Raw genomic sequence first — 288358 nt, 5'->3', positions numbered from 1 at the left:
ATTGTTCTTTTAAATCACCATGATTTGTGGATACTTTATTACCCACAAATAAATTATATGAAATTTGGAGTAATAAAAAAATATTAGCTCATTGTGGTTGCACAATTTTCTCAGGGTCATAGAGCTCAAGAAATACAAAGCAAGACTCTAGTGTAAGTCATTATTTGAGGAAGCATTTGTATGTCATTAGCACTAGTAGTTTGTGCCCTGAACCCAGCATTATAAGTGATACTCACAAAATGTTTTCAGTGCTTTCGAGATAGGTCTACACTAAAGATAGAGTGTATGTATGTGAAACAATCCATTCCTTAGAATTAGTTTAAACTGGAAAATGTTATAAACATTTAGAAATAGAGGAACCAAAAGGGAAATGCACTGAACATGCTTTCACAAGCAGATTTTCTTGGTTGTTGTTGTTGTCAGTGCAGCACTCAGAATATCTATTTTGAAACATTTTGAGATCCTTTAGAAATATGAATTCTGGACAGCTGCTCTTATAGCAATGATCGTGTTAAATTAAAATGACATCCTGAACACCCATTCACAGAATAACATAAAAATAATATTGGAATACAGAAATGAGAATGACTAAATGCTACAGAAATTTTTTTTCAGTTTTAGAATAAAGATTTCATTATTCAGTAGCCAGTTTCTCATTCTAAACTTTGCGTTCTCAATCTTTTCTCTAAAGAGCAGTCACATAATTTGTGAAAGTTATCATTGGCCTTACTTGTGACACAGAGTCAGAACAACTCAAAGAAATGAAAGGAACAGGGATATTTATAAACTTGGAATGAAACGGACATGGAGACCTTTGAAGGGAGCATAGATTTGATGTAGGTATATGCCACAGGTCACCTTGTGAAAGAAGAAAAACACATGATAGCTAATGAGTACCTTCTTGAAAAAAATGTGTTAATGTATACTGGAATCTCCAGAAAACAAAGCCTGTACATTTCTTTTGTGCAATAGCCAGCAGAGAAGTGAGCACAATCACAACTGAATGTAAAGAAAATATAATCAGTGCTCAAAGCAAACTGAGGCGTTCTAGGAATGGAAAGGTTATCTTTTAGTTTCAATAGGAAAAGAAAGAATAAAATCCAACCAAAACAACACACTGACATCCAAAAGGCAAAATATGGAGTGTATTTTGTGTTGGGCAATCCCCCCTGAACATGAGTCTGCTTTGGAGTTTGGTTGATATACTCTCCATGGGAGAAAACTGACTTTAGTATTTCCCGGTTTCCCAGACATAAGGCCCCTTACCCCATCCTTCTCCCCTTCTTCTATAAGGGTGTTTCCCTCCCCATCCACCCTGCTTCTGCCCTCCCCCCGACATTCCCGTTCTATGTCTATCATTAAAAACTGCAATGAATACTGTTTTTATGAGAGGCATGGAAGCAAAGAAGAAATGTAAGTGTACAAAGCTGGACGGCAAGAAGAACATGTGACTTACAGTGTCAAATTTTACGTATTATTGAGAGGTCTGTGGAAAAGCGGTTCTAGATGTTTGAGTTCTCTTTAAAAGGCTAAATGAGTTTCCTAAGCATTGACTGTGTTTCGTTGCTGCATGAGTTATCACCTTGTTTTCTATTCCATTCACTATTAATGCATTATATGGACTGCTGCGAGCTAAGCATCTGGGATCCAACTCTGATCTGATAAAACTTGAATAGACATTTTTGTTAGTCTCATTATTTGTCGAATATTTGTTGTATTTTATGTGAGTTGTTGTTCGCCATTTTATGCTTTATTCTAATCACATATCCCATAGTTTCTTACTTATCTCTAGCCTTTGTTCATGTTGAATTATCAACTACTTACCACAATAAGTTCCTTATTCTTTCCTGATTCTACTTTTGGTATCATTGCTAGTCTGTGTGGAAAAGTTAGCCAAACTACTACCTTGCTAACCTGGATATTTCAACTTGTATTCCCAAAGTCCTCTTCCAGCCCCTTTAGCTATCATCATTTTCTTTAATTTCTTAAATGCTAAGTCACTAACTTGAATTTCTTTTGTGTTAAATATGTTTTTAAATTGTGTCCTTTTCTTTTAACATTACGCAAAACTGTATAAAATTGGAAGTTTTCAGTTACTTTGACTCATATAAGCAATGAATGAGAGAAGAAAAGAAATAGGGAGGAAAGAAATAAAGGAAGAAAAAAAATAAAGTTTCGGAAAGAGAAAGAGAAGGAGAAAAGAAGGAAGAAAAGAAAGTCATCCTCCAGTCTTTCTTTTTGCAGTTTGTTTTTGGTTTTTCAGATTAAGGTGGAATTCTGAAAAAGAAAGTATGAATAATAAGCCATCGTAGGCCTTGGAAAATGTGGAGCAGAATTATTTCCATTTGTTCTCTGTGTGTCAGGATACAAACTACTTAAAGGTGATAATCATGTAGCATATGTGATGAACAGATCCCTAAGGAAAATCATCTCAGCATGGAAGACAAAAGGAGAAGATGCTACTGAGAAATTTCACATGAATGAAAGCTCAAAAGGCCTTGGAAGACGAGTTGAGCAACAGAAGATTGACGATCTGTTTATCCACAGGAATAAAAAAATCTTAACTAGAACATCAAGGAAGCAGATTGCTACCCCTCAAGCTCCAAGCCTCGAGGGCCATGGTTACCAACAATGTCTCCTCCTCCCTCCAACTTCAATATATCAAACCATCCCAGGAATACAAGAAATAATGAATGACTTCCAAAGCTATTAGCAATATATTCAGAATATATAAGCCTGCAAGACATAGAAGTGAAAAGAACTTTTTCTAAAGTTAAATGTCACTCAGAAAGTCCTTACCAACAAATCCAGGATCAGAAAGGCAGTTCTCCAGGTGACACACATTTCATCTGGTCATTCAGATGTTCTGTTGACTTCCTGATTTGGAGGTTAATAACACATGATTAAGAAAGAAAAATTTTCCTTTTGGAAGAAAAATTGAATTTCTGTCAGTAAATCCTTTTTTTACTTCAGGTTAAAGAAACTTCCTCAAAAAAGGGCACACCCTAGGCACAGGAGTGTCAATCTCTACAATATTGATTAAGAACACTAGTTCTAGCTTTTAAACCATATCTTCAATATACTTCAAATGGAATTTCACAGGCATAAACAATGCATAGAATGTACATAGGAAAAGGAAACTGTCCTACTGAGATTTTATTGCTCAACTTATGTTATTACTTATGTTATTAGATTAGCAAAGATCTCACAGGCTTCCAAAGAGGCTTTCCATCTTCCTCTTTACAAAATTACAAATAACTACATTTTTAAAGTTTTCAAAAACATTTTAATATTTATTATACAGAATAATTGGATTAGTTATAGTGTTTTCATGCATGTATGTAATGTATTTTGACAATATTCTCCAAACCACTTAATTTCCCTTGGGGTTGCATTGAATCTGGAGAATGATTTTGGAAGTATGGCCATCTTATGAGCATGCAAGTTATTTCCATCTTCTACTGTCTTCTTTATTTCTTTTTTCAATATCTAAAATTTTATTATTTTTACTGAATATTTAATTTAATTAATTAATTAATTAATTTAATTCAAATGTTATCCTCTTTCCTGGTTTCCACTTCATAAACCCCCTTTCCTATCCCTTTTCTCCCTGTTCTATGAGGGTTCTCCCTTACCCACCCACCCCTACCTCATTGACCTGATATTTTCCTATACTGGGACATCTAGCCTGCATAGTACCAAGGGCCTCTCCTTCCATTGTTGCCAGATAAAGGCATTTTCTGCTACATATGCAGCTGCTGTTTGGTCCCTAGGAGATCTGTGGGGAGAGGTCTAGTTGGTTGATATCATTATTTTTCCTATTGTGTTGCAAATTGCCTCAGCTATTTCAGTCCTTTCTATAACTCCTCCATTGGGGGTCCCCTTGTTCCGTCCAATAGTTGGCTGCAAGGATCCTCCTCTGTATTTGTAGGACTCTGGTAGAGCCTCTCAGGAAACAGCTATTTCAGGCTCCTGTCAACAAGCACTTCTTGGCATCTACAGTAGTGTCTGAGTTTGGGATCTCCATATAAGGTGGATCCCCAGGTGGGGCAATGTATAGATGGCTTCACATTTTGTCTGCATATTTTCCTCCTATATTTTGTTCTGCCTTCTAAGAAGGACTGAAGTATCCGCACTTGTATCTTCCTTCTTGAGCTTCATCTGCTCTGTGAATTGTATCATGGGTATTGTGAGCTTTTTGGTTCTTATCTACTTATCAGTGAATGCATATGGTGTTTGATCTTATCTGATTGGGTTACCTCATTCAGTATGCTATTTTCTAGTTACATCCATTTGCCTATGAATTTCATGGAGTCATTTTTTTAATAGCTGAATAGTACTCCATTGTGTATGTGTACCACAAGTTCTGTATCCATTCCTCTGTTGAAGGACATCTGGGTTCTTTCCAGCTTCTGGCTATTATAAATAAGACTGCTATGAACATAGTGGAGCACGTGTCTTTTTTATATGTTTGAGCATCTTTTGGGTATAAGCTCAGGAGAGGTATAGCTGGGACCTCAGGTAGTGCAATGTCCAGTTTTCTGAGGCACCTCAAGACTGATATCCAGAGTGGTTGTACAAATTTGTAATCCCACCAAGAATGGAGGAGTGTTCCTCATTCTCCATATCCTTGTCGTCTGCTGTCACCTGAGTTTTTGATCTTAACCATTCTGACTGGTATGAGGTGGAATCTCAGGGTTGTTTCCATTTGCATTTTCCTGATGACTTTGATGAGGTTTGAATATTTCTTTAAGTGCTTCTAGGCCATTCGATGTTCCTCAAGAATTCTTTCTTCAGCTCTGTACCCCATTTTTAATAGGGTTATTTGGTTCTCTGGAGTCTAACTTATTGAATTCTTTGTACATATTGGATATTAGCCCTCCATCAGATGTAGGATTGGTAAAGATCTTTCCCCAATTTGTGGGTTGCCGTTTTGTCCTATTGAGACAGTCCTTTGCCTTACAGAAGTTTTTCAATTTTAAAAAGTTTTATTTGTTCTTTGTTGATCTTAGGGCATAAGCCATTGGTGTTCTGTTGAGTAAACACTCCATTTCCCCGTATGTTTGAGAGTCTTTTCCACTGTCTCTTCTATTAGATTCAGTGTATCTGGTTTTATGTGGAGGTCCTTGATCCACTATGTCTTGAACTTTGTAGAGGAGATAACTTAAACTGACTTCATTACTGATTAACTATGTTCTTTTATCCCACTTCCAAGCTCAGTATAAATGAGTATTATTTCATGAGTAATGAAGAAACTTATTTCAAAAATGGAGCTGTTGAATATTAGTCCTTGTTAACTCTGAGAGATATGGGATTTCCTTTTATGAAGTAAACACAGAGCTCACAAATTAGACCTAATTACTGAGCATTTTATATCCAAAATACATCTGAATCTGTGTTGTACTTGATGAATTTTGTTGTCCTCTGAATGTCAAGGTACATGTCACAATGTCCTTCAGTGACTGCACAATAGAAATAGGATGCAAACCAATACTGAGAAAGCCACAGTCAAAATATGTTCAGAGTGTTAAAACTCAGAGAAAATAAAATAAAAATGATGTTTGGGATGAGGCTAAACTTAACACTAGATAGGGAGTCAGAAATGATATGTAGAATATTTATCAATTATGATAAGCAGGAATTGATATAAAGTGTTGTTTTAATACACTCAAGGGCAATGGAAAACTTAATATAGTGAAACGTTAAAAATTCTTAACTGTACAAACTATGCAGCAATATATTTACACTTGTAAGACACCAAGTTTGTCCACAGACATATGTTTATTCCTTCATCACTTTACTCTTGACTTCTATCTTAAACTAGAACTGCATAGATTTATTGAGTAGTGTATTGCATCCTATGCATAGTCCTCATTTACTAAGATGAAAAATTGATGTTACTAGAAACCCATAGTATGTCTGCTTCTTCAAGGCTAAGAACGTCATTCATAGGAGAAAACAGCAGACTTCTAAGGGGGAACATTTCTTTATGTGCTTCTCGACCATTTGAGATTCTTCTGTTATGAATTATCTGTTTAGCTCTGTACTCATCTTTTAAATTGTATTATTTGGTATATTGGTGCTTAATTTCTTAAATTCCTTATGTATTTTGGATAGTATTACTCTGTTGGATGTATGGTTGGTGAAAGCTTTTTCCATTCTACAGACTGTGTTCTGTCCTATGAATGATGTTCTTAGCCTTGCAAAAGCAGACATAATACTCACAGGAGGAAATACGGAGTCAAAATGGGGAGCAGAGACTGAAGGAAAGGTCATCCAGAGAATGCCCCACCTTGGGATCCATCTCATATATTGTCAGCAAACCCAAACACTATTGTGGATGCCCAGAAGTTCATGCTGATTAGAGCCCGATATAGCTGTCACCCAAGAGGCTTTGCTGGCAGCTGACGAATACATTAGCAAATGCTTATAACAACCATTGGACATAGAGTGGGGTCCCCAAATGGAACATTTAGAGAAAGGATTGAAAGAGCTGCAGTGGTTTAAAACCCCATAGGAAGAATAACAATATCAACCAACCAGACAACCCAGTGCTCCCAGGAACTATACCATCACCACCAAAAATAAAAAAATTAAAAATAAGAGTACACATGTAGTGACCTATTGCTCAAACTGCATATGTAACAGAGGATGGCCTTGTTGGGAATCAGTGGGAGGACAGACCTGTGGTCCTGTGAAGGCTCTATGCCCCAGTGTAGGAGAAGGCCAGGGAAGGGAGGAGGGAGGGAATGAGTGGGTGGGTGAGGGAACACTCTCATAGAAGCAGGGGGAGGGGTGAGAGGATAGGGAGTTGCTGAAGGGGAAAGCAGGAAAGCAGATAAATTTTACAATGTAAATAAAGAAAATGTCCAATAAAAGAAAAACAAAGAAATTTTCAACATCTTTAGTCACCAGGGAAGTGCATATCAAAACAACCCTGAGATTCCATCACACACAAGTCAGAATGACTAAGATCAAGAACTCAGGTGACAGCAGATGCTGGAGAGGATCTGGAGAAAGAGGAACACTCCTCCATTGCTGGTGGGATTGCAAGCTGGTATAACCACTCTGAAAATCAATCTGGAGGTTCCTCAGAAAATTGGAAATAGATCTACCTGAAGAACCAGCTATACCACTCTTGGGCATATAGCCAAATGATGCCACTTTATACAATTAGGAACCTTGCTCAACTATGTTCATAGCAGCTTTATTCATAATAGTGAGAAACTGGAAGTAACCCAGATATCCCTTAACCAAAGAATGGATAAAGAACACGTGGTTCATTTATACATTGAAATATTAGTACTCCACTATTAAAAAAGCAGGATATCCTGAAATTTACAGGCAAACAGATGGAACTAGAGACATCATCTTGATTGAGGTAACCCAGCCCCAAATGTATAGGTGTGGTATGTACTCACTTAAAGTGGACATTAACCATAAAATACAGGATAAGCAAGCTATAATTGACAGACCAAAAGGAACTAAGTGACAAAGGTGGCCCAACAGAGAATGCATGAATCTCACTGAGAAGGGGAAAAGTAGTCATTAGAGGTAGATAGAAGGATGATTATGTGGGGAGCAAGGGTGAGGAGGGAAACAAAGATGGGAATCAGTGTTGGGGAGAGGGTTCTGAGCAAGAACAGCAAATGGTGGGGGCATCTCCAGGAGTCTCCAGAGTCCTGGGATTGGAGAGGTTCTAGTGAATCTGTGGAGGTTACCCTAGCTAAGACTCCTACCAGTGGAGGATATGGAGACTGAATAGGCAAACTCCTGTAGCCAGGTGGGACTTTCAGAGGAGAAGTGGAAACAACAACCAATCTATTAAACCTTTAACCCAAAATATGTCCTGCCTATAAGATAAGGAATAAAGAGGGAACAGAGATTGAGGTAATGACCAACCAATGTCAGGCCCAACTTGATTATCCCATGTAAGGGAACCGAACCATGACATAATTAATGATACTCTGCTCTGCTAGCACACAGCAACCTAGCATGATTAATTGTCTCTTGAGAAGTTTCATCCAGCAGCAGATGGAAACAGATATAGAGACTCATAATCTAACATCAGACAGTGCTAAGGGAGTCTTGTGGAAGAGTGAGGGGTAGAATTCAGCAAGCCAGAGGGGTCAAGGACACTACAAAAAGAACTACAGTGTCAAATAACCTCAACCCATGGAGGCTCACAGAGACTGAACCATGAACCAAATTTATGCAGGGGCTTTACCTAGCTTCCCTGAACATTTATAGCAGATGTGCAACATAGTCTTCATGTGAGTTTCCTCAACATTGGAGCAGAGACTATCTCTGACTTGACTGCCTGCCATTGGATCTCCTTGCCCTAACTAGACTATTTATTATGTTGAGCCTCAGTGGCAGATAATGTACATAGATCTACTGTGACTTGATGTCACAGGTTTGGATAGTAGCCAAGCAGAGGCTTCCCCTTCTCTAAGGGATAATGGGGAGGCAGGATTTGTAAATATAGGACTTGGAGGAGAGGATGGAGGGTTCTGTGATCTGGATGTAAAGGGAATACATTATATAATTTAAATAAATAGTAATAGTACTTCCATATTTCTTTCATAGGACTTTTATTCAGAAGATCCCAGCATCCAGTCTTCATATTCCAAGAATTAAATAAAGTTGTTTCCTAGAAGTTCTAGAAAAGCAACAGAAATTTGCCATTTCATAACATCAACTTTCAAAAGCTTGATAACAGGTAACAGCCTATCTTTTATCTCAATTTGAAGCCAGAAATCAAACTCATTTTATTTTAGTGTACATCCCATTCTACATCAGCACTTTATGTCAGAGAGAGAGAGAGAGAGAGAGAGAGAGAGAGAGAGAGAGAGAGAGAGAGAGAATGACCTGGTGTGTGATAATCTCAAACATTAAACTCAGATGATCATATGACAGTTTAAAAAGTTGTTGATGTAGATCGCTCCTGAGAGACACAGCCAGAATACAGCAAATACAGAGGTGAATGCCAGCAGCAAACCACTGAACTGAGAATAGGTCCCCTATTGAAGGAATCAGAGAAAGAACTGGAAGAGCTTGAAGGGGCTCGAGACCCCAAAAGTACAACAATACCAAGCAATCAGAGCTTCCAGGGACTAAGCCACTACCTAAAGACTATACATGGACTGACCCTGGACTCTGACCCCATAGGTAGCAATGAATATCCTAGTAAGAGCACCAGTGGAAGGGGAAGCCCTGGGTCCTGCTAAGACTGAACCCCCAGTGAACTAGTCTATGGGGGGAGGGCGGCAATGGGGGGAGGGTTGGGAGGGGAACACCCATAAGGAAGGGGAGGGGGGAGGGGGATGTCTGCCCGGAAACCGGGAAAGGGAATAACACTCGAAATGTATATAAGAAATACTCAAGTTAATAAAAAAAAAATAAAAAAAAAATAAAAAAAAAGAATATAACATTTATCAATAAATAAAGGCTCCCCAGCCTTGAAACTATTAAAAAAAAAAAAAAGTTGTTGATATAGTAAAAATTCTGATGTATGCATTGGACTCATACTTCTCATATATTACTTTATTAAGTATCCTGTTAATAAGGAGAACAATAGTAAAAATAGATTTGGGATACCTGCTAAATATATGAGTTGTACAAGGGGTAGAATATGACTGGGACCCGTGACACCTTTTGCCCTTGGGTCTGTGCCTTACAAGGTCAGTAATTAGGAGATTTTTGTTTTTCAGTTTACCCAACCATAAAATATATCGGAAGTTGCTTTTACCTAAGTAGGCAGATATCAGCACTCACTGATATCTGTAATGTGCTTTTGAGTTCTGAGATGAAAGTCACAAACCATTTATATACTTGTTCCTTTTGTTTTATAGTAATTGCTTCTCTAATGCTGCTGGATTAAACACTAAACGTAATAGTTTGTGGAGAGTATCGAAGAAGAAATATACCAAGTAAATGTTAAATTCTTCTATTGTATATCAGTGGAATATCTAGATAGCCGTTGGGCTGGATTTTGTCTATGTTGCTTACCCTGAAAGCAATGTGGCTCTGTGTGAGTTGAAGGAAGAATGTAGCCTTGGGGTATCTTCTTAGAAGAGTTGAAGCTTGATGCTTATTTTATAAAAGTCCCTATTGATCTCAGAATCCTCTCCATGATGTGTGACTGACTAACTTTGTCTTTAAAAATCTCTGTATTATTAGCAAAGAGTTCGGTATTACTTCAATGAGTCAGAGTATCAGTCCGTTCAACCATTGCTTACTGCTCAGGATGGGGGTGTGGGCTGGGTATGGGGCAATGTCATATAGTAGATGAGAAGGAGAGTCTAAAACAAACTGGGATTTGATTTGTTGCTAATACATTTACTAGCTCTGTGCCCTTGGGCAAAGTTTTTAAGCTCTTGATGATTGTATTAGCTTCTCTGTAAGATAGGATGGAATCACAGCAAATAACTTAGAGAATTATTACAGTGATAAATGAGATAACCCATGTACGCTGTTTAACAGAATGTCTGCTCTCAATTTCTCTATAAAACAACAACAAACTTTTGTTCTAGAAAAACAATAGTTATTATGTGTAAATTATCTTGAAAAGGCTTGAAACATAGTAAGAATAAAATTGCAAACTATTCATCAAGATAAATTTGAAAGCTACAAAAGCAAAAAAAATAATAAACACACACCCTTCTTCATTAAACAGGAAATTACTGTTTTGAGGGGAATTTCCTTCTCTTTTCCCAAAATTCTTCCATGTTGCATATAACGTACCTAATAGAAAATCTATATTCTGAATTTTTTTTTTATTTTTAAATGATTGCCATTTATTGCATGAGTAGAGCAGTGACTTAGGGCAAGACAGCATATGAATCAGAGGAACTATCAGGCCAGAGTTCTCCAATTTTAAAATTATTTTTTATAAAGGACTTGAAAAGATTTCCCATCCTAGAGACTGAGGAGTTACACCAAGTTTATAGATGTAATTTAAACTTGATAAAGTCTGTGAGGTAGGAAGAAATTCGAAAAGAGAAAGAAGAGGAAGACTATGAGGACAATGATGATGATGAGGATGAAAATGATTCAGGACAGATTTTACTAGACTCCTGAAAATATTTTACTTTCTGTCATCTTAGAATTAATTTGGTACATAAATCATCTACTTGGAATGCCTAAAACAAATTGTTTTCCTTTCCATAGCATTGTATCATCTTCAACTTTCTAATTCTAAACGTTGATTGTAAAATTCAATCCTTTCAGGGAAAATGTCTTTGATGGGACAATATAGTCTGTAAGTTAAGTAATGAGATTCTTACTGGGAATTTCTTTGCTTTCAGTTCTATGAAAGTTCAGTACTCTATGATCATTGTCTACAATAACTGTTGAAGCGTCCTGGTGCTTTTGTTGTTGTTGTTGTTATTGTTGTTGTTGTTGTTTTTAAGGTTTTCCCTTTTAAGACAATATTTATTAAAGGAATGGTTTGAACTATCAAAAAATATCCTTTTATTATTTTTAACTGCTGTCTTGCCTGTACAATAATATTTTATCTTCTGAAAATGACACAGGCCCTAATATTTTTAAACTTACCTACTAAAAAGAATGTTTACGATGTTATTATTATAAATTGTATTAATAGCACTCTAAAAGGGAGATATTTGTCAGTGGGTCAGAAAGTGGTTGGCACATATATTAAACTTTAGACATAAATAATGCCTGATACATTTTTCATTTTTAATAATTTATATTCTGCTTTCTAATCCAGCATCCATTATGATACCTTGTTTATATAGTAGGTAAAATGCAGGATTAGTTATAAATCAATAAAGAAAATAAGTTTACAGTATGTGATAAATAGGTGTTGAGATAAGTTTAAGAGAGCTCTAATTGTTACTAAGAAAAATTAAATATAAAAAACTATTGGGTACTTATGTCTACATTTAAATCTATGTGTAAAGAATGATGCAACAAGATTATAAAAATGTTTTGGAAAGATTTTCATTAATGTTGTGCAAATTTTAAGTAATTTGAGACAATAAAGTTAACACCTATTAAGATGTTAAAAATGAGAGCTTTGATTTCAAGAAAGAAGAATATATTTGAACACTTATGGTGCTAAGATTGAGTGAGATTATACATTCAGGAAACAAGTGTATGTCACACTCCCTAATTTATTGCATTTTATATGCATTCTTTTGTGGAACAATAATGATTAAGGGAAGTGTTATATCTAGAAGTTTAAATTTCTACCACAATGTCACAGTTAATGCAAATTTTGTCCCCTCAGAAATGAGCCAAGAAAATTCATTTAGGTAGAATTAATTTGGTTAATCCTTACGAATAGTATGAACATGATCAAAAGATCACTTTATTATGCTATAAAAGTAGCTCACCATACTTGACCAATATGGATTATTTTGTAACCTGGCATCCACATATTATACTAAGTGAATTCAATCTGAAAGAGAAATTCTACCTTTGTTTTGATAAGGTAGATCACCTCCACTATCCTATTAAAATTTATAAACCAGTTACAAAACTAAAGCTGTTATACCTAATTATGTTTAATGCTAGTTTTCACTCATGTGTGACAGTCTTCAGCTTTAGGAAGAAGATATATTTAGAATGGAAATAAAATATATTTTTAAATTTTGGGCCACATATGTGTTTTGCTTCTTATTTTTTATTGGAAAATTTTGTTTCAAGAGAAATATAATTTGATAATGAATAAACCTTAAAATAAAAAATAGAAATAGACATTATTGTAGATATTTACTTTCAGAAAACCCCTTACATTTTATTTATAGATTTTCAAGATAAATACAAGCAGAAATGCAAAACATACAGCTTTATATTTATAATATCTAAGGATATTTGTAGATATATAAGATGAAAAATCTGAATAAATACCTTGCACAGGCCACAGTATGCCACCTTAGCTAGTAATACCTCACAAAAGAATATTTATATATTTTATATTAATATAGAACAATATGATTAGTACTACTCTCTTCAAATACAATTCTTTTTTCTTTTTTCCGGAGCTGGGGACCGAACCCAGGGACTTGCACTTGCTAGGCAAGCGCTCTACCACTGAGCTAAATCCCCAACCCCCAAATACAATTCTTATTTTGTAATTCTTATCAAATTAATATTAAAATCATATTACATTGTTTTTGTTGTTTTCTTTAGTTGCTTGCACTAAAATCAAGGCAGCTAACAGAAAAAACAATGATTGGCAGCTTCCAGTTTCAGAGGATGATTCCATGACTATCATGTCAGGGAAAGTGACATGAGACAGGCGAGTCCCGAGCTCGATTTGTTCCTAAGATTCTGCACTCTTCTTCGCTAGTACGAATCAGAGAGACTGAGGCAGTAATGGAATGTGAGTTTTGACATCCTTAAAGTCCACTCTTTCTTTTTTTGTTTTTTTGTTTTTTGTTTTTTTTTTTTTTCGGAGCTGGGGACCGAACCCAGGGCCTTGCGCTTCCTAGGCAAGCGCTCTACCACTGAGCTAAATCCCCAACCCCAAGTCCACTCTTTCTTTCTGACACACCTCCTTCAACAAAGCCACATATCCTCCAAGTCCACAAATTAATGTATGTTTATCAAAAGATAATGTTATTCCCATAGAACTCTTTATAATACATGTTACCATTCTGAATTATGTTTGATTGTTGTCTAAGTTGTCTTTATTCTGCTGCAGTAAAATATCCCATGGTGTATTCCAGGTTCAGAAACAATTATTCATATATATGATGTGCTTTTGACAGCCATTCTCATTTAAACCACCACAAACAGATTCAATTTTACTATGAGTATGTTTTTTTTTCAGATCAATGCCTGCTCCTGGAAAAGTATTCTGTTATTGTTTTGTGACATTGATATCTCATTCCTCTCTGAATTAGAGGAGCAGGCAGTCTCTTCTAGAGAACTAGTCTCAATGTAAACATAGTTAATGGCCTTTGAAAAATATTCACTCATTTATTAAGTCAATAAATACTTAATGATCACTGGTGATGTTTAAAGTACATTTTGAGTAAATGAGTAGCTCTAATGAAATTCAAAATGTGCTAAGGGTTATAAATGGTACAAATAAGATGCTATTGAAGTATGGAGAGAATAGTGATTACATTAGGAACGTACTTCATTGAGAATAAATTTTGAGCTTACTACAAAATTTCTATAGAAGAAAATGTAATAGAATTGAAAATGGTCATTTCTGTTTGAATGAATTAAAATTTAGATCCTGTAAAAGGTAGAATAGACAGTCATAAACAAAATAAGGATCTATGTCAACAGTTCATTTCACTGAGGAAACTTTGGAGGTTGATTGCTGCAATGTCAGCATGTACCAGTATTGTGGCAATGGAACTTTGGATCATTTGGAAAATACAAATAGGATTGAGAGCAATGTTCAGGGCAAAAGAACTTGTGTTCACCAAAAAATTCTATCATTCCCCGTAGAACTCTTTATAGTTTTTTTTTCCTGCAGTATGTTAGATGGTTAAACAAGTTATCTTTGCAATACTAAAATTTACAGGGGTATACTCAAGACATTGGTAAGAGATGGCATCTAAGCTATTTAACTGTTAAATCCAAAGGAGTAACAAATGACTGCCACGTAGAAAAGCCAAGATTGTTTTAATATTCATATTATATTTTTTAAAGATTGTTTTCCTCAAGCATAACTTGATGTTCCTAAAAGTTAATTATTTATTTTATTTGCTGTATTACTATGTATCAGCTAGACAAAACAATTTTGGAGGATGAACTTTATTACTTTGTAAAATAATCCTAAAGGAAGGGATGACATAGACATTCTAAGCAAGAAAGAAATATATTTACAATGACATTGAGGGTCGTAAATTTTAATTGTTAAGAATATGTAATACAGGGCTGGAGAGGTGGCTCAGTGGTTAAGAACACTGACTACTTTCCCAGAGGTCCTGAGTTCAATTCCCAGTAACCACATAGTGCCTCACAATCATCTGTAATGGGATCTGATGCCTTCGACTGATATGTCTGAAGACAGCTATAGTGTACTTGTATAAATAAAATGAAATGGATTTTAGAAATAAAATAAGAGCATAATATATAATACAATCAAGTAGCATCCTTTCTAATTCTATGGCTCCCAAATAAATTTGTATAATCCTTTCTACTCAACAGCAGATAACATTGGTTTTCCTTTCATGTCACATCAACAAATGCTCCTAGTGAAATAGAGCTTTGCTATCCCATAGTCATTAAGAATATTAAGGATTCTTAATTTAGATTTTTTTGGGTGTTATATTTGGCTGTAAATAATTTAATAATCTCCTCTACCTTTTAATTTTCATTCAATTGCAGTTAGTCTACAAGGTGGAAAGACCAAAACATAATTAAGGATTTCCTAGATGAAACGTGAGTAAGTAGACTTCTGAGCTTGAATAATTTTTGTTTATGAAGAGCAGGTTCTATTAACAAATGAAAACCAAACAACAGTTGTACTGAATTCCTAATGGTAAAGCATTCAGTGATTGACTGAATAGCTTGCTATTTATTCTTTAAATTGTATATTCCTTTCTGTGCACTCAGTAACACTAAGCAACTGCTATCTATTTCACACTGCAGTTCAAATATGCTTACCACATCTTGGACACTTTACCTGTTCAATGCCTTGTTTTCTTAGGGCTTTGTGCTTATCAACCATGAATGACTCACATCAATATTAGATGTTACTGATGGTACCAGCGTACCTTTAGATCCATTCCTCTTTTTTACTTATATTGTATGTTTACCTTCTATTAAAAGGGCTATTCTCATTTGATATTTAAGTTGTGAAGCTAAAGCTAAAGCTCATTGGCTAAGAAAATACCAAAGAAAGTGAACTTTAATATCTTGACTCAATGAATAATATTGAAAAGTGATAAAGAACATTAAAATTTAGAAACATAAAAGATGGCAATATATAGACTAAAGAGATAATGGGGTTTTAATATTGCCTCAGTCCCTTTGGGACTGGAAGAGCAAACTCTATTGCCAGGGGAAGAGAAATATGAGACTAGAACTACATAAAAATAAGCTATATCTATTCAAAATTAACTAGTATGGAAATAGTTTGCTTTTACCTGACTATATTCTAAAACAACCGAAAGGCTGGTAGTACCCAGTTTCAAACATTATTGATAATAATGTCAAGCAGTATTAGTTCTGCCCACTGATGCCAACAACTCTATTTTCCTTGGCTTAGCTACCCATCCTGTTTTGGTGGTGGTTCTAGGTGGCTATAATTGAAATGTAGTACTCTATATTTATCTTCCACTAATAAGAATTCTTTGTTCACTAAAGAGAAACCATTATAAAACTATATCCTGTTTCATACTCTCCAGGGCGAATAAAGCTCATAGTAAAGACCTGTAATTATTAGGTTGGTTGGTTGGTTGGTTGGTTTGTTTGTTTATTTATTTATTTATTTATTTATTTATTTATTTATTTATTTATTTATTTTTACACTACATATTTTTCCCCTCCTGGTTCACCCACTTACTTTTCCACATTCTATACCTACTCCCTGCTTCCCATCTCCATGAGGATGTACCTACCCCACCTACCCCATAAGACCTCTGAAATCCCCGGGGCCTCCAGTCCCTTTAGGGTTAGGTGCATCTTCTCTGACTGAACCCAGAGCTGGCAGTCCTCTGCAGTATATGTGTTGGGGACTTCACATCAGCTGGTATATGCTGCTTGATTGGTGGTCTCTCTGAGAGATCTCAGGGGTCCAGGTTAATTGAGACTGCTGGTCCTCCTACAGGTTCGCCTTCCTCAACTTCTTCCAGCTTTTCCCTAATTCAAACACAGGGGTCGACAGCTTCTGTTCATTGGTTGAGTGAAAATATCTGCACGTGACTCTTTCAGCTGTTTGTTGGGTCTTTCCAAGAGCAGTCATGTTAGGTCCCTTTCTGTGAATGCTCCATAGCCTCAGTAATTGTGTCAGGTCTTGAGGCCTCCCCTTGAACTGGATCCCACTTTGGGCCTGTCACTGAACCTTCTTTTCCTCAGGCTCTTCTCCATTTCCATCCCTGAAGTTGTTTTCATTATTAAAGGCATTAAACCCTGTATGTTTCCATAAATTTAAATCTTTCCAAGCTATTGTTTTACTCATATCATTTATACTTTCTGTTTTGCTTCCTTGCAATGAATGTGAAATGAAATAGAAATGGTCAGGTAGTGATATAACCACTGTCCAAAAAAAAAAAAAAAAAGCACATAAAGAGAGACTTGTTTTTGGTACATGCTATGGAAGAAATGGAAGAAGAAAGATGAAGACCATGTAGCTACAAACACTTCCATCTATAATGTTAAACTCCTCCAAGATATGCTACTGCAGTAGTGGCACAAAGCTTCCAAGAGTAAGCAACTATTGTGGTTTGAATATGAGCCTCATAGGCTCATATATTTGTAAGCTTAGTCATCAGGGAGTGGCACCATTTGAAAGGATTAGAAAAATTACAAGATCTAGCCTTGTGAAAGAAATTTGACAGTGAACATGGGCTCCTCTCTCTCTCTCCCTCCCTCTTCCCACCTCCCCTGTGCTGAGCTACTTCTCTAGAATCATTCTGGTAATGGGATACGTCTTTGACACTGTAAGCACATCTCCAATTGTTTTCTACTCTAAGAGTTGCCTTGGTCATAATGTATCTTCATAGAATAGAACAGTGACAATGACAGAAACCAATATGTTTTTGACTTAAGGCCTATTCCATGAGATGAAAGCCATACCAAACACTGCTTGGGTGATCAAGAACCTAAGAATAGGATGAGTTAGCCCAGCAATCTTGAGAAAAACCAAATACTAATGTTCTATCAAAGGAACATAGCAATTAAAAGACTTCTAATGATATTAAGCTATGCACACAGATCAATGTCTTACACAGCCATCATCAGAGAAGCTTTTTCTTGCAGAAGAGGGGAAAAAATACAAAGAACCTCAGCCAGACTTCATACAAAGAGTGACAGACCTTGGAACACTCAGCCCTAAATGGGATGTCCTCCATCAAATCTCTCACCTCAAGGCTTAGAAAGACCTGCAAAGGAGGAGGAAGAGTTTAAGCCATCAAAGTTGGAACAACACACATATAAACTCATAGAGTCAATATCTACAAGGTTTGGATGGGCTTTCATGAGCCTATACCAGAAGGTGTCCTGCAGTTGAAAGGAGAAGTGAACAAAAGTCCATAAACCTAATCCAGAACCTATCTACGCATAACCACTTGCAAACAGAAATTTAATTTTATTCCAAGGAGTCTCCTGGGAAACAAACTCCTCTTAAGGCTAGGTCAGCTGTATATGGCCAGCAGAAAATTAATTCAATGGCAGATTTGGAGATTCCTTGTCTTATAATGTCACGTCAAGGCTGTTTTTGTTGTACTTCTATATTTTTACAATACATGTTCTTCATGTATATTTTATAACTTCCAGTTTTGTATTTTTAAGGGTCCCCTAAGGGTATAAACAAGTGGATCTTTGTTTTCTGTGCTTTCTCTTAGGCATTTTAACTTCAGTTTATTCTGTTCTATTCTGATTTGTATCTACATAATCACATTTTAGTTTATTTAAATAAAAACCATATTACTTTTAAATCCTTAAAATGAAGTTAGGGAAGGCTTGTGTGGAATAATGATGACTATAAACATAATGTTATTATTAACAACAGAGGTATAGTAGTAGTAGTTAATATTTATTGCTCACTGCAAGCTTTCAGTTTAGTCAGTGCCCTTTACTTGCTTATCCCATTAAGCAAGAACTTCTTAAGATAGATATTATGATTTCCACTTACAGCTAAGGAAGCTGTACCAGAAAGGTTAAAGAAGTAGCTGAAAGTTAAAGAACTAAGTAGAGAAAGATGGTATTTTTTATACAAAACTCTCAACTTTTACAAACTCTTCTACCTCAAAATTAGGAAAATTATCAACATTAGGTACTTGCATACATGTGTCTAATAATACATCGTTGCAAAGAAAAATTTGATGGAGGTGAAAGGGTAAAGGAAAGTGAAAAGGAAGCCATTATTTTTCTAAGCTGTTTTTACCACCATTGCTTTATTTAATCATTTTATCTTGATAACAATCTAGCGGCATTGTCTGTCTTTCTGTCTTCTGTCTATTTATCATTTATCTGATATTTTTAGGAAATGGCGGTTTGGAAAGATTAAGTAGATTGTCTAAGTTTACAGAGATAGCAAGTGATCAAACCAGAATATAAATTATACCTAAAAATTTAGAAGTACTTGATTGTTGGTCTCTTCAAATATTTTTCCAATAAAAGTATATAAAGGTAACAGATTTTCTATTTTTTAACTTCCTTATAGGTTTTTGATGTGGATGAATATGCACAAATATATTTCACAATGAAAGTATAAAATTCAATGAAAAGCTCCACTGTTTCAGAATATCTATTTTTAACTGTGTAGAAGTTCACTGAGATATATAGGTTTTGACTCTGGTATCTGGTATATGGTGTTCAATTAGATATTTAATCTCAATCAGCGGTTTCTACCTCACATTTGATCATTCATTTCCCAGATAAAAGACACAAAATTTTTGTATTTATAATAAGCTTTTATCAGAACTAAACCTGGGAAGATATCTAATCAGCATGCTTTTATACTACTTCCCTATCAATGATCTCAAGTTATAAATTGTTAGTTTCTATCTGGGCTGATCTTAACTCCAATTGACCAGCCCTTATGGCCATGTTTTCATAATTCACCTACTCTGTGGCATCTCTTGGCTCTCCATCTTCTTCCCTCTTTTCCTCGTGGTCTGTCTTCAAACCTCAAGCCCAGAAACTCAAATCCCTCATATCTCTCTTCTGCCCAGATATTGGCTATAGGCATCTTTATTCACCAATCAGGGAAAATGTGGGAGGCTAAGGTTACATAGCATCACTCCTTTTTTTTTTTTCTCCATCTTTATTAACTTGGGTATTTCTTATTTACATTTCAATTGTTATTCCCCTTCCCGCTTTCTGGGCCAACATCCCCCTAACCCCTCCCTGTCCTCTTCTCTATTGGTGTTCCAGTCCCCATCCTTCCCCCATTACCGCCCTCCCCCCAATAATCACGATCACTGGGGTCCAGCCTTGGCAGGATCAAGGGCTTCCCCTTCCACTGGTGTTCTTACTAGGATATTCATTGCTACCTATGAGGTCAAAGTCCAGGGTCAGTCCATGTATAGTCTTTAGGTAGTGGCTTAGTCCCTGGAAGCTCTGGTTGCTTGGCATTGTTGTTCATAAGGGGTTTCGAGCCCCTTCAAGCTCTTCCAGTCCTTTCTCTGATTCCTTCAACGGGGGTCCCGTTCTCAGTTCAGTGGTTTGCTGCTGGCATTCGCCTATGTATTTGCTGTATTCTGGCTGTGTCTCTCAGGAGAGATCTAAATCCGGTTCCTGTCAGCCTGCACTTCTTTGCTTTATCCATCTTATCTAATTGGGTGGCTGTATAAATATGGGCCACATGTGGGGCAGGCTCTGAATGGGAGTTCCTTCAGTCTCTGTTCTAAACTTTGCCTCCCTGTTCCCTACCCAAGGGTATTCTTGTTCCACTTTTAAAGAAGGAGTGAAGCACTCACATTTTGGTCATCCTTCTTGAGTTTCATATGTCCTGTGCATCTAGGGTAATTCAAGCATTTGGGCTAATAGCCACTTATTAATGAGTGCATACTATGTGTGTTTTTCTGGCATTACTTGTTTATATGCAGATTCTTTCATCCCTGAGGGCAATCAGGCATTGTGGTCAAGTATTTAGCTTTATATTCCATAGCAAAAGATCAAATCCAAGCAGCATGTTGCTTTATAAGATTTTTTTAAATAATAAAGTTAAATTTTTTTTTTCATTTTCAGTCCTCTTTCTTGGGAATTAGTCCAGGTTGACAAAACATACATTTTCTTGTTTATCTCTTGATGAGTAAGCCAAAAGAGAGAAGAAAGATGGAGAGAGTAAAGCCAGAAGGGAAGGGAAATATAGGGATTAAAGTTAAGGAAAATATAATAAATATGGATCAATACCAATTATGATCTCAATAAACTATGAAATTTCTATTTTGATGTTATAACTCTTTGTGATTATTTTTAGTTCACAGACTTAGTTGATTTCTATCTAATAAGAATGACATTAATCCAAACTATTCAGCCGGTATTTTCTTCCTTGACAAAACATCTCTGATCTGTAAGAGATCAAACCATTAGAGGGGTATAATGTTGTATTTATAAAGATTGATTAGAGGATTTCCCTCCATGCTTCAATTTCTTTACTTTGAATTACTTCTACTAATGTGGTTTTTAACCATCTAAATTAGCCTGTTTTGATTCCTTTTCCTTTGAAAATGACTCTATTAACATTTCTCTTGTTTGTTATTAAACTAAAAATAGTACTTCAGTAGATCACTTCATAGCTACCCAACATTATTTAAGCTCCCCTTTTTATAGTTAGGTTTAAACATATTTTACTTTTCTATTATTGCAGTATTTAAGGAAGATGGGTGATTTTTGAGGGCATAAAAACAGGATATATGTATAAGACTATATAAAATGCTTAGGAAAGGTGAGTCATGGGGAGGCAAATATAGAACCAGCAGTATATAAATAGAATGGAGGACCAAGGGTTGTCATACAGTTGTCTTAGTCATTATTCTTTTGCAAAAGGGCTCTACAACTAGTCATCTTCAATACCTATGTACTCATTCTTTTTTATTTCAATGTGCTTTGGATTTTGGGTAGTGATTCTTGCAATAAATATGAAACCTCTTCACTGTTTTCCTTCCTAATACTGAGAAGTGATGCTTTTTGAGAGCTATAGGTATCAATATATTGTTGCTTAAAAATTTTAACAGGCTTTCTAGCTGTTGATTAAATTACTTCAGTGATAACTTTCTAAGGAAGTCTAAAGTAGCAACCACTTGAAAAGTGGGTTAAATAGCATACATTCTTCAATTTGTATGAAATTTGATCTTATTTAATGTTATTTCGACAATAAATGCCAGAGAAAGGTGCCAACATGTCAAAAATTCTTCTGAAAGGTTGTATGCATACTAAGATGAAGGAAATGATTAAACTTTTGGAGAGCTTTATGTTTCATTAAAAGTTCTTGAGGATGAGAAAATGTCAATTACCAAACCTTTAATAAATACAGATACATTTACCAATTATTATATATTGAGCAGGGCTTTTGATATTTCCTCATTTGAAGCCAATCTTTCAGTAGAAGTAATACATCATATATTAATACATAATGCAAAATGATGCCAATTCATGATAACTGCCTTAAAGAAACAAATAAAGCAAGTTATGAGGACAACAATACAATAAATGTAGAAAGGGGAAGGGTGGATTATTTGGGATAGTTCAAATCTTGTTCCCAAAATTTGTGAAAACTTACATACTTCAAATATTTCTGCCATATGTTTATGAGATCACCCACTGTATTAGGGGAAAAATATCTTTGACCATACCCTCTAAAGAGCATGATTCTTCTTCCCTCAGTGGCTATCAACTGCAACTAATTTCTGTGTATAGGTTGGGCCCTAGGAAGTGTTTCTCTTAACTAGAGTGGCTTGATCTTATACAATCCTTAAATACATCACATTGGTTAACCCCTTTTTCCATTAATGGACTATTAAGTTACTTTATATCTTGGTACACCAAGTATCTCATTAATGCGCCAATTTAATTTCCTTTTGTGTATGATTCCGTAGGTAAATTATTGGACTATATGTTGCTTCTGTTTTTTTTTTCTTTCCTTCATTCCATCCTCCTTCCTTTCTTTTTTCTTTTTGTCTGTATTTATTTCATTCTCCCTGCCCTGCCCCACCTTCTTCTTGTTCTTCTTATCCTTGTTGTTGTTCTTCTCTTCCTTGTCTTCTTTCTCACTATGTCTCAGATATTCCTGGCCTAGGAACTATTATGTATATGAGGATGACCTTAACATTTCAATTTCTTCTTTCACATCTTGATTATTGATGCCTATGCCCCAAGTTTCCCTGTTTATGGGGTCCAAACACAAACCTTTGTGCACATGAAATGAACACTACCAATGGAGATGCCTCTACAATTTAATAATTCTATTTTAATAGTTTATGGAGTTACCATACTCTTTTCTATAATGATGGCACTTATTTAGTCTACTATGAATGGGTGTTCAAGAGCTACATTTCCTCAACATTGCTCTTGAATTCATTGTCCTTGATGTTTCTGATGACAGGCATTTTACATTAAGAAACAATATATCATTGTGGTTTTGTTTCATTATACTGATGATTAGTATTGTGGAACATATTTTTTCATGTACTTATTTGCCATTTTCATGTATTTTTATGGAAAGTAATATTTTCTGAGAAGGAAACAGCATTTGTAACTTGAAAGGAGATTAAAAATAAAGTGCCTGTGTATCTTCTTTTAAGAAATGACAACTATCCTTCCTGAAGGATCAGGGCCCAGAGACCCAAGATATGAAAAGAAAATGTGTGTGACAGAGAGCGAGAGAGCGAGAGCGAGAGCGAGAGCGAGCGAGAGAGAGAGAGAGAGAGAGAGAGAGAGAGAGATCAATGAAATAACTTAATGATATTCTATTATACTCATAAATTGTTGCCTAGCCCAATAGTCATCAGAGAAGCTTAACTCAGCAACTGGTATAAACAAATTTAAAGTCCCACAAATATTAGGCAGATCTTTAGGAATACTGCAGAAGAGGGGGAGAGTAGTTTCTAAGAGCCAGAGGGGTCAAGGATACTACAAGAAAAATAAACACAGAATAAACTAACTTTTGCTCACAGGGGGTCAAAGAGCCTGAACTAAAAATCAGGGAAACTAAATGGGTTTGACCTAGGCACTCTACATTTATATTATAGTTATGTAGCTTGGTCGTCTTGTGAGACTGTTAATATGGCGTGTGGAGACTATTATTGACACTCTTGCCTGCTCTTAAGAAACTTTTCCTCTTACTGCTTGCCTCTTCCAGCCTTAATATGAAGGAAAGTACCTAGCATTACTGCAATTGGTTATATCATATTTGGTTGATAATCCTGGGGGGCCTGTCCTTTCCTGAAGGGAAATAGAGGAGGAGTGGTTTGGGGGAAATGAAAGATTGGGGAAAGAATGGGAAAAAGTAGAGGGAGGGGAAACTGCAGTCACTATGTAATACATGAAAGAACAAATAAATAAATATTTAAAGGAAATGTCAACTAAATTCCTTTGCATAATTTTTAGTCAGCTTATTTGATGTGTTTAATTGAGTTGTTTTGTTGCACATACATACACACACACATGCATGTGTGCATGCATGCACACACACGCATAGCACACACACATACATGTGACATTAAATCTTATCTCATATTTCAAGGTTGGACTTTTTTATTTTCCTTATTTGAGTGAATTGTGTCTTTGTTTATTTCATAGTTCACTAAATTTTCAAAAACCAAAGACAATGCTTTTATTGCTAGGAAGTTGATACATCTCCATTTGGGTGAGTCAGTTAGAAAGGCATCATTTGGTACTATTATTGAAGTTAAATTTATACTGTCTTTCTTTATCTCATTACCTATATATCAACATTGCAGATCTTTTAAAGAGTTATTCATTCTAGAGTTTGCATATTTGTATTATCTAAGAAAAGATTTGCTGATCAGCCTCCTGCGAGATTCCTGACAAGTTGGCATGATCTTTGGTCACATTTCTTGCTGTAGTTCTTGGACTGTAAGGATTGATTTCTGAACCATTCAGCAATTATCCTAAGAATCTCTTTCAAGGAGCATATCTAGAACCTGTAAAAACCACAGGAGCTGGCCTGGAGATTGGTTGGACTATTCAGGAAGTGGATGGATAATGGACTTGGTTCTATATAGATGGGTACTAAGTGTTGGAGCTTAGTCTACAATGGCTGTAGACTGTCTGATTGTGGATATGTATATTTGCTTGTGAAGGGGAGGATTGAATTCTATGTATACCTACCACCGAGTGTTGCTGGATACCCATATTGAAACTGAATTTGATTACTAGGTATGTACCAAGATGGATCTTCCAGAATAGAACACTTTAGTCTGACCGGAAGCCTGAAACCTACCTTGTACAATGTCAAGTAGAGATGCTGAGTTTGAGAGAGTTGGTCTTGAGCCTTCGGTCATAAAAGCATGACTGATAACTGAAACAACGAATATGTTCTAAAGTATGACGATATGGAGGCTGACCTAAAAATTGGGTGTGTAGGTACTATACTTGTGAGTTGGTCTAATAGACCTGATTGATACCCTGAAAATTTAAAATCTGGAGCAGAATCTAGACCCACTAGCTTGAATTAGTAGGGCCTATCATAGATTCAATTTCAATAGAGGCTGACAGAAAACCTCATTTTATAGGTCCTTATATAGGGTTCCATGAGCATAAATTCAAGTCTTTGGGCCCAGGAATATCCCACAGAACCTCAGTTGATAAGGGTGAATCCAGTATTGGTTTGGAACAAAAGCTTGGGACTTCTGGGTTGTCATTGCTCAGGCACTCATGGATGCCAGTTCACAGGTCCTTGGCTGGTTTCCGAAGCAATGTAGGTTTACTCATGCTGAACTTTGTTGGGGTGATCGTACTTTTATAGCCTGAGGAAAAACTAGACATTCCTTTCCTTCTTTTCACAAATGGAAGTTATTTCTTTGCATACTCTGCTTCCTGGGATTTTGGGAAGGTTGAAAAAGATAATGCAAAACTGTACTTATTACTATCTTCCATGTAGCTTTTAGTTATTATGTTATACAGCCAAATAATGGTATCTCTAATATGGTTTTGTTAGCTTTTATAAAATTATTCTTATGCATGAACAATGGTCAATATAGATGTTTTTGTGGGTGGAGAAAAAGTTATAGTATAATTTATAGAATATAGATGTTCGCTGAGTCTTAATGTTCTAGAATTAAATTCCCATTTTCAGGTACTAACAAGGTTAGAATCTTTTTTTTTACTATAACATTTAGAGGTATGCTTTTTAAAGCTTTTAAGGAACAAAGCTATTAGGATGGGGATCCCCATTACTGAATTCTATAAGCTTTATATAATAAAAGATGAAACATGCATAGCAATAATTGTTTTCTGTACCTTAAAATGTATGTTATCTATCATGTAATGACTCATCAAGCAAGAAGCTCATCATTATACATGGCTCTCCACACTGATGCTCCATTGTTGGTGGGATTTCAAGCTGGTGCAATCACTCTGGAAATCAGTCTGGCAGTTCCTCAGAAAATTGGACATTGTACTACCTGAGGAGCTAGCTGCACCACTCCTGGGCATCTACCCAAAAGATTCTCCAACATAGAATAAGGAGACATGCTCCACTCTGTCCATAGCAGCCTTATTTATAATAGCCAGAAGCTAGAAAGAACCCAGATGCCCTTCAACAGAGGAATGGATATAGAAAACCTGGTACATTTACACAATGGAGTATACTATTCAGCTATTAAAAACAATGACCTTATGGAATTCTTAAGCAAATGGAGGGAACTGGAAAATATCATCTTGAGTGAGGTAACCCAGTCACAAAAGAACACACATGGTATGTACTCACTGATAAGTGGATATTAGCCCAAAAGCTCAGAATACCTAAGATACAATTCATAGGTCATGTGAATCTAAAGAAGGAAGACCAAAGTATGGAGGATTCAGTACTTCTTAGAACGGGGAACAAAATATTCACAAGAGGAAGTACAGAGAATATGTACGGAGTAGAGACTGAAGGAAAGGCCATCCAGACACTGCCCCACCCGGCAACCCATGACATATACAGTCACCAAACCCAGACACTATTGTGAATGCCAAGAAGTGCTTCCTCCTCGGAGCCTGATATGGATTTCTCCTGAGAGGCTCTGCCAGAACCTTACTGATTCAGATGAAGATGCTCACAGCCAACCATCAGACTGAGCATGGGAACCCCATTGGAGGAGTTGGAGAAAGGATTGAAGGAGCTGAGGGGTTTTTCAACCCCATATCAACTAACCAGAGCCCTAGAGTTCCCAGGGACTAAACCATCAACCCTAGTGTACTCACGGAGTGACCCATAGCTTCAGCTGTATGTGTAGCAGAGGATGGCCTTGTTGGGCATCAATTGGAGGAGAGTCACTTGGTCCTATGAAGGGCAGATGCTCCAGTGTAGGGGAATTCCAGGGCAGGGAGGCAGGAGTAGGTAAGTGGGTGGGGATAGAAGCAGAGGGCGGGGGGATGGCATAGGTGGTTTCTGGAGGGGAAACTAGGAAGGGGATAATATTTGAAATTTAATTAAAGAAAATGTCCAATAAAAGTGAATCTCTTTTTCTTAGTCTCCAACATTGTGCTTTTAGCAACTTAAAAATGTAAGAATGATTTTAGAATGACCAGTTCTGTAATCTATCTGACATCTACATTCAGACCAGAATCTTAAACATCAGAATCAATAGATGCAATATGTTTTTCCCCTAAAAGTCAAGAACTGAATTTACAAAAGATTGTTTATATCATCAATATCTGTCTCTTTTAGCTGTTTTTCCCAATAATTTGTCTCAAGAAGAAGATATTATAACACCATTGTTTTGCTTGTTGTCTTTTCTCTTTTGGCAACGGATACTACTTTATGTAAATGGAGAAGAGTTGCATGATGTTTTAAAATGTTGATTTCTTGTTTGAGACATTCTTAAATATGGAAAAGTAGAAAGCAGAGGTAGAAAAAATAGATACAAAAAATTCCTTGGGGGAAAATAAACATTATTAACATTTGCAAATCTTGAAAAAAAATTATCCTGGCTCAATTCACAAGTCTAGCCATCTTAAAGAACAAGAGCTAGTGCCTCTTATACACAGATAAGTTAATGCTGAGAAAACTCACATATAATTCCTGAATAGCTTTCAAATCTGTTGAGCTTTGAAAGGTATAATTAAAACTTATTATTCTCCTTTTCTTTGTCTACCAGCTGTCTGATCACAGAAAGAAAGAAAACAAGATTTTTTCTTTAACCAGTGAAAGCATTTGCCAGATTTAAAGAGAAATTATACTTTTAAGTATTAAAAATCCTTTCTCACTAAAGTGACAAATGAGTTGAATTTTGCTCAAACATTTTAACTGAGCAAAACCAATGAGGAGCTTCTCAATGAGACCATTTTCTAAAAATTATATTTCACAAAATACCAAAGCTTAGTTTGGGGAGAGTTTGTGCTCTGTATGACAGTTTTCATCATTTTGCTATCACGTCTACTATGTAATAGTATACTGTTCTGACCATTATACATCTGTTTACCTTTTTACTGGGAACCTTTTGAAAAATTCCAATTTATCCCAACTCACTATGTTAAGCTAGACACGATAACAGGCTTGTATTTACTGATTAGTGCCTTTAATTTTAAATACTTTGCTTTAATGCAAAACTCACTAATACACCAATGACATTCTTCACAGACCTAGAAAAAGCAAAATCCTAAAATTCAGAGCACAAAAGACACCATATAATCAAAGCAATCTTGGATAAAAAGAACGAAGCTGGAGGCATCACAATATGCGATTTCAAAATGTATAGAGTCATGGTAACCAAACCAGCATGATATTGGCATAAATACAGACATATCAACCAAAAGAACGGAACAGAGTATAAAGATACCAGAAATAAATCCATGTATCTACAGCCAACTGATTCTCTATAAAAGCACCAAAAACATGCATTGGGCAAAGAACAGGCCCTTCAGTAAGTGATACTGCAAAAGCTGGATAGATATTCACATACAGAAGAAGAAAACTTGACCTTTCTTGCTCATCCCATACAAACTGAACTCAAAATGGATCAAAGCCTTAAATTTAACATCTGAAAATTTGAAACTATTAGAAAGAAGCACATAGCAGACTTTTTAAGACATTGGTACAGGCAGTGAATTTCTGGAGAGAACACCAACAGCAAAGGAAACAAAAGTGAAATTTAACAAGTGCTTTATATCAAACTAAAAGTTTCTGTGTAGTGAAGAAAGTAATATACAGAATGAAGAAACAACCAAAGTAATGAGACAAAAGTATTGCTACCTATGAGACAGTGAATAGTAAATAAAGTAAAAAAAAAACAAAATTAACAATAAAAATTAACAATAAAACCCAAATAATCTAAGTGCAAACAATGGATAACTGATCTGAATAGACATTTCTCAAAAGATATATATATATATATATATATATATATATATATATATATATATATATATATCAATGTTTATATAAAATCAGATTTAATTGATTTTCCATTTATTCCAGTTAGAATGTTTATATAAAAATTAACGTAAAAACACTAGGAACAATTTTGCAAGAATGAACTTGTGTATTTGATTGTTAGAAAGTTAGTAACTATAGGTCTTATGAAGAACAATGCAGAGATTCTTTAAGAGTAACAGTACAAGAGAAGGCTCTAAAATTAAACACCTATTTTATTTCTGAATATATGTCAAAAAGAAACCAATTTAAAATAGCAAAATTGTATCTGTAGGCCCATGGTTTTAGTGCAGTATCACAATAGCTTAGATGCTGAATCAACTTAGATATCCATCAATGGACAAACTTGAAATATGTCATTATATATCTATACACATATACATATATTTATAGGTAAATACATATACAAATAAAATACTTAAATCTTGACCTACTAGACTTATCAATAGGTGAAAGGACAAATATTGATATTTGTAAGGGTTGTGTAAAATATTTAAATGCTACTATTTGTTTTCAATAAACAAATATAATTAATGTACCCTGTCAAATTAAAAAAATGCACATTCAGAAAAACAAATATTACATGTTCTCTGTGACATAATATGTAAAAACCTTTCTATAAAAATAGAATATTCCTATAAATTTCTTGGCTGTGAAAGTTAACAAATCATGTGGCAAAGTATAGCTGGATTTGTTCAGTTCAATATAGGGAAATATGTGAAATTTCAATTATAATAAATATAATTGTGTATAATAAATATTTAAGACTAAGATCACTGTATTTTCCAGTTAAGGATTTCCATATTTATTAAAGTTTGTTGCAAGAAGAAGCTTCTCTGATGACCATTCTTCTGTGTACTAATCTAAGGTTATAGAAATATGCCATTAGGAGTAATTTTATTGCTATGTTTACTTACCCCTTAAGGTCCATGTCCAATATAGTCTTAGATTCTTGGGCTCATTAACAGTGAAGGGTACAGGTTCTACCTCATGAATGGTCCTTAATCCTCTATCAAATGTGGTTAGGAACTTCCATATCATTTGTACTACTATTACACCAGTTGGAATACCTTGTAGGCAAATTGCTATTGCAGCTCGTAAGGTTTGTAGCTAAGTGAGTATATCCCATAATGATAAATACTAGTAGCATAGGATGGTTCTAAAAAAATGAGCACCAGTTCAATTTATTGACATTTAATGATGTATGTATGTAGTATTTTCATCAACTAGGCCTGACATTCAGAATATGAAGGGTAACACGTATAAGTAATTGTCTATGTTTGGGGCAAATATACAACATTTTTGGCCACCAATTCAAAAGTATATAATTTACTCCAGGGCTTTTATTTGTTAACATATGTTGTTTTATTTGAATATTGCCTCCCCCATTGTATAATAACTTCATTTATACTCAGTTTTGCTATGTATTTTAGGAAACCTCTACATTTTCTTTGACTCAGTTATCCATTTCTTCTATTTATTGTCAAGAACTGAAAATAATTCTTCCATGTCTATATTTCCATTGGTAAAGCTTACCTCAGTGCTTCTGTTTATTTTCTGAACTTTTGATGTCTAGATTTATTTCAGTTTGAAGCTTTGTTTAGTGATCCTGTTTGTTAAATTCTACATTTATATCTTGCATTATTTTTCTTATTTCATTCAGGTTTGTACTGATCTTCATTGAGGCACTTATTCCTAGCATTTTATATCCTTGAACATATTCATAATTGCTAATTTAACTTCTTTGTTTTATGGTTAAACTAAATTAGTTTTTTTCCTAGTATATTATAGTAGGGATGATGGCTTCTGAAGGGGGCATATGTTCTTGGTTTTGTTTTTATCTTTGTTTTCTTTCTCTTTTACATTTGTACTGGGAACTAAATATCTAGAGTTATGGCATCTGTAGTTTTGTTGGTTTAGTTGTTAGTTCTTAACATTGCTGGGTGTGTGTTAGGTTTTCTGATTGCTACTTACCAAGTCTGATAGGTTGTAGGCTAGAGGAATATGCATGCTGTTTAGTCTCATGGTCATTCTGAGTTTTGGTGTTCAGCCCGATTACTCCTAGATATGAAGTTCTGATTGGAGCTTTGTGTTCAGATGAAAAGTATCCTACATCTGTGCAATGAGTTAGGAGTTAGATAGGTGATATCCTAATATGGTAATCAGGACTGACTCTGGAGGTCTCTTAAGCAGGAATTAGGAACCAGCTCTACTAAAGGCAGAATTAGGGTTACATTGTATGGTCTAGAATGTCAACAAGTTAAAAGGAGATGGAAAAAGTCTAGAAGAGGGGGATGAGGGTGGCTGACACCATTTATTCTAGAGAAGGATACAACCAAGGGTGGCAACTATGGGGTCGCTAATAAAAATATGCTCTTCAGTTTGTCAGAAGTCAAAAAAGGACATGGGTTTGTGCAATTGGCCAAAGGGAAGCAGAAGGAGTACAATTTAATGTGATCTTTGATTAAAAATCTTATAATATCTGAGCCTTGGTTTCCAGAATTATAAAGTGAGAATTGAGATATTAGCACATAATTTTCATGGTGGTTGTGAAAATTAAAGAGTGGATAGAGTAGTTATTTGACCATAGTAAACATGATGGAAACTTTTTTGAACTAAGTGGTATGACACTCTTGAACTGAATCGAGGCTAAAGGTAAGTGATAAAAAGGAAAATGTAAGGCAATAAGTATTTAAAAATAAATCTCATTAATTAAAGATGAGTCCAAAATGAATGCTAGCACCAATTAATATGAGGTAATGGATGTGCTTAACCAAATGAAAATATGAAATCCTATTTTAGATTCATTCTTTGAGCTTCTTATTCTAAGATTTTAAATGGGACCAATTCTCCCACCAAAGGCAGTTTCTTATTCATTTCATTGTCAGTAAAAATGACTTTTACTCATATGAATGCACTCATGAGATCTATCTGACAGTTTCATCATTTGAAGAAATTGTTTTTTTATTTTATATGCATTAACCATATACATTTTCTTGCTATTGAAAATCAAGACATGCCCTCAAACAATCTAATTTTGTGTTTTATTTTTAAAGGAGGTTTTAATGTCAATAATTTGTCAAGGAATAGAGAACAGTTTGGAAACCTTTTTCAGAGTGAGTGAGAAAATATTATTTCTTGCTAACAATATTTTAGTTTTCTGTGGTTGATACATAGATGGAAATAGTTTGAATAGTATAAACTAGTATTTTAGCCAAAAGTATTTTAAAAAGTCACCATAAATCCCAGACGTAGTACTTTAGAGAGGTACATTCCTAGAAAATAAGGTATCTAAAATCAATGTCAGTTGCTCCCTAATTTGTGGAAGGATGCCATCCTATCTGTGGTATGAACAGCAAGGAAACAACTATCTTAAAGGCTCTGGGGCATAAGGTAGTGAAGATGCTTCATTTTGTTCTTGCCACCAGCTCTGTATAGGCCTAGAGGGTGGTTTGCTTTTTAGAGTCTTTCGGGAATGCCATTGTTGGTGGGATTGCAAACTGGTACAACCATTCTGGAAATCAGTCTGGAGGTTCCTCAGAAAATTGACATTGCACTACTTGAGGACCCAGCTATAACACTCTTGGGCATATACCCAAAAGATGCTCCAACATACAACAAAGACATATGCTCCACTATGTTCATAGCAGCCTTATTTATAATAACCAGAAGCTGGAAAGAACCCATATGCCCTTCAACAGAGGAATCTATATAGAAAACGTGGTGCATTTACACAATGGAGTGCTACTCAGCTATCAAAAACAATGACTTCATGAAATTCATAGGCAAATGGATGGAACTAGAAAATATCATCCTGAGTAAGGTAACCCAATGACAGGAAAACACACATGGTATGCACTCATTAATAAGTGGATATTAACCCAAATGCTCGAATTACCCAAGATGCACAGGCCACATGAAACTCAAGAAGGATGACCAAAATGTGGATGCTTCACTCCTTCTTTAAAAGGGGAACAAAAATACCCATAGGAGGGGACAGGGAGACAAAGTTTAGAACAGAGACTGAAGGTACGCCTATTCAGAGCCTGCCCCATATGTGGCCCATACATATACAACCACAAAAACTAGATAAGATGGATGAAGCTAAGAAGTGCAGGCGACAGGAACCAGATGTAGATCTCTCCTGAGAGACACAGTCAGAATACAGCATATACATAGGTGAATGCCAGCAGCAAACCACTGAATTGAGAACGGGACCCCCGTTGAAGGAATCAGAGAAAGGACTGAAAGAGCTTGAAGGGGCTTGAGACCCCATAAGAACAACAATGCCAAGCAACCAGAGCTTCCAGGGACTAAGCCACTACCCAAAGACTGTATATGGACTGACCCTGGACTCCAAATTCATAGGTAGCACCAGTGGAAGGGGAAGGCCTTGGTCCTGCCAAGGCTGGACCCCCAGTGTATGGGACTGTTGGGGGACAGTAATGGGTGGGGTATGTGGAGGGGAACAGCCATATAGAAGGGGCAGGGGGTTAGGGGACTGATGGCCTGGAAACCTGGAAAAAGAATAACATTTGAAATGTAAATAAGAAATATCCAATTTAATAAAAATGGGAAAAAAAGGAATGACAACTGCAATCTATGTCCATGACATAATTGGAAAGGGAATTTGTAATACTATGCACTAGCTATTAAAGTTTCTGTCTTAAACAGAAACTCGAATTAATGCTTATGTTTTTTTAGGAAGAGCAACTCTGCTTCTAAATTCAAGAAATCTGGGGAGCACAATGCTACAATGGATCAAAAATGAGAAGATCAGGAGGAAGGAGGGACAAATAACAACATGGTCATTTGACAAATCCTCAAGGGGTCATTTTATTTTTATTTAGTTCTCCCAAAGTATATAGCAAATGGAATTAAGGAGATTAGGCTAACACCATTTCAGATGAGAACCAGACACTTGGTTTTCATGTGGGTCCCCTAACAACTGGAGATAGGGCTCTCTCTGACTCTGTTGCCTACGTTTTGAACACTTTCCACTCACTGGACTGCCTTGTCTGGCTTCAGTATGGGAGGATGTACTTAGTCTGCTGAGACTTGATGTGCCAGAGCCAGTTGGCACCGATGAGAAACCTCCCCAGGAGGAAGTAAGAGTAATCAGGGAGGAAGTATGAGGTTGAATTTGAGAGCATGGAAGGGAGGGGGCTATGATCAATATGTAAAGTGAATAAATAAGTAAATAAATAAATAAAAAACAAAGTTTAACTACAACAACAAAGATCCCAAAAACCAGCCAACCAACAAACCAACAAGCAAACAAATAAAAAACAGTGCCAGGTACTAAAACCTTCCTTTTAATTTCAGAGTAGTACAAGTGTCTCTCCAAGCAATAAAGGTTATTGTTGTTGCCCTCGGATTCATCTCAAAGGTAATACCTTATTGCTGAAGATACTAGAGATTTGGGACAAGACTTAGGTTATTTGAACTAGATCTAAGGGAAAAGCTTCCTCACTGTGGCTTAATTTTCATAGTATCAGAAAATATTATACAAGCTTCTAAAGGAGGAAGCAATTACTACCTAGGCCTACACAGCTTTGAACCATATCAATGAATAACATAGCAAAATATCCATGAATATGCTATAGTGGCACTTACATATTGGTGGTAACCAACATCTGGACAAGTAAAATTAGAGCTAACTAATGAGGTTAAAAAATAATTATTATATTTTATAAGCACAGTCAAATAAATTGGTTTTCCTGAAACTCGTAAAAAATAATTATAACAACATATCAGTTACTGGAAACTTAGCCAAATACATATGGAAAGTGACACAATAATCTTAAAAGAGAGTGTACAACGTCCAGTTGGCTAGACCAGTAAAATTCTGTAATTACATTCTAAATCTTATTCTTATATCCACAGATATGTTTAGCTATCACCACCACCCCCCCAATCAAAGCTTTTTTGTAAGGTGAATTGAGTACATTGCAGAAAATAAAACTGGTTACAATGGAGAGATTAGTAGATGCCATCTGAAGCAAGAATTTCTGTATGCTTAGGGAACATTACAGAAGTGTGTGTGTGTGTGTGTGTGTGTGTGTGTGTGTGTGTGTGTGTGTGTAGTCAGAATAACAAGAAGTATTCTGTGAGACTGTGTCTTTCTTTTTAAAATTTACTTATTTATTCACACTAAAACCCATTATCAGACCTTCCATTCCTCAATATACCCCCCTTACACAAGGTTTCTTCCCATTCCACCTTCCTCTTCTCTTCTGAGTGTCACCCTTTCGGAGTCATACTTCCCACACTAAACATTTCCACACCCCCACACTTACTTGCTGTGGTACCTCCTTTCCCACTGAGGCCAGACAAGGTGGTTCATTTAGGGGATCAGGATTCACAGACAGGTAGGCCACAGTCTCTGTTCAAATTGTTGAGGTACCATTATGAAGACCAAGCTGCTGATCTGCTACATTTATGCAGGGGGCCTATATCCACCAAATTCTTACAGAGGTGAGTGGTGCACAGTCCCCTGAGCCCTCTTTTCTAGCTCGCAGCTTGCTCTTCTGTCCAGATGAGCCTTGTAAGACAAGAATATCCTGCCTCACCATGGAAACTTAGGGGGCCACCAAAATGACCAGGTTCAAATGCAGCTGGACAAATCCCATCCTAGGCTGCTATTAGCCGTCCCAGTTCGTTCACCTGGAATACAGCTTGCAGAATGGGGTCTGCCTGAAGCACAGCCAGAATAGTGAAGTACACTGACTTGCGTTGTCTGGCTCACAGCTCCCTTCACCTTCCTGGTAAGTCCTGCTGCCATGAGGTTCATCCAGCCAACCCCAGGGATAATCAGGTGCCTAAAGAACAGACTAAACATAAAATGACCAAGTCCCAGGACAATATAACACCACCAGAGCCCAGCTATCCTGTGACAGCAAACCTTGGATATCCTAATGAAACTAAAGTACAAGAAGATGATAATAATTCCAATATTATTGAGATGATAGAGGCTTTCAAAGAGGACATGAATAAGGAAATACATGAAAATACAATTAAACATGTAGAGACATTAGAAGAGGAGCCAAGTAAATATAAAGAAATACACAAAAATATAAACAAATAGGTGAAGGATATGAATAAAACTATCCAAGACCTGAAAAGAGAAAGAGATGCAATAAAGAAAACACAAACTGAGTCAAGGCTGGAGATAGAAAACCTATGGAAGAGAACAGGAACTACAAACATAAGCATCACCAACAGAATACAGGAGATGGAAGGGAGAATCTCAAGTGTAGAAGATATGATCAATATATCAGTCAAAAAATCAATATATCAGTCAAAGGAAATGAAAAATCTAAAAATTCAAAACACAAAACATCCAGGAAATTTTGGACACTATGAAAAGCCCAGAGCTAAGAATAATAGAATAGAAGAAGGTGAAGATTCCCAGTTGAAAGGCCCATAAAACATCTGCAACAAAATCATGGAAGAAAATGTCTTTAACCTAAAGAAAGATGCCTATAAAGGTACAAGAATAGCAAATAGATAGGACCAGAACAGAACATCCTCTCACAATTTAATAACCAAAGTACTGAATATACAGAATAAAGAGATAATTTTAAAAGCAGGTGGGGGAAAAGGCCAACATATAAAGGTAACATATAAAGTCAGACCTATCAGAATTACACCTGATTTGTCATTTAAGATTTTAAAATCTAGAAGGGTTTGGACAAAAATCTTCCAGATTCTAAGAGACCATAGGTGTCAGCCGAGACTACTATACCCAACAAAACTTTCAATTATTATAGATGGGGAAATCAATATATTCTATGTCAAAACAAAATTTAAACAACACCTTTCTACTAACCCAGTCCTACAGAGAATAGTAGAATGAAAACTCCAACCCAATGAGGCTAACTACAAAACAAGAAATAAATAATTTCATATCACTAAAGCTGGGAGACTGTGTCTGTTTTAAATTACTGAAAAAACTTGACATGAACAATTAAAATATCAGTTGACATAGTAATGTATAAGGGGAAAGGTCTCATGTGGTCCCACCCTATGACAAAGTACTACAGGTAAATAATGACTGTTGAGAAAGTAAGAATTAGTCTCAATCACTCATGTGTCATATGTTTTGTTATCCGTTATGAATTTGTCAGTTCTGGAACCATATATATATATATATATATATATATATATATATATATATATATATATATATATATATACATATATATAAATATATATGACAAAAATGACAGCAAGCAAGTTATATTTATATATTTTTACATATGCACTTATACATACATATATACATGACTGAATTAATAATAATTAAAGAAAAATATTATTACAAAAGCTTGAAAACGTAACTCATTAATTTACGATGCAAAACTTTTAAGGATTTATTATGTAGAAATAGAAAACTTACAAATTATAGTGATAAAAATACTAAATTTAAAGTCTACTATATATATAAAATGAGTAGACATTCATGAGTTTCAGTTTAGGTCATTTTAGCCTTCTGAATAACTTTCTCATGTAATTGTTTTTGATCCATCTTTCATCCAGGAGTCTATCTTCTTCATCTCTGTCATGTCTGACACAAAGAAACTATGACCTTATAACCCCTATTCCTACCTTCTGTGGGTTTCATTCATGAGAGGTCAAGAAGGATTGTGATGTGTATGAAGAGTATAACAAAAACAAGGAGATAGAATAACAGCCTTTAGTTCACTATTCTTACAACTTTCTTTTTTTCTTGGATATTTTTTAATTTACATTTCAAATGCTATTCCCTTTCCCAGTCTCTTCCAACTTTCAATGTCTTGTTATTGTCATTAATTTCTATAGGTCTAAATTGCATACTAGCTTCTAAATATTATTTGGACTGGGGTGTCACTATATTTCATTTTGATCCTCCACACTGGTTATGCCTTTGTAATAGTAGCTTTATTAAATATTCTTATTTAAGCAATATAGATGAATTGTGCTCTATATTAGGGTCCTGAATGAAACACTATACACATTGTTGGGGTATACTTGAAAGTGGTAAATTTGAAAATAATAAAATGAACAAAGTACACTAAATGTCTCCCTTTCTTTGGTAGCTTGATCTTCTGAAAAAATGAATTATTCTTTACTACCATGTAGACAGTTTCTGGTTCACAGAATCTAGCAGTTCAGTGTATGATATGTAAACTGACTAATGCTCAGGTTCAGTTTTAAAAAGGCATTTAGAGTTTTAACATTATTTATAGTTGCCAAAGTAGACTTTGGAATGAATTAAAGTACTAAACAGTATGTTATTTATTTGGGTAACCTAGCATAGCTTTTCACTGTTCAAGGATACCAGGTTAAACTTTGTAAGTAAAAAAAAGTTGTATCCAATATTTCTATTTTAAAATTATTACACATGCCAATTTCTTGAAGCATAGGAGCAGATAGTAGCAAGAAGTACATTTTTACATGTTTTTAAACTAGTTTGTTCTAGAAAATAGTTTCTTTATAAAACTGAGGTGTTCCCTCTTCCTCTCGGGATTCAAAAGGAGAAACTTTGGGTGAAGTGCTCTACAGTGGGGAAGGGGAACTTGTAGTGTTCACCTCCAGTGGAGGGACAGGATATCATGAGGAAAGATGGGGTTGCCATCCCACAGTCAACAGCTCTGACTCAGAATTGTTCCTGTCTGAAAGAACTGCAGGCACAAAAATGGAGATGAGCCTAAGGGAAAGGAGGCCAATGATAGGCCCAAATTGGGATCCAGCTTAAGGGGAGGCCCAGGGGCCCTGACATTATTATTGATGTTATGATGTGCTTACAGACAGGAGCCTAGCATGGCTGTCCTCTGAGAGGCCCAACAAGCACCTAAGTCAGATGCAGTTACTAGCTCCTAGCCAATGGACTGAAGCAGGGGATCCCTGTGGTTGAATTGGGGAAAAGCTGGAAGAATCTGAGGAGAAGGGCAGCCCCATGGTAAGACCAGCAATTAACCTGGACCCTGAGATCTCTCATACATTGAGCCACCAAAAACATAGCATATGAGCTCCCAACTCCCCAGTACATATAGAGCAGAGGACTGCCAGGTCTTTATTAGTGAGAGAAGATGCACCTAAACCTAGAGAGACTTGAGGCCCTAGGGAGTTGAGAGGTCTGGTGGGGAGGGACTGGGGCTGGGGACATCTTCTGGAGATAGGGGTGGCAGGGCGGAGAAGAGGTATGCGATGGGAATGGGTCTGGGAGGAACACCAGGAGGGGAATGAAGATCTGACTGTAAAAGAGAATTAAAGAATAAAAAAGAAAAAGAAGAAAGAAAAAACACTGAGATGTATATTCTTTAAATATATCAGAAGCAATGAACTAACAAACATCAACAGATCAAAAACAGGTTTTAAAATAACAACATCTAGAAATTTCCTAAGAGGAAGTTGGAGGTCTAATATGTAATAAAAAATGTAGATGAAATACTGAGAAATGATCATTCTCAGCACAGTGTTTCCAGTCTTTGCTCTGATAATTGCTTTAATATATTTAGGATATAAATTTGGTAAACCTTTGGGCAGGTAAGTTATCTTTATTTTTCCATTTTAAATGCCAGAAATAATTTTCTTGCTTAATTTCTACAACGCCATCTTTTATAATAATCAGATTTTATGGAGTCAGCCTTTTGTTGCCTGATGACATTTTCCTGCATTTCCATAGACATTTTCATTTTTGATACTCTGAACATTTCCAACCTAGTTAGTTATAACTTTCTCTGGTGTCTAATTTCATATAATGTTCCCTTTAAACTTTTGACCCTATGTGGGGGTGTTACTGCTCATATTAAGCATAGAATTTGATAACCGCAGTGTAGCATTCAGATATTTTTGTTAATACTCATGCCATCAGTCTATTGCTTGAGGCTTTTTTAAAAAAAAAAACTTCCTGCAATGTAGATTATCAAAGTTTTTGCCATATTGTATCTCATTTTGTACTGCAGAACAAATAGCATCATTATATACTAAAATTCATGGACTTAAAGCCAATTCCTTTTCATCTCACCACTGCATTTATTATACAGTAATATAATTACATACATCTTTCTTATGGGTTTTGGAATGTTCACATTAAATGTGTGAAATCAGTAGATACTTTATCAAAATTTTAAAAATCAAATTGTTTTGATTCTCAGACTCTAAACATTGAATAAGAAATTTAGAGTTACAGTCTAGAGATGGGGATAACCCCAGAAGTTCTTTTATTGTTGAGACTTCTTTTCACTATCCTGCATTTTTGTTTTTCCATATGAAGTTGAGAATTGCTCTTCCCATGTCTGTGAAAAATTGTGTTGGAATTTTGATGGCAATTGTTTCAAATCTGTAGATTGCTTTTGGAAAAATGACCATGAACCTCCCGATCCATGAGCATGGGAGATCTTTTCAACTCCAGAAGTCATCTTAGATTTCATTCTTCAGGGGCTTGAAGCTCTTTTTATACAGATCTTTCACTTGCTTAGTTAGAATTACAACAAAATATTTTATATTATTTGTGGCTATTGTGAAGGGTGTTGTTTCCCTATTTTTTTCTAGACTGTTTATCATTTGTGTATTGGAAGGCCACTGATTGAATTGAGTTAATTTTATATCCAGTCAATTTGTTGAAGTTGTTTATCAGTTGTAGGAATTCTCTGGTAAAATTTTTGTGGTTGCTTATGTATGCTATCTTATCATCCTCAAATAGTGATACATGGACTTCTTCCTCTCCAATTTGTATCCCAGTGATCTCCTTTTGTTGCCTTATTGTTCTAGCTAGAACTTCAAGTACTATATTGAATAGATATGGAGAGAGTGAGCAGCCTTGTCTTATTCCTGAATTTTGTGGGGTTGATTCAAGTTTCTTTCCATTTAATTTGACGTTGGCTGTTGATTTGTTGTATATTGCTTTCATTATGTTTATATACATTTCATGAACTCCTAATCTCTCTAAGACTTTTATAATGAAGGGGTGTTGTATTTTGTCAAAGGTTTTTCAGAATGTATTGAGATAATTGTGTGATTTTTTTTCTATGAGTTTCTTTATATGGTGGAATATATTGTTGGATTTTCATATATTGAACCACCTCTTCATTCCTGTGATGGAGCCTATGTGATCGTGGTGAAGGATGTTTTTGATGTGTTAGTGGAATCAGTGCAAGAATTTTATTGAGTTATTTTTACATTGATATTCTCAAGCTAAATTGATCGAACCTTCTCTATCTATGTTGGGTTTTTGTGTGGTTTAGGTATCAGTATGAACTGTGGCTTTATAGAATGAATTAGATAGTTTTCCTTCTGTTTCTACGCTGTGGAATAGTTTGAGGACTATTGGCATTAGCTCTTTCTCGATGGTGTGGTAGAATTCTTCACTAAAGTCTTCTTCCCCTGGCATTTTTTGATTAGGAGAGTTAAATAAATGTTTCTATTTCCTTACGGGTTATGGACCTGTTTAGATCATTTATCTGATCTTGACTTAAACTTGGTATATGTTATCTCTCTAGAAAATCATCCATTTCACCTAGATTGTCCAGTTTTGTTGATTATAGTATTTTCAAGCAAGATCTGATAATTTTTAAAAATTTCCTCAGTTGCTGTTATTATGCCTCCCTTTTCATTTCTGATTTGTCAATATGTGTACTGTCTCAGATCCTTTTAGTTAGTTTGGTTAAGGGTTTATTATCATGTTAATTTTCTCAAAGAACTAGTTCTTTGGTTTGTTGATTCTTTGTATAGTTCTTTTTATTTCTAATTGGTTGATTTCATCCCTGAATTTGGCTATTCTCTGGGGTTTATTCCTTTTGAGTGTGTTTGCTTCATTTTCTTCTAGAGATGTCAGGTGCGCTGTTAAATTCCTAGTGTATGATCTCTTCAATTTCCTCACCATCCCTGACTTCAAACAGTACTATAGAACGATAGTGATAAAAACATACATGGTCTTAGCACAGAGACATACAAATTGATCAATGAAGTAGAAATGAAGACACAGAAATGAACCCATGAACCTATGGACACTTGATCTTTGACAAAGAAGCCAAAATCATATAGTGCAAGCAAAGAAAGTGTCTTCAAAAATGATCCTGGTGTAACTGGTACTCTCTTTGTAGAAGAATGCAAATTGATCCATTCTTATCACCTTGTAAAAAGCTCAAATCCAAATGGATCAATGACCTCTATATAAAACCAGATACATGTGGTGCATTTAAACAATGAAATTCTACTCAGCTATTAAAAACAATGACTTCATGAAATTCACAGGCAACTGGATGGAACTAGAAAATATCCTGAGTGAGGTCACCCAATCACACAAAAACACACATGTTATGTACTCACTGATAAGTGGATATTAGCACAAAAGCTTGAAATACGCAAGATACAATCCACAGACCGCATGAAACTCAAGAAGAGGACGATGAAAGTGCAGATGCTTAAGTCCTTCTTAGAAAGGTGAACAAAAATATTCACAGGACGAAATATGGAGACAAAATTTGGAGCAGAGACTGAAGGAAAGGCCATCCAGAGACTGCCCCACTTGGGGATCCAACCCATATACAGCTATCAAACCCAGAAAATATTGCTGATTCCAAGAAGCAAAAGCGGACAGGAATTTGATATAGCTGTCTCATTAGAGACTTTGCCAGAGCATGACAAATACAGAGGTGGATGCTCACAGCCAATCATTGAACTGAGAATGAGGTCCCCAAAGGAGGAGTTAGAGAAAAATTAAAGGAGCTGAAAGGATTTGTAATTCCATAAAAAATAATTCCAAAAACAAACAAACAAACAAACAAACAAAAAACAGCAACCCAGAGCCTTAAGAGACTAAACCACCATCCAAGGAGTACACAGGGACAGACCCATGGTTCCAGTTGCCTATGTCACAGAGGATGCACTTGTTGGACACCAATGTGAGGGGAAGTCCTTGATCTGGCCAAGGTTCAATACCCCAGTGTAGAGGAATGTCAGAACAGGGAGGCAGGAAAGGGTGGGTGGGTGGGTGGGTAAGGGAACACCCTCATAGATGCATGGGGAAGGGGTGGGATGGAGGTTTATGGAATGAAAACTGGGAAAGGGGATAATATTTGAAATGTAGATTTAAAAAGTCCGAAAAAGGGAAAAACGAAAAAAGAAAGAAAGAAAGGAAGGAAGAAGAAGAGAAAGAGGAGTAGGAAGAGGAGGAGGAGGAGGAGGAGGAGGAGGAGGAGGAAGAAGAAGAAGAAGAAGAAGAAGAAGAAGAAGAAGAAGAAGAAGAAGAAGAAGAAGAAGAAGAAGAAGAAGAAGAAGAAGAAGAAGGGGAGGGGAGGGGAGGGGAGGGGAAGGAGAATGTGGCAAGTGGTCTTCAATGCTTTGGCACAGGGGAAAATTGCCCAAATAGAACACCAATGGCTCAGATTTTAAGATCAACAATTGGTAAATGATACCTTAGTAAATGAAAACCTTCTGTAAGGCAAAGGACACTGTCCATAAAACAAAATAGCAGCATACTGATTGTCACTAAACCTATATCCATTCAATGGCTAATATTGAAATATATATAAATAACCCAAGTAGTTAACCTCCAGAAAAACAAGTAACTCAATTAAAGGCAAATGGATGGAACTAGAAAATATCATCCTTAGTGAAGTAACTCAGACCCCTAAGGACACGCATGGTATATACTCATAAGTGGATATTAGCCGAAAATACATAATACCCAGGATACAATCCACAGAACTCAAGAAGTTTAACAAGCTGAAGGGTACAAGTGAGGATGCCTCAATCCCACATGAGAGGGAGACAAAAACAATCAGGGAGACAGAGGGAGGGAGGGACCTGGGTGGGCGAGGAGACAGGAAAATTGGGAAACATGATCAGATATTGGAGGGGAAGGACTGAAGCCCTGAGGCCCAGCAGAATGAGTGGAAACAGACAACCTTGGGAGGTAGGAAGACCCTCTAGAATGTACCAGAGACCGGGGAGGTGAGAGATTCTAAGGACTCTAAGGGAGGGACCTTGGATAAAATGCCCAATAGTGGGAATTTGTAGAGTTCAACTCCAGTAGAAAGACAGGGCATCAAGAGGAGGGATGAGGTTGCTATGCTACAGTCTAGATCTCTGACCTAGTATTGTTCCTGTCTAAAAGAACTGCAGGGGGGCAAAAGAGAAGAGAGTGAGGGAAAGTAGGTCCAGTGAATGGCCCAAAATGGGATCCAGCTCAACAGTCCAAGACCTGACACTGTTACTGATACTATGGTGTTTTTATAGACACCATATAGAGCTTAGCATGGCTGCCCTCTGAGAGGACTAACAAGCACCTGACTGACTCAGAAGCAGACACTTACACCTAGCCAATGGGCAGAAGTCTGGGAGCCCTGTGGTTGAGTTAGGTAAAGGCTGGAAGAATATATGAAGGAAGGCAGCCCTGTAAAAAGACCAGAGGTCTCAACTAACCTGGACCCCTAGGATCTCCAGGGACACTGAGCCACCAACAAGGCAGCACGCACTAGCTGGTAAGGGGTACCCGACACATATACAGCAGAGGACTTCCTGGTCTAGCCTCAGGGAGAAAAGATTCACCTAACCCTCTAAAACTTGATGCTCCAGGGAGTAGGGAGCCGTGGCAGGGTGCGGATGATGTGTGGGGACATTCTTTTGGAGACAGGAGAGGAGGAATGGGATGATGAACTGACTGAAGGAGATTGGGAGGGGGATAACAACTAGATGTTTAAAGCATTAAAAATAATATTCACAAATCAGATACAGAACTAAACTGAGAATTCTCAACAGAGGAATCCTGAATGGCCTAGAAGCAATTAAATGTTTAAGATTCTTAGTCATCAGGGATATGCAATTAAAATGATGGCGAGATTCCACCTTACAAAAAATCAGAATGGTTAAGATCAAAAACTCAGTTAACAGCACATGTTTGTGAGGATGTGAAGAAAGAGGAACACTTCTCCATTGCTGGTAGAACAGCAAACTGTTACATTAACTCTGGATATCTATTTGGTGGTTTCTTAGAAAATTGGAAATAAGTCTATAGTGTAGTGTTACTAGGCATATACCCATAAGACATTCTACCATACCACCGTGACACATGCTCTAAATTGTTTATAGCAGCCTTTTTGAAATTGCCAGGTGCTGGTTAAAATCCAGATGTCCTTCAACCGAAGAATGGATCCAAAAATGTGGTTCATTTATACAATGATATATTATTCAATTATTAAAAAGGAGAACATTATGAATTTTGCAGGCAAATGGATAGAACTAGAAAATATCATTGAAAAAACCAGAAGTGAAATGGGTGACAAAATTCAAAAAATCATCAGATCCTGCTACAAAAGCCCATATTCCACAAAACTGAAAAATCTGGATAAAATGGACATTTTATTAGACATATAACAGGTACCAAAGTTAAATCAGGATCAGATTAACCATGTAAACAACCTGATAACTCCTAAAGAAATAGAAGCAGTTATTAAAAATCTCCCAAACAAAAAGAGCCCAGGACCAGATGGGTTCAGTGCAGAATTCTATCAGACCTTCATAGAAGACCTAATACCAATACTGTCCAAACTATTCCACAAAATAGAAACAGACAGAGCACTACCAAATTCCTTCTAGGAGGCCACAATTATGCTTATACCTAAACCACATAAAGACCTAACAGAGAAAGAGAATGCCAGAAAAATTTCCCGTATGAATATCAACCCAAAAATAATAAAATTCTCAAAAACCAAATCAAAATCATATAAAAAGGATCATCCATCATGATCAAGTAGGCTTCATCCCAGGGATGCAGGGATGGTTCAATATATGGAAATCCATAAACATAATCCACTATATAAACAAACTAAAAAAAAAAAAAAAAACCTCACATGATCATTTCATTAGATGCCGAGAAAGCATTTGACAAAATTCAACACTCCTTCATGATAAAATTCCTGGAAAAGTCAGGAATTCAAGGCCCATATCTAAACATAGTAAAAGCAATATGTAGCAAACCAGTAGCTAATATCAAACTAAATGGAGAGGAACTTGAAGCAATCCCACTAAAATCAGGGACTAGGCAGAGCTGCTGTACTACTCTCTCTCTCTCTCTACTTATTCAATATAGTACTCGAATTCCTAGCCAGAGACAATGAAAGGAGGTCAAAGAGATAAAAATTGGAAAGGAAGAAGTCAAAATATCATTATCTGCAGATAATATGATAATATACTTAAGTGACCCCAAAAGTTCCACCAGAGAACTACTTAACCTGATAAACAACTTCAGCAAAGTGTTGGGTATAAAATTAATTCCAACAAATCAGTAACCTTCCTCTACTCAAAGGATAAACAGGCTGAGAAAGAAATTAGGGAAATGACACCCTTCACAATAGGCACAAATAATATAAAATATCTCAGTGTGACTTTACCCAAGCAAGTGAAAGATCTGTACTGTAAGAACTTCAAGCCTTCTTCAAGAAATTGAAGAAGATCTCAAAAGACGGAAAGATTTCCCATGCTCATGGATTGGCAGGATTAATATGGTAAAAATGACCATTTTGCCAAAAGCAATCTACAGATTCGATGCAATCACCATCAAAATTCCTACTCAATTCTTTATAGAGATAGAAATAGCAGGCTATTCTCTGCTACATATGCATTTGGAGCCCTGGGTCAGTCCATTTAAAGTCTTTTGGTAGTGGTTTAGACCCTGAAAGCTCTAGTTGGTTGGCATTGTTGTTCTTATAAGGTTGCAAACTCCTTCAACTCTTTCCATACTTCCTCTAATTGCCCCCAAGGGGATCCTATTCTCGGTTCGGTGGTTTGCTGCTAGCATTGACCTCTGTATTGGACATGCTCTGGATGTGTCTCTCAGGAGAGATCTATATACAGTCCCATTCAGTATGCATTTTCTAGCTTCATCAATGTTATCTAGATTTGGTGGCTGTATGTATGTGGGACACATGTGTGTCAGGCTCTGAATGGCCATTCCTTGAATTGCTGCTCTAAATTTTGCTTCCATATCCCCTCCTATGGATATTTTCCCCCTTTTAAGAAGGAGTGGGGGCATCTGCATTTTGGACATCCTTCTTCTTGAGCTTCCTGTGGTCTGTGGGTTGCATCTTTGGTAATTCAAGCTTTTTGGCTAATATCCACTTATCGATGAGTGCATACCAAGTGTGTTTTTCTGTGATTGAGTAACCTCACTCAGGATATTTTGTAGTTCAATCTGTTTGCCTATGAATTTCGTGAAGTCATTGTTTTTGATAGCTGAGTAATATGCCATTGTGTAGATGTACCACATTTTCTGTATCCATTCCTGTTGAAGGGCATCTGAGTTCTTTCCAGCTTCTGGCTATTATAAATAAGGTTGCTATGAACATAGTGGAGCATGAGTTTTTGTTGTATGTTGGGGCATCTTTGGGTATATGCCCAGGAGAGGTATAGCTGGATCCTCACGTAGTGGAATGTCCAATTTTCTGAGGAACTTCCAGACTGATTTCCAGAATGGTTGTACCAGTTTGCAATCCCACCAACAATGGAGGAGTGTTCCTCTTTCTCCACATCCTCGCCAGCATCTGCTGTAACCTGAGTTTTTTATCTTAGCCATTCTGACTGGTGTGAGGTGGAATCTCAGGGTTGTTTTGATTTGCATTTCCCTGATGACTAAGGATGTTGAACATTTCTTTAGGTGCTTTTTGGTGATTCGATAATACTCAGCTGAGAATGTTTTATTTAGCTCTGTACCCCATTTTTAATAGGGTTATTTGGCTTTCTGGCGTCTAACTTCTTGAATTCTTTTATTTATTTGGATATTAGCCCTCTATCTATTAGATATGGGATTGGTAAATATCTTTTCCCAATCTGTTGGTTGTCGTTTTGTCCTAATTAAAGTTTCTTTTTCTTTACAATAGCTTTGCAGTTTTATGCAATCCCATTTGTCGATTCCTGATCTTAGAGCATGAGCCATTGGTGTATTGTTCAGGAAATTTTCCCCAGAGCCCATGTGTTCGAGACTTGTCCCCACTTTTTCTTCTATTAGTTTGAGTGTATCCAGTTTGATGTGGAGGTCCTTGATCCACTTGGACTTAAGCTTTGCTCATGGTGATAAAAATGGATTGATTTGCATTCTTCTACATGCTGACCTCCAGTTGAACCAGCACCATTTGTTGAAAATGCTATCTTTCTTCCATTGGGTGGTTTTAGCTCCCTTGTCAAAGATCAAGTGACTTATAGGTGTGTGGGTACATTTTTGTGTCTTCAATTCTGTTCCACTCTTCTATCTGCCTGTCTCTGTACCAATACCTAATGATGTCTTCTATTCCCTTATGTGATATGGACCTGTTCAGAAAATTTATCTGCTCTTGATTTAACTTGGTATGTGGTATCTGTCTAGTAAACCATCCATTTCAACTACTTTTTTCAGTCTTGTTGAGTATAGGCTTTTATAGTAGGATCTAATGATTTATTTTAAATTTCGTCCATTTCTGTTACTATGTCTCTCTTTTCACACAGAACCAGCTCCTGGTTTTGTTGATTCTTTGTTTTGTGCTCTTTGTTTCTACTTGGTTGATTTCACCCCTGAGTTTGACTATTTCCTGCCTTCTACTCCTCTTGGGTGAGTTTGCTTCTTTTTATTCTAGAGCTGTCAGGTGTGCTGTTAATTTGCTAGTATAAGATCTCTACCGTTTATTTACCAGTGCACTTAGTGCTATGAATTTTCCTCTTAGAACTACTTTCATTGTGTCCCATAGGTTTAGGTATGATGTGTCAACATTTTCATTAAATTCCAGGAAGTCTTTAATTTCTTTATTTCATCACAGACCAAATTATCAATGAGTATAGAGTTGTTCAGTTTCCACATGTATGTGGATTTTCTGTTGCTTTCACTGTTATTGAAACCAGCTTTAGGGCATGGTGTTCTGATAGGGTGCATGGGATCTTTTTCAATCATTTTGTATCAGTTGAGGCCTGTTTTGTGACCAATTATGTGGTTGATTTTAGAGAAGGTACCATGAGGTGATGAAAAAAGGTTATTCTTTTGGTTTAGGGTGCAATGTTCTATATCTAGACATCTATCTATATCTAATTTAGATATCTGTTAAATCCATTTGATTCATAACCTCTTTTAGTTTTACTGTGTCTCTGTTATTTTCTGTTTCAATAACCTGTCCATTGGTGAGAATGGGATGTTGAAGTCTCCTATTATTATGTGGGGTTCCATGTGTGTTTTGAGCTTTAGTAAAGTTTCTTTTATGAGTGTTGGTGTCCTTGCATTTGGGCCATAGATGTTCAGAATGAGACTTTCTCTTGGTGGATTTTCCCTTTGATGTATATGAAGTGTCCTTCCTCAGCAGGCTTGATAAATTCTGGTTGAGAGTCTATTTCATTGACTATTAGAATGTCAACTCCAGCTTGTTTCTTGGGACCATTTGCTTGGTAGACCTTTTTACATCCTTTTGCTCCGTGATAGTGTCTGTCTTTATTAATGAGGTAGGTTCGTTTCTTGTGAGCAGCAAAAATGCTGGATCTTGTTTGCGTATCCAGTTTGTAAACTTACATCTTTTTATAAGTGAGTTGAATCCATTAATTTTGAGAGACATTAAAGACAGATGATTATTGGTTCCTGTTATATTTGCTTTTGTATGCAACTTTATATACTGGTGGTTTTGTTCTTTTGACTTTCTTGTAAGATGCTTAATATCTTGTCTTTTCTTTGCTATAGGTTTCTTCCTTGTATTGGAATTTTCCTTCTAGGATCCTCTTTAGGGCTGGATTAGTAGATAGATACTGCTTGAATTTTGTTTTGGCCTTGGAATATTTTGTTTTATCCATATATGTTGATTGAGAGTTTTGCTGGATATAGTACCCTAGGCTGGCATTTGTGTTTTCTTAGTCTGTATGACCTCTGACCAGGCTCTTATGGCTTTCATAGTCTCTGTTGAGAAGTCTGTTATAATTTTGTTAGGTCTGCCTTTGTTTGTTATTTGTCCCTTTTCTCCTGCAAGTTTTAATTTTTTTTTGTTCTGTGAATTTAGGGTTTGACTATTACATAACAAGATGATATTCTTACCTGGTCACATTTATTTGGTATTCTGTAGGCTTCTAGTACCATTATGGCCAACTTGCTTTAGGTTGGAGAAGTTGTCTTCTATGATTTTGTTGAAGATGTCGTTTTCAGGTACTTTAAGCTGGGACTCTTCATTCTCCTCTATTCCAATTATTCTTACATTTGGTCTTTTCATTGTCTCCTGAATTTCCTGGATGTTTTTGGGTTAGGAGTTATTTATGGTTTGAAATTTCTTTGACCATTGTGTCAATGTCTTCTACCATATCATCTACACCTGAGATCTCTCTTCTATCACTTGTATTCTGTTGGTGATACATCTGTAATTCATGACCTCTTTCCTAGGTTTTCCATTTCCTGGTTTGTTTCCATTTGTGTTTTATTTATTGTTTTACTTCTACTTTTAGGTCTTGGACTGCTTTATGCCATTCCTTTACCTGTTTGATTGTGTTTTTCTATATTTCTTTAAGGGATTTATTTGTTTCCTCTTTAAGGGCCTCTACCTGTTTACCGATGTTTTCCTTCATTTATTTCATTTAGTTATTTATATCATCCTTAAATGACTCTATTATCTTCATGAAATAGGATTTTAGGTCAGCGTTCTGATTTTCAGGTGAGTTAGTGCATTCTGGGCTTGCTGTGGTTGTAGAAATCGGTTCTGAAGATACCCAGGTATATTGGCTTCTGTTGCTTATGGTCCTGTGTTTGCCTCTTGCCATCTCCTTATCCTTGATGTTTGCTGGTCTGGGTGACTCTGCCTGGAGTCTGCTTCTTTTGTCCCGGGGCTGTAACAGGTCTTTCTGTAGGCCTGTGGTTCTGGCTCTAGCAGACCTCCTGTGGGGCCTTCCAACTGTGGGGTCTTCAGAGGGGCAAAGAGCTGCTAATTTGTTTCCCAGGCTACAGTAGATCTCCTGGGAGTCCTTCAGATTGTTGGGTCTTCAGAGTAGCAGTCACATTGTTGTCCAAATGCTGAGTGCAGTGGGTCCTCTGGTATGTCTGACCATATAACCTTCTCCAGGGAGCAGAAAGACATCTTCTTTTAGCATTGAGTCTCCAGGTTTTTTCGAGGCCACAGCTAGCCATACATTTGAGTTGATAGCTAATTTTAGACAAAGACACAATATAGAATTTTGCTGTAATATGACTGCACATTGTATAGGAAGGAAAATCTCATATATTCAAACTCGAAGCATCACCTAGGTGATATTTTTGGAGACTTATGCAAGTTTATTTTTCAAACCTTAAAATGGGTACAATAATAGTTATCACATACTTTTTCTGGATTTTTGTTTCATCATACCTTATTTCCTCATGATTTTTCTTCTCTCAGAGATCAGTTTTATTACAGAGAAAATGTTGTCATGCCAGTTAGCACAGATCATGTTCTTGTTTCTTATCATTTACTTTCACATTTTTATCACAATTTCTACCTCATCCATTGAAATTTCACATTAGTTGTAAATATGAGAAAAATTATGCCTTTATTTTGTTGATATGTGTATTTTATTTGTAATATATCTAGGAATTTTATCATGAAGGAGTATGGGAATTTGTTAAAGGCTTTTCTGCATCTAATGAGATGATCATGTGTTTTTTGTCTTTCATTGTGCTTATATGATAAGTTATATTTATTGATTTATATATGCTGGAGCATCTCTGCATCTCTGGAATAAAACCTACTTCGTCCTGATATAGTCTCTGTTTTGTGTAATTTTAAAGATAATGATAACATCTATTTTTGTCTGATCTCCAACATGATTAGATTATTTTTATGGTCTTCATATATAGTGAAACAACAAATTGTTTTGACAAGTCTTCTGAGAACCTATATGAAAGGTAGGCTGTTTAAAAAGTACTTTAGCAAAATGATACTTTGAGAATTGGGTTTGCTGTAAGAATTTCTACAAAAAACCCAAATGTGTGATGTGTTTTAGATAAACCGATGTGATGTCATATAGCTTTAAAATGATGGAATGTCATGTAGCTTTATAAAGTCAGTCAATGTCACCAACTTTCCAAGAGTAAGAAAAGCTAGTTGATTTTGCTTCCAACCATGTGCACAAGGAAGCAGCACATCTCATGATGCTTACTGCTGCCTTGTCAAGGCCCATGTTTGTTTAACATTAGCAAACTCAAGAAAATTATCTTAGTCTCATATTGTTTTATCACTCCTAATAGCTTATTTCAACAAACTGTTCAGCACTGTAGAACAGACTGGATGACTAATCTTGTCTATCAATAAAGACCCTGGCAGAACAACTGTTTCAATATCACGACAAACAGTTGTTGAGCTGTTCTTAGAATGTATGTAGTAACAAATGCTTGTCATTATTGGGTTTACAACATTTATTTTAGATATAGATCATATTATCAACCCATTGAAAATATGATAGAACATGAGAATTGTACAACTACGGAAATGCAATAGGATATACATATATATGTACATACACATTGTGTGTGCCCATGCATGCATACACAAACACAGTGATTGTTTTGTTTGCAGAATTAACATTATTAATATAATATCTTAGATTTCAAATTGGAAAGCTATCTAATCCAGTAATGCACAAATACTAGACTATTTTAATACACTCTTGGTAAGGTTAGAGTGTGTTTTGCTAGGATCTCTTTGGAAGACAGTTGGAGGGCAGTATCAACATTTACTGTTCACTGACCTTGCAGTTTCAACTATTATGGTTCTATTCATAGACAACGCAAAGTTAAAACAAATAAATAAAATATTTTTGTACAGGAATATCTGTCAGCATATTATCTCCAAAACGAAATCAAACAGAGAACCTGTTGAAAACATAAAATATCTATTAATAAAGGAATAATGCAGATATTCCTTGGGCTATCGTTACCCATTATAAAAGCATTTAGAAGTATTAACTATGTTGCTCTGAGCAGTTGCTTATGCTTTAATGTTATGTGAGAGTTGAATGTTATAATATGAGCTGGTTATATAAGTAAACCATATATTCTTTTGTAGCTATCAGAATATCCTCTATTGATGTTATTAACACAAACATATTTCTTTTAACAAATTAATAAGCAAAAACAGAAAAGACACAAAGGAGATGGGAAACATTAATTTTCCCTGGTAGAATAGTAATGTTAGTGATGGAATGTAGTAATCAGAGTTTCACACATATATACTTGCAACCATTATATATAGAGGCATATAATAACAGCTTACATATATTAATTATACATCTTACATACTAGAGACTCACATGTAGTTTTTACTCATTAGTTTTGTAGTTTTCAATATTATTGTCTTTAATTTATCTACTTATTAATTCATTTATTCAGTACAGGGATGTTAGAGACCAAATATTTATTTAAAAATGTATGATGATTTCAAACTATGAGAAAGGTATCATTACTAAATATTTATAAGTATTTTGATATATTTTAAAATTTAATTTTGAGTTAATTAATTAAGGGGTTATGTTAAAAATCAACAGGAATTTCACACATTCAATTTTACTCATAGATTACTCTCTTCTAGTTTCTCATACCATTTACTAAAGTAGTAAAATTAGGTCACCAGATTGGCTAATATTCCACTTCATTTTTGTCCCTTGCATGTTCTTTGACATAAAGTGCTGATGAAAAATGGAATGAATGGCAATATGGAAACACTGAAAGAGATAAATTTGCAATTGTCAATGAGATAAAAATGAGAGACTACAATGACAGTAATAAGTCCTCTTTGTTAAACAAAAATGGTTTCTTCTTTGCAAACATTAGGAAGAAATGTAGTAGTTGCATGATAAAACTAAATGGGATTAAATATGAGTGCTGTAAAATACTGAATCTCAGACACACTTTTTTAAAATATTTCTGACTGAAATTTATTTATGTTTGGTTGGTAATAAATATAAAATGACATATTTTATTGCTTATATTTATTGTTTTGTCACTATTAGTCTATCTTCAAACCAAATTATTCTATGCTAAACATAAACAATTTTTTCCAGAAATGGCAAAACATAAACAAAATTCAACACCACAATTAAAAAACTTCCTTTAGCACAATTTCTGCATCACAGGTGGCTTCATCTCCATCAGAGAAGTCTAATAAATTTTCCATAAATAATTAGGGAGATATTTGCCTTAATTTCAATGTTTCAGTATAGATAGATTTTGAATAATAAATTTTGACATATGAAGAAAATGTAAGCATATATGTGACCATGTGTTGAAAAATTTCACTATGCATCTGCCCTTCCTCATAAGATCAATATTTGGAAAGGAATTTCCTCAGAAAGATGCTTTTTCTTATTTATATGCACAATGTGATTGAATAAATTGAGTTGCCATTAATAATTCTACTGAGAAATAAATGTTACTGGGGGCATTTATGCATTGGGAACTCTGTCAGAAATAACTTATTTAACCATCACAACTCTAAAAAATAGTTACAATTAGTATCTTTAATTCACAGATGTAGAAATTAGGCAACTTGAGGAAAATTAAATGATAATTTCATGATCAAATAAGATTTCATATTAAGTTATGTTGGCTTCCATATCATATATTTTAATGAATGAATAATTTTCTCAATAGTAAGTACAGTTTTGATGGACATTATGGATTAAAATAGCATTTGGTAAGTTTACTGAAGTATCTCTAAACAAATTCATAGCAGTATATATTATTATCAATCCTTTGTGAACTTTTGACATTAATGTTAACTTAAAAGTTGGTTGTTTTACATTTATATACACAATATGATTTCTACATTAATATTATCCAATGAGGATCCATGAAGTATTTTACTTTATATCATGCAGGTTTCAGTTAACTAAGTTTAAAAATTCATTGATTAACAATTAGAAACTCATCCTGTGTTTCTGGTCTCAGACTTGATTTAACTCACCTTACCTTCCTTAATCAATGTCATTGATATGACTGATCAATTATGGCTTTCCTCTTTCTTTGTCAATTCCTAACTCATATGCATTGCATATCTTCATTTTTATCTCTAGGTTTCCATGCTATCTTTCTCTACTTTGCATTAGGTTTTGAAAGATTGACATTATGGATTTTTGGATTTATTTTGGATTAGGAAAATGTGGATGACTACAAGATTAATCAGAAGAAACGAAGACCAGTAGGTCTAATGGGTTTTTTGTTTTGTTTTGCTTTGCTTTGCTTTTTTAATACAACTTCCCTATCTAGTCAACATGAACATTTCACTAAAAGGCCAGATGGTCAATCTACTTCAAGATTGCTGTCACAATCAACTTCAGTAGCTTACTTTTTTTAAACGTTCTTTTTCCCTTACTAGTCCAAATATTTTATCGTGTCCCTTTTTTGTATTGTTCTCATAATCTTTCCACATCTTCAAATTTCATTTTTAAAATTTCCCCAGAGTATTTTTGTGAAGTGATGACTTTTATGTGTTGATTTGAATAAGAATGGTCCCCATAAGCTCATTTATGTAAATATTTTGTAATTAGGGAGTAGCATTACTAGAAAGGGATAAGGAGGTTTGGCCTTTTGGGAGGTGTGCTCTTGTTGGTTGTAATATGTCACTAGGATTGAACTTTGAGGTTTCAGAAACCCAAGTCAGGCACAGTGATTCCCTTCTTCTCCTGCTGCCTGCTGATATGGACATAGAACTCTTATCTACCTCTCTAGCATCATGTCTGCCTATATGCCACCATGCTCCCCACCATGATGAAAATGGACTAAACCTCAGACACTATAAGCAAGCCCTAATTAAATGTTTTCTTTGATAAGATTTACTGTGATTATGGTATCATTTTATTACAATAGAACACTGACTAAAAGGGTTTATATAGAAATCAATATCTACACTGCGTAGACATTGATCAATGCACCTGTATATCTGTAGATTTGTAAATCCTAGAGTTGAAGAAATTTATCATAGACTGGTGAGATAGCTCAATGGGTAAAGTGTTACACACATAAACCTGATAACCAGAGTTTGATCTCTTCACCAATACAAAGATGAGAACCAACTCCACAAACTTAGCCTCTGACCTCTACATTCATATTATAGAATGTGAACACATTTACAGACACATGAACACACACACACACACACACACACACACACACACACACATGTAGCACACATCACACAGTACAGCCTGCATGTAATTTTAATACACAAAACAAAGCAGAAATTTAGTTCAAAGAAAGTTTACTATTCCAGGTTAAGTTCTATGGTTCAAGAGTCTTGCAGAAAGTTTAGGCTTCCATTTTTTTATGGAAAATTGGAATATAGTTTTACTGGCAGCACCTATGTGACTAAACAACCAAGATGATTTTAGTTTCCATTAACTGAAATAGTTTAGAGCCCAGAATGTGGGTTATCTTATGGATAACAAATGCCCCTAAAGAAGATGATAAAACCCATGACCCTTTCTGTCCCTCTATTACATATGAGCTATGTGGTATAATTTTCTAATAATCTGATTATCCATACTGATAATCCTCACCTCAAGCCCAAATCAACAGTTCACTGAATAAGAATTTATACTTGCAAAACTGAACCAAAATTACCACTTTACTTTGTGCAATAATTATTTCACATGCATTGTTACATTATCGATATATTAATCTAAATAATACTATAATAAAATACCATGACCATGGCACCTTACTGAAGGAGAAGTTTATTTAGGCTTATGATCACATAGGGAGAAGAGTCCATCATAACACAAAGCATGACAGCAGGACCAGGAAGCTTAAAGATCACATCTTTAACCCCAAGGATGAAACAGAAAGCAAAAGAAGTGAGGTAAGGCTATGTACTCTCAGATTCTTCCCTTAGTGATGTAGTTCTTCCAGCAAGGCTTCACTAGTTCTTCATACACCACTAACAACTAGAGAACAAGTATTCAAATACCTGGACCAATGAAGGGCATTCCTTACTCAAACCACAAATGGAAACAAAAAGGTAACTAAGAGCATTTCTTGCTAGTGTGGAGAGGCAAATATTTAAGGTCCAAGTACATCATGTCCAAATCATTACTTTTTCTGGTACTTCTATTCTATCTATTACATCAGATTAACTCCTTGCAAAAATAAATATGTATTTTCCTAACTAGAGAAGCCTACTGCTTATCTTCATGTGGTATGGACAAAGGGTCTTGAAGAAAGATTGGATTTCCATTGTTTTGAAAGAAAACTTGGAATTGACATTTACTGGAAGTACCTCTGTGATTAAACAACCAAGACAATTTCAGTTTTCACTGAATTCCTAGCAAATATAAACAGGCACCAAATCCTAATTTATTTTGTCTCTCTAAAGTATATTTGTAGTTAATTTTTCTGCCCTGTACTTGTTTATGAATTCACATGGTGGGGAAAGGTCTAAATTTATATTTCTACCTTGTTTGAGCTTCATTTATAAAATTAGAAGCATAATATTTACCACCCCAATTCAAAAAGTTTTAAGTTCTAGGTGGGAAGGTAGTATCCAGAAATAAAATGCTATATATCCTGTTGTCATTTTAAAACTGTACAGACATCTTATTAAGTTTAAAAGTAGGACTAGGTCAAGTTTATATTTTACAAGAACAAAAGTTTTCTAAGTTTAGGTAATTTCTAGGCAGTTATGATCTTCAATGTATGTATTAAATGAAATTACTAGAAACAAAATCAATTTATTGCATCCATATTTCTAAACTCTTCATCATACTTTAAAAAAACATAATTCCTTTTATATAAATGGTTGAGATTTCATATTGAAACAAAGTTTGTAACTTTTCCCAAGGAATTTGTCATTTGAAGGTTAGCCTCCAATGTCTATACCATAATGGTATTGAAAAAAAAAAGCAGTTTCCCAGGAAATGAGTAGTGTCATTTCATTTGTCCCATGATTCCTATGACACAGTCTCTTCTGTTCTTATAATGATTGAAACTTTTTGGTAGATCTTGAAACTCATCATGGATATCATAAAATTAAATATTCTAATTATAAAACAACAGAAAATGGAATATAGGAAAATTAATGACAAACATAAAGTCAGTTTAATATTTTCATAATAATAATAACCAACAAAGACATATATCTTTTAACTTAAATTGCTATTTTTCATTATTTGTCTGTTTTACTTGCATTTATATTTATTATTGTGTAAATAGTAAAATTATTTCTTTTGAATTAAAAATAATTTCCAAACAGGATAGATTTTGTAGTAAATAAAAATACTAGATACCTGTGATTATTGTTTGTCTTAGGATGAACCTCAGGAAATTTTCATGACACCAGATAATTTTGCGTATAAGATAGCAATGTTTGACAAACAACAGCAGCACTGATTATGATAGGCTGAAAACTATTTAAAGATGAGGTGATTTATTGCAATAAAATTAAGCAGAAGGAAATTTCCATGTTAGATCACTGAAGTGTTAGTTTTTTAAGTCGCAAAATTTTGTTAAGTTTTTTTTAAAGCGTAAGAAAAACATAAGTAGGAAATTTCATTTAGAAGATGCAGTGATACCGAGAAGGAATGGAGAAAAATGTGTGAAAGATAAGAAAATGTGCTGGGCATGAAGGTGGCAGAAATGTTCTCAAAGATTTCCTGCAGACAGTCAGGGGAGACAAAGCTGTGAAATAGTAAGATTGCATTTGTTTCAAATCTGCATATTCTGCAGGCCTTAAGCCATTACCTGCAGCTGAGGAGTTCCAATAAAAGTGATTTAAAAACTCATTCTGGATGCTTCCAGATGCCGGTCCCCTGGGGTTGCCATGAGGCATTATTTAATATGAGCTTGATAGTTTCAATCCTCTTCCTGATGTCTGATTCAGCTCCTCTATAGGCAGCCCCTTCTGTCTGTAACTGACAGGATGTTACTAATGGTTGGACAAGTTTAAGAAATCCTACTGGTTTTTGGTATCTATTTCCTGCACATTTTCTATGATTTATTTTACTCTCCTTTACATTTGTGCAACTTATACCCAAATCTGAATCTCTTGAATTCTGTTTTAAAATGCTATTTGACAGAGTATTCCATCAAAAGAACCAAAAAGAAGAAAAGTAAACGTGAGCATGACTCTAGAGTTCTATTACTTTACAAAAAGGAAATGGTCCTTTATGTATCTTCTCAACTAAAATTTATGATACTAATAAGATACTATCTCTGGAACCAGGTGAACTATGTCCTGTTTTAAATTAATTAAATTTATTAAAGTAGTACAATAGATAAAACTACAACTAAAATACACAAGGTGTTTCTGCTGCTCTTTAAGGATCCATTATTTCTAAAGGAAATGATGTATCTAATTCATGAAGTACATCTATAAAAATACATGAATATAATTAAAATGAAGTTATCCTATAAGTTGCAATGATGCTCCTATTAGATATAAGTAACACAAATACTAAGCCCAGATTTGTTGGCAGATGAGTTCCAAAAGACCAACACTCATTACAGGTTACTGGCAAAGATCCTGGTTACTTCCCATAACTTGACATTAAGAATATGTTTCTGAAGACAACACATATTTAGTTGTAAAACATAGATATCAAGATGGTACTCATTGTTTTTGTCTTAATCCCTCCTGGATTGTTTCCACAGTACTATTTCAAGCTACCAACGTCCTCATCTGCATAACTGTTGAAGTAGAGGTTGACCAACACAGATAGCCACATCCCATGAAGGAACAGAGAATAAGTAAATGTAGAAATTCGATCCCAAAAGGCAAGTTTGTTTCAATCCCTTCCTCGTTAGGCTCAGAAATTAGAGTGAAAAACTGAAAAGAAAGAGTGTTAGAGGCAGAGGTGCTGAATAGCTACAGGAAAACAGTGTCTTCTGTCAAAACATGATGGGTGCAGATATGAATTTATATAGTTTAGAGTAATCTACAGAAGACCTGTACATGGCAAAATTGACCAAATCTCAGAATGAAGATGGGAGTTAGGTATCAAGTTATACTCCTAGTGAAGAAGCGATCGACAAATTGTTAGCTGCTAGGAGAGAGAGAGTCAGCTTTCTCTAAGAGGGTTGCCCCCAATTAGTCAACTGCACTCCAGTGAAAAGTCATATATCCAAGAATATTTGAGCAATACAAATTTCTCTTGATGGTGAGAAAAAGACTACATTTGGGTGAGAAGGGAATAGGGATTCAATTTGGGAAAAGTTGTAAAAGGAAAGTGAATATGACCGAAATTTATTGCATCAAATTCTCAAAGAACTAATAAAACAGAAAATACCTGGAATGCTTAACATACCATTCTTCTCACATAGAGTACTGCTAGGTATTTTGTCTTCTTACACTGCCTAGCATGTCGAAGATTCTCATTCAATATATGTTAGATGCATGAATGAATTGTTTTTTGTTAAGTGTTCTTTCTCACATAATTGATACTGATTGATACTTATCAAAAGGAGTTTCACACCTAGAATATTATCATGACTATGCCACTTCACAGATCCCACACAAGTGGTCCGATTTTAATTTTTAGCTAATGTCAATAAACTATACATTCAAATCCTTCTTATAAGTGTTTGCAATGATTCACAAAGACTTATCAACTACATTTTACAACTATGTTTTCAAAATCCAGATTTTGTGTGTGTGTTACTGTTAGGCATTGCTGTCAGAGTCATAGCTACAAACCTCTACGATTTTAGACAGGGAAAAATTACCATTAATTTTTCGTTGACTAGTAACTAAAAGCTCCATTATTAAAAGCCAGTTTTTTCAATGAATATGCATTATCATGTATTTCCACAAATAAATCATGTATGCCATTTAGTTGCTGTTCCCTTTTAAGTTACATTTACTCTTATTTGGGAACTGAAGTAGCATCCTTTCTTTTATATGCATTATCTTAAAAAAAATCAATGAATCTACTCCCTATGTCTTGTGGGAAAAGTCAACTTTTATATTGTACAAGCTAAGAATAAATAAAAGTAAATTAAATGTCATGCAGCCCCCATGATACTCTTCAGTAATATGTAATTTAGTATTTACAAAAATAGAGTAATCATCCTCTGTCTTAAAATGCTATTTTCTTATCAAACTGAAAAAGCTGTCTTATACTTATCATTACCTTTTTTTCTTCATTACAATCCTTTTGTGAGGAGATGCTTGTGGATGTAGGAAAAGGAAAAAAGATAAAATAAAATAAAACGTGTTTTCTATCAGACATTATAGGGCCCTAGCTTCCTAAGGCTATTTTGATGAGTCTAATTGTATAACTATTAGTGCATACAGAATGCTTCATTTCTGTTACATTTAGAAATAAGAGCTGAATTGCTCTGAGAAACGGTGCCTTGATGTGTTTTATATAGCTGTTTTATTAATCTCTTTCATTTAAAAAGGATACAGAAAAATAGAAGAGATGTAAGCAAATTAGTTTGCATTCAAGTTGGTTTCGGTTTTGTAAATAAAACTGGATGGGACTACCTGATTGGTTTTCAGTGATTCTGGGCATAGCTAGAGCAAAGGGGAGTTGTTCCAAGCCCTTAAGTGTCTCTCTGCCTCTCACTATTCCTCTTTGCCAGTTTGGCAGTTCATCTGTGTTAATCAAATCCATCAGGGATTGACAGGTGGTGAGTGGGTAATAGAATTTCAATCTATTTAGCATAATCGTAGTATTTAGTGCAATTCCCAGGAAATTGTATGGTATTATTTTAATAAGTGAATTAGCAAAAGTGAGCACTTCACAATTCTCACTGTCCATTATTTAAAGTAGTATTTAACACGGTGGACCATCTTTGTCACTGAACATGTATTATTTACAGTCCAAGCACATCATTAACAAAGAATGAATAAAATTTCAAAAATTTTACTTTTTGAATCTTGTAATGAAGTATATATTGCAACTAATAATTGATAGCTTTAGAACCTTCCTCCAAGCACTTAGATCACTCTTAAATGTAGAACTAATATCCTATATGATATATTTTTATGCTCCATATACTCTTACATATCCATTGATAATTTACTTCAATTTATCCCTATAAATAATTTTCCATTTTATTTTTGTGCATATCTACCATAGAAACATGTGAGTGTACAAGTAACATGAGTCCTTCCTTCCCTTCAAACCGACAATGGTAACCATGAAAAGCTGGTTTTGTCAATGTGTTCCGAATAACACAATTTAAAATATTTTCAGAAATGTGAACAAGAGAAGCTACTTAAGATAAAAGCTCCTGAGATATAAATTGTCATCAATATTCAATTAATGTAAGAATTAAAGAAAACATGAAATGTTTGTTATATACACACACATTAAATATCACCTTTTGTCTTGTTTTCTAGGAGCATATATAGGCACAAAATATTATTAATACATACTCTCATGCATTAAACAAAGCAATTTTCTTTAAAGAGTCATTCTCGGAAACCACTACAGAAAGCATTATATACGAAGTGGTATATGTTCTATTGTATAAACCTATCTCATAACGTATAAACCAACCTTCATATTTAAAGATTACTGGAAGAAATGATTCAGAGCCGCCTGAATGGATATATTAGAAAATTACTTTATTTTTGGCTGCTCATTTTTCAAGGAATAATTGTGTAATGTACTACCTGGACATATCACCCCATGTATCAGATTTGTCTATGTCTTTCCTTTCTTACAGATACACATTGTATACAAATTACATTGTTCCACTCTTGAACCTAAAGGGAATGACACAAGGGAGAAATGATAGTTAAAAATATTTCTATTTATATACTACTATATCTAGAAGTAGCATTCATGTTCTGAGAAAGTGGATGTTTGGAAATATTAGTGATTCAATTACAGACAGAATTCTATGCGTAATAAGTTATGTATATTAAAAGTTCACTTACATCTAGAAGTCTATATGCCATATCACATTTTAATGAATCTGTTTTTATTTCCTAGAATAAATAAAGTTTATTACTATTACTGTACCATAAAGTAATTTTATATTCCATACAATACTCCCCAATATCCATGCAGTAATAATGCTTAGCACGGTGTTTACCCTGCCTGTGGAGATGTCAAAAACCTATTGTACATTTGTCATAATAAACCCAATGTATGAATAAGTTTCTATTGTATTGTTGTTTCTATTTTGGAAAATGGATCATTATAAGAACATGGTTTGTAATAATAATTATAATTTGATGTAAAGATCATGAGCTTAAGAAACATATTCTCTAGAATCTATCTTTTTTTCAGGTTATGTAATTCTTGAATCATTTGCTTATTTAAATTCACCTATATATCTTGACAAATACAAACTAATATATTGATGTTTCTAATATCACAACTAAATTCCTATCAAAAATTCCCAACTGTCCCTTGATAACTGAATTTATTAGAATTCCTCTTATTTCATTATTTTTGCTTTCTTTGTTAGGTTCACACACGTGTGTGTAGTATTTAGGGCAGCTTTATCTGTTATCATCATCTCTCATCACTCTTGTCTCTCATTAAATCTTTTTTTCTCCAAAAAGTCCCTCATGGTTTATCTTGATTGCAGGTTCTAACTCTGATTTTTTTAGACTGGTTTGCTGAAGTTGCAGTATGTACATTAAATGGAACAAGAGATAGAGAAAAAAGGGAGCACTTATGAGATATGTAGGCTGATAGGGTAATAAAGGAGATAAGAATGTTTAAATAGGAGTGGGTTTTGGAGATAGGTAGAAGGAGTGAGGGAACATGTAACCAAAAATGAAGGTGCTTGAAATATCACTATGGAAACTTGCTGTTCTGTAAGTCTATTTTAAAAATCACAATTAAAATATTGTTTGGATGCAGGAACCATTCATAGGCAGATCATGCTCTTCTCAGACTTCAGAATTATTACAGTAAAATTTTAGTACCAATTGAAGTTTATGTCTCCAGAGGCCCCCAATATTTAAAAAAGCTCATACCCGTGGTTGTCCACTAGAGCTAGAAGATTGGGCTATAGGACACCGAGTGTCACAATGGAACTGAACTGGAAGTTTCTTCCGTGACAGTTGGGTATCATAAAGCCAGAAGTTATTGTATAAGCTGCTAGTGGAGAACATTTATCAGCTGTTCTACCTGTAAACATCTCAAGCTAAAATATCTAACTTTCTTGCAAGATGCTTACCTGTAAAACAGATACATGATTATTATGGAAGTAAACAACTGTTTACTGACTGAATGGGAAGTAGGCTTTATAGAAGGCAACTCATAATTCGTACTGTATATCTGATCAAAAACGCATATAGACTTTGGAGTTAATAGGCTCTAGCAAGAAACTTACTACTACTGTTTTTCGAATTGGACAGAGTTTGTAAATACTTATATTTATACCCACGGAGTAGTGAGGCCCTCAGACTTCATAACCGAAACTTTCCTTAACAAAGGGAAGTATTTAACACAGAGAATCACAACTGTAAAAAATTCTAAGAATAAGTGGGTGCTTCATTTAGTCATGTACAGGGCATACATATATCCCATAACCCCAAAGGGCTTGGGGAATATAGAGAAAGAGAAAGCAGAATTTAAGAGGCAGACAATGGGGAGGAGTGTTGAGAAAAACTGTTTCCTAAATGGGATAAAACATTTACAGTTATGACCACCCTGCAGCTATGGTTACCAATACAAGAGCTGCTCAAGATTACACTTGTCACCATCTAATTAAGTACTGAGATAGAGGTTCAGGAGCCCCTATCTTTCACTGAAGGACTATGGATAGATAAGTCATAGGTTGATAGGGAGAAGATAATGTTTTGTTCAGTAACATAAGTACTGTTAAGTTGTACATATTTCAGTAAATAGGCCTTCAATTATGATCATGAAAACAAGTCGAAACAAAAGGAAAATGAGTTAGTTTTTTAAATGTACTCTTCCCTTCCTTTCCTCTGTCCGTCCTTCCTTCCTTCTTTCCTTCTTTCCTTCCTTCCTCCCTTCCTCCCTATCTTGCTCCTTCCCTTCCCCCCTTGTTTCTTTTATTTTATGAGAGATTTTTTATTGGTTATTTTTCATTTACATTTCAAATGCTGTTAGGTTTCCCAGTTTCTCCTCCAGAAACATGCTATCCCATTCGCCACTCTCTTCTTCTGTGAGGGTATTTACCCATTCATCCACACACCACTTCCCGACTCCCTGCTTGCTATGATATTCCCTTACACTGGGGATTCTAGCTTTGGCAGGACCAAGGGCTTCTCCTCCCATTGGTGCTCAACAAGGCCAACAGAGGATATGTGGCTGGAGCCATAGGTCTGTCCATGTGTACTCTTTGGATGGTGGTTTAGTCACTGGGGGCTCTGGTTGGTTGGTGTAGTTGTTCTTATAGGGTTGCAAACCAGTTCAGCTCCTTCAATCCTTTCTCTAACTTCTCCAATCAGGATCCTATTCTCAGTTCAGTGGTTGGCTGTGAGCATCTGCCTCTATATTTGTCATGCTCGGGCTGAGCCTCTCATGAGAGGGCTTCATCAGGCTCCTGTCAGCATGCACTGCTTGGCATCAGTAATATTGTCTGGGTTTGGTGGGGCAGGCTCTGAATGTCCATTCCTTCAGTTCTGCTCTAAATTTGTCTCCATATTTCCTCCTATGAATATTTTTGTTCCCCCTTCTAAGAAAGACTGAAGCATCGGTACTTTGGTTGTCCATCTTCTTGAGCTTCCTGTTGTCTATGGATTGCATCTTGAGTGATCGAGCTTTTGAACTAATATCTACTTATCAGTGAGTGCATATCATGTGTGTATTTTTATGATAGGGTTATCTCACTCATGATGTTATTTTCTAGTTCCATCCATTTTTCCATGAATTTCAGGAAGTCATTGTTTTTGATAGCTGATTAGTACTCCATTGTGTACATGTACCACATTTTATGTATCCATTCCTCTTTTGATGAACATCTGGGTTTTTTAAAATTCTGGCTGTTATAAATAAGGCTTCTATGAACATAGTGGAGCATGTGCCTTGTTATATATTATAGCATCATTTGGGTATATGCCCAAGAGTGGAATAGTTGTTTCCTCAGGTAGTACACTATCCAATTTTCTGAGGAACCTCCAGACTTATTTCCAGAGTGGTTGTACCAGCTTGCAATCCAACCAACAACAGACGAATGTACCTCTTTCTCCATATCCTTGCCAGCATCTGTTATCACCTGAGGTTTTGGTCTTAGCTGTTTTGACTGGTGTGAGGTGAAATCTCAGGATTGTTTTGATTTGAAATTACCTGATGACTAAGGATATCGAGCATTTCTCTAAGTACTTCTCTGTCATTTGATATTTCTCAGAGGAGTATTCTTTGCTTAGCTTTGTACCCCATTATTTAACAAGGTGATTTGTTCTCTGGAGTCTACCTTATTGCATTGTTTGTATATATTGGATATCAGCCCTCTATCAGATGTAGGACTGGTAAAGATCTTTTCCTAATCTGCTGGTTGCAGTTTAGTCCCATTGACAGTGTCCTTTGCCTTACAGAAGTTTTGCAAATTTATGAGGTCCCATTTGTTGATTCTTGATCTTACAGCATATGTCACTGGCATTCTGTTAAGGAAAATTTCCTCTGTACCCATGTGTTTGAGGCTTTTCCCCACTTCTTCTTCTATTTATGTGTATCTCATTTTATATGGAGGTCCTTGATCCACTTGGAGTTGAGCTTTGTACAGGGTAATAAGAATAAATCAATTCGGGGTTGGGGATTTGGCTCAGTGGCAGAGCGCTTGCCTAGGAAGCGCAAGGCCCTGGGTTCGGTCCCCAGCTCCGGAAAAAAAAAAAGAATAAATCAATTCATATTGGTCTACCTGCTGACCTCCAGTTAAACCAGCACCATTTGTTGAAAATGCTATCTTTTTTCCCTACAGAATGGTTTTATTCTCTGTCAAAGATCAAGTGACCATAGGTATGTGGGTTCATTTCTGGGTCTTCAGTTCTATTCCACTGATCTACCTGCCTGTCTCTGTATCCATACCATACAGTTTTTATCACTATTGCTCTGTAATACAGCTTGAGGTCAGGGATGGTGATTCCCCCAGAAGTCTTTTTATTATTGAGGATATTTTTCTGTATCCTTGGGGTTTTGTTCTTCCAAATGAATTTGCAGATTGCTCTTACTAACTCTGTGAGGAATTGAATTGGAATTTTGAGGGGATTGCCTTGAATCTGTAGATTGCTTTTGGTAAGATGGCCACTTTTCAAATATTACTCCTGCCAGTCCATGAGCATGAGGGACTTTTCCATCGCCTAAGATCTTCAATTTTTTTTCCTTTGGAGACTTGAAGTTATTGTTTTATAGATCTTTCACTTGCTTGATTAGAGTCACACCGAGGTATTTTATGTTGTAAGTATTGTGAATGGTGTCCTTCCCCTAATTTCTTTCTCAGCCTGTTTATCCTTTGAGTAGAGGAAGGCTACTGATTTATTTGAGTTAATTTTATATCCAGCAAATTTGCTGCAGTTGTTTAACATGCTTAGCAGTTCTCTGGTAGAACTTTCGCGCTCACTTAAATATACTATCATAATATCTAATATCTAATATCTGCAAATAATGACATTTCAACTTCTTTCTTTCCAATTTGTATAACTTTGATCTCCTTTTGTTGTCTGATTGCTTTGTCTAGGACTTCCAGTACTATATTGAGTAAATAGGGAAAGAGTGAGCAGCCTTTTCTAGTCCCTGATTTTAGTGGGATTGCTTCAAGTTTCTCTCCATTTAGTTTGAGGTTGGCTACTGTTTTGCTGTATATTACTTTTACATGTGTAGATATTGGCCTTGAATTCCTGATCTTTTGAAGACTTAAAATTAAGGGGAGTTGAATATTGTCAAATGGTTTCTCAGCTTCTAATGCAATGATCATACAGTTTTTTCTTTGAGTGTGTTTATACAGTGGATTAAGTTGATGGATTACCATATAATGAATCATGCCTGCATCCCTGGGAAGAAGCCTACTTGATCATGATGTATGATCATTTTGATGTGTTTTTTGGATTTGGGTTACCAGAATTTTATTGAGTATTTTTGCGTCAATATTCATAAATGGAATTGGTCTGAAGTTCTCTTTCTTTGTTGGATCTTTGTGTGGTTTAGGTATAAGGTCAATTGTGGCTTTATAGAAGGAATTGGGTAGTATTCCTTCTGTTTCTATTCTGCAGAATAATTTGTACAGTGTTGGTATCTGGTCTTCTATGAAGGTTTTGGGCTTTTTTTTTTTTTTTTTTTTTGCTTGGGAATCTTTCAATACCTGCTTCTATTGCTTTAGGAGATATAGGATTGTTTAGATGGTTTATCTGATTCTGATATAACTTTATTACCTGGTATCTGTCCAGAAAACTGTCCATTTCATCCAGATTTTCAAGTTTTGTTGGATATAAGCTGTTGTTGTAGTAGATGATGTTTATTCAGAATTTCATCAGAATCCATTGTTATGTCTCCCTTTTCATTTCTGATTTATTAATTTGGTTACTCTTTCTGTGCCCTCTGGTTAGTCTGGCCAATAGTTTATCTATCTTGTTAATTTTCTCAAAGAACAAGCTCTCAAATTTTTGATTCTTTGTATAGTTTGTTTTTTCTACTTGGTTGTTTCAGCCCTGAGTTTGATTATGTCCTGCCTTCCTCTCCTCTTGGGTATATTTGATTCTTTTTATTCTAGAGTTTTTATGAGTGCTGTCAAACTGCTTGTGTATGCTTTCTTCAGTTTGTTTTTGGAGGCACTGAGAGCTATGGGTTTTCCTCTTAGCAGTTCTTCCATTGTATCCTATAAGTTTGGTTATGTTATGCCTTCGTTTTCATTAAATTCTAAAACATCTTTAATTTCTTCCATGACCAAGTTATCATTTAGCAGAGCATTGTTCAATTTTTCATGTGTTTGTTGGCTTTTTGTTCTTTTTGTTGTTATTGAAGACAATCCTTAGTATGCAGTGATCTGATAGAATGCAAGGGATAATTTCAATATTCTTGTTCCTGTTGAGGCCAGTTCTGTGTCCAATTATATGGTTAATTTTGGAGAGGGTATCATGACTTGCTGAGAAGAAGGTATGTTCTTTAGTTTAAGGAAGAAATGTTCTATAGATATCGGTAGATATCAGTTAAATCCCTTTGATTCATAACTTCTGTTAGTTTCTCTATTTTCTGTTTAGTTTCTCTATTTTCTGTTAGTTTCTCTATTTTCTGTTCTAATTCCATGATCTATCCATTGATGAGAGTGGGGTGTTGAAGACTCCCGCTATTATTGTGTGATGTGCAATTTGGGCTTTGGGCTTTAGTAAGGTTTCTTTTATGACCGTAGCTGCCCTTAAATTTGAAACATAGATATTCATCTTGGTGGATTTTTCCACTGATGAATATGAAAGTGTCCTTCCTTATCTTTTATGATAACTTTTGCTTGAAATTCGATTTTAATCAATATTAGAATGGCAACTCCAGCTTGTTTCTTGGGACCATTTGCTTACAAAATTGTTTTACAGGCTTTCAGTCTGAGGTAGTGTCTGTCTTTGTCACTGAGGTGTGTTTCCTGTATGCAGCAAAATACTGGGTCCTGTTTATGTATTCAATCTGTTAGTCTATGTCATTTTATTGGGGAATTGATTCCATTGATGTTAAGAGATATTAAGGAATAGTGATTGTTCTTTCCTGTTATTTTTGTTGCTAATGGTATAATTATGTTTGTGTGTATCTCTTATTTTGGGTTTGTTGCAAGAAGATTACTTTCTTGCATTTTCTAGGGTATAGTTTCCCTCCTTGTTGGAGTTTTCCATCTATTATCCTTTGTAGGGCTGGATTTGTGTAAAGATATTGGGTAAATTTGGTTTTGTCATGGAATATCTTGGTTTCTCCATCTATGTTAATTGAGAGTTTTTCTAGATACAGTAGCTAGCATTTGTATTCTCTTTGGGTAGGTATGACATCTGTTCAGGGTTTTCTGGCTTTCACAGACTCTGGTGAGAAGTCTGGTGTAATTCTTATAGGTCTGCCTTTATATGTTACTTGACCTTTTTCCCTTACTGCTTTTAAAGTTCTTTCTTGGTTTTGTGCATTTGGTGTTTTGACTATTTTGTGACAGGAAGAATCTCTTTGCTAGTCCAACCTATTTGAAGTTCTGTAGGCTTCTTATATGCTTCTGGGCATCTCTTTCTTTAGGTTAGGGGACTTTTCTTCTATAATTTTGTTGGAGATATTTATTGTCTCTCTCCTATACCTATTATCCTTAGGTTTGATCTTCTCATTGTGTCTAGATTACCTCGATGTTTGGTTAGGAGATTTTTGCATTGGTTTTGATGGTTGTGTTAATGTTTTCTATGGTATCTTCTGTTCCCGAGATTCTTCTCTCCTCTATGTATTGTATTCTGTTGGTGTTGCTTGTGTCTATGATGCCAGATCTCTTTGCTAGTTTTTCTATCTATAAGGTTGTCTCCTTTTGTGATTTATTCATTGTTTCTATTTCCATTTTTAGATCCTTGATGGTTTTGTTTAATTTCTTTACCTGTTTGCTTATGTTTTCCTGAAACTCTTTTAGGGATTTTTATGCTTCCTCTTTTAGGGCTTTTACTTCTTTACCTGTGTTTAGTGTATTTTTAAATAGAGTTATTTATTTCCTTATTAAAGACCTCAATCATCATCATGAGATGTGATTTTAAATCCAAATCTTGCTTTTCTGGTGTGTTTGTATATCCAGTATTTGCTTTGGTGAGAGAACTGATCTCTCATAGTGACAAGTAGTCTTGGTTTCTGTTGCTTTAGTTCCTGTGCTTGCCTCTAGCCATCTGATTGTCTCTGGTGTTAGCTGGTCTTGCTGTCTCTGACAGTGGCTTGACCCTCCTGTAACCCTCTATGTCAGACTCCTGGAGACCAGCTTTCTCCCAGTGGGACCTGGGATCTGGGTAGGGAGAGCTGTGTCCCAGGGTCTGCTCAGGATGCAGGCAGAAACCAAACGATCCTGTCCCTGACTTCTTAATTCCTGTGTCCAGAGGGCTCCAGGCAAGTTCCCTTTTGGCCAGTAATGTGAGCAGAAGTAGTGGTCTTCCCTGTGCTCTCAGGATTTTCTGCACTTCTGAGAGTCCAGTTCTGCAACAAGAGCAAATACTGGATCTGGTACAGAGAGCTGTGGGATGGGCTTAGCTCAGGGTGCAGGCAGAAATGAGAAGGACGCTGTCCCAGACTGCTCCTGGGTTCCCATGTCCTGAGGATTCCAGGTAGGTTCCTCAGACAAGAAGTAGTGGCCTTACCTCTGCTCTCACATCTGATCAGAGCTCAAGGATACTGGCTTTCAGCTCCAGGGGCAGGCAGAGACCAGAAGGATCCTATCCCTAACTGCTCCTGGGTACGTGTTGGGAGGGCTCCAGGTTGGTTCCTCTTGGAACAGAAATGTGAGCAGAAGTGGTGTTTCCCCTGAGTTTCAGGATTGTCCACGCTTCTACGAGTCCAGTTTTCTCCCCCACGGGATCTAGGAACAAAGAGCTGTGGGAATGGGTCAGCTCTGGGTACCTCACCACTTCTTTCTTTCTTTTGATTGTTTGAACAGGATCTCATGAATCTCAAACTTGCCTGAAGTTCAGTATATAGCTGAGAGTTACCTTGAATTTTTGATACTTCTGCATCTAAGCCATATTGATGGAATTACACCTAGTTGGTTTCAGTAGTGCAGGGGATAGATACATTGTTTTTTCCCCTGCTATAAGTATTCTCCCAGCTGATTTACATCTGATCCCTAGTTAATTTAGACTTCGCTGACTGAGGCAAGTTACTCATGTCTCCTCTTCTGTTATGAGAAAGTTGTTAGAGTAATAAGACATATAGTTTATTATAAGAAAGTACGATATAATATTCATAAAGTTAGGAACAATAAATATCATTTAATATTTACAAAACTTAGAAAAGATTTCTTTTGTTGTAAAAGTATAGATGATCTGAAAAATAAAATATTGAAGTAAGTTTCACCCCTATACTAAATTAAAGGTAATGGACAAGGAAACTGGAGAAAGGTTAAATTTTGCTCAAGGACACAAAATAAATCCATCCAAGAAATATAAACATCTAAAATATCCATAAACTATGGACATAGAAATATGGTACATTAATTAAAATATTATTTAGTCAAAAGATAACAAAACCTTGTCATTTGAGTATGAATCTGGATGTCATTATATTAAGTGAAACAAGTAGTACTAAGACATGTGCCTTCTAGTCTCGATAACATAGGGAAACTAAAGATTCCATACCATGCATGTTGAGAGTAGACTACTAGTAGATCCAAGTTTTGGAACAGTAAAGTAGAGAAAACAGTGAGAAAAAGTTGACTGCTAGTTATACTTACAGGTAGATAGGAGCAAAAAGTTGTAATCATTTATCGTCCCAAAGTAGAGAACCTAGAAATAACAATTAGGTTTTGTATATTAAAATAAGCCAAAAGAAAAATGTTATGGATTTAATCATGAAGAAGCTAAGTATTTAGGGAGACAGATTTGCTTATAGTAAGTTAAATGTTACACTATGTATAAAGGTATTAAAGCAAGCACATTATCGAACTAATATGTATATTTTTGGTTTTCCTTACTAAGAACGTTTAAATAAATTCTTGCAAATCTTCATTTTATCAATATTTTAAGTAATTTTTGAGCATATTAAAATTTTAAGAAGTAATGTGTTTAACACATTAGACATTATAGTTATAGTACTTATGTTCACTATAATGTTTTTCAAAGAATATTTAAAGCATCCAGATACAGATTCAATTTCAAGAATCTTCTACTTGTGTACCTATCTGTATATTATGAAAAATCAAGAAATATTAGGTACATGAGGCAAGAAAATAACAAAGTACTAATTATTAGAATAAATTAATACTTATTAAATTATTTGAATATAAAGATTTAAATATTTAATAAATTATTCACAGACCATGATCTTATAGAACAACTCCCTCTGAGCATGCCTTGGGTTTAGCACAGAACAAACATGAACCTCCCATTACCATAATAAATATAGTAGATATTATCCTGACCTAATATCAGGGGCCTAAAACAGTAGAATGATATTGATGCTTATGTTCATTAATACACAATAGGATTGAGGTATTGTCACAGGACACCTTTCCAAACTTCCAGCCTTTGCTCTTTTCCACCTTCCACAGTCGTAAATATGATAATAGATTGGGATAGAGCACATAGACAGTAGAAAATAAAGTGAAACTATGAATTTATTATATAGCTTCTATGAGACAATTATTCATGATGGTTTGGGTTTTGAGGTGGCACATATGTTTGAGAAGTACAAATCCTCCTTTAAGTGACTTCTCACCTATGGTCTCACCTATGTAAAATTAACTCCTTCCTTCTCCAAATTAGGCCTGGAAAATTCTTGTTTGGATCTATCTTTATTGCCATATCTCTTGTGAATAAGCTGTTTGTTCATATGTCCTCCCAGAACATTAATGCAACAAATTGGTTCCTAATAATGAGACATAGCAGGATCAAATATGACTTAAGGATGGGTTATTACATGACCCTGGTGATAGGTATCAATGCAAAACCTGAAGTTGAACTAATGGAGGATGAAATGTTTATAAGAGTATTTTTTTCTTCCCTTTGTGAAATGCTATAGTATGCTTTCTTGCTATGGCAGCAATTTCATGAACTTATCTTACCATGAACAATATAAATAACAGGCAACTAAAGTCTGCTCCATATAAAGGTTCAGTATTCATAGGAGGTAATATAAAGAAGGATATAATCTCCTGCATGTTCTGATGTGGCATATCTGCTTAATTAATAGGATTGTGCTGCCTAGTGTTATATCAACTTGACACCAGCTAGAGTCAGCTAAGAGGAGATACTCTCAATTAAGAAATTGATCCTGTAAGATTGAGCTGTAGGCAGGAATTTAGGGTATTTTAAAGGTAGTGATTAATGTATTGGTGTCTAGCCTATTATGAGTAGTGCTATCCCTGTGCTAGTGGTCTTAGTTGCAATAAGCTACCAGGCTGAGAAAGCCATGAAGAGCAAGCTAATAAACAGCATCCCTCTATGACCTCTGTATCAGTTATCAGCACATGTCTCTAGGTTCCTGCCTTTTAAGTTCTGTCCTGGATTCCTTAAGTGGTATACAACAATGTGGAAGGGCAAGCCAAATAAAACTTTTCCTCTCTATGATGCTTTTGGCCATGACATTTCATCAGAGTAGTAGTAGTCTTTGCTAGAAAGGTTTATAAAACATTATCACAGCTGATGTTTGTGTTTGTATGATGATGCCATGAAAAAGACTGGAGAAATAGAGAATACATTATAGCTCCTCAGAATAGCATATATGTGATATCATTGCCTAATATCCACTGCAAAAGTTGCTTGCACATTGCTATACATAACAAGAAATTTAATTGTAATAAAGATAGTTAACTGGTTGGAGCTTGGTCACACCTCAGGGATGAGTTAGAATAAAAAGGGTTCATGTGCAGAAACATAAACGTTCTTTTTGTTAACCTCTGATTCTGTAGGTAAGCTGAACAAAAGAGAAGGTGAAATGAAGATGCTGACTTTCTATTTCTAATAGCTGGCAGGAGTAGAAAAAAGTCAGTACAAATTAGGTCTGTGATAAAGTTCTCATGCTGGGATCCAAAATTTCAAACCCCTGGGAAGCATTGGACAGTGAGAAAGAAGAGTCATATATACAAGTAAGTGATAAAGGATAATTGTGAGAACAAAAGTTTAATAGACAGAAAATACATGATTCAACATTCATATGATTACTTTCTCAATGGTTTAGTAGAAAAGTATGAGGCTAAAGGAGTACGCTGTCTCTGAGCTGCTTAAATTAGTACAGACTTGTAATCAAGAATTAGGAGTCCTTTACAGCCTAGCTTGTGAAAGCCAGGACTAGGGGCTAGATAAGATCAATCCTGTAAGATCAATCTGGTTGTTCTGGAAGCAAAGAAAAAAGAATGTATCTGCAGATAGCTCCTTAAAACAAAGGCTGAACAATCAAAGAAAATATAAGGGAATCTAATCTTTGCTAGAATAACACAAATTGCCATGTATATCAGGGACTATAAGGAAATAGTGGAGAGACTGACATAAGGAGAATGAGGCATGATAGATGTTTTGTTTGCAAATCAGTTCCCTGTGTGAAATAGGGCTGTGCTCACTAAAAGTGAAGAGAGAAGTTATGTCATCAAGGATTCCGGTATTAATATGGGGCTTTGATAAATCTAACTGGGTTATGTGATATTTATGAGTGAGGAGACATTTGGAAGACATGAGTAAGAGTATGTAAATTGAGTTCCTAAAGTATCAAGGCAATCAGACAGTGTAAAAATGGTACACAAGTAATAGGGGAAAATAGATAACAGGGTGTGTCTTGGTCAATGGAGGTAAAAATAGGTGAGGTATGTTTGGATTCAGAGTTACAAGTTTAAAAATGAAGACCAAGGGAAGTGCTGTGTGAATGAGCCTCTGGAAGGCATTGAAGACTTAACAATACTTTGAAAGGGCATAGATGATGAAACTGTACAGATTAAAAGGAATAATTGTTTCCCATGGACAATTGTTCCAAGAATCAGTGTACATTTGTCCCCTATGAGAGAGGATGCTTGGGGTATAGATTTTTCACAAAGACCTCAGGCCTTTCAGCAGCCACCTGAAGCTAAGTGGCAGTCAATGACAATGGCAACAACTGTAGCTGCATTACCAACTTCATTTTAGACCTGAAGCACCAGCTCAAACAGCAAGTACAAGTCTGCTCTTCCTTTAGCCATGGATTGGGCCAAGAGGCTTCATCTTGTCCCATATAACCTGGAAGCATTTGCAGATGATCAAAAGTTCCATTATGAAAATGTCTTTATGGAAGGTGATTATGGATTGTAGCGATCTAAATAAAGTGATGTCTCCCATACATTTTACTATAACCAACATTGATCCTTGGAGGAAATAGCTGATATGAGCAATGAATGAAGCCTGTATTGTATTAGATCTTCCATCCTCTTAGCCTCTAGCTTTGAATACCAGTTGATACTTATTTGGAATGGATGGTGTGATATGTTTTCAGAGAATCTGCATGCCTTCTATGAAAAGATTTCATTAAGTCATGAAGCAACGTGAATGTCTGAGTTGTCCAAAATATTTGAAAAAACAATATATAAAGAATAATAAAATTATCTGCTAAATTCTGTAAAAGAAGATATTGTGAGGGAAACGCACACCCAAAAGTCATTTGACCATTTAACGAAAATTCCCAGTGCAAGGGTTGGATTGCAGTTTTATGTCTTATTGGCCAGAGAGGACAACAAGATACCCATAATATAAATACTTTGAATTTGTTTATTTGTTGGGGGGAGCATTGACTTTTATTTAAGGGTCCAGGATTAAACCTGAGACCTTACAATTGCTAGGTAAGTATATTAGCACTTGGGTAAGCTATTTATTCAATATTTGTGCCGTCTAATTTTTCATAATACATGATCTGATAGCATGTATGATTTATCATTATTTTTAAATGACAATCACTATATTTATTTGTTATATCTTGGTATGTTTATCATTTGCACCAAATTAGATAATATTGACACATACTTACTACCATGTTCAGTTCATGATAATTAATGCTTAGTATATGGCTCCTTTCTCCTCTCCTTTATTGTTTTTGATTATTATCATAACATAAATATTGTTAAGGGTCAGATATATTATCTTACTAGGCAGGGAAATTGGATGATCTGAATTTTGGAAATAGTGCTTGCTTGTTCTTGATTATTAACTCTGTTGCTCCTAGGGCCACCTTTGTAATAGGTAAAAGGATTACACAAATAAGAAGCCCTTACAATAATTACTCATGAAATTCTTTGTATTTAACAGAGAGGAAGAGATGGGGAGAGAGAAAGAAGAAGGAGGAGGAAGAGAAGGAGGAGGAAAATAAATTCTTATCTAAAAGAAAAACCATGGTGTTGTTATGCACCCAATAAAGTATTTTGCACATAATAAGGGCTCTGAATAGATGCTGGATTGAAGGCTCTTTTAAGAAGCAGTAAACATTTCCAGTCTCCATGTGCACCCAGAGCTAAGGTGGTCCCACAGAACTCCAAACCCAAATCCTGTCTGGAGAGAGGTGATCTCTCAGGAGTGTTCTCATTCCTAAACCCACCTACATATGCTCCATAAACTGTCCAAAGAGGGCCTTATCAGGAGCACGAAGTGCACAGAAATCCCGGAGCAGTCTGGGACAAGACAGGTCCAGTCTTCATCTGTACTAAGCTAAGGCAGTCCCACAGACTCCGGAACCAAACTTGCCCAAAGTGAGTTGGTCTCCCAGGAGTGCTCTCACTTCTAAGATCACAGGCTCACAGGCTCATAGGAGGGACAAGCTCCAGCCAGAGGCAGCAAGACCAAATAACATCACCCATAACCAGATGGCAAGTGGCAAGCACAGGAATCTAAGCAACAGAAACCAGGACAACTTGGAATCATTAGAACACAGTTCTACCACCACAGCAAGTACTAGATACCTGAAAACACCATAAAAGCAAAAGCAAGATTTGGATTTAAAATCACATCTCATGATGATGATAGAGGACTTTAGGAAGGACATAAATAACTCCTTTAAACAAATACAGGAGAACACAGGTAAACAGGTAGAAGCCCTTAAATAGGTAACACAAAAATCCTTTAAAAAGTTATAGGAAAACACAACCAAACAGGTGAAGAAATTGAAAAAAAAAATCCAGGATCTAAAAATGGAAATAGAAACAATAAAAAAATCACAAAGAAATAGAAAACCTAGGAAAGACATCAGGAGTCATAGATGCAAGCATCATTAACAGAATACAAGAGATTAAAGACAGAGTCTCAGGGGCAGTAGATACCATTGATAACATTGACAAAATCATAAAAGAAAATGCAAAATGCAGAAAGATCCTAATGAAAAAGATCCAGGAAATCCAGTACACAATGAGAAGGCCAAGCTAAGGAAAATGGGTATAGAACAGAGCTAAGATTCATTGTTTAATGGGCCAGTAAATATCTTTAACAAAATTGTAGATGAAAACCACCCTAACCTAGAAAAAGTTATGCTCACAAACATAAAAGAAGCTTACAAAACTCAAAATAGACTGGAACACACACACACACACACACACACACACACACACACACACATATACACACACACACACACACAAAACTTCTATGTCACATATGCACAAAACAAAGAAAGAATATTCTAAGAAGTAAGGGAAGAAAGCCAAATAATATATAAAGTCAGACATGCCAGAATTATAGCACACATCTCACCAGACACTATGAAAGCTGGAAGATTCTGGGCAGATGTTATACAGACCCTAAGAGAACACAAATGCCAGTCTAGACTACTATATCCAACAAAACTCTCAATTAACATAGATGGAAAAAAATAAGATATACCATAACAAAACCAAATTCACACAATATGTTTACACAAAACCAGCCTTACAAAGGATAATAGATGGGAAACTTCAACACAAGGAGGGAAACTACACCCTAGAAAAAGCAAGAAAGTAATCTTGTAACAAACCCAAAAGAAGAGATACACATGCACATAATTCTACCTTTAGCAATAAAAATAATAGGAAACAACAATCACTATTCCTTAATATTCTTAACAGCAAAGGATACAATTACTCAACAAAAAGACATTAGACTAACAGATTGAATACATAAACAGGACCCAGAATTTTGCTACATCCAGAAACACATCTCAGTAACAAAGACAGACACTAACTACCTCAGACTGAAAGTCTGGAAAACTATTTTGTAAGCAAATGGTCCCAAGAAACAAGCAGGAGTAGCCATTCTTATATCGAATAAAAATGACTTTCAACCAAAAGTTACCAAAAAAGCTTAGGAAGCATACTTAATACTCATCAAATGAAAAAATTTTCCAGATGAACTCTTAATTCTGAACAATGCTCCAAATGCAAGGGCACCCACATTAATAAAAGAAACTTAACTGAAGTTCAAATCATATACTGCACTGCACACAATAATAGTAGGAGACTTCAACAGCCCACTCTCAGAAAAGGACAGATTATTGAGAAAACTTAAGCAGAGTCACAGTGCAACTACCAGAAGTTATGAATCAAAAAGATTTAACAGATATCTATAGAACATTTTATTCTAAAACAAAATAATATACCTTCTTCTCCGTACCTCATGGTACCTTCTCCAAAACTGACTATATAATTGGACACAAAATAGTACTAAACAGATATAGGAAGATTAAAATTATCCCATGCATTCATTGTATCAGATCACTACAGATTAAGGCTGGTCTTCAATAACAAAAAAAGGCACAGAAAGCCCACATACACATGGAAGCTGAACAATGCTCTACTCAATAATAACTTGTTCAAGGAAGAAATAAAGAAATTAATTTTAAAACTTTTTAGAATTTAGTAAAAATGAAAGCACAGCATCCAGAAACTTATGGGATACAATGAAAGCTGTGTTAAGTGGAAAACTCACTGCTCTGAGTGCCTGAAAAAGTAAATAAAGCAAGCATATACATTAGCAACTTGACAGCACACCTGAAAGCTCTAGAACAAAAAAAAAAGCAAATAAACCCAAGAGGAGTAGGAGTCAGGAAATCATCAAACTCAGAGCTAAAACCAAACAAGTAGAAATGAAAAGAACTATACAATGAATCAACAAAATCCAGAGCTGGTCCTTTGAGAAAAATAGCAAGATAGAAAATCCTTTCAACTGACTAGCTAGAGGGCACAGAGATAGTCTCTAAATTAACAAAATCAGAAATGAAAAGAATATAAATAAAAACTGATGAAATTCTAAAAATTATCAAATCCTACTACAAAATCCTATAGCCCCCCCCCAATAAAAAAAACCTGATAAATCTGGAGGAAATGGATAGATACCAGGTACAAAAGCTACATCAGGATCAAATAAAACATTTTAGAAGTCCCATAACCCATAAAGAAATAGAAGCATTCATTAACATTCTCCCAAACAAAAAATTCTCAGGACGAGATGGATTTAATGCAAAATTCTACCAGACCTTCCAAGAGGACCTAATAACAATACTCTTTAAATTATTCCACAAAATAGAAAATGAAGGATTACTACCAAATTTGTTCTTTGAATTCATGATTATGCTTATACATAAATCACATAAGACCATAAGAAAGAGAACTTTATACCAATTTCCCTCATATATATTAATGCAAAAATACCCAATAAAATTCTCTCAAACAGTATCAAAGAACACATGAAAAAGATCATTTGCAGTGATCAAATAGGCTTCATGCCATCAATGCAGGGATGCTTCAATATATGGAAATTCCTTAATGTCGTCCACTATATAAACCACCTCAAGGGAAAAAAAACACATGATCATTTCATAAGAAGTTGAGAAAGCACTAGACAAAAAAGTCAACACCCCTTCATGATAAAAGACTTGGTAAGATCAGGAATCCAAGCCACAATAGCTAACATAGTAATAGCAATATAAAGCAAACCAGTAGCCAATGTCAAACTAAATGGAGAGAAACTTGAAGTAATCCCACTAAAATCAGGGACTAGACAAGGATGCCTACTCTCTCCCTGTCTATTCAGTATAGTACTCAAAATCCTAGCCAAAGCAATTAGACGACAAAAGAGATCAAAGTGATACAAATTGGAAAGAACGAAGTAAAAATATCACTATTTTCAGATGATATGTTAGTATATAATTAAATGACTCCAAAAATTCCACCAGAAAACTCCTTAACCTGATAAACAACATTAGCAAAGTGGTTGAATATAAAATTAATGCGAAAAAATCAGTAGCCTTCCTCTACTCAAAAGATAAACAGACTAAGAAAAAAATTAGGGAAACTCCTTTTAGAACAGCCACAAATTAAAAAAAAAATCTTTCGAGGTACTCTAACCAAGCAAGTGAAAGGTCTGTATTACAAGAACTTCAATTCTCTGAAGAAATAATTGAGTAAGATCTCCAAAGATGGAAAAATCTCCTATGCTCATCGATTGGTAGAAGAGATACAGTAAAAATGGCCATCTTGCCAAAGCAATCTACAGATTCAGTGCAATCCCCCATTAAAATTCCAACTCATCATAGAGTTAGAACAATTTGCAAATTCATTTGGAGTAACAAAAAATTGCAAGGATAGCAAAAAATGTTTCTCAACAATAACAGAACTTTTGGCACAATCATCTTCCCTGACCTCAAGCTGTATTACAGAGCATTCATGATTTTAACAAAAAAACTGTGATATTAGAACAGAGACAGGAAAGTAGATCAATGGAATAAATTGAAGACCCAGGAATGAACTCACACACTTATGATCTTTGAAAAAGGTGCTAAAACCATCCAATGGAAAAAAGACAGCAATTTCAACAAATGGTGCTGGTTCAACTGGAGGTTAGCATATAGAAGAGTACAAATCAACCAATTCTTATTTCCTTATACAAAGCTTAAGTCCAAGTTGAACAAGTTCCTCTCTACATGAAGTCAGACAAAATGAAACTAATAGAAGAGAAAGTGAGGAAGAGCTCAGACACATAGGCACAGGGGAAAATTTCCAAAACAGAACACTCATGGCTTATGCTCTAAGATTAAGAATAGACAAATGGGTACTCAAAAAAATTACAAAGCTTCTGTATAGCAAAGGACACTGTCAATAGGCCAAATCATCAACCAAAATACTAGGAAAACATCTGTACAAATCCTACATCCCATAGAGGTCTAATATCTAATATGTACACAGAACTCAAAAACTTAGACTCCAGAGAACTAAGTGATCCTTTTAAAAAATGGGGTACAAGCTAAACAAAGAATTCTCAACTGAGGAATATTGAATTGCTGAGAAGCACCTAAAGCACTGTTCAACATCCTTAGTCATCAGGGAAATGCAAATCAAAACTACCCTGAGATTCTACCTCATACCAGTCAGAATGGCTAAGATCAAAAACTCAGGTAACAGTAGAAGTTGGTGAGGATGTAGTGAAAGAGGAACACTCCTCCATTGATGCTGGGATTGCAAGCTGGTATAACCACTCTAGAAATCAGTCTGGCATTTCCTCAGAAAATTGGACATTGTATTACCTAAGATCCAGCTATACTACTCCTGGGCATACATCCAAAGATTCTCCAACAAACAACAAATATACATGTTCCACTATGCCTTATTTATAATAGCCAGAAGCTCCATAGATCTCAGATGTCCTTCAACAGAGGGATGGATACAGAAAATGTGGTACATCTACACATCTCTGTTATAAAAGCAATGACAACATGAAATTCATAGGCAAATGGATGGAACTAGAAAATATCCTGAATGAGGTAACCCAATCACAAAAGAACACATGTGATTCACTGATAATGGATATTAGCCCCAAAGCTCAGAATACCCAAAAAACAATTCACAGACCATGTCAAGCTGAAGAAGGACAACCAAAATGTGGATGCTTCATTCCTTCTTAGAAGGGGGAACAACATACTCACATGTGGAAATACAGGGAGAAAGCATGGAACAGGGACTAAAGGAAAAATCAAGTAGAGAATGCCCAACCTGGGGATTCATTCCATATGCAGCCACCAAACCTAATCTCTATTGCTGGTGCAAAGGAGCACTTGCTGACTGGAACCTGATATGGATGTGTCCTGACAGTGTCTCCCAGTGCCTTATAGGTACAGATGGCGATGCTTGCAGCCAACCATTGGACTGAGCACTAAGACACCAGTAGAGGAGTTAAAGACTGAATGAGTTGAAGGGGTTTGCATCCTCATAGGAAGAACAGCAATATCAACTAACCAGATCCCCCAGACCTCCTAGGGACTAAACCACCAACCAAGGAGTAAACATGGGGGGACCCATGGCTCTAGTTGCATTTGTAGCAGAGGATGGCATTGTCTGGCATCAATAGGATGAGTAGACTTGGTCCTATGAATGCTAGTTTCCCCTGTGTAGAGGAATGCCAGGGTGTGAGATGGGAGTGGGTGGGTGAGAGTGGGTGAGTGGAGTGGGAGCATTTTTATAGAAGCAGGGGGAGGTGGGAGGGGCGATGGGATGGAGGGACAGGGGATAACATTTGAAATGTAAATACCTAAAATATTCAATAAAAATAAATAGATTAATTAAAAAATAAGAGGCAGTGAAATAGCCAGAAATGCTAACACTGGCCTGTAATCTCAGGCCAAACAAACAAACCAACCAACAAAAAATGGAGGAAGGAGGATTGTAAAATCAATACAATCTCAGGATATACAGGAGAAAATATCTTTTTAAAAAGACCTTATTGCTTAGGCTACTATGTATACTTCCTAGACAATAGAGAAATCATCCTGTGGTGCACCTTGAAGTCTCTTGTTTCTTTGTGGGTTTCTGGTGCTGGAAGTTGTAATGCAAACTTCTACAAAGGAATTGTCATCAGCATTTACCTGTGAACACTGTATGCTACACTATCATCAGGCCATCTAAGATATGCCTGATGGTGCAGTAGTGATGTAACGATTTCATATGCATCTACAGACTTTCTGACTGCATTTAAGGATTTTTTTATAATTTATTTTGTAATCCAAGACAAAAACCTATTCCCAGGGTAATTATCACTCCTCTCTGCTTCATCTCTAATTTCCAGTGATTTTGAAAAGTTACAGTATGTCAGAAATTGAAGATGGGATATTAGCTGAAAACTTACTTCCCTGATGCAACTTCAAAGTATTTACCATCCATAAAAGGGTGGAACTTTGCTTCTTTGGACATCACCCATTTGTCTCACCATGTCTACTCACATATGTTCTGTAAGTAAGCTCAGTGTATTCACTGGTACACCAAATTGGACTTTTGGTAGGATCCTTATTTTTTCTGTCATTGGTGTGTCACTTGGAATGAACACACAGTTCTTTACTACTCCTCAAAAGTTAATTCAGATGAACAGAATGCAAAAATGTATTCCATGTGAAAGTATGAATACAAGTTGGTGCTCTAGTGTCATTCTTGAGAGACCAACTGCTTTCATGAAAGCCCTGTCATCTCTGATTTCATGTTAAATCCAGGCAGGATAAAGGATTCCAGAGGTTACATCTCTAGATTAAATTTTCAGCATGTACCCATAGGCAGTGCTGACATATCTGTATAAACATGCCTGTGGCAAAGGTAAGCCGACCACCAGTGCTGCCAGTGTTCAGCAACTAATTCACTCCCTTTTCATAAGATGGTAAAAAATTAAAAGCTTCTCTAAAAGCAGAGGGAATCAGAGCTGGCTTGGCACCAGGCCCTGTAGCTATGCTCATGAATCAGTGTTGCTTCTCTTCTTGGGTACAAGCCCATTCCGGAACCCAAGCCACCTGTTGTTGCTGCTGTTTTCTATTTAAGCTTCTCTTATTTGTAAAGAATGTTTGCAACTCTGATTGACAAGCTTTTCATTTTTTATTTTTTTATTTTTTTTACAAAAGCTGTCAAATGAGGATCAAATGCAGATCTTTGTTTCCAGTAATGCACCAACATCTCATTAGGCCACAAAATATGATAAAAGACAGTAACTATATTTAAGTGCAGAGTGGAAGCTAGAATAAGAATTATCAGCAACTGACACCTTGTCCCAGACATTTGAATGTTTTTCCAGACCTTTTAAGAAACACCTTTAATAACTTACAAATGCTTTTTAGTAAATCAAATTAATTTCTTGTACAGATAAGACTTTACTTTAATATGACGCAGAATTAAATTAATTAAACCATTTCGATATAGTTACAAAAAGCAAACAACTTTAAATATTTTTGACTAGTACATAAGCTGAAAAATAAAACTGGTTTCTGATATCATTTTCAAATGTACTTCTCAATCTCATATTTTCATCATCTTATACATGACATTTTTAGTGTCTGAAAAGTAGTTTGTTTTAGAAGATAAATCTTGTTAAAAAAAAGAGTGTGATTATATACTGTATACATTACAGGTACATGAAACAGCTCCTTCTGTTTCAAGTTTAATTGGTCATCATATGAAAAATGTGCAATTAAAAATAGGATTTGCTAAGATGTAAGAGTTTGTCGAGATAATTTTTGGAGTGGAATTAGCTAATTCTCTAGAGGAGTCCAAGATAAAATTTTACCATCAAGAAAAGAGATACACATTAAATTTAGGAGATTTCTTGGAGTACTTTCTGTTTTTTTTCCTTTACATAGGCTCCTGATGATGAGTACATGAAAGCTGTAAATCATTAAGCTATGTTCTTGTGATGAGTATTCATTTAGTATACATGTAACATGTTATTGAGTTCTTTTGTCCATGTAGAAATGTGAAATACTTTTCCCAAGGAAATGAATGATGGTATGCATACAGCATGCTTTCACAAGAGACTAGTTTTGATCTTCATATGATTTTCTTGCAATAGTGGTGTGTATACAAGAGTAAGACTAGAAGCCACTGTGACTTTCTTAATATTGTTTTGGAAAGCTGCCAAAGACCTATGAATTGTGGATATCAATATGTTCTACCATCATACATTTTTGCTTGTTACCATGATTTCCTCATTATAGATATTTGAGTATTTCTTAATCTGCAAATACATCTAGCTGGACCCTGCAAAATATTATCAAGGTGTTAACTAAAATCTAATCCTTTAAGAGACCTTTCTTTTATTGCCCCATGTTTAGGAAAATGGGACAGATGATTGTACAATTTTATATAGTCTTTTATACCAGATACCAACATACTAGTGCTAGGGTTTCTCCTTGAACAAAATGATTTATCAATACACAAGCATTTTGTCTGTCAGAGTTATAATATCTCTCCTCCTCTACTACTCTCTGTCTCCAAATAGCATACTCTTATTCACTGAGTGACTTTAGTATTAAGGTAAATTTCTTTCATCCCCAGTAGAAGAGAATACTGGAAGCTTTCTAATGTCTTGACTATCTTAAACATCTCATTCTCCTCACCTACATGTCAGAAAAAGAAAAAAGGGAATACTGAGTTACTGTCATAGCATGAACAGTCAAATAGGACCAACTAATGTCAATTTATAAATATAAAATTGCTGTGTGGGACAGTAACAACTCAACACTCAGAAATTAGATTATTAAAGACAATACAGTTCATCTAAAAGCATTGGCTGAGACTTCTTATGATGGCCTAAGCAGTGTATCAGCAATAGTTCTTGAAGTTTAACACAAACTCAAGGGGAGGCCACAAAAGAACAGAACAGAAACAAGTACTGTGACACCCCACACCACTAAATGTAATTTTCTACAGCTGCAGTCTTAGAACATACATAGGTGGGAGCTTTCTGTTTTATTTTGTTTTGGTTTGATTTTGATAAAGTTAACTATTTGAATAAAACCAAAAGTATTTCTTCCCAGTCACTTTCAGTGGAGTCATTTGGATCTTTGGTTTGTGTCTCCTCAAATACAATCATAAAAGAGCAAATCACCTGAAAAACAGAAAGTACACTGTCTGAAGAACTGAAACCAAACTTTATCAGAATTTTTGGGCCCTCACTTTGTTCATCTGGGAAATGAGAAGCTGAAAATGATGAAATTTGGCATTTTTATATTCATTCTATCACTAGCAATCTGTGATCCAATAAACTTGACAATGTTACCTGAAGTTTTACATCATTTTATCTTAAGGATACATATGAAAAATAATGCATGCTTTCATTTCTACAAAGATCTTCATAACATTTAATGGCAAAAGTACCAGGGAAACATTTTGTACTTCAGTCTGACATTTATAAATTTGCATTGACTTGAAAATAATGCTCTGCAGTCATTGTTACTTAAATGGTAGCTTTCTGGAGCTTCTATGTAATTCTCTCTCTGTCTCTCTCTCTCTCTCTGTCTCTCTCTCTCTCTGTCTGTCTGTCTCTCTGTCTCTGTCTCTGTCTCTCTCTCATTTCTTCTTTGTTTAACTTCATATTACAAAAATGACCACTGAACAATAGACTTAATCATATTGAGAATAAAGAAATTGATAAACAGTAGGAGGCTATGAAAACAATTGACTATAGTTGCTCTAAGGATTGATTTAGAGATCACAAAGAAGAATTATTTGAAGTAGTAGGCATACCATTTTTAAAGGCATAAGATCTTTTCCCTTGAGACTGACAGAAATGAACTAGAGAGTAAACTCATTACTATGGTCTGAAAAATATTTGTGTCTGTGTACAGTTGCTGGGTAAAGGGAATTTATTCAATATCACTTTTAGCAAACTGTAGTCTACGTATATTCTCTTCAGTCCTTTAATCCTGGTCTGGAATTGAATTGTCTATCATACCTTGCAAGTTGCTAAAAAGATATGTTTTTCTTTCTTTCCACTACATATTTTATACCATTCCTCTTTTCTTACCTTCAACAGTCTCATTTCCTGTAGTCTTTAAGATTTCTCACCTGTACTGTTTTCTATATTGTCCTATGGCAACATGGTGAACATTGCCTGCAGACCATTAACCACCTGAAATAGTTTCCATAACCATTTCATCTAGCTAATTTTCATAATCATCCTGTTGTCAACTTTTCTACAACTTGACTACCACTGTGAGATGGATAACCCTCATTTATACTTTTGTATTTCCAATATGTTTCTATCATAGGAGTCATTATTTTCTATATTAGGTTAAGCCACAAGAATATCAAATGTCATGGTTTTGAATCAGAGCTCTATATCTATGATTCTTTAGTTCTTATATTGACACGATTCTTACCCTTCAATAGAAGTCACTATCTAACTATGTAGTTGACATGTCCTATGCAGAAGTTAACACATAGCTAAAAGTTAGGATGCTTTCAAGTTAGATTTTCTCTTTTTTTTCCAAGGGAAATCACTGACACAGTCATTTCTTCCAGATGGGTGGGACAAAAGCCTCAAGACTATCATTGGCTTATCACTTTCTCTTAGCTTACATTCTATCAGTAAAATCTACTGGCTCTAACTGCAAATATTTGTAAACATTGTTTTCTTCTAACCATTTTTATTATGTGCCTTTTATCACTCTTTCCTCTTAGGAGGATCTCTGCAAAGAGCCCTCATTCATTTCCTTGTTTTCACCCTTTTCCTACCTCAACAAAATCTGACTCAACCACAGTGATAAGATTAAAATACAAACTGTTTGTGTCACTAAACTATTCTTTCAATGAATATTAAAAGTGAAAAGTCATGACTTAACAATGTCCACAAAGACATTGTTGTCATCTCCTTTTATTTAATGTTTTATTAAGTGACTCTTCTTTCACTGGCTTTCCAGAAATACTGACCTAAAAACTAACTTGTTCTTTAGATATGCCCATCATTTTCTCCCTTCAGGCTTCACACTTGCTATTTCTTTCCCCTTAAAGTAGTCTTCCTCTAATAGTGTCATGTTTCAAATATTAACCTGTCTTTGGTTTCTGCACTAAACATTTCACATAAGAACAGAAAATGAAAAATCACCACATAAAATCACAGTTATATTCTGAATCTGAAGACATCTGTTGCAAATAGTTGTAGAGAAAAATTGAACAAATAACTTTAATATTTTCACGATTGTATTTAAAACTGAATGGATAATACAGGTGGCACCAAGTTAGAGAAAGGTATTTTGCCCCTCTGAAATAGAAGATAAATTCCTTAAAACTTTGTGTACATTCCAAAGAAAATACAAAACCAAACCAAACAAACAAACAAAAAAAACAACCAAAACAAAAATCACAAAAAGACACTTCATTTCTAGAAAGAAACATTGATAAATTGACATATATGATGGTTAGATTTAAGAAAATCAATTGTGCTTAACTTCAGGAAGAGAAGGACATAAATAGGATTTTAAGTTTGTATAGAAGTTTTATATATTCACCATGAATAATATTTTATCTAATGTAAAATCAGTCTTGATGTAAATAAATAATGTTAGTGGATACACTACATTCATAAAGTGAGACACTATAGGCAAAAACAATAAGAATTTTTGGTGTTAACCTTAAGCTAATTTTTTAGGGTAAATGGGATTGCATAATTCCAGAAAGCACAGCATAGGTATGGATATGGATGTATATGATATTATACACCTTTATTCTATTTTTATATAACTTTTTATAAATTATTGTTTGTAAAATAAAATGTCTCTAAATGAAATTTCACTTTTCATTGTAAATAAAGTTCAAAATATTAGAAGTAGGATTAACAAAACAGGATTTAGCCATGAGGGGAAAATAGAGAAAATATTTTAAAATCATCTATTGAATGAAAAATCAGTGAGAGTTGAAAAGTAATCTTCTAAAAGTATAATTATGAATATAAAGAAAACATAAGTGACTACTTTTAATACTTTTGTATATGACAGCTACTAAATTTAGAAAGAAATTTACTACAGTTTTTCTTTCTTTGGGACTTACCTGATCCTTGATTTCACTCGTTATCAGAGACCCTGTAACTATAACATGTGCTACAGAAATAGGTAAGGTACCTGTGCCCTTCCTTCTCTCTTATTATATCCCAGTTATCCACTCCACATCAAACCTCCAGGCCTTGTCTAAGTTCTACATTCTGTTCTTAGGTTCAGACTGGTGAGTTTCTTCAACCCTAGCCTGTCAGAAACTCCCCTAATTCCCAGACTTATCCCAGGTCACACATACTGTATGCATCTGCACAGTGATCAGTCTTGCTTACACTGTTCCCAAATTCTGAGTTTAGCCCAGGTGATGCACTCTGTGTGGAAGTCCAATCTAGTGAGTCCCTCAGACTCTCATCTGCTTGTACCATAGATAAAATTCAGGCATATCCAGGCATGTGCTTCTATTTATGGATACAGGGTGGTGAATTCCTGGAACCTCTCCTGCCTGGAACCTCTCCTGCCTGCATTATCCCCAACCCTCTTGCCTTGCTATGTATAGACTTTTAATTGGCTTAGTCAGAGGCAATTGATAATCTGAGTAGACAAAAAGAATGCTTTCTTTTTTCCATTGTATGGTTTTGATTTCTTTGTCAATAATCAAGTGTCCATAGGTGTATGGGTTTACTTCTGGACCTTTAACTGGATTTCATTGATCAACATCAACATGTCTGTCTCTCTACAAAAACTATGCAATGTTTTTTGTTTGTTTGTTTGTTTGTTTTAATCACTACTTCTTTGTAGTACAGCTTGAGGTCAGGGATGGAGATTCATTCAGAAGTTCTTTTATTGACCAGGATTGTTTTGACTACCCAGGTTTTTTCATTTTTCCATAGGAAGTTGAGAATTGCTCTTTCAACATATGTAAAATAATGTGTTGGGATTTTGATGTCAATTGCATCGAATCTGTAGATGCCTTTTAGTAAGAAGGCCCATTTTCACATTTTCACTATGTTAATCCTATTGATCCATGAGCATGGGAAATCTTTCTATCTTATGAGTCCTTCTTTCCTCAAGGACTTGAAGATTTTGTCATACAAATCTTTTATTTGCTTGGCTAGAGTTACACCAAGATATTTCATACTATTTGTGGCTATTATTATTTTGATTAATTTTTCAGCCCATTTCTCATAGCCTACAGATTGGGGGAAGATTTTCAATATCCCTGCATCTAATAGATGGCTAATAACCAAAATGTATAAAGAACTTAAGAAGTTAGACACCTATAAACTAACCAAATTTAAAATTCAGTACAGAACTCAACAGGGACTTCTCAACAGAGGTATCTCAAATGGCTGAGAAGCACTTGTCCAAATGTTCAATATCCTTAGTCTTCAGGAAAATGCAAATCAAAACAATTCTGAGATTCTGTCTTATACCAATAAGAATGGCTAAGATAAAAACTCAATTGGAAGAACATGCTGGTGAAAATATGGAGAACTTGTATAACCACTCTGGAAATCAATCTGGTGGTTTCTCAGAAAATTGGAAATAGTTTTACCTGAAGATCTAGCTATACCAATACCATTCCTGGGCACATACCCAAAAGTTGCTCTACCATATCACAAGGACTGGTGTTTCACTATGTTCTTAGCAGTCTTATTCGTAATTGCCAGAAACTGGAAGCAAACCATATGTCCCTCAACCAAAGAATGGATACAGAAAATGTGGTTCATTTATACACAGTAAGGACATCATAGAATTTGAAGGCAAATGGATAGAATTAGAAAATATCATCTTGAATGAAGTAACCCAGACCCAAAGGACATGCATGGTATGTACACACTGGTAAGTGGATATGAGCCATAATGTGCACAATACCCATGATACACCCCACAGACCCTACAATGTTAAACAAGAAGGAAGGCCCAGGTGAGTATGCTTCAATTCCACTTAGAAGGGGAATGAAAACAGTCATGTGAGGCAGAGTAAAAGAGTGAGCTGGGTAGAAGAGAGGAGGAGGAGTAGATAAGTGGGTATGAAGGGAAGACATGAGACCCAGATGGCCAGGAGAATGGAGATATCCAACTGTCAGTGGTGGGGATTAGGAAAACCCCTAGAAAGTCCCAGAGACTTGGAAAAGGATAGGCTCCCAGGACTGACTCTGGGTGACCTTAGGTGAAATGCCCAAAAGTGGGGATATGGAAGCTGAAGAGACCACCTCCAGTAGTTAGATAGGATCCCAGTGGGTAGAGATGAAAGGAAAAGCCAACTATTTCCTGGCCAACGTAGGGATTCATCTCATGGGTGAGGACTTAAGCCTGACAATATTACTGATTCTGTGTTGTACTTGCAGACAGGGGATTAGCATGACTGTCTTCTGAGAGGTTCTACAGGTAGGTGACTCAATAGTTGCAGATATACACAGCTAAGCATTGCATGGGGGTTGGGAACCCTATGTAAGAGTTAGAGGAAGGACTGAAGGAACTGAAGAGGATTATGACCTCATAGGAAGATCAAAATTGCAAATAATCTTGTCACGCTTCAGTGGGGGAAAGCAGCACCTAGACCATCAGAGATTTGATACCCCAGGGTGGAAGGATACCAGGAGTATCTTCTCAGAGGTGAAGAGGAGGGGATATGGAGAAATTTTCTGCAATGGGGGACAGGAAGGGGTCAAAATTTGGAATGTAAATGAATAAAATAATTAATAAAAGTTCAAATTAAAAATAAAAAGAATGGCACAAAGATGATACGATAGTTTTTACAACCTTTTACTAAATGTTTTATTGTGTTTGGGGAGGTATCTGTGGCCCACTGTGTGTCTCTGGCTATCAGAAGACAGCTACTTCTCTTCTTTCACTGTGTCATTCCTAAAGATAGAATCGAGGTCTTCAGTGGAGACAGGAGGTATTCTTTCCTGATAAGTTATCTTCTCGGCTAAACCACTATTTTGCAAAAAGGCATCCCATGAAAACTCCTAAATAACCCAGGTTTATGCCATCGTTATAGGTTGCTCTCCATAAAATGATAGCAGAGCCCCACTGTTGAAGACAGGACCTATACATCTCATTGAACATAGGAAAGTCAAGCAGGACATCACTGTAGATCAAAGGGCTTTTGGCTGGCATTGTGTTTATGTTTCTCTTTTGTTAGCACCTTCTCTATCAAAGACATTAGTACATAGGGGTGTAGTCTTAGACATAGGAAGGTACTGTGCATGATAACAAAAGAGAAGCATAAATACCATCCTAATGGGATGTCTCTATCGAATCCCTCTACTAAGGGCTCATAGAACAGTGTGGAAGAAGAGACAAAGAGTTTAAGAGCCAGAGGAGATGGAGGACACCAAGAAAGTAAGGCCGGTTAGATAAATATGATCGAAGCTCATATGAATTCATGGAGACTGAAGCAGCATACACATGTCTTCACCTTGTCCTCTGCATGCATATATATATATATATATATTATATATATATAGTGTGTGTGTATGTGTGTATGTATATGTTTATGCATGTACACATAGGCTTCTAGATTCATCTGGTTATGTGGTTTCTAAGTGTACATGTGAATGAGTAACTCTGATTCCTGTGCCTTCTTTTGGGCTTTTACTTTTTGATCATTTTGTCCAATTTTGATGCATTAGGTTTTACTTTATTTTAAACATTCCTTAAAATCCTGTTTCTTTTTTTATGAGAAACAGAAAGGGAGTGTATTCAGTTGGGAAGGATGACAGGACGATGAAATGGTTGTAGTAGAAGGAGAGGAAACTGATATTGGGATATATTATGTGAGAAAACTATTTTTAACAACAACAAATACAACCAAAGAATGGAAGAGCCAACAAAAGGGGAAACGTGCAGCAAAATGAGGTCTTCTGGATTTCCCACGGCCATTCCATTCATGAACTCTCAGTATGTTTGGTTATCCGCACAAGGCCTGCACAGGACTGGCTTTGTGAGCATCTCAAGGACAATTTACTGCAAAGAAGGAGTTCAGTGGGATAGAGAGTGGGATGAAAGTTACTACGACTAAAGTTCTTTGTATACATTGTTGTAACTAAACTTGGTTTTCAACATTATACACTTGGGAAGAAAAAATCCTAAATCAGTCATTGCGTCTATCACAATGGACTACGGGAAGGTTGTGGGTCATTTTATTCAATGCATGTTGATGGATGAAGGCTCATCACACTTGGCTATGCTACATGAAGCACATGGTCTTGGGGTATACAGGAAAGCTATGTGAGCAGCCAAGGGAAGAAAGCCAATAGTGTTCCTAAGAGGACTGTGCTTTTATTCCTGTATTTAGTTCCTGCCTTAATGTCCCTTGATGATGGAATGTGCAACCTATGAACCAAATAAATCATTACCTACCCCCTCCAGAAAATCTAACTGAGCAACATCTTTGTAGTCAAAAAATTGAAAAATCTTTGGCACTGAACAAAAACAGGAGAAATAAAAATAATTTGATTTATTTCCAATTAGAAATTATTTAAATACTTAGGAAACTTTGTCTGCATGATAGTACATGCCACTAATGTGCAACCTAGCACCCCAGAAATGTAGAAAGAAGGCCTGGCTTCTTATTAAGTTAGAGAGATTTTCCTGAGCTACATGAAATTCTTTTTCAAAAACAAAATAAAGAACAAAAACAAAAAATAACAGTCATCATTACTTGCTTATTGTCCTCTAGACAATCAGACTGAAGTATGATGAAATATTTTATTATTTAAAATATGTTCACTTCTTATACAATATATCCTGACCACAGTTTTTTTTCCCTTTTATTCCTCCCAGCTCCCTCCTCTCTCCAAGATCTACTACTCCTTCTGCTTCTCCTCAGAAAAGAGGGAGTCTCCAAGAAAACAAACAGGACAAAACAAGATTCAAATAGATAAGGCAAAAGTCCTCTGATCAAGGCTGGCCAAGGCAATCCAATAGGAGAAAAAGAGTGTCAACTGTAGGCAAAAGGAGGCTCACAGAAACATCAAGGTAACAGCCATAAAATTCAATGCAGCAGACTTTGTGCAGACCAAGGCAGGTTCCATGCCTGCTGTTTTATTCTCTGTGAGCCCATATGAATCCTGCATTGTTGACTCAGTGTGCCAAGCTTTCTGACATGTTTGATCCCCATCTGACTTCTACAATCAGTCTGCTCCCTTTCCCCACAGGTTTCCCTGAGCATCTAGGGGAAGGACCTGATAGAGATTTCCAATATAGACTCTCTCCTCATAATGTCTGCTGTGGATCTCTGCAACTGATCCCACCTGCCATTGAGCACAGCCTCTCTGATGATGACTGTGCAAGGCACTGATCTATGAGAATACCAGAATACCATTAGGAAATCGATTGCTAGTCTCTGTCATGGGAAGGTATTCTGCAGGCTACAGAAGGAGAAACCTGAAAAACAACCCAATCACAAAATCTTCAACCTACTATTTGTTCTGCATATCAGATATGCTTGGGTGGCAGAGAACATGTGGAAATGGCTAAACAATGTCTGTTTTAATTTGAGGCCCATGTTATGAAAGGAACCTTATGCCTTATACTGCCTGGATGAACAGAAACTAAAGATTGAATAGGCCAAGTATAGAACCAAGCAGGACTGACCAAAAAGTGATTGGAAGAATTCACTTTTTTGTGAAGGTTTTGAAATTACAAAAAGATGTATCATCTTAAAATCCTATCATGCTAGATTTGTTCCAGCCTTAGAAATGCTGAAGGCATCCACAGCCTTTCTCTAGCCATAGTGATACTTCTTGTTCTTAGCATATCAGGGAACAGCAGAAATGACAGGTAGCTTGTCAGCCAGATGGCATAATGCCTAGCTGAAGGGGACAAGAGCTCCACAAAGGGGTCTTCATTATGTTGTGAAATTTGAAAAGAACCCTTCAGACTGAGACCTCTGGGGATATTCCATCCTCACACGAATGATATGAGAAAAAAAGATGAAAAAATGTTTGTTGTTTTATCCTTTTTCACACACCTAAAAGAAGAAACAAGTTCTATCAGCCAAGGGACACATACGTTGGATGAGGATCTTTAGTTAAAATCCAAAGGTATGTCAGATATAGCTGTTTTCAAATTCCAGTGTTACATCTGCTGTAAAATAAGGCAATTTGTCACTGAATTGAGGTGAAGTGCTTCTGACCTTTGAGCAGACAAGAGATACAAGCACAATCTCTCTCCTACACACACACACACACACACACACACACACACACACACACACACACACACACACAGCACACATACATTTCAAATACTGGAAACTAGTCCAGAAATAATGTTTTTGGAAAACAACATTCAGGCTTAAATTGTGACAGTAAAAGAAAATGATCCAACCAAAATATACAATAACCAAGACATTACATTGTTCTAATTTCAGTGATGTTAACATGACATGAACTCTGAACTGCAGGTGGCTGAGTTATGTTGCTAAGCAACATTGTTTTCTATATAGGGAATTGGGACTTTTGGGTTAATTCTCTATTTTGTTTAAATTTTATTTGAGAAATAAAAGATAGGCCTTCTTAACATGGTATTGGTAAATGGCTAAGACAGTTACAGGTGTATACATTGTTTTGTATTCTTTGTAAGAATCCACATAGGTATACAACTACATTGTTACAAATAAAAAAATGACAACATGAAATATAGCAGCCATTTTTCTCTCAAGAAAAGGAGCTTGTAAATTTACTTGGTCCAAGGTATCCCCTGCTTCGGCAATATATCAAACTGTGCAGTCCCATCAGTCTGAATCAATTAGAAATTACTCACAAAGTAAATTACAATGAAAAGCTTTGATTTGTTACTGGAGTTTGTTACCTTTGTCTTCAATCTTAAAAGACTGAAAGCAAAAGTAGGAATGAGACAGAGATAGTGAAATGTAACTTTGATTGAGATGGATGATAATCTATTTGCCACAATATCTGCTTTTAATAATTTAATTTTTCAAACACAGCAGAGAGACCTATAAATATTTGATTATGAAGCTTCAGCAATTTATAGAACTTGGGCTTGTGCTGATTCTTGATAATATGAATATACCTTTATCACTCTTTGTAAAAAGCTCATTGACAGTAGCTTTAGTTGTTTAATTACTTCCTTCCATTTGAGTAGCATATGCCTTCAGAATTATGTGCTTTGTGTACTTGTGAAGCATTTTCTGGAGGAAAAGCTAAATTATGAAAACAACTAATTGAATAATGAGGCTTGATTCTAACTTTCATCTACATAGATGTTTGTTGGCAAGCTTCCTTTTACCTGGTGAATTTGTGACATTTTAAACAATATTATTTGGTGTTCACCTGCAACAAATGAGATTTAACAAGTAATATGGAAAAATATTTTTAGCTAGTAAATTGCCGCATGCATGCCATTAAGTTTTGACTTATGGCTCTTTAGCATGTTTACATTATATCCAGCAGTCACTATTCTACATTCATTTCTTGAGGATTAAAATACTCCAACCTGCAGCTGGGCAGAAGACACCTCATAAGAATTGGGGATCTACTATACCAATACTTACAAGGTGACAGGAGCTCAGAATACTCACAAAAAGGGGGGAATTCAAAAGTTCATAATTTTCACAAGGCACATATTTGAGAGTGTATGATCAATAAATTTTGCAAGGTGAGAGCAGATTCATTGGTGGAGGCTAGGAAATCAGTCTGGATGTCCCTCAGAAAACTGGACATAGCACTACTTGAGGACTCAGCTATAACACTTCTGGGCATATACCCAAAACATACTCCAACATATAACAAGGACATATGCTCCACTATGTTCATAGCAGACTTATTTGTAATAGCCAGAAGCTAGAAACAACCCAGATGTCCTTCGACAGATGAATGGATATAGAAAATGTGGTACATCTACACAGTGGAATACTACTCATCTATCAAAAACAATGACTTCATGAAATTTATAGGCAATGGATGGAACTAGAAAATATCATCCTGAGTGAGGTAACCCAGTCACAAAAAACACACATGGTATACACTCACTGATAAGTGAATATTTGCTCAAAAGCTCGGATTACTCAAGATACAATCCACAGAAATCATGAAGGTCAAGAAGAAGGACCACCAAAGTGCGGATGCTTCGGTCATTCTTAGAAGGGGGAACAAAAATATTCATAGGAGGAGATTTGAAGACAAAGTTTGGAGCAGAGACTGAATGAATCTTAAGGAATGGCCATTCAGAACCTGTCCCACCTGAGGATCCAGCCCATATATATAACAGCCATCAAAACTAGACATTATTGATGAAGCCAAAGTACATGCCGACCGCAGCCTGATAAAGCTGTCTTCTGAGAGGCTCCACCAGAGCATGCAGAGGCCAATGGTAGCAGCAAACCATTGAACTGAGAATGGGGTTCCTATTGGAGGAGTTAAATAAAGGTTTGAAGGAGCTGAAGGGCTTTCAACCTCATAAGAACAATACCAACCAACCAGAACTCCCAGGGACTAAACCATTACCCAAAGATTATACATGGCCAAACACATGGCTCCAGCTGCATATGTAGCAGAGGATAGACTTGTTTGGCACTGATGAGAGGAGAAGCCCTTGGTCCTCCATGGCTGGCTCCACCCCCAGTTAAGGGACTCTCAGGGCGGGGAGGCAGGAAGGGGTGGTTGGCTGGGTGGTTGAATAGGCTCATAGAAGAATGAGGAGGAGGGATGGGATAGGGTTTTATGGACGGAAAAGTGGGAAAGGAGATAACATTTGAAATGTAAATAAAAAGAAAGCAATAAAAAATTGTGCAGGAAAATTAAGGGATATCAATTTCATGAATTTCACTTTAATTCATGTGGGCATTTTGTAATGCAGACACCCTTTCTCAAGTAACCCTATAGTTAGAATTTTTCGTTTCTTTAAGAACAAAGATGTATTATAAGAGAAGGTTTTCATTTTAGCCCCAGGTGTGAGATGTGGGGCTTCTTCAGAATTTCCCCAGCAGCTAAGTAAGTTGTGCTTTGCCCTCTAGCAGAGACACAGTTTGCTAGCTGCAGATAATTTCTTTGATGTGATATTTGGAATTCTGGGAACTTTTAGAGGGTATACAACACCTAGGCAGAGTTACTCATTGTTGGTTATTTGGGAGGGTTGGTTGCTATTTGACGGTAGTCGTGAACAAAAAAAAAAAAATCGGGAAAAAAAAAAACTAGAGGTTAGATTTAGGGTTCTCTTTCTCTGCTACCTAGTGTTAGGAGTTTGAAAGTGTTGAAAAAGAAAACCCCAGAACAGAGGAAAAGAACATCACTATAACCCTTCACAAATGTTCATATAAAGAATCCCATTAACCTCATTGGCTCACTAAGATAAGATGGAGTCATTAATTTGCTCTGCCGGTAAGTACCCTATGTGAGATGAACAAAAATGTTTGTTCATTTCTCCCCAGGAAAAGTAGCATGACAATAATCTGACAATAATCTCAAAAGTAAATGGGTTATTTTGTTGAAGTCATATATAGAAAACTGAAATATTTTAAATTACTAGACTAGGACTATATTTTCAGTCTATTAAATCAATCAGAGCTATTTGTAATTGCTTCTGAAATCTCAATGTCCTATTCTTTTATGTTGATAAAATCTATTGTTCAAATAGGGAAAATAGACAAATAAACAAGTTTGCTGATTTTATTGGAGGTCTTATAGGATTCTCTATGGATTCAGATGCTTCAAGGTGAAAGCTTGAGAAAGGATTTCCATGTGACATTTCACAAACTGTGGGGTGCACAGCCACTGTAGCTTGTGCTTTTTGTAGACTTTGTTTCTGTATGAACGCTGAACTGGGCAGTCCAATGAGAAGCTAACTTAGAAATGAGCCATGATTTTGTATCATTTCTTACTGACTACTATGCATTTTGCCTTTTATGACGAAATCTAAACTTTCAAGCTATTAACTGCAGCATTATTAGCAAAATATAGGTTGTTTTCAGTTGTTCTTAGGCTAAGTTTGACTTCTTAAGACAGATTTTATTTCCCTTTCTGTTTGTTTGTTTTGCAAAATATCAAGGTTTTTATTCAAAGAAACCAAATTACAGCACAAATGTTCTATAAGGGAACATCAGGTTACTATACTGGAGTGTTAGAATGAACTTATTACATAGGAGACAGTGATTGCTAGAAACAATTTGGACCAACTTACAAAATGATATCCCATAATTATAGCATATTATTTTATGATGAATATTCTAATTTTATGTGTTAATTTCATTGTAAAAGTGTATTGAACAATAATTACTATTAAGACTTAGCGAAAATATCAAGGTTCTTAGTTATAAACAGGTTGTTAACTGCTCTATTAAAATAATTAATACATTATTGTTAATTTAATGCCTTTTATTCTTGAACTGATTTTTCAGTGGTTTGTATGTTTGTTTTTGTATGTGTTATTGTTGCTGTTTTTGAGAATAACTTTTTAATTACTTTTATTGTGAAGACTATAATATAATTAAAAAATTTGTTCTTTCCTTTCCCTTTGCCCAAACCCTCCCATATGCCAGCCCTCCTTGTTCTCTTTCAAATTCATGTCCTCTTTTAATTGTTATCGCATGAATATTTCTAGTTTTATATACATATAAATTCTAAATATTAACTATTAAGTCCATGTAATGTTACTTATATGTATATGTTCAAGACTGACCATTTGGTATTGGATAACTAATTGATGTACATATTCCTGGTGAAGACCACCTCTCATACTCCCTGTTTTTCTCATTTGTCTATAGTTCTTTGTGTAGGGCTAGGGACTCATAATTTTAACCTGTCTATTTCAGCATATATGAGGTGTATCTATACTATATAATTTCTTACATTAAAAGGGTGATGTAGTTTAGGATCTACAACATACATAGATATAAGCAATGTGGTTTTGGATAAACTTATATTCTTCCTAATACTTGAGATGCTGAGATTGAAAGATTACCACAAAACTGAGACCAGCTCAGTTGATATAGTATGTCCCTAGGCTATAGTGCGATTCTGTCTAAAAAATAATTGCTATCATGGTATTGAAAAGGAAGAAAAACAGATTCCCTGTGTAGTATTGATTTCCACTGCCAGATTTTAGAATGAACATATTACATAGGAGACAGTGATTGTTCGAAACAATGTGGACCAACTTACAAAATGATATCCCCAAATTATAGCATATTATTTTATGATGAATATTCTATTCTTATGTGTTAATTTCATTGTGAAAGTGTATTGAACAATAATTACTATTAAGACTTAGTAGAACTATCTAGGTACTTGGTTATAAACAGTTTGTTAACTGCTCAATTAAAATAATTAATAGATTATTATTAATTTAATGCCCTTTATTCTTGAAATTATTTTTCAGTGGTTTGTACTTTGACAGTATTAGGTCACTGATTAAGAGCACTTGCTGCTCTTAGAAATGAGCCAGATTTTGTTCCTAGTACCTGTATAGCATTTCAATAGCACACATGTTTCTAGTTCTAGAGGATTAAGCACTCTCTTTTTACCTACATGGTACATAGACACACATTTGTGCAAATGCATATACACATAAAATGAAATAAAATAAAATAAATCTAAGACAATTTTAATGAAAGTAAGCCTTAATGCAGATATTTAAAATTTGCATATATAGAGAAAGTAATATTTCAAATTCAGTACATGGGTGACAACATTTAGGAACATTTTAAGCATGGAGAGTGATGAGCAATGAGCCACTGAAATGGGTTGATGCCTAAGGAGCTTACAGGAATAGAAGTCCACTGTGGGAAGAGAAATATATCACTGATAAGAAAATATATCATTTACTTCTCAGGAAGTATGACTCAGTTTGATATATATATATATACATATATGTATATATATATATATATATCCTAAATATATCTCTATTTTGAAGGTGTATCTATTATAATGAAACAAGAATAGGTAATGAAAGACAGCAGACAAGGAAACTAATGAGATCTAGTTCTTCAGGATGGGAAAGTAAATAACAAATACAAGTAAAAAAAAAGAGTACAAAAAGAATGAGGTAGGAGGGACTGCAGGGATTAACTTGGTTCAGTTTAATGGAAATTATGTCAAAATTAACATGAACTTGCTCACTTATGCCTACAAAAGTAGCCAATTTTAGTTGACTGCTGAAACAGAAGAATGCTTGTGAATTAAATTTCACTATAAAAGAAGGTCCATGTGTTCAAATTGCTTTGTTTCTATAGAATCGGTGTTTCATTTCCTTTGAGTCATCTTCAGGAATAATAGAATATTAATATGTAGAATAATTACACACATTTCCATACACGTTGACCTTTTAGAATATAGATATATTCATGAATACATATGATTCACATACAATATAACTACTTTTTTGGTTATCAATATTTTCTGGAAAAGTTCATCATTATTATGAAAAAAAGAAAATTACTAAATTTATGCTACTTTAGTCACTTGTAGCTGTTAAATTTTGAGCTGTTCATTCTGAAATGGTTTGATATTCATTGAAGAAAGAATTTTTTCACTTATTTATTTATTACTTACATTTTCCAGTCCCACCCTTACCCAGCTTCATGTAACAAGCCTTCCTTATTTCTCCATCTGCTATTTCATGAGATGGACAATCAAAGGAATTTAACTCAAACACACAAATGACAACACAGTGAATTATTCCATTAAAAGCATTTAGTAATTTGTGCGTGCAGGTCGACAGTGTAAGTTATTATTTTTATGAAGATAACATTTTTTCCTTCCTCTTGTGGGGGAATTCTGACTCCCACATCATCTATCTATCTGAGTGTATTTGGAAAACCAGTAAATTCTCAGTTTCTATAATAGAAATTTCTCTATTGGGGCTTTCTTCTGACTAGACTTAGTTTCAAATAATAGGATAAAAATTAGACATTACACAGAACTATATTAAATATAAATTTTTCCACATGTGAACATTTCTGAGCTATAATAACTGAAGGTAATATTGTACAAGGATCTAGAAAGAATTAACACACATACAAACACAAATTCATATATACACATATCATACTATCAATAGATTAACAATCACATGAGATTCAGATAGACCTAGACTCATAGAGACAGTGTCAGCATGCATGGAGCTTGCACGGATGAAATCTGGATAGACTCTCAAAGTTTATATAGGAAAAAGGATATAGGCTTCCATCCTTCGCAAAAGCACTGATGGCAAATGACACCTCTTTGCAAAGGAAAACTTACTTTTAACAATGGGATTTGCATTTGGTATAATAAACACTTCAGAGTTGCTTCCATTCACCGAAGTATATGCCCAACACAATATGAATTCAATGGCATTAGTGTAGATTTTGTCTCATACAATTTAGTCTGGGAATGTTTTTTCTTATGACCCTGTTGCTTGCATATTATGGTTTCCAATTTTGAGTTTTGGGGTGTGTGTGTGTGTGTGTGTGTGTGTGTGTGTGTGTGTGTGTGTGTGTGTGTTTGTGTGTGTGTGTTTGTGTGTGTGTTTGTGTGTGTGTTTGTTTGTGTGTGTGTTTCTTGAGTTGATTTTTATTATTATTTTGAAAAATAAATTCTAGTTTGCTGTTTTCAAGGAAGAGAGAGAGAAAGACTGCATAGTTAGTTTTGGGTAGATGGGGAGCTGAGAAATATATGAGAGAAGTTAGGAAATGAGAAACTATGATCATAGTATATTGCATGAAAATTACTTTCCATAAAAATGTAAAAAATAAAAATATAGGAATTAGAAAAGTAACAAAAGAAGATCTGACTCTACTGTTTAATTATATAACAAGCTCAATATAAAAAATTAATGTGAAAGTTGCACATGTATCACATAGATATATGAAATATTTTTATTCCACCCCCAGATTCTCAATTTTCTTCTATTGTTCAAGTCAATTGCCTCAGAACTATACTCCATAACAATCCTGATTACTTTTACTGATAAGTTAAATCCTAATAATTGGTTAATGGTTCCTGATGGATTAATTTGTTATATTTGCTTGGGAACACATGTCCTTTTACTAGAGGCCTTTAAGACACAGAATGATTATCTGTTAACTATAGTTTCCACATCTGTAAAAGTGCAAAAATCTCTCTTGTCCAAAAACAATCATACAAGACAAAGCATATTTATAAGATCTTTTGTAACAGTGCTGTTCTATAAAATATAAAGGCAGATGTTCACCACAGAGGAAAAAGGAATAAGAATTAGGAGGTAAATATACACACTCTAATGAAAAAAGACAGTGTTAGAAATAAAAGAGAAGAAAATCATGTGAAGAAGAAATGTAAGAAAAGTATTTTCAAATATAAAACAACTTAAAAACTAGGGATTAAAAATCAACACAATCTAGATAATATTTTGAAGATATATTCCTTGTCAGAGTGAAGTATAAGGGCAAAGATGATTCAAAACTTATGGGTCAGCAATAGGAAGGACAAAATTGCTTTTACTGGGTAGCATATGGGATATGTATATATACATATATGGACAGAATGTGATGAAATTCAATTTGGAAGGTGAACTACATAGTAGACATCAAATGAAGATATTTATTAGGTAGACAGTTCTTAATTGGGAATGCAAATGGACATGAATATAGTGTCAATAGAGGATTTGAAAATACACAATGCATGTCCCTAGAAAGACTAACTAAAACATAATAAGAGAATAAATGAAGCATGATGATAGAAATTATCCATCAGAGAGAGAAAACTTGACCACATAAAATTTAGATGATTAATCGGTGGAACAAAGTTTCAAAGTGGGTGAAAGGGGAAGAGATCTGGTGCAAAAGGAGGGACTGACCTTAGAACAAAGTGTGGAGTTCTCCCATAGTAACATGTGGGACAAGAGAAGATTAATATTTCACATGAAAGAGTCTGACCTTTCGAACATCAAATTCTTCAGAAAGCTGTGCAGGAAGTTCCTTGGAGCACACGGTCTTGCAGTAATTCTCATAATCTAATATGTAGAAAAATTAGGCCAGATATTCCAACAACTAGTTGCGTAATTTCTGATTTTTATATTTTACATTCAAACTTCATTCTCATTCCAGAAAAGGGAGGGAATTTGAAGGTGCTTTTCTTCTCTATTTATTTGTAATGATATAGTGTCTATCTACTAGTTTATCTTTAACAGCCAGAAAATTGTCTTAATCCTCCCTAAAGCACGTGCACGCATGCACACAAACACTCACAAAAGCGAGATAGATTCTCCTCTCTACTCATAGAAATATGAGATAGATACATAAGAATAAATTTTACAAGATGTATGAAATATATTCAGAGATATTTAATTGCTTTTTTTAAAAAAAGTGGAAAGCTAGCTATATAGAATTTGCAGGCCATCTGTCTTTTATCCCTACACACAGTATAATCTTAGTTCAGACTTGCTTCTTTTTTAATGCATTTTGGGTCATTTTATTTGTGTGTGTGTGTGTGTGTGTGTGTGTGTGTGTGTGTGTGTGTGTGTGTGTAACTGACCTAGTTACATTCATGCTTAATTGCTGTTCTGAAGAACTTGTTCCAAATTTTATTACCCCTTGCATAAAATAGCTTGGCTTTTGTTTATTTACTCTAAAATATCTAATTTTACATGTCATCCCTAGAGACCATCAATACTGTCAACTGAAGCCAATTTAACTCCAAGCTAGTTTTATAATCCACTCCGTAATTTCAACATCTCACTAAGGGTTCTTGAGGCTTTGCTTTTTTTCCCCTGTCTGAAAAAAAAATGCATTGGGTCAAATCCTCAAATCTATGGGAAAATTGTTACGATGTGATTATGTCTGTTTTCTTATACCATTTCTTTGAACAGAAGCTAGATATGTAAACATCAAGAGCTATTCCTTGTCTGGAACTGAAATTGCTTGGCTTCATCTACAATGGGGAAAGCAGAGGAATCTTTGTTAACCGCAGTTGGAACAGAGACAGATGTTCCATACACTTGAAGGACTCCTCAGATCTATTGCTCAGTCCTTCTCAAAGTAAACACTGTTGACCTTGAGATTCCCCGCCATTAGTCTTCTTGCAGAGAATTCATTAAGTGGTGCTGCTAAAACCTGACCACTGTGCTTCTCACTCTGGTTCCTCCTGTGATCACAGTGGTTATCAGAGCCCTGCTGTGCAAAACAAAGTATAGGTGCCTGCCTTCTTCCTGAAGTCTCAGAACATTTTTGAGTTAGTCTGTTGTCCTGACAAAGTGAAATGTGGGAACTGCCTTCACTTGAAAAGACATGTATTTACTTGTAGTAAGAGACATAAATCAAGTTTATTTGCAGATCTTAAGAAACTGATCCTGGTTTGAGTGGTTTCAAAATGTGTTAGCATACTAATCGAAACACAATATAATGGATAGTTCATCATAACTCTGAAATTCTGTGATCTTATGAGAAGAAATGACAGTCTTAATAATTTATAAAATAATGCGATAATATGTTAACCAAAGTGTAGTTATTAACCAAATCCCCATCAACTGATTAATTTATATAAGGAACTCTGCATCTGATAGATTGCAATGATTGAAGTACATCTGCTGTGCTAACTTGAGAAAGCCTTAACAATAATTTGGTTGGTGAGCAAAATTATCTATTGAATAGCCAAATACTACAGTCCCACTTCTTATACAAGGATACAGGTATGGTTATAGAAATGTATCCATTTATATGTGGACAAGAATAGAACAAACTTTAACAAACACTGTGTTTTGGGAAAAGTTGAAATTAAAAAATTGGGTTAACTAATTTTTAAATATATTTAAACAATAAAGACAGTGTCCTAGTTTGGTTTAGATTGTTGGGATACAAACAGTGACCAAAAGCAACTTGGGGAGGAATAATACTTACTGCTTCAATTCTCATAGCTTTTTCATTTTGCTTTCTTACAACACCCAGGACCAGTTTCCATGAACCAATGCCCCCAGTGAGATGAGATAAATAATCAAGAAAATACCCTACAGACATGCAAAGGGTCCAATCCGATGGAAGTAATTTCTCAATTGAACTTCCTTATTCTCAGAAAGCTTAATTTCTGTCAAGTTAATAAAATTAATCAAAATAGAATACAGAGTATATGAAAAAATATCAGACTCTGTGGTAGGCAAAAATTTGTAGTGTGGAGGAAATATGACTAAAAGCATTAAAATCAGGTAGTATGTGCTGGCAGCTTCAATATTTTTCTGAAATTAAGATAATTTCAAAGATAAAGGCATCTTTCTTTGGGGAAAGCAGATATGTTGTATAATCAGTTATTTTATGAATAAAATATCAAAGTTTAAGTTAGTTCTATTGTAGTATAAAACAAATTTCTAAAGAAAATTAAAATACATGTAAAATAAGGATATTTTTATAGATTTGCTGATATATATATATAAAACTAGGATTTTTTTTAGGTATACCTTTGAGTCAGTTGACTGAAGTGGTAAATAGAGTGTTGTTTTAAATGTGAAAAGGGTAATAAGCTTCAAATATGTTCTTATAGAAATCTCTAAAGTAGTTTTGTCCACCATTTTGACTACTGATCTTCCTCTTTTACATTTGGACATTTTCTCTAGCAAGATAGAATCTCTGGAGACAAAACACATTCTCCCTCTACAAATAAGTTACTGCTCCAAAGATGATAATATTCTGTAGCACCAACTTTTGAATGTTCTGCTTTTTCAGTCACTCTTTGAAACAGATTTGGAAATGAAAACTGAAAAATTAGAGTCAGAGTGAACATAGTTTTAACATAGGCCAAATATTTATCCTGAAAATTTTGTCATTGCTTCCTATCCAGTGTTATAACTGACTATATCTTATTCGGGAAATGAGTGGGAATATGTTTCCTCTTGGGAATGAACCCATGAGAAATGATTTTTTATACCTAGTGTCTAAACACCTTAGGAAATTCTATAAGGTTTTAAACTCAGCATAAACTTGTGGGAATTTTCACCTAATCTGGAACAGAATGCATTATTGGAAGACTTTGTAATGTCATTTGAACTCTCCCATTCATTTCCCTTTTGCAGTAAGTTATATTTAAGACATATCTATATCTATCTACACCTATACTATAGCTTTATCATCTACATCTTTCTCACACAATCACATCAATACTTTGATAACTTTAATTAATAACATTTATATTATATTAAGTCATTATTATATAAGCATCATAGTATTAGTGCTAACTAATCTCACTGTTAGAATATGGATCCTTAATAGCAGAACAACTACAAATTGGAAGGAACAGTGCTTTTCAATTACTTTGTAGCAACAATAATGTATACTTCAATGATATTTGCTGAATGAATTCAGAGATATAGAGTTATTCATATGAATGAGATAATGTGAGATTTTTAACTATAATGCCTTCCATTTTAGTAGCTTAAATTTTAAGTATTTTCCTGGACTTCTATAATAGAATATTTGAATGGATGCCTTTTGAAATGAGCAATGTCCAAGTTTTAATATGAAGATGCTGAAATTTTATATATTGTATTTGTTATTGTTGTGGGGTAGAAGCAGCAGCAACAACAGCAATAGTAATAGCAGTAGTATAGCAAAGTGTTCCTCATGGTGCCATAATATTGGGGTGTGAAGAATATAGGGAGCTCTACTAGCTTCATGAGTAACTCTGATGAAGGTATGTTTCTTTGGTGACCTGTGGTAGGTTAACTGATGTGCATACTGAACAGTTTGTAATATTTTTGAAACACTTTTCAAGTCCTTTTGAGTATTCGGTTAACACAATATTGTTATTTCCTTGTAGCTTCACTTGAATTAGAACTCTTTGGATAAAGCTATTTTTATCCAGCCGCCCTTCATCTTAGATCAACATATTTACTTTCCCAAAGTAAGAAGTTTTTACCCAGTAAGAAGTATCTGCTGAGAGTTGGGATATATGTATTCTTCTTTTAGAGGTTATGGGTAAGGACCAGACACTAAGATATAGTTAAATGGTTTATAATCTAGTCACAGGAGTCCATTTAAAGTTTCATTTCTTTTAAAGTTTTGCTCTACTTTTATTGTTTTTAAGGTTGCCATGACAAGCATAAACACAACTTTGTCTCCTCTGCTTTTGTGAGTGAATTTCAGTGTTCACATAATGATTTTCACTACTGAAATTGTTTTTCTCCTTTGAATATTATTTTATGGCATATTTTATTCTAAACAAAAGGAAAAATAATACAGTTAAAATATCACCAGAGGTTAAATAATGAGACAAGATTAAGGAAGAAAAACTTACAACACAAGTCATCTAGTATGATATGAGTAAGTTAATTTTTCCTATTTTTAATACTCGGTTTCTGTTAGTTTTGATATTAATATGGCAATTTCAATGTTGATTAACTTGCATTATAGTTTAATTTTCTAAACATTTAATATATGTTAAATATAGTAAAATACTATTTCTCATTAATAATGAACATTTTCTTTTGCATTTATGTTTTTAAGGTACTGCTACATGTTCTAATATTACTGTCATAGGTTGAGAAAACTTTGGAAAACAGGAACATATGTATAATTTTGTGTAATTTTATAATGAAAAGTCAATCACTAAATGAAATAGGGCAAGTATATATAAATTCATGTTAGAGATAATATTTAAGGTTGTGATGTTATATTATCCATTTCTTTAAAGTTTTGTTTAATCATTTGTAGATAATTCTAATGGTAGAATAGGAACATGAATCTGAGAGTATATTTTGCAATTCTCATGTTTGATTAGGACATTTTGCTTTAAATTTAGTTAGGAAAGTACTTAAAAGCATAAGAGCATAAACAAATATCACTTTAGACTGGAAAAAGTGGACATCTGAGGCCTCAAATTCATTGTGTTTAAAAGAGGTTCATTAGAATCTAAAGCCAAATGTCAATTGAGTCATCACTCCATTAATCCACAGTGCCATGCTTTAATAATGCACATTAGTCCTGTAATAGACCTTTTAAACTATAAAGTGTTTTGTCAATATTAACGCATTTTGGTACCATGAAATTGTGATTAAGTTAGTATTTGTACTCTCATTTTACAGAGAAAGGAAAGAAGAGAATGTACCTTATACAGAGTGGATGAATCATGTGGAAGACAGTAAAAAGTCATTAGTTGCATGGAAAGACTAATGTAAAAAGTTAAAAAGATGAATAAAATTAAAAAAACACTTGATAAGCTTGATTTCTGTGGAATGATCATCCTTCACAGGGTTACTTTTTGGAGCAAAAGGAACAAAAAGAAAAGAAAAAATGAAAGAAAAAGAAAAGAGGTTTTTCTAAAGCAAAATTGGGCTCATTTCCATGTTATTCAATCCTCAGTACATAATGCTACATGTTGTGAAATGTAGATACATGTTTATTTTAAAAACAGGATAACAATGATGATGATATGTGTATGTCTGTCCGTCTGTCTGTGTATGCTCAACACACTTGAGCACACACAACAATCTGCACATGCCACTGTACACCTGTTCATCTCCCAAAACAACACTGTGGAGTCATCTTCTCTGACTGTGTTTCCAGAGAACAAATCCCAGATTAGATTGGGCCCATCAACCCTTCATCATGATTACAGGAGGGGCCCTATGAAGACCCAGCCTTCCCACAGTTACTATTGACTGTTAAACATTATTATGGCAAGTTAGTCATTTTATTTGATGGTATAGACATTGATATATTGTCCTTTCCACAGTAAATAACATCCCACCAAAGCTTTGGCAAAGAATTCTTGTATACTCCATGTGTCACACTGAACAAAGAAAACCTGAAAGTAGGAGGGCTGGTTTTTGAAAGGAATCTACTAGGAGTGAGAAGAAGTTTGAGAGGTAAATGGAGGAGTGTTATAAAAACAAAGATTCATAACATAGAATATATGAGCATGCGAAGCAATAAAAATTGAAAAATAAATCTTAGTCTTGAGTTTTGCCTTACTTGGGGAAAATAGGCCCTTTAAGTTTTTGAGGCTAAAAAGAGTAAGTTAGGTATGTGAGGTCATGTCCCTTTTTGGGATAGCTGAAATGTCTATTCCTATTTTTTATTTTCTTGGTACAATACAGTGAGCAGCTCCTTTCTCTATGTGCTTATTTCTTTATGTATGGTGCTATTGCAGGTCCCAAAACAAGATCCACAAACAAACATTACACTGAAACCTATGAAATTATTAACAAAAACAAAACTTTCTCCTTTTAATTTAGTTTGCTTCAGATATTTGTAACATTAATGAAAATATGGCTAACTCAAAATGACAGTTGTATTGTTAAAGTGTGCTTTTGTATGTATTATATTATTCAAAAATAGAATAATTACTTGAATGTCTCCTAATTACTCTCAAAACCTCAGGAAGTTCTACAATACACACAAAGGATTTTAGAGAGGATTAAATATTTTTCAGCAGAATAGTTAAGAAAAACATAAAGTAATGAAATTTAAATGTTTGTGTTACAATATTACCATAATAAACTCATTTATAAATGTAGGTACAAATCTAAAAGTGCTTTTCTAACATGTAGGTACTACCTCTTCTCTTATATTACAGTCATAATAGCCTCCATTTAGAGAGATCTATACATAATATTGGTATTTCTTTGTGAGAGATTTAAAATTTAGGTGTATAAATATTATTAATTATGATGCATATTCCCAGAAATCATGTTCGCATATGGAAATGTACAATATCTTTCCAAGTTCTCCATTAAAAATTAAGGTTCAATAGTTTCTAAAAGTACATGATACGTTCAAATCAAGGGATGGTAAATGTAAAGGGCAGAATGGTAAATAAAAGAGAAAAATGTTAATTTGTTTTATTTTTGCAGTGATGGTGATGATTTGAACAATTCATCTTCTTTAATTTAATTTTTGTTTTGTATACAGTAGTTAGTTCAGAGACCTTTACAATTTTATTAAAGCTAGAATATGTACTTCTTGGGCAAAAAAAAACATTCATGTTATAAAATATGAAATTCTTCTTTTAGAAAGTCTCACAATGGTGGTTCCTATAGAGCATAGTGTTTCTTGAGAGTTTATTTGTTTTCAACCCTCTGATTTCTTTGAATTTGAGAAAAGATTAGGAAGACTTACAGAAAACAATATTCAGCATTTATTTCTAGGCTAATAAGCCATCTCTTTCTTCCTTGCCCCCACTCTTCTTTTCTTTTATTATATGTATGTGACATACTTTCATGTCTCAAGGTAATATTTCATGTCTCAAGGTAATATGGTGACTTTTTACAGTATGGCCTCTTATCCTTATCCTTTTTGGTGTTCAATAATGCCAGCACAAAAATATTCACACTGCAGACTTTCTTGAGAACCAGATACCATTTGGCAATCCAATTCAACATGAATAATCACCTTTAAATTTCTTCCAAGAATTGACTTTGCCTTATTATCTATACTGTGTAAAAATATTTACAATAGAAAATATACCAGTTCTTGTAGAAGTAGAAGATAATCATAAAGAATTCTTGGCTTCTATTCTATTCTTAAAATATGAATTAGTGCTATGGAGAAAAGTCAATTTTCAAGTAAGATACAAGGGTTTGGTTTGTGTTTTCATCACTGATGTAGCCATTTGGCTGTTCCCAAGGGCCATTTAGATGGATGTCTTAGTAGGTAAAGGTGCCCGATGTTAAGCTTCATGATGTAAGTTTAATACTCAGGACTCTCATGGCAGAAGGAAAGAGCAGATTCCTACAAGTACTTTATGACATGTTCAACATGATATATGTTTGTAAATGTATATAAACACATACATAAAAATTGGTAGATGTATAAATGAAAAGATGTTTATGAATATCCCATAATCTGGAAAATATGATCCCACATTCTTTTCCCCGACATATTAGAAAAAACAACAAATATTCATATTATGTCTTTTTACTAAAGATCACATGTAAAGTATAATATAGACATTTTTCATTAATGGTTTGCAGTAAGTCTTTGATACAGTTCCTTTATTTGTCCATATTTTAGAAATAAAAACTGATATTAGAAGTGTTAGTGATTATATTGTCATTAAAATAGGTCATACACCATATTGCAGATTACAAGGGAGTTTGACTTTAACATTGGCTTTTATGAGTTTACATGATAATACCAGTTCTCAATGTTTATTTTAAATAAATCAAAAAATAAGGAGAGAGAATGCGAGGGCTTAAGGGTTCATCAATGTATCTGCCGTCATGAACTTTCAATTTCTTTAATCAATATCCAAGAAGGAACATAGCTTAGATGTTGATGCATCAAATAATTAAATCAAGGAAAATCTCACTGGATAACAAAATACTTAACCAAGGATAAATAGAGAAACGATTCCTTGAGCAGTGCAGTCTCAAAGACACACTACCATAATAAAATAAAAAGCACTATAACTTATAGGCACTTAGGAGTTAAAAACAAACCTCATGATATCTTATACAGTAACTCCCCTTTTCTGGATACACAGGTGCTTATTTCAGATGTATATATAACATTCTGGACAGGGCAAGAATGAAGCTGCTAAATGATTTATCTCAATGTAATATCAGTCAGCAATATAGGTATGCCAACTGTAGCATTCAATTATAAATACACGTGGAATTCTTGTCACAACTGAATGCTAGGAATGTCTTTCTTCCCATCCAACACACACACTCTGCTTTTAAATATAAGCCTGGTCTCTCAAATACATGTGAAAAATTTGAAATTTATCTTTCTTTAGAATTTTATACATGAAGATATTGTTATCACCTCTCACTCTTCTCCCTCCAACTCCTCTCATGTTCCTATCCTAATTACCTCTCAAATTCATGACATCTTCATCTTTATTCTCTCTCTCTCTCTCTCTCTCTCTCTCTCTCTCTCTCTCTCTCTCTCTCTCTCTCATTGATTTCGTCACCATTCCTATTAAGATGGTACATTCTAATTTCAACTAGTTTCCTTAGTAACATGGGACTGTTAACAGAGGAAGTAGCTTTAAGTTCCTAGCTAAAAGTAATCAGAAAGGCCTTCTCTACATGGACTATAAAACTGCTATTTACGTTCAAACTTAAACCAATGTGTTTCCAAGGTCTCTGGATCTAAGTATGCCTTTGTTTGTTCGCGTCCAGCATATTCAAGTTGTTTTTGCCTGCTTGAACAAGTTGTTCCAGACCAAGCAAAGCACTTTAGGGGATTAAGGTGACATTTTCACAATTGATTATCAGCTAACACAAAGATCCTGTAGACAAGAGCTATAATGACTGTAATAGTCAGCACCTTCTTCATGTACAATCCTACAGTTCTATGTACTTTGTAAAATATTCAGGAGGAAAATTGTAGAGCCTAACAGATTTCATGGCTTAGAGAAGAAAATATTTAAAAGACTTATTTGAAGTCATTCTACAGTGACCTAAAACAATTCTGGTCTCTTATAATTCACCTTTGGTATAATAATTTTGTATCTCAGATGTTCAATGGGTAATATTTGCAACTATAACTTTTTAGGATGAAGATAGATGACAGGCAATGATAACAGACCTAACTTAAACTCAATTAGAATAAAATAAATGGAAGAATGTATTTATGTATGGTACTAATCATATAAAAATATGGAATCATTGGGTTTTCAGAATAGTACTCATAGTTACAATATTTATCTAATATATTTGCTTCAACATTATAATGAAAAATAAACACAATAGCATCTACATATCACACACTGTTTCAAAAATTACAAGTTCATACATTTGAAAGTTATTTCCAGTCCATTAAGAAGTGATTCAGTAGTCATAATGGAATTTGTCAATGCATCTTTCCTGCTTTATTCAAGATGAAAATATCACTTCAATCATTTCCATGAAAACATGATATTTTTATATTCCTGCTTATTTAATGTGACCGAGAAATATACATTACCCTAAGTTTTATATAATGAATATGGAAACTTCATAGTAAACTAAGTGTTATGATCTCAAGACTTTCTTTATCCGTAATTCCTTTAGAAATACTTATACTTATACCACTACAAATTTCAAATTAAAAGAAAAGAAATAGAAAATGTGTGAGATTGTACTCTTTTTTATATAAGGGTTACATAAAATTTTAAACAGGGTGTTATTGATTATCCAGCAAGAATAAAGGGCATCATGACCTCATATATCTATATATAAATATACAAATTTATTTTTAAATATGATCTTATCATCACTGCCTTTGAATAAGCAAGTTAATAGCAAACCTTTAATGTTGATGTGTAATCAGATATTCAACTTTAATAAATAGTTTAATATTTATTCTCTTGTAAAATATTCTTTAGCTCCTATTTTGGGATATATCCCAAGAGAATCTCAATAATTTATGTGGCAAAATCTCAGAGGTAAGTTAAAAAAGCGTTAGTTCCCATTAATTGAGAATATAAATTAAAAATACTCACAGGAGGAAATAATGCAGACAGAGTGTAGAAAAGATACTAAAGGAAAGGCCATCCAGAGATTGCCCCACCTGGGGATCCATCTCATATACAACCACCAAACCCGGACAATATTGCAGATGGGAAGTGTGCATGCTAACAGGAGTCTGATATAGCTGTCTCCTGAGAGGCTTTTTCAGAGCCTATCCAATACAGATGCTGGTGCTTGCAGTCAACAATTGGACTGAGCAAGTGGACCCCAATGGAGGAATTAGAGAAAGGCCTGAAGGAGCTGAAGGGGTTTGCGACCCCATAAGAAAAACAATATCAAACAACCAGACCTGCCAGAACTCCCAGGAACTAAACCCCCATCCCAAGAGTACACAGCCATGGACCTATGGCTCCAGCTACATATGTAGCAATGGATGGCCTTTTAGGGCATCAATGGGGTGAGAGGCCCTTGGTTCTGTCAAGTCTTGCTACCCCAGTGTAGGGGAATGTCAGGGCAGGGAAGTGGGTGGAAGTGGGTGCATAGATGAGGGAGCATCCTCATAGAAGCAGTAGTAGGGGGATGGGATAGCAGATTTCTAGAGGGGAAACCAGGAAAGGAGATAACATTTAAAATATAAACAAAAATATTCAATAAAAGAGAAAAAGAATGCAAATTAAGGACAGATATGTAAAGTGATAAACTAACAGGAAAATATTCATTTTCAAGAATATTGGCAGTCACTAACAATTAAAAAATAAAAACTTGGTAATGGAATTTGAAGATAGGGTATAAGTGGAGGTAGAACTATATTGAATTATTTATAGACAAAGGCAAAAATTTGGAGTATATTAATAGAATAAGGATCACATGAACATTTTGTGGAATCCTTTTTAGAGTCACAAGATGCCACATAGAACTACTTATGTCCCAATTTTTATTCTACAGGATTAGAATGAAAGATTCAGGAGAAGGCAATATCTCTATCTATCTATCTATCTATCTATCTATCTATCTATCTATCTATCTATCTATCTATGATGACATTCTACAGGTAATGTTGTGACTTAAAATGCTTGGAGGAGATTATCTACCAATTAATGAGAGAGCATTGATATGAGAAGCCAACAATGATAAGAGGAGAAGTATTTCATGCATATAAATACAAAAGGAAACTGGTTGGGAAAATCAAAAGTTAATAGTTTGACTTCATCTAGATATGATGATGTATAGAAGGAAAAAGGTAGCTGGAGACATGGTTTGGAGGCTAAGAATATGTGCTGGTCTTTCAGAGAATCTGAGTTCAATTTCAGCATACCTATTAGTTATCTCACAACCGTCAGTAAATCCTGCTCCAGGGGATGCCATTGTCTTTGGCCTCAGTGAGTATCTGTACTTATGAGAACACACCATGTATGTGTGCCTGCGTGCATGCATGCACACAGGCACGCATGCATTCATGCAAGCACTCACAATTTCTAATAATCTAAAGAATGGAAACAATATAAATGTCATAGTTTTGTTTCATTTTAGCTATAGTTCAAAACACTGTGGCATTCAAAGTACCTTGTATATCCCTGAGCAGCTGTTTCAGGTGCTCTATATTAGGAAGCCCTCTTTAGTCAGAGCTCCACGGGGTTCCTTTATGGCAAAAAAGGAAAAGATTTCAACCCTTTATTGCCACAAAAATAGCAAACAATCACCAGTAAGTCATGTGAACACCCAGTTTTCTCAATGACCACAAAGAGATCTATTTCAATGTCAGTGATCATGTTTTTCAATGGTTTCTTAAGCAAGTTATAAAAACGAAGGAAAAAACTTGTACACAGCAAAATGGAGAAAGTAGACTCATTTTAACAAGTTATCCAAATTTAATAAAAAGCATTTCTGAAAAAATGACAGTCCCTGGGGCTTATTCTAACCCTTGCTTTGCAACTTTAGGTGAATTACTTTAGTTGTTCACTGGAAATAAAAAAAAGAGAGAGAGAAAGAGAGAGAAAAAAGATATTTTTGGTGTTAGGTCATAAATGTGCAAAACTATTAATATTTTATAGAAACTCTTTCTAAGCCTGTCTCAAGGGATAGCACTAAATCCCACATTATTGGCTAGACTTATTCTAGCCTTTCTTTACTGTATGTAGTTATATTTTGGGAAACATGATTTGACCATCAGTCAGTGTCTTTCTGAGCTATGCACCTACTTGGCTCAAAAATATAGTCTATCAAGCACAAAGCTGTGGTTTCATGTATACCACATTGCTGATTCCTAAGCATGGTCTGAGATTCTACTTGCTGGTTCAGAAGCTGTCAGAACTCATTTGCTTGGTCTGACCAAAGAAATCAAGAAGGAAGTTCTCAGAGTAGAATTTGCTTATTTTACAATTTCACCTTTCCATAGAGCTCTTTTAGCAATTGTAAACAGACAGCAGGTACTATCTGTATCCATTGGAACACATTATTTATAACCTTCCTCTGAACACCTATCAGACATAAATGCGACAAAGTGTGTGAATTGACTAGATCAATACCTGGCATTCAGTATGCAGAAAATCATAGATTTTCCTCACTTTCCACCTCCCATTTTACTTATTCTGATTCTAAGTTTTCTTCTTTATAAACAATAAATATACACCTGTTATATTTTTCAAGAATTCATAAATCATAGATTGAAGCAAATAATTTGTTCAAAAGTGTATAACACCTAGGTCATAGTAGGAATTGAATAAACTTTCAAGGATCAATGCCACAATTTTAAATTAGTTAAAGTAGACTCCGATAATTACATCTGATTTGGGTTTATGTCACATGGAATATGATTAATTTATTTAATTTATATACAGCCAGTAGTCTGTTTCATAAAAGATGCATGTGATATTTTGAATTAAGATTCTAGCCATTGTTGCTCTTCCCCTTTTATTTGTAGTTCTCTTGATTCCTTATCTCAGACAGCAAAGGAACTAGAATAACCATTTGAGCATAAAGCAATTATACTAGAGTGTTTTTTCTTTTGAAAGATTAATTTTGTAATATACACGGTGCTACACAATGAGTCTACAGTGAACTCTTTCCAGTTCAAAATAATGTAGATGAATGTCATATTTTACTGACATATAGAATTGTGGAAATATTTTACTATGACTATTTTACTGTTGAACATTTCTAAATCTGCAGGTTAGTTGTAATTAATCATTTCACTTTTGGAAGGTGCAATATGATACTTTTTGAAAGGAGAAGTGTACAGTTGGTCTAGTTTGGTTGAGTACTCTAGATTTGCATTTACTACTTTGGGGAGCAAAGAAAGTTAATCTTTAAAAGCCATTGTTCCCTTAATAGTCAATTGGTCAAAATGTTAATAGTTTGCATAACTATTCCCAAATATTTGGAAGATTAAATAAATTATCATAATATACATAATACACAGCATAATATAGGGTGGAGATAGTTATGCTTATTTTGTTATGTTATGCTTACATTACAGAAACGAAATAGTTATGTTTGTGTTGTGTTCAGTAAAAAGTTAAATTATGATGCTGGTGGTAATTAAAGGCATTTTCGGGCATTGGAATTTGATTGTGGAAATCACTAATGGCTTTTTCTCTTTAAATATTTTCGGTTTAAAGTTGGATGTTTTTATATTAGGACAACATTCTGCCGTTTAGCCTCCCGAAAAGACATACTTGCCCTTTTAATTCAGTGTTCCATTTCCTTGACAATCAGACCATTCCAAAATAGTTTACCTCCCTGTGTAACAGAACATTGTGACAGATTTCAGTGCTTCATTGCCAGTGGGAATTGCTGTGTGGTTCATGAGAATATGGCCTTTGCTGGCCTTTTCTCCTTTTCCAGCACTCATGGGGATATATAAAATATGAAAGCAACTTTCTTACCACACAGTTAACTTTGAAAAATGTAATTACCATATTAAAAATCCTTTCAGCTAGTATTTTCTCAAGGAAATGAGTATTTTCTCAGCTTAAGGAGTGTTCTTGAAAATTCTAAGTATGGAGGTGGTAGAAGTTAGGTATCTTTTTGTGTTGTGTGAATACCATATGAGTTATGCATCATTCATTTTGTCATGGGAAACCTGACTAACATGATGCCTTTGTTAGGACTTCTTCCCAAAGCTTAGACACTTGAAATGTGTTTTCAGAAACCTGGTTTTAAGTACTGTCCCTACCACTTCCCTGAATAATCTGTGTGTCATTAGACCTCCTTACATCTTTCATCTCTTATCTTCATACTGAGAAAGAAACCACTTAACATAATGCTCAAACTGAAACTGAATAGGAATCCCGACATGTAGTAAGTACTCAGTAAATAGTTGTTAACCTTTTTATTATAATTCTTATATACTCTACTTCCTGGATTCATTCTTTACTCCACAGCCTTTATTTAGCAAGAGAAACACAGAAATACAGATTTAGTCTTTCTCCTGTTATTAATAGCATTCTCCTTTATTTGTTCCCCTCCAAAAGGCCACCAAGTTACCCTTACTCCTGGTCTGCAATGCATTTCCATTCAGTTTCTCATATGTATACAGTTCATTGTATAATAACATCTTACTGATTATGATAACTATTATAGAATTGATTGTCCGATAAGCAAGTTCCTTTGAACTTTCATAATATCCAGAAAGGTTTTACAATACTATAGACTAGAATTCTTGCTTTTAAAATCCAATTTGACTATTAAGATAATACAGATTAAACTAAATTAAAGCTACTTAAATCTTCATCTCATTTTATTCTTTCAACTTAAAAAAGAGATTTTTAAGCTTATACAGATGGTTTCCAATGCAATTACCCAATGACAATCAATGATCTGCTTTTCCTTTGATATGTTATTTATAAAACACCATAAATATGACTTAGAGTATGAGCCTTCAATGCAATTCTGATTAGGAAAATCAGTATTTAATATATATTAAATATATAAATAACCTTATAGAATCAGAGCAATTTTTAAAATGCTTTTGCTCATTCTCTTTCATGGTAGAAATGTAGGTATTTAAATATTAGCTGAGTAGAATTTGAAAGCATCTGATACTAGTCTATCAGGATTGTGAAATGAACAAGTTTTGATAATTTTAAAGTCTTCCTTATTTATATAGTTGTGATGTCCTAATCATTAACAAATAATGTCAATATTTACAATACCATGAATATACTGTCATGAAGTTTTGAATTGATTCAAATGTTAAGTTTATTCAATTAGATGACTTCTCTGTTTGCTTCACATGCTCTCAAGTTCAGGCTTTTCCACCAGATGACATTTTGCCTACAGCATTGCTATTGTCTTCAAAGGAGACACCAAAGTATCAAAGTTCTTTTAAATACTGATGTAAGTACCATCCCAAGGCTAGCTTCCTTTGCCCTTAGCTTAAATAGTAGACAGTGGCACCTGGAAGGTCCTATCCCTCCTGCTGGCTATAAATACTTGCTAAAAAAGCCTGCCTAACACTACTCAACAGGGAGCTAAAATAGAAAGAAAATAGCCTAGGAGAAACAGTTTTACTTTTGGAATTTATCTCAAGATTTCTTCTCTTATCAATGCCAGATATTAATTCCTGTGTTTTTATGTCTTAGTCAGCCCTTCTGATTTAAATTCCTTATTTTCACTTATTTCTGGTATCATTCATATTAAAAATTTGGAGTTACATGAAAATATGGTACTTCTCTCAGTATATTCAGAATTTTTGGTGAGGTTAAAAATTAATGAAATCAATCTTAAAATTGGTTTCATTTCCAGAAGAATAGATATCAAGCCAGGCCACTAGGTAGTTCACAAAGGGTTATCCTTTTTTGGAAGTACATATATAGATTATTCCTGTCTTAGCCAGTAATTGTTTATATTCATAAAGAAACTATGTAGAAACCTGTAGAAAAATCTTCCTTATGGGGAAGAAGGGCAACTCTATCAATCAGAATGAACTCTGGATTACACTAGAAATTTGGCCACAAATCCCAATACTTTATTGTAATAGAGTTTACATTTACCCAAACACTGTAAATACAAAGCTATGAAAAACAAGCAGTAGGAAGAAGTATTTAGACAATGAACAGTGTGTCAGGGTCATACTTAACATACATACATACATACATACATACATACATGCATACATATCACACACACACACACACACACACACACACACACACACACACAATTTAAATGTTTCTTGTTTGAGACAGGGTTTCTTTGTGCAGCTCTGCTGCCCTAGAACTCATCATTTTATAGACAAGCTTGGCCTTGAACTTAGAGACCTGCCTGCCTCTGCCTCTCCAGTGCTGGGATTAAAGGCATGTATCCTTACTGCGTGGGTTAGTCAAAAGTTTTTTTGACTCATATGACATGCTTTCTAGAATTTGAATGCCAATATATTTGTTAATTCCTTTCTTACTGCCTATATATACCATTTACCTGAAAACAACCTCTTATCTAGTTGAATCTGTTTGTCACTTGTTTGATTGCCTTATAATATGATGCAATGTGAAGCAATTTTTAAAATTGGTACTTGCTAGTCAGTATTAGAAATATTTGTTTGTGGTCAACTTAGTAAAAAATATTGAAAGAACATTGAACAGCAATATGTTCTGCGTTCTTCAACTATTATGTATTATATAAGCATAATTAATAATACTGATACATAATTGCTTATTAATTCTTGAACTTGATATATTACTTATGTTCTTAACAGTTTCCTTTAAGTTAGTAAAGTAGATTGGCTATGCAAAGGGAAAATATGGTGGCTTGACTTTAAAATTAAGTTTAACAGAGTGAAAATTTACAAGGTCATCACAAAACTATGGAGAGTTTTAATATTCAATATACAGTCTAAGTCATTATTTCCATACAAGAAATCATACTTTACTTATTTCTGGAGCTCTTACAATATACACCAGGCACGAATCAAGAGGATATTGCTTGAAGAAACAATGAACAAACAATACATATCTCCATTTGGCAAAATTACTATGGAATACTCTGCAAGATATTTTAATGAATACCAATGTAATACGTCTTAAATGGGTGTTACGCTATGAAAATGCAGGTTACACTCCATTTTCATGTAATTATTCTTAATTTCTAACAGGAAAATGATCCTAAAATTATAACAAGCAATAATGAAACATTATTTAATATATACAAGCACTTTCTAAGACCTTTTGACAGTTGCATTTAATACGTTAAATGAGGACAAACTTTAAGATAATGGATGATACTAATTATCCTACTATGCAAAATATTTTTGATTGTTCAAGACAAGAGGTTCTTTTTGTCTTTTCAATAATACCAACTGCCAGAACTCAATAGCTTTAGGACACAATCAAAACAGATACCTGCATGTCTTTTGTAATTTGATCAAGCCCCAGGAGAATTCTTATTTTCTGTATATTTTATTTTTTATGTTCTTCAAAATTCCCTAATGATGATCTTACATGAAATTCTAAACTGTAAGTATTAATAAACTTATGAAAAATTTACATTATAACTTTTAAATACTAATCTAGAGGTTTTCTTTGGCTCAAGTTGTGTTACATTTCTACTTAATCAAAGAAGAAAATTAACCAGGCATCGCGACACATGCCTTTAATCCTTGCACTTGAGAGGCAGAGGCAGAGAGTTCTCTGAGTTCAAGGTTAGTATGATGTTCAAAGTTCCAGTGGAATCCTTTCTTCAAAAATCAAATAAGTAATGTGTTGTATAGTATGAGTATATCTTCTCAAATAAAACTAGAGTTTGATTTAAATTAGCTTATCATTGTTCTTTGCTTAGAATTGGGCAAATGGATCTGCAAACACCTGGATAAATTATGAGTGTTATGTGGTAGAAACGAACCCACTTATTCAATGGTAGGAAATACTAAAGATTATTTTTCACTTTTTCTTGATACTGGATGCTCTGAGTCTAGTGAATTTCAAAACGCTAGTAAAAAAGAAAAAAAAAATGTACCCAAAGTACATCATAACTTTTAAGGAGTCCATTTGAAACTGATGCAGATCAGTTTTTTCTCAAAGTGTAATACTCCAATCAAACCTCAAAGCTAATAATTACCTCAAAAATATAGAAGAGAAATAATTGGCTTGAGATTCTATCTAATTTTTCTCAAAATGATTATCAGCAAAAAATGCTAATGAGGATGTTTTACTCTTTGTTAAAGTGTAAAGTTGTACATTTTTAGCCATAATGGGGATCACTATGAGCTTTGTCTCAAAAATTACAACATAAACAGTCTCTATCAAATGAATGTGTTCCCAAAGGACAGCATAACGATAACATAGCATCTCAAAGACACTTGCATATACCTGGTTTTCTATATATTACTCAATATAGTTAAGAAGTAGAACTAGATCAGATAGTTGCCAATAGATGACTATATGAAGAAAATGTGCATATAGGCAAAGGAATTGTGTAGTGTTGTGAAGAACAAGGCTGTCATGGTATGTGTAGGAAAATTGAATTCAAATGGAAATCATTGTTACATAAAATAAGCCAGATCCAGATAAAAACCAAATGTTTTCTTTCATATATAGAACCTAAATTAATTTATACATGTATGTATATTTACATGTGCATTTAGATACTAAGATTCAAATAAAGTCATTAGGGGAGTAGAAGATATCTTAATAGGGGTGGGAATAGAGAAGTTAATAAATATATAATAAAAAACAGAAAGGGAGATTAACTGGGGAAAGAAAACTGTCAGGAATGGGGGAAGGAATGAAGGAAGAAATTGGGTTGCAAAAAACAAGAATAAACCTATCCATGAAGATTCCATAATAATTGATTTGTATTCTGGCCTAAAAACTAAATTAAAAAAAAAAAAGCATAAAATATCCACATGTCTTTAATAACAGCACATGGGTGACATAGGCAAGATGAATCTCTGTGATTTCTTGGCTAATCTGGTCTACTTAGGGAGTTCCAGGACAGCCAGAGCCACATAATGAGAGCCTGTCTTGAAAAAAAAGTATTTATTTAAAAATATTAATGATACAATATCTCATTTACTCTTTAAGTCATCATGATAGATAGTTTCTTCACTCTTTTTAATTGGTTATTTTATTCATTTACATTTCAAATGTTATCCCCCTTCCCAGTTTCTTCTCCACAAGACCCCTATCACCTCCTCCCTCCTCCTGTGTCTATGAGGGTGCTCTCCCACCAGCCCACCCACTCCCACCTCACCGCCATAGCAATCCCCTATACTGGGACATTGATCCTCCACACAACCAAGGGACTCCCCTCCTAGTGATGCTCTTTCTTTGACCAATATCTTTTGAATAAGTTCCATGCACTATAAAACTATCCTTAACCCAAAATAATGATTTGGTTGTTCTGTTGACCACTGTATTTCACCATAGGTAGTTGATGACCTCAGATATTCTTTGCTATGCTTAGATTAGGAAAATATGCTGTTCTCAAATTATCTTTAATCATAGTGACCCAGTTTAGAGAACAAGGATTCTCAGAGGTCATCATTACAGTGTAGTTCAGGCTATTACCTGATGTCTTCTAGTCTCCTCTATCAGAGTGACTTATCAAGTAACTTCTACTGAGTTTTTTTTTTTAAATTCTCATTCCCACCTCCTTTCACTCCTATCTTGTAATCAGCCATCTGCTTAGTAAGTGATAACATCAAGGGCTCAATTTTCAAATTTAAGTGCTTAATTAGATTGCTAACCCACTGTGTAGGGCCTGCTTTGAACTACTTCAAATTCTATGGAGTACCTCAAGAAATAGCTTGCAGTGCAGTTGTTATTCAAGTCTTTAATTTGATGACCCAGATATGGAATTGACTATCGGTGTTCCTACTTGGAGAATGAATTGTAGGCTATTAGTAGCTAGAGAGTATTGTGGTACCAATTGGCCTTGATCAATATATCAAAGCTCTAAAGTTGTCATACTAGTGAATACATGAGTAGGTGTATTTAATCTATTTTATGTATTGAGCATTTTGATACTCTTTCACAATTTTGACTCTTAGTGGACAACAAATCATCCTCAATGGTCTTACAATTATTGCATAGAGTAACTCTATTAAAAATGCATTTTATCAGCAATTCAAGATAAAAATAAGCCTTGATAGCAGTATACAGCAGCAATGTATAATTCACTATAACCTTAGCTACAAGTAAAATTACCATGAAAATGCAGAGAATAATGTGATTCATTCTGTTTACACCATTTTTTAGATGATACAACTTGTAGTATTAAATTTCTGGGCATAAGTTATCAGCCACCCCCATTTCTCTAAAAAATTGTACTACTCTAAATCCATATAAGAACAATTTTTGAGAATTTAAAATGTAGCAATTTTTTCTTGGTTTCCTATTTGAAGATGATAAAAATTACAGCAGTAGATTCTTACTTAAATGAATGCATCATTTTAAAAATATCTGCAAAACTATTTGCCAAGTCTTCACTTTTGTACATTTTATTTTTACTTTGTCAAATGTAAACTTCTTTAGATTAAATTTTTGGTGAAATTGTTTACACTTGAAGATTTTGCTTAATGCTAGAAAGCAACCATTGGCAAAACTTATTAAACTTTTCCTAATATGTTAACTTAAGACAGTATTGTGGTTAGATTCCCATGATTTCTTCTTTGTCCTTGAGGCAATGGTAGAAGCAATGGGGATAAACTTGTGTATATTTATTAATTTTTATTATATTAAGTGGAAGAATGAACCATCTGAGACCAGTTAGCATACAGAAATCTCAACTGAGGTAGTTAAAGCACTACAGAGCTGCCATACTTCTGGATAAAGGGTCATTGTTAGTGGCCTTAGTTACTGGTAAACCTGATGTATGTTACAGCAATTATTGGCTGAAGATATTGCTATGTAACATGAAATGAATCATATCATTTCATGCAATTCATAAACCAACTCTATGAAGTATATGATGCAAGTATATTCTCTCTTTTGGGTAAAGAACTTATGAAATTGTTATTATTAACCAATATTATGCATACAGCAATAAATGTAAGTATATTTCAACTTTGATCTTTTTATTAATAACATTTTTCTAAACCAGTATAATTTGTGGTTGTTTTTTAAAATAAAGAGTTGTCACTAATTTCTAATTGGAGTAGGAACTCCTTGAATATTAATAAACTCTGAAACATAGTTGTTCCTTGAAAAGTGTTAAATGTATTGAAGATGAATAAAAATCCTCAAAGAGAGGATCAAAAATTTAAAAGAATACCAATAATGTAAAATCATACAAACCTTCCTATATCCAACATGTTAGCTGGGATTTTGGAATATTATCAAATTATAGAAATTACCCTATGATTATTTGTATTTGTCCTATAAAATAATTAATGTTTAGATATATTTATATTTATAGAACATTCTATCCTAAAGCAAAAGGAAACACCTTCTTCTCAGCTCATCATGGTACTTTCTCCAAAATTGACCATATAATTGGTCAAAAAACAGGCCTCAAGAGGTACAGAAAGAAAGAAATAATCCCATGCGTGCTATCAGACCACCACGGCCTAAAACTGGTCTTCAATAACAATAAGGGAAGAATGCCCACATATACGTGGAAACTGAACAATGCTCTACTCAATGATAACCTGGTCAAGGAAGAGATAAAGAAAGAAATTAAAGACTTTTTAGAATTTAATGAAAATGAAGGTACAACATACACAAACTTATGGGACACAATGAAAGCTGTGCTAAGAGGAAAACTCATAGCGCTGAGTGCCTGCAGAAAGAAACAGGAAAGAGCATATGTCAGCAGCTTGACAGCACACCTAAAAGCTCTAGAACAAAAAGAAGCAAATACACCCAGGAGGAGTAGAAGGCAGGAAATAATCAAACTCAGAGCTGAAATCAACCAAGTAGAAACAAAAAGGACCATAAAAAGAATCAACAGAACCAAAAGTTGGTTCTTTGAGAAAATCAACAAGATAGATAAACCCTTAGCCAGACTAACGAGAGGACACAGAGAGTGCGTCCAAATTAACAAAATCAGAAACGAAAAGGGAGACATAACTACAGATTCAGAGGAAATTCAAAAAATCATCAGATCTTACTATAAAAGCCTATATTCAACAAAACTTGAAAATCTACAGGAAATGAAAAATTTCCTAGACAGATACCAGGTACCGAAGTTAAATCAGGAACAGATAAACCAGTTAAACAACCCCATAACTCCTAAGGAAATAGAAGCAGTCATTAAAGGTCTCCCAACCAAAAAGAGCCCAGGTCCAGACGGGTTTAGTGCAGAATTCTATCAAACCTTCATAGAAGACCTCATACCAATATTATCCAAACTATTCCACAAAATTGAAACAGATGGATCACTACCGAATTCCTTCTATGAAGCCACAATTACTCTTATACCTAAACCACACAAAGACCGAACAAAGAAAGAGAACTTCAGACCAATATCCCTTATGAATATTGACGCAAAAATACTCAATAAAATTCTGGCAAACCGAATCCTAGAGCACATCTAAACAATCATCCACCATGATCAAGTAGGCTTCATCCCAGCCATGCAGGGATAGTTTAATATACGGAAAACCATCAACGTGATCCATTATATAAACAAACTGAAAGAACAAAACCACATGATCATTTCATTAGATGCTGAGAAAGCATTTGACAAAATTCAACACCCCTTCATGATAAAAGTCCTGGAAAGAATAGGAATTCAAGGGCCATACCTAAACATAGTAAAAGCCATATACAGCAAACCAGTTGCTAACATTAAACTAAATGGAGAGAAACTTGAAGCAATCCTACTAAAATCAGGGACTAGACAAGGCTGCCCACTCTCTCCCTACTTATTCAATATAGTTCTTGAAGTTCTAGCCAGAGCAATCAGACAACAAAAGGAGGTCAAGGGGATACAGATCGGAAAAGAAGAAGTCAAAATATCACTATTTGCATATGATATGATAGTATATTTAAGTGATCCCAAAAGTTCCACCAGAGAACTACTAAAGCTGATAAACAACTTCAGCAAAGTGGCTGGGTTTAAAATTAACTCAAAAAAATCATTAGCCTTCCTCTACACAAAAGAGAAACAAGCAGAGATAGAAATTAGGGAAACGACACCCTTCATAATAGACCCAAATAATATAAAGTACCTCGGTGTGACTTTAACGAAGCAAGTAAAAGATCTGTACAATAAGAACTTCAAGACTCTGAAGAAAGAAATTGATGAAGACCTCAGAAGATGGAAAGATCTCCCATGCTCATGGATTGGCAGGATTAATATAGTAAAAATGGCAATTTTACCAAAAGCGATCTACAGATTCAATGCAATCCTCATCAAAATACCAACCCAATTCTTCAAACAGTTAGACAGAACAATTTGCAAATTCATCTGGAATAACAAAAAACCCAGGATAGCTAAAACTATCCTCAACAATAAAAGGACATCAGGGGGAATCACTATCCCTGAACTCAAGCAGTATTACAGAGCAATAGTGATAAAAACTGCATGGTATTGGTACAGAGACAGACAGATAGACCAATGGAATAGAATTGAAGACCCAGAAATGAAGCCACACACCTATGGTCACTTGATTTTTGACAAAGGAGCCAAAACCATCCAATGGAAAAAAGATAGCATTTTCAGCAAATGGTGCTGGTTCAACTGGAGGTCAACATGTAGAAGAATGCAAATTGATCCATGCTCATCACCCTGTACAAAGCTTAAGTCCAAGTGGATCAAGGACCTCCACATCAAACCAGACACACTCAAACTAATAGAAGAAAAACTAGGGAAGCATCTGGAACACATGGGCACTGGAGAAAATTTCCTGAACAAAACACCAATGGCTTATGCTCGAAGATCAAGAATCGACAAATGGGATCTCATAAAACTGCAAAGCTTCTGTAAGGCAAAGGACACTGTGGTTAGGACAAAACGGCAACCAACAGATTGGGAAAAGATCTTTACCAATCCTACAACAGATAGAGGCCCTATATCCAAAATATACAAAGAACTCAAAAAGCTAGACAGCAGGGAGACAAATAACCCTATTAAAAAATGGGGTTCAGAGCTAAACAAAGAATTCACAGCTGAGGAATGCCGAATGGCTGAGAAACACCTAAAGAAATGTTCAACATCTTTAGTCATAAGGGAAATGCAAATCAAAACAACCCTGAGATTTCACCTCACACCAGTGAGAATGGCTAAGATCAAAAACTCAGGTGACAGCAGATGCTGGCGAGGATGCGGCGAAAGAGGAACACTCCTCCATTGTTGGTGGGATTGCAGACTGGTACAACCATTCTGGAAATCAGTCTGGAGGTTCCTCAAAAAAGTGGACATTGAACTGCCTGAGGATCCAGCTATACCTCTCTTGGGCATATACCCAAAAGATGCCCCAACATATAAAAAAGACACGTGCTCCACTATGTTCATCGCAGCCTTATTTATAATAGCCAGAAGCTGGAAAGAACCCAGATGCCCTTCAACAGAGGAATGGATACAGAAAATGTGGTACATCTACACAATGGAATATTACTCAGCTATCAAAAACAACGGCTTTATGAAATTCGTAGTCAAATGGTTGGAACTGGAAAATATCATCCTGAGTGAGCTAACCCAATCACAGAAAGACATACATGGTATGCACTCATTGATAAGTGGCTATTAGCCCAAATGCTTGAATTACCCTAGATACCTAGAACAAATGAAACTCAAGACAGATGATCAAAATGTGAATGCTTCACTCCGTTCTTTAACAGGGGAACAAGAATACCCTTGGCAGGGAAGAGAGAGGCAAAGATTAAAACAGAGACGAAGGAACACCCATTCAGAGCCTGCCCCACATGTCGCCCATACATATACAGCCACCCAATTATACAAGATGGATGAAGCAAAGAAGTGCAGACCGACAGGAGCCGGATGTAGATCGCTCCTGAGAGACACAGCCAGAATACAGCAAATACAGAGCCGAATGCCAGCAGCAAACCACTGAACTGAGAATAGGACCCCCGTTGAAGGAATCAGAGAAAGAACTGGAAGAGCTTGAAGGGACTCGAGACCCCATATGTACAACAATGCCAAGCAACCAGAGCTTCCAGGGACTAAGCCACTACCTAAAGACTATACAAGGACTGACCCTGGACTCTGACTTCATAGGTAGCAATGAATATCCTAGTAAGAGCACCAGTGGAAGGGGAAGCCCTGGGTCCTGCTAAGACTGAACCCCCAGTGAACTAGACTCTTGGGGGGAGGGCGGCAATGGGGGGAGGGTTGGGAGAGGAACACCCATAAGGAAAGGGAGGGGGAGGGGGATGTTTGCCTGGAAACCGGGAAAGGGAATAACACTCGAAATGTATATAAGAAATACTCAATTTAATAAAAATTGAAGAAAAAAATAGAAAAAAAATAATGTATGTGACTAACACAATCACACAAATAGGACGGGATAGGGAAGCAAAATTTAGAGCAGAGACTGCAGGAAAGCCCATTCAGAGCCTGCCCCACATGTGGCATATATATATATATATTTATATACACACACACACACACACACACACACACACACACACACACACACAGACACCAAAACTAGATAAGATTGATAAAGCAAAAAGTACATGATGAAAGGGACTGGAAATAGATTTTTCCTGAGGGACACATCCAGAGTGTGTCCAATACAGAAGTCGATACTACCAGCTAACCACTGAACTGAGAATATGACCCCCTTTCGGGAAACTAGAGGAAGGATTGAAAGAGCTGAAGGGGCTTGCAACCCTATAAGAACAACAATGCCAACCAACCACATCTTCCAGGGACTAAACCACTACTAAAATACTATGTACATGGAGTGACCCAGGGCTCCAACTGCATATGTAGCACAGAATAGCCTTGTTGGGACACCACTGGAAGGTGAAGCCCTTGGGAATGTTGAGGGGCAGTAAGGGGGAGTGGATGGGGGGAAAACCAGTGTCAGGGACAGGGAGGGGATGAGTGAGCTTATGAACAGGAAATCGGAACAGGGAATAACATTGGAAATGTAAATAACGAAATTTATCCAATTAAAAAAGGGAAAAATAAAACAAAAAAACCAACTAATTTTAGCTAGTTGAAGAAGAGGATATCAGAAGTTTGAAACATGGAATTGAATATATTATCATTAGTTTGACCCTTCTGTTGGGGAGTCTGCATTTTTTTTTAGTTTTAATTGTTTTTAATATTTATTATATATTTATTTACTTACATTTTAAAGGTTATTCCCCTTCCCAGTTTCCTGTCCACAAACCCATATTACCTCCCCTCACCCTCCCTCCCTACGGGTATTCCCCTCATACATCACACTTATTGCCCTCCCCCATATTCCCCTGCTCTGGGGGTCCAACCTTGGAAAGACCAAGGGCTTTCCCTTCCACTGGTGCCACCAACAAGGCTATTCTCTGCTACATATGTAGTTGGAGCCCTGGGTCAGTCCATGTTTAGACTTTTGGTAGTGGTTTATTACCTGGAAGCTCTGGTTGGTGGGCATCGTTGTTTTTATGGGGTTGCAAGCTCCTTCAACTCAATATTTCCTCTAATTCCCCCCCCCAAGGGGGTCCTATCCTCAGTTTGGTGGTTTGCTGCTAACATTGACCTCTGTATTGGACATGTTCTGGATGTGTCTCTCAAAATATATATATATATATATATATATATATATATATATATATATATACATATATATATATATATATATTCCCTTTCCACATGCATTTTTTAGCTTCATCAATCTTATCTGGTTTTGGAGGCTGTATGTATATGGGCCACATGTGTGTCACGCTCTGAAAGGCCATTTCTTGAGTCGCTGCTCTAAACTTTGCTTCCATATCCCTTCCTATGAATATTCCCCCCCCCCTTTTTTTTCCGGAGCTGGGGACCGAACCCAGGGCCTTGGGCTTCCTAGGTAAGCGCTCTACCACTGAGCTAAATCCCCAGCCCCTATTTTCCCCCTTTTAAGAAGGTGCTGGAGCATCTGCAGTTTGGTCATCCTTTTTCTTGAGCTTCCTGTGGAGTGTAGATTGCATCTTGAGTAATTTGAGCTTTGGGGCTAATATCCACTTATCAATGAGTGCATACCAAGTGTGTTTTTCTGTGATTGAGTAACATCACTCAGGATGATATTTTCTCGTTCATTCCATTTGCCTATGAATTTCATGAAGTCTTTGTTTTTGATAGCTGAGTGTTATTCCATTGTGTAGATGTACCATATTTTTTTAATCCATTCCTCTGTTGAAGGGCATCTGGGTTCTTTCCAGTTTCTGGCTATTATAAATAAGACTGCTATGAACTTAGCACAGCATGTGTCTTTGTTGTATGTTGGAGCATCTTTTGGGTACATGCCCAGGAGAGGTATAGCTGGGTCCTCAGGTAGTGTAATGTCCAATTTTCTGAGGAACCTCCAGACTGATTTCCAGAGTGGTTGTACCAGTTTGCAATCCCACCAACAATGGAGGAGTGTACCTCTTTCTCCACATCTTTGCCAGCATGAGTTTTTTATCTTAGCCATTCTGACTGGTGTGAGGTGGAATCTCAGGTTTGTTTGATTTGCATTTCCCTGATGACTAAGGATGTTGAACATTTCTTTGGGCACCTTTTGGCCATTCAATAATCCTCTGCTGAGGATTTTTTTTAACCTCTGTACTCCATTTTTTAATATAGTGATTTGGCTCTCGGGAGTAAGTGAATGGAGAATGGCACTCAGTTGACGTGTAGTAATGCAATAAGACTCCATGTCTACAATTGCACAGGATTCGAGTTGCTGTTCAAGAATAAACTCAGAAGACAATTTTCTGCTATACCCTCAAGATAAGAAACAATATAACCACCACTTACATTTACGCATTGTGAAACCCTAAACAAAGAACACCAGTTTTATGTTGCCACATATCTAACCTATATAAGTATGAGAAAATAAATTGTTGTATTAGCTAATAAATGTGGAATGACTCAATACGTAGCAGTAGAAAATTAGTATTTTGTTATTTATTAGGTATCTGTAATGTACATGGTCTTTATTTTACTATCTAAAGTTGTTTTTTGTCTACAATATGGCTGAGCTAGGGTTTAATATTTTATGATACAAAGTATCACAGTCTAAACAGATTTTATCTCCAATCTTCATACATTTAGGAAAATACCTCAGAATTTTATTAATCAACAGCAAACTGAAAAATGTACATTTACTTTTTCTTTTAACTCACCATATTACACTAAATCCCTCTGCTATTTTGTATCATACTGTTAGTGTGATTCAATGATAGTCACCATTATATTCTAGCATATGTTATATTGATATTTTAATAAATTATAATCACATGGGCTGGTATTAATATTTACTGCATCTTTGGTATTATTGTTATAATTCATGATATGCAGCTTAATAAACATTAATAGTTTTATATATATGATAAATCTATAAATTAGAAGTTATAGAACAATTTTATTGATTTATTTTATGTATATGAGTGTACTGTAGCTGTCTTCAGACACCCCAGAAGAGATCAAGGGATCCACCATGTGATTGCTAGAAATTGAACTCAGGATCTCTGGTAGAGTAGTCAGTGTTCTCAACCACTGAGCCACTTCTAAATCCCCATCCAAAGATCACCATTGTCAGACCCATGGCTCCAGCTGCATGGTAGCAGAGGATGGTCTTGTTGAGCACCAATGGGAAGAAAAGCCTTTGTTCCTGCCAAGGCTTGACTCCCAGTGTAAGGGAATGTCATGTCGGGGGGGGGAGTGATTGGGGAAGAGGAACACCCTCATAGAAGAAGGGGGTGGGGGATGGGATAGGGGGCTCATGGATGGGAAACCAGGAAAGGGGATAACATTTGAAATGTAAATTTCAAAAATCTGATTAAAAAGGAAGTTATAGGGCAAATAATCTCTTATTAAATTGGAGTTTTCCTCTGTCTCTCTGTCTCTGTCTTTCTCTGTCTCTATCACTATCACTCTCTCTCTCTTCACCGCCCACACACTCTTTTAATAGAGTTGAAATTTCTTGTTAATCATTATATTTGTTTACATTTCAAAAGTTATCCCACTTCCATGAACCCTCCTGCCCTCTCCCTTTCCCCTTTGGCTCTAAGAGAGTACGTCACCACCTAACCACCCACACCTGCCCCACTCCTTTAGCATCTCCTTTCTCTGGAGCAACAAGCCTCCATGGGACCAAGTACCTCTCCTCCCACTGATACCAGATAGGGCAATCCTCTGCTATGTATGCATCTGGAGCCACTGGGGTGCCTCCATGTGTAATCTTTGGTTGGTCATTTAGTCCCTGGGAGCTCTGGGAGGTCTGGATAGTTAATATTGTTGTCCTTACGGGGTTGCAATTCCCTTCAGCTCCTTCAGTCCTTTCCCTAACTGTTCCATTGGGGTCTCCAGGCTCAGTCCAATGGTTGGATATGAGTATCTACCTTTGTCTTAGTCAGGTGCTGGCAGAGTCTCTCAGAGGACAGCCATACCATGCTCCTGTCAAAGGCAATAAATATATTGGGACTGGTGAGGTTGGTAACACTAATAAAGCTTTTGGCTGAGATTTCAACTTGACATAGCAAATGATGATATCAGAGGTTGACTGAATGTAGGTTTGATTTTATACTGTTGGGAATTTTCCAGAATGAGATCTGTGAAGAAAATCTTTTAACTTTAAAACAGAGCAAATTTGACATGGAAATTATTTCAAGAGAACAAATATAGAGCCCCTGCATGCCATTTTTGGAAGTACTGTTCTGTGTTTATATACTTTGAAAAAGTGAAAATACAGCAGCTCTATTGAACAGTGTTCTTTCTCCCACAAATAGCAGTCTCATTTAAAGCAGAGGATAGATTCTTGCTCTTGTAGGACTAGTTCATTCAAAGGTTCTGACCCTGAGTAGAAAGTAATTGAGATAATAGAATAGCATGGGCTGACTGGTTTCACAATATCAAAAATATTTCAAAACTAAAGAAAACACATTTTCAGTATTTCTTAGCCTTAGCAACATTGTTATTTTTTCTTCTGGGAAGTTTGGTATTTATTTTATCAGTTTGTGTTACACAAGTTGGAATTTCCTACATTTAAGCTGAACCCAGGGACATTACACTTCAGTCATATGATCTATATTTTGCAGCATAAAGGTCACCACATGATTTCAGTAAAATAAATTATTCAGAAAACAGTTTAGGTCCTCTGAAAATTCTCAGCATCCTTATCTCCTTAACTGACCTATGTCTTCTGACCTGCATTACTCAAAGCTTCAAAATAAGAAGTAGCTTTAATTTTCCATGGGAACATTTTCCCACTTACACAATCTTCTAGAATTTATAGAAGGTTATATAATATCTTTGAGTGAGGATTTTCCTGAGCTATACTCATAAAAGAAATGGAGAAAAAACAGGTATATCCAGAGAGGAGGTTAAATATTAGATCTTGGCATGATTTTTGTTTGTTCACCAATTTTCTTCAATAACGTGACTTGAACTTGGTTATATTTTTCTAATTATTGTCTAAATGAACAACTGTATTCAAGTACAATGTAACTAGGGGTATTTAAGAGTAGTACTTAGAGACACAGACAGAATACAAATACATAGGCAAATGCCAGCAGCAAACCACTGAACTGAGAACGGGACCCCCGTTGAAGGAATCAGAGAAAGGACTGGAAGAGCTTGAAGGGGCTCAAGACCCCATATGAACAACAATGCCAACCAACCTTGAACCAGAGCTTCCAGGGACTAAGCCACTACCCAAGGACTATACATGGACTGACCCTGGGCTCCAACTGCATAGGTAGCAATGAATAGCCTAGTAAGAGCACCAGTGGAAGGGGAAACACTTGGCCAAGGCTGGATTCCCAGTGTATGTGATTGTTGGTGGGAGGGCGGTAATGGGGGGAGAATGGAGAGGGGAACACCCGTATAGAAGGGGAGGGGGGAGTTGGGGGATGTTGGCCTGGAAACCATGAAGGGGAATAACAATCGAAATGTAAATAAGAAATACTTAAGTTAATAAAGATGGGGAAAAAAAGAAAGGAAAAAAATTAAATAGATTCTTTAATCATGCAAAAAAAAGAGTAGTACTTAGTTAGATTGAAGTAAGGAGATGATTAGAAATAGAAACAGCTGACTTTGTTAGTAAGTCCAATTTCTTCCTTAAAATGATCAGAATATCTGCCCTTGCTTTTTCCTGCTTTCCTTCAACTTATTTCTCTTTTCACATGAAACCATTAAATACTCTTTGCACACAGACAAATTAACCAATGAAAGCAAATTGACCACTTACTTTTTAAGCATAGTTTAAGTCATTTGTTAAACTTAGTGTTCCTTTGCTATTTAAGTGAGAGTAAGGTAATTGTAATGATATTGTTCTCAAGTCTAAATTAGTTGCTTTTTGATCCATTACACCAAATTCTTATTGAGTTCTGTCTTAAAAATGTCAGCTTTCCTTTATTTTCGCTTTTAACTTTTTCCTTTTCCTTTTACTCATTAATTCTTCTAGAAATAATTAACACAAGAAGTTATGCATTTAAGTAGATGGTGTTCAATAGTTTACACCAAGTATCAGGTCACCTATAACTAAAATGATATTTCTTTGATTAATATCTAGGTATATGATTTTAGGTTTTATACTTAGACTCAGATCACACAGCCAAATAATGTGCCTCAAACTTGACTAGCTAGGTATTATTTATCATTGCCTTGTTCAACTTCCTACTGAGAAAACCTAGGATAATAATTACAGTTTTACTCTCCACTGGATAATCTTTATTCTTCCCATTTTTTTTACCTAGATTCTTAATATGATTGCCTCATGCCTGTTATTGGTCCACTAACTGATACCCATTATTTCCTGTATCCTAGCCAGACTTTCCAACTATACCCATTTGACTTTTCATGAAATGCATTGGATAGTATATTAGACTCAGAGTATTCCTTGACTGAACTGAACTGAGTCTTTGTAATCTAGATAAATAATTTCAGCTTAAGCATAATCAGTTGCCATAGTAGTCATTTTTTTACTTTAGTAAACAATTTATTTTACTGCTTATTTTCTTTTTATTTATTTACTTTTAATTAACTTTAACCTTATTTTACATTCTGGACATTATTCCATTCCCAGTCCACGTTTTGACAATTCCTAATTCCATTCCTCTTCTCCAGTCTACAATAGGATGTCCCCACCCCATCACATACTTTTTAAATACTTAGTTATTTTGAAATGCTGAACCACTGGATTCACTAATTTATGTATGCTTTTCCTTCCTTCCTTCCTTCCTTCCTTTCTTTCTTTCTTTCTTTCTTTCTTTCTTTCTTTCTTCTTTTTTTGAGATACTATTTTGTTTAAATTTATTTTTCTTGTATATTTTATGTATTTACATTTCAAATGTTATCTCCTTTCCCTCCTCTCTCATACTCCCTCTCCCCTCCCTGTGCTTCTATGAGGATGCTCCCACTCCCATCCAACAACTCCCATCTCAACGCCCTGGTATTCCCCTTCATTGAGGAAATGAGCCTTCACAGGTCCAAGGGCTTTTCCTCCTATTGATGCTGGACAATGCCATCCTTTGCTACATATGCAGTTTAAGCCATGGGTCCTCCATATACATTATTTTCTTTATTGAAATTTCTACATTGATTGTAAAGCCTTTTCTTTTAATTTTTTTTTATTAACTTGAGTATTTCTTATATACATTTCGAGTGTTATTCCCTTTCCCGGTTTCTGGGCAAACATCCCCCTAATCCCTCCCCCTCCCCTTCTTTAATGGGTGTTCCCCTCCCCATCCTCCCCCCCTTGTCGCCCTCCCCCCAATAATCTAGTTCACTGGGGGTTCAGTCTTAGTAGGACCCAGGGCTTCCCCTTCCTCTGGTGCTCTTACTAGGATATTCATTGCTACCTATGAGGTCAGAGTCCAGGGTGAGTCCATGTATAGTCTTTAGGTAGTGGCTTAGTCCCTGGAAGCTCTGGTTGCTTGGCATTGTTGTACATATGGGGTCTCGAGCCCCTTCAAGCTCTTCCAGTTCTTTCTCTGATTTCTTCAACTGGGGTCCTATTCTTTTAAAATTTTACAGTATGTAATTTGTAGTTAGAAGCCTTCATTTAAGAGATCAATCTCTAGTATTTGTCAGAGAGGAGATTATCTTAGTTTCCATTGCTATGAAGAGACACCATGACCAAGGTAACTCTTATAAAGGACAGGATTTAATTGGGGCTGGGTTATAGTTTCTAAAATCATCAGTGTCCATGTAGACATGGTGCTGGTGGAGGTGAAACTTCTACATATTAATACAAAGGCAAACGAGAGAAGACTGACTCCCATGTGGCTAGTAGGATGGTCTCAAAGTCCACCCCCACCGTGACATACTTCCTCCAAAAAGGCCACACCTACTTCAATAAGGCAACAACAATAGTGCAATCCCTTTGGTCAAGCATATTCAAACCACCACAAGAATGCTTTTGTTGAAACAGTAACAACATGAAACCAAAGCAGGTATATACTATATTTCAAATTGATTTAAGTCAAGATCAAAATAATGAGTGACTAAATATAATAAAAGAGCAAAAACAATACAGTGTAAACTATGAGGCTCAAACATAATATGCTTCATATTTTTGCACTTCTTTTTTTTTTAAGAAGTAAGGCAGAAGCCACAGGAAAATACTGCTCCTCAAGGCTTGCTTAGTCTGCTTTCTTGTTTTTAAAATATATATTTATTTATTTTATGTATATGAGTACACTGTAGCTGTCCTCACATACACCAGAAGAGGGCATTAGATCTCATTACAGATGGTTGTGAGCCACCATATTGTTGTTGGGAATTGAACTCAGGAACTCTGGAAGAGCAGTCAGTGCTCTTAACCACTGAGCCATCTCTCCATCCCCCTTTTTTGGACTTTCTACTTGAACTTATTTTATTCTTTTTAGACTGTCTTGTCAAGGCCTTGAGTAGATACACCACTGGACCACAGTTGCAGCCATCTCTCCATTTCTTCTTATATCTAGTAAAATAGTTACTTAGGTGACAAGGTATTAACTATCTCTTTTCAAATTAATTGAATTTGTTACATTCTGGAATGCTCTGTGGGTCAATGGGTCCTGTCTTTTCCTCAAGGAACATTCCCTAAACTTGTAAAACTCCAGTGTCTCTTTAATAGTACCAATCCTTTTTAATATTACATCCACTTTATCAACACTAGCTCCACTTTCAATCTTAACAGGGTTCAACCTCTATTCCCTTCCTAAACTGCATACTACCTCTTGCAACATTAAATATGTTCCCACTGCATATTTTCATCGTTTTATCCTATAAGATGCTTCCTTTCACCACGATGGATCAGTGTACAATAAAATCTGTGAGCAATAATTATTCCATGGCCTGAACACTATTCAACCTTGAAATATGGAGTTCTCCATAACTTTTTCATTAATCATGACTCAAATTTTAATGAGCAGAACACAGTAATATATGTTGCTAGGATATACATAGCCTTAACACCAATAGAATATTTTTTCTCTCTTATAAAACTGCCTGAGCTTTTCTTCTGCTTTCTGTATTTCTATCAGCATTCTAATCTTCTGAATGGGAATTGTCCATTACACTCTGCTTGCTGAATTCTTGAGCTTCTTTAACTTGCAGTTCAAAATTCATATTCCCAAGCAGGTAAAAATTCCTTTAAAAGGACACAATGAAAGCTGTGCTAAGAGGAAAACTCATAGCGCTGAGTGCCTGGAGAAAGAAACAGGAAAGAGCATATGTCAGCAGCTTGACAGCACACCTAAAAGCTCTAGAACAAAAAGAAGCAAATACACCCAGGAGGAGTAGAAGGCAGGAAATAATCAAACTCAGAGCTGAAATCAACCAAGTAGAAACAAAAAGGACCATAGAAAGAATCAACAGAACCAAAAGTTGGTTCTTTGAGAAAATCAACAAGATAGATAAACCCTTAGCCAGACTATCGAGAGGACACAGAGAGTGCGTCCAAATTAACAAAATCAGAAATGAAAAGGGAGACATAACTACAGATTCAGAGGAAATTCAAAAAATCATCAGATCTTACTATAAAAGCATATATTCAACAAAACTTGAAAATCTACAGGAAATGGACAATTTCCTAGACTGACACCAGGTACCGAAGTTAAATCAGGAACAGATAAACCAGTTAAACAACCCCATAACTCCTAAGGAAATAGAAGCAGTCATTAAAGGTCTCCCAACCAAAAAGAGCCCAGGTCCAGACGGGTTTAGGGCAGAATTCTATCAAACCTTCATAGAAGACCTCATACCAATATTATCCAAACTATTCCACAAAATTGAAACAGATGGAGCACTACCGAATTGCTTCTATGAAGCCACAATTACTCTTATACCTAAACCACACAAAGACCCAACAAAGAAAGAGAACTTCAGACCAATTTCCCTTATGAATATCGATGCAAAAATACTCAATAAAAATCTGGCAAAACGAATCCAAGAGCACATCAAAACAATCATCCACCATGACCAAGTAGGCTTCATCCCAGGCATGCAGGGATGGTTTAATATACAGAAAACCATCAACGTGATCCATTATATAAACAAACTGAAAGAACAAAACCACATGATCATTTCATTAGATGCTGAGAAAGCATTTGACAAAATTCAACACCCCTTCATGATAAAAGTCCTGGAAAGAATAGGAATTCAAGGCCCATACCTGAACATAGTAAAAGCCATATACAGCAAACCAGTTGCTAACATTAAACTAAATGGAGAGAAACTTGAAGCAATCCCACTAAAATCAGGGACTAGACAAGGCTGCCCACTCTCTCCCTACTTATTCAATATAGTTCTTGAAGTTCTAGCCAGAGCAATCAGACAACAAAAGGAGGTCAAGGGGATACAGATTGGAAAAGAAGAAGTCAAAATATCACTATTTGCAGATGATATGATAGTATATTTAAGTGATCCCAAACGTTCCACCAGAGAACTACTAAAGCTGATAGACAACTTCAGCAAAGTGGCTGGGTATAAAATTAACTCAAATAAATCAGTTGCCTTCCTCTATACAAAAGAGAAACAAGCCGAGAAAGAAATTAGGGAAACGACACCCTTCATAATAGACCCAAATAATATAAAGTACCTCGGTGTGACTTTAACAAAGCAAGTAAAAGATCTGTACAATAAGAACTTCAAGACACTGAAGAAGGAAATTGAAGAAGACCTCAGAAGATGGAAAGATCTCCCATGCTCATGGATTGGCAGGATTAATATAGTAAAAATGGCCATTTTACCAAAAGCAATCTACAGATTCAATGCAATCCCCATCAAAATACCAATCCAATTCTTCAAAGAGTTAGACAGAACAATTTGCAAATTCATCTGGAATAACAAAAAACCCAGGATAGCTAAAGCTATCCTCAACAATAAAAGGACTTCAGGGGGAATCACTATCCCTGAACTCAAGCAGTATTACAGAGCAATAGTGATAAAAACTGCATGGTATTGGTACAGAGACAGACAGATAGACCAATGGAATAGAATTGAAGACCCAGAAATGAACCCACACACCTATGGTCACTTGATTTTTGACAAAGGAGCCAAAACCATCAAATGGAAAAAAGATAGCATTTTCAGCAAATGGTGCTGGTTCAACTGGAGGGCAACATGTAGAAGAATGCAGATCGATCCATGCTTATCACCCTGTACAAAGCTTAAGTCCAAGTGGATCAAGGACCTCCACATCAAAACAGACACACTCAAACTAATAGAAGAAAAACTAGGGAAGCATCTGGAACACATGGGCACTGGAAAAAATTTCCTAAACAAAACACCAATGGCTTACGCTCTAAGATCAAGAATCGACAAATGGGATCTCATAAAACTGCAAAGCTTCTGTAAGGCAAAGGACACTGTGGTTAGGACAAAACGGCAACCAACAGATTGGGAAAAGATCTTTACCAATCCTACAACAGATAGAGGCCTTATATCCAAAATATACAAAGAACTCAAGAAGCTAGACCGCAGGGAAACAAATAACCCTATTAAAAAATGGGGTTCAGAGCTAAACAAAGAATTCACAGCTGAGGAATGCCAAATGGCTGAGAAACACCTAAAGAAATGTTCAACATCATTAGTCATAAGGGAAATGCAAATCAAAACAACCCTGAGATTTCACCTCACAACAGTGAGAATGGCTATGATCAAAAACTCAGGGGACAACAGATGCTGGCGAGGATGTGGAGAAAGAAGGACACTCCTCCATTGTTGGTGGGATTGCCAACTGGTACAACCATTCTGGAAATCAGTCTGGAGGATCCTCAGAAAATTGCACATTGAACTGCCTGAGGATCCAGCTATACCTCTCTTGGGCATATACCCAAAAGATGCCCCAACATATAAAAAAGACACGTGCTCCACTATGTTCATTGCAGCCTTATTTATAATAGCCAGAAGCTGGAAAGAACCCAGATGCCCTTCAACAGAGGAATGGATACAGAAAATGTGGTACATCTACACAATGGAATATTACTCAGCTATCAAAAACAACGGGTTTATGAAATTCTTAGTCAAATGGTTGGAACTGGAAAATATCATCCTGAGTGAGCTAACCCAATCACAGAAAGACATACATGGTATGCACTCATTGATAAGTGGCTATTAGTCCAAATGCTTGAATTACCCTAGATACCTAGAACAAATGAAACTCAAGACGGATGATCAAAATGTGAATGCTTCACTCCTTCTTTAAAAGGGGAACAAGAATACCCTTGGCAGGGAAGAGAGAGGCAAAGATTAAAACAGAGACTGAAGGAACACCCATTCAGAGCCTGCCCCACATGTGGCACATACATATACAGCCACCCATTAGACAAGATGGATGAAGCAAAGAAGTGCAGACCGACAGGAGCCGGATGTAGATCGCTCCTGAGAGACACAGCCAGAATACCGCAAATACAGAGGCGAATGCCAGCAGCAAACCACTGAACTGAGAATAGGACCCCCGTTGAAGGAATCAGAGAAAGAACTGGAAGATCTTGAAGGGGCTCGAGACCCCATATGTACAACAATGCTAAGCAACCAGAGCTTCCAGGGACTAAGCCACTATCTAAAGACTATTCGTGGACTGACCCTGGACTCTGACCTCATCGGTAGCAATGAATATCCTAGTAAGCGCACCAGTGGAAGGGGAAGCCCTGGGTCCTGCTAAGACTGAACCCCCAGTGAAGTAGACTGTTGGGGGGAGGGCGGCAATGGGGGGACGGTTGGGAGGGGAACACCCATAAGGAAGGGGAGGGGTGATGGGGATGTTTGCCCGGATACTGGGAAAGGGAATAACACTCGAAATGTATATAAGAAATACTCAAGTTAATAAACAAATTCCTTTAAATATAATCGAAAGGAAAGGATATTAACAGCAACAAAGCCATCAGTACTGATTTTTCTCTCTTAATTATCCTTCTTATTTGTATGAACAAATACCCAACAAGAAGCAACTTAAGAAGGATTTATTTATTTGAGGCCACACTTTGAAGATTTACCCATCCTGTTAAGGAAGGTAATGCAGAAAGAATGGCTCACAGCTGTAGTAGTGAAGGTCTATCCATCATGGTAAAGACGACAATGTGGCAGGAGTGGTTCACAGCTGTGGTAGCTTGTGCTTTCTCATATCTGGGTGGTTGAGGATGAAGAAAAAGTTGAATGACTGTGTTCAACTCATTTTCTACTCTTTCCTTTTGCATTCGTTCTGCTTATGGGATGCTGCCACCTATATTTGGGATTAGTCGTTTTGTTTTGTTTGCAACAGTAAAAAATTTTTGCAAAAGTTCTTGCAGACATGGCCAGAGGTGATCTTTCTATATAATTATAAATTTAGTCACATTGATGATGAAAGAATTTCATTTATACAACCTGCTTTGTCTATTTAGTGTTGCTCATTTATGCATGTGTGTAGGGCTAATCATTTGGGGTTAGATTGTTTTAAGGAGAGGAGGTGAATAGTCCATAAGAACCAGAGGACAACAACACCTGCTGTGATGTAATGTCTTCTGGCATGACAGAAAAGCCACATCCATGAAATCTTAAAAATATGTTGTCTAAAACAAAATCTGCATGACAAAGCAGTTGATGTTATAATGTGTAACGTGGCACTTTCATAAGCCCTCACCACTAGAGGAAGAGCTACAGGCAATGGGTAACTTCTAAGAGAGGAAAATATCTGTTTTCTATATCACAAATAATTCTAGAATAATATGAGAAAATGTAGAGGCAAAGGCAGCAAACAAACAATAAACCTTATCCAGAAAAGCAATATAATCGAGCACCTTCTTTATGAGATTTTTTTAAAAAAAAATTATAGGTTAACAAATGAAAGGAATGGTCAGGTGACATTGGAGGCTTGTGCTTCATCCTATTAAACTGTGTTAGGACACAGCTGAGGCAGATGGAACATTGAGATATGTTTCTAGAGAATTCATTTCAATGTTTTATGATCTGGCTATTTATTGAACACCTTGTAGGAAAGAAGAGGCACATGGGAATATCTTCTGGAACTGAAGATTAGGCTTCCTATTTCCATTAGTGTAAAATCACTAGTTGGAGACTAAGACATAGAGATAACAGTGCTTGCTAAATTTTGTCTGGGGGCTTTCAGTTTCCTCAAGTTACCTAGGTCATCGCCCAAAAACGTGGGACTAATGAACATCTGTCCTATTCCTACTCTTCATGTCTAAATCCTTCTCCATCAAAAATTGCTCACGTGGGGGCTATGGTTAGCTATGTGTGAGATCCTGAATTTGTCACTGTATCTTAATTTCAGGTATTATCTTTTAAAACAGCATTTGAAATACAGAAAGGGACAGAAAATTCTTTTTTTTAAGCTGAGAAAAAGTTTTAATAACACATACACATACATTCAGAAGACTTTTAAACAAGACAGTATAAAATTTTAAAGGAAAGAAAAAACCATTGCATTTACTGCCTAAGAGCTAGTAGATTAACTGGCTGACAAGAATGCCCCGGGGAAACTGAGGCACAGATGAGGTGCACCTGCACCATAGAGTAGGCGTCCTCATAAGATCGAATTTTGCTGACTCTCGCACCCAACTATACCTCACCCCTGCCTCCTGAGAGACAAGCCATGTAAGTCCTCCAACTCAGCTGCTTGTCAATGAGTCAGGTTTTAAATTTAAAAATCCTCCTGGTTTCAAGACTCCACACATTATTACTGACCCCACCAACTCTATCTATTCTGATTGGAGGGAGAGGGGGAGAAAAAAATACAAAACAAAAAAAAAAAAAACAAAAAACCCCCAAATGCTTCAACAGCGCCTGGGTGGTAACTATCTTATCTATCATTACCAGGGAGATATGTATATATTTCTTTGTTCCTTTTTCTCTTTCTTTCTTTCTTTCTTTCTTTCTTTCTTTCTTTTTTTTGTGAAGTCAAAAGCAAGCTACTACTTGCATTAAAAAAAAAAAGCCAACCTTCTGAAAGGTGACAAAGGCACCGTTCCCATCAGGACACAGACAAAACAATGCACAAACACTGACTTCCGTGCTACACAGGTGATTTTGTTCACAAAAAGCCTCTTCATTTAACACGAATTACAGAACTGTATTTTCAGGTAACAAGAAAAGCAGGTCAGAAAAGGCAGTTACACACAAAAGCATAAACACAAGAACTTTAATTTTCAGCTTGCAGTAAGGGTAAAAAGTTTGACATACACATCCAGAAAAGTAGACAAGGATTATTTTTGGCACAGTAATATTGCCAAACACACCACCACTCAGTGCAAGCTTTGTTTGCCAAGTCCCACACATGGCCTGACAGTCTCTGTGCAACAAGCATCTCCTCCCTCCTCACCGTCCCATTTTCTGGGCAACAACAGGCAGAGGGAGACAACGCATGGGGACTCAGAAGGAGATGGAAAATACTTGATTTGGGAGAAACCATGAGCTACTTGTGCTAAAATAGAATCACAACATTTCTACGAGAACCTAAATGTAAATACTGACTGGACTATGACCTGGAGACTGAAGACTGCTACCAGAGTCATAAATACAAAGGCGTGAACTGATGTCTGGCCATTTATTTTAAAGGGACAGATAAAGTAATTTTCTCTAATGGAGAAAGACAATTGAAAATAGAGATTTTATTCTTATTGGAACTGCTAAATAAGAATGTATCAAAGTGGTTTTAAATTTGATGGGTGGTTATTGGTTGAAACTGCAATATAAAAGGATCACTTAAAAACCTGAATAACCCACTGGGACAGAAAATTCTTATCCAAGGCTGATGTCTTATGCATGAGTCACTGTGACTGAAAACTCCTCATCTGTATTTAAGAATTGTGAGATTTGTCCTATGGTTAGGACTGATGGACAGTCTATTTTAAGGTCAGAGTTACCTGGCTTGTTTTATGAAAAACAAGTTTCTTTTTTTCTTTTCACACATCCTTGCTTTCTTTTCTTACCTCTTATATTTATATTGCTGTGCCTTTCTACCCTTTATTCTCTATGGATATTTTATCTGTATGCACACTTTGCAAACTCTAATCCTCCTTTTGTAGAAAATATGTTGCTGTCTGTAAAGATATCTTGGGTTAGATGATAATTCTAACAGATATACCAAGTTGCATCTCTCGTCTTACAGTTCGAAAATCTATGTTCCTTCATGAAAATATATGATTATTGAAGAGTTATGAAGATATTCTTACAAAACTTCCTGTATATGTTCCAGTGGTAACATTAAAGGAAGTCTACCATTTTATCTGAACTGGTTTGTTCATGATGGATTTACTACCATAAATTATGTGAGAATTTATCTTCACATTGGTTTTCAAACTAACCCAAATCATTTACCAAAATAATATACCTCATATACTGCTATGTGATTTCAACTTCACCATGTCATTGGTGATTTCTATAAGTACATTATTATTTGTTATCCTCCCATAATGCTCCAATTTTCTGGTTTTTATGTCAACATCACAATTTCACAAGTCTACAAGAGAGTAAGATTCTAATAATACAAAAGGTCCTACTTCACTATCCAATACTTCCTTAGTTATCCTTTGCTATTTGCATTTCTATGTAAATTTTAAATTCAGCTCATGAGACATTAGAGAATAGCTTGTTGGGATTTAATTGATTTGTTTTTAATAGATAATTTCTTGAGAAATGATTTCATAGCAATATGAAGTTCTCTTATTCATGATTTCAGATTGGTTCAAGTTGCTATAATCTTTACTTAGTGAAAGCTTGCAATTTTCAGTGAAGATTTATGGAATTACTTTAGAATTGTTGTAAGGTTTCTAGTAATACAAGGATATTTAAATGGTTTCTTATGTAAAAATGCATATTGTCAGTATTGGAAAAATGTATCTTTATGTTGATAGTTTTATTCACCAGCATAACTTCTGGATATTTATAGATCTTTCATGTATAAAGTTCATTATGAATGATTTTTATTATAATTCTAATATTTATTTCATTGGATAAAAAGCTCTTTCAATAAAAATGAGTGGTACTAATGATGGCTGTCTTTGACTAGTAATAACTTCATGATTAAGCTTTAAGCTATCATTATGAAAATGAATTTGTATACATTTCGGTCAACAGTGATAACATTAAAGATGTTTCCTCCTTTTAGTAATTTTGAGACATTTTCCATTAATAGACACTCAACTGTTGTCAAATGTTAAATTTATTGGAAACAACTACATACTATATTTTAAAAAAACCATTGATTCATTTTTGATATCTTTATCAGTATATAGTTGATCTTCCGGAAAGAGGCTCAGACTTGCTGAAGACGCTGTTTAATATGTTGAGCTGCCTGCAAGTTGTATAATGTGCTGCATGCTTCCAGACTTCATGAGTTGGTATTCATGCAAGGATGTGTTTTGCTTATACATATGTCTTTGAGTCATTTCTGTTCCTGTAAATAACCCCTCACCCATATTCTTGTAACCCCAGTAAAACTCATCGGTTCATCAAGCTAAACTTTGAGGATATCCAAACTATAATAAGTTATTGACTTTTCTACCAAGGGCTTATTCTAAACTTCCTTACACCCAACAGGTGCCCCTCTTCACGAAAGTCCTTTATCCATATTCAAGAATGTTTTTCATTGATCAAATTTTTTCTTCATAATTTTATACATCATGTGTTGTATTCTAATTATATTCACCTTGAAAACTCTTTAACCTTGTTTATAACCCTGCCAACCTTTCCTGTACATTACTTTTACAAATTCTTGTATTTCATTTGTTTTGTGAGTCACTGAATTTAACTAGGGCTAACTTACTGATTATATGTAAGTTTGGCAGTGATCCAACAGAACCTGGTGGGCTTACCAATGGATATACATCTGAAGATACAATACCATGAAAGTGGAGTTTGAGGGATTCATTTGTGGTTAAGAATGCTTGATAATCTTCTAGACAGATGTCCAGTTCCCAACAGGTAGTTCACAATTATCCATTAACACCAGCTGAAGGGGTTCTTGTGGTATGTATCACCTGTCTGTGCCCCAAGATCCAGGTGCCAGTTGCGGTATGTGTTTTGGGGACCTGCTTTTTCTGTGTCCGAAGCTTCTTCCCTCTTAGGCTATCAAGACTCCACCACTGTACATCAGGCTAGAAGGATGAAACAGCGTGTGAAAATGCTTGGGTTCTATAGTGATACAGCTGATAGTCAGGGCAAGAGTGAGACAGTAGGCAGACAAGGCTCAGGTACTTGTTCAGATTCTTACCTGGGAAGTAGGAAGGGGAAAGTAGGAAGTTGAACTTGTGGGTCTGCTAAGGACTACTCAACCTTCAACAGACAGAGTTTGGGTTTAAGGCTCCCCAGACAAAGTTAGAGAAGGGGAAACCCAGCTGGTAAAGGGAGTTTTCCATTTTGCCTTGGAGCTCCAAGAGCTATCTGAACAATGACAGACTTCAACTTAATTAATGGGGTCCAACAAGATCTGACATGTCTGGCCAATGCTGATACCTGTCCACATATGTACACATCCACAAACATTTACACTTACCCATAATAAAAAAAACCAAAATCAATAAAATAAATATCCCAATCGAGAAATGTGCCATATTTTTAACAAGGAATTCTCAAGAAAATGAAATACCAAAAACTAATAAACATTTTTTAAAATGCTCAACATCATTAGCCATGGAGGAAATGCAAATAAAAACTACATTGAAATCCTACCTTGGCCCAATCATAAAGGGTTTCGTCAAGGAATCCACTGAAAACAAATATTGTTTAAATGGGGAAACCCATTAACTATGGTGGGAACACTAACTTGTACAGGCACTTTGTAAATCAGTCTTTGCTTTTCCCAAAATGTTAGAAGTAGAAATTGCCAGATGACCCAGGTTTGCCACTCCTGACTGTATATACAAAGACTTTATATCTTATTAGAGAGTGTCTTGTTTATCCATGCTCATTACTGCTCTATTCAAAATAGCTGGGAATATGAGTCAATCTAGAAATCTATCCATAGACAGATAGGTAGTCGAATATTTGATGATTTGAAATTGCCAGTTTGGAGTTAGATCTCTTAAATATACATTTACTCAAATGTTTAACTTCTTCACCATTGCATATGTTGCTTGTTTGACCTTTCAAAAGCTTAATAATTTTAAATCTTCCCGTGATTCATGTTGAGATACATATTGTGCATGTTATGAAGCAAAGTCAGGGTTTAAAAATACTAATTTTTCTAAATTTTTTGAAAAGACCATCATTTTTTGCAGTGAATCACCGTGACAACTTCACTAAATACCTAGTGATCATGCAATTATGGGTCTTATTTTGAGACATTCTTTTTTATTCCGTTGAGATATTTCCTGTTCTGCCCGGATGGCAGCAACTTTATAGCAAATACTTAAGTCATGCAGCACATGTCCTCCAATTTTGTTCTTTATTAAAACAAATGATATGGGGAAAAGATAAATCTCAATTCACTGCTGGTGAGAATGAAAGCTGGTACAGTGACTATGGAAATCATTATGGAGGTTTTTCAAGAAACTCAACATAGAGTTATGTGATAACTAATCCATACCATTCTGCGACATATACTTAAAGGGCTCTCTTCTCTACTACATCTTTACTTGCAAATTCATTTTCATTATTTCCTTATTCCCAGTATCTATGAAATGGAGTGAGCCTAGGAAGTGACCAATGAGTAACAAAATAAAGTAGATAAAGACAATGGGATTTTACTGAACACTATAGAAAAATCAAATTATTTGTATTTATGTCTTGTTGCTGCTGATTTTTAGAAAGGTACATTGCACTTTCTACTTATCACGGTTTTGTAATTTGGATTTTCAATCTTTAAATGATTTTAATGTAGCTTTAAATTATGTTTTGTGATACAGAATTAATAATTTAGACCTTTTTGATAAAATTAAATTATAGTCATTAGAAAGTTGCTTTCTTTGTCTCTGGTAATATTACTTCTATAAAAGTATGCTCTATAGTTAGTCTGATGTTAGTATAGACAGGCTTTTGTTACTATGGTCAGTATTTTTTTTAACTTGAGTATTTCTTATATGCATTTTGAGTGTTACTCCCTTTCCCGGGTTCCGGGCAAGCATCCCCCTCTCCCCTCCCCTTCCTTATGGGTGTTCCCCTCCCAAACCTCCCCCCATTGCCGCCCTCCCCCCAACAGTCTAGTTCACTGGGGGTTCAGTCTTAGCAGGACCCAGGGCTTCCCCTTCCACTGGTCCTCTTACTAGGATATTCATTGCTACCTATGAGGTCAGAGTCCAGGGTCAGTCCACGTATAGTCTTTAGATAGTGGCTTAGTCCCTGGAAGCTCTGGTTGCTTAGCATTGTTGTACATATGGGGTCTCGAGCCCCTTCAAGATCTTCCAGTTCTTTCTCTAATTCCTTCAACGGGGGTCCTATTCTCAGTTCAGTGGTTTGCTGCTGGCATTCGCCTCTGTATTTGCGGTATTCTGGCTGTGTCTCTCAGGAGCGATCTACATCCGGCTCCTGTTGGTCTGCACTTCTTTGCTTCATCCATCTTGTCTAATTGGGTGGCTGTATATGTATGGGCGACATGTGGGGCAGTCTCTGAATGGGTGTTCCTTCAGTCTCTGTTTTAATCTTTGCCTCTCTCTTCCCTGCCAAGGGTATTCTTGTTCCCCTGTTAAAGAAGGAGTGAAGCATTCACATTTTGATCATCTGTCTTGAGTTTCATTTGTTTTAGGCATCTAGGGTAATTCAAGCATTTGGGCTAATAGCCACTTATCAATGAGTGCATACCATGTATGTCTTTCTGTGATTGGGTTAGCTCACTCAGGATGATATTTTCCAGTTCCAACCATTTGCCTACGAATTTCATAAACTCGTTGTTTTTGATAGCTGAGTAATATTCCATTGTGTAGATGTACCACATTTTCTGTATCCATTCCTCTGTTGAAGGGCATCTGGGTTCTTTCCAGCTTCTGGCTATTATAAATAAGGCTGCGATGAACATAGTGGAGCACGTGTCTTTTTTATATGTTGGGGCATCTTTTGGGTATATGCCCAAGAGAGGTATAGCTGGATCCACAGGCAGTTCAATGTCCACTTTTCTGAGGAACCTCCAGACTGATTTCCAGAATGGTTGTACCAGTCTGCAATCCCACCAACAATGGAGGAGTTCTCCTCTTTTTCCACATCCTTGCCAGCATCTGCTGTCACCTGAGTTTTTGATCTTAGCTATTCTCACTGGTGTGAGGTGAAATCTCAGGGTTGTTTTGATTTGCATTTCCCTTATGACTAAAGATGTTGAACATTTCTTTAGGTGTTTCTCAGCCATTCGGCATTCCTCAGCTGTGAATTCTTTGTTTAGCTCTGAACCCCATATTTTAATAGGGTTATTTGTCTCCCTGCGGTCTAGCTTCTTGAGTTCTTTGTATATTTTGGATATAAGGTCTCTATCTGTTGTAGGATTGGTAAAGATCTTTTCCCAATTTGTTGGTTGCCGTTTTGTCCTATATGGTCAGTATTTTTAACAATTTATTTCCTTCAATATTCATTTGTCTCTTTGATGCATACATTTGTGAATTTGTGTTATCTTGTTCATTCTTAAAACTATTATTTTTATTTTAGTGTTTAAAGAACTCAGATTCAGTACAATTATCAATGCATTTGTGTTTAAATCTACCAGCTTTACTGTATTCCTACACATTACCATCTTGGTTTCTATTCGTGTTATATCCAAATTTTTTATCTTAAAATATTTGAGATGTCTCATTCATCACATCCTTAATTGCATTTGATCCAATGCTAATATTTGCTTATTATAATATCTGTTTTATCCTGCTATGATTTGTTTTCTTGAAAAGCAAAACAATTTTTCATATATAATTTCTCAAATTCAGAGTTTTGCTGAGTGATTAGTTTTAATCAACTTAAATGTATTATCTTGGTGTTTTTCAAGCCTACAGATTTGATTTGATGAGTGGAATTTATATCAAAATATCTATGTGAGTCGATTGTGTACTAGTTTCACTCTTGCAGAAAACCTCATCTTACATTTAATGTAATGTTTTTTTTCTCTTGATGCTAGGGTTATTCAAGAAGGTCAAAATTAACACCAGTATCAGTTCTGTACAAATGTTGTCATTGTGTAAGTGCTATGTTGTTTTGTGTTTATATTGTTGAGGTTTTTTTAGGGCAGTATATAGATATTCTTAATTAGTCTTTGAAAATAAGTATTCTATAATATACTCAGTCTTATGAAAAATTCTGATCTGAAATGTGTTTTTCTCCCTGGATCTTCAATTCTATTCCATTGATCAACATGTCTGTCTACATGTCAATATCATGCAGTTTTTATCACTTACAGACACTTGATCTTTGACCAAGAAGCCAAAAATATACAATGGAAAAAAAGAAAGTATCTCCACTAAATGGTGCTGCTCTAGCTGACTATATGTAGAAAAATGAAAATAGATCCATATTTATCACCTTGCACAAGCCAAGTGCAAATGGACTCAAGTCCAAAAGGATCTCAACATAGAACCAGATATACTGAATTTAACAGAAGAGAAAGTGGGAAAGAACCTTGAAATCATTGTCAAAGGAAGAAATTTCCTAAACAGAACCCTAATGGCTCAGGCTCTAAGATTAAGAATAAAAAATGGGACCTCATGAAACTGGAAAGCTTCTGTAAAGCAAGTGACATAGTCAATAGGGCAAATTGGCAACATACAGATTGGGAAAAAATCTTTCACTAACCACACTTCTGATAGAGGGCTAATGTCCAAAATATATAAAGAATTTAAGACGCTAACCATGAAAAAAAAAACAAACAAGCAACCCAATTTAAAAAATGGGATATAGAACTAAACAGAGAATTAACAACAAAGAAATCTCAAATGGCTGAGAAATGTTCGAAGTTTTTAGTGATCAGAGAAATGCAAATCAAAACGACCCAAAAATTCCACCTTACACCAAACAGAATAGCTAAAACCAAAATCTCAGGTGACAGTACATGTTGGTGATGATGTGGAGAAAGAAGAACACTCCTCCATTGCTGGTAGGATTGTAAGCTGGTACAATAACTCTGGAAATAAGTTTGGATGTTCCTCAGAAAACTGGAAGTAGACCTACCTTAAGACCCAACCATATCACTCTTGGGAATATACCCAAAAGATACCCCATCATGTCATAGGGTCACATGTCCCACTATGTTCATATTGGCCTTGTTTGTGATAGCCAGAAGCTGGAAACAATCCAGATGTCCCACAACAGAAAAACAGATAACGTATTTGGTTCATCTACACAATGGAATATTACTCAGCTATTAAGAATGAGGACATCTTTAGTTTTGCAAGCAAATGGATGGAATTCGAAAAGGTCATACTGAATGAGGTAACTCAGACCCCAAAGGACATGCATATGTACTCACTTATAAGTGGATATTAGCCCCCCCACTAAAGTACAGAATACCCAAGATACAGTCTACAGAACTCACAAAGGTCAATAAGTCAAAGGGCCCAAGTGAGGATGCCTCAATCCCACTTGGGAAGGAGAAGAAAGCAATCACAAGGCGGGATGGAGGAGCCTGGGTGGGGACAGGAAAGGGAACAGGGGAATATGATCAGGTATTGGGTGAGGGAAAAGAACTGAAGCACTGAGAACCATTTGAAAGAATGGAAACAGACAACCTCAGGAGGTAGGAGTTGGGAGGATCCTCCAAAATGTAGGAGAGACCAGGGAGGTGAAAGACTCTCAGAACTCAAAAGAAAGGATCTTAGATGAAATGCCCAACACTGGGGAGAGGGAACTTGTAGAGTTCACCTCCTATAGAAAACTAAGCATCAAGTGAGGGGTGGGGTTCCCATCCCACAGTCAAAACTCTGATCCATAATTGTTCCTGTCTGAAAGAAACGCAGGGACAAAGATGGAGAGGATCCCGAGGCTAAGGGGTCCCAGCAATAGGCCCAAAGTTAGACCCAGCTCAAGGAGAGGCCCCAAGGTCTGACACTGTTACTGATGCTATGGAGTGTTCACAAAAAGGCACCTATCATGGCTGTCCTCCGAAAGACCCGACAAGCAGCTGAAAGATTCAGATGCAGATATTTACACCTAACCAGTGGACAGAAGCTGCTGATCCTTGTGGTTGAATTAGAGAAAAGCAGGAAAAAGCTGAGGAAGAGGGCGACCCGGTAGGAGGATCAGCAGTCTCAATTAACCTGGACCCATGAGATCTCCCAGACACTGGACTACCAACCAGGCAGCTGGTATGAGGCACCTACACCAACTGATATAAGGCCCCCAACACATATATAGCAGAGGACTGCTATGTCTGAGTTCAGTCAGAGAAGATGCACTTAACCCTCAAGAGACTGGAGGCCCCAGGGTATGGGGAGGTCTGGTAGTGTGGGGGATGGGGATGTGGAGACATCCTGGTACAGACAGAGGGTGGGGATGAGGTATGGGATGTGGAACAGTCAGAGGTGGACTGGGTGGGGAATAAAATCTGGAGTGTTAAAAAAAGATTAAATAAAATTAAAAAAAAAAACTTCTGATCTTTAAGTCCTCTGCATATGTGCCATACCCTGCTGTTTAGTAGATTCATGGGACTTCTGAATGTGCGAACAAGTAGGATTTTTTATTTCTGCACTTTCTTTTGGTGTTCTTTAATTTTCTGATGCCTTGTTTTGTCCAACATCAACTTTTTTTTCCATTTTTTCTTAGTATATTTTATTTTGTTATGTTTTGTTGTTATTCCCAGAAGTCTGTTCTTTTTTTTTAATTGATTTATCTACATCCCCAAAAGTTGTCACCCTTCCCAGTCCCCCATCCCATAATGCTTCCTCACTCTACCTGTTCCCCTTTGCTTCTGAGAGTGTGCTCTCTGCCCCCACAGCATCCCCCTTCCCTGGGGCATAAAATATTTACAGGATTAGGTGGATCATCTCCCATTGAGGCCAGGGGCCTTGGAACACCCCATTATGCTTTTTGGTTGGTGGTTTAGTCTCTGAGAGCTCTCAATATTTCAGGATAGTTAATATGGTTGGTCTTTCTATGGGGTTACCATCCACTTCAGCTCCTTCAGTCTCTCCCTTAACTCTCCGATACCGATTCCTGACCTCAGTCCAATTGTTGGCCATAAGTATCTGCATCTGACTCAGTCAGCTGCTGGGAGAGCCTCTCAGAAGACAGCTATGCTAGACTCCTGTCTGCAAGCACAACATAGCATCAGTAATAGTGTCAGAGTTTGGTGCCTGATTATGGGATGGATCCCAAGTTGTGCTGGTCACTGGTCAGCTATTCCTTCAGTCTCTTCTCCATTTTTCCCCTGCATTTTTTTAGACAGAAACAATTCTGGGTCAAAATTTTTGAAAATAGTTTGTTTACCCTATCCCTGGGGGCCCTGTCTATAGAAAGTGCATAGATGCAGGAAAAATACAAGGAGGAGAAAGTGTATTCAGATTATATTTTATGAGAATAGAATCTATGTTTAATGAAAGGAAAAAAGATTTAAAATAAAATAAAATCTGATCTTTCTATTTTTACACAAGTCATTCCATTTTGTTGCTTAGTCTTCTGCAAAATAGCACAAAATTTATATATCTAATTCCATTTTGGTGAATATTTAATTTAATTTGTGACACTGTACTACTGTAAAATTGCCAAGAACATATATGAACATATAACTTGATGTATTTTTCAGACGATTTCTTAGGAATGTGATGCTAGGTCAAAGAAATTGACAAAATACATTGAACCCAAGAATTTGTATATTTATATTCTTATCAGCTAGTATGAGAGAATTTTCCATATAAGCACTATATTATATAAATCTGTTTTTATGACTTTTGCATCCCTGATATCAATATTAGCTATCTGATCAAAAAGAACATCATATATTACATTTTATTTGACTATTTTCAGTTCAGGTATTTTATGCATGTTATTTTGGACACTTTATATTTTCCTGATATTTAGCCATAATTTTTATTGATGTACAACTTTTTATTAATTTCACTTTATTTTTTCTAGTGAGTATTCCACATTCTTTTTGTTATTGTGGATTTCATTCAATTTCTTTAGTTTCATCCAATTTCCTTGCTAATCTCATGTGTTTGTTCTTACAGATGAAGGTTAGAATCATTTTGATCATTTCATAAATGATTAAATGTTTTACTTTGTTGGTGAAAAGATCACATTTTTCCCAAATTTATCTTATTCCACTGAGCATCAACATGATTATAGTAGTGAATAATTTTCATTCATTTGTTTTCTTTTTAAAAATTTAGGAGCTGGAGGTTAATGTCCACAGTTTATATTAAAGCAAATGAAATGAGGCTTGGCTAGGGACTGTTTGTCAGTGAATTTGGTTTGAATATTTTCTAAAGAGCATTGAGAGATAATGGAGTGTGCGTGGAAGTGCAGCTGCATAATAACTCGGAGAAAAAATGAAATTAAAATCCATTAAAGTTTGGAGCACCCAGGTGTCCATGGGCCACACAGATTTTAAAACAACTGATATTAAATTAAACTAGGGAAAAAGGAAATCCTATTCATCTATCATGAGCAGAAGGTTATTGAGTTACACAATGTGTTTCTTAAACATGTTTGAAAGTTGTTAGTGAATAAATTGAATTTTTTTTACTGTGAAATGCATGCTTACTTTTCAGAAGTAATTTTTCCCAGAGTTAATGGTGCACTTTTCCAGAACTAGTTCATTTTCAAGTAAGAAAGTTTCTAATTCATTTGGGCAGCCATGAGGAAACTAATTGAGTGATTTCTGAATGTGACATGTAAAAATGAGAGACATAGTGTAAAGAATGAATATTGTTCAGGAGCACACTCAGAGAAAAGCATTTAAGCAACTATTTTAATGGCATCTAGGAATATCAAATTGCTCAGTTTCCACCAATATGAGCCTCAATGTTTTTAAAGCAGACATAAACAGACCTCTTTTTGTCAATCAATTTTCAGAGATGTCTTTCTTATTTGTAGTTATCAGATCCAGGCTTCGAAAATAAAATATACATTTCTATACTCTTTGCCTTTTAAAATAAGTACTATCACTTTTCTTACAAAAAGATCTGTGAATGAAATTGGTTTTTTAATTATTACTTTTGAGTAAAGACCAAACTTGGATAGAAGTCTCTGCATTGTACCAAAAACTGATTTTTCATTACACTTACTTAATTTAGTATTAGACCATGAGTTATCAACAACCCATTGGGGGTAAGTCCTTCTTAGACTCTTATAAGGATTATATGAAGGGGATAGAAAAGGAAAATAAGATATATTTGAGAACTGTTATAGAGAAAGGAAAGAGGAATCTAAAGGGAACACCAAAAGGGAAAATTTTAAGATTAAGGTTTGAAATGAAAAAATATCTCAACTTAAACTTTTCAATAAAAACTTTGCAACTTTTATTAGTATTTGAAAACACCTTAGCTGTCTTAAAACCTATTAGTCCACTATTATTTGGGGGATAATAAAATATATTGTGTAAATTATAATGGCATCAAAATTTATTGCAAAACATAATGTCCCATATATGGGATCAGTTTAATCTAATTTTATCACATTATTATCTCCCAAATTAAATTTTGTAACACATACAAATGTTTTCACAATATTTACATCAGTCAGACTGGTTTGATTGTTTTAGCTGTGTAATTTAGACTAAAAACATAATATTCTTGAAGCACTCACTGACATGAAGTTGGCTCTTGCCCATTTTAGCGTCACTGAAATATAGCACCAAGGCCAACATTTAACATATTTAAAACCAAGTGTAAAAACAGGCTTTAATGATTTAGTCTTTACAGTTTGCATAACTCATCTGAACAAAACATGGTTAGGAAATGAACAAACAATACTCCTAGACAGAGCCATACCTTAAGATTGTTGTAAGAATAAACCCCAATACTCATATATTAAAGTAGAGCTGCAGAAGATTTGTAGTAGTTTATGAGACAAAGACCTAAGAATGAATAGCTAGGAAAGAATACATATTCTTTCAACATGATCTAAAATGGAGTATGATGTTCAACTTTTCCTGTCAAAATCAGTGATAAAGACAAAATCAGTGATTTTTTAGGCTGAAATATTACACAAAATAAAGACAATAATCAAAATCTTTAATTGGGACTTGGAGTCAAACCACAGGAAACATGTCACCTGTTTGTTTTTTGCTTGCTTTTAGCTATCCAGCTCTCACGTTTAACACTTTTTTCATCAGCAGTTCATGCATTCTATACCAAACCTAAACTGTAGAAAAAGATATAGCAAGATGCCATTATTTTCCACTATTCTACTCCCAGTAATATAACCACCATTTGAAGCTTATTGCCAACCCTTTTACAAGTAAACTCATGATTATATAGAAATATGTGTAGAGTAACTGCTTTCTTTTCATTTATACTTTTATTTGAGGATGTTTGTAAACAAATCTTTACATACAAGGTAGTATGACTATGCATTCCAACTATGTTTTTTTTTGGTAGCTAAGAAAAAAACATATTTTATACAATTTTATGCTAAATACACCAATGCAAATACATATTTATATCCTTTTATATATATGAAAATTCACTGGAATGATAACCTCTATGTTGTTCTTCTTCTATAACATATCTATAAGAAATAATTCTACATTATCACTGAGAAAATACTTTAATAGTTTGACCTATTGGTATTGTTATAGATGTGACACAGATGATCAGGATATTTCAAATGTTTGAGTATTACACACATACACATATACATATGTATATATGTATGTATGTATATATACATATATATATATATATATAATTTTGAAATGTTGAATATAATGATTGTGGGTAAGAACTTTTAAATTTGGAAGAGGAAGGATTAAAGAAGATGTAGAATTGGAGGACAAGGTTAAGGATCCATTATGGAGAGGAGGAGGATGGGAGCAAAAGCAAGACGAGTGGGTAGAACCATGAGCAACTAACACTAAAGGGTTTTAAAATAAAACATATGGAATCCTATTACCATAGTATCTTCCTAAAGTATGTTCATATACATATATAAAAAGTTTAAATTAATTATACTATAATGGTCATGTTAGTCATACACTTCTGAATAAAACCCTAAAACTAGGAACAGTATCTTAAATAGGGTTTTATTGCTCTGATAAATAAAATGATCAAAACCAACTTGAGTTGAAAGAATTTTTTTCAACTTCGAGTTGTAGTCTATCATGAAGAAACATAGCAGGGTTAGAATGTTTGACTGTAAGATGGCAACTCCATCCTCCACTTGATGCCCTGTCTTCCTACTGGAGATGGACCTGTCTAAAAGAACTTCAGGGACAAATATGGAAAAGAAACTGAGGGAAAGGAGGTTTAGTGACTGGCCCAACTTGGAATTTAGTTCAGGCTGAGGCTCTAAGCCCTGACACTATTACTGATGTTATGGTGTGCTTAAAAACAGGGGCCTCTGAAAGACCCAAGAAGCAGCTGACTGAGACAGATGCAGGTACTAACACCAATCAATGAACTGAAGTCAGGGACCCATGGGATTGAATTAGAGAAAGGCTGGAAGAAGCTGAAGAGGAGGGTGATCCCTTAGGAAGGCCAGCAGTCTCAATGAACCAGGACCCCTGTGATCTCTAAGACACTGGGCCACCAACCAGGCAGCATATAGAAGCTGGTTAAAAGCTCCTGACACATATATAGTGGAGGACTTCCAAGTCTTGCCTCAGTGAGAGAAGAACCTAGCCCTTGAGAGACTTGAGGCCTCAGGGAGTGGGGAGATTTGGTGGGATGGAGGTGGGGATGGGGACATCCTCTTGGAGACAGGGGATGAGGAATGGTCAGATGGTGGACAAGGAGGAGGATAAGGACTTGACTATAATAAAATTTAATAATAATAATAATAATAATAATAATAATAATAATAATAATAATAAGGCAGGAAATCAAGGTGACAGAGGAATACCAGTTTACTGATTTGCTTCAAATGGCTTGTTCGGGCTGTTTTCCAGTATAACACAGGACTAAATGCCCATGGGCAGCATGACCCACAGTGGGCTGGGCCCTCTTACAGCAATCATTATCAAGAACATGATCCCAAAGCTGAAATCTAATTAGAGGCATTTTGTCATTTGAAGTTCCCTCATATCTGATGACCTTAGCTTTTGGCATGTTGACAAAGAACTATACAGCACAAGTATATTACCTACTTTGAGGTTGCATGTCAATAGGATATTGCCAGTGCTATTGGTTCCCCTCCAGAAATTTAGAGTACGATCCTATTTTTGGATATCACATACTTGAGTCATGGCTAAATCTAACTAGTACTCAGTTGGAGGTTTCATCCATACTGGCTAACATTCAGACTGCTGGAAGTTACTATACACATTTCTGAGAAAGAAAATAATCTCATCCTTCTATGAACCTTGTGAGGCAATAATGATCTGCCAGACAACATATGCTCATCCATACAAAAGAGTCATAAATATTATGGAAATAACCAAGCACTTGTTATTGGATTTAATGACTGTTCCATGATATGAAACCCAAGCCTGACAATAACAAGGCTAAATAAATCCTTTTGCTAGATAGGTCATGAATTCTATGTAAAAATTATTATTATTATTATTATTATTATTATTATTATTATTATTATTCAAAACAACTTGTAACCTAATGCAATATCTATAGAACAGTACATTGCTCAACTTTCATTAGAGAAATTTCTTCTTGAAGTAGATTGAAATGAACAAAGAGACTCACAATTGATCCAAATGTAGAGAATAAGAGACCTCAGAATGCTCGGCCTTGAATGTGATATCTATATCATACTCCTTCCTTCAAGGCTCACAATTTTATATGAAAGAGATTGCAGAAAGATTACAAGAGCCAAATAATAGAGATGACTTGGACCAAAAGTGTTTTCCAGACACAAGACAGACATGTATTATGTGACCCACAACAATTGTGACAACATGGACAAGACCTGCACCATCCTTTTCTTATTATTTTATCTATTTACATTCCAAATGATATCTCCCTTCCCAGTCAAACCACCTATCTCCTCACCTATATTCTCTGCTTCTATGAGGGTGCTCCCACACACACCTACCACCTCAGTACCTTAGCATTCCCCTACACTGAGTCATCAAGCCTCCACAGGACTGAGGGACTCCTCTCACGTTGATGTTGATGGCAGATAAGGTAATCTTCTGCTACTTATGCAGCTGGAGCCATTGTTCACTCCATGTGTACTCTCCAGTTGTGGTTTAGCATTGAGGGATACAGAACATGGGTAGCTACAAGAAAGTCTCAGGTGTCAGGGACCCGGTAATTTCCCAGGACCGAACAGTGATGGCATTACCTGAAATACCCAACAAAGGTAGACAGAACTTATAGAGACCATATCTAGTAGATAGGCACAGCCCCTGGTTCAGGGATGTGGCCAATCACCTATCTCAGAAACATTAATCCAAAACTGTTACTGTCAAAAGGAAATGCAGGGACAAAGAGTAGAATAGAATCTGTAGGAAAGGCTATCTAGAGATCTGCACAATCTTTAACCAGAAAAACTCTTAACATGGAGGAAGAGAGATAGGCACTAACTCCTATTCCTTACTAAGAAGCAACTAAAATTTAATTGCTTCTGGTAAAGAAAGTCAGTTTTCTTTAATGGTGTGATGCCTGGAATATCAGTCATACCAAGACAGCCCTCATAATCAGTAGTAGTCATCCAAAATGAACTGAACTGAATCAGGAAAGAAAAAGGTAGACAGACAGACACACAGACAGAGAGGTAGACTGACTGATAAATAAAGTGAAGGGGAGAGAGATAGTGAGAGACAGACAAAATGAAGTTGAATGGCTATAGAGGTATGGGTAATGTGAGAGGAGTTGGAGGAGATCAAAATATGAAAAGTAGGTTGTTTATATTATGCATAAAACATAACACATCTTTACATATAACAATATATATGAATACATTATATCATTAACTACAGTAACAATGATGTCATGAACACTGTCCTTATTCATTGGTAATCTTATGTGCTTTTCATTTTTGTTAGCATCGACTTGATAATGGAATTACCAGCAATGAAGTATGTTGTTTTCTGGAAATGAATAGATAGTTCACTGATTTAAGAGTGCAAATCCGCCCTGGGCAGCACCCCACGAGCGAACCTGAGCCTCGGGACCATAGGTAAGACCAAATTTTCTGCTGCAAGAAAGCTGCCTGGTGAGCTTGGGACACACGGAAGGAGAATTTCTCTAGGACCGGGCACGTTCTGTGTTTACCGGAAGTCCCACACCCGCGGATCCCGGCCCGTAGCAGCTCTCTGCTCCCAGACCCGGTGAGAGAGAGACCCAACCGCCTGGTCAGGTGGGCACTCCTGAGGCTGCAGAGCGGAAGAGACCACCAACACTGCTCACCCCTGCCCACATCCCTGGCCCAAGAGGAAACTGTATAAGGCCTCTGGGCTCCCGTGGGGGAGGGCCCAGGAGCGGCAGGACCCCTGCGCCTGAGACACCGCCAGAACCTGAAGGAACAGACCAGATAAACAGTTCTCTGCACCCAAATCCCGTGGGAGGGAGAGCTAAACCTTCAGAGAGGCAGACAAGCCTGGGAAACCAGAAGAGACTGCTCCCTGCACACATATCTCGGACGCCAGAGGAAAAAGCCAAAGACCATCTGGAACCCTGGTGCACTGAAGCTGCCGGAAGGGGCGGCACAGGTCTTCCTGGTTGCTGCCGCTGCAGAGAGCCCCTGGGCAGCACCCCACGAGCAAACCTGAGCCTCGGGACCACAGGTAAGACCAAATTTTCTGCTGCAAGAAAGCTGCCTGGTGAACTCAAGACACAGGCCCACAGGAACAGCTGAAGACCTGTAGAGAGGAAAAACTACACGCCCGAAAGCAGAACACTCTGTCCCCATAACTGACTGAAAGAGAGGAAAACAGGTCTACAGCACTCCTGACACACAGGCTTATAGGACAGTCTAGCCACTGTCAGAAATAGCAGAACAAAGTAACACTAGAGATAATCTGATGGCGAGAGGCAAGCGCAGGAACCCAAGCAACAGAAACCAAGACTACATGCCATCATCGGAGCCCAATTCTCCCACCAAAACAAACATGGAATATCCAAACACACCAGAAAAGCAAGATCTAGTTTCAAAATCATATTTGATCATGATGCTGGAGGACTTCAAGAAAGACATGAACACACTTAGGGAAGCACAGGAAAACATTAATAAACAAGTAAAAGCCTACAGAGAGGAATCGCAAAAATCCCTAAAAGAATTCCAGGAAAACACAATCAAACAGTTGAAGGAATTAAAAATGGAAATAGAAGCAATCAAGAAAGAACACATGGAAACAACCCTGGATATAGAAAACCAAAAGAAGAGACAAGGAGCTGTAGATACAAGCTTCACCAACAGAATACAAGAGATGGAAGAGAGAATCTCAGGAGCAGAAGATTCCATAGAAATCATTGACTCAACTGTCAAAGATAATGTAAAGCGGAAAAAGCTACTGGTCCAAAACATACAGGAAATCCAGGACTCAATGAGAAGATCAAACCTAAGGATAATAGGTATAGAAGAGAATGAAGACTCCCAGCTAAAAGGACCAGTAAATATCTTCAACAAAATCATAGAAGAAAACTTCCCTAACCTAAAAAAAGAGATACCCATAGACATACAAGAAGCCTACAGAACTCCAAATAGATTGGACCAGAAAAGAAACACCTCCCGTCACATAATTGTCAAAACACCAAACGCACAAAATAAAGAAAGAATATTAAAAGCAGTAAGGGAAAAAGGTCAAGTAACATATAAAGGGAGACCTATCAGAATCACACCAGACTTCTCACCAGAAACTATGAAGGCCAGAAGATCCTGGACTGATGTCATACAGACCCTAAGAGAACACAAATGCCAGCCCAGGTTACTGTATCCAGCAAAACTCTCAATTAACATTGATGGAGAAACCAAGATATTCCATGACAAAACCAAATTTACACAATATCTTTCTACAAATCCAGCACTACAAAGGATAATAAATGGTAAAGCCCAACATAAGGAGGCAAGCTATACCCTAGAAGAAGCAAGAAACTAATTGTCTTGGCAACAAAACAAAGAGAATGAAAGCACACAAACATAACCTCACATCCAAATATGAATATAACGGGAAGCAATAATCATTATTCCTTAATATCTCTCAATATCAATGGCCTCAACTCCCAAATAAAAAGACATAGATTAACAAACTGGATACGCAACGAGGACCCTGCATTCTGCTGCCTACAGGAAACACACCTCAGAGACAAAGACAGACACTACCTCAGAGTGAAAGGCTGGAAAACAAATTTCCAAGCAAATGGTCAGAAGAAGCAAGCTGGAGTAGCCATTCTAATATCAAATAAAATCAATTTCCAACTAAAAGTCATCAAAAAAGATAAGGAAGGACACTTCATATTCATCAAAGGAAAAATCAACCAAGATGAACTCTCAATCCTAAATATCTATGCCCCAAATACAAGGGCACCTACATACGTAAAAGAAACCTTACTAAAGCTCAAAACACACATTGCACCTCACACAATAATAGTGGGAGATTTCAACACCCCACTCTCATCAATGGACAGATCATGGAAACAGAAATTAAACAGTGATGTCGACAGACTAAGAGAAGTCATGAGCCAAATGGACTTAACGGATATTTATAGAACATTCTATCCTAAAGCAAAAGGATATACCTTCTTCTCAGCTCCTCATGGTACTTTCTCCAAAATTGACCATATAATTGGTCAAAAAACGGGCCTCAACAGGTACAGAAAGATAGAAATAATCCCATGCGTGCTATCGGACCACCACGGCCTAAAACTGGTCTTCAATAACAATAAGGGAAGAATGCCCACATATACGTGGAAATTGAACAATGCTCTACTCAATGATAACCTGGTCAACAAAGAAATAAAGAAAGAAATTAAAAACTTTTTAGAATTTAATGAAAATGAAGATACAACATACTCAAACTTATGGGACACAATGAAAGCTGTGCTAAGAGGAAAACTCATAGCGCTGAGTGCCTGCAGAAAGAAACAGGAAAGAGCATATGTCAGCAGCTTGACAGCACACCTAAAAGCTCTAGAACAAAAAGAAGCAAATACACCCAGGAGGAGTAGAAGGCAGGAAATAAACAAACTCAGAGCTGAAATCAACCAAGTAGAAACAAAAAGGACCATAGAAAGAATCAACAGAACCAAAAGTTGGTTCTTTGAGAAAATCAACAAGATAGATAAACCCTTAGCCAGACTAACGAGAGGACACAGAGAGTGTGTCCAAATTAACAAAATCAGAAATGAAAAGGGAGACATAACTACAGATTCGGAGGAAATTCAAAAAATCATCAGATCTTACTATAAAAACCTATATTCAACAAAATTTGAAAATCTTCAGGAAATGGACAATTTCCTAGACAGATACCAGGTATCGAAGTTAAATCAGGAACAGATAAACCAGTTAAACAACCCCATAACTCCTAAGGAAATAGAAGCAGTCATTAAAGGTCTCCCAACCAAAAAGAGCCCAGGTCCAGACGGGTTTAGTGCAGAATTCTATCAAACCTTCATAGAAGACCTCATACCAATATTATCCAAACTATTCCACAAAATTGAAACAGATGGAGCCCTACCGAATTCCTTCTACGAAGCCACAATTACTCTTATACCTAAACCACACAAAGACACAACAAAGAAAGAGAACTTCAGACCAATTTCCCTTATGAATATCGACGCAAAAATACTCAATTAAATTCTGGCAAACCGAATTCAAGAGCACATCAAAACAATCATCCACCATGATCAAGTAGGCTTCATCCCAGGCATGCAGGGATGGTTTAATATACGGAAAACCATCAACGTGATCCATTATATAAACAAACTGAAAGAACAGAACCACATGATCATTTCATTAGATGCTGAGAAAGCATTTGACAAAATTCAACACCCCTTCATGATTAAAGTCCTGGAAAGAATAGGAATTCAAGGCTCATACCTAAACATAGTAAAAGCCATATACAGCAAACCAGTTGCTAACATTAAACTAAATGGAGAGAAACTTGAAGCAATCCCACTAAAATCAGGGACTAGACAAGGCTGCCCACTCTCTCCCTACTTATTCAATATAGTTCTTGAAGTTCTAGCCAGAGCAATCAGAAAACAAAAGGAGATCAAAGGGATACAGATCGGAAAAGAAGAGGTCAAAATATCACTATTTGCAGATGACAAGATAGTATATTTAAGTGATCCCAAAAGTTCCACCAGAGAACTACTAAAGCTGATAAACAACTTCAGCAAAGTGGCTGGGTATAAAATTAACTCAAATAAATCAGTTGCCTTCCTCTATACAAAAGAGAAACAAGCCGAGAAAGAAATTAGGGAAACGACACCCTTCATAATAGACCCAAATAATATAAAGTACCTCGGTGTGACTTTAACAAAGCAAGTAAAAGATCTGTACAATAAGAACTTCAAGACACTGAGGAAAGAAATTGAAGAAGACCTCAGAAGATGGAAAGATCTCCCATGCTCATGGATTGGCAGGATTAATATAGTAAAAATGGCCATTTTACCAAAAGCAATCTACAGATTCAATGCAATCCCCATCAAAATACCAATCCAATTCTTCAAAGAGTTAGACAGAACAATTTGCAAATTCATCTGGAATAACAAAAAACCCAGGATAGCTAAAGCTATCCTCAACAATAAAAGGACTTCAGGGGGAATCACTATCCCTGAACTCAAGCAGTATTACAGAGCAATAGTGATAAAAACTGCATGGTATTGGTACAGAGACAGACAGATAGACCAATGGAATAGAATTGAAGACCCAGAAATGAACCCACACACCTATGGTCACTTGATTTTTGATAAAGGAGCCAAAACCATCCAATGGAAAAAAGATAGCATTTTTAGCAAATGGTGCTGGTTCAACTGGAGGGCAACATGTAGAAGAATGCAGATCGATCCATGCTTATCACCCTGTACAAAGCTTGAGTCCAAGTGGATCAAGGACCTCCACATCAAACCAGACACACTCAAACTAATAGAAGAAAAACTAGGGAAGCATCTGGAACACATGGGCACTGGAAAAAATTTCCTGAACAAAACACCAATGGCTTATGCTCTAAGATCAAGAATCGACAAATGGGATCTCATAAAACTGCAAAGCTTCTGTAAGGCAAAGGACACTGTGGTTAGGACAAAACGGCAACCAACAGATTGGGAAAAGATCTTTACCAATCCTACAACAGATAGAGGCCTTATATCCAAAATATACAAAGAACTCAAGAAGTTAGACCGCAGGGAAACAAATAACCCTATTAAAAATGGGGTTCAGAGCTAAACAAAGAATTCACAGCTGAGGAATGCCGAATGGCTGAGAAACACCTAAAGAAATGTTCAACATCTTTAGTCATAAGGGAAATGCAAATCAAAACAACCCTGAGATTTCACCTCACACCAGTGCGATTGGCTAAGTTCAAAAACTCAGGTGACAGCAGATGCTGGCGAGGATGTGGAGAAAGAGGAACACTCCTCCATTGTTGGTGGGATTGCAGACTGGTAAAACCATTCTGGAAATCAGTCTGGAGGTTCCTCAGAAAATTGGACATTGAACTGCCTGAGGATCCAGCTATACCTCTCTTGGGCATATACCCAAAAGATGCCTCAACATATAAAAGAGACACGTGCTCCACTATGTTCATCGCAGCCTTATTTATAATAGCCAGAAGCTGGAAAGAACCCAGATGCCCTTCAACAGAGGAATGGATACAGAAAATGTGGTACATCTACACAATGGAATATTACTCAGCTATCAAAAACAACGAGTTTATGAAATTCGTAGGCAAATGGTTGGAAGTGGAAAATATCATCCTGAGTGAGCTAACCCAATCACAGAAAGACATACATGGTATGCACTCATTGATAAGTGGCTATTAGCCCAAATGCTTGAATTACCCTAGATCCCTAGAACAAACGAAACTCAAGACGGATATTCAAAATGTGAATGCTTTACTCCTTCTTTAAATGAGGAAAAAGAATACCCTTGGCAGGGAAGGGAGAGGCAAAGATTAAAACAGAGACTGAAGGAACACCCATTCAGAGCCTGCCCCACATGTGGCCCATACATATACAGCCACCCAATTAGACAAGATGGATGAAGCAAAGAAGTGCAGACCGACAGGAGCCGGATGTAGATCGCTCCTGAGAGACACAGCCAGAATACAGCAAATATAGAGGCGAATGCCAGCAGCAAACCACTGAACTGAGAATAGGTCCCCTATTGAAGGAATCAGAGAAAGAACTGGAAGAGCTTGAAGGGGCTCGAGACCCCAAAAGTACAACAATGCCAAGCAACCAGAGCTTCCAGGGACTAAGCCACTACCTAAAGACTATACATGGACTGACCCTGGACTCTGACCCCATAGGTAGCAATGAATATCCTAGTATGAGCACCAGTGGAAGGGGAAGCCCTGGGTCCTGCTAAGTCTGAACCCCCAGTGAACTAGTCTATGGGGGGAGGGCGGCAATGGGGGGAGGGTTGGGAGGGGAACACCCATAAGGAAGGGGAGGGGGGAGGGGCATGTTTGCCCGGAAACCGGGAAAGGGAATAACACTCGAAATGTATATAAGAAATACTCAAGTTAATAAAAAAAAAAAAAAGAGTGCAAATCCTTTTCTATAGCTTCCTTTTTAATCTGATAATGGTCATTTTTTAACAAAATAATTAAGTATTAGGAAGTTTCTTTTTTCATTTTTCTCTTCCTGATAGATACCTTTTGACTTCAGTTTAATTCAAACATTTCTCTTTGTGATATATAATCATGTCTTTCAACTTGATTCTACTCTTCTGAAGATTTTGCTGTGTATGAGGAAGGTAGAAGTATGTGTTCAATATCATTCGTTTTTCCAACATCAAAGACCAGGCTGGCCTTAAACTCAGAGACACATCTGCTTCTGCCTCCTGAGTGCAGCGATTAAAGTCATGCTCCACTATTTTCCTGGTAAGATAGATTTTATTTTTAAGCCTGCATGCATGTGTGTGTGTGTGTGTGTCTTTGTGTGGTGTGTGTTTGTGTGTGTCTGTTTGTGTGTGTGTGTGTGTGTGTGTGTGTGTGTGTGCATGCACAAATAAGTGCAAGTGCCTGTAGAGGCTATAGAGTTTGGAATCTCTACAAGAGAATCACAGCTTATTATAAGCTGTCTGATACATGTATTGAAAATGAATACTTAATTGTTGATCTTTAATTTTAGGTTTTAGTATTTAGCAATAAGTTTGCCTACTTTTCTTTGCCTTATATATGAATTTATTTTTCTAGTATTTCCAAAGGACCTTTCCTTTGTTTTTAAGGATAATGTTTTATTAATATATCTTTATAGTATGTTATATGGAATCAATTTTCACTGATAAAGACAATTTCTTTATTCCTATGTATGAATAAGCCATTTCTATTTCTGTCATGTATTTGAATGAAATAGCTCTTTGTTTTATTATTTTTAGCTCTTTATAGTGGTTGGTTTAAAAGTAACAGTTCCTTTTCTGGTGTAAAACAAGTATCTAAAAAATGTGAAATCTCCCATGTAATCACTCCTGCTCTCTAGAGATCTACTCATCACCAAGTACAATGGGTCTGCTTATGGAGTTACTGTGAAGCATTCTTTTGATATAAATATAATATGTATTTACTTTTTGGAGTCAATTCATGTTTGTCAGCAACAATATGACTTGGTACAATATAAAATCTCCTCAAGTGATGAAGCTATTGATCAAAACCTGCAATATTTTCATAGTGGTAGAAGAGTAGTTTTATCTCTTATGTAGTTTATACATTTTTATGGCCCTTAAAATATTTAGTCTGTAAAGAACTCAGTTATATTCCATCACATGACAGGTATTTATTGCAGTAGGACAGTCAGATTATTTTCAACTTCACATTCACTACTATTCCCACTATATCGATATAATGGACAAGTGAGATATTTTACAGATTGTCAAAGAAATGGAAGCTCCCATGTACAATATATGACAGAAACCTGGAAAGTAAGCATAGCCTTGAGGTAAAGACACTTAATATATAATGTTCCCCTTGATGTGTGAAGTTGAACTCTTCATGTCTACTGATGATGAACCAGACAAAGATACTCTGTGATAGGCTGAAAACAAGTGCCAGAATCTGTGCGGATATGCTTCAGTAAAGATATTATATTTGGCATATCAGCTTCAGTTAGAGTTATGACTTGCTTAAGTTTATGGTATCCAATGTCAGTTTTCAAGATCCATCTGTTATTTCCCAGCCAGACAAATGAATTGAATGGGACTAAGACAGTGCATACCACTGCTGAATCACACAGACATTTGACAGTAACATCAAACTCCGTGATCAATTTTAGAATTAAGTACTTCTTCTGATTTACAGTCTTGTCATTGGTGGTACGGAAAGAATTTATATAGTATGTGTGCTTATTGTCAAAATACATCTTTACAGAGGTATATAAGCAATGAGTAGATTACATCATTCTTTAAAAATTACTTGAAAGTCTGTAGCTAAAAGCTCTTAAAAGTTCTCACTAGTCACGTTTCAGCAGGAAAGAATAGGTTTTTCATATGCTTGGTGTACATGATTAAGTTGTTCTTTAAATCAGTGCATTCTACACCCATAAGCTGTCTTGGATCTCAAAACTGGGTAAAAGGTGACAATTTTTTCAATTAAAAGTATATCCACAACTCTCTCTGTCTATCTCATGTGAGTGACCATAATTGCCATGCCTTCCTCCTTCTCCTTCTACTTCATCATCTTCTTTATGAAGTGAAATAAGCTATTCAATTTATCATGTATTTACTCTTGAAAACATGACAATCTGTATATTTGCCATTGCCAAAGATGACTATGGATCCAGGTATGTCAACTGGTATTATATGCACCTTACTGCTAGGGTTACTTACCTTCTATTTTGCAAGGATTCCATCACCTCTATGAACACTTTGAATCTCAATTCTAAGCTTGTATATTCAATACTAATTGTGGCCTTTTATTAAACAATCACTGTGTTCAAAGGTCTCTTGAAATAGTGTTTTCCACGTTGACTTTTAATATGGCATTAAGCTTATCTTTTTCTCATTAAGTGGCATGAGATATGACATGATGTATTAATTTTAATATTTCTAAAATCAATAACATTTAACATTCATCTCCTAAATTATGTTAAGGAAATTTTGGAACTTTTAATGCTTTTCCTCATATCAAGTTTCAAGAAGCCACTATCTCAGAAAACATTTCTGACCTATTTAAAATGTTTTGATAGAACATTCGATCACAAATTATGATCATATACTTGAAAAACACTCAAAATCAATAAATTTCATCCTAGCTAACTTCATATTCTCTCCACTTTGCTCCATTATCAAGGCTTTCATTGATTTTTGTAAGTACATGATCTTGACTTCTGCTAGTATCTGTAAACTATTTTTCCTATGTCTGGAACAGTAGGAATAGTTATACCTGAGAATGTTTATTAGATGCAAAACAATTAAGATTGAAAGTGAGGTAATGTTTGGAGGATATAAAACCTCCTCTTCTTAGATACTGTATCAAATTTGTTTATTATTTTAAAGATGGGTAGGTTGCTGTCCTTTAACAAAATTGGAAGGATTAAGTACATTTTGATAGATCATGGGCACTATGCTTGAGATATTTACTAATCCAGCATAACCCTTTTCAGCAATCTTTACTTTTGTATGTATATCCACAGATAAGAGTAATTTTCACTCCTCATCTGAGAAATTCCTCATTACAGCAATCTGAGATCTCTGCTGATAAAACCACAACTAATAAAACTGCAGAGTTGTTGAGCCTAGTTACAAAGACTACAAAACACTCCTGAACCTAGGACTAAGGAGGTGTTGTAGAAATGGAAGAGAGAATATCACAAGACCCAAAGGATTATGGAGTTTTATGTAAATTGTGAATTCTGGTAATGTCAGAAGCAAAACCAATAAATTACCAACAAGATGACTGGTGAACAAAGATGAGGTGAACAAAGATGACTCAAATAATCATGCCAAAGTGGGCATGGAAAAATGCACCAGGCATCAGCATTGTATAAAGAACTGCAGGCAACAGTGGAATGCCAAGAGTGGTAGAAATAGTTTTCTCCAGGGACAAGCACACAATTTGTTATTCAATACCAAATGGTCAACCCTGAAAATACATACAAGGACCATCATACAGATTGAGTGTGACTAATAAAAATTAATGAAAAAACAAAGAAGCAATGAATCTGAAAGAAAGCAAGAAGATGTGTACAGGATTATTCAGAGTGAGAAAAAGAAAAAAACCTTTGTTGTAATTAAATTATATTGCAAAAATTAAAAAGTAAACAGGTAAAAAAATACAAGAGGTTATTACTATACTTAGAGAAGGAACAAAGGAGAAGTAAGGGTAAGTTAATAAAAGTTTTGTTTTTCTGATTTGTGCTTTTTTTCTTTTCCCTAAGTTTTCCATGAATTTATATTTCACATTCTTGTTTGGGTTTATTGTACTGTGTCCTCTCATGTGTCTATGTTCTCTTAATTAAGAAAAGTATTTATTAAATAATGTTTATTAGAGTGTATTTCTGTATCATCTGTGGTATTCATACAAAGCAGTGTCTTGGATGGGCATGATAATTCATTTCTACTAACATTGGGCTTATGTATTTAGAAGCCTGAAGAACTATTGTGAACTTGAAGTGAACCTAGGGTAAATAACAAGAACTTGACTCAAAATGGAGACAATAAATAAATGAATAAATAAAACTTACACTTAACATTGGTTAAAAATTGCCCTTTAGACTTCAATTAACAAATGCATGGTGTCACATCTCTACCCTGACAGGATCACACAGAATAGTTTCACACTATGAAAGAATATGGTTTAACTTGGTAATTGAGTCATTTCTCTTTATATAAGAATTCACCTTCTGCTATTGTTGAGTAAAATATATCTGCATGCTTTTATAATTCATTTGAATATAATATGACTTGCTATAAACATGTTGTAATTTACCTTGTTTTATAGTCTATAAGCCTTTTAAATCTCTTGTTTTTCCCTCTAGAAAATAATCTTTTCTATTTTATTCCTTATATCTAAATATGGAAATATTTCTTCAATATTTTTGAATTTCCAATAGATGGTTCAGTTTTCTTAAGTTTCCATCAGTTTTGTTATTCTGTTCTTCTTCAGTCTTTCCCTTTTGCATTTGACATATCTTCCAGGTAAGAGATTCATTTCTCAGACTGAAAAATCTATGAATCCATCAAATGAAACTTGTATCTATGTAACAGCATTTTTTCACTCGAACCTGTTCTTTTCTTTTGTTTTTCTTAGCATGCTTTCTTTCTTCAGTCTTTCTGTTTTTATAAAATTTTATTTTTTGTGATCTGTTTCTTTGCGTTTGAGGATACACCTCATTAAAGGGAGTTATTTTAAACTACCTGCCTGCTAATTCCAGGCTGTTTGTCTTTTCTGAATTTGTATTGACTGATTGCTTTATGTCTTCAAGGTCTAATTTATTCCTACATCCTGATATGCTTTGATTGTTTTTGTTTAAAGTCAAACCTACATGAGATAATTTGAATTGGTTTTAAATAGGTGTCTGAGATAAAACTTTTGTTAATCTGGTGAGGTTGGAATTTTTTTAGTTCTTATAGAGTTGGAGGTGCCATAGACCTGAAATTCCTTTAAAGTTCTCGTTTTTATCTCTTGTCTTTCTTAAATATTGTTACTCAGGCAGAATTTGCAATATCTAGTTCTGGTAATGTGTCAATGTACCTGAGTCATGTCTGGTCAGAGAATGTTTTCCACTATATCTTGACTAATTCCCGGTCTCTTATAGGCCCATTTTCATAGAATATGATGCTCCCAAATATTTCTTTCCACCTAAGTGCATGTAAAAGTATAGATGATACTGGAGTGGGAGGAACACTTTTCCTGTAGTTGTGATAAGACCCTGCTTAGTTTTGGTTGGGATTGGTTATCAAGAATCTCCAGTATACTTCAAGGTCATTACTTGTTTCTTCTTCCCAGGTTAAAAAAAAAAAGAATCCTTAATTTCTCTTTATAATGAAATTTCCACACAGAATTTCTTGAACATATACTAGAGCATGAATATACCCCAAAGATGTCAGCCATCAGAAATATGTTTCCCTTAATGTAAAATCAAACTCAGATATATGAAACATGTTGAAATTTTTAATATGGGTATTAGTAATAACTTTTAAGGAATCCATATATTAGAGCTGAAACTATAATTGAATTTTTTAAATCAACTCTTCCTTATATAAGTCTATTTTGGAAGCTTTTATGAGGGAACAAAAAATTACATCAATAATCATATAATTTTTTGATTGCTGTGTAAGTTAGATTTTTGTCCCCTTGATATAATCTGTTTTCATCTAGAAAGAGGAAGGTTTGTCTGTAAGCAGGTTTGAAGCATTTTGAGTAATGATTAACATAGGATTACCCATCTACTGTACAAATACTGGAATTTTGGTCTTGGGTTGTATAGGAAAGAAGAATAAACAAGCCATAGAGATTAAACCAGTAAGCACCGTTCCTGCACTGTCTCTGCTTCAGTTCTTGCCTTCAGGTTCATGCTCTGATTTTCTATCCTGACTTCCCTTCATAATGGATTGTTATCGTGACATATAATCTAAACAAGCCCATTCTTCCCCAACTTTCTTTTGGTGTAGTTATATACCATATCTATAGCAGCAAAGGGGATATAAATGAGTATGATATTTCTAGATGCAAGACATTAAAATCAGAGTTTTGAGAACTTTTTGCCCCAGTTACTGATAATTAATTTCATATAAAACTGCATACTTATTTTATATTCAATTTTTTAGCAGATTCTAAAGACTTCCTGTTTAATGCCAATCCAGCAAAGTTTAATTACTGCCTTTGCCCAGTTTTTCTTTGGACCATATAAGTGATCATTGTTTCTATAACTCTGATTACACTACTTACCTTCAAAATTCTATAAGAACCTTTTGCTTCCTTCTTCTCCCCCAGATTAAATATACTCTTAGTCTCTAACTTAGTTTTTTTTATCACTGTAATAATTTATCTCAGATGATCAACTTAAAGAGTGAAAACATATTCCATCTTCTCATAACTTCAAAGTTCAAGTTGGTGTTCAGTAAGACAGTTTCTTTGAGCCTCAAAATGAAGCTGCACATTACCTTAGAGATGTTGGAAAGCAAAGAAAGGAATGACCCAGTAGATATATTTCATAAAATGATTTCTTAAAATGGTTCTTCGGTACTTTACTTCTGTCTCTAGACAACCCCCTCCTCATAGCATGACAAATTGATATTGAAACCTCTTTTATGTTGGGCTTTTTTTGATACTGTTTTAAACAATTTCATGATTAGTGCTTTTCAAATCTCATTTTATGAGCGGAAACTGAGCCTAGCATGTTTCAAGCTTTTTAACTTAGATGATTTGTGTACATATTTTAGTGGACCTGAAAACATAAAGATGTGACAAGGGTAATGATGGCTAACCATGAGATCATTGAGCTTATGAACTGTGATGGACAAAGAACTGAATGTCTTAGAAAGAAAAAAGGGATATAAATAGGAAGGTAAAAGGGGCAGCTTTATTCATTTACAATATCAGGGCCCCTAAGTCTGGAAGCCCTAAGTAGTTTATAAAGCCCCATATCCCTCCCTCCATATTGGTCCTCGTTTTTTTCTTTTTTTATTAATCATTTTGTTCACTTACATTTTAAATGATATTCCTCTTTCCAGTTTCCCCTCTGAAAGCCTCCCATCCCACCTTCTTCCCCTTTCCTCCAAGAAGGTGCTCTCCAACCCACCTACCCACTCCCACTCTACCACCCTAGCATTCTCCTATACTAGGGCAACAAGTATTCACAAGGAACAAGATCTTCTCCTCCCATTGATGCCAGATAAGGCTATACTCTGCTATATATCAGCTGGAGCCATGGGTTCCTCCATGTGTATGCACTCTTTGATTGGTGGTTTAGTACCTGGGAGCTCTGGAGGGGGTTCTGGTTGATTGATACTATTTTTCTTCCTATGTGTCACTTTAAATCCATCAGCATGAAAATGACTTTAAATTCCTATATACTTCACAATGTCTTCATTATCTGCATGCATAAATGTGGAAAATAAATTTGATAATACTTTTACTTGTAGGATTGTAAGTCCAGTGTCAGCTCCACCACAGGGCATGGGTGAGGTGGGACACAGGAGTTGACTGTGCTTACCCCATGCTGTTTCTGGGCAGGTATTGGCCAGTAGAGAAGCCTCAGGACACTGCTAAGGGTTGGGAAAGCTCAGTCTGAGGGCTGGGACAGTTGAAGCTGCTTGTGAGGTCACCAGGGCTTGTGAAGAGACTGGGGCTGTGGGGTTCCCAGACTCTTAGACACCCAGGTACCTCTGGAAGTTGCTGAAGAGCCCAGGCTGCCCAGGGCTGGGTGAAGGGAAAAGAAGAGGGTACTCTGGCAGATTCACTGGGGAATGGGGCAGTAGCTTGACTTGGTGGAGGTTTTGGCTGGGAGTGCAGAAAGTCCTTCTACACAATAGCAACTCTATAGGCAAAGGTCTTCTCTATAGATTCCCACTGCAGATACCAATGAAAAGAGGTCCATGGTTTTAAGTCATTTATAGTCGTGCTGGAAGGTGGATATGTAAAACCATACTCCACTTTTCATGGTGCATCTGAGATTAAATACCCTTTGCATGGAGGAGTATCTGGAAAGGAAAATTAATTGGCTAAACCTTCCAGGCCTTTAACTACCTCATTAAAATGGAGATCTCTGTCTTTAGCCTAAATGACCACAGGTCACATCTCTTTTCCTATTGTCTTGGTCTGACATGTTAGGGCTACACATGGAGGGGCTTGGATTGTTGCCCTTAAGTGACTGATGATCACAAATATTTGGTGGGTTGTGACCAGGGGCCTGGTGACCTTGAGCAGGCAAAATTCCTACCATCCTTTCAGGGTCTCCAGGGCTTAGAGCCTTAGCTAAACCTGGGACCAGGCCCACTAACTATCCACTGCCACACATATACTGTCCTCATACTTAGAAATGTCCAAGATCTAAGAAGGTCCTTGTGATGACTAGCTGTAATTTTCAACTTTGCATAATCTAGAATTACCTGGATAGAGAGTCTAAATGAAGGATTATCTGTGTTGAGCTATACTAAGGGTGGTCATGATTTCTCAGATATTTTAATTAAGTTAATTGATGTGGTAAGTCCAATACAATAGTGGATGAGACCATTCCCTAAGCAAGGTGTACTAAAATTGAGAAAAGGGTCTGAGAAGAAAAACATCAGGTCTACATGTAATTATTTGTTCCATTCTTAACAGTAGATTTAATATGGATGTAATATGAGGTTCCTGCATTGATTTTCCCACAATAATGGATTGTTACCCAGAATTATAAGGTAAAATAAATCCCATTCCTCATGAGTTGCTTTTTGTCAAAGCATTTTATAACAGTAACAGAAAAGCCATGGGATATACTCAAGAAAATATGTAACAAAGTAAAACATTACAGTATATTGCAAATAAATTATTTTTGACAGAAAAATATTGTCTCATAAAGAGTGTCAATGTCAAACACAATTATGTTAGCTCTCTAGCAAATAATTTGTCCGCATTTTAATGATTACTATTGTTTTGTCACCATTATCTTGGTACCAATGTCTATAGATTAGTTGAGTCTTTATACAAAGCAGAGTAAATGAGGGACTATCTGGAGGGATGACTAATGTTCAAGGGCTTTTGTAACAATCATATGGAACCCAACTACTGTTGCAGCTTCCTGAAATATATAAAGATATGAAAAAATCTAAAAAGATTTACTGAAAAATAAGAGAGACAATGTCACAGCTACATCTCTTTTACCACCAATTAAAACTTCCAGTGTTTGGAGTGTTTTACAAATTATTGAATCATTAACCAAAGGGGACCTATGAAACACCTGGAAAGTAATCAAATCAACATACTGCAAAGATAATATACATTCATATATATTGCTGCACTATCTATAGTAGCTAGGAAATAGAATCAGCCAAGATGCCATTCAGTAAATGAATACTAAAGAAAATATGGTACATATACATAATGGAGTGGTTTTTAATATAAAGTAGAATAAAATCATGTCATTTGCATTGAAGTAGATATAACTAGAGTTCACTAGGTTACATGAAATAAATCTGATTCCAAAAGACTAGGATCACCTGCATCTTGTGTATGCAGATTCTAAGAAAAGAATTATATTTTGTGAAGGGGAATATTAGAGAAAAGGAGGGAGCCTAGTGTGAGAGTGAGCAGAGAGAAGAGAGTAATAAAGGCAGGAAAACACGATAGATAAAAGTATACTATGGGCATGTATGCAAATGTTATAGTGAGACTCATGAATTTTTATAATTAACATATACTAATAAAATATTCTAAATTATATACAATATGTTCACTGAAATAAGCCATGTAAATTTTGTATTGGATGTTTTAAACCAGGAGGACTTGAGATTTTATACTTAATACCAGTCTTTGTACAGCATTATAATTGACAAGGACACACAAGAGAGGTAGATGCTCTTATTAGACTGACATCAACAAGGTCTTTGGAGAAGAAAACTGATATTGTACACCATAATTTTTCAAAAATCCTTAAAAGTCAACCTAGTACACAAAATAACTGAAGATTAGCAAATGTGACACTTGGGTCATTCCTCAATATGACTACTCCTACATACAACTGAACAGATTGCCTTTATAAAATTTTCTTTATAAAAATTTTGTTTTGTTTTCTCTATCACCCACTGTTTTACTAAAACAGAGTATCTCACTATCTTGCCCATGGTACCCTTAAACATGGAACACAGGAACTAGTAGCAAGGATCTTCATGTCTACTTTTTCATTAATTTTCTTCCATTAACTGATGTAAGAGTGGAGTCTTAAAAAGAACTAATGTGAATATGCCATTTCCCTACTTCAGTGTTTCCACTGTTTTAATAGTTTTCCAGTTTCAAAACTACACAGTCTCACACTGCCCCTTTTAGCATTCTTTTGTAATTCTTTTCCTCCTTACTCCAAGCATACTGTCCATCTTTAGCTTTCCTGTAGTTTTTTGTTTACTTTGGCCATGACACTTCCTTTGACTGAGACATTTTATTATTCCTGTTCTTTCAAACATTTTATAAATGTGTTCTTTTTATAATGCATGTATGTGTGCACATGATGTACCTGTGGTTAATCATGTTACAGTGTGGATATGGAGGTCAGAGTACAACTTAATGCAATGTAATTTTTCTTATCACCTTTTTGTGGCTTCTAGGGATAAAGTCATGTTGTCAGGCTTGCATAGAAAGAGCCTATACCTATTTTTAAATAAGTAGGAATAAAATTCTTCTTTGACCATCTCTTTTTCAAAAGTGATATTATATTTAGCAATCACATGACAGACAAAATAGAAATTAATATTTATTGCAGAGATCTAGTGAAGCTACTTGACTAGGGTTCAACATCTAATAATCACCAACTGTGCCACCTCAGTATGTTATAAAAAAATAACTTACGTATGTGGCTTAAAACATAATTTTTTTACTTAAAGCATTTAAGTCTGAGAAGTCTAACATGACATCTCTAATATATGTTACTTTTCCAAATGATTATCATCATATTCTTGTCTGGTTACCTGGTTGAGAACATAAAATGACCATTCTATTTCTTCCTTTTTTAATACTTAAAATATTTTTTAATTAGCACACAAAGTATGAGCTTGACTGTTGCATTGCAGACATATTGTTTCTCTTGATAACTGTCCCCTAGTCCTCTTTGCAATCTCTTTGCCTCTGTCCTCTAGTATTGTTTTCTGCTTTCATTTAATGTATTTTCTTTCACACTATTTTCATCAATAAGGCCTCCTTTTCCACTTTCATAGATTCATTTTAACTTACATGAGCTACACATACACACAAAGACACACACACACACAAATATAGGATTCATATAAGGAAATAACATGCAATTTATTCTATTGAACCTGGATTAGTTTACTTAGTATAATGAACTACATTTCTGTTCATTTTCCTGAAGATGTAATGATTACATTATTGTTTATGACTGTATACAGTTTCAATTTCTATGTATCCCATGTTTTCTTTGCCTTTTCATCTGCTATCAAACATCAAGCATAAAGACATTAATCAGATTTATAAGGGTATCACATTCACAACTGAATTACCTCCCAATGCCACAATATTTATATCAGCAAATGAGCTTTTATAGTAAGTCACAAACCCTTTAGTTGGTGGATTAGTCACTGGAGTTCTGAGGAGTCCAGTTAGTTGATGCTGTTGTTCTTCCTATGGGGTTTGCATCTCCTTCATATCCTTAAACTCTTTCCCTTACTCTTCTATTGGGTCCCCAGGTTCAGTCCAAAGTGTGTCTGTGAGTATCTGCATCTGTCTTAATTAAGTGCTGACAGAGTCTCTCTGAGGACAGTCATACCAGGCTTCTGTCTGCAAGCACATCTTGGCATCAGCAATAGTGTTGGAGTTTGTTGTGTGCAGATGGATCTCTATGTGGGGCTGCCTCTGGATGGCCTTCTTTCTGTACATTGGTTGGGTATAGACATCTGACTCAGTTAGGTTTTTGTAACCGCATCTCTCCTCTTGATGCCCTGTTTTTCTATTGGAAATAGGCTCTACAAGTTTCCTCTCCCCACTGTAGGGCATTTCATAGAGGGTACCTCCAATTGAGACCTGAGAGTCTCTCACTTCCCAGGTCTCTGGTATATTCTAGAGGAATCCCTCACCTCCTACTTCTTGAGGTTTCCTGTTTCCATTCTTTCTGCTGGCCCACAGGGCTTCAGTAGTTTCCCTCTAATACATGATCATTTTCCCCTCTCCCCTGTTCTCTTTCCCATCCAGATCCCTCCCTCCCCCCTCCTGTGTCAACATTTCCTTTAGAAATGAACAATTCTGGGTTAAATTTTTTGAGATGAGTGTGGCCCCATCCCTCCACTTGGGGTCATGTCTGTCTACTGGAGGTGGTCTTTTCAGGTTCTATATCATTACTTTTGTGTATTTCAACTAATGTCATCATCATTGCAATCTGGGTGCCTCTTGTTTCCCTGGAATCTGGGACTTTGTAGTGGTTTCCCAAGTTCCCCCAACCTCCACTACTACTATTCATTTTCCTGGCCCTCTGGACTACTTGCTTGTCTCTTATCATAGTCCTGCCCTACTCAATTTTTTCCTCTCCCTCCCCCTCCTACCTAGGTCTCTCCTTCCCTTTGCCTCCTGTGATTATTTTTCCCACTTATAAGTGAGTTTAAAACATCCACACTTTGGCCTTCATGGTAAGCTTCATATGGCCTATGAGTTATATCATGGGTATTCTTTGCTTTGTGGCTAATATCTACTTATCAGTGAATACATGCCATGTATGTCATTTTGGATCTGGGTAACCTCCCTCAGGATAATATTTTCTAGTTCCATTCATTTGGCTACAAAGTTTGTGAAGCCTTTTTTTAATAGCTGAGTAGTACTCTATTGGGTAAATATACCATGTTTTCTGTATCCATTCCTCTGTTGAAGAGCATCTGGGTTCTTTCCAGCTTCTGGTTATTATAAATAAGGCTGCTATGAACATAGTGGAGCATGTGTCCTTGTTATTGATGTTGAATAATTTTTTGGTGCTTCACGGTCACACAATAATCCTCAGTTGAGAAATTTTTTTCTCCTCTGTACTCCAATGTAATAGGTTTACTTGATTCTATGGAGTCTAACTTCTTGAGTTCTTTGTATATATTGGCTATTAGCTCTCTATCAAATTAAGGATTGGTAAATATCTTTTCCCAATCTGTTGGTTGCCCTTTGATCCTATTGACAGTGTCCTTTGCCTTACAGAAGCAATATTATGAGATCCCATGTGTTGATTATTGATCTTAGAGCATAGGCCCTGTTCTGTTCAGGAAAACTTCACATGTTCCCATGTGTTCAAGGCTCTTCCCCACTTTTTATTCTATTAGTTTGAGTATATCTAGTTATATGTGGAGGTTCCTGATCAACTTGGACTTGAGCTTTGTACAAGGCCAGCATCTGCTGCCACCTGAGTTATTTTATCTTAGCTATTCTGATTGGTGAAAGGTAGAAACTCAGGGTCTTTTTGCATTTCCCTGATGACTAAGGATGTTGAACATTTCTTTTGTTTTTTTATTGGTTATTTTATTTATTTACATTTCAAATGTTCCCAGTTTCCCTTCCACAAGACCCCCATTCCCTCCTCCCTACCTCTGCCTCTTAGAGGGTGCTCCCCCACCCACCCACCCACCCACTCCTACCTCAGTGACCTAGCGTTCTCCTATTTTGGATCATCAAGCTTTCACAGAACCAAGAGACTCCCTTTCCAGTGATGCCAGATAAGGCAATCCTCTGTTACACATGCAGTTGGAGCCATGGTTTTCCCCTGTGTACTCTTTGGTTAGTGTTTTAGTCCCTCAGAGCACTGGGGTTTCTTGTTGGCCAATATTTTTTTTTATTCTTATGTGGTTGCAATTTAGCTCCTATAGACCTTGTTCTAACATCCCTATTGGGGTAACCAGACTCAGTCCAATGTTTGGCTGTGTACAACCTCATCTGTATTGGTCGAGCTCTGGCCTCTTATGGGACAGATATACCAGAGTCCTCTCAGTAAGCACTTCTTAGCACCAACAATAATGTCCGGGTTTGGTGTCAGCAGATGGGATGCATCCCAAGGTAGGGCAGTCTCTGGAGAGCTTTTCCTTCAGTTTCTGTTCCACTCTGTGCCTGCAGTTTTTTTGTTTTTGTTTTTTTTTTGACAAGAAGAATTCTGGATTACTATTTTTGAGGTGAGTGGGAGGCCACATCCTTCAATTGGGGGTTGTGCTTATCCATTGTATATGGCCTCTGCAGGTTCTATCTCCTTTTCTTAGGTATTCTGGCTAATATACTCACTGTTATGTCAAGGGAACCTTGGATACCTGGCTTCTGGGACTTTCTAGTGGCTACCCCCAGTTTCCCCTCCCCCACTACCACACACCTACTTTCAAGTTCCTGACGTGCTGTACTTCTTTCCATCTTTTCCCATATCTGAACTGCCCCTCCTTACCTCCTCCTCTTTTCTGCCCCCCTCTATCTACTTCCTAGAGATTATTCTCTTCCCCCTGTTGAGTAGTACTGTATAGCATCCATACTTTGGTATGATCTTCTTTCTTCTTGAATTTCATATGTTCTGTGAGTTGTATCATGGGGAATTGAAGCATATATATACATATATATATATGTATATATATATGTAGCTTTATTAACTTGAGTATTTCTTATTTACATTTCAATTGTTATTCCCCTTCCCGGTTTCCAGGCCAACATCCCCTTAACCCCTCCCCCTCCCCTTCCTTATTCGTGTTCCCCTCCCCATCCTCCCCCCATTACCGCCCTCCCCCAACAATCCCGTTCACTGGGGGTTCAGTCTTGGCAGGACCAAGGGCTTCCCCTTCCACTGGTGCTCTTACTAGGATATTCATTGCTACCTATGCAGTTGGAGCCCAGGGTCAATCCATGTATATTCTTTGGGTAGTGTCTTAGTCCCTGGAAGCTCTGGTTGGTTGGCATTGTTGTTCATATGGAGTCTCAAGCCCCTTCAAGCTCTTTCAGTCCTTTCTAAAATTCCTTCAACGAGGGTCTCGTTCTCAGTTCAGTTGGTTAATTATGGCATTCACCTATGTATTTGCTGTATTCTGGCTGTATCTCTCAGGAGAGATCTACATCCGGTTCCTGTCAGCCTGCACTTCTTTGCTTTATCCATCTTATCTAGTTTGGTGGCTGTATATGTATGGGCCACATGTGGGGCAGGCTCTGAATGGCTGTTCCTTCTGCCTCTGTTATAAACTTTGCCTCCCTATTCCCTCCCAAGGATATTCTTGTTCCTCTTTTAAAGAAGGAGTGAAGCATGTGCATTTTGGTCATCCTTGAAGCTTCTTTTGCCTAATAACCACTTATCAGTGATTGCATACCATGTATGATTTTTGTAACTGTGTTACCTCAATCAGGATGATATTTGCAAATTTCACCCATTTGCCTAAGAATCATGAAGTCATTGTTTTTAATAGCTGAGTAGTATTCCATTGGGTAAATTCACCACATTTTCTGTATCAATTCCTCTGTTGAGGGACATCTGGGTTGTTTCCAGCTTCTGGATATTATAAATAAAGCTGCTATGAGCATAAAGGAGCACAAGTGCTTGCTATGTGATGGAGCATCTTTTGGGTATATGCCCAGGAGTGGTATAGATGAGACATCAGGTAATACAATGTCCAATTTTCTGAGGAACCTCCAGACTGATTTCCCGAGTGGTTGCAGTAGCTTGCAATCCAACCAGCAATGGAGGAGGGATCTTTTTTCTCCACATCCTCACCAACATCTGCTGTCACCTGAGTTTTTGATCTTAGCCATTCTGACTGGTGTGAGGTGAAATCTCATGGTTGTTTTGATTTACATTCCCCTGATGACTAAGGAGGTAAAACATTTCTTTAAGTACTTCTCAGCCATTTGAGAATTCTCTGTTTAGCTCTGTACACCATTTTTAAATAAGATTATTTGGTTCTCTAGAGTTTAACTTCTCGAGTTCTTTGTATATTTTGGTATTTTTCCTCTATCAGATGAAGTATGGGTAAAGATCTTTTCCTAATCTGTGGATTGCTGTTTTGTCCTATTGACAGTGTCCTTTGTCTTACAGAATCTTTTCAATTTTATGAGGCCCCATTTGTCAATTATTGATCTTAGAGCATAAGCCATTAGTGTTCTGTTTGGGAAATTTACCCCTGTGCAGAGGTATTCAATGCCCCATCCCACTTTCTCTTCTATTAGATTCAGCATATCCAATTTTGTATTGATGTCCTTGACCAATTTTTCCTGCTACATATGTAGCAGAGGACCTCCTTATCCGACATCAGTGGGAGGGGTGGTGTTTGGTCCTGTAGAGGCTTGATGCCCCAGAGAAGGGGGATGCTAGGTGATCTGAGAGTCAGCAGGTGGGAGAGCATCCTCTTAGAGGCAAAGGTGAGGTATGGGGTTTGTGGAGGGGAGACTGGGAAGGGGGATAACATTTGAAATGTAAACAAATAAAATGATTCATAAATTTAAAAATGTCACAAACAAACGCTATACAAAAATCACCTTCATCATCATAATCATCATCAACAACAACAACATTATAGCAAAATGGTAAAATTCAGTTTTTGGGATCATGTGGCAAACATTTTCTATTTTTTTATATTATTGATTTAGTCTTCATTTAACACTATACATGAATAAATGAATCATAAAAATTTGATATGATTATTGTGAGAATGTAAATAGAATAACAAAATATTTACTGAGCCTTGAGAGATAATTCCATGTATGATAAGTTAGAGTACATGCTTTAACTTGTATAAACTTGAAAAAAATTATTAGTTTCATTCCAAAAGGTTGAATTAAAAGAGGCATAGAGAATAAATATGAATCTAAAGTGATATGCTATGGTACTTCAAACCAATGAGACTAAATTAGAAACATGAAATGGAATTCAGAGTTAGGCAATGAGCCACACCTGATTGCTATTAGAAAGCTGTGGCACAATTACACAAGGGAGTACTACTCAGCTGTTAACAAAGTAACATTATGAAATGTGATGGCAAATGGATGGAACTAGAAAAATGAGTGAGGTAATCCAGATCCAGAAGGACGAACATGGTATGCACTCCCTTAAAAGTAGACATTAGCTATAATCTGTAGACACAGAGAGGGTAAGCAATAAGAAGGGCTTAAGTGTGGATCCATGGATATACCTAGGAACAGGATATGGAACAGATTTTGCCAGTGGACTGGGAGTTGTTAAAAAACTAGGAATCATGTAAGGGTAAGGAGAGAGAAAATACTAGGAGAAAAACTGGAATTGGTGATGTTTTGGGACCTAGGTAGAAACCTAGTGCAATGGAATCTACAAGAATAACCCCAGCTGAGACTCCTAGAATTGGGGAACACGATACCTAAATCATCAATGCTCTGTAACCAGGCAAGGTCTCAAGCAAAGTGACTGGGACATCAACAACCCAGCCATAAAACTTCAACCTATACAGTTTGTCCTGCGTGCAGAATATTCTGGATCTGAGGCCTAGCAGAATCCTCATCAAAAAGACCAAAATGAATGTTGGGAACAGATGTAGAGTTCCACATTCAAATATTAGATAGAGCTTGGAAGTTATGTGGAGGATGGGAAGAACCACCATTGAGACAAGAGGGTTTAGGGATACCACTAGACCATGACCAGCAGAATCAACTATGTAGGACTCATGAGTGCTTACAGAGATCAAGGAGTCTGTAGAGCCCAGACCCAGGTCCTCTGCATATGGATGAGTAGCTTAGTGTTCTTGTAGGATCACCAACAGTGGGAGTGAAGACTGTCTTTGACTCTTTTGCCTGCTTATGTGGAACACTTTTCTTCCTCCTGGATTGCCTCCAGCAGCCTTGATATGATAGTATGTACCTGGTCTTAGTGTAGATTGTTATACAGTGGTTGATTGATGCCCCTAAGTGGTCTGCTCTTTTCTTTGGGTAGAAGGATGGGGTGGGTGTGGGATGAAAGTGAGGGAGGGAAGGGAGGGGAGGGACAGGAAACTTCAGTCAAGATGTAATATATGAGAGACTAAAAAAAGAAGAAAAAATAGTGTGTTGTTATTAGAAAATGGAAAAAGAAGAAAGCTTAAAGGGCAAATGAAGTTGCAACCAAATAGCACAGAGAAATTTTTGGCATAAATATACAATGAATAGTTACTATTGCAGAAAACCCATTGCTTTGTTCACTGGTATTGTTGATGAAGCAGATTAAAAGGAAAGATATGAGATAATCATCTAAAAATCTACAAGGATCATCACTTTGGAGAGGTCTGTACTTTTGCATATTTACAAGCCTAGAATAGACAGCAAGCATCTGTGATCACATGGAAAAATCTTCAAGTCACATGCTGTGTTCTATGACACCTTCTGTAGGTGACAATTAGACATGGAATATTTGATGAGATCTAGAAATATATCATTTCTTGGAAAACTTTATAAGTTCCAAAATATTGTTTAAACCAATCTTTTTAAGTGTTCTGTTAACCATAAGTGTTTTAAATGAATGGATTAAGTCAGGCTTCTAGATCTGTATGTTGAGAGACTTTTTGGGAAAGTGTGTGCTAAATAGTCTCTCTGTCAGATAAGAGAGACTGAACCAGTATGAATGTATGCATATATTTTCTAGGTCACATATTAGGGAAGACAAGCTAACCCCTCTTAACACTTGATGTCCCAGGACCCTCAGACTCTGGAGCATATTTTCACTAAAAATACTGACAGGTGAGTTGTCACTGGATAATCAGATTCTAGCAGACACTTCTGTTACCACCTCCTCAGCCCCGAGTGTTAACAGATAAGGAATTCCTGAAATAACAGTCTTTGGTTCATACTTCTGCAACAACTTCAGCTTCTGGTATAGACAGATAAGGAATCTCTTGAACTCTTACCTCCTGAATTTAGCTCCCCTTCTTCCTCCAGAATACAAACAGGACATACAAGGAATCAGTTCTAGGACACGCTTTTTCTGGCTCGCACTTTAGTCATGTTGAGTACTCATCCCAGTTCTACAAGAAAGAAGTATTTGGAACATCCAGCATAGCTGTTATTTCCTGAACCTATGTTGCCTTTGTCATAGTGTTTTATCACAATAATAAAAAAGTAAACAATCAAACACCAATGATAGTGATTTAAATGAAATTGCATATATACAATATAAACAACTGAATATATTCCATATATATATATATATATATATATATGAAGAATGTTTTTTAAACATATTTAAATACTTTAAAGGATACACAAGCACACATGCCTATGAATTCCATGAGGATTTGAAAATCTGAATGATACCACATGGACATAACATTAAACTAATGCCTAGTTACTTAACATTATACATGTAGATTAAGGCAACTCTCAACGCCTTTTGTATGTAGGAGATAAGGATCAACATAGAGACACATAGCGAGATAAGGTACAGAGAATAAAAGATGACAGAATGTTCAGTCCTAAAGGAAACATTTATAGTGAATCTCTCCAAAGGCTCCGGGGTCAGTTTGGAAGATGGAGCAGAGATAGAGTAAGAGACATATGTACTGGATAACTATAAGAAAAATGTCTTCTGGACTTACCATGGCAGCTTCAGATGTGAACTAACAGCAATTGTGACAACATGCACAAGACCTGTTCATGTCCCAAGCTGTGTCAAATCCCAACATGGAGGAGGAAGCTAGACAAGAAGTTCCACCTCTAGTCATAGAACCGTTGGTACTTGTTAGCTAATGGAAGAGAAAGGGTCAATTTCTTTTAAGTGTGTAGACTCACATAAAATGACCATGTTCCAGTGAGAGCCCATATATCCATAAATGTCAGTAGCACTAATTGACCTTGACTGAAAAATAAATAATTAAAAAGTTGCATGGGAAGTCAAGGTGGTATGGTTCTGGGAAGGGTAAAGAGAAGAAAGATTAATATGATCACATTTGTGGTACAAAATCCTTGAATTGATAAAAATATTGAAACTCTTATGAAACAAAATAATAAAAATAAAAATATCAAAACAAAAGAAAATCTGAATGAATTCATTAAAAGAACAAACGGCAAAATGAAGTGAAGATAAATATATGAAAATGTAATTCCACAAAGAGAAAAATGCTGAAGAAAGTCAAAACAAAATAATGTAGGAAATATAAAGTTCAGTAGACATTATAGAAAAGCACACCAGTAGAATGGATCACACAGAGTGCAGAACACTAGGGTTTGAGGATAAATGAGAGGAAATAGATTATTCAGTTCAAATCAATAGCAAGTTCAAAATCTTTTTTTCTTAAAGCAATGAAAGAAAGAGATGGTTCTTTGAAAAAGTAAAAAAAAAATTGAAAAATGCTTAGTCACTTTATCCAATGGGGAAAAAAAATAAAGGATCCAAATTGAATTTCACGAAACAGATGAGACTAGGTTCATTAAAAAAAATTAAGACTAGAATTATATCTAGAAAAATTACAACCAATAAAATAAACCAAAGAATCATATAGACAGAGTAAAGAAAAATATATATTCCATGAAATTTTCAAACCTAGGAGAAATAGATGAATTTTTAAAATCTTATTAACTCCACAGGAAAAAATAAACAAGGGGAAATAAAATTTTAAATACAGCAAATATAAGCAACACAATTGAAGCAACAATGACAACAACAAAATGTTCAGGAGTTTTCCTCATCCTTTAAAGAAGGGGAAAAAACAACAACAACAATTCATATTTGCTGGGGCCTAGTTCCAGCCCCTGTGTGTTCTTTGATTGGTGTTTTAGTCTCAAAAACCTCGTAAGATCCAAGCAGGCAGATCAGTCTCCATGGCTGCCTAGTCTGTCTTCAGTGTGAGAGGATGCTCCTAATCTGGCCTTCTTGTATATGTCTGCCCCACAGAGGCCAGAAGAGGGTGCTGGATCCCCTGGAACTGGAGTTACAGATAGTTGTAAGCTGCCCCCTCGCTGCTGGGAATCAAATCTTGGTTGTCTTTAAGTGAATGACTGAAACATCTTTTCAGTTTATAATTAAATATTTTATAAAGCATAAAACAAGGAATAATTCTTAAATTATTCCATAAACTATACAAAGAAATGACTCTTTCAAATTCTTTTTATAAAGCAAGGTTTGTATTAATATCTCAAGTATGTAAAAACACAAAAAATAAACTATACATCGATACACTTGTTAAATACTCACAAACATTGACACTAAAATATTTGAGAGCTGAATTCTAGAATACACAATAAAATTCACCACCACAATCAAGTCAGCTTCATCTCAGAGGTTTAGGGAAAGGTCACCAAGTCTTAATCAATACATGTAATCTGTAACTATGTGAACCAAATGAGAGAAACCTCATGATCATTTCAGCAGATGCAGAAAAGTGATTTTGACAAAGTTCAGCATCCTTTACAATGAAAGACGTGGACAGAACAGACATACATAAAACACATATCAACATAGTGAAGGCAATATTGAATAACTCTTTAGTAAACTATATACTAAAAGGAAAAAATTCAGGTTCCACTAAAATCAGTATTGTGACAATATTGTCTACTCTATAAGTTTTCAATATAGTACTTGAAATCTTTAGGTAGGAAGTAAACATTAGAAGGAAATAAATGAACTGCAAATAGGAAAGGAAGAAGTCAAATATTTCTTTCATACACACACACACACACACACACACACACACACACACACACAAAGAATCCACCAAAAAACAGTTCAATTACTAAACATAATCATTAAAGACAAAGAATATAAAACTAACACACCTATATCAAATATTTTTCCCATAAACTAAGGGCAAATTACGTACGGACAAGTCAAACAGTTAAACAATCCCATTCAAAATAAAACCAAATAAATAGTGAAATAAAACTTACCAAGGACACGAAAGACCTATGTGGTAAAACTTAACAACGATGAAAGTGCTAAAGAAGCAGCTCAATGTTTAAGAGCTCTTTCAGTTCTATTGGCAGAGTCCAAGTCAGTTCTCATTTTTCAAGAAGGTGGTTTGCTACTCTTAGTCCGGAGCTGAAGATGATTGGGCACTTCAGGCTTCCTTTTGGTAACTACACTTGTGGTGCAGATGTCTATAACTAAATATAATTAAAAACACATCTTTTACGAAGAAACTAAAAAGGGGTTCAGAAAATACAAAGATCTCCGATGCTCATGGATTGATAGGATTAATATTTTGAAAATATCAAACCCAACCTAGAGATTCAATGCAATACCTTTAAAAATTCCAATGCAACCCTTAACAGAAATTGAAAAAACAATCTTAAATTTCATATGGAATCACAAAATGCTAGAGATAAAAAAACAAACTTGAGCTATCATTTTCCACATGACACCAGGTATCACCACCCCAAAATTTCATATTATAGAACAGAGCAACAATAGAGAAGCATACCCAGTACTGGCATAAAAAATAGACATAGTGATCAATGGAATAGAAGAGAACTGAAGTGCTCCTATAATCACCTATGTTTTGAGAAGAATGTTTTTCAACATTCCTAATGCAGTTTTATAACCCTTTACTGCAGTTCCTCATGTTGTGGTAATTTCCAACTCTAAAATTATTTTTGTTGCTACTTCATAACAGTAATTCTGCTACTCTTACGACTCATCATGTAAATATCTGAGTTTTCCAATGGTCTAAGGTGACCCAAGTGAAGGGAACTTTCAAATCCCTTGAGGGGAATTGACCCACAGGCTGAGAACTACTAATGTAGAAAAAAACAAAATATTTCTCTTTCACTCTGCACAAAGATCAATTCTGTATCAATCATTCTGAACTTAGGACATGATTTTCCAAAAGTTCTCAAGAAAAAATGCACACAATATGATTTTACTTATAAGCAAATGGAATATATATATATATATATGTGTGTGTGTGTGTGTGTGTGTGTGTGTGTGTGTGTGTGTGTGTGTGTGTGTATGGTGGTGCAAATGGAATATATATAGTGGTGCAGAAAATAAGACCAGCAGACCAGCAACAGAGAAAAGAGACCTCCTCAAACAGAAATCTATACAACAAAGGGTAACACCTACTAAGGAAAAACTGACACCAGAATGAGGAAAATGCATTTGATATATATACATATATATGATTAATATCTAGAGTATATTAAAACCTCAAGAATTTAAACAAGAAAACAGACAATACAATTACAAAATGGGATTCGAGTCTGAGCACAGTGTTTCCTAAAGAAGAGAGACATCATTTTTAAGAAAATTTAAAAATAATATTCGACATTTTTGTCACTAGAAAAGCTTTAAATAAAATGACTTTGAGAGTTTGTTGCACTCCCGTGAGTCTTGGTAAGATCAAGGAAAAAGTAAAGACAACAATTGCTTATGTGAATATGAAGAAACAAAATCCTTATTCATTCTTGTTGGGAGCACAGAGTAGTTCAGCCCCTGTGGAAATCAATGTGGAACATCCTCAAATATCTAGATATGTATCTGTTATAAGACCAGATATACCACTCCTGGCTTCTATACTCTACTGCAGGGAAACGTACTCAGCCAAGTTTATTTCTGTTGTATTCACAATAGCTAGAAAACAAAAAGTTTAGATGTCCATTAATTAATGAATAGATAATGTAAATATGACATGTACAGAAGGAAATTTTATTTAGATGTAAAGAAAAATGAAATTTGTAGTTGCATGAACAGAAGCAGAAATACTAGGTTAGGCAAGGTAAACCAGACACTAAAAGACAAATACTACATGTTCTCTCTCATATGCAGATGTAAGCTTTAAATATTTAGATATGTAATTACAATGGAGTACCTGTGAAGTCTAGGAAACTAGAAAGAGTACATTCAGGAAAATAGGATTATAATGGAATTATAGGATAGCAGGTCACAGATACCATTGAAACTCTTGCTTGGGAGATGGATTGCATAAACCACCAAAGAAAATGTGTTATTGTCTTTGTTGTTACCTATAAAAAATAACTGTATGAGAAGATACTAATCCTGATGGGATCATATGCTTAGGTCATAGGACATTGACATATCAAGCTGAAACTTAAATGGAAGCTTCATCTATACTGGCCAGCTTTCATATTTATGGAATTTATTATCAAAATACTAATGGAGTAACATCAACAGTCTTACCTAGCTGAAAATCCTGTGATATACAATAAATATGTTTGTCAACATATGCTCATTGTTACATCATACAATGACTATTATAGTAGTAACAAACTGGTATATGATTGGAGTTATAGCCTGCTGCACATGTTCTACCGCATGCCTGATACTGTAAACCTCACAAAGAAATAATGAATTGGAGATCATAGGCCCTAGGTGTGAAAATACTTATATAGTTTGCTAAATGGGTATAATATCAAACTACCTTCTTTTTTTTCCCCCTCCATCTTTATTAACTTAGGTATTTCTTATTTACATTTCAATTGCTATTCCCTTTCCTGCTTTCCAGGCCAACATCCCCCTAACCCCTCCCACTCCCCTTCCATATGGGTGTTCCTCTCCCCATCCTCCCCCCCCCCGTTAACGCCTTCCCCCAAACAATCACATTCACTGGGGGTTCAGTCTTGGCAGGACCAAGGGCTTCCCCTTCCACTGGTGCTCTTACTAGGTTATTCATTGCTACCTATGTAGTTGGAGCCCAGGGTCAGTCCATGTATATAGTCTTTGGGTAGTGGCTTAGTCCCTGGAAACTCTGGTTGCTTGGCATTGTTGTTCATATGGGGTCTCAAGCCACTTCAAGCTCTTTCAGTCCTTTCTCTGATTCCTTCAACGGGGGTCCTGTTCTCAGTTCAGTCGTTTGCTTCTGGCATTTGCCTATGTATTTGACCAATCTACCTTCTAAACGTATATTTCTCTAGATATAAATTAGTATATTCTTCATTCCTCACTAGAGAATTTCTTTGTGTAGTATAAAATGGATAATTTCAATATTCAAATAGTCAAATGAGCAGAACAAGTATCAGAAGAGTGTTTAGTCATACATAAATGGGACACCCATATTAGCACCTTAAGCACCTTTCATCCTAAGACTCATGTCATGGGTTTATCATTGAAGAGGGTGCCTCAAGATTATAAAAGTCAAAGTTAGGGATGACTGGGGTGAAACATTATCTTCTGGATATGATAATATTGTAATCTCGAGGATTCACAGTGCTTATGAGACTTCAAGCCAGTCAACATTCTAACAAGAGTTGGGGAAGGGGAAATAGGGCCACACCTGTAGTTGAACTACTATTGGTAGTTGATGGGTACCAGAACAGGAAATGCTAGTTTCCATCAGAGTGGCAGGATCTGTTAGGATATCTATGATACTGCCATTCAGCCAATACCCATGTACATATAGGCAGCAATAACTAACTGGTCTTAATGGATTATGAAAAAAGGACTTGTAATTTGGAGTGGTACGTAGTAGGAAAGGCTTCTCTATAGTAAACAGGAAGTGAGATGTCGATATAATCAAAATGCTTTATACATTTTATAAATAGATGATGTCAGCTAATTAAAACAAAAAATTAAAATGAAATAACAAGCAGGGGCAACAAAGAAGAAAAGTGTGTGTTTATGTGTGTGTGCGTGTGTGTGTGATGACTGAAGTGTAATCAGCTGCTAGAAAGTAGCAGCCTCTTTTAGTATAGTGGAGGATAAAGCTAATGTCAGTAAGTGGATACATAAAATACATTTCCTTCAGAGAGGGGTGATAAAGAACTGAAGAAATTTACTGACACGAATATTCGAAATTTGTGGAGGATAAAATATAAATTGACAAGTGGTTGGCTCAGAGAGAGAGAGAGAGAGAGAGAGAGAGAGAGAGAGAGAGAGAGAGAGAGAGAGAGAGAGAGAGTTGCTGCCAGGGTTTGTCAGTTTTGAGGCTGTTAAAATTCATCTCTCTTTGCCAGTGGGATAGGAGAAAAGAAACAGAGAAGAGCATTTGGTTGGCTTCTGCATGAGTTTATCAAATTTTGTACGTATTTGTTTATTCCTGTTTGTTTTCCTTCTAAAAAGTTGGTTTTTTATCCTTCCCACGCCCCCCAGTAAATATTCCTAGTAAACACTCTTGGGCAGTTGGTGGTAATGTGATGCCAACATGTAAATGTTGCTTTGCTTTTTCTTTAGGAAACAACTGGGAAATGTAGCAATGTAATTATCAACCATTATGATTTGATGAATATTCTATTTCTAAGCAGTTTGTGTTTGCTTTGAGGCCCCCTGCATTTAACAGTGTGAACATTGGCAGTAGCTGTGAAACAGTGCTCTTTGATACACTTAAACCTTCTAATAGAATTTTTTTCCTACATTTTAGAGGCCTGGAAAGACATTTGTTTATGGTGGAATTAAAAGTAGGAAATGACTGTCACAGCGACAGGTCAGTTTTACCCTCATTGTATGTACTTGGAAGCTTCCAGAAAGGATTGCACCATTACCAATTATGTCACAATATGTTTTACTGTAGGATAGTGAGGAATGGGTTGTTGAATCCTGTGATGTATGTTAAATTTTTGTCCTCTTTCCTTCTAAGTGCTTCTTCAAATGAATCAATTTAAATGGTTCAAATAATAATCCAATTTTTTAAGTAGGAGAAAGTTATCCATTTAGGATGGAGAAAAAGTGTCCTTCCTTTAGAATCTCAGGTTCATCACAAGGAGGGGTGAGGCTTCCTGAGTTTTCGTTAGTCATTGAGCTAGAAAGTTCAAAAGATTCTTTTTTTTAATTTTTTTTATTAACTTGAGTATTTCTTATATACATTTCGAGTGTTATTCCCTTTCCCGGTTACCGGGCAAACATCCCCTCCCACCTCCCCTTCCTTAGCTGAGTAATATTCCATTGTGTAGATGTACCACATTTTTTGTATCCATTCCTCTGTTGAAGGGCATCTCGGTTCTTTCCAGCTTCTGGCTATTATAAATAAGGCTGCGATGAACATAGTGGAGCACGTGTCTCTTTTATATGTTGAGGCATCTTTTGGGTATATGCCCAAGAGAGGTATAGCTGGATCCTCAGGCAGTTCAATGTCCAATTTTCTGAGGATCCTCCAGACTGATTTCCAGAATGGTTGTACCAGTTTGCAATCCCACCAACAATGGAGGAGTGTTCCCCTTTCTCCACATCCTCGCCAGCATCTGCTGTCACCTGAGTTTTTGATCTTAGCCAATCGCACTGGTGTGAGGTGAAATCTCAGGGTTGTTTTGATTTGCATTTCCCTTATGACTAAAGATGTTGAACATTTCTTTAGGTGTTTCTCAGACATTCGGCATTCCTCAGCTGTGAATTCTTTGTTTAGCTCTGAACCCCATTTTTTAATAGGGTTATTTGTTTCCCTGCGGTCTAACTTCTTGAGTTCTTTGTATATTTTGGATATAAGGCCTCTATCTGTTGTAGGATTGGTAAAGATCTTTTCCCAATCTGTTGGTTGCCGTTTTGTCCTAACCACAGTGTCCTTTGCCTTACAGAAGCTTTGCAGTTTTATGAGATCCCATTTGTCGATTCTTGATCTTAGAGCATAAGCCATTGGTGTTTTGTTCAGGAAATTTTTTCCAGTGCCCATGTGTTCCAGATGCTTCCCTAGTTTTTCTTCTATTAGTTTGAGTGTGTCTGGTTTGATGTGGAGGTCCTTGATCCACTTGGACTTAAGCTTTGTACAGGGTGATAAGCATGGATCGATCTGCATTCTTCTACATGTTGCCCTCCAGTTGAACCAGCACCATTTGCTGAAAATGCTATCTTTTTTCCATTGGATGGTTTTGGCTCCTTTGTCAAAAATCAAGTGACCATAGGTGTGTGGGTTCATTTCTGGGTCTTCAATTCTATTCCATTGGTCTATCTGTCTGTCTCTGTACCAATACCATGCAGTTTTTATCACTATTGCTCTGTAATACTGCTTGAGTTCAGGGATAGTGATTTCCCCCTGAAATCCTTTTATTGTTGAGGATAGCTTTAGCTATCCTGGGTTTTTTGTTATTCCAGATGAATTTGCAAATTGTTCTGTCTAACTCTTTGAAGAATTGGATTGGGATTTTGATGGGGATTGCATTGAATCTGAAGATTGCTTTTGGTAAAATGGCCATTTTACTATATTAATCCTGCCAATCCATGAGCATGGGAGATCTTTCCGTCTTCTGAGGTCTTCTTCAATTTCTTCCCTCAGTATCTTGAAGTTCTTATTGTACAGATCTTTTACTTGCTTGGTTAAAGTCACACCGAGGTACTTTATATTATTTGGGTCTATTATGAAGGGTGTCGTTTCCCTAATTTCTTTCTCGGCTTGTTTCTCTTTTGTATAGAGGAAGGCAACTGATTTATTTGAGTTAATTTTATATCCAGCCACTTTGCTGAAGTTGTTTATCAGCTTTAGTAGTTCTCTGGTGGAACTTTTGGGATCACTTAAATATACTATCATGTCATCTGCAAATAGTGATATTTTGACCTCTTCTTTTCCGATCTGTATCCCTTTGATCTCCTTTTGTTGTCTGATTGCTCTGGCTAGAACTTCAAGAACTATATTGAATAAGTAGGGAGAGAGTGGGCAGCCTTGTCTAGTCCCTGGTTTTAGTGGGATTGCTTCAAGTTTCTCTCCATTTAGTTTAATGTTAGCAACTGGTTTGCTGTATATGGCTTTTACTATGTTTAGGTATGGGCCTTGAATTCCTATTCTTTCCAGGACTTTTATCATGAAGGGGTGTTGAATTTTGTCAAATGCTTTCTCAGCATCTAATGAAATGATCATGTGGTTCTGTTCTTTCAGTTTGTTTATATAATGGATCACGTTGATAGTTTTCCGTATATTAAACCATCCCTGCATGCCTGGGATGAAGCCTACTTGATCATGGTGCATGATTGTTTTGATGTGCTCTTGAATTCGGTTTGCCAGAATTTTATTGAGTATTTTTGCGTCGATATTCATAAGGGAAATTGGTCTGAAGTTCTCTTTCTTTGTTGTGTCTTTGTGTGGTTTAGGTATAAGAGTAATTGTGGCTTCGTAGAAGGAATTCGGTAGGGCTCCATCTGTTTCTATTTTGTGGAATAGTTTGGATAATATCGGTATGAGGTCTTCTATGAAGGTTTGATAGAATTCTGCACTAAACCCGTCTGGACCTGGGCTTTTTTTGGTTGGGAGACCTTTAATGACTGCTTCTATTTCCTTGGGAGTTATGGGGGTGTTTAACTGGTTTATCTGTTCCTGATTTAACTTCGATACCTGGTATCTGTCTAGGAAATTGTCCATTTCCTGAAGATTTTCAAATTTTGTTGAATATAGGTTTTTATAGTAAGATCTGATGATTTTTTGAATTTCCTCTGAATCTGTAGTTATGTCTCCCTTTTCATTTCTGATTTTGTTAATTTGGACACACTCTCTGTGTCCTCTCGTTAGTCTGGCTAAGGGTTTATCTATCTTGTTGATTTTCTCAAAGAACCAACTTTTGGTTCTGTTGATTCTTTCTATGGTCCTTTTTGTTTCTACTTGGTTGATTTCAGCTCTGAGTTTGATTATTTCCTGCCTTCTACTCCTCCTGGGTGTATTTGCTTCTTTTTGTTCTAGAGCTTTTAGGTGTGCTGTCAAGCTGCTGACATATGCTCTTTCCTGTTTCTTTCTGCAGGCACTCAGCGCTATGAGTTTTCCTCTTAGCACAGCTTTCATAGTGTCCCATAAGTTTGGGTATGTTGTATCTTCATTTTCATTAAATTCTAAAAAGTTTTTAATTTCTTTCTTTATTTCTTCCTTGACCAGGTTATCATTGAGTAGAGCATTGTTCAATTTCCACGTATATGTGGGCATTCTTCCCTTATTGTTATTGAAGACCAGTTTTAGGCCGTGGTGGTCCGATAGCACGCATGGGATTATTTCTATCTTTCTGTACCTGTTGAGGCCCGTTTTTTGACCAATTATATGGTCAATTTTGGAGAAAGTACCATGAGGAGCTGAGAAGAAGGTATATCCTTTTGCTTTAGGATAGAATGTTCTATAAATATCCGTTAAGTCCATTTGGCTTATGACTTCTCTTAGTCTGTCGACATCACTGTTTAATTTCTGTTTCCATGATCTGTACATTGATGAGAGTGGGGTGTTGAAATCTCCCACTATTATTGTGTGAGGTGCAATGTGTGTTTTGAGCTTTAGTAAGGTTTCTTTTACGTATGTAGGTGCCCTTGTATTTGGGGCATAGATATTTAGGATTGAGAGTTCATCTTGGTGGATATTTCCTTTGATGAATATGAAGTGTACTTCCTTATCTTTTTTGATGACTTTTAGTTGGAAATTGATTTTATTTGATATTAGAATGGCTACTCCAGCTTGCTTCTTCTGACCATTTGCTTGGAAAGTTGTTTTCCAGTTTCACTCTGAGGTAGTGTCTGTCTTTGTCTCTGAGGTGTGTTTCCTGTAGGCAGCAGAATGCAGGGTCCTCGTTGCGTATCCAGTTTGTTAATCTATGTCTTTTTATTGGGGAGTTGAGGCCATTGATATTGAGAGATATTAAGGAATAGTGATTATTGTTTCCCTTTATATTCATATTTGGATGTGAGGTTATGTTTGTGTGCTTTCATTCTCTTTGTTTTGTTGCCAAGACGATTAGTTTCTTGCTTCATCTAGGGTATAGCTTGCCTCCTTATGTTGGGCTTTACCATTTATTATCCTTTGTAGTGCTGGATTTGTAGAAAGATATTGTGTAAATTTGGTTTTGTCATGGAATATCTTGGTTTCTCCATCAATGTCAATTGAGAGTTTTGCTGGATACAGTAACCTGGGCTGGCATTGTGTTCTCTTAGGGTCTGTATGACATCAGTCCAGGATCTTCTGGCCTTCATAGTTTCTGGCGAGAAGTCTGGTGTGATTCTGATAGGTCTCCCTTTATATGTTACTTGACCTTTTTCCCTTACTGCTTTTAATATTCTTTCTTTATTTTGTGCGTTTGGTGTTTTGACAATTATGTGACGGGAGGTGTTTTTTTTCTGGTCCAATCTATTTGGAGTTCTGTAGGCTTCTTGTATGTCTATGGGTATCTCTTTTTTTAGGTTAGGGAAGTTTTCTTCTATGATTTTGTTGAAGATATTTACTGGTCCTTTGAGCTGGGAGTCTTCACTCTCTTCTATACCTATCATCCTTAGGTTTGATCTTCTCATTGAGTACTGGATTTCCTGTATGTTTTGGACCAGTAGCTTTTTCCGCTTTACATTATCTTTGACAGTTGAGTCAATGATTTCTATGGAATCTTCTGCTCCTGAGATTCTCTCTTCCATCTCTTGTATTCTGTTGGTGAAGCTTGTATCTACAGCTCCTTGTCTCTTCTTTTGGTTTTCTATATCCAGGGTTGTTTCCATGTGTTCTTTCTTGATTGCTTCTATTTCCATTTTTAATTCCTTCAACTGTTTGATTGTGTTTTCCTGGAATTCTTTCAGGGATTTTTGCGATTCCTCTCTGTAGGCTTCTACTTGTTTATTAATGTTTTCCTGTGTTTCCCTAAGTGTGTTCATGTCTTTCTTGAAGTCCTCCAGCATCATGATCAAATATGATTTTGAAACTAGATCTTGCTTTTCTGGTGTGTTTGGATATTCCATGTTTGTTTTGGTGGGAGAATTGGGCTCCGATGATGGCATGTAGTCTTGGTTTCTGTTGCTTGGGTTCCTGCGCTTGCCTCTCGCCATCAGATTATCTCTAGTGTTACTTTGTTCTGCTATTTCTGACAGTGGCTAGACTGTCCTATAAGCCTGTGTGTCAGGAGTGCTGTAGACCTGTTTTCCTCTCTTTCAGTCAGTTATGGGGACAGAGTGTTCTGCTTTCGGGCGTTTAGTTTTTCCTCTCTACAGGTCTTCAGCTGTTCCTGTGGGCCTGTGTCTTGAGTTCACCAGGCAGCTTTCTTGCAGCAGAAAAGTTGGTCTTACCTGTGGTCCAGAGGCTCAGGTTCGCTCGTGGGGTGCTGTCCAGGGGCTCTCTGCAGCGGCAGCAACCAGGAAGACCTGTGCCGCCCCTTCCGGGAGCTTCAGTGCACCAGGGTTCCAGATGGTCTTTGGGTTTTTCCTCTGGCGTCTGAGATGTGTGTGCAGCGAGCAGTCTCTTCTGGTTTCCCAGGCTTGTCTGCCTCTCTGAAGGTTTAGCTCTCCCTCCCACGGGATTTGGGTGCAGAGAACTGTTTATTCGGTCTGTTTCTTTCAGGTTCTGGCGGTGTCTCAGGCAGGTGTCCTGCCGCTCCTGGGCCCTCCCCCACGGGAGCCCAGAGGCCTTATACAGTTTCCTCTTGGGCCAGGGATGTGGGCAGGGGTGAGCAGTGTTGGTGGTCTCTTCCGCTCTGCAGCCTCAGGAGTGCCCACCTGACCAGGCGGTTGGGTCTCTCTCTCACTGGGTCTGGGAGCAGAGAGCTGCTGCGGGCCGGGATCCGCGGCTGTGGGACTTCCAAAAGATTCTTTATGTACAGTGTAAAAATCAATACAAAAAAATTAGATGAGAAATTTTTTGGAATAAGCAACACAAGAGAGTGACCTAAATAGTAAAAAAGACTTTTAATTTAATAGACTTTATGTATAGTTGATTTTTTGTTAGTATATTCATAGGTTTGTATGCATACTTCTGAATGCCAGAGGAGAGCATTGGAGTCCTGGAATAGAAATAGTAATTCTAGCTATGAGCTGCCAGAAGTAGGTGCTGGGATCTGAATTCTTATCCTCTGCAGGAACTTTGAGAACTATTATCCATCAATCTTTCTCTCCACTCGACTCCATGTAGATTTTAAATAAAAATAAGATAAAAACTGAGTAATAAATATTCTTAGGGGATAGAAGAGAATCTAAAACACACACACACACACACACAAACACAAACACACACGATCATTTTGAGGGAAAAATGATTAAATCAGTAACTATTCAAAGGAAATGTGTTGATCTGAAGGTGAAACCTTTGTAAAACACAATGAAAGGTCTTTTATAAGTGTGTGCCTTATGACTATCTTTTAATGTAACTGAATTTTTGCCAAACATGGGAAAAAATAAGTTCAAGCTGGAATCAAATAATAAAAATGAACAGTGGTCATTGATCTATTTTCCCAAGTAGACAAAACAGTACAAAATATTACATTTCAGTGCCAAGAACTCCAAAGAACCAAAATCTTTAAAAGCTTCAAATCTTTATTCTACTGTGTGAGGAAAGATTCTTGATTTTCCTTTATTTCTCCATCTTTAAGGGCTAAAAATAATCTAACTAGTAATAAATTGTTAGATGATAGAGAGTGTCTTGGTTTCAGTTTTTGATGCAGAGGACTTTTTTTTTAAAGAAGAAAAACAAAAATGTATTTCAGACATATATACATATTTTTCCTTAAAATTAATTTTCTTGCAAGTGTTCTCTTTGCCTCAAAATTTTCAGAGGACAAACAGAATAGTAAAACTGAACACAAACTAACATTTTTGCCAATTCAGAAACATATTTATTATTCTATATTTCCTTAAAATTTTTCCCATTCTTTGAGTATTATCCATTGTATTTTCATCATATGCACCCACTATTACCTCCATCAAGCTCTCCATGGGATCCTATACACATATTCCTCCCTTCATCATGTCCTTATCCTCTCATGTTTATTTAATATTCCATTGAATTCTGTTACTACTGCCCATGTGTACACAGGTGCTGGACTCTGCACTGGGGCATGGGCAAACTATCTGTGGTCAGACCCTCCAAGAAAAGTGATTCTATAACCATCCTTACCTCTGAGATTCCAAAGGCTTCACCAAGGGTGTGACCCTGGATTTCCTCTTACAACCCTACTAGATGGGATCTAGGGTAGGTTTGCTATAGGTGAGAATAACTGCTTTGGATTCATATGAGCAACAACCATGTCATGTCCAGAAGATATCACAAGGACTTCTTCCTCCTGTTCTACTATTTATATAATTATTAAGTAATACTACTACCATGAGTGTTGATTTTAGGTCAAAATATGAGAAAAAGTTCAAAGGGGGGAAAAGAAAATTCATGCTAAATCATGCTGTTTGTTTGGCACTTAAATTAGCCTTACTTAGTAGTCTCTGCTGTCTTTACTGTCTGTTGCCAGAACATAGAGATTTGTATTGCTCCATTGAAATTATACCATATTTCTTTTAATTAGAAAACATAGTACGTAATACAAAGAACACTAAAAATATAACATGTTTTTCCTTTAGCCAACCTACTGTGTCATTTGTCAACAGTGGCTCTGTGTGTATGTGTGATAGGTGGGCTAATTCCCAAGAGAAGAAAAATGAAGGGAAATGTTCTTTCATTGCTCAAAAACAAATGTCCATCCCCTGGGAGTCTGAGGCAGGGGTATTGTCTATAATTCCAAACCTGTAAGGTCTACAATGTGAGATTTTTCTCAAAATTCTAGAAAGAAATTTCTTCCAATATGGAAATTTGTTATTAAATATAATATGTAAAAGGTGTATGTAGGAAAATTATAAATCATGGAACAGAGCAAGAACTTTCAAATTACAGTTGATAATCAAGAGGTTAGTAAACCAAATGTCAAGGCAGCAATTAGTAATGCCTAATAGAGTAGGTATTGAGCTAAAATAAGGCAAATATTTTCATGAAATTGACATAAATACCTTTGTAAAACTTTTATTTTAGATTGGTATTTACATATATAGATATATCACATATATGTTATTGGGGATTTTTATTAGTTTTGTAAAACACTGGTATGCAAAAATTGTTCACATTTAAAAATTTTGTAGTTTGGTTTTTATTTCACTTTATTATGCCTTTAATTAGAATCTCTAGGAATTAGTAAAACTATGAAAGACACTTTATGTTACTTTGATTGCATTCATGCTTATGGTCAATTGAATTAAAATAGTGTTTTTTAACTTGTATACTTGAGCAAAGTATATAATCTTTAAAATCCCCATTTCCAGTCTGATACATATGGACTAAATTTGAACCTACTTCATAGGCCTCCTCTGAGAAAGAACTGGAATTTTACATGGAAAAAATATACCACAATTTGTAGTGAATTAGAGCAGTGAAATAATTGGTTTTTAGCAATTCATTTAGTATTTTAAGAATGGTTACTTATTTGGAGAAGTATACTATATGATCTCAAGGAAATAACCATGCTGTTCCTAATTAGGATATAAAAAATGTTCTAAAATTCAGAAACAAATAGAAATGACTTCTTATGAGCCAATGACTTCTTATGAGTCCAATATATTATTTGCTCATTTATTCTTCTCTCATAAAGTATATCCCACCTGCTGATTTCCATCCCTTTGCTCCCCAAGTCTAACACCCGCACCTCCCTTTTTCCTGGATCCACACTCATTCACCTTCCCTCTCAGAAATGAGCAGACCATACAGGGACATCAACCAAATATAGCATGACAAGCTAAAGGTTGGAAAATGCAACCCAGCAGGAAGAAGAGTCACAAAAGCAGACAAAAGATACTTCCACTCCCATTTAGAAGTTCCACAAGCACCCTGAGCTATACAACCATATCCCATAACACACACACACACACACACACACACACACACACACACACACACATGAATCCCTGTCAGTTTATTCAGTGGACCTTGTTATCCTGGTGTCCTTGATGCCTCTGGCTCCTCCAGCCGTTCTCCCTCTCCATATCAGGACTCCTCAACCTCCTCCTAATATTTCGCTGTGGGACTCTGCCTCTTCTTCTATCAGTTGCTGAATGAAGTCTCTCTGGTCTCACTGATGACAATTATGTTAGACCCAGAGCTTGCTTTGACTAACTGTAAGCCAGAGTTTCTCTGGATGTGTTGCTGTCCCAATCCTTCCACTTGAGGTGAGACCTTGCCTTTTTACAGAAGATGGCCAATTCAGGCCCCATGTCTCTCCATTACTCCATTACTAGGAGTCTTCGAAAGTGTCTCCTACAAATATTCTTTGAGGTTTTCATTCTACTAGGTTTTATCTGTCCTTTGATGAGATAAAATGCTTCTGCCTGAGGTATGGGGTGGGATATGGTGGTGAGAAGTAAAGGGGCGTTCGAGGTTATATACTGTTTGGGCAAGAACTGTGCAGAGCTTCTTTTAAGGCAGCTGGACTGACCTCTGGTAGATTAGGAAGCTTCAGATAGGGGTGTGCACCTGCATATGTTTACTAATTCTAATATCTTTGGGGAATTGTGTTTATAGGGTATATCATCTACATATGACAACATTTTGTTATTTTAGCTTGACAACGACATATTAGAAAATAAAATATATTCCAAATTCTTTGTCTTCTCAATCCAGTATACCATTCGCACACACATATGTTCAGAACTTGGGCTTTCTGGGTTCTTGAGAAAAAAACATAATAAAAGAGTAAAAATAACCATACTTTAATCAATGTATTATAGTATTAAGTACCTCTTCCTGCTTTTATCTACACCTGAAGCTCCTTTTATGAAAAGAATTTAACAATGAAATAATCTGCTAAGGCATCTTATTGATTTTAATTTATTTGCTTCTTCCAACAATTGAGTAAGGTGACATTGAGTTTGGTGAGTTTTGTTATTCTCATTTGATAAATGACAAAATGAAGCTCAGTGTAGTTGAATAGTTTTGAGAATATCCAAGTTATAATAAATTGTGAGGCTTTAACTACAGCTATCCAGAGAAACAGAAACAATGTGCAGTATATGTTTACAGAAGGAGTTGTCTTTTAGATAATTGTCTCACATGATCATACAGCTATTAAGGCCAAATTTATAGCATAGGCCAACAAGATTTAGACTCAGAAGATATATTGGTCCAGGTATAGTTCATTAAGTCAAACATTAATAGGTATATTTGTAAAGATGAGTGTTTCTGATGACTTATCTAATCATTATAGCAACATCATGAAGATTGTACTAGTATTGTGTCCATAGTCACATAACAAGCAATTGGTAGAGCTAGAATTTGAATTTAAGTTTCTAAAGCTACAACTGATACCTATTCTTTCCTTCTTACTATATTGCCTAGATGATACTTTGAGTATTATAAATTATTAGAGAGTAATTTTTCAAAAATTTAAGTTACATAGAAATAAATATAATCCATAGCTAATATTAAAACACAATAATGATATTAATATCACACATGTAAAATATCCTTTGAGGACTCATTTTCCCCTTTTTATCCATGCTGAATAATGTGGTAGAATTTCCATTTTCATAGGCATGTACATGTCAAGTTCTAAGTCTTTAAATAGTGTATAGCTGTCTTCATTTTAGATATTAAGACCAAAATGCTTGTGACAAAACAAAGTCTTAAACTTAGTTAATAGATATGTAACTCTGGAATTTTCCCTTCTACAATATACTTACTACATTGTTCAATCATCTCCAGTGCTGCAGAGTTAACTACCATTAAACAGAAAAGTTTGTGATATCTGATGTCTTTCACATCTCTGAAAAGTAGAGATCCAATATAAATAAAGGAAAAATAAATGAAGTTAGGGAAGCATCAAAATATACCTAAGGCTCAAAGGCATAAAATGTTATGAATTTAGATTGAATATAAATTTAAATAATCCTGATTGATATTGTAAAAGTGGCATCTATGATTCTGAGGATAAGGAAAATTGGACAGTGCAGTACAAAAGAGCTAGTAAGAATAATTCCTTAGCAGTGCAAGTATAAGAGAAAATGTTGGTGGTGGGATTGCAGACTGGTACAACCATTCTGGAAATCAGTCTGGAGGTTCATCAGAAAATTGGACATTGAACTACCTGAGGACCCAGCTATACCTCTCTTGGGCATATACCCAAAAGATGCCCCAACATATAACAAAGACACGTGCTCCACTATGTTCACAGCAGCCTTAATTATAATAGCCAGAAGCTGGAAAGAACCCAGATGCCCTTCAACAGAGGAATGGATACAAAAAATGTGGCACATCTACACAATGGAATATTACTCAGCTATCAAAAACAATGACTTTATGAAATTCATAGGCAAATGGTTGGAACTGGAAAATATACTGAGTGAGGTAACCCAATCACAGAAAAACACACATGGTATGCACTCATTGATAAGTGGATATTAGCCCAAATGCTCAAATTACCCCAGATGCAATCTACACACCACAGGAAGCTCAAGAAGAAGGATGACCAAACTGCAGATGCTCCCACAGCTTCAGAGCCTGACACACATGTGGCATATATATATATATATATATATATATATATATATATATATATATATATATATATACAGCCACAAAAACTAGATAAGATTGATGGAGCTAAAAAAGGCATGCTGAAAGGGACTGGATATAGATCTTTCCTGAGAGACACATCCAGAGCATGTCCAATATAGTGGTCAATGCTAGCAGCAAACCACCGAACTGAGAATAGGACCCTCTTGGGGGAATTAGAGGAAGTATTGAAAGAGCTAAAGGAGCTTGCAACCCCATAAAAACAACAATGCCTTCCATCTGGAGCTTCCAGGAACTAATCCACTACCCCAAAAAACTATACATGGACTGACCCAGGGCTACAACTGCGTATGTAGCAGAGAATAGGCTTGTTGGGGCACCAGTGGAAGGGAAAGTCCTTGGTCTTGCCAAGGTTGGAACCCCAGTGTAGGGGTATGGGAGAGGGCAATAAGGGGGATGTATAGGGGGAATACATATGGGGCAGGGTGATGGAAGGGAATGGGGACTTATGGACAGGAAACCAGGAAGGGGAATAACCGTTGAAATGTAAATAAAGAAATATATAATAAAAATTTAAAAAAGAAAAAGAAAAAAATAATGTACATATTTTCACCTTCCTCTGAGGAAGTTTCTCCCTGTTAATGTTAATGACTCTATGATAATCAGAAACAGCACAAGTTCAAGAGTTAAGGGTATGTCTGTCTTTTGCAAAATGGTAAACCCTAGAAACTTCAGGATAGCCTTTAAGGCTCTAGAAAAGAACTCTAAGCACATGAGTTTGAAAATATATAGCTTTTCAATCATGCAATATGATAGAATTGTATTTCCCTTCCAGACCTAAAGAAACAGAGGAAACTACACTATGAGCTAGCTTGTCACAAAGATACAAGGACAGATGGACAGATGCAAATGAAGGAATATTCCTGAGTTCAAGTTCTGCCTGAGGCAAAGGGAGACAATGCCCAGCTGTGGTAGAACTACCAAATTTCAGGACAAGGTCCCACCAGCTAGCTTACTGTCTATGCTTAGCAGAGGTAGGTAGATCTCTGAATTCTTTTGCAATTTTTTAAAAGAAAAAATATGTTTTCTGTCTCTTAGGAGGCCTGGTGTGGGGCGTGGGTGTGGGGACATCCTCTTGGAGACAAGCGTCAGGAGAAATGGGATGAGGAACTGAGGGAGGGCAGACCAGAATGGGGGTGATGACTGGACTGTAAAAAATAAAAGTAATAAATGACAATAAAAAACAAAGAAATTAAAAATAAAGAATTAAGGTGGTGGGAGTCACAGGATGCTGATTCATAGGATCAGCAAATGGTAACCTGAAGTAAATGATTGGATTGATACGTAAAATAAAAGGACTGGGCTCATGATCTGCAAGAGATGAGGACTCCTGAGGAATCTAGAGGAGTTTTTGTTTCTGTTGTTTTTTTTTTCCAGAATATCAAGAGAGAACTGTCTGGAGCAGAGAATAGCAAAAGCAAGCTGTCTAGAAGGATAGCTGTCTGAACATCTCCAGAGAAAGCAGAACACAGAGGAAACTCTCTGGAAAACTCTCTTGAGCAAAACATAGGCTGCCAGCTTGGACCCATGATTTGACTTTGAGTCATTTGTTTTCACTGCTCCCAGACACCCCTTTCAAGCTGAGGCTGGTCTTAGGCAATGGATAAAGATAATGTGGTACATTTACGGAAATTGAGTATTACTCACCCATTAAAAATTATGGCGGTAGGAAATTTGTGGGCAAATGGATGGAACTTATAAAAGATCATCCTGAGTGATGTAAACCCAGACCCAGAAAAACATAGCATGTACTTAGTAATGAGCTGATATTAATTATAAAGTACAGAATAACTATGTTAGTCATTTTTAGCAGAGGAAGGTCTTTTTCCTGTAGTAGAGAGTTTTAGTCAGAGCACTTCATTATTTCTATTAAGGATATTTCTCTCCATAATAGCTAGTATCTTGAGAATCTCTAAAGATTGACTACTTTAAACAAGAATCATGCTACACTAAAATTTTCCAAATATTTCCTTAACTGAGAATGAAATAATATAGGATATAACCATTTCAAACTAAATTTATTAAACAAAGTGTTTCCTTTTTCAAAATTCTCTAAACATCCAAGTCTCTAATCATCAAAGTACTATTCAAAAATATATTTCCCACAGTGGGAGTTTTCTGTCTCATCTAAAACAGACTTATTATTATGTACACAACACATACAGAGTTTAAGGCTTTTTAAATAAGGAGGAATAATAAAACACCGGGGTCTTATTACTGACTTTGTCACCTGCAGGATTGTCTACATTTTTTCTTCCTGAAAACTAATCCCCAATTCCCTTCTCAGCTCTTTTTACAAGGCATGTTGAGTTCTACATTACCACAACAAAAGAAAACCATGGGAAAAAAATCAGAAAGGAAAATGTTTACAAGAAAAGAAAAAATCCCTCTTCTTATTTGTGGCTTTCTAATTATAATCTTCATTTGGTGATCATATAATCATCCATTAGTTTCTTGATGAATCAAACGTGATACTCATAATCACTTCCAGAAGTGCCTTGATAGTTGTCAGGAAAGTATTTGCAAGCTATTCAAATAAAGACAGATTACTTGGATAGGAAAGACAATCTGGCTTTCAGTACCAGCATCTGGCCACTTACTAATATCTTTATCTCCCTGAAAATCTCAAGAAGATTAAAGTATTCCTGAAGTGGAGTCTCAGGTGTTTATTTTCTAGCCTTGCACAAATTCCAGCCCTTTGCTCTCCTAGTGCACACTAATATAAAATGTGTGTTCTGTGTGTAATTGAGCTCATTGGACATTCTCTCAAATAGATGGGACTGCAGATGACCTCAAACTTCCAGTTTTCTAATAAATTCAATCAATATCTGTTTTGTAAAAAGAACAAAATACTTTATTTTCCATAACATCTTGATATGTGGCCTCCACACAGACTCTAACCAGTTTCTCTGATGCTTTAATTCATGTGTACTTTTTGAAGGAAATTTCTAAGAAACCCTGTTATGATTCTCTTTCATCCACCTGCACAACATATCATAATATTCTGGATTTTGTCCTAAGGTATTTGAAATTGATATTCTACTTTTAAAAGTTTGTTGGACTCTTAGTTTACTCTCACTTTGATTTTTTTCCTGTCTTTAGCATATTGTCAAGGATGATTTCCTGTACATTACATTTATAAGTAAGGGGAGGTACACACTAAAAATCTTAGCAATACTGAAGTTTGATTTGACTTTAAACTTCCCATTTTACCTGCTTCTTTATTACTTTGCATACATACATCCTTGTATCATTATCTTCCCCATTAAAGACAATTACCTAAATATAAGCACACCTCTGAAATAACTGACTTGATTTTTCCCAATTTTCCATATGTTTCAGTAATTCTGTAGCTGAATCAACAGACAATATATAGAGAGAATAAAAAATAAACTATAATTTTTGGTAGGCATTATGTGTACTATAACATATTACTTAAGCTAAAGCAAATTCTAGTTTGACTGTGAGATTTCAATTGGTATCATTTAGAATAGTTAGTAATATGCCTATCTATTCCTCAAAAATGGTGTGGGTATTATAAATAGTCATTGATATAGTACTGATTGACAAATTAAGCATTTAAAAATAATACATGAAAATTTTACATTGTATTTGAAAGGACTGAAAGGTTCTAATTAATGGTATCTTTTCCATCTGCCTGTAAAAAGGATTAGTAAGTAACCAGCAAGAAAAGGATGCAGGTACCCAAAACAATGATGTGAAACATGGGAAATCCTTGGTCAAAAGTAATAAGCTGGAGGGGCCAGGAGCAGCAGGTCTGCTGTGTCTGAGACACCGCCGGAACCTGAAGGGACTGACCGGATAAACAGTTCTCTGCACCCAAATACCATGGGAGGGAGAGCTAAAACTTCAGAGAGGCAGACACACCTGGGAAACCAGAAGAGACTGCACTCTGCACACATTACTGATTCCAGAGGAAAACACCAAACGCCATCTGGAACCCTGGTGCACAGAAGCTCCCAGAAAGGGCGGCACAGATCTTCCTGGTGCCTGCTGCCGTGGAGAACTCATAAGCAACACCCCACAAGCAAACTTGAGCCTCGGGACCACAGGTAAGACCAACTTTTCTGCTGCAAGCAACCTGCCTGGTAAACTTAAGACACAGGCCCACAGGAACAGCTGAAGACCTGTAGATAGGAAAACCTACACGCCCGAAAGCAGAACACTCTGTCCCCATAACTGGATAAAAGAAAACAGGAAAACAGGTCTACAGCACCCCTGACACACAGGCTTATAGGACAGTCTAGCCACTGTCAGAAATAGCAGAACAAAGTAACACTAGAGATAATCTGATGGCGAGAGGCAAGCGCAGGAACCCAAGTAACAGAAACCAAGATTACATGGCAGCATCGGAGCCCAAATCTCCTACCAAAGCAAACACGGAATATCCAAACACACCAGAAAAGCAAGATCTAGTTTAAAAATCATATTTGATCATGATGCTGGAGGACTTCAAGAAAGACGCGAAGAACTCCCTTAGAGAACAAGTAGAAGCCTACAGAGTGGAATCACAAAAATACCTAAAAGAATTCCAGGAAAACATAAATAAACCAGTAGAAGCCCATAGAGAGGAGTCACCAAAATCCCTGAAAGAATTCCAGGAAAACACAATCAAACAGTTGAAGGAATTAAAAATGGAAATAGAAGCAATCAAGAAAGAACACATGGTGTTTCAGTAGTGTAGTGGTTATCACGCTCGCCTCACAAGAAAGAACACATGGAAACAACCCTGGATATAGAAAACCAAAAGAAGAGACAAGGAGCTGTAGATACAAGCTTCAACAACAGAATACAAGAGATGGAAGAGAGAATCTCAGGAGCAGAAGATTCCATAGAAATCATTGACTCAACTGTCAAACATAATGTAAAGCAGAAAAAGCTACTGGTCCAAAACATACAGGAAATCCAGGACACAATGAGAAGATCAAACCTAAGGATAAAAGGTATAGAAGATAGTAAAGACTCCCAGCTCAAAGGACCAGTAAATATCTTCAACAAAATCATAGAAGAAAACTTCCCTAACCTAAAGAAAGAGATACCCATAAGCATACAAGAAGCCTACAGAACTCCAAATAGATTGGAGCAGAAAAGAAACTCCTCCCGTCACATAATAGGCAAAACACCAAACGCACAAAATAAAGAAAGAATATTAAAAGCAGTAAGGGAAAAAGGTCAAGTGACATATAAAGGCAGACCTATCAGAATCACACCAGACTTTTCGCCAGAGACTATGAAAGCCAGACGATCCTGGACAAATGTCATACAGACACTAAGAGAACACAAATGCCAGCCCAGGTTACTGTATCCTGCAAAACTCTCAATTAACATAGATGGAGAAACCAAGATATTCCATGACAAAACCAAATTTACACAATATCTTTCTACAAATCCAGCACTACAAAGGATAATAAATGGTAAAGCCCAACATAAGGAGGCAAGCTATACCCTAGAAGAAGCAAGAAACTAATCGTCTTGGCAACAAAACAAAGAGAAGAAAAGCACACAAACATAACCTCATATCCAAATATGAATATAACAGGAAGCAATAATCACTATTCCTTAATATCTCTCAACATCAATGGCTTCAACGCCCCAATAAAAAGACATAGATTAACAAACTGGATACACAACGAGGACCCTGCATTCTACTGCTTACAGGAAACACACCTCAGAGACAAAGACAGACACTACCTCAGAGTGAAAGGCTGGAAAACAACTTTCCAAGCAAATGGTCGGAAGAAGCAAGCTGGAGTAGCCATTCTAATATCAAATAAAATCAATTTTCAACTAAAATTCATCAAAAAAGATAAGGAAGGACACTTTATATTCAACAAAGTGAAAATCCACCAAGATGAACTCTCAATCCTAAAAATCTATGCCCCAAATAAAAGGGCACCTATATACATAAAAGAAACCTTACTAATGCTCAAAACACACATTGCACCTCACACAATAATAGTAGGAGATTTCAACACCCCACTATCGTCAATGGACAAATCATGGAAACAGAAATTAAACAGAGATGTAGACAGACTAAGAGAAGTCACGAGCCAAATGAACTTAACAGATATTTATAGAACATTCTATCCTAAAGCAAAAGGATATACCTTCTTCTCAGCTCCTCGTGGTACTTTCTCCAAAATTGACCATATAATTGGTCAAAAAACGGGCTTCAACAGGTACAGAAAGATAGAAATAATCCCATGCGTGCTATCAGACCACCACGGCCTAAAGCTGGTCTTCAATAACAATAAGGGAAGAGCGCCCACATATACATGGAAATTGAACAATGCTCTACTCAATGATAACCTGGTCAAGGAAGAAATAAAGAAAGAAATTAAAAACTTTTTAGAATTTAATGAAAATGAAGGTACAACATACTCAAACTTATGGGACACAATGAAAGCTGTGGTAAGAGGAAAACTCATAGCCCTGAGTGCCTGCAGAAAGAAACAGGAAAGAGCATATGTCACCAACTTAACAGAACACCTAAAAGCTCTAGAACAAAAAGAAGCAAATACACCCAGGAGGAGTAGAAGGCAGGAAATAATCAAACTCAGAGCTGAAATCAACCAAGTAGAAACAAAAAGAACTATAGAAAGAATCAACAGAACCAAAAGTTGGTTCTTTGAGAAAATCAACAAGTTAGAAACACCCTTAGCCAGACTAACCAGAGGACACAGAGAGTGTGTCCAAATTAACAAAATCAGAAATGAAAAGGGAGACATAACTACAGATTCAGAGGAAATTCAAAAAATCATCAGATCTTACTATAAAAACCTATATTCAACAAAACTTGAAAGTCTGCAGGAAATGGACAATTTCCTAGACAGATACCAGGTACTGAAGTTAAATCAGGAACAGATAAACCAGTTAAACAACCCCATAACTCCTAAGGAAATAGAAGCAGTCATTAAAGGTCTCCCAACCAAAAAGAGCCCAGGTCCAGACGGGTTTAGTGCATAATTCTATCAGACCTTCATAGAAGACCTCAAACCAATATTATCCAAACTATTCCACAAAATTGAAACAGAGGGAGCACTGCCGAATTCCTTCTATGATGCCACAATTACTCTTAAACCTACATCACACAAAGACGAATCCAAGAGCACATCAAAACAATCATCCACCATGATCAAGTAGGCTTCATCCCAGGCATGCAGGGATGGTTTAATATACGGAAAACCATCAACGTGATCCATTATATAAACAAACTGAAAGAACAAAACCGCATAATCATTTCATTAGATGCTGAGAAAGCATTTGACAAAATTCAACACCCCTTCATGATTAAAGTCCTGGAAAGAATAGGAATTCAAGGGCCATACCTAAACATAGTAAAGCCTTATAGAGCAAACCAGTTGCTAACATTAAACTAAATGGAGAGAAACTTGAAGCAATCCCACTAAAATCAGGGACTAGACAAGGCTGCCCACTCTCTCCCTACTTATTCAATATAGTTCTTGAAGTTCTAGCCAGAGCAATCAGACAACAAAAGGAGGTCAAGGGAATATAGATCGGAAAAGAAGAAGTCAAAATATCACTGTTTGCAGATGATATGATAGTATATTTAAGTGATCCCAAAAGTTCCACCAGAGAACTACTAAAGCTGATAAACAACTTCAGCAAAGTGGATGGGTATAAAATTAACTCAAATAAATCAGTAGCCTTCTCTACACAAAAGAGAAACAAGCCGAGAAAGAAATTAGGGAAACGGCACCCTTCATAATAGACCCAAATAATATAAAGTACCTCGGTGTGACTTTAACCAAGCAAGTAAAAGATCTGTACAATAAGAACTTCAAGACTCTGAAGAAAGAAATTGAAGAAGACCTCAGAAGATGGAAAGATCTCCCATGCTCATGGATTGGCAGGATTAATATAGTAAAAATGACCATTTTACCAAAAGCGATCTACAGATTCAATGCAATCCCCATCAAAATACCAATACAATTCTTCAAAGAGTTAGACAGAACAATTTGCAAATTCATCTGGAATAACAAAAAACCCAGGATAGCTAAAACTATCCTCAACAATAAAAGGAGTTCAGGGGGAATCACTATCCCTGAACTCAAGCAGTATTACAGAGCAATAGTGATAAAAACAGCATGGTATTGGTACAGAGACAGACAGATAGACCAGTGGAACAGAATTGAAGACCCAGAAATGAACCCACCCACCTATGGGCACTTGATTTTTGACAAAGGAGCCAAAGCCATCAAATGGAAAAAAGATAGCATTTTCAGCAAATGGTGCTGGTTCAACTGCAGGTCAACATGTGGAAGAATGCAGATCGATCCATGCTTATCACCCTGTACAAAGCTAAAGTCCAAGTGTATCAAGGACCTCCACATCAAACCAGATACACTCAAACTAATAGAAGAAAAACTAGGGAAGCATCTGGAACACATGAGCACTGGAAAAAACTTCCTGAACAAAACACCAATGGCTTATGCTCTAAGATCAAGAATCGACAAATTGTATCTCATAAAACTGCAAAGCTTCTGTAAGGCAAAGGACACTGTGGTTAGGACAAAACGGCAACCAACAGATTGGGAAAAGATCTGTACGAATCCTACAACAGATAGAGGCCTTATATCCAAAATATACAAAGAACTCAAGAAGTTAGACTGCTGGGAGACAAATAACCCTATTAAAAAATGGGGTTCAGAGCCAAACAAAGAATCCACAGCTGAGGAATGCCAAATAGATGAGAAACACCTAAAGAAATGTTCAACATCTTTAGTCATAAGGGAAATGCAAATCAAAACAACCCTGAGATTTCACCTCACACCAGTGAGAATGGCTAAGATCAAAAACTCAGGTGACAGCAAATGCTGGCGAGGATTCGGAGAAAGAGGAACACTCCTCCATTGTTGGTGTGATTGCAGACTGTTAAAACCACTCTGGAGATCAGTCTGGAGGTTCCTCAGAAAATTGGACATTGAACTGCGTGCGGATCCAGCTATACCTCTCTTGGGCATATACCCAAAAGATGCCCCAACATATAAAAGAGACACGTGCTCCACTATGTTCTTAGCAGCCTTATTTATAATAGCCAGAAGCTGGAAAGAACCCAGATGCCCTTCAACAGAGGAATGGATACAAAAAATATGGTACATCTACACAATGGAATATTACTCAGCTATCAAAAACAACGACTTTATGAAATTCGTAGGCAAATGTTTGGAACTGGAAACTATCATCCTGAGTGAGGTAATCCAGTCACAGAAAAACACACATGGTATGCACTCATTGATAAGTGGCTATTAGTCCAAATGCTTGAATTACCCTAGATTCCTAGAACAAATGAAACTCAAGACGGATGATCAAAATGTGGATGCTTCACTCCTTCTTTAAAAGGGGAACAAGAATACCCTTGGCAGGGAATAGAGAGGTAAAGATTAAAACAGACACAGAAGGAACACCCATTCAGAGCCTGCCCCACATGTGGCCCATACATATACACCCATCCAATTAGACAAGATGGATGAAGCAAAGAAGGGCAGGCTGACAGGAACCGGATGTATATTTCTCCTGAGAGACACAGCCAGAATACAGCAAATACAGAGGCGAATGCCAGCAGCAAACCACTGAACTGAGAATAAGACCCCCGTTGAAGGAATCAGAGAAAGGACTGGAAGAGCTTGAAGGGGCTCAAGACCCCATATGTACAACAATGCCAAGCAACCAGAGCTTCCAGGGACTAAGCCACTACCTAAAGACTATACATGGGCTGACCCTGGACTCTGACCTCATAGGTAGCAATGAATATCCTAGTAAGAGCACCAGTGGAAGGGGAAGCCCTGGGTCTTGCTAAGACTGAACCCCCAGTGAACTAGATTGTTGGGGAGAGGGCGGCAATGGGGGGAGCATGGGGAGGGGAACACCCTTAAGGAAGGGGAGGGGGGAGGAAGATGTTTGCCCGGAAACCGGGAAAGGGAATAACACTCGAAATGTAAATAAGAAATACTCAAGTTAATAAAAAAAAGTAATAAGCTGGATAGAAAACACATATGAGGCTATGGATCTACATTGTGAGGAGTAATTTAATAATCAGTTTACTTCTGTTTTGCCAAATGAATGGGCTCGATACCAACACCCCTTGAGAATAGTTAATTTCTCCTATGGAAAATAAGGCGGACATTTTTCATCCTAGATCATCTTCACAATTAGATAATTCTATAGTGAATTGTCTGGGTTAGACAAAGTTTGCTTCACAATTCCTATCTCTTTTATAATTATTCCTTTATTTGTGTGTGTGTGTGTGTGTGTGTGTGTGTGTGTGTGTGTGCGTGTGTGTGTGTGTATCATGGGTGGCATATGCTTTGCCCAGCAAATGGCAAAGTCAGACAACAGCTCAGAGCAGTCTGACTGGTTCTGTTCTCTCTACCATGTTGCTTCTGGGGACTGAACTCAAGTCATCAAGTTTGGCCACAAGTATCTTCACCCACTAAGCCATTTTGACAGCCCACTATAAAGAATATCAACTGTTGTATGTTTCTCCTTCAAACACAACAAGGAAAAATTAATAGGGTACTTTACCTACCTTATTAATACTTAAATACTATCAAATACATTTTTGAGCAATGCAAAATATTAAGTTTTTTGTAGCCATCTCTGTACTTATTATTTCAATATGCCATATGGTTGCTGTACTGTCAGGCAGGAAGGATATATGAAAAAAATATTGTATTCTTTGTATAATAAGTGTCATTCAAGAAGAAGAAATATATTTAAAGTCTCAATAATTAATTTCAAGTGAACAACAAAGGATGGATAATATTCCTGCAAATAGAAACAAAGCAAAAACAAAATAGTATTCACTTAAGACAGAATGAAGAAATATTTGCATCTCAATGGAGTTATGTGGTTCTTCAAGAAAAGTTTTTGTCTAGACAGTTTGGGTAAATTAGGTATACTTTCCCGGTATTGCAATATATACTGCTATTAATTATATAGTATATATAGCAATATTTAGATCCTATACTTTAGAATAATATACATTAGATTCACTTCTGTGCTTATTTCCTTCTCTCTACCTACTTTTTGACATTTTGCCCCAAGTGAATAACTACTTATAAAACCATGAGGCTAATAATGAAGGAAACAAAAGTGTATATATCAAGACATGCTTTGATGAAAAACTTACATGATTCCCAAAGATCTGCAGCAGCCAAAACTAAGAATTTAGGCCTGTGGAAGAGTATAATTGTCTCTTTTATGCTAAGGACTGACTGGAGGCTTGTATGAGAATAACAAATCAAGTTCTATCATAGCTGTTTTTCCAGGGTTCCAGTTAATAAAGTACTCCCTGTCCTTTTCTTCACATAATACTTGATTGGACCTTTTTGTTTTCTTCTGTAGCTCAGTTACCTTCTTGCCACAATACAATATTCAGGGGGTTGGTGGGGTTTTTTTTTCCTAAGAGCCACCATAATTTAACAGCTTGACCCTTTCCATACATAAAATTCATCAATAAAATGTGTTTGAAAGCCCAAAGGGGATTCTAGGATCACTTCCTTCAAGTAAAATACCCTACAATAGAAAAGTTTGTCCATTTCTAAATTGTTTCTTTCTTTCCTATAAAACTAGTTATACATTTATCATTCTGAATACATCCAATTAGTTTCTCTCTCTCTCTCTCTCTCTCTCTCTCTCTCTCTCTCTCTCTCTCTCTCTCTCTGTGTGTTTATCTACCTTTGTATATGTGTAATTTAAAGAAAAAGAGACAGAAATCAAAATAATATGGAAAGAATATGAGAGGGATATGAAAACTAATGGTAATGAGAATAATCCACCAAGCTTACAAGTTTACAAGTAGTACTTCATTGTGTAGATGTACCACATTTTTTGAATCCATTCCTCTGTTGAAGGGCATCTGGGTTCTTTCCAGCGTCTGGCTATTATAAATAAGGCTGCTTTGAACATAGTGGAGCATGTGTCTTTGTTGGATGTTTTAGCATCTTTTGGGTATATGCCAAAGAAAGGTATAGCTGGGTCCTCAGGTAGTGTAATGTCCAATTTTCTGAGGAACCTCCAGACTGATTTCCAGAGTGGTTGTACCAGTTTGCAATCCCACCAACAATATAGGAGTGTTCCTCTTTCTCCACATCCTGGCCAGCATCTGCTGTCACCTGAGTTTTTGATCTTGGCCATTCTGATTGGTATGAGGTAGAATCTCAGGGTTGTTTTAATTTGCATTTCCCTGATGACTAAGAATGTTGAATATTTCTTTAGGTGCTTTTTGGCCATTAGATAATCCTCAGCTGAGAAAGTTTTGTTTAGCTCTGTACCCCATTTTAATAGGGTGATTTGGCTCTCTGGAGTCTAACTTCTTGAGTTCTTTGTATATTTTAGATATTAGCCCTCTATCAGATGTAGGATTGGGAAAGATCTTTTCCCAATCTGTTGGTTGCCAGTTTGTCCTAATGACGGTGTCTTTTGCTTTACAAAAGCTTTGCAATTTTATGAGGTCCCATTTGTCGATTCTTGATCTTAGAGCATAAGTCTTTGGTGTTTTGTTCAGGAAATTTTCCCCAGTGCCCACGTGTTAGAGACTCTTCTCCACTTTTTCTTCTATTAATTTGAGTATATCTGGTTTGATGTGGAGGTCCTTGATCCACTTAGACTTAAGCTTTGCACATGGTGATAGAAGAGATCCATTTGCATTCTTCTACATGCTGACCTCCTAATAACAAGCCTTATGTTCACAGTAGCCCTTGACATCCCTGGAGGCCCATACCTGGTGGCCCTGTCCCAGGGGCAGGACCTTTGTCATTCTGTTCCTACCAAGGCCATCCTTAACTCTGCAATCCATTGTTCCATTGAGGGGCATCTAGGTTGATGTCCTGTGACTCAGAAATATAATCATTTTCTAAGTTGATTTTGATCAATATTTTTATCACAGCAAGAGAAAATAACCTTTGTCTTCTTTCTCTCTGTCTCTGTCTCTCTCTGTCTCTCTGTCTCTGTCTCTCTCTGTCTCTCTCTCTCTCACACACACACACACACACACACACACACAAACACACACACACAGGATCACGTAACTATTGGTGTATTAAGAACTACACCACAATCTTAATTTTTGTGGCATTTCGAACATGAGTATTATCATGTAAAACATAAAAACTAAGTGGCCTACATTACAAAACCAGAACAAATGTTGGGGTCCAGGAGTTACCTCACAAACCACAAAAACACTAATCTCAGTCAGACTATGATAATTTATTAAGCCTGTGACCCAGGACTGATTCTTGAGGGCCACAATAAAGGACTGAACCATGACACTGAATTAAGATCCTACAGGACTGTTAAGCCTAAAATCCACAAACATCTGTGTCAAGTTATTCCATCTAACTGTATTTAGGAATAGGGGATTTTCCTTGGAACATATCTTTCTTGTACATTTATCCTGATACTAGTGGCTGGGGTATTGAAGTGTGGCAGGGGACTTGCCTTGTCTAACATTCATGTCTTAACTTGCCAACCAGGATGTCAATGACAAAATTACATGTCTCTTTCTGCCAAGTAGGATGTCAATGCCCAGGGAGGTCTTGGGATATTAAACTTTATTTGAAACTTACTCAAAATGGAAGTCCTATTCTAAATAGGTTTCTATGTCTTTCTTATGTTGAGGTCTATCTGAAGGGCAGCCTATAAAGGCAAATAATATAAAATCTTATACAAAGGTATAGGAAGTACTGGTGCATGATTGGTTTAGGTCCAAGCTTATTGCTGCTAACTATACAAAACTGTTTTAACTGAATTCTGTTGTGACTGATTTCTACGAATGCCAGAACAGAGAATGTCATAGTAACAGCATATGGGAAAGTTTCCCTGTGGCATTAGTGCCAGCACAAAATGGCATACTAGACAGGTATCAGGTACCTAGGTCTTAACATTTTACCTAGGCCTTAACAACAATGATAAGGGATATCTAGGTTAAACCCCCTATCCACAATAACCTGTCTTCATGGTCCAAAAGGGTTACACCCAACAGCTGCAAGCTACACCCTGATCTCTACATACCATTTAAGTCTCCACAGCTCTTCCTGCATCCCCAGAGATCTGGATTACCAGAGACAACCAGGTGAGACAAGACAATCCCCCTTAATTCCTTGATTCCTTATCCACTTGTAGAAACCCAAATATGGTGAGCTACATCCTGACCCTCAAGCTCCATTTTCTAGCACATGGTTTTGACTGCTTTCAGAGAAACCCACCAGAACCAGAGAAAAAAGTTAGAACCCCATGAAAGGCCCCTTGCTTGCCGATTTTAAGACACACCCGGCAGTACCAAATTGTACCATGTACCTGTACTCTATTTTGCAGAACACAGTTCTGCTTTCCCAGCTACCTGCCAGCACCAAGGACAATACACATGGCAAAAGGACAGCATAAGAACACAATCAAGAGGCATGGCAATATGACAGCACCAGAGCCCAGCTATCCTACTACAGCAAGTCATGGATATCCTAACACAGCTGAAGCAGAGGAAAATGACTTTAAATCCAATCTTATGAAGATGACAGAGGACTTTAGTTAGGAAAGGAATAATTCCCTTAAAGAAATATGGGAAAATGTAATCAAATAGGTTAAAGAAATAAATAAATTGTTGAAGACGTGAAAACGGAAACAGAAGCAATAAGGAAAACACAAAAAGAGAGAATCATGGAGATGGAAAATTTAGGCAAGTGAACCAGAACAACAGATCCAAGTGATGAAGGGATCTATTCATTCTATTTGGTCTCCAATCAGAAACGAGGCTATAAGCCATTTGCTCTAGCAGCAGACCCCAAAGCCCAGGAATAAGACAATGAAATACCTCACCCAAGAAACAGCCTGACGATAGCCACTTGAATGGGTGACACCTCATCTCAGAATATGCCATCTGTTCTGGGTAGCCCACTTGTTAGTTAGTCATTCATGACACAGGAATGCAGCCCATATTGGACATCCTGGAAATCACCAATGAGGATTTAGATTATGTAACCATAACATAGTAGTCAATCAAAAATTGTACTAATGTCAGGACATTGGCCCCTATCAATTTCACTAGAGATCACCTAATCCTTCTATAGAGTCCTCCCTATTTCCCTTTAAGAAGGTCTGTGTACTTTTGTATGAGGGGATTGGTATTTTGTGTGCCAGTTTTGGGTGACCCCAGCAGGCTGGTTGACTCTTCAGAATAAATGTTCTTTGTTCTTGTATACTATTTCAGTCTGGGGTCTTCTTTCAGTGATTATTAAATGCTGACAGCATCACCAAGAGAAATGCAAGAGTCCCAAGAGAGAATCTCAGGCATAGAATATACAGTGGAAGAAATTAATACATTTGTTAACAAAAATGAAAAATCTGCAGTGGTCCTGATACAAAACAACAGGTAACTAGGACATATGTACCAACCAAACCTAAGAATAGTAGGAATATAAGAAGATTCCCAGCTTCAAGGCATAGAAAGTAATTTCAGCAAAGTCTAGAAGAAAACTTCTCCAACATAAGAAAGAAGTACCTATTAATGTACAAGAAGCATACAGAATACTAAATGTATTGGTCAATAATAATAATAATAATAATAATAATCAAATCACTAAATGAACAAAACAAAAAACAGAATATTAAAAGCTGCAGCGGAAAATACCAAGTAACATATAAAAGCAAACCTATCAGTATTACACTTAACTACTCAACAGAGACTGTAAAGTCTCATCGGATTGCATAGATGTTTTGCAGACTGTAAGAGAACACAGATATCAGCCCAGCCTTTTATGCATAATATAAATTTCAAACACCATAATTGGAGAAAACAAGACATTTCATCATAAATCCAAGTTTAAACAATATTCATCCACAAATCCTAACATATAGAAGATACTAGAAGGGAAACTCAAACACAAGGAGGATAGCTACATTGAATAAAAGCACAGAAATAAATAATGTTGTTGTAAAATATAACAATGTTGGTCTTTTTCCCGCTGGGTCTACACCTCGGTGCCCAGATATCTGCTAGATATCTTGGCGGAAACACATCCCAGCCACACACTTTCCTAAACCCAAACCCTTACATAAATGAACACACAACACGATAATCTTGGATCCAATTGGTAAGATATATTTGGCCACTTAAACATACAAAGCCCAGTACCATCCATCCCTTGAGAACATTAATAACAACTTGTAAATACACAGAGCAGAATCTTAACATCACCTGCCATGGCTTCTCCCCTCTCTCTGTCTCTCTTCTTCTCCTCTCCCTTAGTCTCCTCCTCTTCCTTCAAACTTCTCTCCTGCCCATCCTTCCTTCTCCTCCAATGACAGGCCTCCTTCTATCCTGTACCTGCCTCACATGTGACATCATCCTACAAAATAATTCCAGACTAGAAAAAAAAAAGTCACACACACACACACACACACACACACACACACACACACACACACACACACACGCATGGGGGGGCACTACCACCAACATCGACTTAAGAAGAATTAATAATCATTGTTCATTAATCTCTCTCACTACCAATGGACTCAATTCCCCAGAAAAAGACACTCAGTAACAGAATGGATCATTCTAGTGCATACAAGAAACACACCTCAGCAAAAAGATAGATATTACATCAGAGTAAAGGGCTAGAAAGTGATTTCACAAACAAATGGACACAAGAAGCAAGCTGAGATAACAATTTCAATATGCAGTAAAAACTTTCAACAAAATTTCTTCAAAAGAAAAGGAAAAGGAAACTTCATACATTTCAAGGGGAAAATCCACAAAGGTGATTTCTCAATTCTGTGTATCTATGACCCAAATGCAAGGGCACCCACATTTGTCAAAGAAAGGTTACTAAAGCATCCAATCTCACACATGATACTGGGAGATTTCAATACACACTCCTCAATGGAAAAGAAGAAAGAAATGGAAAGAAAGAAAGAAAGAAAGGAAGAAAGAAAGAAAGAAAGAAAGAAAGAGAAAGGAAAACTAAACAGAGAAATAATAAAAGAGATATAAATCAAATAAACCTGGGAGACAGCTACACAATATTCTGCCCAAACACAAAACAATATAACTTCTTTTCAGCACCTCAAGAAACCTTTTCCAGAATTGCCCATATACTTCGTCACAAAGAAAGTTTCATCAGACACAAAAAACTTTGAAATAACCTCCTATATCTTATCATACCAACTAAGGTTAAAGCTGAACTTAAACAGCAAGAGAAACAACAGAATCCATGCAAATTTATTGAAACTGAACAATTCTCTAAACAATAACCCCTGGGTCAAGCAAGAAATAAAGAATTTAAAGACATTCTAGAATTTATTGAAAATGAACGCACTGAATATGCAAACTTATAGGACACAATGAAAACAGTGCAAAGAGGAAAGTTCCTAACACTAAGTGTTTCATAAAGAAATCAGAGAGATCTCACACTATTAACTTAACAACCCACCAGAAAGCTCTAGAACAAAAAGTAGTAAATGCAAGCAAGAGGTGTAGTAGGCAGTAAATAATCAAACTCAGGGCCAAAAATCAATGAATTAGAAACAAAGAGAATAATCTTAAGAATTAAGTAAACCAAAAGTTGGTTCTTTTAGAAAATCAACAGGATAGACAAACCCTTAGCCTAACTAAAAGACACAGAAAGAATGTCTAAATTAACAAAATCAGAAATGCAAAAAGTGGCATAACAACACTGAGGAAATCCAAAGAAATATTAGGTTTTACATCAAAAGCCTGTAATTGACAAAATTGGAAAATCTAAATGAAATGGACAATTTTCTAAACAGTTGTAGCTTATGCAAGTTAAACGAATATCAGAAAAACCATTTAAATAATCCTATGAACCCTAAGGATATTGAAGCAGTCATTAAAAGTCTCCAACCAAAATAAAAGCCCAGGGCCAGATGGTTATTGAACATAATTCTATCAGACTTTCATAGAAGGGCTAATACCAATTTTCCTCCATCTATTTCACAAAATTTAAACAGAAGGAATGTTGCCAAACTCATTGTATGAAGCATAGCCTCCCTGATATTTAAACTTAGACTTAACAGAATTTAAGAGCAATATCCATTATGAATATTGATACAAAAATACTCAATAAAATACTTGCAAACCATATCTAAGAATACATCAGAAACTTCATCTACAATGATCAAGTAGGCTTATTTCCAGGGATGCAGGGAATTCTCAACATATGAAAAAATCTACCAAAGTAATTCACCATATTAACAAAGTGAAATAAAAAAAAAACACTACATGATCATCTCATAGAATGCCTAAAAATCCTTTAACAAAATTCAACACCATTTTATGATAAAAGAATTTGAAGCATAAGTATTTCAAGGAACACACCAGAAAGAAGAAACAAAATAGAAAATATGCAGCAAGGACAACATCAAATTAAATGGAGGGAAACATAAAGGAATTCTACTAAAATCAGGGGCAATTTAAAGGTGCCTACTCGTTCCCTGTCTATTCTATATAGTACTTGAAGCTCTAGCCAGAGCAATAAGATAACTAAAGAAGATTAAAGATATCTAAATTGGAAAAAAAGAAGTCAAAGTCTCATTACTTACACATGATATGATAGTATACATAATGACCCCAAAATTACTATCAGAGATATCCTACAATTGATAAGAACATTAAAAAGTAGACATAGTTAAGTCATAGAATCAGTGGCCCTCCTTTATACAAATGATAAATGGGAAGAGAAAGAAATTAGAATAACCTTTACAGTAACTACAGATGATATAAAATACTGATACAATTCAAAACAACAAAGTAAAAGATATGTATAAGAACTTCAAGTCCCTATAGAAAGAAATTGAAGAAGTTATCATGAGAAGATGGAAAGATCTCTCATGCTCATGAATAGGGAGGATTAACGTAGTGAAAATACCCATTACTAAAAGCAATCTACATGTTCAATGCAATTCCCATTATCATTCTAACACAATTCATTGTGTTAGACCTTGAAAGAGAAATCCCAGAACAGCTAAAATAATCCTACAGATAATAAAAACCTTTTGTAGGTATGACCATCCCTGATTTCAATCTGTATTACATGGCAACAGTGATAAGAACTGCATGGTATCAACATAGAAACAGAGAAGTTGATAAATGGTGGAGGGGAGCAGGACTGATCAAGCATTGGAGTACTGAGATGGGGAGATCTGAGAAAGAGAAAACTGGACTCAATGGGTGGGCATATCTGAGATGAGCTAGAAACATAGGACAATGGAAACTCCCACCAAAAGGGGAAATGGAAACTGAAATGCAACCAGGAAAGACTTCCAGTGGAGGGAAGTGAACACCATCTCAGCTACACAACCTTAGACCCACAATTTGTCATGCCTATAATATGAGCAGGGATAAAGCTGGAGCAAAAACTGAAAGAATGGCCAACACATGACTGGACCAACTTGAGACCTACAGCATGAGAGAGAACCCACACCTGGCATATTTTGCTATACTTGCAGACAGAATGCTAACCTAACTGTCTTCTGAAAGGCTTCACTTTAGCAGCTGGAAACACATTCAGTGACCCACAGCTAAACAGCAAAGCTCAGGGATTCTTAGGGAAGAGTGGGGTCTAGAACTTTGGGAGCAGGCAGGGTCAAGGATAACACAAGTAGACCTGCAATATCAACTATCCTGAAACCATAGCATCTCACAGAGACTGAACCACCCATCAGAAAGCATACATTGGATTGAGCTAGGTCCTCTACAAATGTGTAACAGATGTGCTACTTGATCTTCATTTGGAACCCCTAACAGCAGGAGCGGGGGGGGGGCACTGACTCTGTTACCTGACTTAGTTCCTTTTTCCCTAATTGAGGCTGCATAGGCTAGCCTCAATAGAAATCAACCTAATCCTACTGAAACTTGATAGGCCAAGAGGGTTTGATATCCATGAGAACCCTACCCTTCTCTGAGGAGAAAGGGAGGGACTGGAGTAGTTGAGGTGAGGTAAGAGTTAGGAACTGGGAGAAGAGAGATGGAAACTGCAATTAGGATGTAAAGTTAATTCATTAATTAGTGGTAAAAAAAACAAAACAAAAAGCATGTCATGACTCTTGTTACAGGCTGAATTGTTTGTTAGCATTCAATTTTTATTTTGAAGTTCTGTCCTCTAGTATGATTAAAATATGGCACTAATAACTTTTAAATAGGCTGCTAAAATAAAATGTGATCACATGAGTAGATTATAACCTTATATGACTCACATCTTTATAAAATGTGAAGTCACAGACATGAACATGGCACAGAAGAAAGAAGGTGGAGACAGCCTTCTACAGCTGGAAAAAAATTACAATTTATATGATAAGAGGAAAAGCTTAAGAAACCAGGAAAATTTGAGATACCTTTATACCAGAGTTCTATGCTTCATAACTGTCAGGAAATATATTTTGTTCCTGTTTGTTTGTTTTTAATATATAGGCCATGGTCATTAAACATGGTGTCTGTAACAAAGTAGCATTTCCATGAAACGAGGAGAGAAAAAGAAGACAATACATATTGGAGAAAACTAAGGAGAAATGAAAAACAAGCATGTGGGATTCTAAAGAATATAATGGGTTCTAGCTGGCAGTATTTCATTAAGTTCTGTAGATTAAAATTTGTTTTAAATTACTCTACTAAGTTTGATTAATATTCTGTTATTATATAAGATGGTAAAACTGAGAGAAGATTGTTGAAGGGCATATAGGGATTTTTGTAGTAGTTTGGAAACTTTGTATATCTGAAAGTATTATACAATGAAAAGCTAAAATTAAATATAATTGATGCTTGAAAGATGTATGTTGGATGAATTTCTTTTATGAATTTGGATTCTTGGCTTCTGGTATGTTCTTTAAAAACAAATAATCTGTCTTTCTTGTTCCTTTTAAAATTCTCATTTTTAAAAACTAAATGGGTATTTTATAATATCATTTGCAGAACAGAACTCTTCTTATATAACATTCAATTATAATTTCAGTAATATTTAATTTGCTTTCCAATTGATGGAAAGCAAAGATAGTAATATGAGAAAAAATAATTATAGAATTAAGTAACAATTATTGAGTATTATATGCCCTTGGAGATTTTCACTTAGGAATATGTATTGGATATTTATTATGTGAAGAAACTTGTACTCAAGGAGAAAAACAAATATAATGTTTGCCTTCCAGCAATTCATCTTAAAGAATGAAAGCTCAATCGAGAAAATGTCTCCATAAGACCCAGCTGTAGGAAACTTTCTTAACTGATAAGGGAGGGCCCAGTCCATTGTGAGCCCATCCCTGGGCTTATGATCCTAGGTTCTATAAGAAAGCTGACTGAGCAAGCCATAGAGAGTAAGCCAGGAAGCAGCACTCCTACCTGGGCTTCTGCATCAACTTCTGCCTTAAAGTTTCCTTCTTTGCATTCCTGCCCTGACTTCCTACAATAAAGGACTATGATATGAAAATGGAAGTCAATGAAAAACTTTTCCTTTCCATTGCTTTTGGTCGAGGTGATTCACCATAGCGATATTAACTCTAAGAAGGACATGTACATTCCCAGTACCTTCTAGCAATATGAAACCCAGCCATGAGAGAAGAAGTTTCCAGGTATCAGTTTGATTTCCTGTATTCTGTATTCTGTTATACAAATATGTGGAATCTTGAGCAATTGCGTCTTAACATCAAGTACTGAAGGGAACTATTAACATTGGAAATAGCTTGTAATCTATTACTGGGAACTGGATTTTTAGTTGTTAGCCTGTTGTATCTAGTAGATTCATTTCTAGCTCTCCCATGCTACAGGATAACTCCATAAAAACAGTTTAATATATGCATATATACATATTTCAGAGAGTTTTTACTCGAGTGTGTTTTTATATGACTATTTCAAAAGGCTTTTACTATTCTCTCCTCATTCCCTCCTCTGGCCTGCCCTCCCAACCTCATACCAACGGAAACTTTCTGTTCTATTATTCCCTGTTAACACTTGAAAATATTTTAAAGGTTTTATGTCAAAAGTAGAGAAAAACAAAGTGTCAGTGGCTTTAGTCATGTCTCTGCTAGAGCCCCAGCAGACTCCACTGCACAGTTCTAATTCAACTCTCACACAGATGGCCCTAATAAACAAAACCCAAAGTAATACATCTTGGAAAGAGAAACATGAGGAGGAAGGATGGATAAAGAAAGGAAGGAGACTTCATTATAGAGATATCATCTATATACAGAGATATATAGAAGCCATTGTGTAATAATTAAGTTCATAAAATAAAGTAAAAATTGTTTTAAATTTCCAATGACTCCAAAAACAGTTTTATATTTTTTTGGATTCAAGATCCTGTTTCTTTAATGATGAGGTTTATAATTAAATATATACATATATATATATGTATATATATATATATATATACACACACACACACACACACACACATATATATACATACATATATACGTATATATATGGGAAAAGCTCAATAAAAGGATGTATGTATCTAAAATGCAAGTATAAAATAAGAGTAATCTTAACACATTAAATATTTAATATTTATATTGAAAAACATATTCTTGTAATTCTTTATAAATATATGAATTATTATTAATATCACTAATCCATTACATTGACAGTCACAGTACTATGTTTATTGTAATTCATGTTATTTGGGAATGTCATCTAGCCTTACCACAACTCATACAACATTTATTGATTTTTTAATAACTACTAGTTATATTTCTATTAAAGGACACATTTAAACTACCATATTGAATGAAAAATATGGTATTTATAGTTCTGTGTCTGACATATTTCATGTAACATAATGTGCTCTAGTTTCAAATATGTGGTCAAAATTATAAAATTATTATTATTGTTGTTGTTGTTATTTATTTTATTGGATATTTTATTTATTAACATTTCAAATGTTATACACTTCCAGGCTTCCAGTCCACAAATCCCCTATCAAATCCTGCATCCCCCTGCTCCTATGAAGGTGCTCCCCCACCCATACTACCTACACCCACCTCACTGCCCTGTCTCTTTCCCATTGGATAATTTTACATTCTTTGTCAAAGATCAAATGACCATAGGTGTGTGGGTTCTATTTCTGGGTCTTCAATTTTATTCCATTGTTCTACCTGTCTGCCTCTGTACCAATACCATGCAGTTTTTAACATGATTGTTCTGTAATACTGCTTGAGGTCAGGGATGATGTTGCCCCTAGAATTTCTTTTATTGTTGCCAATAGCATAGGAGATCTTTCCATCTTCTGTGATCTTCTTCAATTTTTTTCAGACACTTGAAGTTCTTCTCATGCAGATCTTTCCTTTAATTAGAGTCACACAAAGATATTTTATAATATTTGTGACTATTATAAAGGTTGATGTTTCCCTAATTTCTTTCTCAGCCTATTTATTCTTTGAATTGAAGAGTAAGGCTACTCGTGTATTTGAGTTGATTTTATATTCAGAAAGGATCTCATGTGTAGAAGATACCATAGAAAACATTGACACAATAGTCAAAGAAAATGCAAAAACCAAAAAGCTCCTAACCTAAAAATCCAGGAAATCCAGGACACAATGAGAAGTCCAAACCTAAGGGAAATAGATATAGAAGAGTGAAGATTCCCAAATCATTGGGCCAGTAAATATGTTTGACAAAATTATAGAAGAAAACTTCCCTAACCTAAAGAAAGTCATGCCCCACAAATATACAAGAAGCCTACAGTACCGCAAATAGATTGGATCAGAAAAGAAATTCATCCCATCAAATAATCAAGATGTCAAATACACAAAACAAAGAAAGAATATTAAAAGCCATAAGAGAAAAGGTCAAGTAATATATCAAGACAGACATATCAGAATTACACCAGACTTCTCAACAGAAACTCTAAAGCCAGAATATCCTGGGGAGATATCATATGGACACTAAGAGAACACAAATGTCAGCCCAGGCTACTATATCCAGCAAAACTCTCAATTAACATAGATGGAAAAACAAAGATAGTCCGTGATGAAACCAAATTTACACAATATCGTTCCACAAATCCATCCCTACAAAGAATAATAATAGATGGAAAACTCCAACTCAAGGAGGGAATCTATACCCTAGAATAAGCAAGAATGTAATATTTCAACAAACCCAAAAGAAGATAGTCACACAAACTTAATTCCACCTCTAACAACAAAAATAACAGGAAGCAAAAATAACTGGTCTTTACTATCTCTTAATAACAATGGGCTCAATTCTCGAATAAAAAGATAGAGACTAACAGACTGGATACATAAATAGGACCCAGAATTTTGTTACATACAGGAAACATATCTCAGTGACAAAGACAGACACTACCTCAGAGTAAAAGGCTGGAAAAAATTTCCAAGCAAATGGTCCCAAGAAACAAGCTGGAGTAGCCATTTGAATATCAAATACAATCAACATTCAACCACAATTTATTAGAAAAAGTAAGGAAGGACACTTCATAATCATCAAGGGAAAATCTACCAAAATGAACTCTCAATTCTGAACATATGCTCAAAATGCAAGGTCAACCACATTCATAGAAGAAATTTTACTAAAGTTCAAGTACATATTGCACCTCACACAATAGTAGTGGGAGACTTCAACACCCCACTCTCATCAATGAACAGATCATGGAAACAGAAACTAAACAGAGAAACAGTGAAACTAACAGAAGTTATGAACCAAATGAATTTAACAGATATCTATAGAACATTTCATCCAAAAATAAAGGAATATACCTTCTTCTCAGCATGTCATGGTACCTTCTCCTAAACTGACCACATAATCAGTCACAAAGATTTTATTATTTTTATGTAAAAATGATATTATGTGTATATAGTATATTTTGTTTCTCCATTCATCTGTTGTTGAGCATATTGTTTAGTTCTATACTACACTGATTTTTTAAAATAATACTTCAAGGAACTTGCAAAAGAGAGCAGATTAAACTTTTTTTCATGTAACTAATATTAACAAAATATGGATAACCAGAGAGCCAAATTCAATGGAGAGAAAGAGACACATAAAGGTAGTGCATTGAAAAGTTGAAAGCAGTGCAAATATCCCGAGTTGGCTAGGAAATGGAGATAAACTGAATGTCAAAACCACAAGTTAGGCCTCTTAACCACAAACTGAAAAGGTTAGCTGCAGAAGAGATCCATGATTTCGATGGTTTCAAAATCAGTATTGAAATTTACTCAGACAGTGTCTCATCAAAGGAGGAATTATTGTATTATTATTTAGGTCACAGACTACTTTATCTAGACATCATCTTGAGAGGAATTCTTAATATAAACCCAAGGAACAACCAGAAATCAAGAAAGGTATGGTAAAGTTTTCCACATTAACAGTTATGGGGAGAGCCATAACAGATGGTCATGGCGAGGGATAGGTTCTTGACTAATAATACAGGGTAGGAGTAAGGGAGCCAAAGGGGTCAAAGATAACAAACCAAAAAAAAAAAAAAAAAAAAGAAGACCTACACTAACTTTGTTCCAACTATCTTTGGTCCATAAGGGCTCAGAGAGACTGAACCATCTACCAAAATTGTGGATGAACTGGACCTACAGCCCCTACACCTACATAGCAAATGTGGAGCTTGGTCTTTATGTGGGTCCCCTAACAATTTGAGCAGGGACTGTCTATTAACCAGACTCTATTGTCTGCCTTTTTAATCTCCTCCCCTAGCTGAGCTGCCTTGTCTGCCTTCAGTGGGTGAGGATGTGCTTAATACTTGATGAGATTTGATATGCTAGGGTGGGTTTGGGCAGGGAATGAGAGTGGGAAGGTGGAACTGGAAGGAGCAGAAGGAAGGGGCCTATGATCAGGATGTAAAGTAAATAAATTAATTAATGAAAAACTAGAGTACATGAAGTTGAGAAGTAAAAGTGGTAGAAGGTGGGAGATGAATTCAAAAGGAGGGACTGAGACAACATTTGTTCAAATCATATATAGATTCATGAAATTCTCAAGTTATGACTAAAATGAAAAAATGAAACCTATTGCTGTATATATTAGATTTAAAAAGAATACTATAAAATACCAAAAGGCAAACGACCAATATCTACCAAAAATATTTTCAACATATTTGTCCATTAGATAATTAGATATAAACTATTGAGATTTTATTTACCAAACCAGAATGGTTATAATTAACAAACAAATAACTTTTAGATATAAGGGAGGAAAAATAACCCTTATACATATATGATTTGTGGGGGATAAAATTAGTACAAATAGTATGGCAGCTAGAAGTTTCAATAAAGTCCTGTACAGAAAAGATATTGATTTATACTTTTGTTTAATTCAGACCAGAAAAGATACTTTCATGATTTATAAAATTTGTTAAGAATTGCTCATGGAATATGAAGAGATGACTCAGTGGTGAAGAATACTTGCTGCTATAGCAGTGAGATGGGATTCAACTCTCAGAGCATTATACTCATAAGTTACTTTGACTTTAGGAATACATTAAATAATATTAGTTACTATCACTTGTGGGAACATTAAAAAATGTTATGATTACATTGGTAACTACTGTATTAAAAATCATGGACTGTTGTTAACCTAAATACCTAAATCTTGATTTCTTAATCCTTTATACTTGACCACATTAAATTCAATGTTCGAAAATAAAGGCTTTGGGGACTGCAAAGATGAGTCAGTGATTAAGCTCTTGTTGCTCTTATAGAGAACCCAGTTTTGGTTCATAGGGTCAAAATATTATCACATAACTATCCATAATTCTAGTTCTAGAGCACTGTAAACGATTTTCTGATCTCTGTGGACACCAAGAATATACATGATATATATACACACATTGAAGCAAGACACACCCATAATATAAATAAATCATTAAAAATTAAAGAATCAATTTATAGCCCAGTATTTGACTTATTTTATGGAAGATTAGATATATTTATAAAAGAATGGTGTTCTGTAGTTGTTAGAAGAAATGTTCTATGACTATCTCAGCCCATTTTTGTCTACATTGTAGATAAAATTTCCTAGTTTATTTTTATTACATACCTCCAGGACATACTGCTATATGGTGAAGATTTTCATGTTGTGAGTCATCAGTCTACACTGTATAAAATAGCTTATAAAATCTCTGGTAATTAACTTATCAAGAAAGAAATATATATTTGAGTCACTCTTTGAGTTGTTTCAACATATATTTGCTTGGCTGTCTTGCTTTTGGACCTGTGGCAAGGTAGTACTCCATGGTATAGACTATGGAGGACAACAACAACAGTAAAAAAAAAACACTTATATTGTAGCTAGAATTTTATAAAAGAGAAAGAGGAAGAGATTACTGTTCTATAATGTCCTATAAGTACATGTCTCCAGGGACCTAAATCAGTCACTAAATGTCAAGTCTTAAAGTTTCTACAACCTCCAGATGCTAGTATAACTGAGAAACTAAGTATTAAAAATAGTAACTAAATTCTACAAAACTTTTATTATTTTCATTGTTAAACATTTTTATTGATATGTGTGGAATATTATTGTGTCATTATATTTATTGTTTCAGATTACGGGCATATATTTTGATCACTTTGTTCTCTCTTGTTCATCCTTAGGGTTTTGTGGTTCCTACATTCATAATGTTTGATTCTTTTCTTTCGTATTTATGCATCTGTTCTCCTAATGAGTTGAATAGTCATATGTATTTTCTAATTGGTGCTTATTAGGTATTGATTTAACATTGTTGAAGAACATGATACCTGGGCTCTTCTAGCTATCTAGGTGACTGGAATTTTCCTAGATGGGTGGACCATGGTATCTTTCTACTTCCTAGCAACACAGCAGGAAAGATGAAGACAACTTGTTCCTTCAAGGGGTATAAGTGCACTTAGTGTCCCATGATATGTTATCTAGTTATTTTCTAAGATGAGGTTTGATAGTCACAGTATCATTCTTCTTTCAAGAACTGGACACACTGATTCACTCATGTTAAAATGATTTCTGCTTGATTTGAGGTATCATGAAACGATTGATGTGGCCATCTACATTCTCAATGACGTTTGTTGTGCTAAAATGTTAGGAACAGTCACATAGATACTTCTATGGAACAGTGACAAATGAAATGTCAATGAATATCTCTGTGTCACTGGCCCGAGTTAAGAAGGGCAGAATATAAATGGGACTATCTGTGACATAACAATCTCTTGAATTACATAAATGCTTTCCAAAATAAAGTCAGAGCTTATAAGGACAGGTAGATTTTCCAGAAGAAATACTACAGTTGTCTGTGGCATTAGAAATGATTGAGAGGAGCATCCTGCTTATTCCTTTCTATTTCATATGAAGTAGTCTTGGTACAATGTTGAGATTTTTCTGTAGAGTTTTAAGATGAAAGATATATATATATATATATATATATATATATATATATATGTGTGTGTGTATAATTTGCATATAATATGACAAATTAATAGGAAAACAATTGGAAATTTTTGTGAAATAAAATATAGATTTTAAAGAACAAGTTATGAAATTGGTTGTTTGAAAATCATACTTATAAATGAATAGTATGTCATGAAAAGGTAGTAAAAATCATTCTAATGGTTTACATGCCAAATAACAAAATGAAATTGAGTTGGATAAAAACTATTGAAGACTAAATTGTGAGAGGCTGAATAGGGGATTTGGTGGTTAAAATATATAACAGCAATATGCAAACATAATAATTAAACAAGATATCTTGAACATGAAGAGATTAGTAATTGAACAAAAGGTGATTTAGATCACTAATATGATGGGATAAAATGATATAAACAAAATATTCATGTATGAAAATACAATAAAATAAATGTAAAAATAAGAGAAAAACAATTTCAAAGAATAAAATGTGTAGACTGTGCTTATAGAAAACATGAGTTAAATTCCTAAAACCCTTGTTTGTCTCTCCACAACTGCCTATATCTCCAGCTTCAGGGTAATTAAACAACACTAGCCTTTGTCTATATCCACAAATATGTATATACACCCTTATACATACATGTAATTTTAAAAATGAAATAAATATCTCTTTTAAAAACTTTATGAGAACTAAAATCCAATGTATACTTATGTTTTCCAAATTGGAAACAATGAAACTTGTGTGTGTGTGTGTGTGTGTGTGTGTGTGTGTGTGTTACATTGGATTTATGTACATAATAGAATGGTTTTGCCTTTTCATTTGTACAATATGTGTGTATGTATTATATATGTATGTATGTTCCTGTGTGTGTTTATGTGAACCTAAATACAAGTACTTATGGAAGACTTCTAGAAGAGATTGGTGGATTGCCCTGAAGCTGGGGCATTACAAGTGCTTATAAATCACCTGATGCAGATGCTTGGAATTAAATTCAGTGTTCACAAGAGCAGTATGGAGCAAATCCTGGCTGAAAAAAATGAGCCATAAAGAAAATTGGAACTAAAACAAATATTTTTGTTAATGATACATAGGAGATAAGGGTGGCAGTATTTAAGCTTGTATGTAAGTGTGTGCTCTTCAAAATAAGATTTCGAATGGTTGCCATGCAAAAAAGTAAGTATATGAGATAGATGAGAGTATTGTGTGAGAAGGAATAAAAACAAAGAGAATAGTAATTAGTCTTTTTTAGTTCTCTCAAATAAAATGACAATACATTTATATCTTGTTTTCTAAATTTTAAACTGTACTTATCATTTTTGTGACACCTATTTTTTTCTTTTATATTGGTTATTTTATTTATTTACATTTCAAATATCCTCTTTTTGGTCTCCCCTTCTCCAGTTATGGGATTGGACCACCCTCCCTTCTCAAAAATTTTAACCCAGAATTGTTCCTTCTAAAGGAAATGTAGGAACAAAAATTAGTGCAGAGACTGATGGAAAGGCCATTCAGAGACTGCCTGACCTGGGGATCCATCCCATCTGCAGACACCAAACCCAGACACTACTGCTGATGCTAAAAAGTGGTGTCTATTCTTCGTGGTCAGCTAAACAAAATCCCCAAAATAAAGGACATATCTGTGAGATATTTTTGCTTAATTTTAAGTTGGAAGATGCACTTCTTACCCAGATCTTTCAGGTGAGAAAAAACACCATTATTGCAGATATTTTGAGGTGGGTAACCCACCTCTAATCTGGGTCACAACTCCTGTTGGAAGCCTATATAAGGACATAGGAGCAGAAAGCTTTCTTTTCCTTCTTGCTCTCATCTTCATAGCAACTCTATTCCTTCACTGACATTAGAACATACAATTTCAGTTACATTGGATTTCAACATATACTGAAGAATAGCTGAGATACCCAACTTCACAGACAGAATAATTACTGGATTCTTAGATATTTGGATCATAGACAGCTATCAAATCACAGATTATCTAAATAACAGTCAATATATCACTCTTCTAATAAGTTCCCCCTTATTGATATATAAATATGTAAGTCCCATATATATATAAAATAGGAAGAGTTGAGGCCCACTATTTCTCTGTATTTACAAACTCATTAGCCATTCTTTTATCTTGCAAGAACCCGTTGTGCTAGAAAATTGGGGACAATATACACCTTTCTATGAATATCTAGAATTGGTTTTAACTTTACCTGCTTCAACCCAAAACTTTTCTGCTTCTAACCTGAATCTCTAAGTGAGTCAGAAGGTTCTTTCTGAATATTCACTGAGTTCTTCGGTAAGTTGCTGGTTTGCCAAAGTCTCTATGATTTATTTAATCATTTATTAATATCTATGAGATATTTTGAATCAACCAGAGGGAAAACATTGCATAATTTGAGATTTGAGATTTTTTCCATCATCCTTTTTTGTTGGGTTTAAGTTTACCTCATTTAGCATTAAATGCTTACCCTTTCTCCAAAGAAGCATTAAAAATCTCCAGGTCTATATTATCAAAACAGTAATCTCCCCTCCCATCATGTTCAACTCTGTAGTACTTATAACGTATTTAGTCATAGGATATTTTCAACTATTTTTCCTTGATTCCAGCCATCTATGTTTACTTTTCTCCTTCCTTTGGTTCTCTCATACAATTCATTGTTTGAATAGTCTCCTTTTCATTTCCTTTCATATTTTAATTAAATGGCTTTGATATTACATTGTGTCAAGAATAAAAATATTTCCCCTATTTGTAAAAGGTTTGTAGAATTTAATTTTGCCCCTTGATAACTTCCCCCTGACGCCCTAATTAGAAAGTGGCTAGGCCAAATTCTCATTCACCTAATTAAGAAAAAAAATGGTGACATACTAATGGTCAATTCATTTTTGTCACTGACATTAAGTTTCAGGGGTTTTCATCGTGTGCCATGGCTCTATGATATACAAAACTTTGCATAAAAGTCAGGTCAAATAACTACCAAGAAGAAAACAATGCAAGATTGTCTTATCATCCCAGTGTAGTCATATTAGATGTTTTTCCCTTTGCTCTGATGAAAGTAACTTAAAGAAGAAATATTTGTTTTGCTCATAGGTCCACAATATAGTCATCATTACAGAGACATTATAGTGACAAAGACTTGAGGCAACTGTTGACTTTTTATCCACAGTCAGAAAGCAGAGAATGAAGGTTTGTACTCATATTACCCTCACCTTCTTTAGTCCAGGACCTCAGATTATAGAATAGTATTGAAAACTAACTTAAAGTTAAATAACCTCTCACAGGCATGCAGAGAAATTTATCTCTTCAGTGATTTGAGAACCTGACAAGTGGACAATCAATATTCACTGTCTTAGTTCATATCAAACTGTATTTATCAGCCCTCATTATTTGAAAGTATTCATGACATGGATGAAACATAATAAATTAATTCAATTAGAACTTAGCACACATTAAAATGAATTTCTTTAGCAGGAACTGAAGAATCTTTCACTTTTCTAATCTCATTGCTCAACTGGGCCATCAGGCTTCTGGCTTCCTCATTGCAGAATTGGCTTGGAGATGAAATAGTAAACTACATAACATGGACATTTTCTCTAGCACTTTACATAGACATGGGGAAATTTGTGCCAGTCACTTGACAACTTGAATGCCAAACTCTCAAACAGGAGTATGTGCCCTCTCCCTTTATTTGGAAATCCAAATTTTGATACTTTAAACAAAATACTGTAGGAGTTTGCAGTTTGAGGCATCTGTGGCTTGAAAATCTGGCCTTATCATACATTTGAGCTGACCAGCCTGTGATTTGGGCAGCTGAGTAGTCCTGGATTACTGCCAATTCTGCTGCTGTGTGCACACCGTAGCTGATTGGATCGACACAAATCTGTGTGAATGCAACATTGCAGTTTAGTGTACAGTCCCATTCCAAATGTCCACAGTAGATAGTGATATCTGAAATCCAGAGAAAACCGTTTTGCTTCAGCACTAAGAGGGCAATAGCCAATGGATGAAAAAGAAGCATGGTATTATTTTAATGGCTCTAATGCTTTTTGTACTAGATTGAGGCCTCTGATAATTTGCCACTTTGCCCTGATGCCATTATCACAATATTATGATAAGAATTCCCAAATCCACTTTCACTAATTTGCCTTATTTGCTTGAATACCTACAGAAAAAGAAATATAATATTCCACTGGGGAAAATTTTATTATTTTCTCCTAGCATTTTATTGTAGGGTGAGATTTTGATGACATTACAGTAACTAATTTGTTATCTTTAGTATACGAGGAGTGAACAGTTTAAACAGGCTAGCTTGTTATCTACCAGATAACAAAATTATATATTTTCATTTTTCCTGATTACTATCTGTGCAGGTAATTATACTTCTTCCTTACACATAATTAAAGTAAAAGTTGATTTTAGTTCATTTTTCTCAGTAATAAAATTATCAAGTTAGTTCTCAACTAATTATTTCTTGTAGTGTAGCAGCGTTTCAAATCCCTGTCATATTCTATTTAGCAAGCACAACCGAGCTTTGAGTTAGAATCATTACAGCCTGGGAATTTTATATGATTAATTTGTAGGGGAAAAATCTTTACATGGATTTTACAAAGAATTCAATTGTCTTTTGTTTTCTTCATCTTATTCTAAAGTATATTGCCCTTTCACAATCTCTGTTGTTGTTGGTTTTCCCTCATTTTAATTTAAGGTTGCTTAATTTGTTATATTGGAACACAAATTTTTCTTACTAAACAGTGAGGTTGAATAATTTATCATTACTTTTCATGTGAGCTGCCTAGTTTTGCGTGGTTATCCACACGAGATACTTATTTTTCAAATAAAGGAGTCTTCTGCTGATATTACATAGTTGAAATAATTGATCAAGGAAAATTATTTAATTCCCTTTCAAACAGATCCCCATGCTCTGACTGTATCCAGGAGTTAGGGCAGCCATTATAAAATTATTTGTTTGACAAAGAAGCCAGTTCCACTGAATTTTCCTAAGTGGCACAAAAGAATAGTATATTTTAAGCACTCTTCAATGGCAAAAGATTGAGCATGCATACTTTAAACTGGGAAGGAGAATAACATTTGAAATATAAATAAATAAAACAATAAAAATATTAGGTCCCATTGAGTAATATATTATTCTGCAATCTTTTTTTTCTGTATATATGTATGTTTCTACATGAGTTTATGTGAGCCACTTAATTGCATGTGTAAAATGATACCAAAAAAGAGCATCAGATCTCTGAAACTGGAATTAGATGCTCCTGTGAGCTGCTATGAGAGCACTGGGAACTGAACTTTGTTAACCAGAAAGAGCTATGTTCTTCATAACTGGGCCATCTCTTCAGCTCCTACTTCAGTATTCTTTTTTTTTTATTCATTCATTTTATTACCTATAATTTACTCATAATGTAATTTACCAATAATATATATATATATATGATTTTTGACAAGTATGTAAATCATTTAATCATTTAACATAGTCCTAATCAACGTATCTGAACATGGGTTTTTGTGTGTCTAGTCCCAGCTGCTCAGGAGGCCGAATGTGCGATTAAGTTGCTTGTCTTAGGACTCCACCCAAGGCTCTCATATACACTAGGCAGTGTTCTACAGTCGGGTCTGACATAAAGCCCTTTGTTATGCTTTACCTTTATACAGAGTTTTTCCGACTGCCCTTGAACTCTGTAGCCCAAGAAGGCCTCCAAATGGTAAGCCTCTTGCCTCACCTTCATGAGTAAATGGCATTACAGGCCTATGCCACCAAGTTTCATATAAAAATTTATGGTTGTTACTATTTCATTTACTATAGATATGTTTCCTTTTCACAGGATGGCATGTGATGACCCTGGAAATGATATATTTTTTGATTTACTTAGACATTCTTTAGTGTGTCACACTATTGTTTTAAAAAATTATAATAGAATTATATATTTTAAAAAAGTTTATTTCTGTTTTATTTTGTATACTGAATGGTATATATTAATGAACTTATGGATGCAATTATGTGTACTTAATATTTTGTCTTCTATTTTCATTATTCTTGACACCTTTTATATCTTTACCATGCTATTTTTATTGCTGTAACTCTGTAATATAGTTTGAAATCTGGAATAATGACACACATAGCATTGTTTTTTTTCTCAGGATTTCACACACATTCGCAGGCAGAAGTTTCATATATATGTGTGTGTGTATGTATATATATTTAATAATTTAAGAAATATTGGTTGTAGATCTGTAAGAATCTTGTAGAATTTTGTTGTGAGTTTTTGAGTTTTTTTTAGGCCTGGTCTTTGCTTTTAGTCAGAAGGATTTTCACTACATTTTGATTTTCATATTTGTTTTGGGTCTATGTTTTGTGTGTGTGTGTGTGTGTGTGTGTGTGTGTGTGTGTGTGTGTGTGTGTGTACATATATACACATATATACTTTGTTGAAATATTGACCATTTCCAGACTTTGTCTGGTGGACTTTTGGTGTCTCTTTACACAATAGTATAATATCTGCAAATGGGGACAATTTAGTTATTTTCTGTTTGTATCACTTTTTCCCCATTCTCTTGTCATTTCTTTTATTGTATCTTTTACTTGTTTTGGTACTCCAGTGATACTGGCTTCATAGAAGTAGTTTGAAAGAGCTGCTTTTGTTTCTGTTTTCTTTTTTTAAATAATTTAAGAAATATTGGTTGTAGATCTGTAAGAATCTTGTAGAATTTTGCTGTGAGTTTTTTAGGCCTGCTCTGCTCTTAGTCAGAAAGATTTTTACTACATTTTGATTTTTGTATTTGTTTTGGGTCTGTCTATGTTGTTGATCACTTCTTAGTGTATCTTTGGTGGTTTAGAGTAATAGAAAAACTTGTCTGGTTCTTTTATAATTTATTGGAATACAGGCTTATAAAGAATGCCCTTGTAATTGCTGAATGTTTCTTTTTTTTTTATTCTGTTCTGTGCATTTATTTTATTTTTTTATTTTTTATTTTTTTTATTTTTTTTGTTCTGTGCATTTTAAAATCATTCCAGCTTCCTTATAATTGGAATATCAGTCACAATTAGTAGAATTGTGTCTTCAAACAGACCAACAGGAGGAACTTAAATTCTTGTTCTTTTTTTTTTTATTTCTATATTTTTTTTTTATTAACTTGAGTATTTCTTATATACATTTCAAGTGTTATTCCCTTTCCCGGTATCCGGGAAACATCCCCCTCCCCGATCCCCTTCCTTATGGGTGTTCCCCTCCCAACCCTCCCCCCATTGCCGCCCTCCCCCCACCAGTCTAGTTCACTGGGGGTTCAGTCTTAGCAGGACCCAGGGCTTCCCCTTCCACTGGTGCTCTTACTAGGATATGCATTGCTACCTATGAGGTCAGAGTCCAGGGTCAGTCCATGTATAGTCTTTGGGTAGGGGCTTAGTCCCTGGAAGCTCTGGTTGCTTGGCATTGTTGTACATATGGAGTCTCGAGCCCCTTCAAGCTCTTCCAGTTCTTTCTCTGATTCCTTCAACGGGGGTCCTATTCTCAGTTCAGTGGTTTGCTGCTGGCATTCGCCTCTGTATTTGCTGTATTCTGGCTGTGTCTCTTAGGACCGATCTACATCCGGCTCCTGTCGGTCTGCACTTCTTTGCTTCATCCATCTTGTCTAATTGGGTGGCTATATATGTATGGGCCACATGTGGGGCAGACTCTGAATGGGTGTTCCTTCAGTCTCTGTTTTAATCTTTGCCTCTCTCTTCCCTGCCAAGGGTATTCTTGTTCCCCTTTTAAAGAAGGAGTGAAGCATTCACATTTTGATCATCCGTCTTGAGTTTCATTTGCTCTAGGCATCTAGGGTAATTCAAGCATTTGGGCTAATAGCCACTTATCAATGAGTGCATACCATGTATGTCTTTCTGTGATTGGGTTAGCTCACTCAGGATGATGTTTTCCAGTTCCAACCATTTGCCTACGAATTTCATAAAGTCGTTGTTTTTGATAGCTGAGTAATATTCCATTGTGTAGATGTACCACATTTTCTGTATCCATTCCTCTGTTGAAGGGCATCTGGGTTCTTTCCAGCTTCTGGCTATTATAAATAAGGCTGCAATGAACATAGTGGAGCACGTGTCTTTTTTATATGTTGGGGCATCTTTTGGGTATATGCCCAAGAGAGGTATAGCTGGATCCTCAGGCAGTTCAATGTCCAATTTTCTGAGGATTCTCCAGACTGATTTCCAGAATGGTTTTACCAGTTTGCAATCCCACCAACAATGGAGGAGTGTTACTCTTCCTCCACATCCTCGCCAGCATCTGTTGTCCCCTGAATTTTTAATCTTAGCCATTCTCACTGGTGTGAGGTGAAATCTCAGGGTTGTTTTGATTTGCATTTCCCTTATGACTAAAGATGTTGAACATTTCTTTTTTTTTTTAATTTATTTTATTTATTTTTTTATTAACTTGAGTATTTCTTATATACATTTCTTTTTTTTATTTTTTAACATGAGTATTCTTTTTTTTATATATATATATATATTTTTTATTAACTTGAGTATTTCTTATATACATTTCGAGTGTGTTTCTCAGCCATTCGGCATTCCTCAGCTGTGAATTCTTTGTTTAGCTCTGAACCCCATTTTTTAATAGGGTTATTTGTTTCCCTGCGGTCTAACTTCTTGAGTTCTTTGTATATTTTGGATATAAGGCCTCTATCTGTTGTAGGATTGGTAAAGATCTTTTCCCAATCTGTTGGTTGCCGTTTTGTCCTAACCACCGTGTCCTTTGCCTTACAGAAGCTTTGTAGTTTTATGAGATCCCATTTGTCGATTCTTGATCTTAGAGCGTAAGCCATTGGTGTTTTGTTTAGGAAATTTTTTCCAGTGCCCATGTGTTCCAGATGCTTCCTTAGTTTTTCTTCTATTAGTTTGAGTGTGTCTGGTTTGATGTGGAGGTCCTTGATCCACTTGGACTTAAGCTTTGTACAGGGTGATAAGCATGGATCGATCTGCATTCTTCTACATGTTGCTCTCCAGTTGAACCAGCACCATTTGCTGAAAATGCTATCTTTTTTCCATTGGATGGTTTTGGCTCCTTTGTCAAAAATCAAGTGACCATAGGTGTGTGGGTTCATTTCTGGGTCTTCAATTCTATTCCATTGGTCTATCTGTCTGTCTCTGTACCAATACCATGCACTTTTTATCACTATTGCTCTGTAATACTGCTTGAGTTCAGGGATAGTGATTCCCCCTGAAGTCCTTTTATTGTTGAGGATAGCTTTAGCGATCCTGGGTTTTTTGTTATTTCAGATGAATTTGCAAATTGTTCTGTCTAACTCTTTGAAGAATTGGATTGGTATTTTGATGGGGATTGCATTGAATCTGTAGATCGCTTTTGGTAAAATGGCCATTTTTACTATATTAATCCTGCCAATCCATGAGCATGGGAGATCTTTCCATCTTCTGAGGTCTTCTTCAATTTCCTTCTTCAGTGTCTTGTAGTTCTTATTGTACAGATCTTTTACTTGCTTGGTTAAAGTAACACCGAGGTACTTTATATTATTTGGGTCTATTATGACGGGTGTCTTTTCCCTAATTTCTTTCTCGGCTTGTTTCTCTTTTGTGTAGAGGAAGGCTACTGATTTATTTGAGTTAATTTTATACCCATCCACTTTGTTGAAGTTGTTTATCAGCTTTAGTAGTTCTCTGGTGGAACTTTTGGGATCACTTAAATACACTATCATATCATCTGCAAACAGTGATATTTTGACTTCTTCTATTCCGATCTGTATCCCCTTGACCTCCTTTTGTTGTCTGATTGCTCTGGCTAGAACTTCAAGAACTATATTGAATAAGTAGGGAGAGAGTGGGCAGCCTTGTCTAGTCCCTGATTTTAGTGGGATTGCTTCGAGTTTCTCTCCATTTAGTTTAATGTTAGCAACTGGTTTGCTGTATATGGCTTTTACTATGTTTAGGTATGGGCCTTGAATTCCTATTCTCTCCAGGACTTTTATCATGAAGGGGTGTTGAATTTTGTCAAATGCTTTCTCAGCGTCTAATGAAATGATCATGTGGTTTTGTTCTTTCAGTTTGTTTATATAATGGATCACGTTGATGGTTTTCCGTATATTAAACCATCCCTGCATGCCTGGGATGAAGCCTACTTGGTCATGGTGGATGATTGTTTTGATGTGCTCTTGGTTTCGGTTTGCCAGAATTTTGTTGAGTATTTTTGCATCGATATTCATAAGGGAAATTGGTCTGAAGTTCTCTTTCTTTGTTGTGTCTTTGTGTGGTTTAGGTATAAGAGTAATTGTGGCTTCGTAGAAGGTATTCGGTATTGATCCATCTGTTTCAATTTTGTGGAATAGTTTGGATAATATTGGTATGAGGTCTTCTATGAAGGTTTGGTAGAATTCTGCACTAAACCCGTCTGGACCTGGGCTCTTTTTGGTTGGGAGACCTTTAATGACTGCTTCTATTTCCTTAGGAGTTATGGGGTTGTTTAACTGGTTCATCTGTTCCTGATTTAACTTCGGTACCTGGTATCTGTCTAGGAAATTGTCCATTTCCTGAAGATTTTCAAATTTTGTTGAATATAGGTTTTTATAGTAAGATCTGATGATTTTTTGAATTTCCTCCGAATCTGTAGTTATGTCTCCCTTTTCATTTCTGATTTTGTTAATTTGGACACACTCTCTGTGTCCTCTCGTTAGTCTGGCTAAGGATTTATCTATCTTGTTGATTTTCTCAAAGAACCAACTTTTGGTTCTGTTGATTCTTTCTATGGTCCTTTTTGTTTCTACTTGGTTGATTTCTGCTCTGAGTTTGATTATTTCCTGCCTTCTACTCCTCCTGGGTGTATGTGCTTCTTTTTGTTCTAGAGCTTTTAGGTGTGCTGTCAAGCTGCTGACATATGCTCTTTCCTGTTTCTTTCTGCAGGCACTCAGCGCTATGAGTTTTCCTCTTAGCACAGCTTTCATTATGTCCCATAAGTTTGGGTATGTTGTACCTTCATTTTCATTAAATTCTAAAAAATTTTTAATTTCTTTCTTTATTTCTTCCTTGACCAGGTTATCATTGAGTAGAGCATTGTTCAATTTCCAAGTATATGTGGGCATTCTTCCTTGATTGTTATTGAAGACCAGTTTTAGGCCGTGGTTGTCCGATAGCTCGCATGGGATTATTTCTATCTTTCTGTACCTGTTGAGGCCCGTTTTTTGACCAATTATATGGTCAATTTTGGAGAAAATACCATGAGTAGCTGAGAAGAAGGTATATCCTTTTGCTTTAGGATAGAATGTTCTATAAATATCCGTTAAGTCCATTTGGCTCATGACTTCTCTTAGTCTGTCTACATCGCTGTTCAATTTCTGTTTCCATGATCTGTCCATTGATGAGAGTGGGGTGTTGAAATCTCCCACTATTATTGTGTGAGGTGCAATGTGTGTTTTGAGCTTTAGTAAGGTTTCTTTTACGTATGTAGGTGCCCTTGTATTTGGGGCATAGATATTTAGGATTGAGAGTTCATCTTGATGGATTTTTCCTTTGATGAATATGAAGTGTCCTTCCTTATCTTTTTTGATGACTTTTAATTGAAAATTGATTTTACTTGATATTAGAATGGCTACTCCAGCTTGCTTCTTCTGACCATTTGCTTGGAAAATTGATTTTCAGCCTTTCACTCTGAGGTAATGTCTGTCTTTGTCTCTGAGGTATGTTTCCTGTAGGCAGCAGAATGCAGGGTCCTCTTTGCGTATCCAGTTTGTTAATCTATGTCTTTTTATTGGGGAGTTGAGGCCATTGATGTTGAGAGATATTAAGGAATAGTGATTATTGCTTCCCGTTATATTCATATTTGGATGTGAGGTTATGTTTGTGTGCTTTCATTCTCTTTGTTTTGTTGCCAAGACGATTAGTTTCTTGCTTCTTCTAGGTTATACCTTGCCTCCTTATGTTGGGCTTTACCATTTATTATCCTTTGTAGTGCTGGATTTGTAGAAAGATATTGTGTAAATTTGGTTTTGTCATGGAATATCTTGGTTTCTCCATCTATGTTAATTGAGAGTTTTGCAGGATACAGTAACCTGGGCTGGCATTTGTGTTCTCTTAGGGTCTGTATGACATCAGTCCAGGATCTTCTGGCCTTCATAGTTTCTGGCGAGAAGTCTGGTGTGATTCTGATAGGTCTCCCTTTATATGTTACTTGACCTTTTTCCCTTACTGCTTTTAATATTCTTTCTTTATTTGGTGCGTTTGGTGTTTTGACAATTATGTGACGGGAGGTGTTTCTTTTCTGGTCCAATCTATTTGGAGTTCTGTAGGCTTCTTGTATGTCTATGGGTATCTCTTTTTTTAGGTTAGGGAAGTTTTCTTCTATGATTTTGTTGAAGATATTTACTGGTCCTTTGAGCTGGGAGTCTTCACTCTCTTCTATACCTATTATCCTTAGGTTTGATCTTCTCATTGAGTCCTGGATTTCCTGTATGTTTTGGACCAGTAGCTTTTTCCACTTTACATTATCTTTGACAGTTGAGTCAATGATTTCTATGGAATCTTCTGCTCCTGAGATTCTCTCTTCCATCTCTTGTATTCTGTTGGTGAAGCTTGTATCTACAGCTCCTTGTGTCTTCTTTTGGTTTTCTATATCCAGGGTTGTTTCCATGTGTTCTTTCTTGATTGCTTCTATTTCCATTTTTAATTCCTTCAACTGTTTGATTGTGTTTTCCTGGAATTCTTTCAGGGATTTTTGCGATTCCTCTCTGTAGGCTTCTACTTGTTTATTAATGTTTTCCTGGGTTTCCCTAAGGGAGTTCTTCACATCTTTCTTGAAGTCCTCCAGCATCATGATCAAATATGATTTTGAAACTAGATCTTGCTTTTCTGGTGTGTTTGGATATTCCATGTTTGTTTTGGTGGGAGAATTGGGCTCCGATGATGCCAAGTAGTCTTGGTTTCTGTTGCTTGGGTTCCTGCGCTTGCCTCTCACCATCAGATTATCTCTAGTGTTACTTTGTTCTGCTATTTCTGACAGTGGCTAGACTGTCCTATAAGCCTGTGTGTCAGGAGTGCTGTAGACCTGTTTTCCTGTTTTCTTTCAGCCAGTTATGGGAACCGAGTGTTCTGCTTTCGGGCATGTAGTTTTTTCTCTCTACAGGTCTTCAGCTGTTCCTGTGGGCCTGTGTCTTGAGTTCACCAGGCAGCTTTCTTGCAGCAGAAAAGTTGGTCTTACCTGTGGTCCCGAGGCTCAAGTTCGCTCGTGGGGTGCTGCCCACGGGCTCCCTGTGGCGGCAGCAACCAGGAATACCTGTGCCGCCTCTTCAGGGAGCTTCAGTGCACCAGGGTTCCAGATGGCCTTTGGTGTTTTCCTCTGGCGTCTGAGATGTGTGTGCAGAGAGCAGTCTCTTCTGGTTTCCCAGGCTTGTCTGCCTCTCTGAAGGTTTAGCTCTCCCTCCCACGGGATTTGGGTGCAGAGAACTGTTTATCCGGTCTGTTTCCTTCAGGGTCCGGTGGTGTCTCTGACAGGGGTCCTGCCGCTCCTGGGCCCTCCCCCACGGGAGCCCAGAGGCCTTATCCAGTTTCCTCTTGGGCCAGGGATGTGGGCAGGGGTGAGCACTGTTGGTGGTCTCTTCCGCTCTGCAGCCTCAGGAGTGCCCACCTGACCAGGCGGTTGGGTCTCTCTCTCACAGGGTCTGGGAGCAGAGCTACTTCAGTATTCTTTTTAAATGCAATATTAATGTCTAAGATGACTTTAAAGAGAATTGACTTTGAAAATGAAACATAATCTCATTAGAATGGATAACGCTGGTGTGAATATATATATATATATATATATATATATATGTTGAATTACTATGAACTTGCAGATGGGTATGTGCATAAGGTATGCATGTATGGATTCTCACATGACAAAAAAGCATTTAAACAACAGAGGACAACTTTGTAAAGACTATTCTCTCCATCCACATTTTGCGGTTCTGAATCTCCCAGTTAAAATAGTTACCACCTTTCTTAGCTAGTCATTTTTCCTGCTGAGCTATCTCTCTGGCTCTGACCCTTGATATTAATTCACCTGGTGCTGCTGATTGCTTCAATTAATGGTCCACAGTGACTAAGATTACCTAAGAAACATATATTAAAATTGATCTTTTATATTATAATTGCTCTGTGAAAGTAATTTAAGAATTCATTTTGAATAATTTGACTGTGGTTCTCTTAATGAAACTAACAATTTTATTAGTTTGTTGAAATTTTTATATAATATATTCATTTTATTTTGCGAGATTATAATTATAACATTTCTCCCTTCCATTTCTCAAAATCCTTCCCTATATTTCTCCCTGCTGTCAGGGAGAAATTTATGATTTCTTTTTTTAATAATTGCAATTGTATATATTTAGAAACATATATTAACATGTATTTTGCTAATTGTAACCTGTTGACTCCATCATACAAATGAAATTTAGTTAACTCTCTCTTCCTATTCCTTTCATATTGACTCTTACCTCCCTAAACATATAACTTCAATTTCTATTCTTTGTGCTGTTTTTATTTTTAAACCAATTGCATCCAATTTGCATTTGTCACATATTCTTGGAAGTAGGGCCTGCCCTAAATTTTGGTCAACATACCAGCAGCTTGCACCATTAAAGACAAGTCAGCACTCTCTCTCTCTCTCTCTCTCTCTCTCTCTCTCTCTCTCTCTCTCTCTCTCTCTCAGCAGCTTTGAAATGTCAATAACTCCTCAGTTTTTGAAGAGATTATGTGTCAATTTTCTCCTCTCCTCACTGGGCTTTTGACTATATTGAGAATGCACAGGTCTTATGTAATGTCACAATCACTCATTCACTGTGCAAGTGACCTATTATACCTGTAAACTGTTTTTCCTTTACCTATCACCTGTTGTACTTAATGTTTTACTTCCACTTCTTATTGGATGATTTCTAAACCTTGCAGTGTGTGATATAGATAACCCTTTTTTTGCTGAGAGCTCCCTAGTCTCAGAGGGGCAGGGAGAGCTGAGAACTCCCTGTTGTTGACCAGTTGAAGGTCTCTGTGGTAATCCTGATCTACTGCAAGAAGAAGCTATTCTGCTGAGTGTTGAGAAATATATTGATCTGTGGATATAGGGATACATTATCTACTCCAAATTATGTGTAGTAAGTTGGCCTTTCTTTCTTCAAGGTCTTATATTTCAGGGTAGCAAATCTTTGTCTTTGCATCTCATTCTCTTTGCTGAAGTTCCCTTTAAAATGTTAAATATTCCCTCTTTCTTTCATGTAATATTGACAGTAATTGTCCTTTCTTTCTATTATTCTCTCTTGTGTAAAACCACATCTACTAGCAAATCTAATTTCTACACTTTTTCTACTGCCTCTTCTCTCCAACATTTCATATGTTTAATGTTTTATTGTGAAATTAATAAATATATAAATATGGGAAAAGTTAAGCTACCAAAGGACATACAGTGTCATTTGTCTCCAGTCCCACTTGTCTGAACCAATGTACTAAGTGCTTTTTCCAACAACATACATTATATTTTATTTATTGTTGGCTATTTTATTTATTTATGTTTCAAATGTTATCCTCTTTCCTGGTTTCCCCTCCACAAACTCCCTATACCAACCCCCTTGCTTCTGTGAGGGTGCTCTTCCACCCACCTACCCACTCCCACCTCACTGCCCTAGCATTCCTCTAAACTGAGCCATCAAGCCTTCACTGGATTAAAGGCCTCCCCTCCCATTGATGCCAGATAAGGCAATCCTCAGCTACATAAGCAGCTTGAGCCATGGGTCCCTCCATGTGTACTCTTTGGATGGTGTTTTAATCTCTGGGGGGTCTGGTTGGTTGATATTATTTTTCTTCCTATGATGTTGTAAACTCCCAAAGTTTTTTTCGTCCTTCCTCTAACCCCTCCAACGGGGTTCCCATGCTCAGTAACATACATTATTACAAAGATAGTCCATCATAAATGACCATATATGGATATCTACCATTTCTTTTATAGTGGAATTCAAAGAACATAAATAATCTATCATAAAAATCAGTGATTTTGTGTTATTTGGTATATTCTCAGTTCTATAAAACCTATTTTGTCTACATCTGTACTTTCCAGCACTACCACCTAAGATGTGAGCAAGTAACTACCCAGTTTTCTCTCCCTTCATATCCTGAAAAATGCCAATGATTACACTATTTGTGGACTTACACATTCAGAGAATTTCATGTACAGCAAAATCTAATAATAAATATTTTTGTGTTTGTCTTGCTTCTTCCATTTACAATTATTTTGTTTTATTTGTACTGGTAATATATGTAGATAATTAAAATATTTATGATGAAATGTTATTATATGACATGAATATAATGTAACTTCATCATAATTTGAAGATAAATGGATGGTGTCTAGAAGTTTACTTCTCTGCATTGTGTTACTTTAATAATTCATATAAAAGTTTATATGTATACCTGTTTTCAATTCTGAATGTGTAGTGACATTCAGTCTTTGATTAAAGACACAGACATGCTGTGTAAAATAGGCTGTTAGGTGGTTTCCTTCTTCTATGAAGTATAGTCACATGAATTTACATGGTATGGGTTAATTACTCAATAAATTCTCTTGATGTAATGTAGTAGCCCCAGTAAAATATGTTGTGATGAATACTCCTGATGTCAACTTGACTACATCTCAAATTAAGTAAACTGAAAGTGGCTGGGTTCACTTGTGAGGTTCTTTTCATAATTAAATCATTAGAATTCGAAAGATCCACTTAAAAATTAAATAATTATTTATTTTATTCATTACATCCCAAATGTTGCCCTCTTCTAGTTCCCCCTCACAGAGTTGTTCACCCCATCCACCCTCCCCTTCACCTCTGAGAGGGTGCTTCACCACTTGAGTCACCCTTCCTTGGAGCATCAAGTCTTACAAGATTAGGTACATCCTCTCACACTGAGGCCAGAAAAGGCAGTCCCCTGATACATAAGTGCTTGTGGCTTTAGACCAGTGTCACTTCTGTCTCTGTCCCGCAGAAAGGAGCGATACCACGACGTTCTTTTCAAAGCGGATTATTCAGGAACCTTACAACATGTGAAAGATCCCCGAAGAGAGACCCTTTCTAAAGTCGTGGGAAATCGTGGACCCCAGACACAGAGAGACCATTTTGGATGTAATAAGCAAAGGCAAGGTTTATTACAGAGATCTATTACAGGGATCTCCGGGTCGAGACATATCCTGCGCAGGAGACAGAGGTGTCGACCCCGAAGCTCAAAAGTCAGGGGTTTATATAGGGAAGGCTAGGGGGTTTGGTGCGGTTACACACAATTGGCTAATTTCTGACGCGGCTATAAGTGATTGGCTCATTTAAACATGGCAGTGATATTTTAGAAGCTAGGGGCGTATCAGGGTTTGAAAGACATCTGGTTAAGGTGTGACTCTGAGTAAGCTGGGGGAGGTGCCTTTCTGCCAGATGGTTTGGGTCAGTCCTGATAACTCAGGCTGTTTCCTGTATTCCTTTTCTTTATCTTTATGGTCTGTTAGTCCTAGCGGCAGGGCGGGGCTGCCTGGACTTGCTTTTCACAGTGTTTAGCCTTGAGTTTGTGAATTTTGAAACTTATTCTTTTAACTTCATATTTTTAAACCTTCAATCTGTATAATTTTCCTTTCACATGCAAACAGGAATCTCTCTTTTCTTTTCTTCTCTCTTCTCCCAGCCCCGGAGCACACTCCCTTATATCCTCCCTCAACTCCGCCTCCTCAGTCCAGACTGTGTAATCTCAGTTCATAGGTCCATGTCACATGACCTGATCTTGCGTCATGGTGCGCCTGCGCAGCTCTCACAATGGACCTGGCTAGTTTCAGATGTGTGAGGAAGTCAGGTGCTAGTCATGAGACTTAGCTGCAGTCCTGGGCGCCATCTTGGGACTGCCGCAACACCTGCTCCCCACAGACCAGCCCAGGTATGCTCTTTGGTTGGTGACTTAGATTCTGGGAGTTGGTTTCTGTGTTGGGGTTAGTTGACACTGCTGTTCTTTCTGTGAGGCCCAATTTTAATGCAGATCTTTTGAGATAGGAAGGTTCACCACTGATTTGAGATACACTTTCCACTGGCTGACTATATAAAGAAAATGGTACTTGAAGGAAACTTGCTCTATTACTCTGATTACTCTAGATTTTTTTTTTTGTGTGGAAAATCCATTACTTCATTGCTATTAAAGCCTACTTCTTCAGAATTCTTGTGTATATGCAGGACCAACAGAGACATTGAGCTTTGAGGCCTGAACAACTATAGGATTCTTAAGCCTTCTTTCTATTTGTAGTCAATAATAGTTGGACTAGCTGGACCATAGCCGGTAAACATGTCTAATAAATCCCCTTAATATATAAATACAGATACATGATATTAATGAATATATATCTATATATATATATATTCCATAAGTCTCCTAGAGAATCCTGATTAATACAGATATATTAGACTACCGTTTGATGCTTGATATTATTTTCATACTACATTTGAATGCAATTTTTGACAAGTAACAGAAGTGGACTTTAAAATAGTAATAGTATAAGGTAATAAATACATAAATCATTAACAGTTACTTGTCATTATCATTATCAAATATAATACTAATAGCTAAGAATGCTATAGTTTTATATATCATAACACAATAGGCTTGCTTATTTAAGCATCATCATAAATGCACAAATTATGCTTTAGAATTTGTCATGATGACTATGGGCAATCAAAATCTGTCATTTCCCTTATAGTCCTATTCTACCAATATATTACGTGTAGTAGTGGCATTTTCCTTTTGAGTGGGATCGTTGGCAAACAAAAATATTTACAGCTGCTGAACAATTTTGTATTCTCACCAGCAATGCATAATGTTTCCAGTTTTTTCATTAGTCATCAACTATGTGATATTTTCAAATAGTAATATTCTATGTTTTTAAATATTGATATTTTTGTTATCTTAGCTGGTGTAAACAATCATTCAGTGTGTTCTAGACTTACATGTTCCTAATTTTTAATCAGGTTGAATTTTTATCCTCTGTGTTTATTATCTCATTTTACATTTTAAAATATAAAAGTTCTTTCCTGACTGGTATTCAATTAGTTACCTGTGGTTGTTGAGTTTTACAATTATATGTACCCTAAAATGTTATCAAATATATGAAGGAGAATTATTTCATCCAATTTTGTAGGTTACTGAATTTTTAGATAATATATTTTGATGTGTACATTTAATCAATTTTAACTCATTAATATTCTTTTTCTAATGTTCATACTTTTGGTGTAATATCTAAGAATCCATCATAAAAATCCAAGGTCATGAAGACATTTTCTTATGGTTTCTTTTGAGGCTCTTTTGATGGCTAATCTTGGTTGTGAGCATGACTGGGTCTAGAATCAATAAAGTGATTAGCTGCTAGGTACACCTGTGGCAGATTTTCTTAATGAGGTCTTTAATGTGGGAAGTTCCAAGTGTGAGCTGCAACTTTGTATGGCAAAAAGAAGTCTAAAGGGAAAAGCTTTGCATTCTTTTTGCCTCATTACCTTTGTGTCTCTTCGGAGAGTTCATGTCTACCATTTGAAAGTTCATAAATCTTGTTGTTACCACTAGAGCTGTTGCTACTATATTCCTTCCCTGAGAGGAGAAACTAGAATAGTCAAACTTCCAATGTAAACTGAAGATCACGACTTTTCCAAGAACTGTCCAGACTTCTAGCACTAGCTCCACACTGCTGAATCATTAAGCTTCTCTAGTGTGTATATGGCAATTATTGGGTTACTCATATTGTATCTTGTAAGCCACTCTAATAAATTCTACTTAAATATATATTAATTATAGCATGTCTATTCCACTAGAGCAACTAGTTTATGCACATTTTACAATTTTATACTGCTAATCCACTTTGATTGATTTGTAAGTGAGATGTGCATATCAAAACTCAATTTGGCACATAGATTTCACAATTTATCAATATTGTTTTAGGAAGAGAACATATTATATTTACCAAATGTCATTTTCCTTCATGAAAAATATAATTGGCCAGAAACATATAAATTTATTTCTGAAATTTCATTAGTATCCATTGTATTCAAACCTATATCCTTAAAAAAATACCACAATCATGTCTTTTATAAATCTGTGGTAACTTTTTAAAATATATTTTATAATAACATTTTCTTTTCAGTAGTAATTGCTACAATTTTTGTATCATCTGCCTTCCAAATTGATTTTATTAAATGGCTGCTCTCTAGGACAATACCTTTAAGAAATAGAACCAAGAAGGAACTGTTTGTGTCATTTAGAAATTCCTTTAAGGAAATTGTGAAATACTAGTTACCTACATATTCTCTGTACTTCTGTTTTCCTATGTGTTATCAACACCTTGATTCCATATCCATTTAAGAACAGTTTTCTATTCCAGCTAAATTATCAAATACCAATTTGAGAAAAAAAATATTTTTGAGAATAATTTCAATAGTGTTGACATATTTTTCATTTTATTTTAAATAAATAACTTATAATGAAGCATAAGTAATTGCTTTCATAATTTTATGTCTATTTCCCCTAGAAAGGCAGAACAGTCAAAGTAGAGACTGTGCATCCACAAAGCCCAAATAGTCATGATCATGTGTTCTGTTGTTGTTTCCTTTTGGATAGTGTTAGCTTTATTTTTATGTTTTTGTTATTTTTATGTTTTTTGATTGAAGATATATTTCATTATGTTTCCCCCATACCTTCTCTCTCATGCCCTTTATGTCTATTCTGAAAAACAGTTATATTAACAACAATAATAAAATAGGATTAAAAAACACAAACAAACAATGGAATAGAATTGAAGACCCAGAAATGAACCCACACACCTATGGTCACTTGATTTTTGACAAAGGAGCCAAAACCATCCAATGGAAAAAAGATAGCATTTTCAGCAAATGGTGCTGGTTCAACTGGAGGGCAACATGTAGAAGAATGCAGATCGATCCATGCTTATCACCCTGTACAAAGCTTAAGTCCAAGTGGATCAAGGACCTCCACATCAAACCAGACACACTCAAACTAATAGAAGAAAAACTAGGGAAGCATCTGGAACACATGGGCACTGGAAAAAATTTCCTGAACAAAACACCAATGGCTTATGTTCTAAGATCAAGAATCGACAAATGGGATCTCATAAAACTGCAAAGCTTCTGTAAGGCAAAGGACACTGTGGTTAGGACAAAACGGCAACCAACAGATTGGGAAAAGATCTTTACCAATCCTACAACAGATAGAGGCCTTATATCCAAAATATACAAAGAACTCAAGAAGTTAGACCGCAGGGAAACAAATAACCCTATTAAAAATGGGGTTCAGAGCAAAACAAAGAATTCACAGCTGAGGAATGCCGAATGGCTGAGAAACACCTAAAGAAATGTTCAACATCTTTAGTCATAAGGGAAATGCAAATCAAAACAACCCTGAGATTTCACCTCACACCAGTGCGATTGGCTAAGATCAAAAACTCAGGTGACAGCAGATGCTGGCGAGGATGTGGAGAAAGAGGAACAATCCTCCATTGTTGGTGGGATTGCAGACTGGTAAAACCATTCTGGAAATCAGTCTGGAGGTTCCTCAGAAAATTGGACATTGAACTGCCTGAGGATCCAGCTATACCTCTCTTGGGCATATAACCAAAAGATGCCTCAACATATAAAAGAGACACGTGCTCCACTATGTTCATCGCAGCCTTATTTATAACAGCCAGAAAATGGAAAGAACCCAGATGCCCTTCAACAGAGGAATGGATACAGAAAATGTGGTACATCTACACAATGGAGTATTACTCAGCTATCAAAAACAACGACTTTATGAAATTCGTAGGCAAATGGTTGGAACTGGAAAATATCATCCTGAGTGAGCTAACCCAATCACAGAAAGACATACATGGTATGCACTCATTGATAAGTGGCTATTAGCCCAAACGCTTGAATTACCCTAGATCCCTAGAACAAACGAAACTCAAGACGGATGATCAAAATGTGAATGCTTCACTCCTTCTTTAAATGAGGAAAAAGAATACCCTTGGCAGGCAAGGGAGAGGCAAAGATTAAAACAGAGACTGAAGGAACACCCATTCAGAGCCTGCCCCACATGTGGCCCATACATATACAGCCACCCAATTAGACAAGATGGATGAAGCAAAGAAGTGCAGACCGACAGGAGCCGGATGTAGATCGCTCCTGAGAGACACAGCCAGAATACAGCAAATACAGAGGCGAATGCCAGCAGCAAACCACTGAACTGAGAATAGGTCCCCTATTGAAGGAATCAGAGAAAGAACTGGAAGAGCTTGAAGGGGCTCGAGACCCAAAAAGTACAACAATGCCAAGCAACCAGAGCTTCCAGGGACTAAGCCACTACCTAAAGACTATACATGGACTGACCCTGGACTCTGACCCCATAGGTAGCAATGAATATCCTAGTAAGAGCACCAGTGGAAGGGGAAGCCCTGGGTCCTGCTAAGACTGAACCCCCGGTGAACTAGTCTATGGGGGGAGGGCGGCAATGGGGGGAGGGTTGGGAGGGGAACACCCATAAGGAAGGGGAGCGGGGAGGGGGATGTTTGCCCGGAAACCGGGAAAGGGAATAACACTCGAAATGTATATAAGAAATACTCAAGTTAATAAAAAAACAAAAACAAAACACAAACAAATAAGAATAAGACAAAACAAGGAGAAGAAAAGGAACCTACTCAAAAGCATGAGAAAAATAAAGATAGAGAAACACATATATGGTCCTATGTCCAGGAATCTGATAAAAACAAAAATATAAGCCATGGTATATACACAAAGGACCTGCAAGATTAAAAAGAAGAAAAGATCCCTGAAAAAAATTGTATGAGGTAAAGAACCACCAAAGATACCATGAAGTCTCTTCTGTGTTGGCTGCTGGATGTGGGTCTTCTCTTAAGAATGAATTGTACCCACAATTAGATGTCATTGTAGTAACTTAATTTTTTGTTTATAGGTGGTTATCAATTAGAGATCCCTTCCGTGTTAGAGCTCTTGACTTTTACCCACTTCTCTCAGTACTGGAACACTATCTAGCACAAAACCACACAGGCTTTGTGTATGCAGTCACAACATCTGTGACTGCAAGTGTTTTGATCTTGTTGTGTTTAGAAAGCCTTTGTGTGCTGGTGTCCTCCATTTCCTCTGGCTCTTACAATCTTTTCTTCTCCTCATTTACAGGGTTCCCTGGGTTGTGACAGGAGGAGATGGAAGGAGACACCTAATTTAGAGGTAAGTGATCCAAAGTTTCTCATTCAGTCCATTCCACATTGCCTAGCTGTGTATCTCAAAACATAGAATCAGATAGGGACTTAGGGAACAACCAAATACTACTTTCCTCCTAAAGGACCATAGTCATAAAATGTGTCCAAATGACAATCTGCTATACTCACGGATTTTTTGAATATTCTTGAGAGTGTCATATATAAATACTATGTTTAAAAATACCTCCATTTAGTCTTAAATTCATGAGCTATTCTTATTCAATTATTATTATTGTTTACCCACACATATACATACACATATACACAAATATTTCTGTGGGTATAAGAAAGGATAAATATGGACAATAGTGTTAGAATTTGTATTACTATTAGAAAGTGGCAGAAATTAGTTATCCTCTAGAGTCTGTGACTTCTTCAGTCATGGAGTATTTGACTATGGTTACACTACCAGGTATGGAGACTCTCCTTTTGAAATCCCTTAAGTATAAGTAGAAAGTCATACTTAGTGAGTGAGATTCCTAGGTAACTCCTGCTCAATTCTTTCAAGTCTTCAGACTGACATGTGTGGTACCTTCAGGAATATCCTCTTAGCTTCAAGTTCTCTGAGGCAATCTAAGGCCAATATCAATATTCTGTAGTGTCTGAGGAGTCTTTTGGAGAGCCCTAGTCCACAGGTTTTCTATCACGAAAAAGAGGGTTTGTATTAAAATGTCTGTGGTTTTTCTGCAAGATGGGGGCATAATTACCTCATGTACCAATATGTATATTTATTAGTTCTTTGAGAATTTCTTATAGTGCATATTAATAAAATTCATACCCTCCTCTTTAATACTTCCTAATTTTAGGCCTACTGCCCTTCCCACTAAAGTGTACCCTTTTTAATTCCCATGAAGGCTAATCACTTCCTGCTGCCTAAAATACGTGTGGTCTTTCATTGGTATTTAGTAAAGTTATCAGGGGTTTATATTATTTTAAAATTTGACTCTTTCTCACCCAGTATCAAAAAGTTGCCAATAGCTCCTGTGCTACTAAGAAACATCAGTTGGTCTCCCTTTTCTGTGTTCCAGTCTTGCTGGCCTGGGCTTGATGTGTGTTAATGTGTGCAGCTGCCCTAGTATGTACAAATGCTTCTGTTTCCTTAGATATCCCTGCCTCTTCTTTTTATATTCTTTTATCCCACTCTTCATCAGCCTTTAAAGGAAGGTGGTGGAGCCTATTCTCCAGATAGCCTTTCAAACACCCTTAGTATAGTTTATCTTTCATTTATCCATTCCCCTCTATTAGTTCCTTCTCTCCCATCAAGTTAAAATGCCCTGATTTTTATCCTCTTACCTGTCATAGCATTATGCCCCTCTCAAGAGATCTTTTACCCTTTGACCCTGTGCTCCTTTTCTATTTTCTTAATAACATCTTGAAAAGTTTAGCATTCAGTTTAATATGAAGCATTTCACTTATTTATATATTTGTTAGTTTATTTGAATACTATTACATTATAATAAATAAGCAAGTCTTTGATCTAGTTTATGCTTCCCTTTTTTAAATGTTTTAGTCTGTATTATCAATGTTTAGATTCTTTGTTATACACTGTTATCAATTCTTAAATGCTCTTAAAAATTTTACATCTCCTTTAAAATATATTAACCTTATTAAGATATATTTGACTATGATAAATATCACCTGTTTAAATTAAACTTTTAGATATATTATAAGCATTGGAAATGCGGTGATCAGAGTCATAATATCAAGTATACTCATCATCTACCACATTATTTTTGTAGTTCTATGCCATTTTCCAATCCCCATTCTTCCTATATTTTCTTCCCTGTGATCCAACAACAGTCTGAATTTTGTCATTTTTAACCATTTTTTAGACCCTAGAATTTTATATAAACATTATTAAGCTGTTTTTTTAAATTGTCCTAACTATTTTGAGATTTATTCCTATGGTTTTATGAACAGTTAAGACTTTTCCACTTCTCATTAATATTCTATTATATAGATATATTGAAATTTTGTTTAAATCATTTATTTTCAGAATATTTTATATTCATAGATTTGGACGATTTTGAACAAGAGTGATAGAAGTTTAATGTTGAATTCTTTACCTAGAAATACTTAGATGTGTCACAGTGAGGTCATGTGAAAAATTAATACTTAGCTCTTAAAGAAAAAGTCAAAGTGTTTTAAAATATAGCCCTGTGATCTTAAGTTCATACAAGAAATCAATGTTAATTTCTATATCCTCAACTGTATTTAGTATCACCAACAGTCTATAGTTAGATATTCTTACATTTAAAGTCTAAAATATTTACATTCTCATAATGACAAAAGATTTGTACTCATTAGACATTTCTTTCTGTCTTCCTTTGTATGTCTGTCTGTGACAATTTTGTTTTGTTAGATCCTTGCTACAGATTAAAATAATGTCTTACTTAGGCTCAACTTTTATATTTTGATTTTTTAAATTTACATTTCAAATGTTATTCCCTATTGTGGTTACATGATCATAAGACCCCTGTCCAATCCCATCCCTTCTTCTATGAGGGTGTTCCCACTCCACAACCACCCTGCTTTCCGCCCTGACATTCCCCTACACTGGGGGGTCCAAACATTGGGAGGACCAAGGGCTTTGCTGTCCATTGATGCCCAACAAGGCTATCCTCTACTACATATGCAGTTTGAGTCACGGGTCTGTCCATGTGTACTCTTTGGATGGAGCTTACCCCCACCAGCAGGGACCCAGTTATTCATGGGGGTTAAGAGGGACCCATACCTGTGGGAGAATGGACGAGAAAGAGGAGTGAGACCAAGCAGTGTCCTTGTCAAGGTCTGTTTATTGAGAGGAATGTACAGCATTTAAAGCTCTGAAGCAGGAATTGAAGCAGGAACTGAAGCTTAGGGTAGGGGTGGGGAGTGGGGGAGTGGGGGGGTGGGGAGGGGTAGTACAGGGAAGTGCCCAAGGACATAAGGTGAATCACTAAACCACAAGATATTCTCCTTAGACAATGAGGCAACAGTCTTCCCGGGACAAGTTCTTTCTTTGAAAAGGTCAAGCCCTTCTCAGGAATCTGCTCAGGGCCGAGCTCTAGCTTTGCCCAATCTGCCAGTCTGGTCCCGGTCCCAGTCCCCAACAGGAGCTCTGGTTGGTTTGCATTATTGTTCTTATGGGTTTGCAAGCCTCTTCAGCTCTTTCAATCCTTTCTCTAGTTTCCCCAACGGGGACCTCGTTCTCAGTTCAATGGTTTGCTGCTAACATTCTCTTCTGTATTTGACATGCTCTGGCTGTGCCTCTCAAAAGAAATCTATATCAGGCTCCTGTCAGCATGCATTTCTTGGCTTTATCAATATTGTCTAGTTTTGGTGGCTGTATATAAATGGGCTGTATACTCAGTTGTGGCAGGCTCTGAATGGCCATTCCTTCAGTCTCTTCTCCAAACTTTGTGTTCATATCCTCTTCTATGAATATTTTTGTTCTCCCTTTTAGGGAGTTAAGCATCCACCCTTTGGTCTTCCTTCTTCTTGAGCTTCATGTGGTCTGCGGATTGTATCTTGGGTGATTTGAGCTTTTGGGCTAATATCCACTTATCAGTGAGTGCACACCATGTGTTTTCTTGTTTGTTTGTTTTTGTTTTTGTTTGTTTTTGTTTTCTGTTTTTGTGATTCGGTTACCTTACTCAGGATGAGTTTTAAAGACATGGTGTCCACCATAGTGGTATGGGAAGATAAAAAATTATTTAATAGTTCAGACAATTTGGGAAGTCTTTAAGCTATTGTGAGTATACACTAGAATATATTAGTAAAATATGTGCCTTTCCCTTTTTTCTTTGTTCCCTGTTCATAAGGTAGACTTTGTTTTTTCATATCCTCTTGACATAAGGCACTACGTGACATTAGCCTTAAAGTTATGATGCCAAAGGAAAGTCGAACTGAGTTTCTAATACTACGAAACAAAGAGTTTTTATTTTGTATGTGAATTCTCTCAAGAATTTGTTACAATTGCTGAATGTGTCTGAGTAAATTAGTCTGAGAAATGAAGATTTTTCTGTAACAAACAACAATGCAAAAGGACCTTGAGTTTGCAATATTGGAGAATCTTTTTAACAGTCTGGAGCATTAAACCAGAAAATCCTAGAATATTGTAAGTATAGTTTAATGGTAGCATTATTCAGAGCTTAGGAACATGTGTTGTTGATATGATTACAGAGAGGAAAGAAAATATTGATGAGTGTTCAGATAGAAATGAGGATTCTATTATACACTGGACCAAAGAACATATTGGTAACATCATATCTAAAATATTGCATATTTACATGACCCCAGAAATTCCACCAGAGAATTCTAAAACCTGATAAACAACTCCATCACAGTGCCTGGGTATAAAATTAATTCAAACAAATCAGTAGCCTTCTTCTACTCAAATGAGACAGACTGAGAAAGAAATTAGGGAAATGACACACTTCCCAATGGTCACAATAACATAAAATACCTCGGTGTAACTCTAACCAAAAACATGAAAGATATGTATGACAAGAACTTCAAGTCTACGAAGAAAGAAAACGATGAAGATGGAAAGATCTCCTATGCTCATGGTTTGGCATGATTTATATAATAAAAATGACCATCTTGCCAAAACAATCAACAGATTCAATGCAATCCCCATCAAAATTCCAACCCAGTTTGTCAGAGAGTTAGAAAGAGCAATTTTCAAATTCATTTGGAATAAAAAAACATAGGATAGCAAAAATTATTTTCAACAATAAAAGAACTCCTGGGGGAATAACTATCTCTGACCTGAAACTGTATTACAGAACGATAGTATGTTCTGTAAACTGTATGGCATTGCTACAGAGACAGGCAGGTAGATCAATGGAATAGAATTGAAGACACATGGGGCTGGAGAGGTGGCTCAGTGGTTAAGAGAACTGACTGCTCAAATCCCAGCAACCACATGGTGGGTCACAACCATCTGTAATGAGATCTGGTGCCCTCTTCTGGTGTGTCTGAAGACAGCTACAGTGTACAGTACAATAAATAAATAAACAAACAAATAAATAAATAGAATTGAAGACACATAATGAACCCACACACCTATGGTCACTTGATCTTTGACAAAGTAGCTAAAACCATCCAGTGGAAAAGAGATAGCATTTTCAACAAATGGTGCTGATTCAACTGGGGGTAAACAAGAAGAAGAGTACAAATAGATCCATAATTATTACCCTGTACAAACTCAAGTTCAAGGACATCCACATAAAACCAGATACACTCAAACTAAGAAGAAAAAGCAGGGAAGAACCCCAAACACACGGGCAAAGGGGAGAATTTCCTGAACACAACACCAATGGCTTATGCTCTAAGATCAAGAATTGATAAATGGAACCTCATAAAACTGCAAAGCATCAATAAGGCAAAGGACACTGCCATTAGGACAAAATGGCACCCAACAGATTGTGAAAATATCTTTACTAATCCTACATCTGATAGAGGGCTAATAGCCACTATATACAAAGAACTCAATTAGACTCCAGAGAGCCAAATAACCCTATTAAAATGGGGTACAGAGCTAAACAAAGAATTTTCAGCTGAGAAATATTGAATGGCCAAGGAGTACCGAAAGAAATGTTCAACATCCTTAGTCATCAGGGAAATGCAAATCAAAACAACCCTGAGATTCCACCTCACACCAGTCAGAATGGCTAAAAATCTCAGGTGACAACGGAGGCTGGTATGGATGTGGAGAGAGAAAGGAACAGTCCACCATTGTTGGTGGGATTGCAAACTGGAACAATTACTCTGGAAATCAGTCTGAAGGTTCCTCAGAAAAATGGAAATTGAACTAAGAGCCAGGTATACCACTCCTGGGTATATACCCCAAAGATTCTCCTACATATAACAAGGAGACATGCTCCACTATGTTCATAGAAATCTTATTCATAATAGCCAGAAGCTGGAAAGAAACCAGATGTCCCTCAACAGAGGAATGGATACAGAAAATGTGCTACATTTAAATAACAGTGTACTACTCAGTTATTAAAAACAATGCCTTCATGAAATTCATTGGAAAATAGATGGAAGTATAAAATATCATCCTGAGTCAGGTAACCCAAACCCAAACAGACACACACACACACACACACACACACACACACACACACACACACACACACACAAAATCACACATGGTATACTCACTCATAAGTGGATTTTAGCTCAGAAACTCAATTTACCCAAGATAAAATCCACATGCCACATGAAGCTCAAGAATAAGGATTTCATGAACAGACAAAAGACCCCAAATAGCCAATGAAATATTAAAGGTAAAGGATGAAATAGGACATAAACAACACTAAATTTCATATCTCCATTTATCTACATTATTTGAAAAGTATAGTATTGGCAGAAGGATAGAAAAATAGATCAATGAAAATGAGTCTCAAAATTAAACCACATAAGCATTGTGAATTGATCTTTGATAAATAAACAATAAATAAAATCAAGAAAAGATGATCATTTTTAGTTAAGAATGCCAAAAAAATCTTGGACAGCCACATGCAACACAAAAAGGAATTTCAATGTAGACCTTGTACCATGCAAAAGTTTTAACTGAAGATAATAAATGTACAATAGAAAACCTGGGTGATCTCCAGTATTACAATGATTTTACAGGGGACAGAATTTTACTCTGTAGTCCAGGCTGGTCTAAAATTTACAGTATATGGTAGTGTTATCTAATACTCAAGTTAATCTTCCTGCATTATCTTCCCAGGTTTAGGATTTCATTTGGGTAAAACTACAAAAGTTAAACTTTTTAAAGTAAGAAAAACCACACTTGAAGCCCTTGGGGTAAATATTGATAAATAGAATTAAAATTAGTTTAATGAGCATTATTTTAAAATATTCTGTTATGTGAAGCAACACATTGAAAGAACGTATGAACAAGATTAAACTTTCCATAAACTGTTATAAATTACATATTTTCTTTTAAATTATTTTTATTTCAAACTTAATTTGTATACGTTATGGCTATTAGCTTGTTATCTTTGTGTGAATCCTAACAGTGGGAGAGGGTGGACCTCTAACTCCTTTGCCTACTTTAGATACTCTTTTCCTATTATTGGCTTGTCTTGTCCATACTCAATAAGGTTTTCACCTTCTTCTTTTTATTTTTTTCCGAGGTGTTTGAAGTAACTTAATTTTCATAAGTTTCTGTTTCGTTTTTTGGTTTATTTTTTAAATTTTATTTTTACACTCCAGATTTTATTTGTCTCCCGGTATACCCTCTGACTGTTCTCCATCCATCCCATACATCCTGCCCGCACACCACTGTCTCCACAAGGATGTCCGCACAGTCCACCCCAACACCAACAGACCACTAACCTCCCTGGGGCTTCCAGTCCCTTGAAGGTTAGGTGCATCTATTCTAACTGAGCCAAGACCCAGGAGTCCTCTGCTTTATATGTGTTGGGGGCCTTATCTCAGCAGGTGTATGCTGCCTGGTTGGTGATTCAGTATGTGAGAGATCATGGGGATCCAGGTTATTTGAGACTGCTGGTCCTGTTTTAGGGTTGCCCTCCTCAGCTTCTTCCAGCTTTTTCCTATTCAACCACAGGAGTCAGCAGCTTCAGTTCATTGGGTAGGTGTAACCATCTGCATGTGATTCAGCTGCTTGTTAGGTTTTTCAGAGGGCAGTCATGATAGGCTCCTATTTGTGAGTTCTCCGAAGCCTCAGTAATGGTGTTAGCCTCCCCTTGAGATGGATCACTATTTCGGCCTGTTGCTGGACCTACTTTTCCTCAGGCTCGTCTCCATTTTTGTCCTTGCAGTTCTTTCATACAGGGACAGTTATGGGTCAGAGTTTTTACTATGGGATTTCAATCCCATCCCACACTTGATGCCCTGTCTTTCTACTGGAGGGGAGTTCTACAAGTTCCCTCTCCCCATTTTAGGGCGTTTCATCTAGGGTCCCTTACTTTGAGTCCTGAGAGTCTTTTGCATCCCAGGGTCTCTGGTACATTCTGGAGCCCCCAACCCCATCTCCTATCTCTCGAGTTTGTTTGTTTCCATTCTTTCTGCTGACACTCAGGGATTCAGGCTTGTTTCCTCCACCAGATACCTGATAATGTGCCCCTCTTTCCCTCCCTGTCCCCTTTCCCAATGAGTTCCCTCCCTCTGCCTTCGTGGTTGCTTTCTTCTTCCTCCCAAGTGCAACTGAGGCACACTCAGACCCTTCAGTTTGTTGACCTTTTTGAGTTCTGTGGATTGTATCTTTGGTATTCTGCACTGATTATTTTGGTTAATATCCACTTATTAGTGAGTACATACCATCCATGTAATTTTGTGTCTGAGTTACCTCATTCAGGACGATATTTTCTAGTTCCATCCATTTGCCTGCAAAACTCAGGATGTCCTCATTCTTAATAGCTGAGTAGTATTCCATTGTGTAAATGAACCACATTTTCTGCATCCATTATTCTGTTGTGGGACATTTGGGTTATTTCCAGCTACTGGCTATCACAAACAAGACCACTATGAACATAGGGGAGCATGAGCTCCTATGGCCTCATGGGGTATATTTTGGGTATATTCACAAAAGTTGTATTGCTGGGGCTTCTGCTAGATCTATTTCCAATTTCCTAAGGAACCTCCAGATTGATTTCCAGAGTGATTGTACAAGTTTGCCATACAACCAGTAATGGAAGAGTGTTCCTCTTTCTCCATGTCCTAGTCAATATGTTTTGCCACCTGAGGATTTGATCTTATCCATTCAGATTGGTGTGAGGTGGAAACTCAGGGTCATTTTGATTTGCATTTCTCTGACCACTAAGGACTTTGAACATTCTTTTTTTTTCTTCAATGTTTTTTATGAGTTCATTCCTGCTTTCTTTTTTTTTTTTTTATTAACTTGAGTATTTCTTATATACATTTCGAGTGTTATTCCCTTTCCTGGTTTCCGGGCAAACATCCCCCTCCCCCCTCCCCTTCTTTATGGGTGTTCCCCTCCCAACCCTCCCCCCATTGCCGCCCTCCCCCCATAGACTAGTTCACTGGGGGTTCAGTCTTAGCAGGACCCAGGGCTTCCCCTTCCACTGGTGCTCTTACTAGGATATTCATTGCTACCTATGGGGTCAGAGTCCAGGGTCACTCCATGTATAGTCTTTAGATAGTGGCTTAGTCCCTGGAAGCTCTGGTTGCTTGACATTGTTGTACTTTTGGGGTCTCGAGCCCCTTCAAGCTCTTCCAGTTCTTTCTCTGATTCCTTCAACGGGGGACCGATTCTCAGTTCAGTGGTTTGCTGCTGGCATTCGCCTCTGTATTTGCTGTATTCTGGCTGTGTCTCTCAGGAGCGATCTACATCCGGCTCCTGTCGGTCTGCACTTCTTTGCTTCATCCATCTTGTCTAATTGGGTGGCTGTATATGTATGGGCCACATGTGGGGCAGGCTCTGAATGGGTGTTCCTTAAGTCTCTGTTTTAATCTTTGCCTCTCCCTTCCCTGCCAAGGGTATTCTTTTTCCTCATTTAAAGAAGGAGTGAAGCATTCACATTTTGATCATCCGTCTTGAGTTTCGTTTGTTCTAGGGATCTAGGGTAATTCAAGCATTTGGGCTAATAGCCACTTATCAATGAGTGCATACCATGTATGTCTTTCTGTGATTGGGTTAGCTCACTCAGGATGATATTTTCCAGTTCCAACCATTTGCCTACGAATTTCATAAACTCATTGTTTTTGATAGCTGAGTAATATTCCATTGTGTAGATGTACCACATTTTCTGTATCCATTCCTCTGTTGAAGGGCATCTGGGTTCTTTCCACTTTCTGGCTATTATAAATAAGGCTGCGATGAACATAGTGGAGCACGTGTCTCTTTTACATGTTGAAGCATCTTTTGGGTATATGCCCAAGAGAGGTATAGCTGGATCCTCAGGCAGTTCAATGTCCAATTTTCTGAGGAACCTCCAGACTGATTTCCAGAACGGTTTTACCAGTCTGCAATCCCACCAACAATGGAGGAGTGTTCCTCTTTCTCCACATCCTCGCCAGCATCTGCTGTCACCTGAGTTTTTGATCTTAGCCAATCGCACTGGTGTGAGGTGGAATCTCAGGGTTGTTTTGATTTGCATTTCCCTTATGACTAAAGATGTTGAACATTTCTTTAGGTGTTTCTCAGCCATTCGGCATTCCTCAGCTGTGAATTCTTTGTTTTGCTCTGAACCCCATTTTTTAATAGGGTTATTTGTTTCCCTGCGGTCTAACTTCTTGAGTTCTTTGTATATTTTGGATATAAGGCCTCTATCTGTTGTAGGATTCGTACAGATCTTTTCCCAATCTGTTGGTTGCCGTTTTGTCCTAACCACAGTGTCCTTTGCCTTACAGAAGCTTTGCAGTTTTATGAGATACAATTTGTCGATTCTTGATCTTCGAGCATAAGCCATTGGTGTTTTGTTCAGGAAATTTTTTCCAGTGCCCATGTGTTCCAGATGCTTCCCTAGTTTTTCTTCTATTAGTTTGAGTGTGTCTGGTTTGATGTGGAGGTCCTTGATCCACTTGGACTTAAGCTTTGTACAGGGTGATAAGCATGGATCGATCTGCATTCTTCTACATGTTGCCCTCCAGTTGAACCAGCACCATTTGCTGAAAATGCTATCTTTTTTCCATTGGATGGTTTTGGCTCCTTTGTCAAAAATCAAGTGACCATAGGTGTGTGGGTTCATTTCTGGGTCTTCAATTCTATTCCATTGGTCTATCTGTCTGTCTCTGTACCAATACCATGCAGTTTTTATCACTATTGCTCTGTAATACTGCTTGAGTTCAGGGATAGTGATTCCCCCGGAAGTCCTTTTATTGTTGAGGATAGCTTTAGCTATCCTGGGTTTTTTTGTTATTCCAGATGAATTTGCATATTGCTCTGTCTAACTCTTTGAAGAATTGGATTGGTATTTTGATGGGGATTGCATTGAATCTGTAGATTGCTTTTGGTAAAATGGCCATTTTTACTATATTAATCCTGCCAATCCATGAGCATGGGAGATCTTTCCATCTTCTGAGGTCTTCTTCAATTTCTTTCCTCAGTGTCTTGAAGTTCTTATTGTACAGATCTTTTACTTGATTGGTTAAAGTCACACCGAGGTCCTTTATATTATTTGGGTCTATTATGAAGGGTGTCGTTTCCCTAATTTCTTTCTCGGCTTGTTTCTCTTTTGTATAGAGGAAGGCAACTGATTTATTTGAGTTAATTTTATACCCAGCCACTTTGCTGAAGTTGTTTATCAGCTTTAGTAGTTCTCTGGTGGAACTTTTGGGATCACTTAAATATACTATCATGTCATCTGCAAATAGTGATATTTTGACCTCTTCTTTTCCGATCTGTATCCCTTGGATCTCCTTTTGTTGTCTGATTGCTCTGGCTAGAACTTCAAGAACTATATTGAATAAGTAGGGAGAGGGTGGGCAGCCTTGTCTAGTCCCTGATGTTAGTGGGATTGCTTCAAGTTTCTCTCCATTTAGTTTAATGTTAGCAACTGGTTTGCTGTATATGGCTTTTACTATGTTTAGGTATGGGCCTTGAATTCCTATTCTTTCCAGGACTTTTATCATGAAGGGGTGTTGAATTTTGTCAAATGCTTTCTCAGCATCTAATGAAATGATCATGTGGTTCTGTTCTTTCAGTTTGTTTATATAATGGATCACGTTGATGGTTTTCTGTATATTAAACCATCCCTGCATGCCTGGGATGAAGCCTACTTGATCATGGTGGATGATTGTTTTGATGTGCTCTTGGATTCGGTTTGCCAGAGTTTTATTGAGTATTTTTGCGTCGATATTCATAAGGGAAATTGGTCTGAAGTTCTCTTTCTTTGTTGGGTCTTTGTGTGGTTTAGGTATAAGAGTAATTGTGGCTTCATAGAAGGAATTCGGTAGGGCTCCATCTGTTTCAATTTTGTGGAAAAGTTTGGATAATATTGGTATGAGGTCTTCTATGAAGGTTTGATAGAATTCTGCACTAAACCCATCTGGACCTGGGCTCTTTTTGGTTGGGAGACCTTTAATGACTGCTTCTATTTCCTTAGGAGTTATGGGGTTGTTTAACTGGTTTATCTGTTCCGGATTTAACTTCGATACCTGGTATCTGTCTAGGAAATTGTCCATTTCCTGAAGATTTTCAAGTTTTGTTGAATATAGGTTTTTATAGTAAGATCTGATGATTTTTTGAATTTCCTCTGAATCTGTAGTTATGTCTCCCTTTTCATTTCTGATTTTGTTAATTTGGATGCACTCTCTGTGTCCTCTCGTTAGTCTGGCTAAGTGTTTATCTATCTTGTTGATTTTCTCAAAGAACCAACTTTTGGTTCTGTTGATTCTTTCTATGGTCCTTGTTGTTTCTATTGGTTGATTTCAGCTCTGAGTTTGATTATTTCCTGCCTTCTACTCCTCCTGGGTGTATTTGCTTCTTTTTGTTCTAGAGCTTTTAGGTGTGCTGTCAAGCTGCTGACATATGCTCTTTCCTGTTTCTTTCTGCAGGCACTCAGCGCTATGAGTTTTCCTCTTAGCACAGCTTTCATTGTGTCCCATAAGTTTGAGTATGTTGTATTTTCATTTTCATTAAATTCTAAAAAGTTTTTAATTTCTTTCTTTATTTCTTCCTTGACCAGGTTATCATTGAGTAGAGCATTGTTCAATTTCCACGTATATGTGGGCATTCTTCCCTTATTGTTATTGAAGACCAGTTTTAGGCCCTGGTGGTCTGATAGCACGCATGGGATTATTTGTATCTTTCTGTACCTGCTGAGGCCCGTTTTTTGACCAATTATATGGTCAATTTTGGAGAAAGTACCATGAGGAGCTGAGAAGAAGGTATATCCTTTTGCTTTAGGGTAGAATGTATTATAAATATCTATTAAGTCCATTTGGTTCATGACTTCTCTTAGTCTGTCTACGTCTCTGTTTAATTTCTGTTTCCATGATCTGTCCATTGATGAGAGTGGGGTGTTGAAGTCTCCTACTATTATTGTGTGAGGTGCAATGTGTGTTTTGAGCTTTATTAAGGTTTCTTTTATGTATGTAGGTGCCCTTGTATTTGGGGCATAGATATTTAGGATTGACAGTTCATCTTGGTGGATTTTTCCTTTAATGAATATGAAGTGTCCTTCCTTATTTTTTTGATGAATTTTAGTTGAAAATTGATTTTATTTGATATTAGAATGGCTACTCCAGCTTGTTTCTTCTGACCATTTGCTTGGAAAGTTGATTTCCAGAATTTCACTCTGAGGTAGTGTCTGTCTTTGTCTCTGAGGTGTGTTTCGTGTAGGCAGCAGAATGCAGGGTCCGCATTGCGTATCCAGTTTGTTAATCTATGTCTTTTTATTGGGGAGTTGAGGCCATTGATATTGAGCGATATTAAGGAATAGTGATTATTGCTTCCTGTTATATTCATATGTGGATGTGAGGTTATGTTTGTGTGCTTTTCTTCCCTTTGTTTTGTTGCCAAGACGATTAGTCTCTTGCTTCATCTAGGGTATAGCTTGCCTCCTTATGTTGGGCTTTACCATTTATTATCCTTTGTAGTGCTGGATTTGTATAAAGATATTGTGTAAATTTGTTTTTGTCATGGAATATCTTGGTTTCTCCATCTATGTTAATTGAGAGTTTTGCAGGATACAGTAACCTGGGCTGGCATTTGTGTTCTCTTAGGGTCTGTATGACATCAGTCCAGGATCTTCTGGCTTTCATAGTTTCTGGCAAAAAGTCTGGTGTAATTCTGATAGGTCTGCCTTTATATGTTACTTGACCTTTTTCCCTTACTGCTTTTAGTATTCTTTCTTTATTATGTGCGTTTGTTGTTTTGACTATTATGTGATGTGAGGTGTTTCTTTTCTGGTCCAATCTATTTGGAGTTCTGTAGGCTTCTCGTATGCCTATGGGTATCTCATTTTTTAGGTTAGGGACGTTTTCTGCTATGATTTTGTTGAAGATATTTACTGGTCCTTTGAGCTGAGAGTCTTCACTCTCTTCTATACCTATTATCCTTAGGTTTGATCTTCTCATTGAGTCCTGGATTTCCTGTATGTTTTGGACCAGTAGCTTTTTCCGCTTTACATTATCTTTGACAGTTGTGTCAATGATTTCTATGAAATTTTCTGCTCCTGAGATTCTCTCTTCCGTCTCTTGTATTCTGTTGGTGAAGCTCGTATCTACAGCTTCTTGTCTCTTCTTTTGGTCTTCTATATCCAGCGTTGTTTCCATGTGTTCTTTCTTGATTGTTTCTATTTCCATTTTTAATTACTTCAACTGTTTGATTGTGTTTTCCTCTAATTCTTTCAGGGATTTTTGTGACTCCTCTCTATGGGCTTCTACTTGTTTATTTATGATTTCCTGGAATTCTTTCAGGGATTTTTGTGACTCCTCTCTATGGGCTTCTACTTGTTTATTTATGATTTCCTGGAATTCTTTCAGGGATTTTGCGATTCCTCTCTGTAGGCTTCTACTTGTTCTCTAAGGGAGTTCTTCACGTCTTTCTTGAACTCCTCCAGCATCCTGATCAAATATGATTTTGAAACTAGATCTTGCTTTTCTGGTGTGTTTGGATATTCAGTATTTGCTTTGGTGGGAGAATTGGGCTCTGATGATGCCATGTAGTCTTGGTTTCTGTTGCTTGGGTTCCTGTGCTTGCCTCTCGCCATCAGATTATCTCTAGTGTTACTTTGTTCTGCTATTTCTGACAGTGGCTAGACTGTCCTATAAGCCTGTGTGTCAGGAGTGCTGTAGACCTGTTTTCCTGTTTTCTTTCAGCCAGTTATGGGGACAGAGTGTTCTGCTTTCGGGCGTGTAGGTTTTCCTATCTACAGGTCTTCAGCTGTTCCTGTGGGCCTGTGTCTTGAGTTTACCAGGCAGGTCACTTGCAGCAGAAAAGTTGGTCTTACTTGTGGTCCTGAGGCTCAAGTTTGCTCGTGAGGTGCTGCCTACAAGCTCTCTGTGGCGGCAGCAACCAGGAAGATCTGCACCGCCCTTTCCGGGAGCTTCTGTGCACCAGGGTTCCAGATGCTGTTTGGTGTTTTCCTCTGGTGTCAGTGATGTGTGCAGAGTGCAGTCTCTTCTGGTTTCCCAGGCGTGTCTGCCTTTCTGTAGGTTTAGCTCTCCCTCCCACTGGATTTGGGTGGAGAGAACTGTTTATCAGGTCTGTCCCTTCAGGTCCGGAGGTGTCTCAGGCGCAGGGGTCCTGCAGCTCCTGGGCCCTCCCCCTGGGAACCCAGAGGCCATATACAGTTTCCTCTTGGGCCAGGGATGTGGGCAGGGGTGGGCAGTGTTGGTGGTCTCTTTAGCTCTGCAGCCTCAGGAGTGCCCACCTGACCAGGCGGTGAGGTCTCTCTCCCACGGGGTTTGGGAGGAGAGAGCTGCTGTGGGCTGGGATCCGCGGGTTTGGGACTCCCAGTAAACACAGGAAGTCTTGTGTTTTCCTCTTTAAGGGTTTCTATTTGTTGTTCTATATTTCTTATGGGAGTTATTCATGTCATTCTTGAAGACCTCTAAAATCATGACTTATGCTTTTAAATCAAAGTCTTGCTTTTCTGGAGTGTTGGGGTATCCTTGGCTTGCTGTGGTGGGAGAACTTGGTCCTGATCATGGCGAATGGCCTCAGTTTCTGTTTCTTAGGATCTTGCTCTTGTCTTTCACCATCTGCTTATCTCTGGTGTTAGCTAATATTGCTGTCTCTGACAGTGATTAGACTCTCCTGCAAACCTGTGTGTCAGCAACCATGGAGACTGGTTTTCTCCCAGTAGAATCTTTGTACAGAGCTATTTCACAGAGTCAGCTCTGGTCAAAGCCTGAAACTGGAAGGATCCTCTCTCAGACTGTTCCTTGTTTCCTGTGTTCAGAGGGCTCCAGGCAGGTATCTATTAAGCCAGGTATGTGAGCCGAAGTGGTAGTATCTCCTGTGCTCTCAGGATCCACACTTCTGTGAATCCAGCTCTCTCCCCAGGGGATAATTTCAGAGGTTCAAACCATTAACCTCATGGTGGGAAGCACAGCAGCATCAGGCAGACATGGTGCTAGAGAATGGGCTGAGAGTTCTATATCTTGATCTGAAGGCAGCCAGGAGACTGTCTTCAACATGCAGCCAAGCCAGGAGGAGGGTCCAAATTATATTATTTTAAAAGTAAAATTAAATATTAAAAATGTATACCCAAATGACCAATAAACCAAAATAATTATTGTGTTATATAACTTGAGACAGGTGTTATGCTCTCAGTCGTAGTGTTTTTCTGGTTTAGGTAGAGTCTAACCCCTTTATTTAACTTAGTCCAGTATATCAGAATATCTCAGCTACAAACTCCCTTACCAGATACCTGTTATCTCTATGGTATATGAGGTGGCTGGAATTTTGCTGCTTCCATCTGGCTTTTATATCACATTCCATAATATTCCATACCATCATATTTTCTAGTATTCTGATGGATATCTAGTTCTGTGAGACTATAGTTGTTGTTGGGACAATGATGTAAAATATGAGGTTTGAATGTTTTGGTCTTTTGTTTCCTCTGGAGCTGTGCTCAGGGGTACTGAATCACTCTCCTTTGTTAGTGAGTTCCTAAGAGTTGATGTTAGCTACTCTAAATTAGGGAGACTGTGAATGCTGAAAATTTCTCAATTTACATTCTTGTACTTATTCAGTATTTGCCTGGGATCTATTAGAGCCAAATACCTTTACTCATTTGCTGATTCCCAATCAGCTTCAATTAGGATCCCCAGCAGCTGCAAGAGGTGTCTTTATTTGGTTATATAGCTGTGCAGAATGGTAGCATCTTTTACACCATTTTCCCCAGGACCATGATTTTTGGATTGGAAGAAACCAATGAATATCTGGGCACGGCAAGAGTCTTCATTTATTCTCTGACTTTCTCCTACCTGATTCTAGAGACAGTTCTCTGGGGTTGTATGCCACTTCGTTTTCACATTCTTCCACTAGTCATGGACTTTAAATTTTCTTCCTCTATTACTACCTCTGAGGTAAAATACACTTTTTCTTGTTTTGACTCCCCTCACTGACTCACACTGTGTTGGCCTCTAGTCAATCTATTTATATGAATGCAGCATGAAATGTGTATATTCCTTCCTTTGACAGTATTTCATGGAGAAGAATTCTGTAGGTTTGGGGAGTTTATGTATTTCTTTCATGGTATCGACTCCTTGATATTTCATTTCTTTTTAATAAGAGGTATATACCTTCATACAACTTTAAGTTAATTCTGGCCATGGCTGAAGACTTCCTCTGAAGATGTAGGGAAATGAAATATAAGATGAGGTTTGATAAATAACAAGCAATGTGATACAATTAATTTCTTTTTCTTTAATATATATTGTAGGCATCTTTTGGTAATTATGCCAATTTATAAAATTATGCTTAACACTTCTTTGGACTTTCAAATAAGAATTATTAATGTGACTTTCCTAGGTATTAGATATGCAGATCATTAGATCTAGGATAACTTAGATACTCATTTTCATGGAAAAACTTTGGGTATGGAATTAGTTAAGAGTTAAAAGTATCTAAGGGCATTATAGCATTTATTTAATTTTGTAAGGTATATTTTACATAGTATTACATTCTGACTTTTCCCTTCAGTTTCATTTATTCCTTTTGTTTTCATCCCTACTATTATTTTCATTTGTGATTTTATTACATTCATGGTTTGATGATTTTGGAAAAGCATAGTTTCTCCCTTTTATCATTTTCCCTTTAGTTCTTAAAAGTTTTTATTCTTATTATTTTAAATGTACTATTATTCTATTTACTTATTATTAATATTTCATTTTTGCCAACTCTGTTATATTACTAAACATCATATTATATGTGTACTTGATATTTTTTTGGTAAAACAAGTTTTTTTCTATTTAGCCTTGGCTGTCCTGAAACACTCCAAAAAAGGTGTGTGTGTGTGTGTGTGTGTGTGTGTGTGTGTGTGTGTGTGTGTGTGTACCACAGCAGGCAGTGAGGTAGTGGTAACATTTTCAAACCCATAATTGGTCATGATTGGTTGTATCATTCTATCACATAGAACCTGAGTATCAAACTCAACTCATCAGGCTTTGTGGCAGGACCCTGTGCCTACTGAGCCTTCTCACAATAATATCATGTAGGTTACACTGGGTTTTATAAATTTAGCTTTATTCCATTTTAAGAAATATTACCATTTCAATAATCTTTTAGTGCAAGTGATACAAGTGTTTATAATTGAATTTTCTGGTGAATTAGCTCAAGCTGTAATTTTTGTGTGTGTAAGTATTGGCATATAACTTCTTGGTCATAATTTTTGGAATAGATTTTTGAAAGTAGTTAAGATTACATTTAGGTAATATGTAGATATAGAAAGAGCTAATAAATTATTAATAAGCATGACACATTTTTTGATTTTTCAAGAAATAATGTCCAAACCTCTAACACTGACTTATTAAATATAAATTAATTTACATGAATTTATGGAACACTTGTATTTTTTCAGGGTATTGATTAAAAAGGTTTACTCACAGGTATTATGATTTTGAGCTTCCTTTTATCTGAGCACTGTTAATGAAAAAATTACTCTATTATTAGATTTTTCAAAGGTGAACATTTTAAATGAATTTTTCAGTTGATTGTTCTTAATAAGATAGGAAGAAAAATAGTTTGAAATTATATGTAAGTGCTTTTGTTTTGTTATCTTTCTAGATATTCCAGTTGTAGGCGGTTGGACTGATAGTTAAGTACTACACCTACCAATTACATGGTTCTTTCTTAGAAACCAAAGCTAAGTTTTTTGGCATCAAAGGGAGGATATACATAAAAAAATTGTCAGCGTGGCACTGAAGAATTTGAGGGCATTTCTTCCAACTCTGAAATAATCTTGTGGAAATTTGCAAAGTATCATTAAGTGCAATAACAAGTTGCAGACCTTAAAACCTTTACAAATGTCATGGCAGTCCAGAATAAGAAAATGGTCAGTTTTCTACCTTCATAATTTATGAACCAGGTGCATAATAAAAAATAGTAGGTAGTAAATTTTATTCATTTATAAATGCTAAAGGCTTTGATCTCATAATTGAACAATGATTAATCTAGGAATAAACTGGACAAATGAGGGGATTGAGATAGTTTAGATAATAAAAGCTAAAAAATATAGAGATGAAAATATATTATGTTTCAAAATAATGAGTCTGAGATTTGACAAGTTATAGAAATAATGACTTATAATTAATTAGTTAAAGTATATATCTCTACTTCATTTTGTTTCCCAAAACCTTTCCACTAGAACTGAATATGAATGAATTAATTTTACTAAATCTAGTATGCAATTATGTAACAAGTAAAACGCTAACAAAATTAGTTTCTGATGCTTAATTTTATATACTTATCAACTTTGTTATTTTGGCCTCTTGACATGGTTTAATTAATCTGTTTTAAGAATTCAGAAAAGCTTTATAGTAATGCCTACAAATTGAATTTAATTTCATGTGTCTTTATAAATTTTAAGTAGAAAATTACATTATAATTTCCACATTATATATTATATATATTTGTTACAACTTTTCCCTTCTCTTCTTTCTACAACTCCTTTCATACTTTCTTCCACTCTTGAATTCATAAACTTTATTTTTATTTGTTTATACATATAAACCCACCACATACGTTATATGAATAAATACATAAAAACACTTGCTGAATTCATCTAGTATTGTTTATATATGATTTTAGGACTGACAAGTTAGAAGTGTATAACCTGCATTAACTTTTAATTCAAACAGATAATTTTCCATTGTATCCTACTTCTCGTGAGAATAATATTTGTTTATACTTTTAAATGTTATTAATTTCTATTTCTTTTAAACATTTAATTTTAAAAGTCTTTATTTTGAGAATTACACAAATGCATACAATGAAATATGATGTCACATGTCACTCTCCCTCTATGTGCACATGTATCTTCCCCAACATGCCCCCCTCCTAACTTCATGTCTCTATTTTTTCATAATTCACTAACCACAGTTAGTATTACCCAGAAATATTGAGTATGAGGTCACGAATAAGAGCACCGGAAACATATTAGTGAACATATCTTCAATAAAGAATGACTCCTCTACCTTATCCCCTGCCCCCAACTTTCAACTGCCTATAATAGCTCAGGATTGAAGATTTCTATTCCATCTATGCAGGGATTATTCTATTTATGCTGGATTTTTTCATGAACAAAACCAAGTAACAAACCAAAGCAAGAACAAGAATGAAATCAACAACAACAAAAACAACAACAACAACAACAACAACAACAACAACAACAACAACAATAATAACAACGCATACCTCAATACAGAGTAGAGGTGGCCAACTATAACAGAACAGGAAGAAGAGCTTTGCTAAACCCAATAAGTAACATAGCCTGAAGGAAGATAACTCACTTGATCTGTGCAGGAGATAAAAATCCAAAGGAACCGGATGTAGATCTCTCCTGAGAGACACAGCCAGAATACAACAAATACATAGCTGAATGCCAGTAGCAAACCACTGAACTGAGAACGGGACCCCCATTGCGGAAATTAGAAAAAGGACTGGAAGAGCTTGAAGGGTCTTGAGACCCCATATGAACAACAATACCAACCAACTAGAGCTTCCAGGGACTAAGCCACTACCCAAAGACATGGACTGACCCTGGGTTATAACCACAAAGGTAGCAATGAATAGCCTAATAAGGGCACCAGTGGAAGGGGAAGCACTTGGTCCTGCCAAGACTGAACCCCCAGTGAATGGGATTGTTGGGGGGAGGGAGGTAATGGGTGTAGGATGGGGAGGGGAACACCCATATAGAAAGGGAGGGGGAGAGGGGTTAGGGGGATGTTTGCCTGGAAACGGGGAAAGGTAATAACAATTGAAATGTAAATAAGAAATACCCAATTTAATAAAGATGGAGAAAAAAATTACAAACAAAATCTAACTTCTAGGTGAGTGTTTTCATTATCTTATCAGTCCTTTTCCTTCCCCACAGATACTTGTTTATGTAACACATAACAATGAATAATGCAGTAGCTAGCATTGCCCCTTCCTGGTTTACAATATTTGAATACATCTTTACCTCCTCTTCTTAGTCTACCACTAATGAAATTTCTCACACTCCCCTTTAATTTAATTTCCTTTCTATCAATTATTTCTACTCCTATGTCTGTTCTCATCCTCTACTTTAATTCTAAAAGGTCAATAATAATAACTATCCTCAGTATCACCATTTGACTCTTATTTACCTCCTTTTCTTTTCCTCTGCATTTATAGCTATAGAAAATTAACATATTATTACACACTGTGCTACTGGGGTCTTTTTACTCATAAAAATAATTGGTATATATCAAGTATCTGTTTTATAGTTACTTACTACTCTATTATTATAATTGAGTAAATACTTTCATCACAACTATATTACACATAATCTTCCCTGGACACTGAAAACACCTCCTCCTAAAAGGAGAAATATTGCCTGAGCTAAAATCACCAAGAGATCCTAACAAATTATCTAATTCCAAATGATTATTTTCCAGTACAAGAACAACACAAGTTCCATGAAAAACCAAGGCAATGTATCTGATTCAAAATCTAATAGTAATGATCCCTAATAAAAATGACTTAGAATTTCATAAGGAAACTTGATACTCCCCAGGAGAACAAAGACAAACAACCAAATAAAACAAGGATGTCCATCCATAATATGGAAGTAGAATTCAATAAAGAGATAGAAATACTGAAGAAAATGCAAACTGAAATAATGGGACTGAAAAACAAAACAGGTCACATAAAAGTCAATCAAAAGCTTACCAATAAAATGGATCCTGTAGATACAAAGTACCAGGCTTTGAAGACAAGAAAGGTGAAGTGGATCAGTTAATATACAAAATAAGACAAATTAATTTAATCAATGGAATATGAAGGAAACTTGTAAGACATGAAAGGACAAAACTTATGATTATTGTGATAGAAGGAGAACAATTTTATGCTAAAGAAATATGAAATGAATTCAAAATATAGAGGAAAATTTCTCAAATATAAGGAAAGAGAAACTCATATAGATACAAGAGGGGCAAAGCATCAAGCAGGTCAAGAAAAATAAACCACATATGTCATTGTAAAATCACTGAACATACACTAAAACAAAAGTGTATTAAGCCCTGCAAAAGAAATGGGGCAGGCCACATAGAAAAAAAAGGTTCATAAGAATAACTGATAACTTTTCAATCAAAATCTTAAAAGGAAGAAAGGTTTGAAATAATGTGCTTTAAATTCTGAAAGATAGCTACTTCAAACCCAGTTTGATACATCTGGAAAAATGATCTATCATAATTGAAAGTGGAAAAAATCTTTCCATGATAAAAGCAAGTTAAAAGAATTTATGACCACAAAGACATCCCTTGCAGAATATTAGAGAAAATAATTCAGATTGAAGAAAAAGATAAATGCACTTGAGAGGCTACACAAGGAAAAAATAAAGGATGGTAAGAAAGTCATTAAGGAAAAGAGTACCAAGGCATACCAAAAACCCACAAAATCAATAAAGTGACAGGAATCAATACACACATTTCAATAATAATTGAGTGTTTATTGCATCAGTTCCTGCATCAAAAGAACAGACTGACAGGTTGAATTAGTAATTAGAATGCTTTCTTTTGCTGTCTCCAACAAACATATCTCATCAACAAAGTTAAATACTATATTAGGGTAAAAAGATTAAAGATAGTTCAAACAGAACCAGGAGAAGAGCCAGTGTTAAAATTCTAATACTTGACAAAATAGACTTCAACTCACATCCACTCAAAAGACTCATTTTATAGTGACCAAGTAAACAGTATACAAAGAGAAAATTGCAGTTCTAAATATATATGCAGTAAACCCTGGCTCATCCAATGCTTAAAACAAATGTTATTAAAGTATTTCATTGATTTTTAAATAAATATTTATTTATTTATGTATATAAGTACACTGTAGAAGTCGTCAGACACACAAGAAGAGGGAATAAAATCCCATTACAGATGGTTGTTTACCACCATCTGAGTGCTGGGAATTGAACTCAAGACCTCTGGAAGAGCAGTCAGTGCTCTTAAATGCTGAGCCATCTCTTAGCAGGTTGATTTTTATGATATGAAACAATCACAGACATCAGTACTCCATTGTCATCATTAGATAGACTAGGCAAAAACGAAAAAGTAGCACTGAAATCACCAAAAGGAACCTAACATATAGAGAAAAGTTCATACATCCAACAAAAAATACCCTCAGAAAAGTTTCTAAAATGTCTGTTAAACTGGATACAATGTAATTCTAAAATTCTATAGGAAAGTCAAAACACTGTCATGAATTCTCTGTCACTATAGTGGAATACTGATAAACTGCAGATACTAAAAAATTGTACTGAATACAGCACTGAAGAAATAAAGAAAGAATAAAATTATTTCTAGAATTAAAAGAAACTAAAAGCATAACAGACACAAACCTATGGGATACAGTAAAAGAAATTCTATCAGGATAGTTATGCTTCTCTAAGTCAGTGGTTTTCAACTGTGGGTCATAATTCCAAATGACCTTTTCACAGGGACCACCTAAAACCATTTGCATATCAGAGGTTTGCATTATGATCCATAACACTAGCAAATTTATAGTCATGAGTTATCAATACAGTAATTTTATTGTTGACAGATCACTATAATTTGAGGAATTATAATAAAGGATCACAGCATGAGAAATGTTGAGAACTAGTATTATAATTGCTTACATCAAATAATAAGAGGTGACTTAAATAAATAATCTCTTTGTGTATCTTTATTTGGTAGTAAACAAAAGCAAAATGTTCTCAGACACGGGCAGAAATTAAAGAAATAGAAATTGAAAAATATACAAAGAATCAATGAAATAGAGTTAGTTTTATGCAAACACAAGCAAGATAGGCAAACCTTTAGTCAGTCCCCTGGGAACAAAGCTAACAAGGAAATGAAAGAACTCTACAATGAAATCTGCAACTCCATAGGAATAACAATGCTAACCAACCAGATCTCCCAGAGACTAAACCACTACCAAAAGAATATACATGGACTCTCCCTTGACTCTAACTGCATATGTAGCCAAAGAAGGCTTTGTTGGACATGAATGGAAGGAGAAGCCCTTGGTCCTGCCAAGGTTGAACCCCCAGTGTAGGGGAATCTTGGGATGGGGCAGGAAGGCCAGTAGATGGGGAGGGGAAAACCCTTATAGAAGAAACTAAGGGGGTGAGATAGGGAGGCTTATGTCTGGGAAACTGGGAAAGGTAATAACATTTGAAATGTAAATAAAAAATCCAATAAAAATCATGGAAACATAATACAATGTAAATTAATAATATCGGGGCAGTAGTTATTCTTTAAACAAGAAAGGGCATCCATTTGAAGGAGCTTCACTGAGTAAAAATGAACATCCAATCCTTGTCTATTAATTTCAGCAGAGATCCAGAAGAACAGCACAACAGATAATGATGACAAGAAAGGCCTTTGTGCCATCAATAAGGTGGTAGCTAGAAACTCCCATCTTCATTCATGAGCACTTCTGTTGAATGAGATTCAGAAATAATGCTCCCAGAATGCTAAAGAAACACACAAATTTACCATGAAAATAGTGTCTTCTAATGTGTCCATTGATACCTTGTACAATATTGTCCAATAAAGCAGTCCTGGACAGAGGGTTAGGAATGTTCTGTATTTAAAAAAAGACAATTAAATACCACAATTATGTATAATAAGTTTGACTATAGTTACCTTATATAGGGTATTAATTTTTCTATTATAGTCTATGTATGTTATCAAACAAAATCCTGGTACAAGGTAAAGGGTATCTCCCTTTAGGTTGCTGGTAAAGGGAGACACAGAGACTTTCAACACAATTTATGTAATCGCCATTGCCTCTGTTTCCCTGCAAGAACATAAGAGCAAATTTTCATTACTGAATATACGATATAATTTTGTCACATGACATAAAGAAAATAAATTGGTACTGGCCAAGGATATCCCTTCCTACTGGCTAATTTTAATAGTACTAAAGTGAACATTGAAGGATACCTGAAGGGGTGTCATCAACAGTCTTACCTAGCTGTTACTCTGTGAGCTACTATAATCACTTGAATAGTAAGTTATGCCCCAGTGTGTTATCCAGAATAAATATTATGGTGGGGATTAAGAATTTCTGATGGATAATCAGTCCATACTATGGCACAGAAATCATATCCAGGTGAGTAAATTTAGTTACCAACCAATGGTTATTAAAGTCATAGGCCTAGGTGGGAACCTAGAATTATTATTTGATAAATGGATGTAATATTGAACTACCCTTTAATAAATACAGTAAACAAATATATTCCCCCATTCTCAATGCTCAAGGAATATTTAGAGACATGAGGGTACACAGATTGTTAAGAAGCAGAGGTCAGGGAAGATTGTTATTAAATAATGTTTTCCGTACATGACAGGGCCATTGCATACATGACTCAAAGCAGCTGTGGTTGCCTGGTAAAGACCAACACAAGATCAAGCCTGCTAACACTCAATAATAAGAACCCTGTGATGTCTCAACAATGAATGAAAAGCTATTGACCAATTATAACCACTGAGGAAGAAGAGTTCTGTGTTATGGGTCATAGTAGTTGATCCATGTTCCAGTGGCTATCTCAACAGTTAAGCACATAAGCACAATACTAATCACTTGCAATTGTGAGGGATTTGGAATTGTGAGGGGATAGGGAATTCAGGAGGAGATAAAGTGTCATATGGTAGTTGAATATAATCAAAATATATTGTGTACAATAATTAACATTTCCAAGAATAATTAAAAATAAAAGAATTCATAATAATGATGACGTTGATGTTGTTGTTGTTGTTGCTGCTGCTGCTGCTGCTGATATTAATAAAGTGTTTTCTTGTTTTTGGAGTTAGAAGTTCATATTCTCAGACTCAACTCAAACTTGTATAATGTAATTGGAGATGGGCTGGAAGTTCTCATTCTTGTTCTTCCCCCTGCCAAGTAGTGGGATTTCAGAAATGTAATGCCATGCCTGGCTTAGCAGTGTTGTTAATTGAACATAAGGCCTTACATCCCTGAGTCAAGCACTCCACTAAGAGGTAAATCTGCATACTGTCTTTTTTATCTTTTTAAAAGTAAGCCCAGTTTCTCTAAGTCTATATAACATAATTCATAATGCATATTTTACATTGATAAATTATTTTAATATTCTGAAGTATTAATAATACAATTGATTTCATGATAAATATCTAGGACTTTGTTAATTTAGTCTATGTTATGCAGACTTTATCTTTTGCTTTGTTTTTTCCTTTACAGGTTGAAATTTTGCTCCTCTCACAGAAGACCCTCCTTATGGAAAAGCCATTCGAAAGAAGGATCAGTCAGACCAGTGTCAGACCAATGGTGTTTGGCCCCACACAAAGTTGGGCTATGTAATGGTCACTGGGAAATTTTCTTTAGTTCTGAAGTCACTGTAAAGGAGTACTTGTAAATAATTTTCCACTTAGAATAACATAAGCAATACTCTGAAACACATTGAATCATCAAAAATAGCTCACGGATGAACTGAATAAAAAAAGGAAACTAGATGAGGAACTAGATGGGAAAAAAGGACATTAGCAAGAATGAGATGGAAGAGAATAAATGGTTGGTTATGATAAAATACAATACATATGTATGAAAATATACTAATGAAACATTATTCTGCATGATTAATATATCCTAGTAAAATAAGTATAAATTAAGAAGTGATAATTTAATTAAGGTAACCTCTCAGAAATTATGTTGCTTTTTGCACATTCACAATTGAAGCAAATTTAGAGAAAGTAGGTTCACGTTAAAAAGCAGGATGGTGATATATCTCATTTCCTAGGTGCCTTGTATGTACAAAGCTCTGCCTTTAATCTCTAGCACTGCATTAACCAGAGTAATAGAGCATGCCTATAAGCATATCATTCAGAAGACAGGGGAAGAAAGATGAAAGAAAGAAGAGAAATAATAAAATAAACATATTTCATATTATTTTATATATATTTTATTGTTAAAATGTTATATTTTTCGTTAAGTGATTGATTAATTTACCCCATGTCAGCTTTCTGTCACAGTTCTTCCATCTCACCCTCCCTCCTCCTATCTTTGTCCTCAGAGAAAAAAAGATCTCCCATGGATGTTAATCCACTGTGGCATATCAAGTTGCAGTAGGACTAGGTACATTTTCTTCTATTCAGGCTACACAAAACAGCTTAGTGAGAGGAAAGGGATCCAAATGTAAGCAAGAGAGTCAGAGATAGTCGCTGCTCCTGCTATTACAGATCCTCTTGGGCATATCTGCTTCTTTTTGTTCTAGAGCTTTTCAATGTGCTCTCAAGCTGCTAGTATGGGGTCTCTTCAGTTTCTTTTTGGAGGCATTCAGAGCTATGAATTTTCCTATTAGAACTGCTTTCATTGTGTCTTATAAGTTTGGGTATGTTGTGTCTTCATTTTCATTAAATTCTAAAAAGTCCTTAATTTCTTCATTCATTCCTTGACCAAGTTATCATTGAGTAGAGCGTTGTTCAACTTCCATGAGTATGTGGGCTTCCTATTGTTTTTGTTGTTATTCAAGACCAGCCTTAGTCTGTGATGATTTGTTAGAATGCATGGGATTATTTCAATCTTCTTTTACCTTTTGATACCTGTTTTCTGACTGATTATATGGTCAATTTTGAAGAAGGTACCATGAGGTACTAAGAAGAAGGTATATTCTTTTGTTTTAGGATGAAATGATCTATAAATATAAGTTAAATCCACTTGGTTCATAAGTTCTGTTTGTTTCTCTATGTCTCTGTTTAATATCTTTTTCCATGATCTGTCTATAGATGAGAGTGGACAGTTGAAATCTCCTACTATTATTGTGTGAGGTGCAATGTGTGCTTTAAGCTTTAGTAAAGTTTCTTTTATGAATGTGGGTGCCCTTGAATTTGGGGCATACATATTCAGAGTCGAGACTTTCTCTTGGTGTATTTTTCCTTTGATGAATATGAAGTGTCCTTCCTTATCTCTTTTTTTTTTACAACTTTTGGTTTAAAATTAATTTCATTTGATATTCAAATGGCTACTCCAGCTTGTTTCTTGAAAACATTTGCTTGGAAAATTGTTTTCCAGCCTTTTATTCTGAGGCCTTGACTCTCTTTGTCACTGAGGTGTGTTTCCTGTATGCAGCAATATTCTGGGTCTTCATTATGTATACAGTCCCATAAGTTTATGTCTTTTTATTAGGCAATTGAGTCCATTGAAGTTAAGAGATATTAAGCAATAGTGATTGTTATTTACTATTATTTTTGTTGCTAGAGGTGGAATTATATTTGTGTAGCTCTCTTCAATTGGGTTCATTACAAAGAGATTACTTTCTTGTTTTTTCTAGCGTGTAGTTTCCCTCCTTGTGTTGGAGTTTTCCAGATATTATCTTTTGTAGGGCTAGATTTGTGAAAAGATATTGTGTAAATTTGGTTTTGTGGTGGAATATTTTAGTTTCTCCATATATGTTATTTTCAAATGAGTGTGTAATCAAATTTATAGATTTTAAGTGTACAAGCATTTTCAAATAATAATGGAATTATTCTGTACTGATAAGATACAACTAATCAGTATGTCCTATTACTATTGAGATTTACTTAATGTTTTTAACTTTTAATAACATATTGGTTCTATATATATACTTCATTTTCATACCTCTTTCTCCCACATCCAACTCCTCTCTTGTACCCCAATCTTTCCATGTAAATTCATTACATCTTTTATAATTATTATTTCACTACACATACAAACACATGTCAATAAAGGACACTGTCGTTAGGACAAAACGGCAACCAACAAATTGGGAAAAGATCTTTACCAATCCTACAACAGATAGAGGCCTTATATCCAAAATATGCAAAGAACTCAAGAAGTTAGACCGCAGGGAGACAAATAGCCCTATTAAAAATGGGGTTCAGAGCTAAACAAAGAATTCACAGCTGAGGAATGCCGAATGGCTGAGAAACACCTAAAGAAATGTTCAACATCTTTAGTCATAAGGGAAATGCAAATCAAAACAACCCTGAGATTTCACCTCACACCAGTGAGAATGGCTAAGATCAAAAACTAAGGTGACAGCAGATGCTGGCAAGGATGCAGAGAAAGAGGAACACTCCTCCATTGTTGGTGGGATTGCAGACTGGTACAACCATTCTGGAAATCAGCCTGGAGGTTCCTCAGAAAATTGGACATTGAACTGCCTGAGGATCCAGCTATACCTCTCTTGGGCATATACCCAAAAGATGCCCCAACTTATAAAAAAGACACGTGCTCCACTATGTTCATCGCAGCCTTATTTATAATAGCCAGAAGCTGGAAAGAACCCAGATGCCCTTCAACAGAGGAATGGATACAAAAAATGTGGTACATCTACACAATGGAATATTACTCAGCTATCAAAAACAATGACTTTATGAAATTCGTAGGCAAATGGTTGGAACTGGAAAATATCATCCTGAGTGAGCTAACCCAATCACAGAAAAACACACATGGTATGCACTCATTGATAAGT

Source organism: Rattus norvegicus, chromosome X (assembly GCF_021556685.1).
Source record: "Rattus norvegicus strain SHRSP/BbbUtx chromosome X, alternate assembly SHRSP_T2T, whole genome shotgun sequence".
Taxonomy (NCBI): Eukaryota; Metazoa; Chordata; class Mammalia; order Rodentia; family Muridae; genus Rattus; species Rattus norvegicus.
The sequence above is the reverse complement of the archived record's forward strand: the minus strand, read 5'-3'. Positions refer to the sequence as shown.